General features: G+C 41.9%; 2 protein-coding genes and 1 long non-coding RNA gene across 3 annotated transcripts; 2 read left to right on the forward strand and 1 right to left on the reverse strand.

Moving 5' to 3' along the window:
• Positions 1–44,558: 44,558 nt before the first annotated feature.
• Positions 44,559–89,465, forward strand: TTC14 (tetratricopeptide repeat domain 14). The gene is made up of 12 exons (XM_089675557.1): positions 44,559–44,760; positions 54,568–54,692; positions 60,282–60,481; positions 60,575–60,659; positions 63,128–63,257; positions 64,683–64,835; positions 67,232–67,303; positions 67,390–67,509; positions 79,242–79,364; positions 83,996–84,113; positions 85,504–85,613; positions 88,632–89,465. Exons 1-12 carry the CDS (start codon positions 44,627–44,629, stop codon positions 89,443–89,445), a joined length of 2,184 nt encoding a protein of 727 aa, XP_089531683.1. The 5' UTR covers positions 44,559–44,626; the 3' UTR covers positions 89,446–89,465.
• Positions 89,466–110,428: 20,963 nt separating this feature from the next.
• On the reverse strand, positions 110,429–183,224 carry CCDC39 (coiled-coil domain 39 molecular ruler complex subunit). Its single transcript, XM_089675558.1, has 20 exons — positions 182,771–183,224; positions 173,652–173,771; positions 167,514–167,660; positions 166,977–167,135; positions 166,803–166,895; positions 166,303–166,431; positions 161,213–161,404; positions 159,475–159,578; positions 159,224–159,356; positions 155,649–155,843; positions 153,680–153,844; positions 151,028–151,165; positions 149,230–149,438; positions 145,770–145,893; positions 137,049–137,208; positions 134,231–134,337; positions 130,297–130,437; positions 119,481–119,660; positions 115,343–115,422; positions 110,429–110,772 (listed from the first exon to the last, which is right to left on the reverse strand). The coding sequence occupies exons 1-20, from the start codon at positions 182,858–182,860 to the stop codon at positions 110,517–110,519; spliced, it is 2,922 nt and encodes a 973-aa protein (XP_089531684.1). The 5' UTR covers positions 182,861–183,224; the 3' UTR covers positions 110,429–110,516.
• On the forward strand, positions 182,579–223,486 carry LOC149463346 (uncharacterized). The gene is made up of 3 exons (XR_016312466.1): positions 182,579–182,682; positions 209,702–209,832; positions 222,533–223,486. It is a non-coding gene; the product is annotated as an uncharacterized LOC149463346 (long non-coding RNA).
• Positions 223,487–288,358: the final 64,872 nt, after the last annotated feature.

The raw sequence follows: 288,358 nt of genomic DNA on the forward strand, positions 1-288,358 counted from the left end.
TTTATCTGGCATGTCGAAGACCAAGTTAAGCAAACAAAATGCCTAGCTCTGTCACAGTAATGCAAAATATTCCAGTTGGGATTGAGATGTCACATCTTTCATTACATCCCTGTGCGGTTAATTAATGTTATTCATATTTTTAGTTTTGCTTCTGCATGATATTGTGACAGGAAGAATCTGATGTTAGAGCTAATTTGCATTTAGACATTGGTCTGATATAGTAGAAAACCAAATTATTTGCAATGCAATGTGAAAATTAGGGAATGTTTTGTTGTGAAAATAAAGGCATAAATCTATAAAGAACTTTTGAGCTTGACTGCACCTAGAAATCACTAGATACGCACACTGCCTTGGAATGGAACAAAGACTTTTCTACAGATCTGAAAGCTTTCTTTGGGGTAGGACAAGTGGTTCAATAATCTAAGCCAGGGATTTACAGTAGAGCTATGGCTTATAAATAGGGAGGGACCAGCAGATGTGGTACAGTACCTGGAGGGGTCTCAATGGAGCAGAACATAAAAATGTAAGGAACTGCAATAAAACTATCTGTAAGTCTTAAAATGTGAAGTTTTTTGAAAACGAAACTGTGCCCCTAGAATGCCCTTCCTTTTTTTAAATTCAAAGCAAATCAAGTTATTATGATAAGGTTACCAAAATTGTTATGGTAAAGTTAGCAAATTTTGAAAATTAATGCTACATTCACACTTGTGCGACTTCATGAGTCATGAGTAAGTATTGCACAGAGAGCAGAGGTCAGGAGTATATAATACATGGAGATCAGGGTTCAGGAATATGTAACACAGAGAACGCAGAGATCAGCAGTATCAAAAAAAAGGATAATTGCAACTTGTGCTTCTGGTAATGCAGGGCTGCAGCGGAGTGGTATGTCACAAGCCAGTGGAAGAGACCTAAAAGCCCTCCATGGTAAGTACAGTGGTGTATCTAGGTTTTGTGCTGCCCTAGGCAGCACAAAAATCAGCCGCCCCAATCCCGCGAAGAGAGCCTGACACTGACCAACACGCCTAATCCCCCCCCCCCCCCCACACACACACACACACTGTGGAGAGAGCATAACAACGACCAACAACCCCCCAAAGGAAAGAGCTTGACAATGACCAACGCCCCCCGCCACCCCCAACCGCGGAAAAAGCATAACACCAACCAGCATCTCACCCCTCCAAATGAGAGAGCCTGACACCAACCAATACAACCCTCCCCTGGCTTTCCACTACCACTGCCTCCCCCATACACCTGCCGCCACCCCCTCCCATCCCTGGCAAGAGAGAGAAAGAAACTCACAGACACTCACTTTCACAGCTCCAGACATCCCTGGGAATGATGAAACCACCAAGCAGCCCGCAGACTCTCTTGGATCCCACCTGGTCCCCATGCAGTCCGTGTTCCTTCTTCCGGGGGGCAGCGCTGCCCCCCTGAAAAATGCTGCCTTAGGCAAATGCCTTGTTTGCCTTGTCGTGAATACGCCCCTGGGTAAGTAGCGAGGCTGTGCAGTAAAGGAAACCCATCCTGGATCCTTGAAAAAAAGGAGAGCCTTGCATGGCATGTCCCTGTTTTTCAGGAGCCTGGACTACTCCAAAATGGTGCTGCTAGACTAGCTAAAATCCAGAAAATAAAAAAGATCCTGTTGTGTGAATATTTTCATGTATGCAATTGTCTTCAGAAAAAAAATCGGGCAAAGCCATTTTAGAGTGGCCGAGTTGCTAGTGCAGTGTAACAGTGCAGTGCAGTGCACTGTTCTGCCTCAGGACTATAGACATGTGGGGGAGCAATTGTTTCCAAGGACAGACCCCTAGAAGAATGTTCCCTGGGAAACGGGCATTAATAGGATAACATTACATTATGTTATTTCTCATTGTCAGTTTAGAGAGGCGACTGCTGATATTAGTTGAAATATGAATTCCAGGCAGATATAATAAATTACCATTTAATCTAGTTATGTATCCATTAACCAATATATCTACAGTATATATTCAAATGTATTTTTTCATAGATCTAGCATAAGTACCTCAGTCTGTCTTAATGTCATGCAATCCCTTGTACATTAGCACTTAGACTGGGGGAGACTGGGAGCTCTACTTCTTTATACTGTCATTCATGTGACTCAGTTGCATAATTAGTCAGGTTAAAAAAGACACATGTTCATTAAGTTCAACAAAAAGACAAAAATACAATTCGAAGCCTTGCATCTTCAGAGCCCATTTACAGCTTTGCGGCACGTTGTATTATTTTTAAAAGAGGTTTAGTAATACATGAATGATTCTAGTACTGCATACATTTTGATACTTAATAAAAAATATTTTATATTTGCCTGCAGTTCCATATTATTGTGAAAAACCTAGAATACTTTATGTAAAAGAATCAGATACAATCTCAATTGCCTCTTTTCAAAGAAGAAAAAATTTGTTCTGGGAAATATTTTCTGATATCTCCATGCCATTTATTAATGTAGATGCCCTTCTATGCAATATCTCTAGTTCTTCATCATGCTTATTGTGAACTGGTGCCTAGACGTGAACTGTGTATTCAAGATGATGTCTTATTAATGCTTTGCATACAGGTGTGATTATGTCTATTTTTTGACTCTATGTGGTTGATTTACTAAAACTAGAGAGTGCAAAATCTGGTGCAGCTGTGCCTGATAGCCAATCAGCTTCCAGGTTTTTCTGTCAAATCTTAATTGAACAAGCTGAAGTTAGATGTACAGCGGTGTATTTTGCACTCTCTTTAGTAAATCAAAACCAATGCGTATTTTATCTTTTATAGTCTATGTCAGCGGGATTTTGTTCATATCTGGAATGCTTCTCCATACAAATTAATAGGAAAGCGAGAACAACCTAAACCAGACTGATGAAAGTCAAATGTATCTCAATAAACTCTGAGAGATCTCAGATGGGTCTCAAACCAACCCCAATTGCAAGTGAAATGTACCTAAAAGTACACTGCATTTGCCCAACAACACTACTGCTTTAAGACAAGAAGTATCTTACCTGCTCTAGAAGCTGTAGATTGGCCTTGCTTATTGTTAATAAGTTCTCTCTCACATGGTCGCTGAGACTCATATACTAAAAATGGGCCTCCAGCATCTCCTGCCTCCAGGTACTGTGTGCATACAGCCAATTGAACTCTATTAGGACATAGGTGTCCGTTTATGAACCAGCAGTAATAGATCGCTGCTCAGTTCTCCGGCATTCTCGGAGAACACAGTTCTCCTGTGAATGCCGTTTATGAAGCATATGTAGATCAGTTCTCCAAACGAAGGGAGATCGGTCTACAAACGCTGGAAAACGGCTGATTTTACTATAATCTCGTGAGATTAAAGTAAAAGATCAGTTTACTAAAGAGGTAAATTATCTCTGCTTAGTTTGCGGTCCCTCCAATTCTCCAGCTCTGGGCTGGAGAATCTGGAGGGAGAACACAGATCTCCAGTGAAGGGCTGAACATGTTCTCCTGAGTGTTATAAACTGTGAATGACCAGAGAATAGCTGCGATCCTCTGAATCGCAGCTATTCTCTGTGTCATAAAAGGAGACACCATAGTGGCTGTACAGACACAGTTATTAGTCCTAATGTAACAGGTAAGTGGCCCTGAACACAGACCGTGTGTATTTGAGGCCACTCACTGATATGCTTGTCAAATTAGAACAAGCTTAATAAACTTCAATAGACTGCCGGTGAACAACACCTGGAGGTTAGAGACACCAAAAAAATGGCCCATTCACAGCATACGACCCTCAGTGGCCATGTGAATGAGACATAAGTGTATGAAACACTAGAACATGCAGACCATTTTCCATCATCAATTATTATCAATTATAACCCCCCCCCAACCCTAGAACGTATAATACATGTATGTATGTAGCCCCAACTTAACATTTATCCAAATTAAACCTCATCTGCGCTCTAGTTATTTGAGCAGATGGAAGCTTGAGTTACTGAACTCCAATTTTTATTACGTCCCATAATAAAGAAAGCAAAAATTTGCAAAACCACAATACATTCCTTTATATTGGAGACAAAACAGCAAGGGGTCAGTTAGGTAGAACTAAAAACTGAAAATTGAAGAATGATACCATGAATATCATGAGTACCAGAAAAAAATGTAAATTTAGCCTTTTTTACATTATCATTTTGACCATAACTGATCAGCTGTCAGTCCTACAGCTTCCCATACAGTAGCTGTGTTTCAAAGTATTTTGACTTTATTTAGTAAGGATTCTTACCGAAGCTACCACTTGGTAATGTAACATTGTGGGTTCCATCCATTCCTGAAATGCATCCCATCTGACCAGCAAGTACTGTATATTTCTACTACAATTTGAGACTCCAAGGCAAAAATCTTAACCATATTAGGCCATACCTAAAATTAATAGAAAAAGCTTTATATGTGGGAGTATTATAATAAAATAAATTAAACATTTATGAGTTTAAAAAAAAACATTTTTCATGCCCTGATATTTGTAGTGTACATCTATTTTCAAGTGAACTAAACCAGTTGTCTGTAGCTATATTAAATCCTCAAAAAGTAATCAATTTCCTCAGCACAACTGTACCAAACAGACTGTTAACAGTACCCAGGAGTAAAATGAGGAAATTCCTCCCGCAAAATAGGTAATCGCTCTGACTGTGCTCTTTGGTAAGTGTTCTCTAGGGTCCAAAGAAGAAAGCATTTTCGGTACATTGAGGAAAGAAAAACTGAATAAAAATCAGAATTAAATCTTTATCTTGAACAGTTACAAGTTTAGCTACCATTAATTTTCATCATTGCAAATTGTTTTCAGTGGAAAACACTATTTCGGATATCCTGGTCATGAGGCTTTGGGTATTTTTCTGCCCAGTTAGGTAAAATTATTCAGAGCTCCACATTACTCCGACTGAATTGTATTCTGCAAATACAAGAAGAAATGTTTTTGTCTCCTTACAAAAAAAGGAATTACTTGTTCTACAGGAGGAATGGACCTAAAATTAGACCAAACACAAACATGTCAGTTTTATGTACATAACTACTTAGCTAAGTCTAATGATAATCTTAGTTATGTTTTTGCTGTGATGGGAAGGCTTCACTCTCTGGGACAGTTTGGCTCATTCAGCCAATCAGAAAAAATGTTCCTGTGGTATTAATTGACACTAGGCTTATGTTAGACATAGACATGCCCTGCAAACCTCATTTGATAAATCTTGTAGGATTGCCTTGACTTTTTTGTTCAAGTTTTATTTTTTATGTTTTATTGTTGGTGCAGATTTTTTAACACCCCATAAGGAGGTTAATCTTAGGTAGGATGATGCTGGCGGATTGAAGTACACACGTTTCAATAAATACCAGGAACCCACTAGCCATCAGCAAAATTAAGAGAATAAGGATAATGGAAACTCTTTGAAACATGTGAAAATTCACTGATTAAAGGGATGGCGAGTACCGTATTTATTTAAAATGTATGTCCAGCCAAAACTTTTTTCTTTGTATTTTTGTAAGGATTAAAACCTCTGCAAGGTTTTTACTGAAATCTGTTAAAGGATTTCTCCTTCACTTTCTGTCCCAGGTACACAAACAGCAATAAAATCAGAAGGAGATTTCTAGTTTTTCTCACTCTACTGAAAAAAAAAATTCTTTCAGTCTGTGTTGCTGTTAAAGATTTACTGTCAGGTGAAACAGTTGTCACCAAAACAGGAGGTTGGGGGGGAAGGGGTGCTTTCTATCTCAGATAGCACTAAGGCTCCTTGCACACTAGCAAATTTTTGGAAAAAAAAAAAACGCTGAAAAAAATGCTGGATAAAAAAAACACGGGTAATAGCATTTTTAGTAGTGTTCAGAAGCATTTAGGAACATTAGCATTTTATTAGCTAGTTTACAGTACAAGTAAAGCAAAAAAAGCTAGAAAAAAAGATGTGAGTAGCATTTTCGTAGCGTTTAGGAGTATTTAGCATTTTTTTCTGCTGGAAAAACACTCCAGAAAACTCTAAGCTCAAAAAATGCTAACAGCCTAAAGTAGTGTGCATTGACACATAGGAGAATACTATTTAGCTTCTAGGTGCAGAAGGAATTTATGCTGATTATAGCTTCTAAGAGCTTAAAAAATGCTAATGTGCAAGGAGCCTAAAAGTTTTGGCTGGACATATACTTTAAAGTGGTTCTAAAGGCTAGATATTTTATACTGTAAACGCACTTCCTGCACTATGCCTGTGTAAGGGAATTCCTGTACAGTGACTGGCGCATAGACATGCACATGAGCATAACATTGCACATAGAAATAAGCACTGGCGCATTGCGAATAAAAATGAGCATAGGCTCGCCCATACACACAAGAATGCAGGAGCATGCACGCGGGAGTGTCTGGCACCAGACGTTCTATTTAAGGAAGGCTCTTATTCTCTGTCAGTGCTGACTGCTCTTCATCTGTTTCCTTGTGTCCTTCTTCTGTCCTGTGTGTTATCTGTTGCTGACCCGGCTTGTCATTGACCTGCTCTTGAATCCTGTTTATGCTTCTGCTCATTGGTTTGTGATCCTGGGTTACCCCTGACCATGCTCCTGTCTGATGTTTTGGTACCTCATCGTCTGCCTGCTGCTGACCCTGGCTACCCCCCTGACTATGCTTCTTGTTAGAGGTTCTGACAAGTCATGCACCAAGATCTTGTAGTTCTGGTGGAGTGCTCCTTTAACCTCAGCTAGTTGTCCCTGCATCTCCTCTGTTCCTGACCGAATGCCCTGCCTGATTTACCAAGTTTACACCTCCAGCTGCAAGTTCTTCAATCAAAATCTACAGGCACTTGTTCTCCTCCTGTCCCTCAGCACCATCTGTTCTACCTTCAGTAGGGCCTGGGCTGGAGATACAAGAGAGGCCGACCTCGTCAGTTCAGACTTCTACCAGGTATGTGACAGCCTGTCTGCAGTGGCACTGGTCTCTCTCCTCTCTCCTCACAGGCTCAGAGACAGTAGTGGGAGCCATTGGTCCGCGCTGCCGTCAGTCAAATCCTGTGAGGAGGGAGCCGGGCCAAGCTGTGCTGTGTGTGTCAGTGGATGCATACAGCCTGGCTTGGGAGTGAACCCGCAACTGTGTCACCATAAGAATTGGCTTCATATGGTGACACACAGAGAAGAGGATGAGCCAACAGCATTGGCGGGGGACCCTAGAAAAGAATACAATACTTTTTGCACAGAACAGGTAAGTATACCATGATTATTAATTTAATAAAAATAAAAATCCTTTACAGCTGTTCAATTTTTCCACCTCAAAAACTTCCATATTTACATGTTGGTAAGGTTGAATAAATATACCAGTCCACCCAGTTCAATCTGTACGTGTGTTTGTGTGTGTTATGTCAATATCAATTTTGATATCCCTGTATATTAAGTTTGCTAAGATGCCCATCTAAGAGTTTTATTTTAAAGTATTGACACTTCCCGCTGACATCACAGATTGTAGAAAGGAGTTCCACATCCTTACTGCTCTGACAGTTTAGAACCCCCTACACCGTTTAACCACATTCTGGCTTGGCTATAGCTGAAAGACAGCTACAGTGTGGTCGCTTGATTTTGGGAGGGCGTCTATTGACGTCCTCCCAGAACCCTGCCCCCTGCACACCTCTGGGGTGCTCATTGGTAGTGCTCTGTGAGCACTGTGTCCTTCAGACACAGCTGATCACAGAGAGAGGTAAATGGCCAATCACAGCAGCCCTTTACCACATGATCAGCTGTGTCCAATAATTTTTTTCTCCAGTGAACCCAGCTGGGGTGGGGACACCGCTGGATAGTGGGATGGGTGTTTTTTAACAGTCAGCAGCTACAGTTTTTGTAGCTGCTGACTTTTATTTTTTTTACAGGAGACTGGAACTTCGCTTTAAGTACAGGGCACTTTTTGATTCATTAAAATATTACCTGATGATTTTACCATAGTAAGTCCATCTAGTTAAACCATTAAAAAAAAAAAATCAGAAAACCACCATATACACAATCCTATATCCACAGTTGATCCAGAGTATGTGGCATTTGGATATTCCTTGTAAGTATAAATATTAGTATCCAGTTATATTTTGTGAATTTCAGAATGCATCCAGCTCTTTTAGAAAAATCTACTGAGCTGGCCAGAACTACTTCTACACAGCTTTTACTGTGAAGAAGCCTTTCCATATGTGGACGTTACATCTTTTTTCCTACAGGTGTAAAGAGTGCCCTCTTGTCCTCTGTAATGACCTGAACATAAATAACTCTACACTGAGTTTGCTATAGGGACCACTTATGTATTTATATATGGTGATCATCTCCACCTTAATCTCCTCTTTTTCAAGAGAGAATACACTAAGTTCAGGTATTCTTTCCTCCTCCATGCCTCCTGAACTACATATTCCAGACAAAGAATTACTAATGATTTGTACAAGGGCAAAATTATATCTATCTCTCTATTGTTTATACCTCTTTTAATACAAGAAAGTAGTTTTCTAGCTTTAGAAACTGCAGCTTAGCATTGCATGCAATTATTAAGGCTAGGTTCACATTGCTGGCATACAACTTTGATCTGATATAACTTTAAGTGTGATTAAGTAGTGCTATTTGGATGCAACTTTGATAAGGTTTGTATATTTTATTTTTCTAAAATCACTCCATGCTGAGTCGCATTGACGTGACTGGACACCATTGAAAACAATGATTTCCCTTGTCATACTCTGAAATTGCAGTAGTGTTAACCAGGTCTAAGGCTGGCTACATATTAAGCAGTTTTCTTGTACAATTTTACTTTAGATTTACCAAAACCATATAATATTATTATTATTATACAGGACTTAGCAAGCGCCGACAGTTTGCTCAGCACTTTACATTATGGAGAGAGACAGTACAGTAACAATACAGTTCAATACAAGAGGGATTAGAGGGCCCTGCTACTTGGAGCTTACAATATAGGAGGTCAAACCTAAACACTTTCAATTTGTATGCAATCAGGCAGGCCCTTGCACTAAATAGTTGAAGGTATATCTAAAGGAAATTGAACAAGAAAATTGTATAATGTATGGCCAACGTAAGTGTGATCTAACTGAACACACAGATCCACCTCTACCATTAACTCCTCCAGCTGCTCTTCTAGAATGCATAATTTTACATTTATCAACATTAAGCCTCATTTGCCACATAATTGCCCAATTAAACAGTTACAAACAGAATTTTCTAGACCTGTATGTAGCTACTGTTCTTGTTTAAGTGCATTTTGTTACGGGGTGACAAGTCTCCATACCTGTCTCTCAGCCGCAGTGCTGCATTGTCAGCCTGTCACAGACATTTCAAGCAGAGACTATAACATGCAGGTATGATCCACAGTTGTCACCATCAAGAAACCCAACAGGAGAAAATGTCAGACAGCCATCATTAGAGTGAGTGCATGTAGACAGTAAATAGATGCAAACAGTATGAAGGAGATCAACAGTACCAAGATGATAAAGACCTGTGCTAACAAGCCTTGAGCTTGTGTCAATGGCATCAGTTTGATATGCTTTTGAGCAGGGTTTCCAACCTTCCGCAACTCCTGCAGGGTTCAGGGGTGCACTGTGTACAGAGTGCAGAATACATAGGTGCCCGCTTTCCCCCAAATTGCCCTCTCCCCCAGTACAATACTCTATTCCCACCCCCAAATCCCCATCCTTGACAGTACCTGATAAAGAACTGCGGCTGCAGAAGAGCAGGATAGGTTACTCAGGAGGAGAGGGTAGTGTAGCTGTGGGGCACATGGGGCCACGGGCAGAGCCTTCAGGAGCTGTTGCCACCAGACAACCCCTGGGTTCCAACTACCTATCCATGCAAAGAGGTGGCAGGCAAAGCACAATTGAGATCACTCTGAAGCTGGAACAAGAGGAACAAGATCAGCAAATGAGGTCAACTTCTACTTCTGCCATTGGCTCCAGCCTGCTTGTATTTAAATATAATCCCAACTGCCTCCAAACTCTGCCTGGATAAATGGCTGCAGATGCTGCATCAAGCTGTCAAAGGGGTTCTTTCCTAAACTTGCCGAGCCAACACTAACCTGCCTGAAAAAAAAGACAGATTTTTACTGACATAAGATTTGGGACATTTACAGATAGCTCTCAAAATCACTGACTATTAAATACTGTCAGTACATTTACTAACAGTTTGTAACCCTGCTTCTGAGATCATTCAGAATTTGTAGACGGGTGTATTTGATCTGAAGTTAAAGCGTACCTTGAGCTTTGATATTACTTTAAATAGATTGGGCTAAGCTGGCCAGCCACATGTATTAGTAAAGAAAATAGTTTATTTGGACCAGCTTTGTCCAACAAATTATTTGAAGTGATAGCAAAGCTGGAGTTAGGCAGTAACCTCATTCGGACCTGCATTTCACCTGTCTACACAGACAGTAAAATATAAATAACAGTTGTTCCTGTTACGCAGTGCTTTAGCAAACTACAGGTCATCCAATTTGTCAAATTTATTACAGATAATTCCTTATAAAAGAGAGTGCTCTCATATCACTATGATAGAACACCTTTTTATGCTCAGATTGCCTAAAAAAAGAAAAGAGAGAGAAATGTATATAGTCATATAAATATAATATAAATAATGGTGCTCTGTGGTAGAGTGAAAGTCAGTAAAGTTGTTGTCAACTGAAATGATTTAGTTGCTAACTAAATGTACCTCTCAGGTATTTTTATTTTATTGCTTGGTTAGGCACAATCATATCTGCAGATCCATTGTTCATGGTTACTTTTTCCTGCTTAGCAAACATTATTGTAGTTCCTGTTATATTATAGCAGCTCAACAACCTACTTACTGTTGGCCTATTTTACATTACTGCTCTGACTGCTAATGCCATTAAAAGTTATGTCTGATTTTACTGACTGTTCTGGCTTTAAGCATTGTCAAAGTGATGCAAATCATTATACTAAAATTTACATAATGGCTATATTTTCTTTTGCAAAGGTTCTGATTAAATCATGCAAGCCAAGTTTATGCAGTAGTTTATGTATAATGAAAGGGAATGGGCATCATGTTTTTTAAAAGTAAAGTTTTGTTTAGAATTAAATTGGTTTATAATTTTAAGTATGAATTCCAGGATAAGCAAACAGTGTTCAAATAATGTGCAGGAGCTTCCTGTAATAAGGACTAGTCACTGCTGCTCTCTCTCCTTATGTGGGGTGAATGGTCTTGTCTCTGGCCCTCTCCTGTAGTTTTATGCAGGCAGTCTGTAGTGGGTGTTGCTGCTGGGTCCCTCGCACAGCCATGCTGTCTGCACAGGCTATGTGTAGTCCAGTGACGATGTCACTTCAGGGTAATATTAGGGTGTGCAAAGGTATTTGTTATCCTTTGTTTCCTATCCTTTGTGGCTATTGAGCAATATATTTCAATGAAATCATTAGTGTCTGGAGTTCAGCTTTAAAGCAGTATTAAACCCAAAAGAAAGTATTTATTGTATTGCTGTTTACCAATTCTTAGATGTGATGGCTGCATACGTTTTCTCGTTTAGGCTTTCTTTCTTCTATTTTCATCTGGTGATCTGGCCAGTAAGTCTGTTGTCAAGCTCTTCAGAGGAGTGTAGCAGTTTACAGGGATGACAGACCATTTCAGACTTACAACGACCAGCTTTTATTTATTTATGTAAAACCTTTATCCCAAAAGGAAAAAAAATTTTGCTGTAATTGATTATAAAGTGTGAGCTGAAGTTTGGCTTCAATTTGTTAATCTATGTAATCCTGATACCTACAACACTTTCCTCCCCCCAAGACTTAGAATACTGCTGTCTGATGTGCCCCCCTGTGCTCATTCATCTAAAGTGAGGGCACTTTAATGCAGGAGGTGTATTACTGGCTGGATCACCAGGTGAAAACAGAGGGAAGAAAGCCTGAAAAGAAAAAATTAATGTAGACACCACATCGAAAGATTGGTAATCTGCAATATATTACATTTTTGTTTTGGGTTGAACTGCTTCAGCTCCATCCCATAGCAGAAAAGACTGCTACAGGATGGCAGCTGTGTGGCAGCTATATATAGACATGACTGCTAGCTGTGGCAGCTATATATAGACATGACTATATAGACATATAGTCATGTCTATATATACGTGATTTTGCATTTCCAGGTAGGGGGCCCTACCTGCGCCACCATTTGCGGTCGCAGCTGTCAATCACCAGGTCCCGGCCGGTGATTAGTCACCGGCACCTGGTGATTGCCGAGGATCTCTGATGGGGGGAGCTGTTAGTAAACAAACATTTCTCCTCCCTGCCAGCTGCTGCACACTGCAAAGCAGTGTGCTTACAGTGAAGCACCAACACAGCACACATTGTAAAATGGAACACAGCACACATTTAACCCTTTGATCGCACCAGATGTTAACCACTTCATGCCCAGTACAATTAGTACAGCGTCACTGTATTGGTGTCACTGGAGATGTCAGTGACACCAAGTCCCAGTGTCAGAATGCTCGCCTCAGTCCCGCTATAACTCACTGAAAATTAAAAAAAAAAAAGCCCAGTATATACTGCCATTCGTAAACACTATAACTTTCACGTAAATAAATTAATTTACATGTAGTGGGATTTTTTGTAGCAAAGACATGTAACAGAATACATTTTGGCCTAAATGTATGAGGAAATTTGATTTTTTTTATTTTTTTTTTACTGGACATGTTTAATAGCAAAAATTCAAAAATATTGTTTTTTTTCTCAAAATTAAAATAAAACAAATGAATGAGCATTGGGTCTGTCCTCATAAACAGCTTCTTGTGTGAAATTTTGGGGAATAGACACCATTCCCCGTGCTTGGCGAGGTTCTAATAGAGTGAGGGAGTTATCTAAAAAGGAAACTAAATGGATTTATCTTACTGACGCCTTAACACCTAATGGCTTAAATATAGAATTAGACATTGTTTTATTAATGATTATTGACATTTTTAATTTTTATTTATTTATGTTATGTTTTGAATTTATTGTAAATTGATTTATTTATTCAATCTCGATTATTAGGTGATGTATTATTTGTTTTTATTAACTAATAACGATGCAGTTGTATGATTTTAATTTATATATATAAACATATTGCATTGATGGTTAATATATAATATAATATTTTATTTGCTAGCTTATATACCTGGGAACATGTAACATTTACTAGACATTTGGTTGTGATTATAAATGTTAATGCCATTATGGTATGTATTTACATTTGGCACTAATGAGCTTCATTCGTTTACCTATGGGAGTGTGCATTACCTATTAGGCATTTGGTTGAGATTACCATTACAAATGCCATTATCGTATTTATCCACATGATGGCAGTAAATAGCTTAATGTATCCACCTATGACATTAGGATCGGCCTAAGACCATAAGACCACTGGCTTTCACGCATGGCCACACCCTCAGAGGAATTCGGAATGACGAAACGCATCAGGGCATGACCATTTGTGACGTCAGCGCACACTCCGGGATCACGTGGTGGGATCACATGACCCCTGCTGCTTGATTCCATAGTCACAAGCATGTAGTAAGACAGTCACCTGTTATTTGAGTGGCTATTTTGAAAGTTTTGAAGCTTGTACCCACACAATGTGCTTATTTGTCTGACTCAATGTGAGTTCATTTTAAAGGGGGTTTGGGTTAATTTATCAAACGGTATTATACTATGTGGTTGTCTTTCACTTTGCCCACATATGGAGTTGGAGTACTATTGGTCTAGTCTGATGTTGAGGAAGCCAGAGATAGATTAATTATTATCTATTAGATGAAAAAAGTTGCTTGGTCTATGCCACTCTCGGTTTAATTGCAATAATTGATCATCAAGAAGGCTATTTTCCACTGCTGGTTAATCAGCATCTGGTGAGTGCTTATTTTGATGGAGTGTTAATCACAGCAAAATCACTATGATGATGATGAAGCTTTCTGAAAGGAATATCTTAACATTTGAAATGAACTGAACTTTTTTCACACCTGTGCACTTTGGTGGAAGTTTTCACTATTTTCTGTTATAATATTTTGGCGATATTTGTTTATTCAGTTTTTCTACTATAACTGAGAGCTGTTTATGAGGACAGACCCAATACTCATTTGTTTTATTTATTTGAAACAGCTGCTCTGTTAGAATCCAAATGATCTGATTAACTGATTATTAATTGTGAGTTTGTTCATCCTTCCATTTAAAAGTGGAAATATAGGTTACTTATGCAGCTTATATATATTAATTTATTTTTCTCAAAATTGTTGAGGTTTTTTTATAGTGGAAAAAATAAAGGCTCAGGTGATCAAATACCACTAAACGAAAGTTCTATTCGTGGGAAAAAAAGGACGTAAATCTCATTTGGGTGCAGCGTTGCTTGACTGTGCAATTGTCAGTTAAAGTAACGCAGCGCCGTAACGCAAAAAATCCTCCTGAGGGCAAGTGGTTAATACCGCTTTAAAGTACATCTCTATATAAGCCAATTTTTTAGATACAGTAAGGAAGTGTTAAATAAAGCCCTCATGGATTTTTTGATATATGTGTCACCACTGTGGAAACTGTCTCCATTTCTTTTGGTGACCATTGTCCCCTGGCAGAAAGTGAGGAGGAATCCATATTTTCTCTGAAACAGTAATAGGAAATCTTCCTATGGGGACAACTGTTTCACTGTCAAATGTCTTTTAGAGGATTTTCACTTTTCACAGAAAGCAAAAAAAAAAAGAATAAAACGCTGAAAGGGGTTTAAAAGAACAACTAAAGGCTCCTGTATTACAGTTTAAACTAGCCCCGAGTCCAGTTACTATGTACTGCACAAGCCGCATGAATTGAGGAGCAGTGCATCATCAATGTCACACTATCACAGGAAGCTGCATTAGGTAGACTTCAGTTACAGGATCAACATGCATTTGTGAGACTTTGTAGGGGGACTAAGAGAAAATCGTAAATGCAGATTTGCTTAAAATTAGGTGTTGTGGCACTTATTTTTAATAGGAAGCCATAGTTCTACATAGTTTTCCCCCTTCATTACCTGGTCATTTTTGCTATTCAGCACTGTGCCACTTTAACTGTGGGCTGAACAAAAAGAGAAAACCGAACAAAAAGTATAAGTCGAGCAAACAAAAAAAAACCTAACAAAAAGTATAAGTCGAGCACAGGAGCAACAGCTACCTGACCACCCCACGCCCCTAATGCTGGGCATACACACTCTTTTTTTTTAACTTCTGATGGAGAAATTTCCCCATGCATGTATTCTCAGAGCAGCATTCTGCTGCTGTCAGGATACACAGATCAGTGCTGCAGATGACTGGTATTCCTGCAAAGCAAACAGCAACAACACTTAACAATAACACACAGTAACAACATAACATTAACTCAATGAAACAACTTTTTTTTTTTTTATACTTTTTTTTATCTTTTTTTGTAACCTAACTTTTCAGAACAATAACCTTTCCAGCCTTTGATTTTAGTGACTCTGAAAATCCAATAGACAGTTTTCTGACAACCTAACATCTTTACAGACCCTTCTTGTGCAGAATTGTGTGGAACCCTACTGCTTAGTCCGGACACTATTTCAGGAACATGTCTATGAGAAATCCACCTACCATTTGAAGGCCCCCCTTGCTCGACATGTGTAGTGATCTGTCCTACAGACAGACAGGTGTTGATATCTGTCCTGTTTGAAATGTTGGGTAGTTGAGGTGGTACCCTGGAATCTTAGGGGGGTGATTTTCATCAGGTTCTTTTGCAACATGAGTCCAGGTGGATTTGGGAGCTTGAAACGATCAAACCACCTGGCCTTAATGACAATTTAAGTTTTAGCACGTTTTCACATTCCTAAAATAATGTGGCATACCTTGAGGTTGCTCCCTCCCCTTTTTTCTTTTTCTTTTCTTTTTTTCTATTTTGTTCAGAGGGAATTTTTATATTTTGTTACAAAATGTGAAGTTGAGGTCTGAATAATGTTAGAATAGAGGAGTTTTGGAAGGTGATAAAATATTAGAAAGATGAAGAATAGGTAGAAACTATTGATCTTGTCCTCTTTGACAGATGTCATTAAATGTATTTTAAATGTATGATTTTTTTTCTTTTTTAAATATCTGCAATTATTTTGGGTAATAGCCCAGGTGATGGATCTCCATTGCCTAATCTGACTGCATGGTGAATATATTGTGTATACAGTTAAGAGTGGTCAGTTCCTTTAAGAGCAAATATATTTATATTGTTCAGCTCCTGTTAGAATATGTATATGCCCGATCAGTCCCTTCTGTCGATATGAGGATGGATTTTGCTGTGATCCCCTCGGAGCCCCTCCCTCCCCTTTTTTTTTTTTCTTCTGTTGTTGTTTGTGTTGTCCGTGTCTCTCTACTGTTTGTCTTTTCCTAACCTCCTGTTCAATCTGTCCTTAAACATATTTTACGGATTGTGCTTGCTGTTTTATGCGCTACATCCGCAATACTATCTATGCAATCTAGATTTCTTTATAAACTCTAGGTTATGAACATGTACTATTTTTTGGAGAGGCCTCTTCTCGTGCCTCTCCCATTTTCTATAATGTTGATGTAGCAAAACTTCCCTTTAGAATTTACATTATCATTGACCCACAATGGTTTGTTAATCGTTCCCTTCCAACCCCTTCCCCCATCCTTTCTTACAGGGCACCTATGTAAACTTTTCAGCTTATGCCTTTATCGATGCATGCCCTGAACCGGCTTCCCTTCACTTACTACAATTTATAATTGTTGGTCATTGAATCTATGCTCCGAATATTTGTTTATCTTTGCTTAATATTCAATAAAGCTTTTTGTAAAAGAATATGTATATGCCATTAAGGTGCCGATAAGATTATATAAATGCCATTTGGCATGGACCATTCTTAATATTCACATAGTGACACCATGCAGTAGTATGTGGACCCATCTCCGGGTTTTGAATCCCAAGATGGCCGCTGTGACGTCATGCACATCGTCATGTTATATGCATGCGTCGTGACGTACATGCATCATGACATCATTACGTACTTCTCATATGCGGTTGATTTGTTGCCAACCATCTTGACTATAAAAAGGCCCACCAAATTGTTTGACATGTGCTTGCCTCTGATGCACTCAGTTGGAGCCATGCAAACCGGTTAGGCTGCTCACAACCGCCCCTCCTTTCTTTGAAACTAGACTGACCTTCATTATGAGAGACTGATAAGTATACTGGAACTCTTACAATTGCTGCACTTATGGCTTTACCTGCTCAATCCTGCTTTAGTGGCACTATGAGAGACATTTATGGAACACAATTTTCTATTCTGCACTATGGATGAGACTATCTGTTTATGCTGGATGCCTGTGCAGGGAAGGTATGAGGTGATCATGAAGTAAGAAAGATGCAGCATTTTCATTTATCTATCAGCCCACTATTTCCTCCTCTGGACCAAAGTGATTATTCCTCATTGAATTGAATTCCCATGGCTACATCTGTATCCATGGTATACAATGATATCCTTCTACTGTGCTTCATGGGACATTTCCATCTTCCCAGATCATTTATATTGCTTAAAATATTGGGATGAATTCAAAGATAAGGATATCTATTAATAAACCGTGGAAGGACTTTCAGTTCACAGTGGAATATTCATCCAGTTACCAAACCCTTATTGGCCTTCAGGTCAACTTATCTTTGATTGTGTCCATTGATTGTTATGCAGTAAAGCCAATATATGTTATAATGATATTCTACGTATGTGTGCATTTGGGTGGGTGTTTATGTGCATATTTTAATTCATTAGGTACCATTTGTTATGTGTTTTCATGGTTTTATATTTAATTAATGTTAATAACGATTTACAGTATAAGGACATCTGTTGAGGATTAATCTCTGTTTTATTCACCTCCACCATTATTATTTTTAAATTAAAATTAATATTATTATAAAGTTTGGGATTGGTTAGAGCCATGAGTCCATTTTTATGGTATGTTTTTTGAGAGCATTGTGGATGGCTCCTGCCCTGAGGACATTTGATAGTATCATATATATATTTTTTTACCTAGTAGTGTACGTTTTATTTTTATTTTTGGCCTCTATACTGTGCCGTGTTGTACCCTATAATAATAATCCACTACTGTGTGGTAGCAATGGAAGCAGTCCTTGATTGGTTGGTCAGGAAAGGAGGGATACAAAAATGGGTGTCACGCTGTAGTCCACATTTACCATAGACAGGGCATCATTTTTGAGGTGACTTTTGTGTTGGGGTAGGTTGGAGGACATCTGGAAAATTCCTTTCATGCAGTCAGCTAACTGCATCTGGGTTTGGGCCACAGCACCTTCTGGATACAAATGGGCTGAGATGATCGCTTCTTGAAATTTTAGGAATGATCCAGTCCTTCCAGTAGCTTTGTAAATAACAAGCAAATTGTACAGAGCCAATTGAAATAAGTATATAGACATTTTTTGTACCAGTGTCTAGTTTTGCTAGAGGCTAAATATGGCTTCATCATTTGGTCATTGAGGTCTACACCTCCAATATTTAGATTATAGTCATGGATACAGAGAGACTTTTCAATACCAGATGCCGTGTGAATTTGGACTGTTGTGTCTGGATGAATAGAAGACAGGATGAATACATCACATTTGTTCTTCCATTTTATTGCTAGTAGTTCTTCATTTCACAAGCAGGCTTTTTCCCCTTTTCTAAGTAGGGTGTTAACAAGCCATCAGGGGAAGCCCCTGTGATTAGGTCCCATGGAGCTACAGCACCCAATTTTTTTTAAGGAAACGACATCTAAAATTTGCACTCTTGCGTAAAGGTTGTCCACCTAGAAATAGTACCCCATATGGAACAAGGGTGACAAGTCTTATCACTGCTCCCCATGTAGTCTGGACATCTGAAGGGGCTCCACTTGACTGTCTTTTCCTTATAAATTCTAAAGTGGTATGTGGGCCTGTGGCCGTCTCACAGAGCTTATACATTTTCTGGCATGCTTGCTGAGGAGATATTGCTTGATTGCGAGCCTGCCAATAAAATGTACAAGGAACTCATCTATGCAGAAGTTTTTTGGGGGCATATACACATCTGAAAGCTCCTGGGACAAGTAGTTTATGAGGGGTCGAATTTTGTGGAGCTGATCAAAGTCAGGGACACCCTGGGGACAACAGTCAAACTGCCACTTTTGAATTTATATATTAAAAGAACAAGTTTCAAGAAGTGGAAACTGCATTTTTTTTTATATACTTCCCTACTACATTTATACACTTATCCTAGCATTTAACTAATGCCTGGAAAGCTTCAACATAGAAAGATTTGTCCGTATGCCTGAACCATCCTAGGACAGCCTCCTTCACTTCGTCAATCATTGTGTTCACTATTTCCACAGAAAGATTAATCTCTGGAGCAATTTCACTACAGGTTATGTGTCAATTAATTAGGATCAGGCGTTCCACTCGCTGAATGTTCACAGAAATGACTGCTGTGGGCTGAGAACCACCATGGCTGGGATCATCACTGACAGACGTACGACCATCGTTGAAGTGTTTACACCATTTAAATGTCTTACTGCGGCTAAGCGTCTCATCACCATACTGTGCTTGAAGTCTTCTGTAGATATCCGCAAGGCTTACTCCTTTGTTCACAAGAAGCTTAATCTCCACATGCTGTTCCATGCCGCACTAACACTGTTGTCTACCATCTTGATTAATGGTCTCTGGACTGGCCGGCGTCATGTGCGCCGCCTATCAGTAACAGGACACACTTGCCATTTACTACTGCATGTAGTACCTCCACGCTAGCATCCCTTTTTATACTTGTAAAATTAAAAGTCCCGGTTTGACTTGAACGCCCCTCGTATTTTACTAACATTCTTGTGTGTATCTGTACCTTAGAAAACAGAACATCACAACATACATCTAGTTGTATATTGGAGTGATTAACACACATTATATGGGAGTGTGAATAGTGTGAACAACTCACGTATACAAAATATTTACGTATACCAGCTCACAAGGTTTATTGTATGTAACAGAACATCACAAAATGCTTATTTTCCCAAAGCTAACACATGAGTACCAAAATCTAGCAATCAATGTCTGCATTATCTCGCCTTTGGTACATTAAAACTATAGTTGTAGTTTTGAGATGTGTAGAGGGAGAAGAATTAGAGATATAGAAAGAAGGGGGCAAGACCAAAGAGCAGATAGTTAAATGTTGTAGAAGACCCAGGTTAGCTTGGCATTACAGGATGGAAATTAGAAGCAATATATAGAGTAGAATAAGATAAATGACTGAGGCAGATCAGAACCCTTAAATAGGAAAAACATGCAAATAGGTACATGAAAAACTAATATTTTTTTTTTGATTTTGGATAGAGTTGAAAAGGGTCTGTAAAGATTTGATTGCTGTCTGTGTCCCTATGCGTGAGATTCCCTTGCACTTCTTATCTCCAAAGGCACAACAGGAAGTGGAAAGTTTCCCAAAATGAGGAGAACATTTTTGACAGTTGTCATCAGAACAAATGTCTTCATGTGAACATATCTTTTCAACTCTTATTCTGAAAGAGAAGTTGAAGAGACATTGTTAGTTTACTTTTTATAGAAGTCAAGTGACAGTTCATAAAGTCCTTACATCTGAGCAAGGCAGGGAAGCTGAGTGGTAACAACCAGCATCAGTGCATCACTCTCATGGAGATACTGGACCCCCTGCCTAACCAACTTAATATAGACCCCAGGTCGAGGGACAGAGTCTAAGGACTGGCAAAGGCTACGTTTACTGAGAATGGCTCCCAGATTGCAGGCCTTGGTTACACTCGAAGTAGAAACCGCTGATAGCAGACAGAAAGGAAGGCTGATACAAAATCAGAAGGCAAGATCATGGTCAAACAAACAAAAGGTTAGGGTAGGTGAATAACAAGGATCTTTGAGAAACAGGCAGAAGTCATAAATAGGTATCAAGGGAAATAAAGATCATGTGTTCTGAAGTCTGGTAACAAACACTCAGAAATGTCTTTCTTCAGGCAAATCCTAAGTGGAAGGTTAGAAAAGTGTTTCCGGACAGGAACTCAGAGGAAGCACCTAGCTGCATAGGAGCTGTGTGAAAACTTCTAAACACATGGACTGAAAGTGACCTAGAGCCCTTGTGAAGAAGATATACTGTATCCCTTGAAACATATTAGCCTTTTTACATTATGTCTTGTGGTCTTCCACATTGGAAGACCCTTCTACAGAATTCATTATATGTCCATGTACATTCAGCTTTTGTGAGCATTTATATATACTTTTTTTTTATAAATAGTGCTTGAGATAGTGCACTAGGCTGGTGCAGCCTTTTTTGTTGTTCTTTTGATTTAAATTTATAGATTTCTGCTATATGAAGAAGGCTGCAAAGGCGGGAGTGGACTTTGAGCACTGCATAGATTCAATTGGCGAATGAGCCTCCTCCCCTTAATTCATATGTCCACCAGCGCTTGAGTGCTCCCAATATCAACCCCCAGAAGCTGAACATAACACCAATGCCCCATGGTGTATCAATGTCTAACTGTCAAAGGTGCATACTGTCCCACTCACTTCCCCAGACTCCTAACGGATTTTCTGACCCACATATGTCAAAAAGGGTCTACTAAAGCTATCCAACACTCCATATCATAAAAACTGCTATATTGTGCTCACATGTGTATGTGACAATCAAGCGTGAAAATCACCAGTGATATGCAAATTCTCACTTTTTTATGATAATTTTAAAATGGCTGCACTATATTTGTTTTTTATTTTTTGGGGGATGTACACATGATGAGAGGAAGATTTTTGTGGAAGATGTGGAAACACTGAAGTGAGAGCACTATTGGAAGGAACAGAGGACACAGAGATGGGAGTGCTGTGATGCTTTATTAGACCCATTTTGATATATGTGGGTCAAAAAATCCGGTAAGAGTTTGGGGAAGTGAGTGGAAGAAGAGACCTCACCGTTGACAGGTAATGTATCCCTGAGGTGCTGGAAAGTTGAACCCTGATCTCCACATTTATTTATACTTGAGTACTGATGTTGAATTTCTTTTTCCCATGTTTAATACTTCAAGAATCTGCTACACCGCAAATGTAATCACTATCAACTTTTCTTGAATAATACATGTACTTTTTTTAGAAAATGGGTAGGTTTATTGTTCCTGTTCTGGAGTTAGTACAAATGTGCACATGCAGTCATGTCTCTATTCCATCGTGCAGGCCATTACACTACAAAAACAATGCACAAGTCTTATGCACAAAACTCCATAAATCCATTTTTCATAGGAACTTTTTTAATAACCATTCAGAAGAAAATCTTCATATTATGTCCTACATTTACCCAGATGATTTATTATACCAATTATAAATTCGCAATGCATTTCTAGATGAATGGGCACAGGCTATCTCCATAGTTTCTATGAAACTATGTAATGGAAGAAAGGGTATCAACTCATGCATTGTTCATTTAAACAATGGAAAGCATAAAGTGACTACTTCTGATTATCACAGTGGTACATGAACTGCTCAAGAATCTTTTTCCAAATTCAGTGTTGCTGGCAAGATGGCCTGAACTGAGACTGCTGTGTATCTGCCACCCTCTGCTGGACAAAGTGTTACACTGATTAAGGATATATTTCTGCAGAGATATCTCAGCACTGCTCTACATTCACAAATCTAGACCCAGGTACAGAGCTACCAGGGGTGGACTGACAACTCATGGGGCCCCTGGGGAATAGGGGATCATGGGGCCCCTGTGTCCTTGCCCAAACTCAAAAAAGTCTATGAAAAAGGTACCAGGGGCATCTCATGGGGCCCCTACTGACCCCGTGCCCTCGGGCAGTGCCCAAGTTTCCAAATGGTCAGTCCGCCCCTGAGTGCTACTGAAACTCACTGCTGATTTCCCACAACTAACTGCTGGCTTTACAGCCAATGTACAGTATATAACAGTGATCTAGTTACAATTTACAAGTATCTTTCATGAATTGTGAACTGTGCTGCAATGTCAAAGTTATTTGCAATTACTGAAGGTCCCTGAAACCAAAGGGGGCAGCTATAGCAATAATAGATATTCAAAGCACCTGCTATCGGTCCATAAGCACAGTGCCAGAGGTTTTTACTATCTGCATAAAAATTACGTGTACAAAATTTGGAAAACTGTAGGCAGGTATCTACAAGGGGGGTTTTGTGTGTAATTGAGTTAGTTTGCCCAGGCTGGGAAGAGTTAAGTGTTGGGATGCTGGGTGTACGGGATTTTTGGCTCCTGCCTTCCTTCCTGGTTCACATATACATAGGGGGAAGGCTGTGCCAGAGGAAAGGATGGCTGCATGTGGGATGCTGAGGAGGGGTTGCTGTGTCATGTAGTCCCACAAGATACTAAGGAATCTGCCTGCTTTGGAGGACACCGTGTCCACTCTGGATAAAATGAGTGGACACTGATCGGGATGGAGTTCGCTGCATCTGGAAGGGGTCTAGAAAGTTATTTTTCCAAAGTAAATGTTTTCATATGACATATCATTGATTCTGAATATTTTTGTTTGATACAGCAGAAAGATAAAGCAATTGTTATGACATTTATGATGGCTTAGGGGACCAAACTGTGCTGCAGTGTTGTACAATGATTAGACCAGCAATGGGCAAACTACGGCCCCCGGGCCGTATACGGCCCGGCGGACCTTTTAATCCGGCCCGGCGGACCTTTTAATCCGGCCCGCGGAGCGTGATACTGTCAGGATGGCTGTCAGGATGTGTGTAGGCGGGGCAGCGTGACGAACGTGAGGGGAGCTAGGCTCCTCTCACAGTCCGCCCTGAAGACCGGAACGGCGCGGGAACACGGCGAGAGGAACGCGCAGAGCAGAGGTAAGTAAATTGAATTACTATAGGGGGGATGAATTACTATACTGGGGATGAATTACTATATGGGGGATGAATTACTATGGGGGATGAATTACTATATGGGGGATGAATTACTATGGGGGATGAATTACTATATGGGGGATGAATTACTATGGGGGATGAATTACTATAGGGGGGATGAATTACTATATGGGGGATTAATTACTATGGGGGATGAATTACTATTCGGGATGAATTACTATGGGGGATGAATTACTATATGGGGGATTAATTACTATGGGGGATGAATTACTATGGGGGATGAATTACTATGGGGGATGAATTACTTTATGGGGTATTAATTACTATGGGGGATGAATTACTATGGGGGATGAATTAATATATGGGGGATTAATTACTATGGGGGATGAATTACTATGGGGGATGAATTACTATATGGGGGATGAATTACTATGGGGGATGAATTACTATATGGGGGATGAATTACTATGCTTACTATGGGGGAATATTACTATACTTACTATGGATGACACATACACATTATTCATCTACTCTTGGTCCGGCCCCCGGGTCCAATATATGAACCCATTGCGGCCCTCAAGTCAAAAAGTTTGCCCACCCCTGGATTAGACACTCATGATATACAAAATAAAATTTATATATATTTATATATATTTTTGGAAATTAATATTCTTTATAAGAAGGACATCAATCTACAAGTAAATGTAGTAGACGTAAAAGATTCTGTATAAACAATAGTAACTGGCAGGGGCGGACTGACAACTCATGGGGCCACCGCGCAATAGGGGATCATGGGGCCCATGTGTCCTTGACCAAACTCAAAAAAGCCTATGAAAAAGGTACCAGGGGCATCTCATGGGGCCCCCTACTTACCCCGGGCCTCAGGCAGTGCCCGAGTTTCCAAATGGTCAGTCAGCCCCTGGTAACTGGACAATGTTAATTATCCAGAGGCCTTAATTAAAGACCCTGACACCATGCCCCATACTACAGGAACTTAAAAAATTAGATGAATTGAACAGGTCTGGATGGAATCAATTCTCTTTTCCAGCTACCATTACTGCACCATTACATCAGAAGTCTCTAATAGTGGCTGCTGAACACAGCCTTGAACTAAAGCCTTTTTAGAAAACAATGCTGGCAGGTAGGCTTTTATTGCAAAAGAGACATGTGTCTCTTTTGAAATAAATGCTCCTCTTCTGCCCACCAGCAATACATCTTATTAGTGTATATTCTCAGCGTGCTTTGGTGCAGGGATGAATTACCTCCATTGTACATTTGCAGACTTACATCATTTTGGGACAGCCAATCATGATGGCCAAAAATGGCAAACCTGGAAGAAGATCAGGTGATCATGACAGCAGTTGCGCAAAAGTGACAAGATCAGCACAGCACTGGAGGGGTCCCTTTGGCTGATACAGTGTCTCCCGTAATGCGCAAATGAGCTGTGTATATTACAGCACAATGCAGATTTAGTTGCTGCTATAAGTCATATGAATGTACATAATGGGAAGATCTTCCTTTTGAAGTTGAAGCATATTGTATAGACTTTTGCATACTCAAGTACTGAAATTCCTGTACTACATTTTCACAAGTGAGGGTTTGCTGGCTGGGTGTGGTACACTGAATCTGTGTCTGACACAGTATGACACATTATACAATAAAAACATTAGAAAAATGAACTACTGTATATTTGTTTGTATATCATATTCAAAATCACCAACCTGCACACATTACAGTATTGTAATATTGACCTTTTGATATGACTTTTGCATATTTACTTACTTGTACCTTATATTGATTTATTGTTGATTGCATATCCTAAAAAAAGATTTGTAACTGCACCCTATAGTAGTTATCTGTATATAAGAGAATGTAAGTAGCACCCTGCTTAAATGAATTCCAGCTTTCTGTCACTTTAAAATCTTCACTTGGCCCAGCTTGGTTAACCCAAATTCCTACCATGCCAGAATGGTATGGCTGTTGTCGCTGCTGTAATATCCAGTAGTAGCATTTGCTACTCAGCATTTGTTGATTGTGACTTCACTCAGCCGCCTCTCCACCTCATCCAGTCAGAGAACGCCTCATATTCATTGGAACAAATACAAGGCTGTTCCTGAATGGCCTAGGCATTGCGCAAGCAACTCATTTTGTTTCTGGCAGTAGAGGGGAAGCCACAGGTATCCCTCCAGAAAGACAACAGCACTTACTGTATGTAGCAAATGCTGCTACTGTATAATACAGAAGCCCCAGTGACCATACTGTTCTGGCATAATAAGAATTTGTTTTAATCAAGATGGCCAAAACTAATATTTAAAGTGAAGGGAAACCTGGAGTTCTTCAATGTATGTTAAAGTGGATCTAAATCCAAAAACAAAAAAGTAATGCCAGACAGCTTACCAGTCCTTGGTTATATCTGCATATCAGTGAGTGTGATTAGCACACTGCCTAAAGTATGCTAAGGTATATCTACCCCCAAAAAACAAAATTGTAGTGTTTAGCAGCTTGCCAATTCTTAGACATGGTGATGCATTAGTTTCAGTTTTTTTAGGCTTTTTTCCTACATTTCCACCTGATGATCCTGTATATAGCACACTTCCCTTTCCTTCATGTCTACACTAATTTCACCATTGTACCTGCTATATGAGGACAGCCATGGTTGTCACACAGGCTGGACTTCAAACATGCCTTCTTTTGTTATATCTATTATATGATGGATTGATGAGATTTGTAGTTTGCACAAAAAAAATAAGATTGTTTTTGCTTTTTTTCAGCTAGCAGGAAGTGATCCGGACACTGCATTTCTGATAAAATCAAGTATTTTCTGTGTTTGCTGAAATTGTTCTTAGTCTGAAAAATGAAAACTAATGTAGCCTCCGTATTTAAGGACTGACAAGCTGATATATAATACCTTTTACTTTTTAGGTGGCTAAATGGTTAACACTTCCGCCTGGCAGTACTATGGTCATTGGTTCAAATCCCAGCCACAGCACCACCTCCCTGGAGTTTGCATGTTCTCCCTGTGCCTGTGTGGGTTTCCTCTGGGTACTCTGGTTTCCTTCCACACTCCAAAGACATGCTGGTAGGTTTATTGGATCCTGTCTAAATTGGCCCTAGTGTGTGTATGTATGAATGTAAGTTAGGGACCTTAGATTGTACACCCCTTGAGGGTTAGGGACTGATGTGAATGTTCAATATATATGTAAAGCGCTGTGTAAATTGACAGCGCTATATAAGTACCTGAAATAAATAAATACCTACAATGAGTTCAATTAGCTTAGATCAGTGTGAGCCATCCATGCAATTACAGCATGGGTATATGCATTGACTGGCAGACATGCTGTACAGGGTTGTATATCTGTGCATGTGTTTATGGCAGCACTGGTGTATACCCACATGTACCCAAATCCTGTAATTGCCTTCTATAGGCAGCTGTACACAGCTGGGACTCCTGGGGAAGATTTCCCAAAGGTTTTGTATGCTCTTACAGGCGGTATAGCCCCCTTGTAGGTGTGTGCATGAATCTGTAGACACAAATCCAGCTGCCTCTCTTTGTGCAAAGACTATGCAACATTTTGTTTTGTGTATTTGAGACCCCTGCATCCTTGGTAGGTTAGCATCACATGTAATGCTAACATGTGATGCTGAGCCTCCATGAGTAAAAGAAATTCCAGTGAATGGAAGCGGGGGGCAAACAACTGTAAGGGGTGAGAAGGGCTATATGGTGTTGGAAGGGGAGAGAAGGGCTATATGGTGTTGGATGTCCTCCAGTCAGAAAATGAGGCAGGTGCTATCTGACCTGTTGCACAATACCATCAGAGTAAACTATTTCAGTACAGATGAGCCTGGCCAACTGTGCAAGACTGAAGTTAAGCATGGGGTTCAGCTTTAACATCATAAAAATCTACCTTGGGAACAATCGCAAACCGCAGTGTCGAGGCAAACTGGGTGAAGCATCAGTGGAGCAGATTTTATGAAATTCATTTATCTTCAGTATCTACCTCACAAGCATCTGGAAAAAGGTACCAAAATGTACAGAAGTAGGCTAAAAATAAATGGTCTACTATTTTAGTTCAGAGGAGACATGATGATTGAATAGAGCAGCTCTGGCCTGTAGACGGCCATGTCAGCAAAGTGTAAAGCTGAACTATGGCATATTAATGAAACAAAACAAGCTCTGCTTTACCTTGACACAGATCCCTCATCTGTACTGACTGAGCTAAACAAAACCTTACAGAGTTCTCAGATTTTATATTTCATTTTGTTCATTAGAAGTTCTAAATATAGCAATTTAATTACTGTGGATTTATCTAAAAATGTGTGAAAAAAAGAACTGTCACTGAAATTCCAGACAATAATGCTTAATTCAGCAATTACCTTTTATAATGAATAGATATGCTCTCTGCGTCTACTGAAAGTAACTGTACTATAGTTTTCCAACATACAGTTTTATTTTCAAGTCCTTTGTAGTAAAAAAAAACCCCCAAAACTTTGTTCTCTTACATAAGGGAGTTTTCTACTTTCCTCCTTTCCGAGGGCTCATTAGGACTGTATTTACACTTGTCTGTTTTTAACTACATGCTTTTCCAAAGAAACAAATGAAGACCAGGGTCAATTCACATTGCAATGCACAGCAATGTTCATAAAACCGCACACACACAGATACACAAACATGTAGTATTCCATTGATTTTAATCCCTCCGATTACTGCAACTCCCTCCTCATTGGCTTACCTTTATATAGGCTATCCCTCTTTCAGTCTGTCAAGAATGCTGCTGCCAGACTCATCCACCTTACCAACCGATCAGTCTGTTATCCCTCTCTGGTGATTTCTCCATTGACCTTCGCTCATCCAACAAATATAGTTTAAAATACTAACAACTTACAAGGTCATCCACAGCTCTGCCCCCAGCTACATCACTGACCTTGTCTTTAAATACCAACCAACCAACCAACCATTCTCTTCGGTTCTCACTAGACCTCCTGCTCTCTAGCTCCCTCCTCACTTCCTCTTATGCTTGTCTCCAGGACTTCATCAGAGTCTCTCCCATCTTCTGGAACTCCTTTTCCCAATCTGTCTGATAATATCCTACTTTATACACCTTTAGGCAATCCCTGAAAAACCATCTCTTTAGAGAAGCATATCCTGTTTGTAACTATTAAACTGTCTTGTTACTTTCTCATTCAGCTCATTCCCATTAGTTTCTGGCAACTAAGAAAGCATTTTCCAAGTGGAGACATCCGCTGGAAGGGGCCAAGCATCTGGTAACTGTTCCCACTGATCATAAATATTTAGAATTTATTTGTTCTGCCAAGAAACTATCTTTTAAACAAACACATTGGACATGATTTTTTCTAGGTTAAATTTTGCTGTTGTCTGGGCCTTTCCAGGAAAGTAACTCTGAATGTACACTATAACCCTGCCTCAAAAGAACTGCCTATAGGCCATGAGTTCCAAGACATTTTTGACTCTCCTCAAATAATCCCCCTAAAAACATAAACCTCGAGCACAAGAATGGCTTTTGGACTGCATGGAGTGCATTGTCTATATGTACATAAATTGGGTTGGGTAGAGGCCTTCAGGTTGATTCATGACTCTAACCTTGCTGGGCATTTTGGGGTTTCTAAGACAGAAGAACTTTTATCACATTCCTTTTGGAGGCTTGGCTATAAGAAAGATGTCAAGAGCTACGTGGCCTTGTGTCTGACTTGACCCCAACGCTCCCTGTTCCATCAAGACCATGAAGGTCAGCGCAGATTTTAGCAGTTCTGTGGCACATGAACATACACATGCAGGTGTATGAAGGCATATTAGGGTGCCTACTACTCACTACTGTAGGGTGGGCCAGGAGGCATGCAACTGATTGCTGGCTGCTGCTGAGTAAAAAACTGCTATTGGCTGTCAGTTCACCAGTATCTTCATGAGTGACGAGAAGATCTTCAGTAGTGGTGAGAAAACCTTGAACTGTTATCTTTGCTATTCTCTTTGCTGTCATCTGGATCCCCCTATAGTCCTGCGCAGCCAGGCAACACACATTTTCAAGTAGGCTTGCATCCAGGAGTCAGAGATCAGTCCTTGAGCTTTGTTTTTGTGATTTTATTAGGGGATTTAAACTGGGATAGGGTTAGGTGTATACAGGATGCCCAATGGAACCGATACACTGAAGACAATTTCCTGGAACTATTTACAAGCCTCCACTGCAACACAGTCTCTATTGGAGAGCTAACCAGTGTCTCCCAATGTACCACCCCAGACCCTAGATAGACTCCTCTTCCTCTACCCAACTGTCTGGAGGTATCCCTGAGCAGGGGATCTGGAGCCTGTCCCTTTAAAAGATTAGACAGTCCAGTAGGTGGCAAATCGGGTAGAGTGCTCCTTCCCCTACCTGGCCCAGGGGGTGCAGGTTTACTCACTTCCTTCTCCCATGCGGCTGGTGTGTTGGTAGCTGCTACCCGGTCTTCTAGCTGGGCCGCTCCTTCCCTGCCACACAGGTGGTCCTCTCTCAGGGGGTTGGAGAAGTCCCATGTTTTCCAGCTTCCCAGATCCACTGCCTGTAGGTGAGCCCCTTTCTCCATCTGGGCCCCCTCCTAGGCTCCTGACATCAGCCTCTCTGTCTTCCACGCACACTCCTGCTGCTGAGCAAGCTCACTTACTTTTAAGGGTTGTCCTGACCCCTTACCAAGCCTCCTGTTGGGGATTGGCCAGGATACCCTAAGAACACAAGCCAGCCACTCCTCAGATCCACCCACTGCTTCTAGACCTTTATCCAAAGATCTAGAGCAGGGGGAAATTCCAGAGGGCTGGTCTGCAGAGCCTCTCAGCTCCTAACCCAAATTTATTCTTCTGACTATTGCACCTAGGCTGTTACTCAGTCTTCCTAGCCAATAATCACTCTTAGCTCTCCTAGCTTCACTTATATCTGCCTAAAGCTTATATCTTAGGATTATAAGTACTCTCCTATCTGGAAAGTGAGCTCTCTTTCCGAAATTCTAACTGCCCCAATCTTGACTTTGTACTATGTCCCACTCGCCAGTGGTTAGGTAGGGCATCTCTGCAGTAGATAGACTGCACTGTTGTTTCCAAAGTCAGATTTTACTCTGGTTAACAAAGCCCATCGAACTGTGTAAAGCGTGTGAGTGTCTTGGGTTGTGGTAAGGGGAGGCCATCACAGATGCAGGGAAAAAGGAACCCAAAAACATCAACAGCTCCTGCAGAGGCAATCTCTATAAGCCGGGGCTCGTCCAGGGTTCCTTCAGACCATATCACAGTGTGGTGACTGCATGTAGAGTCAAGTCGATAGGATGGATCCAGTCAATTCCACCAGATTTTCAGAACTGGATCCAGCTAAAAAGTCACAAGGTTCAGTGAACCGCTACTGTTGTGGAAGCGTAGGCTGCTTCAAGAATGAGTACCCATGTCCAACAAAGGAGATTGAAAATTTGCCATAATCATGTAGAAATTCCAGAGAGATTGTTGGTTGCCACCCTACCTCAACTAGCTTCTATTTGGATCACCATGCAATAAAGAAGGGGAGGTCTGAGCCTTAAAGAAAAACCTCTGCTGATACATTTAAGAGATTCCTAAAGGCACTTGTCTCTGCATCGAATTACAATGCTCAAGAAAGAGATGTCCACCAACTTCTAGAAAGTCATTGGAAGCCTTTCTCTGATTGCCATAGGAGAAAGATATGAATCGATGTCAGCCACACTTACCATTTCAGCTTTTCCTACCAGAGTTCCTGTCAAGCTGATTGTTTCTCATTGAAGGTGCCTGTTCAGGTTGAAGCCATCTACACGAAAGCTCTACTCAATTCAAATTACTTTGTTCGCACGAGAGTGCTTTTTTAAACCCTTCATGACAGGGTTCAAAACAAACTTTAAAGTTGTTGTAAACCTCAGACATGAAATATGAGCAAAGCATATCCCGCTATAGTGTGTACTTGTCTCAATTAAGAGCACTAAGTGTCACATTTGTCTGCTGCTTTGTTCCTCTGCTATCAGCAAGAATAACTTCTGATACGTTTTGCTGACACCAAGAGAAAAATGGTGACAAGGAAGGGACCTCCACCAGATTAAGTTTCAGCTCTGTTCTTGTGTGCTGTGTGGAGAAGGGAGTGTCTCTTTCCTCCAATCAGCTCTCCTCACTGAGCTCTGCAGAGGGAAACATCAGTTCTCTGCCCCCTTTTTCCTGATAGCTCAGGCAAGCTTTATGACTCAGTATTTTGAACAGATGTAGACAAGAGAGGGCCACAGATTGACAGGTACACTTATGTAGGAGGATTTGTTTCATCTCTGTGTATCACCAGAAAAAATGAGGAAGGGTTGTAACAGCACAAACACTGCAAAGTCCTGGGAAATGATAGTATGGGGTGATCGTGGTATTAGTGGCTACTGTATGAAGAGCGTAGGATTCCGTGTGGCACTGAGGGCAAGGCTTCCAAATAAGTTGTAGCAACTTCTGTAGATGAGAAAAAGGAGAGAAGCGCCTCTAAGTGCAATAAGTCTTTTAATTCAAGTCTAAATGTAGAAACACTCACATGTGTGAAGTAATCATAAGCTTAAAAACCGTGGTTAACAATAGTTAACGGTGGGGTGGTAACCCGGGTGAAGAGCCGTCATCTTACTGCGATGTGGGGAGGTCAGCTCTCGGCTGGACCAGCGTGGTGGCTGGAGGGGAACAGCGGTAAGGCCGGCCGGCCGGCATGCAAGTCCTCCCTCAGAGCCGGATGAAACGCACGCTGGAACGTAGCGGTGGCGTGGCCGTGATGACGTCAGATCCCAGGGTGCACTGCGACACGTTTCGGAGCATGCACTGGCCGTGGAAGGCGGAAGTGCGCTCCTTTTTCAAGCAGAGGCCAGTCACTTCATTAGGTATATGTAAGAGTTTACAACCACTTTAATGCCCATGCCCAATTTTGCAACTTTGACATGTGTTAGTAAAACTGTACATATGATTGCAACTACTTTGTGTATCAAATTGATTTATACCTTGTTTTTTCAGGACAAATTGGGCTTTCATTACCAAAGGAAGACTGGCCCAAAATAATTTTTAAAATATAATTTTTTTAACTATAGCTGTATATTTCTTGCTATTACCATAATTTACCACCAAAGAACAACCCAAAATAAATTATCCTACTCCTGATGATTACAGAGATACCAAATACATTATTTGTTATATGTACCAGTAGTAGGGCCCAGAAACAATAGTGCACATTTGGCTTTTATTATCCAACATAAAACACACACTGACACTAACTGACACTGATACTAATTTTAAAAATGTTTTTTTTTTTTGTTAATTTAAATCCTACTTAAAATATACAGACTCTGACCTTTGACCCTTACCTTGACCCATACTAACCGCGACCTAGATCAAATTTTGATCTAGCCATTTTTGTCTTTATTTTTTAATTATTTTTATTAACACACTTTAGTTTGTTTAACTTTTTCTACCCTGGCAAGGAGAGAAAGATACAATATATCTTTCTCTCCAGGCAGAGGAGAAAAAAACCCCAGGGGCAGGCTACACAACGACTGATCACTGTGATAGCCAATCAGAGGCTATCACAGCTATCTGGTGAACAGGAACTGGGACTCCCAGTTCCCGTTCGTTAGTAGGAGACCCGGCATGCTCCCACCACCAACACAGAAATACAGCGGCACCCAAGTTTAAAGCTCACCTACTGGACACCGCATATATGTGTTACCGTATTGTAAAGCCAAAGTTAACAGCTACAGCTTTAGTCACATCACTTACCTGTAATGATGCATGTCCCATGTTGTGCAGGCAGCTGGATCCTGGGGAAATCTTCACTGCAGAGATGCCATGTCCTCTTATTGTCTCTTAACAAGTTAACAGCTTCAGGTATTCAGCAGTGCAGATGGTCCAACCGGGACATGCCCCCTCCTCCATTGAGGAAAGTTTTTTCATTGATTACACTGCTTGTAATATGGTCTGTGAATGGGACACAACATAGGACATAATTCATTACAGATAAGTGCTGTGACTTATACTGTAGGGAATTTGATTATTTTTAAGCTATACTTCAGCTTGAAAGGCAATGATCCCTGGATCATGGCATTTAGGCAAAAGTAATGCAGATCATTACACTTAGGCCTCATGCACACTGATGGTTTGGTCCATACGGCATAACATTCCGTTTCTGGATACCTAGAAGGCACAGGTTTGTAGCACGCTGCCAACAACCTGTCAAAATCAATGACATACGTGGCTCAACACTGTTACAAGCAGTTTAGAATCATATGTGTGCAGGGATGTATATATCCCAAATGCAGGAATTTTGCACTCGAGGCATACGTCCCTGAATGTACACAGCCCTAAAAGCAAGTACAACTCAGAGCAGTGTCAACTCACATGTAGCTTTCGTATAGTGTTTCAGCCCGGTAACGGGCTGTACATACCAGTGCACACTGGTGCCCAAAAATGGTGGGATTTCACGCTGTATGAGTCAAAACACCTGTGGGCATGAGCCCTTACTGTACTGTAGTCTTGTTTTTTTCCTTTTGAATATTAGTCATTAGACTTGTAAAAAAAAATGCATCCTCTAAATATCTGTGGGATTGCAGTATATAGAAGTGCTGGAATGCCCTCTAATGGAAATCAAGAAAAATGATGCAAAAGTATTCTAGTCACTGAAAATAAGATTCTTAACCTGTTTGTTATATATACACTGTATATACTGTGTCAATCAATTCATGAGTGTTCAAAGGTTTGGAAATACTATGCAATGCCTTTTTTAAATAAATAATTAAAAAATATATCCATGACATAACTAAGGCTGCAAATGGCTAATCCTACTTGAAATTACTGTTATATAATTGTATTTACATATGACCCCTTTTCTGAATTAATTTCCCTAGTGCTAATGGTAAACTCTTCTGGCATATGCTTAAAGGATAAGTTCACCTTTGGGAACTTTGCATGTTCCATCTGTTTTTAGGGTGGAACATGTAACATAACTCCTGCAACTGCAGCCCGATCCCCTTTCCCAGGGGTCGGGGATCTTCTCCCCAAACTCGCTATCACTATTTTAAAAAAATCATGGCCATGTGGGGCTCCGCCCACCTGGCCATGCCATTCATTCACATAGTTCTGTGAATGGGAAAACTACAAGTATTGACAGCCTTTACGACTGTTGCCTTTTAGTTCTCAATAATCTACCAGGGCGCTGTTGGTAGTCCATTGATTCTTCCAGTCATTGTATAACTGCCTGCTCGGATGAGGTATTTGTAGCACTACCCCTTAGGAATCTTAGATGAATCTTCTCCTCATCCGGCACTGGGCAGGGGGTCCAGTGCCTGCCACTGCAGTGTGAAAGAGATCCGGGTAAGAAAGCTAATCCAGTTTCCCCTTACTGTACAAAAAAATGGCCACTGCCCCAGTCTATAACTGGCCTTCACAGGAAAGAGCACATGGAAGGGCGACGCATGTCAAACAACAAAAAAGAAAAATTCCCAGCTCTAACTTTCCAGCCAGCCTGCAAACAAACCAAATTATCCTTTCTAACAGTATGCTCTAAAAACCGGTCCTTAGTTAGCACACATTTGCAAATATATGCATAAGCTACAGAGCCTCATCACGGCACCCTAGTATTCTATAGTTCCTAACGCTCCAATTTTAAGAGCCCACATAGTAAAGGCACATGTATTTAATGAATAGACCAAGGGCAGATGGACCTGAGGGAGCCCACTCTTCCTTAAAGGTACAGGAGAGCACTGGACACCCAACATGTAGCACAATGGCAGCTAAGGTGTTCAGTGCACCCCCTCGACCAACTATTCAACAATACAAAAAATAGCCACTGCCCCAGTCTATAACTGCCCTTCACAGTAAGGAGCACATGGAAGGGCGATGCATGTCAAATAACAAAAAAGAAAAATTCCCAGCTCTAACTTGCCAGCCAGCCTGTAAACAAACCTGTCTAACAGTAAGCATTAAAAACAGGGGTTTAGTTAGCACACATTTGCAAATACATGCGTAAGCTACAGTATTCTGTAGCTCCTAACTCTCCAATTTTAAGAGCCCCCATAGTAGAGGCACATGTATTTAATGAATAGACCAAGGGCAGATGGACCTGAGGGAGCCCACCCCTCCTTAAAGGTACAGGAGATATACTTCTTGCCTATGGAGTTTTCCGGCATTCTTAGTTAGCTGGTGGCTCCCCTAACTGGCAATCAATCTACATAGTTGGAAGAGTTTTTATATAAGGATTTAATTATTAGCATGGCATGCAATAAGTGAGACATACAATTATACAGTATATGTGAAGATAGACAATTGAAAAAAATCCTTTCAGGATAGTTCAATTGCCTATGGAGTCTTCCAGCATTTTCAGCAGGCTGGTGGCTCCTCCTTCTGGCAATTAATCTACATAGTTGGAAGAACTCTCATACAAGGATCTAATTACTAGCATGGCATGCTACAAGTGAGACACAGACATATACTGTATGTGAAGATACAGTATTCTTCTTTGGGAGCCTTCCACCGATATATTTGGGTTTACACTGCCCATGTATGGATTCATTTTTGCTACTTAATGTCCAATATGGACCTTGAATCGTCATCTAGCCATGAAAGGGATGTATTTTAGATACCAATATGGAGGAGAAGTTCCTTTTATTCAATATAGTCTTATAGTTCACATGCTTTATGTCCCCCATAGGGAAACATATACATATTGTCAGGGTCCTTTTAATGCGTGTGGTCCTTCAATGGGAGGTGATGCTTAGTAATTGTCCTGCAGCTGCAGGTTTTGGGATTTTAAATAATTGGCCCATTATGGGTTTATTTGTTAGACAGTAAGTTTTTGTATAGTTTAGGTTTTTCAATAAAAAGTTTTCACTTTGTATTTCATGTGTGTTAAGCGATTTGCTGGGTGTCTTACTTTTTTCAGGAATACATAATGGACTCGATATATTGAGTTTGAGCTCATGCTTGGTTTTTATGTTTTTCTTTCTTTCCTCATATGAGGTATAATCAGACAGCTTACACTGACATTCTGCAGGAGTCCTGCATTACATCCATGATCTGCTGATTGAGGGTTTAAGCAACACTTAAACTTTAACAAAACACTTTACTGAACTAAAGCTTATTGACAGTGGGATTCTGTAGAGTTGCAGCCAACTTTAGGCTAGGCTCCCACTACTGCACTACGATTTTGATCCGGTTTTCAGTGTAATTGTGTAGTAAAAATTGGATGCAACTTGGAAGTGGTCTGCATATTCTATGTGGCTAATACCATACTGCAATTGCATCAAAGTAGTGCAGGAACTTTTTCCAAAATCGTGACGTTCTGAGTTGCATTGATGTGAACAAACACCATTGAAAACAATGTAGCTTCCATTGTCATGCAATTCTGTGCCACTCAAGTCGCATCTGAATGGAGTCTTATTCAAGGATAGATGTGTTTAGAGACATATGAGCTACAATTTACCGAAACCTTGGTGTCAAACTTCATTTAACACAGTATACAAGAAAACCTGAATGAAATTAGAAAGTTCTTTTTCTGACCCCTCCTAAAAAAATACTAGTTGCCAGACTCTCCCACTGGCAGGTAGGTATTCAAAGGGCTTATGTACATGTGGCACCCTCCTAGGTAGCTAGATGATTATTTTTTAGTTAGAGGCTGAGTAGCAGCCTGAAGGAATAGTCAGGGGGTTCAAATTTCCATCAGGGCTGAGAGGCTCTGCAGACTAGCTCTCTGGAACTGTCCCATGAACTAGAGACTTGGAGAAGTCTCTAAAATACAGTGGGTGGGGGTGAGGAGTGGCTGGTCTGCACTCTCAAATAATCCTGGCCATTCCCCAAGCAGGAGGCTAGGCATGGGATCAGGACAGCCCTTAAGAATGATCGAGCCTGCTCAGCAGCTCGGAGAGTTCGGGTGGAAGATGGACTGAGCAGGATGGTGTGTGGAGCCTGGGAGGGGGTCCAGGAGAGAGGCCTACCTGCAGGCAGAGGAGCTAGAAGGGAGGATCTCTCAGCCTCACCATCATCTGAGAAAGGACAGCCTGGGAAGCAGGGAGGAGCCAGCCCAGTGTAAGGCCTAAAGGTAGCCACCAACCCAAAAGCTTGCAGGAGAGACTGAGTAAGTAACCCCACAACCCCTGGGCCGAATAAAGGGAAAAAGCATTCGGGTGGGAAACCTGACTAGCCCCCATCTGGGACTGCTTTGATTTCAGGTGGCAGCTTCTGGGACCTCTTGGCCAGAGATTCCCTCAGGCAGCTGGGTGAAGAGATTTAATCTGAGGTCTGAGGAGGTACTCAAGGAGAGGATTGCTAGTTCTCCAAGGAGAGAATCGCTAGTTCTCCAAGAAGAGAAGAGAGAACTTGTATTACTTGTACATAGTTCCAGGAACTTGTCCTCAGTTTTACAGTTCCTTGGGCATCGCATGTACCCTTCATCCCCATCCAAGTTATCATCCCCTAATAAAATCCAAAAAACCAAGTTCATGGACTGTTTAGTCTTTGGAGTGCAAGTCTGGAAGGAAATGCATGTTGCCCGGCTATGCAGGATTATAGGGGGACCCAAATCTCTAGCAACTCCTAGGTGGGTAGCGCTACATAAACACAATTTATTTTTTTCCCCCATACATGTAGATTCAACTGCAACAAGAAACTCAGAGAAATTCAGAAGCAAGACATTCTCCACTGAAAGCACACTCTTTTGACTTTCTTCTGAGTTTTATGCCCATATAACCTTGAAAGCAGTCTGAACGCAGTTAGGGGTTCTATGCAAAAAAGTGGGCATGGCTCAAGAAACAAGAATAGTATTCCTTACCAAACAAAGCCAATAACATGATTAACAAAATGTTCTTTGACCAAGATGTAACATTTTTTTCTACATAATTAAAAATAAAAAGAACTATTGAAAACATTACATAAGAAAAAATCAGGAAAATACTGTATGGTAGTATGGAGTTAATAAGAATCAGTTAAGTTAGGTTATAAATAGGGGCTTAGAGGTTAAAGGGTAAATTCACCTTTATAATAAAACTTAAAGTTCATCATATTTGGTGAAGTAGATGATAAATAATTGTGCCGTAGACCAAACATTTTCAACATTCAAAACCTGTAGGCCAGCTGCACCTCCTGCAATGCTCTGTCATAAAAGTTGTAGCCAATACACTTTACAGTATCCTAAAATAAAAGTAAGATGGACAGAACGTTGAGTGATTAAAGAAGTTCTATGGTCAAAGAAAACACTTTTATTTAATAACATCAGCATTGCAATAATAATACAAACAATATTTATTTTTTACCAATCTTGTATACAGTAAGCTTACGTAAAAAAAATCTTCTTTCATGTTGTGATTGCTGCCTGTGTGCTGCCCATCTCCTTCCACAACTTCCTGGATTCTTTTAACCACAGCTATGCTTTAAAAAAAGGCTGTCATCCAGTCACATATCCAGTCTGTCCAACGCTGTTGTTTGGCCACTGCAATGGATTGTGGGACATGGAGTATGATCACACTCAGAAATGGGGCACATCTTATAAACAGAGGCTTGAAGTGCAGTATAACTGAAAAGGGTAGGTAAGCAGGTTTTTTTTTTTAAGATAAATGCGTTTGCACATTGTGATTGGCATCTGTTGTAGGTGTAATCATTGCAGGGATTCATTTTAAAGTGATAAAGGTGAACTAAACCTTTAAAGCGGAGTTCCACCCAAAAGGGGAAGTTCCGCTTTAAAGATTGGTCCCCCGCTCCCCATTAAGGATTGGCACCTTTGGGGAGCAGGGTGGTGGGCAACGGGTACCCAAATTTGACAGGTACCCGCTCCCACTTCTGCTGCGATCGCCTAGGTGATCATAAACAGAAGTTGTCCTCCTACCCTCCCTCCCCGAAATCTTGTGGGACACGTGACAGGTCCCAGAAGACAACGGGGCCATTCAGGAAGCCCAACGCTACTCACGCATGCAAGTGGGCACCCGGCTGTGAAGCCGCAAGCTGTCACAACCGGGTGCCCACACTGAAGATTCCGCCACCTGGAATACAGGACGGCCGGTAAAACGGGCTGCGGCGGGGGCAACGCAGGATCGTGGGACAGGTGAGTGCATGTTTTTTAAAAATCAGCAGCTACAGTTTTTGTAGCTGCTGACTTTTATTTTTTTACAGAGTGAGTGGAACAAACTCTTTTGTAAATAGAACAAATTTTATATTGAAAAAGTGCCTTCCAACCAATAAGCTCTAAATACCGTAAACCATCTAACATAAGCATAAAAATAAATCATAAACATGGTACTCAATATGATAAGATAGTGATACCATATGATCTCACTGGGTACTATATTACAATATATACAACAAATCAAGGTCTACTAGATCCAAATATTCAAGGTAACGTGAATGTATCAATTCCTGCAGTCCTTTAATTACAGTAAAGTGCTTGAGGAAGTCACGTGGTCTGTAATGAAACACGTCGGGGTGGAGCTGGTGATGTCTTTGCACAAACATGGAAGTGGTTTCTTGCAGAGGTGTTACAATGCCATGTTCTTAACAGAGTTTTTTTTTTAGAAATTACACTTATATAGGTGGATGCAGCCAGTGGTGTATTTAGGTTTTGTGCTGCCCTAGGCAACACAAAAATTGTGCCTCCCCCCCTCAATGAGAGAGTGAGTAGGCTCAATGAGTAGGTGTGTGTATACAGTATATGATTCTCTCTCTCTTTCCTCTCTCTCTCTCCCCTACTAGAACATATTTCCCCCATTGCTCCTAGCAAATACCACCCCCCCTTCCCAAAATCCACATTACACTTCCTAGAAAAAGTGGAAAGAGTTGGGAGGAGGTGAGCTGTGTTGTGTTCTCTGGGCTCTCCCTCCTTTTGTCCATCCAGCACATGATACAGGATCACTGATAGATCCTATGGGAATGTATACACACACACAGTATGATTACCCCCCTCCTCCAAGGGCTTCTTATCCCCAGGCAGCAGGAAATGTGGGTAGGGGATGGTAATCATACTGTGTGTGTGCAGTCACATATGATCTATCAGTGATCGTGTATCATGTGCTGGATGGACGACAGGAGGGAGAGCCCAGAGAACACAACACAGCTCACCTCCTCCTGGCTCTTTCCTCTCCACCACTTCTCCTCTCCCTGCTCCAGGATTTAACCTGGTCCTGGCTCTGAGTGCAGGCGGGGGAAGAAGCTCAGCGGAGAGCGGTCACTCAGGGCACCCACTCCACCCGGCCAGGTCTGTCTCTCCCACCAGCAGCAGAAAGCTGACGGGAGGGAGAGAGGGAGAAACTGGATTTCAGCTGCTGGAGGGAGAGATACACAGTGCATCCTTCTGCAACTGCTCTCCCCCACCACACTGATCCTCCTGCTGTCCGGGCCACCTACAGAACTGGTGGAACCCCTCATATGGCAGCCCTGCATGGCTCTTTCCGCCGCTGCTCAACAGGTCCCTTCTTATGGGGGCGGGCGGTGTCACCCCCCTAAAAATTGCCACCCTAGGCAAACGCCTTGTTTGGCTCATGGTAGATACGCCCCTGGATGCAGCACAGGTGCAATGCTGCCTCTATCCCCCACCAGCTCTATAACTGAGAACTGCTTGATCAAAGACTGCTAATCACTCATTTCTCAGTGCTCCGTGAGCAGAGAGCTGGTGACTGTTAGTCGCACTGCTCTCTGCTCCCCCCACCCCCACTCCGCTCACTGCAGTGCTGGACTGTTGAGGGGGTGGGAACGGCTATATATATTATAGGTTAATTTCTCCAGGTGAACAGATTGTGTAGGAGATTTACTAAAACTGGTGCACTCAGAATCTTGCGCAGCTGTGCATGGTAGCCAATCAGCTTTCTGGTTTAAGCCCTGGTTCACACAAGTGTAACTTGTCATGTGACTTGACAGTTCAAACTTGCAAGATAAGTCGCACCCTATTAGTGGCAATGGAACCACTCAAGTCACAGCGGCTTTCAATAAGGTTCCTGCACTATTTCTGGGCAACTTGCATTGACATCTGTTAAATGAAGTTGCACAAATGTCAGCGAGCTGCACATGAAATCACACTGATAGTCAGCTTTAGGCCTGCAAACACGGCATTCTTTGCAGCTGCTTTCGGAGGCTTCAGGCGTTTTTTTTTTTTACTGCTTCCAAATGGCCTTCTGTTATCCATTGTGCCCATGCACACAGACTTTTAGTAGCAGTAGCGTTTACCAGCAGGAAAAAAAAAAAAAGGCCAGTGTGTCCAGAGCAGCGGCATTTTTGCAGAAAAAAAGCTTGATGTGGCTATACGCATCTAAATGCTAGGCGCGGGGGGTGTAGTGCAGATGCCGACACCCCCACTGGATGAGCTTCAGCTTCATACAGCAACAAAAGTATAAAAAGTGGAAAATGGTGGAGCATTTAAGCGGAGGAAAATGGGGCAGTGGAGGGAGGGCTGCAGGCAAAGGCCATGTGGATGGGGGATGCAGAGGTAAGCAGCTGTGGAAGATGTTTGAACTCTGCATTCTGTGTGTAGCGCGCTCCTGAACTCTGCACTCTGTATGCAGCACACCTCTAAACCCTGCACTATGTATGTAGCGCACACCTGAACGCTGTACTACGTACGAAGCGCACCCCTGAACTCTGCATACAGCACACCTCTGAACCCTGCACTCTGTATGTAGCACACCCTTGAACTCTGCACTCTGTATGCAATGCACCTCTGAACCCTGCACTATGTACATAGCACACCCCTGAAATCTGTGATCTGTATGCAGTGCACTCAACTCTGCACTCTGTATGCAGCACACCTCAGAATCCTGCACTATGTATGTACCGCACCCCTGAACTCTGCATTCTGTATGCAGCACACTCCTCAACTCTGCACTCTGTATGCAGCACACCTGTGAACCCTGCACTATGTACGTAGCGCACCCCTGAACTCTGTGATCTGTATGCAGTGCACTCAACTCTGCACTCTGTATGCAGCCCACTTCTGAACTCTGTATGCAGCACACCTCAGAATCCTGCACTATGTATGTAGTGCACCCCTGAACTCTGCATTCTGTATGCAGCACACCCCTGAACTCTGTATGCAGTGGGCCTCTGAACCGTGCACTATGTACATAGCGCACCCCTGAACCCTGCACTATGTACGTAGCTCACCCCTGAAATCTGTGATCTGTATACAGTGCACTCAACTCTGCACTCTGTATGCAGCACACCTCAGAATCCTGCACTATGTATGTACCGCACCCCTGAACACTGCATTCTGTATGCAGCACACTCCTCAACTCTGCACTCTGTATGCACCACACCTGTGAACCCTGCACTATGTACGTAGCGCACCCCTGAACTCTGCATTCTGTATGCAGCACACCCCTGAACTCTGTATGCAGTGGGCCTCTGAACCCTGCACTATGTACAAAGCGCACCCCTGAACTCTGCAATATGTATGCAGCACACCCCTGAACCCTGCACTATGTATATAGCCTACCCCTGAACTCTGCAATCTGTATGCAGCACACTCCTGAACTCTATATGCAGCACAACCCTGAACCCTGCACTATGTACATAACCCACCCCTGAACTCTGCACTATGTACATAGCCCACCCCTGAACTCTGCACTATGTACATAGCCCACCCCTGAACTCTGCACTATGTACATAACCCACCCCTGAACTCTGCACTATGTACATAGCCCACCCCTGAACTCTGCACTCTGTATGCAGTGCACCCCTGAACTCTGCACTCTGTATGCAGTGCACCCCTGAACTCTGCACTCTGTATGCAGTGCACCCCTGAACTCTGCACTCTGTATGCAGTGCACCCCTGAACTCTGCACTCTGTATGCAGTGCACCCCTGAACTCTGCATGCAGCACAGTCAACTCTACTCTCTGTATGCAGCATACCTCTGAACCTTGCAATATGTACATAGCGCACCCCTGAACTCCGTATGCAGTGCACCTCTGAACCCTGCACTATGTACACAGCGCACCCCTGAACTCTGCACTCTATATGCAGCCAACTCCTGCACTCTGTATGCAGCGCACCTCTGAACCCTGCAGTCTGTATGCAGCGCACCCCTGAACCCTGCAGTCTGTATGCAGCGCACCCCTGAACCCTGCAGTATGTATGCAGCGCACCCCTGAACTCTGTATGCAATGCACTCCTGGTAATGCCTCTTTAAGACCCTCCCACTGTGATTGTTAGTAAAATCTGGCCACGCCCACTATCAGAAGCGGTTTGGAGAGTGTGTGGGTTTGTGGTTGAGTTCCTGCCCTGGTTATAACAGTTGGACTATCCTGGCACGGTGACCCCAGCCCCATACATCAGAGTAGGCAAACTCCACACTCCAGCTGCTGCAGAACTACAAGCTCCATGAGGCATTGCAAGACTCCCAGAGGCATGATGGGATATGTAGTTTTACCACAACTGGAGTGCTGAGGTTCCCGGCCCCTTCAATTAGGGTTGCCACCTCATTCCTTTACACCCGAACACATAATACACCGGTCCTGGGGCTGGTTGGTGGTAATTAAACTCAGTGCCTTATCTGCTTCAAATTAGCCTCAAAACCTGTGTAATTGTTCTGTGTATCCACATTTCAGACATTCTACTCCCTTCCAAACACTCCAGCAGAGGCAATGCTTAGGTGAGGACACCCCAGGTCCTGTGTGGGGTCTGCAGTCAGCGCTCATTCTACCTCAGTACAGCGCCCACTACACACCAATCAAACCTGCCGCCTTGTCCTAGTCTGTCCGCTCGTCACATGACCCAGCCAGGTCTCCGCCTAGCGCAGGTCACGTGAGGGTGATGTCACATGACGTCCTGTTCTCGGATGGCGGCGGCCGTGTGCTGAGTGGTGTGGTGTGTGTCCAGTCCGGGCTGTGATGGATAAAGACCTGGTCCGGCAATGTCTGAACTACCACGGCCCTGCCCTCCTGTCCTTACTGAAGTGCGAGCAGCATGAGCACGCCGGCTTCAAGCAGCTGCTGGGGGACCTGTCCAAGTGGCCGCAGTACAGGTAATGGGGGGGCTCGGAGGAGCGAACCTCCACTAGTCATGTGACCACACTGCAAGGGCGGGGGGTGTCAGCCTGTTCCCCCTTATGTTCCCACAGCTGTTGCATTAAAGTACATTTGAAGGAAAAACTTTTCCAGATATTTTAGATAGGACTCATCCCCACAGGTGGTCCAAGCAGCTGGATGAGCTGTGGTTTTACTGCCCCGCCCCCTGACCTCACCTAGAAGAAAGGCCTGACGTGTCACAGCTGCTACCAAAACTAAACAGCACGTCCCATTTAATAGTATGGACTGCACACAACCATGCGTTAATGCACACGCTTGCAGCAATCCCAGGGTTAAAACAGGCAATCTCACCTCTCCACTGCCTGCCAAATGTCTCTGAAAAGTGATCCACTGCACATTGATTTTCAGGGGGCCAGCACATGAATCTTCCTTAAAATGGTTCTGAAGGTATTTTACCTTCATTTATTCTATGCATGAAGGTATAAAACTTTGTGTATAGCCCCCAGCCCATCCCAATCCTTACCTGAGCCACTTCCGATCCAGTGATTTTCACCACAGCCTCTGCTGTTGGTAGACTCTTCCTCCTCATTGGCTGAAAGAGCAACAGGAGCCCATTGTCTCCCACGTCTGTCAATCACAGCTAGTGAGCCAATGAGGAGGGAGTGCGAGGCAGGGCCCAGTCACAACTCTTTGTGTCTTATGGATGCAGAGAGCAGCAGCTTAGGGGCAAGCATGCATCGGTGCTCCCAGAGCGAGCAACTTTCCCTGGGGGCACTGCTTGAGGAGGAGGAGCCAGGAGTGCTGAAAGGGACCTGAAAAGAGGAGGATCGGGGCTGCTCTGTGCAAAATCATTGCACAGATCAGGTAAGTATAGACATGTTTGTTATTTTAGAAAAAAAAAAAAGCTTTAGGCCCCAGGCATGTGGAAATGTTTAAAAAAAAAAAAAAAATTGTCTAAAGACTAAATCGGGGTGCCGCCTTCAGTCAGGGCTCTGCGGGGTGCCGCCTTCAGTCAGGGCTCTGCGGGGTGCCGCCTTCAGTCAGGGCTCTGCGGGGTGCCGCCTTCAGTCAGGGCTCTGCGGGGTGCCGCCTTCAGTCAGGGCTCTGCTGCTAAATGAACATGAAATTGTTAAGTGTGAAGCTCTTGGAAGAACAAGGAGGGGGGAGGTAGATAAGGAGAGAAGAGTAAGAGGTGGGGAAAGCTCCATGATAGAGCAGAGATTGCTCATCCCCAGGCTGCTCGCTCAGACATTGGCAATCATACAGCCGGATGGATCTTCAAATTTCCCACCCACTGGGCAGTCTCGGAGGAGAGGAGCGGGAAGAGGTGGAGCGAAACGTAATCTCTCTCCTCTCCCGTCCATGCAGGGAAGGAGGGTGGAAGTGTGCTGTATGAACGAGTGTCACTGACACGGAGTGCACAGCTGCAGCCTGTCCGCCCTGGACTTTACCAGTCGTTTTCTTAAGCAAGCCCTGCTGCTTCCCCGCAGCAGGGCTAAATGTAAGGAAAAACAACCTGCCCAGCGCCTGGAACTACATGTCCCAGGCATCGGGCGATAGGATTTGCACATCCTTGGGCCCCTTGCACATGACCGTTTTGTATGTCCATTTTTCTTCTTGCCGTCTATGGATGAAAAACGGACACCCATGTATTTCTGTGGACTAGCGTGTGTAAATTGATGATCATCTGTTTACATCTGTTAATGTCTGCATCTGTTAACATCCGTTTTCTTTAACAGAGGAAAACTGTATTTTTCTTGTTATGAAAAAAATGGATGTAAACGGACAAAACGGGTGAAAAGCCGATGTAAACAGACAAAAAATGGACGAAAAACGGATGTGAACTGATGAAAAACTGATCTGTTTTTATTCCTGGAAAAAACATGACCTGATGAAAAAAACAGAACGCCCGTGTGAAAGGGGCCTTAGTATCACTTTAATGAGGACTATATTTCCTGTAGCTTTTCTTTTCGTCATCTGTGTCCCATTGGAGAGATTTCCCTTCCTGTCCCATAGCACCATCGGGCACAACGTGTGCAGCTGTCTGAATAACCGAACATTGACCATTCGTTTCATTTGGAATGCAGCAGCTGTACAGCCACTGCTCCCAATTCAACATCTGTATGTGTGCGCTGGTGTGTGACCCTGAACGTGCACTGGCTTTGTTCATGGACACACACCCATGAGGATGTCAAATTGGGAGCAGAGGCTGTGTCTGTGCAGCTACTATGACTCAACTGACAGGAATGGTCATTGCGGGACTGTGTGCATGAAATGCCTGTGTATCACACGCAGGCAAAACACCAGTACGCTTAAAACTGCACTGCATCTGAGCACCACAAACCAAAAATGCAATATTATTAATATTCAAAACAAACTCCATCCATCTATGCCTCTGTGCTTTTATTTTGCTGAGAAATCATTTTGAAAAAGACCTGACATTTCTGGCTGTGGCCATCTTGAGTAAGGGCTGATGATTCATGTAGCAGTTACTTCCTGGAATCTATCTCTCCTTAGCTCAGGCACTGGCTGAGCTGAGATCCCTCCCTCCCCTCCTGAAGACTCCTGGGATGTATGACTTCATTTGCCTAGACATGGAAACCAGGAAGTAAATAAAGGAATGCAAAAATTAATGGTTTAGGACAAGTAAATATGATATGCTTTCCTATCTATTTACTAATGCTAGCAATATAAGGATTAGAAATATTCCGTGATGATTGAGAGTGAAGTTCTGCTTTAAGTATATATGTGAACAAGGCTTAATGGGAACACAGACATCAATAAAAAGACTGACATGGGTTCTCTCCCCTCACCACTTTTAAAGTGGTTTTAAAGGCTGAAGGTTCTTTTTTGTTTTTTTTTTTACCTTCATGTATTCTATGCATGAAGGTTAAATCCTTGAGGCTACGTTCACACAATACATGCAGAAAAACTGCTGGAAACGGATGTGTATATTTAACTTGCACAAACACCAGTTTATATTAGTTTTCATGCGCTCTTCAGTGAGTTTTATACACATTGCGGATTCCTGTGCAGAAAAAAATCTGCACGAGATACCAGTGTTGTGGAGTGAATAGGCACATAGAGAACAATTGATTTTGATGTACCGTATTTTCCGGCGTATAAGACGACTGGGCATATAAGACGACCCCCTACTTTTCCTGTTAAAATATAGGGTTTGAGCTATACTCGCCGTATAAGACTACCCCTCTTCCAACGCACACCAAATAAAAATGAAAAAACATCAGATTTGATTTCAATATGGTATGCTATTTCAGTATGGTATTCCAATGATGGGGTGCTATTCCTCCCACTGACACCAATGATGAGGCACTACTCCTCCCACTGACACCAATGATGGGGCACTATTTCATCCACTGACACCAATGATGGGGCACTATTCCTCCCACTGATACCAATGATGGGATACTATTCCTCCCACTGACACCAATGATGGTGCCCCATCATTAGTGTCAGTGTGTGAGGAATAGTGCCCCATCATTAGTCAGTGGGAGGAATAGTGCCCCATCATTGGTGTCAGTGGGAAGAATCGTGCCCCATCATTGGTGTCAGTGGGAAGAATCGTGCCCCATCATTAGTGTCAGTGTGTGAGGAATAGTGCCCCATCATTAGTCAGTGGGAGGAATAGTGCCCCATCATTGGTGTCAGTGGGAAGAATCGTGCCCCATCATTGGTGTCAGTGGGAAGAATCGTGCCCCATCATTGGTGTCAGTGGGAGGAATAGTGTCCCATCATTGGTGTCAGTGGGAGGAATAGTGTCCCATCATTGGTGTCAGTGGGAGGAATAGTGGCCCATCATTGGTGTCAGTGGGAGGAATAGCGGCCCATCATTGGTATCAGTGGGAGGAATAGCACCCCATCATTGGTGTCAGTGGGAGGAATAGCACCCCATCATTGGTGTCAGTGGGAGGAATAGCACCCCATCATTGGTGTCAGTGGGAGGAATAGCGCCCCATCATTGGTGTCAGTGGGAGGAATAGCGCCCCATCATTGGTGTCAGTGGGAGGAATAGCGCCCCATCATTGGTGTCAGTGGGAGGAATAGCGCCCCATCATTGGTGTCAGTGGGAGGAATAGCGCCCCATCATTGGTGTCAGTGGGAGGAATAGCGCCCCATCATTGGTGTCAGTGGGAGGAATAGCGCCCCATCATTGGTATCAGTGGCAGGAATTGCGCCCCATCATTGGTGTTAGTGGGAGGAATAGCGCCCCATCATTGGTGTCAGTGGGAGGAATTGCGCCCCATCATTGGTGTCAGTGGGAGGAATTGCGCCCCATCATTGGTGTCAGTGGGAGGAATTGCGCCCCATCGTTGGTATCAGTGGGGAGAATAGTGCCCCATCGTTGGTGTCAGTGGGGAGGAGGAATAGTGCCCCATCGTTGGTGCCAGTGGGGAGGAGAAGTAGTGCCCCATCATTGGTATCAGTGGGGAGAATAGTGCCCCATCATTGGTGTCAGTGGGGAGGAGGAATAGTGCCCCATCGTTGGTGTCAGTGGGAAGAATAGTGCCCCATCATTGGTATCAGTGGGGAGAATAGTGCCCCATCATTGGTGTCAGTGGGAGGAATAGTACCCCTTCATTGGTATCAGTGGGATGAATAGTGCCCCATCATTGGTGTCAGTGGGAGGAGGAATAGTGCCCCATCATTGGTATCAGTGGGAGGAATAGTGCCCCATCATTGGTATCAGTGGGATGAATAGTGCCCCATCATTGGTATCAGTGGGATGAATAGTGCCCCATCATTGGTGTCAGTGGGATGAATAGTGTCCCATCATTGGTATCAGTGGGAGGAATAGTGTCCCATCATTGGTATCAGTGGGAGGAATAGTGCCCCATCATTGGTATCAGTGGGAGGAATAGTGCCCCATCATTGGTGTCAGTGGGGAGGACGAATAGTGCCCCATCATTGGTATCAGTGGGGAGAACAGTGCCTCATCGTTGGTGTCAGTGTGGAGGAGGAATAGTGCCCCATCATTGGTGTCAGTGGGGAGGAGGAATAGTGCCCCATCATTGGTATCAGTGGGGAGAACAGTGCCTCATCGTTGGTGTCCGTGGGGGAGGAACAGTGCCTCTTCGTTGGTGTCAGTGGGGGAGAGGAGCGGCTGCTCCTTCTTCCAGTTCAGCCGCTCGATTTTCGCGGGACCGCTCGGCTCCGCCTCCTCGCCGGTGATTGGTCGCCTGTGTGCCTTTCCAGTGCTGGCGCCCAATCACCGGTAAGGAGGCGGAGCCGAACGGCCGCGTGACCATTGAGCGGCCGAACTGAAAGAAGGAGCAGCCGCGCTTCCTGGACCAGATCGTCGTGGGACCGGAGCCAGGTAAGGTACAGCAGCCTCTCTGCTCACCCCTGTACTTAGTGTCCGTTGGAGGAGGAGGGGGGGGCGGTGCGGCGCCGCGCCGCCCCTCGAAAAAGTGCCGCCCTGACACCTGGCGCCGGCTCGCACCGGCGTATAAGACGACCCCCGACTTTTCAGAAGATTTTCAGGGGTTGAAAAGTCGTCTTATACGCCGGAAAATACGGTAATTGCACGCTTTGATGCCATTGCAGAACACGTACAGAAAAACTGACGTCTCTACACCCTCAGTGTGCAGTGCCCCCTGTAATGCTTACCTGAGCCCAGTCGATCTGGCTGCCTCCTCATTGGCTGCTGTCAATCAGCCAGTGAGGACCCTATAGCTCTCCTCTGCCCTTGTACTTGCGCCACTGGATTTTTGTACTTGTGTCACTGGAGTTTTGGTGGTTATATCAGGAAGTGATGAGCATTCCAAGATCGGTGTGATCAGATGCTTTCCCGTTTTTAAAAATGGAGATGTTTATATCTGGGAAAACTGGAAGTGAATGCTCATCGCTCCGGTTTTCTATATCGCAGAGGTGATCAGAGCTGATCCGGCCACTGATTACCTCTATGATAAGCCATTGGAGGCGCCCGCTCATGTTTATTGGTGGGATGGGAGAGCCCGACAGAGCCACAGGAGGGAGGGGGATGTCCCCTCTCACTACTTGTAAAAGCAATCCAGTGACTATTTAGCTGCTTGGACTGCTTTTATATTGGCTCTTAAACAAAAAAAAATACCAATATGATGCCTGCAGCCATCATCCTGGTGTAACCACCAAAAGTCCAGCGACGTACGTCCGCAAGTGGTTACATTGACTCATTAATGTCTGTTGCAATCATCTCCTCCTTGCTTGTGTTGTGTTATCATTCTCCCAAGTACCAAGTTACAATGTTACAATTTCAGCATATGAAGAACAATGCAATACATAGAATATTTACATCAAAGTCAGGATATATTGTAGTATGGCCTATTATCAGCAGTAGGTCCTTACATCCAAAGAAAACCTGTGTTGGCATATCAGGAACGGAACAAATATAAAGAATATCTAGAGAAACATTATGTTTGGTAAAGGCCGAAGTCTCATTCCTGTAATGGAGGGAAGAATGCATTATGGGGATAGGTATATGCTGGATAAAGCATGGGTCAGGGAAGGCGGCCCTGCAGCTGTTGTCAAACTACAAGTCCCATGTTGCATTGCAAGATTGACAGTTACGAGCATGACTCCCAAAGGCAGAGGCATGATGGGACTTGTAGTTTTGCAACAGCTGGAGGGACACCAGTTTGACACCCCTGGATTAGAGTGGAAGGAGGCAGGGCATACCTCCTCCTATCCAAATAGAAAGGGGGGGAAGAGTGTGTTTTACAATAGTCACTGTATTAGGGGTGCTCTATGTATAAAGGAGAGTCTTGCGTGCCTGAACTCATTTCCAGTAAGATCCATTCCATGTGGAGAGTCTAACCCTTAAAGTGTTTTAGAAAAGTTATTATTTTGGAAGCATGTGTGACTTTATCCTTCTAGTAACCTTGAAAACTGTTAATGTTTAAAACCGTTGTTTGGTCACAGCATATGCTTTCATTTCATAAGATCAACATTATAATTTTGTGTTGTCCTTTCATGTTGTGAGTTCTGCCATTCCATGGCCATCTCTTTCCACAGGTTCTTGGATTCCCTGAATGTTTTTTAGCTTCTCCGCTACTGTTTATTTTCCATTTCTAAGGACTACATATCCCATGGCACCTTGCTGCCTGGAAACAGTGATTCCTGTATTGACTCCACCTCCTGAAACTCCTCTCTCAGAGCCTCCCGTAGTTCAGAAGGCAGACTGTGAAAACGCTGTGTGAAAAAGAAAAAAATGGGAATGTGGCACTATCACAATTAATATATACTAGATCTCAAAATTATTGTGAAATATTATATAATAGCCAAAATTAAAAATCTCAAACAGTCTAAAGTTAAACTTTATAATTTCAGCACCATACATGTGAAAGCCCATCTTCACCTAATTTGTTAATCCTTTTTTTTTATTTTTTTAAGAACTATACAGTTGGGCAAAAAAGTATTTAGTCAGCCACCAATTGTGCAAGTTCTCCCACTTAAAAGATGAGAGAGGCCTGTAATTGGCATCATAGGTAGACCTCAACTATGAGAGACAAAATGAGAAAAAAATCCAGACAATCAGATTGGCTGATTTGGAAAGAATTTATTTGCAAATTATGGTGGAAAATAAGTATTTGGTCACCTACAAACAAGCAAGATTTCTGGCTCTCACAGACCTGTACCTTCTTCTTTAAGAGGCTCCTCTGTCCTGCACTCATTACCTGTATCAATGGCACCTGTTTGAACTTGTTATCAGTATAAAAGACACCTGGCCACAACCTCAAACAGTCACACTCCAAACTCCACTATGGTGAAGACTAAAGAGCTGTCGAAGGACACCAGAACCAAAATTGTAGACCTGCACCAGGCTGGGAAGACTGAAACTGCAATAGGCAAGCAGCTTGGTGTGAACAAATCAACTGTGGGAGCAATAATTAGAAAATGGAAGACATACAAGATCACTGTATATGGGAAAAATTAGATACTTTTGCTAGATTGGAGAGATTGCAGCACATTTTTTGACTTGTATGAGTTCCCCCACTCTGTCCCAAAAAAATTTTGGCTGGAGTTGGGCTGCTTATTAGGAAAGGTAATCTTTTGAGGAAATAGAAAACTTCTGGCCTAGAGTTGCAACTCACACACCATGCACCATTTGGAGAAGCAATCTTGTCACCCTGAAAATTAGGGTGACAATATTGTCAAAACAAATGAAACGAAATGCATTCAGTGGTATATTTAACATGCTAGAAAGTATATAAAGCTGTTTTATACACTTAAAAATAGAAAAAACTTGCAATGAAAAGTGTCATTAGTGCTAGGCTAAATGATATTCAGGTTGCGTTTTTGTGAATGGCCAAACAAAGGCAGGGGGGGAGACATGTCTCCAGTGCTGGTATTTATCATATATGTTGTGCTGAAAGTGGAACTTTACCTAAAAAAAATTAAAATTGGCAGGAATTTTAAAGCAGAAGAGATTTGCTTTGTCTTCTCTGAATTAGTTACTTACCTTCCTCAATGTACAAATTTGCCCATGCCGAATCTGACGGAACTCCCGCGCACGCATGAAAGTGACATATGTGGGTAGCAGAGGGACACTGCATCGCCTGGAACTGAGGTGAGTATGGGGGGGGGGGGGGGGGTGTTAGTGCAGTGGCAGCTTTGCTGTTCGGTGCAAAATGAAGGCAATTAAATATTTTTACCTGTTTGGAATTTGCCTGTTCTCACTGTGCTTGTGTGGGTTTCCTCTGGGTTCTCCAGTTTCCTCCTATAGTACACTCTGAAGAAATGCTTGTAGGGTAATTGGCTCTTGTCTAAATTGGCCCTAGTATTTGTATGTATGTGAGCTAGGGACCTTAGATTGTATGCTCCTTGAGGGCAGGGACCGATTTGTAGGTAGTATATAAATTTTACTGTATAAATTGTCGGAGCTATATAAATACCTGTGCTAAATACATGACATTTGTATAGAAGCATATTTATTATATGAATCAGATAAAAAAAGTGTAAAAGATGTGTAGCGTTCCACATCTGTTGTGTGGTTTTACTTCAAGACTCTTTCAGAAAGCCCAGTCTCACAAATTCGACCTACTATGCATTTATTTTGAAGGCAAGTTATCCACTGTGACTGTGGCAGCGTGTTGTCCTTTTTTTATGACTGATGTTTTCCATGTTGGCTTTGCTTGATCTAAAGCTGGCCACTCGAAATTTGCCCAGTTCAGCAGGGAGCAGCTGAATTTCGATCCATCAATGGCTGCCATGGTTGTACAGGAGTCAATATACCGTTTGACTTATATAGCCTGCAGCAGTGGTACACTGAAATGAAAATTCAGGATGCACCTGACCGAAAACCGAAACGGATAGTTTTTTTTTAAATTTTTTAAAAATGTAATTAATGTGGCTGTCAATTTTGCATTGAAGTCACTAGGGGGTGTTTTTTGCATGAACGTCTATGAGATGCAACTTCACATGTATCGGCACCATTATCTGCAAAATTCAGATAACAACATTTTTCAGCCAATATGTCGGTGCATCCCTAACCGTCAGCATTGAATGCTATATTATGATGTTGGGGAAGTCTCCCTATTTTCTGAATGCAATAGTTCAGCAGTAAGGATTTCCCCATCCACCTCCGATATATGGATCGGGGAAACTAGTCTGTTTTTTTTTTTTTTTTCAAACCGCTGGTTGATTAGGTAAAAAAAAATGGCTAATATATGGGGCTGCGTAACATGGAGATTCTTGATTAGAGACTTGATCTATTAAGTCGTGAAATGCATTAGCCAGAGAAGTCCCAATATTAATTTGCTATTTTTTGTCTCTTTTTTTTTTTTTTTTTTTTTTTTTTTTTTTAGGAAGGAGAGAAATCTTGAGAATATTGAAATTCAACAGTTTATTGCAAGGAAAGCTGATCTTCTGTTTTCCGAGTCCTGGAAGTCCACTTTACAAGAAAATACTGAGTCACATGAACCAGCAGAAGGTACTGTTGTGTTTTATATTTTTGAACAATTTAAACAGATTACAAGTGGTGTATGCAATGGTAAGAATGTTAAAAATTACACATTTAAAAAGTAGTTAAAATAAACCCAGGCAACCACTTCAGCTATCACCCATCTACAGCCTTTGTACATATTTTTTAATGGCAATACTTTATTTTCTTGATATTGTCTTGCAAAAACATTTTGTGCAATCCATAATTAAAAAATGCAAACTGGTATTTTAGATACAAATTATACAATTTATTTTAAAATATTATTTTTGTTTATAGTGGTTCTAAAGGCTGAAGGTTTTTTACCTTCATGCATACTATGCTTGAAGGTTAAAAAACCTTCAGTGTGCATCTCCCCCCCTCAGCCCCCCCTAATACTTAACTGAGCCCACTCGCGATCCAGCTCTGTGCACAAGAGCTTTGGGTCTCTCACTTCTCATTGGCTGAGACACAGCAGTGGGAGCCATTGGCTCCAGCTGCTGCCAATCGCAGCCAGTGAGCAGGACACGAGGCAGGAGGGAGGGTCAGGAGCGCTGGTGGGGGACCTGAGAAGAGGAGACTCAAAGACTTGCACAGAGCAGGCAAGTATGACATGTTTGTTGCTGTAACCAGTTCCCACCTGGCCAATAGCAAAATGACTGCTGAGCAGGACTCTTATCGATCCCGGGTGGTTGTCACTTGACGTCCTCCCGAATCGCACATGCACGGGGGGAAGGGGGGGCGGCGGCGAGATCTATCATTGGCTGTGTCCCTAGGACAAAGCCAATGGCAGATGTGTGTACTGGCCTGTTGCCAATACCTTGTGACCGCTGTGACCAATCACAGCAGGTCACATGAAGATTGTAAATAACGAATGGCTTTCTTTCCTGCCATCCATTGTGTACAAGTGTGTCACTAGCTGTGATTGGTCACAGTAATGGCATGGTACAGACTGGGCCAATCACAGCCCATCTGTGTCATGTGATTAGCTGTGGACAATCACAGCTAATCAAAACAAAAAAACCTGAATCGATTTCATTCAGTTAAATGCTTGCTTATAGCAATGAAATACTTTGCTAAAAGCAATCATAATGTGTAAAAAAAAAAAGAAAAAAAGTTAACATAGTATTTATATTATCATAAAAAAAGGAAATAAAATAAATACCTTTTTTTTTTTTTTTTTGTACTGTCACTGTCCCTGATCAACGCCATACCAGTTATATGATGATGCTTTAATGCACTGGGGGCAGTATGTATATATCAAAAATAATTAAAACTTTTTTTTTTTTCCAAAAGATGACGACAAAAAATTACAACTTCAAAAAACGTGCCATGCCTCCTACTAAATACCTCGGGCTGTTTGCAAAAAGGGGTCATTTGGGGGATATCTGTGCTGTCCCTAATATTTTTGGGCCTCAAGAAATTAGATTGTCAGTACTTCAGGATTGATTGACTTTCAGGCTTATACCATAGTTTGTGGACTTTAGAACATACATCTTGGCCTAAATTTATGAAGAAGAATTATTTATTTGCAAAATTTGATGACGAAGAAAAACGTTTTATGTTTTTTTTTTTTTAATTTTTTACTCTTTTCTTTTCATTAGCAAAAAATAGAAAACCAAGTGGTGATTATATACCACCAAAGAAAGCTCTAGTTGTGTGAACAAAATGATAAAAATTTAGTTTGGGTACTGAGCGTTGCATGACCATGTAATTGTCATTCAAAGTGCGAGAGCACTGAAAGCTGAAAATTGGCCTGGGCAGGAAGAAGGGGACGCAAGTGCTCAGTATTGAAGTGGTTAATTAAAAAAAAAAAAAAAAAAAGCAGCTTTACAACCACTTTAATTTATACATAAGCAATTATAAGTATCTGAAAAGAAAATATTCAAATAACAATTTGGCAGCTTACTCTGGTCACACAGGACACTATTGCTATAGTAATGCTAAAAGGAAAAGAAGACTACCAGATCACTCCTCCCTCATTCTACAGTTTGACCTGGTTAAAATGGTACTGAATTATGACAAAGCATTGCACAATGATCTATATTCTGTATATATAGTGTGTGTGTGTGTGTGTATATAGTGTGTGTGTGTGTGTGTGTGTGTGTATATCACACACTGCTCAAAAAAAATGAAAGGAACACTTTTTGAAAACACATCTGATCTCAATGGAGAACAATATGCTGGATATCTATACTGATATGGACTGGGTAATGTGTTAAGAACGTAATGATGCCCCGTTTGATGGAAATGAAAATTATCAACCTACAGAGGACTGAATTCAAAGACACTCCAAAAAGCAAAGTTAAAAAATGATGCAGCAGGCTAGTCCATTTTGATGAAATTTCATTGCAACAACTCAAAATGGTCCCCAGTAGTTTATGGCCCCGCGTGCTTGTATGCATACCTGACAATGTCGGGGCATGCTCTCATGTGTGAAAAGCACAGGGCGCCAGTGGTGGACCTGCCATTTCTGGTGTTCAGTGGCAAATGACAATTGAGCCCTATGGTGCTGGGCAGTGAAAACAGGGCCCACTAGAGGACGTCGGGCCCTCAAGCCACCCTCATGAAGTCTGTTTCTGATTGTTTGGTCAGAGACATTCACACCAGTGGCTTGCTGGAGGTCATTTTGTAGGGCTCTGGCAGTGCTCATCCTGTTCCTCCTTGCACAAAGGAACATTTACCGTCCTGCTGTTGGGTTAAGGACCTTTTACAGCCCTGTCCAGCTCTCCTAAAGTAACTGCCTGTCTCTTGGAATCTCCTCCATGCTCTAGAGACTGTGCTGGGAGACACAATGGTATGTATTGATGTGCCATCCTGGAGGAGTTGGACTGCCTGTGCAACCTCTGTAGGGTCCAGGTATCGCCTCATGCTACCAGTAGTGACATTGACCCTAGCCAAATGTAAAACTAGTGAAAAACAGTCAGAAAAGATGAGTAGGGAAAAAAATGTCAGTGGCCTGTAAAACCAATCTTGTTTTGGGGGTAGTCTCATTGTTGCCCATCTAGTGCACCTGTTGTTAATTTCATTAACACCAAAGCAGCTGAAACTGATTAACAACCTCTGCTACTTAACTGACCAGATCAATATCATAAGAGTTTAACCTCTTCACGCCGGCTGAACACAAATGTGTGGCCACCTGGCCGGGACGCCAAGCGGCTGCACATTTGTGTCCTATTAAAAAAGAACATATGTGCTGAGAGCACGCGCCCTGCACGCTCCCAGCACACATGTCTGGTACTCATGGAAAGGTCCCGATCGCCTCTTTCGATCAGGACCTTTCCCGATCATGTGACCGCCGTGACGGCGTGTCATGGCGGTCATATGACCCTAAACCCCACCACCAATCGGCCTCTGAAACCCTTAAAGGGCCGGGAGGTGCCGGTGCGAAGGGATTAATTGACTTAATGCTATACTCCTGATTAAATAGTGTGTTTTCATTTTTTTGAGATGTGTGTATGTGTGTGTGTGTGTATGTATGTGTATATATGTGTGTGTGTACACACACACACACACACACACACACACACAGGCCAGTATTCACTCTACCACTCTAAATCACATCACTATAACATTAATTGTGTAAACAGCCCTGATAGCAGACATATTGAATTGAGTCCATCAATTAGACCAGATATGTGCCCAATGTATATCTTATTCTTGCTTGTTCTCCTCCACACAATGCAAAGCACAAGCAAGAATAAGGTACATATCACGTTTAGGCACATATCTGGTCTAATTGATGGACTTAATTCAATATGTTTGCCTTTGGGCTGTTTACACGGTTAATGTTATGGAGATTGTGATTTAGAGTGGTATAGTGTATAGCTCCCGATTGGTATATTTATGATATAATTCTAGAAGTGTAACTTACACTTAAAGGGGCAGCTTAACTTTAAAAATTGACAAGGGGTTATTGCGGTCATGTGGAGTGTGTAGAGGAAAGCGCTTCCAACATTTTGTTTTTCATTTTAATTTTTTTTTTTTTTATAAAGGTGAACACTAGGCTTCTGTGTGTGCAAAGATATATTGACATAGGAACGACACACCTAGATTTGTAACATTTAATTTGGTTATAAAGCGTAAACATTTTTTACCTTAATGCATTTCTTGCATTAAGATAACAAATGTTAGGCATCAGAATCTCCCCCACATCCCCCCCCTTTTTACTTACCGGAGCTCTCATTCGATCCAGCACTGCACGTTTGCAGCTCTTCTCTCCCCTCATTTCCTGGTCACTGGCTTTGCTGAGGCAGCAGGAACCATTGGCTCCAACTGCTATCAATCAAAGCCACGGACAAGGGAGCAAGGGGTGAGGCTGAGTCCCAATGCCTGTGTCAATGGATACAGACAGCGAGGCTCGGGAGCAAGTCTGCACAAGTGCGTCTTCCTATGTGGGCACTTGGCAGAGGGGAGGAGCCAGGAGCTCCGTCAGTGGAACTCAAGAAGAGGTGATTCGGGGCTGCCCTATGCAATTCCATTGCAGAGAGCAAGGAAGTATAAAATTGTGATTTTACAAAAGAAACGAAGCATTTACAATCACTTTAATAGTGCAATATAATGGCCATACCAAAAAAAAAAAAAAAAAAAGAGGGGGGTTGGGGAATTGGGGGATATACACACACTAATTTTTTTTTTTTTTTAATAATTCAAGGGTGCCCATATTTTTGGCCATTACTGTACTTACCTGCTCTGTGCAATGGTTTTGCACATAGAGGTCCCAATAATCTTCTTCTTGTGTCCCCTCCCAGCGCTTCTGTCTTTTTGCTGCTTGCTATGGGGGCACTCTTGTGGGGGTATGCTCCTGAACCATCTCTGTGTGTCCATAGACACACAGTGTGTGACTCGGGCCCTGTCCCCCCAACTCACTCCTCACTGGCAGTGGAAGCCAATGCTGTCTCTAAACCTCTAAAGGAGGGAGAGAGCCGCTGCGCTCGTTCACAGCACTGGATTGAGCTCAAGTAAGTGTGGGGTGGGGGGGCTGGGGAGCTGCACTTAGAAGGTTTTTAACCTTAATGCAGTGAATGCATTAAGGTAAAAAAGAAAACCTTCAGCCTGTACAACCAGTTTAACTATTTGTTGCAAATGTTAATGAAGGTTAATTTGCACTTTTACTTTTTTTTTTGTCTTGGCCACATGTACACCTATTCTGGAACTTTAGCTCTTGACCACCATGCAAGACTGGGTACAGGAACTTTCTTTGATTAAAATGGAACACCTGGTGGCCTATCATATAATACCCAAGATCAGTTTAGTATTGGGGCTGGATTCACTACATGAGCATCATGGAGTTTTGTACAGCAATATGCTGAGCTCCTTACTAGCATAGGACTGCTGATACATCTCTTGGAAGCCCTGAAAGGAACCGGAGACTGCCATAGCCATATCCTAGACCTGGAGCTGTATGGAACTTGTATAAACAATGAGAATTAAGATGTATTATGGCACTGTCTCAAGTGTCACATGCAACAGTTTTGATATCTGGCATTGCAGTATGTGAAACAGAAGTCTAATCTTTCTTTAATTGGACTAGAAGTATAACTTGTTTAATTGATGTATGGTTAACATATTTTTCAAAATATTTTACTTCCTCTGTTACAGGTTGTTATGCTGTCATGCCACCTTTGGAACAGTTCATGGAGGTTCCCAGTGGGCAGAAGAGAGAACTGTTTTTTCGAGATCTTGAACGGGGAGATGTTGTAATTGGAAGGATAACTTCTATTCGTGACTTTGGATTTTTTGTAGTTCTTATCTCTATGGGCAGTGGCATTTTAAGAGATATAGAAACGCTAGAAATAAGTGTAAGCATAGAAGTAAAACATTGAATATACATTTGCATTTTATTTTAGGAGACTATTTTAAGTTGAACACTTTTTGCATTTTCTTTCTACTAGGCATTGTGTCCTGTAAGAGATGTGCCTTCTCAGAGTAGCCACGGAGATCCCTTGTCTTATTATCAAATGGGAGACCTAATCAAAGGTAATTTTAATTTTTGGAAATATTGTGACTAGGGATTATTAAATTTTGAATTAGCTGGTGGCTTATTCATGTACCCCATCTGGAAAAAAAACTAACATTATTAGCAAAATTCCACTATGGATTTTTACACTACCAAATCACAAATTAGTCCTAGTAAAACAGTTTTTTTTTTTTTCTACCCAAATGGTAAAATCAGTTTAAGATTTATTACTTTTAAAACAATGTTTGATACAGTAGTTTACTGACTTCCTATTGCCTCTCTGCCTAATAATCCATCAGTTACCCACTGATTTAATGGTTCAGTATAACTATATGTGATTTCTCAATGCCTTAACATGTTATCACACCACATGTGGAGACACAGTGGACGTGTTCTCTACGTGTTTTGTGGGCGCAGGATAGCCCGCTACCTCAGGAGGGCATCAGGGGTGAATCTATAAGCAATCAAATATAATTTTATAAATTTATAGTCCACATTCATTGTTTACACATTCTCCAACCCGTCAAAGCGAAACTTCACCTATCTGTTTATGGGAGCACAAGAGAAATAGAGGAAAATCGATTGAATATGCAGTTTTCAAACCCAAAACCACTGTAGGCTGTTAAATGAGATTACATAATATAATTAACCCCAAATTTTTACCTATTTCTCGTTGATATACTTACCATAGTCACTGTCATGCATAAAGAAAGCTACACTTGGTCCACTGTGTCGCCAGGCAGAGGTGGAAAAAGAAGTCAGTAGAGTATTATGTCAAAGGGCTCTTTCACACTGGCAGGCCAGTTGGCTCCGCCTGTCTGTCTTTCAAGCGGACCCAATGGTACCATCCATTGTTCTCTATGGGGAGTCAGATGTAAACCGATGTGTAGGTTTACACCCGCCTGTACCCAAATAGTTAAAAACAGATGGATTGTGGATACATTCCCCATCCATCTAGAGGATCGGATGACAGTTGGATGCAATTGGACTGGAGATCCGTTTACATCCGACCGCCCCATAGAGAACATCAGGCTGTGTCCATGTGCAGAGCAGATATGGACCTGTCATCCGCCTGCTCAACGGGGATCAGTAGACAGATCCCCCCACTGAGCAGGCGGATCCGCTTGACCGCCCTTGTGAAAGGGCTCAAACATTGTTCTATATGTAATTCTTTTGAATTGATTTTAACCATTTGGATGTCAAATAAAAACAATATTTTTACTATATAGATCTGTGCTGTGGTACAGTAAAAGTCTGTTGTACAATTATACAAAATGGTTAAGGAAGAAACAAATTCCACAAAGTGCACAAACCTCAGTGACACATCCATTGGGTTCCCCTTGAAATCCATTGAGAACTTTTGCAGTGAAATAGTATAGACCAAGTAAAAGTCCTCAGTAAAAAGAAAATGGCAGACCGCCTGGGGTTTGCCAAAAGGCACTTGAGGGACTCTCAAACCATGAGAAACAACTCTGGTCTGATGAAACAAAGATTAAACTCTTTGGCCTGAATGCCAAGCATCATGTCTGGAGGAAACCAGGTACCGCTCACCACCTGGCCAATCTCATCCCTACAGTGAAGCATGGTGGTGACAGCATCATGCTATGGGGATGTTTTTCAGCGGCAGAAACTTGGAGACTAGTCGGGATCAAAGGAAAGATGAATGCATCAATGTACAGAAACATTCTTGATGAAAACCTGTTCCAGAGTGCTCTGGACCTTATGCTGGGGCAACGGTTCATCTTTTAACAGGACAACGACCCTAAACACACAGCCCACATAACAAAGGAGTGGCTACAGGCCAACTCTGTGAATGTCCTGGAGTGGCCCAGCCAGAGCCCAGACTTGAACCCGATTGAACATCACTGGAGAGATCTGAAAATGGCTGTGTCCAACGCTCCCCATCCAGCCTGATGGAGCTTGAGAGGTACTGTAAAGAAGAATGGGAGAAATTGCCCAAAAATAGTTGTGCCAAGCTTGTAGCATCATACTCAAAATGACTTGAGGCTGTAATTGTGCTAAAGGTGCTTCAACAAAGTATTGAGCAAAGGCTGTTAATAATAATGTACATGTTGTGTTTTTTTTTTGTTTTTTTTTAATAAATTTGAAAGATTTCAAAACAACTTCTTTCATGCTGTCATTATAGGGTATTGTTTGTAGAATGTTGAGGAAAAAAATGAATTTAATCCATTTTGGTATAAGGCTGTAACATAACAAAATGTGGCAAAAGTTAAGCGCTGTGAATACTTTCTGGATGCACTGAATAATAAATGTCTGCATATTTTGTATTAAATCACGTAAGTGTAAACATCACTGAAATCACTTGGTTCAATGTTACACATTCATTAGTTTACAAAAAGTGTGTTATTGGCTGGAAAAAGTATGGTATTCTACATTCAGTAATATTTAACCAACATGTTAGCCTAAAAAAATCAACTATATTTTTATATGGCTATTGGTTTTACCATTGCTGTATTTTTCCTCCTAGCTGCTGTAAAAGACATTGACCGATACCATGAAAAAATCACGTTGTCTTTGCATAAGTCTTCACTGCCTACTCACCTGTCTAATGTCAAGATGGGAGTTATGAGTTCTGAAGATATGCCTGAATACTACAAGTAAGGACAACACAATTTTAATTATCATAGTAAAAATAAATATTTGGTAATGCAGTATAAACTAAGGTTTTGGTTCTTACAACTAAATTTTACTGCAATCTGCAGCCTGTGCAGCAACATCTTAATTAGAAAATCCTGAAAAAACCTAGGGGAACCTCACTAGCTAGGACTTGAACAGCAAATAAAAAATGGCAGTGCTTTAAGTTTTGTCTGTTTCCATTGAAAATAAATTGCTTCATTTATTTCCCCTGTAACCACAAGAACACAGGAAAAAATCTCCTTAATAGGGACTTAGGTAGCAGTAAAAATACAACAGAGGATTCAACCCTTCCCTACTCTATACAAAAAATAAATTAGTCTGGCATTGGTCTAACCAGGGTCCCTTTGCAATTCAAATCACAGAACAAAATCAGATTGGACACTTTATTTTTTCAAGAGAGAGACTGGGCAGTCTGTCAGAACATTTCAAGTTCAAACGTCTTGCCAGTTCAATGTTAAGTTCAGCTCGATTTGCAGTATATTCTGTTCACATGGGCGAATTAATCTGTACACCCATTCATAGGGCCTTGTATTCCTGCTTAAGGAGGCACAAGTGGTCCAAACATAGTATGTCCACGTTCACAGCCCTGCATCTGTGCCACATAGATGTACATGAAGATATGATCAGCTGTTGGCAGCATGTCATAAATTGTAACAGGCTGGCTGCACAGACCTCTTGAGAGGATAAACAAAGCCCTCTGCATGGGTGTACAGATCTGTGAGCCCTTGGAGCAGATGATTTGCACATATGAGATCACATCTACTGTAGGCCAAAAAACTGGAACAAAGTAGGAGCAATAGGGCCTTGTAGGAGAGGACTAAAGTAAAGTGATTAAAGCAATAAGTAGTAACTGGATAGATGGACATAAGCGATAGGTGTAATTGATACTGTTATAATTGAACTAAGCCTAACTGGCATCTCACCCCCTCCATTCCCATTCTTTGTATACCACTTTCGTAAGCCAGGCAGTACTTCAGTTCTATAGTGAGCCATTAGGCATTGTTGTACTGAGCAGTTTTTCTGTAGACCATAATGCAAAGCCTGTTTTCTTGCATGCTGTACTATGATCTGATTATTGAAACTAAAACTGTAGGAAACCTGTATAGCAGAAGAAAGTGTCTGATTTACAATAGGTTTTAGAAGTTAGACCATACCAGAGGTTTTTTCTTTTTTCCCCCAAATCTGCAAAATACATATCACTTCGGCATCATAAGTAATGACCGACTGATTTTTCCATTTCATAAATAAGTAGATCGATAGCAGTGTGAAAATGTCACTGGTTCATCAGGATACTAGAAGATGTAATCTGCATGCCAGAAATCAGACAAATAGAAGTTTGGAATGGGTTGGATGGTATGTTTGACTTTCGTTTGTTTCTTTTAAAGGCAAAGTGCTTCTCGGTTCCGCAACAATGACACATATGAAAAGGTGTTAAGGCAATCATTGGCATTCACAAATCCATCCACTGTTGAATTTCTTTTAAATTCTCTTGGAATTGTTGAGTCTAACCCACCGTCCTTAATACGAGGCCTTCAGAGGTAATATTGCTTATTAAAGTATGCCCGGTTTGCAGATGTGTAGAGTGTATTGGGTATAGTTACAAAAGTGTTTTACTTGTTGTCACACAGAAAATTGTTTAAAGCAGAGCTCCACCCAAAAGGGGAAGTTAAGTCCTTGTCCCCCACTCCCCGTTAAGGATTGGCACCTTTTTGGGGTGTGGGTACCTGAATTTGACAGGTATCCGCTCTCACTTCCGCTGCGATCTAAGGCAATCGGAAGCAGAAGTTGTCTTCCCCCTCCCTCCCCATAGTCTTTTGGACATGTGACAGGTCCCAGAAGACTACGGGATCATTCACAAAGCGCAGCTCTATTCACGCATGCGGCTGTGAAGCCGCAAGCTGTCACAGCCGGGTGCCCACACTGAATTTGCTGGCGCTGGGGAGAGAAGATGGCCGGTGAAACCAGCTGTGGTGAGGACACCGCTGGGCCGAGGGACAGGTAAGTGTCTGTATTTTAAAAGTCAGCAGCTACCACTTTTGTAGATGCTGACTTTTATTTATTTATTTTTTAAATCAACTGGAACTCCTCTTTAAGTAAAAAAAAAGATTGCAGTTATGTTTTTTTTTTTTTTTTTTGTAAGAGTTGCACTTGAAAACTATTCAGTAATAAACTCTCCTACGAGTTTTAAATGAGCTGCCAGGGCCTTTCTATTTTAGTGTTGAGCAGATCAAATTTTTGTAGGCAAAGTATGCTTTTGTTGTGCAACAAAACACAATAACGACATGATATAGTATAAACTGGAGTATGTTGGATGAAACTGTGCTTTGCCCTTTTAAGGACTTAAATTCACCTTGCACATATGCATTTTCTCTTCCCACCCCTGCCACTGATACAAAGAGACATACTCATTACATTGTAGCTTTGGGCAGCAGGTGACTCTCTGCCCTTCTTCCACAATGTTACAAGGCAAGGTAAAGAGTCTTTTTTTGCCTTGTAATTTCTGGCCAAGTGACTGAGCTTACAGTTTCTCTTCACTAAGCCAGGTAACCAGAGTAGAAGTAAAGGTGAATATACACAGAAATGGGTGGAGAGGAAGCATTTAGGCAAACATGTTTCTTTTGACCTTCATTGGCGAATCGCAGGCTCAGTTTATCTCAAATTACTGTGTGACTACAAACATTTGATTGTACAGAATGTAGTTTAGATCCTATAACAGCATCTTCAGTTCTCTAAGGGTGGTGTAGGCCAAAAACACACCAAATAAGGTCATTTCAACATGCTGTACTGCAGTGGGAAAGCTTTGCAGATAAATGTCATATAAGGTATTGCCACACTTCAGCAGAAAAGAGACCTGCAAAAATCTTTGTCACACACAGGATGACTATTCCCAAGTGCGTGTGTACTGTGCAGAAGTTGTAGGCAGATGTTGGTCTTTGCCTTCAAAACCACTTCAATTGTTTTTAGGTACACACAGTGCTTGTGCACACAGTTTTTGAAGGAACTTGGCAGGTAAGTTGTTCCAAACATCTTGGAGACCTAACCATAGATCTTCTGTGGATGTGGGCTGCCTCAAATCCTTCTGTCTCTTCATGTAATCCCAGACAGACCTTGCTCTTGAGATCAGGGCTTGTTCTTCTTTACACTGATAGTTTTTAATCATGTTGGCTGCATTTTTGGGGTCATTGTTCTGCTGCAGAATAAACTTGGAGCCAATCACATGCTTTCCTGATGGTATAGCATGATGTATAAGTATCTGCCTGTATTTCTCAGCATTGAAGACACCATTGTTTCTGACCAAATCTACAACTCCATTTTCAGAAATGCAGCCCCAAACTTGCAAGGAACTTCCACCATGCTTCACTGTTGTCTGCAGATTTTTGCAAATGGAGTCAGAGATTTGCTCAGGATCAATGCTGAGAAATATGGACAGATCTTTATGCATCATGCCATACCATCAGGTAGGCATGTGACTGGCCCCAACTTTATTTTACATCAAGACAACAACCCCAAACATGCAGCCAATGTCATTAGGAACTATATTCAGTGTAAAGAAGAGACAGAAAATTTTGAAGCAGCCTACATCCACCGAAGATCATGGTTAGTTCTCCAAGATGTTTGGAACAACCTACCTCTCGAGTTCATTCAAAAACCGTGTGCAAGTGTACCTAAAAAGAGTGAAGAATTGATGGCCAGAATTTGGCCACACCAAATGTTGATTTTGATTTGAATTTCTCTTCTGTTCTTTTACTTTCCATTTTGGTAATTGATAAAACTAAACTATTACCACTTCTATTTATAAAAGCATATATATTACAGTATTTTTCACACCTGCGTACAACTTTTGCTCAGTACTGTATATCAGCTTGGAGTTGAGTTTCTTTTGTAAAATTTCAGATTAATACATGTTTTGGTTTTTTTTTTTTCCTATGCACAGAGCAAATTTCTGTGATCAAGATTATGCTCCTTCCTTAAGAAAAAAGCAATCGTCCTCTTGGGCGTTAAAGTGGTAAGAATGTTTTTATATTTTATTTAAAAGTACAGCAAAAGACAGCAGGATGTTTTGTTTGATGTTTTGTTCTTTTGATTTTGTAGTGTGAAACAAGGTGTTGATTACTTTAAGTGGGGTCGGCATGTGGATGCTATGAACGAATATAACAAAGCATTGGAGATTGATGCTAAAAATGTTGAAGCTTTAGTAGCACGTGGTGCACTGTGAGTATTGGGTTTCTTTTATCCATTAACTTCATGTATTGATCATCTATTGACTAACCCCAGTATGGTGCCAGACGAATGTGGGAAAAGTAAATGGAAGAAAAATCATGGGAAAAAATACAACCTGCAGAATCAAAATGGAGAGCATTTACTCCGTGTCCTATAAGATAACCGTACAGCAAGTGAAGCAGACACGTTGAGTATCTCCATAATCAAAAAAGTAATCCTAGAAGTATTGCAATGCTTTGGCCTGTTGTGCAAGTCAATAAATTGTTTAGTTTTGTGCTATCTTCCAGTAGTATTTGTAAGAAAGTCAAGTGCCCGCTTTACAATGTACAAATTGCTGCATATGCAGAGGTGTTTTCTAGATCAGATGACCTGTTCAGGAATTTTTTGCAAAGTCATCTTCCAGAACAGCATTGCGAGAAGGCACCGCCCACCTACACATCATCCATTGTTCTAAAAAAGTTCAGTCTCACATGCCTCAGTTCTTTGTGTTTTGGAGCGCATCACTGATTTATTTTACCCGACGTGCTAGTTGCAGGGGCCTCCTGTGCCAGCTACCCAATTGCATCCCCGGACAGTGGACCGGAGGAGGAAAGCCTTAACTAACTTCATTTTTGCTCTAGAAGCATTTTCCTTTCATTGCAGAACCTTAATCCTCCTCCTCCTGGTGCTATTCCCTAATATTGGGGCTGCTCATGCAGGTAGAGGATCCATGTATGCCGCATTTTGCTCTCCTGTCCTGCCCCCATGTGACCGAATGCAGGAATGCTGGGGGGCAGGTTTAGATGGGGGCATCTCCATCCCTGTGTGGCACTATGGGCAGTCAGTATAATTTCTGGTGGCGCACATCCGCCGGTTGGTTACTTCTAGTGACATTCTTCTGGAATGTCACTTCCCTGAGCTGAAAGTGTCACTTCCGGTAGCAGTTGAAGCATGTGTGGTCCACGGATGCTGGCGGGACAGCTGTTGACTGCTACTAGGCATTCACAACAAGTAGTGGAGAAGGACACAAGGGGCTGCAAGAGCAGTATGGTATCTTTTTTGTCAGCATCAGCTTTCCATTCAACATACTGCAGGGGCACCTGGGGGGGGAGAGGTCAGAGCCAGGGTGGCTTACTTTCTATACAGATGCAGACCATGTCTGAAACCACACCACCTTCCTGCCCTGCAAATCCTGTTTCACAGGAAGGGTCTAAGTAAACCTAGAGGGTAATGGTTCCTTTTCTTATGCTTTACCCTGCATGCACTGCCTTTTTTCTTTTGGGAATTATCACTGTGATCCTTCTGCTGTCACTTCTTTATGGGGGTGCCTTTTCTCATTATCTATACTTTTACATTCCTAACTGGTCCCTTGTCTGTCTCTTTAGACCAAGGCTTCAAATGAAAGGAAACCTAAGAGCAGCAATTAATCCCACCCCCATCAAATTAAGTGCTTTGTGCGATGCAAAATTGTCTGCTAGCTGGTCTAATCCTTTTGTCATAAATGCATTAATAAGTTAGTGGCTAAGGAATCACAAGGATTGTTTAAAGGTCTGATTACTTCTGTGAAAGAGAAAATGTTGGATACATTTTGTTTCCTTTTTGTTCTCCAAGATATGCAGACGCAAATAACTCCTATAACTGTAGTCAACCCTACTTGTCAAGCAGTGGCTCCATCTTGCAGCTGGGAAGAGGTGGGCAGACTGGAGGAGACCAGAAATTCACAGGATTCACGTTAGATGAAGGCAAAAGTAGTTATTCAGCAGAGGAATGAGAAAAAACCCAATGTCTTTTACCTAACAAAGATGCGGTATAAAATCAATTTTGGAAACATTGGGAATCCGATAAAATCTGTCTATCCATGATAGAATGTACAAGGGGCTCCAAAGCAGAAAGTTTGTGTTTTTTCTAATGCACAAGTCACTTAAAGATATGATTAAAGCAAAACAGGCAATCCAAAGAAGAGGATATTCTTCTCAGCTACCTTGAAACGCAGATTCCCATTTGCAGATGAAAATATTGAACTCTGGGCAAAGGGCCCCAAGCTTGATGCTTCCCTTTCAAAGATCTCTAAAAAGACTGACTTATCTTTTGAGTACACAGGCACCCTGAAGGATTCTAAGGACAAGAAGGCAGAAGCATTATTGAAGAAAGCCTGGGAAGTAGGAGCAACAAACCTCAAGCCAGCACTGGTTACATTTCAAGCCTTTGGTTGAGCCAACTCCAATTACACCTGGAGACAGGTACCTCAAGAGATGCTGAAATCAATACCAACAATAAACAAGCTGGTGGATCTGCAGAGGCTGTAAAAATCACGACACATTCCACAGCCCTCATCAATTCCTCCAAAATAGCTCTATGGTTGAAGACTATGCGGTGTTCCATTTTTTTGGTATTCTACTGTTTGGTCCTCAGAATCCATTTTAGACAGATCAGTAGACCGGGATGAAAAAAATTGGATGAAATGGTGACCATGTTTGGAGGAAATGGTGCACATCCAGCTTCAAATCAAACAATCCCTGTTGTGGTGACTGAGCAAGAATACCTTCTTTGGTATCTTGGCATCTTTGGTCTTAGACACGTATAATTTGGATAACGATAGATGCAAGCTCATGGGGATTGGGAGTGCACCTGAACATAGGCTTGGCTTAAGGAGCATGGAACAAACTCTGGTCAAGGAAATCCTCAAACATGAAAGAGCTGAAAGCAGTGGAACAAGCTTTACATCACTTTTTCATTAAAGTCTAAGGATGCAATGAAAAAAGGTTGACCGCACTCCAGTGGCCAGGGAAATCCAAAGTGTTTTGCACATATTCCATGTTACAAAAACATCACAGTTCCAGGTAACAGGATAACAGGAAACCGCAACTGCAATAAACTTTGTGTTTCCCTGGCCATTGGAGAGTGGTCAACCTTTCTTCTTTGCATCCTTGAGTTTTAAAGATTATGTATCGGACCAGCACCTGATTGCACAGTGAAGGGGCTGACGTATAGTAAATCAACCTGGATCAGTGTTTGTCTTTCACTTATCGCCATAAGTCAGAGGAAGACCTGTGCAAAATCTTATCAGACAATACTACTGCCATTGCTTACATCAACAAAGAGAGAGCACAAGATCACACCTCTTAATGCCCCTGACAGATAACATATTACGTTGGGCAGAACTACTAAAACTGCTATCCCTCTCGGCTCTACACTTATTTGCTTGTGAATTTCCTAAACCGTAAACTCTTAGTGAGCCTTAACATGGTGAATGTCTCTCAGTCTAGCAGAAAAGTGGGCGGTCCTTGATGTGGACCTATTTGCCTCAAATGCCAATGCAAAATCAGAAACTATTATCTCTAGAAGAGAACGATGGCAGTGTGGGACTCAATGCCTTTCAACATCAGTGGACTTACCCATTACTAGCTCATGCTTTTACCCATATCAATCTAATAATGATTCAGAAGATTATCAAGGACGAAGCCAAAGTGATAATCGGTGCTCCCCATTAGCCTCAAAGACCATGGGTTGCTCACCTTCAAACAATCAGCATAGCACCTCACATAAGACTGCCCTTTAAAAAGAATCTAGATCATCTTTATCTAGAAACATTGAAGCTTTCAGCGTGGATACTAAAGGGGAAATATTAAAAGGAAAAGATGCTCAGACAAAGTAATTTCCACGAGTCTGGAAAGGCCTCTCTCATTCTAGTGATCTTCTATTTCTTACCCAGGGTCTTGACCGCATCCCAGTGAATCCAGGAGATTATAATACCTTCATTCTGTGCAAATACTACTAACGAAAAATAATTATTTCATAGTCTATATGTCTGAAGATTTCTGATAGCATACCTAGAAAAAGCTTAATATTGGAGGAAGTCCACCATCATATTTGTTCTCTTTTCTGGAGCCACAAAAGGTCAAAAAACGCATTGCCAGATTGGTTTGGGAAGGAATTGTCAATGCTTACCTCACAGGTTAAGACGCCTCCAAATCCATAATTCTGGGTGGAAAAAGCAGGCGCTTCGAAGGCCAGATCTATAGGGCTTTGACATGATCTAGCTTTCAAACATTTGTCCACCTTTACAGAATAGGGCTGGTATTCATTGAGGACGAAGCTTTTTGCAGGAAGGTCCCACAGACTGTAGTCTCCCCCCATCCCCCCTCAAGGAATTATTGCTTGCTTATCCTCTCAGTGCTCTACTGGATGATGACTTGAGAAACTTACAGACCCCATTAGCATTTCCCTGTCAGTTAAAAAAAAAAAAAAAAGCATAGTGGATCCCAACGCTAACTGCTGGAACAATACCAGAGAGGAAATGTATAAACCTAGTAAGACAATTTTATAATACAGTTTATAGAAGCCCCAACTAGAAATTCTGCTCTGCTGGACCTGGTAATCTCAAACCATGCAGAACCTATTACTAATAGGGTAGCAGTGACCTGACCATAACATTATTTCATTTAATACAAGCTATAAGGGCTTGTTCACACTTGCCTGCACACTAAACCGGAGCAGTTGGTGTTTGGGAGCAGCTATTTTGGCCTGCAGTTACATGTGGGAGAGGGCACATTCCATCACATTACACAGCTCCCTTTTTTCGTTTTTGTGTAAACTTTATGTAAAGTGCACAAAGTGACACTCCATGCATGTCCCCACACAGCAGAGGGCCATCCAGAGTTCTGCAATATTATGCAAACATATTGCATATAGCACATAACTCTGGAATACAGAAAAATGCCACCTTCTATTGTGAAAATGACACATAGAAAACGTGTTTTCTATTTGTCATTGCAGTTAGCTGCATTTTATCTATGATGAAAAACTCATGTATCTGGACATACTGTGAACAGGCCCTAAACAACAAGCTTACGTTGAAAAGATAAACCCCTAATTTTCAGAGAGAAAAATTTCCACGGCTGAAGGCTGCTCCTCAAGATTTAGACTAGGAGGGAATATTGTCATTAAAGAACACAACAGAAATGGGAATGCTTCAAATAGAGTTTATGCATACACACTGCAAAATATATATTACCATGGACAAGAATTTTACCAGGCTAATAATAAAATGTTTCTCACGTCTAAAGTTTAAAAAATAAAAAAGCTATAAATAAGAAAAAGAGCATTTAAAATTCTAAACATGAACAACAGGTTGCAAAAGAAAGTAGGACGAACCCCAAAAAATTCTTCAAATATATTATTAGAAAAAAAGGTCAGGTCAGTGCATGTTGGCCCTTACAAGAAAATATAGAGTGGGTGACTTGAAAAAGGCAAATTTATTAAGTACCTCCTTCAGCTCTGTGTATGCAAAGGAAAATGTCGATAGTGGGGATAGTATTGACATAGACCCAAATGAACTCCCATAGCTCAAAATTTATATGGTCCAAAAACATTTTGACAAAATAATGGTGAATGAAGCACATGGGCCAGATGACTTATACCCACGTGTCCTTGAAAAGTTGATCTCTGTTATTTTAACTATGGTTTCTAAGTTTTAGAAACTCTTTAATGACTGGTGTAGTACCACTGCATTGGCATAAGGCCAATGTGATTCCAATATTTTAAAAAGGGGTTAGTCTTTACCAAGTAACTACAAACCGGTTAGTTTAAAGGCGAAGTTCACTTTTTTTTTTTTTTTTCTTTTTCCTTCTAAATTCCAATTTCCCTATGTGCCAGTATACCATTAATGTACCTCTTTTACGGAAAAGAAAAAGCTTTCTATGCTACACCATCCCTTACCTCGGCATCCAGATTGGTGTATGATTAACTTTTCCATTACTTCTTGGACAGAACTTTGGGTGTGAAAACTGTTAAGGCACACGCAGACTGGTCATACACTATTCAATTTTCAGTTCAATATCTGCCCAATTTGCTTTAGATTTACCTTCAACTATGTAGTGCAAGGGCCTGCTTAATTGGATACAGTTGAAAGTGTATAATGTATGACCAGCCTAAGAGTTCACCAGCTGACCTCATTAGCACATACCCTGCACCTGCCCTCCCCCCTTCCAAGAGATGGCTCCCTCCCACCTCTGTGCACACATACAATCAATGTCAAGGAGCAACATTCTTACTGAATACACAGTCTTGGATCTACCATTAACTATGTAATGTAAGAGCCTGCCTGATTGGATAGATGGTGTGTTGTGCTAGTATAAAGTTTTGGTAAATCTAAAGGAGATTGTATGATCAGATTGTATAGTGTATGGCCACCTTAATACACCTAAATTGAACTAGTTGTTCTTTCATTGCCATGAATTGTTGATGGCACCTCAAACGCAGAGGTAAACAAACATTTTGCCACGTGAAAAAACAAGTGCAAAACGCACAGTATTAATGTGCAAACTGCAGCAAAAATGTCCCATGAGCTGCTTTGCCACATGTAGGGCAGCCCATTGAAGTCAATGAGCTGTGCTGTGCATGTCATGGAAAAAAAAGTAGCCTAAAACACACACTTCCATTACACTAGGTGTGAATGGGTCCTGAAAGTGAAATTGGTATGCTCACACGAGAACAGTGAGGCTCCATTCACATCTGCGTGTTTCCAAATGCATGGCAAGCTGCTCAGAAAATGCGTGTTTTGCCATGCATTTCAGAAAAGTACTGCAAATTATGCATTGTGCTCTCTTTGTCATTACATGTTAAAGGCACCCCAAGTGGGTGAAAATAACACGAGGTGGTATAGTAATGAGCGAGGTGGGGTCCAGACAGGTGAATACGCCCTTTTCTGTGATGCAGCAACGAAGTGCATGTTGGGATATGATCTACAGGAAGTGATGGACTAAAAAATATATTTTGAAACCTCAAAACCGATGAAGTTCTAAGCTTCTATAGATGAGGTACAGTAAGTGAGAGATAAGCGCATTGGGATGGCTGGGCAGAAATGACAATAGAAAATGCTTCTATTTATTATGAAAATGTATTTAAATTCTGCCTGAAAAGGTGCACTTGGTCTTTAACTTCTATAGTTTGTAAAAGATCGAAGAGGTTAAAAAAAAGACCACATAGAAATGCTTTTGCTTGGGCAAAACAATATTTTAAACAATAGACCGTAGATTTACAAAAGACCGAAGCTGTCAAACCTGATTTCCTTTTATTAGATAGTAGGCAAAAATGTAGTCACAGTTACTGTGGACATAGTATACATGGATTTGATTTTTGCATTAGCTGATCCAGGGAATATCTGCCTCCTGGGGGAGAAAGGAGGAAGTTTTCTTTCCTCCACTCGAGCAAATTGTATCATGCTTTGTTGAGGTAGGCTTTTACTTTTCTCCTTTTTTTTATTTTTTTCTTCTTCTTTTTCTGTGTTAACTATGGGTATAGGATCAGGTAAATGAAAGTGCTGTATATTTTTTCCTGTTGGTTGAATCAGATGGACTTGTGCCTTTTTTTTTTTTTCCCCACCCAAACTGTAACTTTACCACACGTATTGTTCCACTGATTGAGACTTTGTTGTCTCTGTGGGTCCTTACCTTGGTACTTTCTTTTACACCCATCTCGGATAATCCTTTAGTCCTTCATACTCTGTTATTTATTTATTTTTTTGTTTTGTTTGCCTTTGCTTTGGCTGTAGCTGCTTCAGAATTGGCTGTTCTTGTCTTTTAAGGAACAGTTACTGGTGCTCCACTGTGACAAGGTAGTTCTACTGGGGACAAAGAGAAGGCTAATTTATTTAATACCTCCTTCAGCTCTGTGTATACAAAGGAGTATAGGGGAGCTCTTGTCCATAATGGGCATAGTATTGACACCGCTCCAGATGATCCACATTGGCTCACAATTGATATGATCCAAAAATATTTAGACAGTATAAAGGTGAATAAAGCACCTGGACTGGATGGCATACACCCACGGGTCCTTAAAGAATTGAGCTCTGTCATTTCAAAGCCATTGTTTCTAATTTTTAGGGACTCTTTAATGACTGGCATAGTACCACTGGATTGGCGTAAGGCCAATGTGGTGCCAATATTTAAAAAGGGGTCAAAATCTTTACCAAGTAATTATAGAACTGTTTAACTTCTATAGTTGAGAAGATGCTGGAGAGTTTAATAAAAGATATACCACATAGATAAGTTCTTGCTGGAAAAAAATATTTTAAGCAACAGACAGCATGGATTCATGAAAGACAGAAGTTGTCAAACAAATCTGATTTCTTTTTATGAGGGGGTGAGCAAAACCTTGGACAGAGGGGTGGCGGTGGACGTGGTATACTTGGATTTTGCAAAAGCATTTGACACAGTTCCCCACACCCGGCTAATGTGTAAGGTAAAGTCTACAGGCTTGGAAAAATCTGTATGTAGATGGATAGAAAACTGGCTAAAAGATCGTATTCAAAGAGTAGTGGTTGATGATTCATACTCTAAATGGTCTGGGGTCATCAGTATTGTACACCAAGGTTCAGTGTTGGGACCCTTACTTTTTAATATATTTATAAACGATATAGGGTCTGAGATTATAAATCCCATTTCAGTCTTTGCAGATGACACCAAGCTGTGCAGTGGAATAACGTCCTTACAGGATGTCTTCAATTTACAAGCCGACCTCAATGCACTGTTTAATTGGGCAACTATGTGGCAAATGAGGTTTAATGTTGATAAATGTAAGGTTATGCACTTGCGGACTAAGAATATGCATGCATCATACATACTAGGGGGGGTACAACTGGGGGAATCAATGGCGGAGAAGGATCTGGGAGTTCTGGTAGATCACATTAAAAGGGGTATAGATTCCAGAGAGAGAGATATCATATTACCCCTGTACAAATCATTAGTAATACCTCATCTGGAATATGCAGTTCAGTTTTGGGCACCAATTCACAAAAAGAACATTGGAGAACTTGAGAAAGTACAGCGAAGGGCAACTAAACTGATGCGAGGCATGGAGGAGATCAGCTATGAGGAAAGATTAGAGGAACCAAATTTATTCTCTCTTGAGAAGAGGAGATTAAGGGGGGATATGATCAACATGTATAAATACATCAGTGGTTCACATAGTGAACTTGGTGTAGAGCTATTCACCCTGAGGTCATCACAGAGGACAAGGGGGCACTCTATGTCTGGAGGAAAAGAAATGTAATCTCCAAACACGGAAAGGTTTCTTCACAGAGAGAGCTGTGAAAATGTGGAATAGACTCCCTCAAGAGTTGGTTCTGACCAGCTCAGTGGATTGCTTCAAAAAAGTCCTGGATTCTTTCTTAGATACACAGAATATAACTGGATACTAAAATTTATAAGTAAAGTTGATCCTGGGAATATCCGATTGCCTCTTGGGGATCAGGGAGGAATTTTTTTTCCTGCAGGAGCAAATTGGATCATGCTTTCTTGGGGTTTTTTTTCCCTTCCTCTGGATCAACTGTGGGTATAGCATTATAACTTTTTTTTTTTTTTTTTTCTGTGGTTGAACTGGATGGACTTTTTGTCTTTTTTTTTTTTTTTTTTCAGCCAGACTAACTACAGTCAGGTCCATAAATATTGGGACATCGACACAATTCTAATATTTTTGGCTCTATACACCACCACAATGGATTTGAAATGAAACGAACAAGATGTGCTTTAACTGCAGACTGTCAGCTTTAATTTGAGGGTATTTACATCCAAATCAGGTGAACGGTGTAGGAATTACAACAGTTTGCATATGTGCCTCCCACTTATTAAGGGACCAAAAGTAATGGGACAATTGGCTTCTCAGCTGTTCCATGGCCTGGTGTGTGTTATTTCCTCATTATCCCAATTACAATGAGCAGATAAAAGGTCCAGAGTTCATTTCAAGTGTGCTATTTGCATTTGGAATCTGTTGCTGTCAACTCTCAAGATGAGATCCAAAGAGCTGTCACTATCAGTGAAGCAAGCCATCATTAGGCTGAAAAAACAAAACAAACCCATCAGAGAGATAGCAAAAACATTAGGCATGGCCAAAACAACTGTTTGGAACATTCTTAAAAAGAAGGAACGCACCGGTGAGCTCAGCAACACCAAAAGACCCGGAAAACCATGGAAAACAACTGTGGTGGATGAGCGAAGAATTCTTTCCCTGGTGAAGAAAACACCCTTCACAACAGTTGGCCAGATCAAGAACACTCTCCAGGAGGTAGGTGTGTGTGTTAGAGTCAATAATCAAGAGAAGACTTCACCAGAGTGAATACAGAAGGTTCACCACAAGATGTAAACCATTGGTGAGCCTCAAAAACAGGAAGGCCAGATTAGAGTTTGCCAAACGACATCTAAAAAAGCCTTCACAGTTCTGGAACAACATCCTATGGACAGATGAGACCAAGATCAACTTGTACCAGAGTGATGGGAAGAGAAGAGTATGGAGAAGGAAAGGAACTGCTCATGATCCTAAGCATACCACCTCATCAGTGAAGCATGGTGGTGGTAGTGTCATGGCGTGGGCATGTATGGCTACCAATGGAACTGGTTCTCTTGTATTTATTGATGATGTGACTGCTGACAAAAGCAGCAGGATGAATTCTGAAGTGTTTCGGGCAATATTATCTGCTCATATTCAGCCAAATGCTTCACAACTCATTGGACGCCGCTTCACAGTGCAGATGGACAATGACCCAAAGCAGACTGCAAAAGCAACCAAAGAGTTTTTAAGGGAAAGAAGTGGAATGTTATGCAATGGCCAAGTCAATCACCTGACCTGAATCCGATTGAGCATGCATTTCACTTGCTGAAGACAAAACTGAAGGGAAAATGCCCCAAGAACAAGCAGGAACTGAAGACAGTTGCAGTAGAGGCCTGGCAGAGCATCACCAGGGATGAAACCCAGCGTCTGGTGATGTCTATGCGTTCCAGACTTCAGGCTGTAATTGACTGCAAAGGATTTGCAACCAATTATTAAAAAGTGAAAGTTTGATTTATGATTATTATTCTGTCCCATTACTTTTGGTTCCTTAATAAGTGGGAGGCACATATGCAAACTGTTGTAATTCCTACACCGTTCACCTGATTTGGATGTAAATACCCTCAAATTAAAGCTGACACTCTGCAGTTAAAGCACATCTTGTTTGTTTCATTTCAAATCCATCGTGGTGGTGTATAGAGCCAAAAATGTTAGAATTGTGTCGATGTCCCAATATTTATGGACCTGACTGTGTGTAACCATGTACTGCCTCAGTCATCCTTTTACTTAAGGTGGTTTCTTTGTTCCATCTGGTCCAGGACATTGTGTGGCCAACTTTTCTGCCTTTAAACCTCAGACAGCCTCCTGCGGTAGTGGACATCAGGCTTTGGTAGCTCAAGTTTGTATAGCTGCTACCTGGTGTTCAGTCCACACTTTTACAAAGTTTTAACACATGAATGTTTGACCTCTGGTTCCTTTTGGCTGGTGCATGATTATCTGACCTGTTCTGGTTTAGTTGTTTAGGGCCTGTTAGCTTGTTGTCATGTTTTTCTACCCTCCTATTAAGTTCTTTGAGACATCCATATTGTAATGAAGGTGAAGATACCTTGTGTCCTGAGATGTACTATAAAGCAAGTGGGATTTTTTGGTTACATGTAAAATCCTTTTCTTGGAGAACATCACTGTACACCATGTTGGCTTGTTGCTGTGTCCAGTCACCTGAAAGTGGCAACATAACCCTATAGTAATGGATATGAAGATAAACTGTGTCCTGGGATGTACTCCAAGAATAGGGTTCTACAGGTAAACCAAAAATCACATTTATTTTTAAAGCATTGATAAATTAGCCTATTTCTTATCAAGTATATAATAGCATCTGATGCTGAAATAATGTTTCTAAAATTATGCTTTTATTTTCCTAGATATGCTACAAAAGGAAGTCTGAATAAAGCAATTGATGACTTTGAAGTTGCTCTAGAAAGTTGTCCTACGCATAAGAATGCAAGAAAGTACCTTTGCCAAACCCTTGTGGAAAGAGGGAGACAGTAAGCAGGCTTTTGTTTTTTGTTGTTTTTTTTTTTTTTTTGTTTTGTTTTTTTTCTAGTTCATCCCTTTCTGCTATTTTGAAATTGACCAAAACACAAAAAAGGAAACAATATGAAGGCTTCACCCCACCTAAATAGAAGATGGGGGCATTTATCCTAAAATTTCTGTATAAATAGTCATGGGCCTTACATACTAGAGCTGGAAAAAAAAAACAATTATTGGTATAAAGGAATGAAGGCAGACCATTCATTCTGATCAAGATGCCAAGTATTGCCTTTCTATAAGTTGAACTTGACCTGAACTAAAGATAGTGAAAGTGCTGAATTGCATACATATTATACATATTGTTGTGGTACATCGAAACACCTGTATTAGTCTTTACCTCAATTCCTATCAAGCCCCTTAAATCTTGGGCCAGTGCTCCAAATGGGGCCTCAACTTCTGTCCATGTCCAGATTAAATCCACCTATGGCATTAAACTCTTGAATGCTAGATCTTATACTGCCCACCTACATTATGGCACTGAACAGTGGAAGGACACCCCAACACTGGCAGGAAATAGGGTTGAATATCTACTTGGGCAAGAGCCTAGGCTATATATGTACAGCCTGGGCCTAAGATTCAAGGGGCCACACTGGAATATAGAGATCTGTTTAAGAACTTGCACATGTGCTTGTAAAGACAACAAGTTGCTTGACCTTTACCACCGCTGTCACTTTTTTAGGTTTTACAGGAGATTAGGTTAGTCTGTAGTATTATTGAGGTGCTATATTTTTGAGGGTTAAAGAAATGCTGAAGCAATTGTTAAACATTTAGTTTATTGTAACTGTGCAATGCACAGATGTGGTAGCTGCATTAGTTTTCTTTTTTTAGGCTTTTCCTTCTATTTCCATCTGATGATCCAGCCAGTAAGTCTGTTTTTCAAAAGAACAAGCTCTCCTGCAGATGTATCAATTATAGGGATGACACAAACCATTTCACATGAGCAAGGATGCTTACAAGATCAGCCTTTTGAAATAAGTTAAAGCAAATATGCAGCTCTCATTGTGTGAAATAATAATAAAAAATGGTAGTTAAAACACAAATTGATGGTAGAAACTTTCATAAAATACAAAAAAGCATATAAAATAGAATATCAAGAAAAATAGTGAATGGATGATAATTGTGATGGCAAACCAGCTAGGTAAAAATGACTCCTAGTCATCAACTTCATCAAAATAAACACAAGTGCAACTTATAATGTTAAAATCTATATCTAAATCTATACGTTGCACTTGTGTTTATTTTGATGAAATACTTTTTTTTTGTATTTTATGAAAGTTTCTACCATCAAATTGTGTTTTAACTACCATTTTTTTATTTCACACAATGAGCGCTGCATATTTGCTTTAACATATACTTTGAGGATTAAGAGGTTTTATCCTTTTTTATGCCAGCATCTACTCTCATTTAGTGCGCTCACTCTAACACTGTGTTGTTAGCCTTTTGAAATAAATTGAAACCCCTGCGCTGCCTATATAATAAGACAAAGTGTAATGAATGTGAAAATGATGGCGGCTGCTGCTAACATCAAATTGTGATCCCACAATAAAGAGAAATAAACAATTGATGTTGCGCTGCTATAAGGTAACTGTAAATACAATGAACGCAAAACTGAATAAAATGTTCATATATGTGAAATCCAATCAATTTTCATTCAGTTATAAAGTTCTTCAACAATTCATGTGTTTTTCTTCTTGTACTGATATCCCAAACACCATCAAGTGAAACCGTGTGCATTATACAAGTAGTGCCACCCCAGTGCTCACAGAACTCTCACTTCAGAGCACATGAAAATGCGCTTTATAATATCAGGTAGACAGAAGAATTCTTCACTTTTTCAATCCACAACCATGTGATAGTAATCAGACACCTTTGAACATTCAATAGAATGCCTAAGCAGAGCTAGGGATCAGTCCCTTTTAAAGGTAATGGAGGTTACACATTTCTATCCTTAAAAGGGAACAAAGGACACTCCCATCATGCAGTATGTACTAGCATAAGTACCGTATTTTTCGCTCCATAAGACGCACTTTTTTCCCCCCCAAAAAAGGGAAAATGTCAGTGCGTCTTATGGAGCGGGCGGTCCGGTATTGCCACCGTGTCAGAATACCGGGCCGGCCGCTCGGCTCTTCTCTGCAGCAAAACCTTATCTGTTCCTCGGCCCAGCGCTGTACAGTCTTCCAGCACCAGCATCTTTTAGTGTGTGCACCCGGCTGTGACATCCTGGTGCACACAAAGCGCATGCGCAAAAAGTGCACTTTGTGAATGGTCCAGCATCTTCTGGGACAAATGACAGGTCCCAGAAGACACCGGACTCTTCACAAAGCGCAGTGGGCACCCGTTTGTCACAGCAAGGTGCCCACACTAGAGGGAGGACAACTCCGCGGAAGTTGACAGGTACCCGCCTGCCTCCCTCCCCAAAGGTCCGCAGTCTCTTGGTCATCCCCTGTACTGTTTGCAGTCTCTTGGTCATCCCCTGTACTGTCTGCAGTCTCTTGGTCATCCCCTGTACTGTCTGCAGTCTCTTGGTCTTCCCCTGTACTGTCTGCAGTCTCTTGGTCTTCCCCTGTACTGTCTGCAGTCTTTTGGTCTTCCCCTGTACTGTCTGCAGTCTCTTGGTCTTCCCCTGTACTGTCTGCAGTCTCTTGGTCTTCCCCTGTACTGTCTGCAGTCTCTTGGTCATCCCCTGTACTGTCTGCAGTCTCTTGGTCTTCCCCTGTACTGTCTGCAGTCTCTTGGTCATCCCCTGTACTGTTTGCAGTCTCTTGGTCATCTCCTGTACTGTCTGCAGTCTCTTGGTCATCCCCTGTACTGTCTGCAGTCTCTTGGTCATCCCCTGTACTGTCTGCAGTCTCTTGGTCATCCCCTGTACTGTCTGCAGTCTCTTGGTCATCCCCTGTACTGTCTGCAGTCTCTTGGTCATCCCCTGTACTGTCTGCAGTCTCTTGGTCATCCCCTGTACTGTCTGCAGTCTCTTGGTCATCCCCTGTACTGTCTGCAGTCTCTTGGTCATCCCCTGTACTGTCTGCAGTCTCTTGGTCATCCCCTGTACTGTCTGCAGTCTCTTGGTCATCCCCTGTACTATGTCCCCAGTCTCTTGGTCATCTCCTGTACTGTGTCTGCAGTCCATTGGTTCAGAATATTTTTTTTTTTGTTTTCCTCCTCTAAAACCTAGGTGCGTCTTATGGTCAGGTGCGTCCGATGGAGCGAAAAATACGGTATTTATTAAGAAGCAGTAGTACACTCACATATAGCAAATTAATAAAACGCCATAAGCTTGTAAAACCGTCGGGTGCAGGCTGAGCTTCCTATCTCCTGAACTCACTATTCATGTCTGACCAGAGCCACGCCCCTTTCGTGTTACATCACGCCCACGTGACTTCATCTGATGAAAATAGAAATGTGCGACCTCCATTACCTTTAAAGGGACCGATCCCTAGCTCTGGTATTTGCATTCTATTGAATGTTTAAAGGTGTCTGATTACTATCACATGGTTGTGGATTGAAAAAGTGAAGAATCCTTCTGTCTACTTGTTATTATAAAGCACATTTTCATGTGCTTTATAATGTGAGGTGAGAGTTCTGTGAGCACTGAGGTGGCACTACTTGTATAATGCACATTTCACTTGATGGTGTTTGGGATTTCAGTACAAGAAGAAAAAAACATGAATTGTTGAAGTTTATCACTGAATGAAAATTGATTGATATCACATATATGGACTTATTTATGGATGTTTTATTCAGTTTTGTCCTCATTGTATATATAGTTACCTTATAGCAGCAATACATCACTTGTTTATTTTTAATGATCAGCCTTTTATTTATGTAAAATCTTTATCCAAAAAGGAAAAACTGTATATCTAACCCTCCCGTTTCCCAACTCCCTAACAATGCTGCTGTCCAAATGTGCCCCCTGTGCTCCTTAATCCAGAGTGGGAACACTAATACAGTAGGTTTGTTACTGGCTGGATCACCAGGTGAAAAGCGGGTGGAGGGAACCTAAAAATAAAAAAAAAACTAATGGAACCCACCACATCTATTGATTGATGAGCTTCAATATATTACATTTTTGGATTTTAATACCATTTCATGCAACCTAATCTGAGACCTGGTCTTCTGTACATACATTCTCTAAGCTTTGGTTGAAATGTGGCTGTTTAATGCCTTTGGTTTAATTTTTTTGTCTTGGTTTCTCTTGTTGGGCTCTTATTAAGAAAGTAGTGAATTAAAGTGTGGTTCACGAAGTAAAATGTCTCTCTTTATTCCAAAATCTCAGTTTGTATGTGGCACTCGAGGATGGAAGTAGAGTACCACTAATTGGCCTTACCACTATAGGTCCTCTGGAATTGGACAACCAGAAAAAGAAGCTTGAGTTGAAATTCTGTTCACTCCCCCTTCCCTCTGCCCTTGACCATTACTTGAAAGTGTGGGTATACCAGTTGAGTTATGGTAAATTTCTTACCTGACCCATTGTTCGGAGTCTATTCTCAAAATTATATTCATACCAAGTTTTAAATTAAGTATATTTGGCCATATCTGTTTCTCATTTAGTCAGTGTAAACATTAACGTTTGATATATTAACTGTAGGCTTGAAGAAGAAGATAAACCTATGAATGCCGAAAGTTACTATAGTAAAGCTTTGGCTATAGACGATACCTTTACGGAAGCTGAGGAGGCATTGAACAAAGTGCGCCAGTGTATACAGGTGATCCTTTATTTTCTGTTCTTTCACTTCAAACAAATGACAAATAGGAGCAACATATTTGCACTTACATGACATTTATTGTCCAGACTTTGAAAAACCAGAAGCTTTAAGAATTCTTATTTTATCCATGCTAATGAGGTGATAGTGTGCTTAGCTGCATTCGCTGTCTGTAATGCTGGGTGGTACACACAGGAAGTTTATTTTTGTTCAACCCAGCTGACCGAACAAAAAAAAAAAAAAACTTACAGATCGCCATACTAACACATCCGATGTTAGTGCAGCGATCTCCCCACTAAGCTATTGTGTTCTGACAGGGGGACCACTCCCCTGCCAGGACACACTGATCAGCATTCACAATCATTGGTTGCTAGAGCTGATTAAAAGCCGATTGGATGCTGGTTTTCCAGCTTGCCTAGTTGACAGAAGCTGGATGTGAGACAGCCTTCCATTGGATGAGAAGCTGTACACACGGGTTGAAAGGCTGGCTGTTCCTGATGAACAGATGGTTTTCACCCACTTTTTGACCCATGTGTAACCAGCCTAAATAGGGATAGCTTATCCTCCGTGACATCAGGCATGCAGCCTACACCCAAATAAGACACGTCCATATTGCCGTTTGCATTCTTAGCTGCATCCAATCCCATTTGAATGTTTATTTATGCAGTTAATTATTGGGACATGGGGTAAATGGCACACACAAGGATACTACACTGCCACATACATTAAATGGAGACAAAACTAGACTGGCAATAGACAGATTGATGTTTTAATGTAATTTTCAGTCTAGTAATTTTGCAATTGTATTCGTTATTTCTATTATGTGATTTCTGTTAATAGTGAAAGAAAGTTTTATCCTGTAATACTGATTATGTGTCTTTATGCATGTGTCTCCCCCTGCTCTGAACTGTTGGTGCTGTGGCTGTGAATATCCTTTATTGCTCTACCCTATTGAAACTGGATTGTGATTCCAAAACTACCAACTGTATTGGACCTGGGTCATGTAAACTGGTTTGTATGAAATATATTCTTACTACTTTCAATTGACAACATATAACACTTTGTACCTGTGATACTTATGGGTTTGCTGATATCACCCCGTCTGCACGCCAATCATTGGTATTTATACATGTTCATGGTTGTGTGCCAACGGGTGCAAAATGGGTTGCTTTCTTAAATACTAACTGGGAATTTTTGTATCGTTCTCTATCACACTCTACGTAATTTATTCTCTATATTTTTCTATAAATATACTGTATTTTTGTGTGTTTTTGTATATTTATAAAATGGCACTCTGCCTTTTTATCTTCTGAATTGTGGGAATTATTAAATATTGGCTGTTATATATTAATGTCAATAATGATATTTTTTTGATGATTGGATTTAAAAAAAGAAATCTTTGGATAAAAGAGAGAAATCTGATGAGAAGGAAGAGAAAGGCAAAGAAAAGAAAATAGAAACAAGTGCAGAAAAACTGCGTAAACTACTAAGAGAAGAGAAAAGGTACAGATATTTAAACTCGGCATGAAGGGTCCAAGCAAAGGTTTGTCTGTAGCACATTTTAATGGTGTATCTACCATTAGACATTCATTCTAATGTAGCAACCAGGTGGGTGTTGCTCTTGGTATCCACTTCCTGTATATTTGCTCTAAACTGACCTTTCGGAGTTTTCTGCATGATATACACTTTATTACAGGTTTGGTTTTATTTATTTTTTTTTTTATTTACACTTTATTGCAGTTTAATGAAATGAACTAAAAATGTACTAAAGGTGAACTTTTTCATAATAAAGTTGGAGCTAGGGTAACCCAGTCTATCCATCTGAAGGCCTCGTTCACATAGGCGCAGAGACCTGAACCGCATGCTGGCAGCTTATGTAAATGAATATAAATGCAGCAGCTGTACAGGCTCACTTGCACAGCCTTGTTTGACAGGCATGCAGGGACAGGTGCTTGGCCCTGAATGCAGACTTTCTGGGCTGTGCATACGTTGCGTACATGCAGTTCTGTACTTCAACAGATGCAAAAACAAATGCTTCACTAAAACTGTATGAGCCTCTGTGCCCTTGTGAATGTGGCCGTTGGATATCTATGTGCAGCATAAAAATAATCTGGGAATGCCAGCTGTGTTGCTTAAATTATTTTGGAGTGTCTGCCCTATTGTGCTTCTATGTGAGAAGCTCCCAATGCTGCTACATTTACATTTTCCATACAATAAAGATAGTATGTATGTTTGTCAGTCCTACTATAAAGATGTATGTATGGCACAACAACTGACTTGAGAAGTACAAAACCTCAGCCTAACCTACTTTTACACCTAATGTAAAATCTAAGAACTCTGCCTACCCTCCATTTTAATGGTAGTAAAGGCACCTCAGTTTTTCAGTGTACACAAGGAATTGTCTTAGATATCTTCCTACATGACAGAGTCCCATACCAGAACTCCAAAACCTGGGATGCCCTGCAAAGTAGTTTAGAGGCTAAAGTTTTTGTTACTGGTGTTGTCAAACCCTTTGGCTCCTGACATGCTTCAATACTTGCCCATTAGTGTGATAGACTATCCTACTAGCTCACTTGGAAGGACTGTGTAAAGCCAGAGCCAGAAAACTTAGGAAACAAAAGCAATGTTGAGGTGTCTGATATTTACAGGAATTGCTAGTTTAATATACAGTCAGGTCCATAAATATTGGGACATCAACACAATTCTAACATTTTTGGCTCTATACACCACTATAATGGATTTGAAATGAAACAAACAAGATGTGCTTTAACTGCAGACTGTCAGCTTTAATTTGAGGGTATGTACATCCAAATCAGGTGAACGGTGTAGGAATTACAACAGTTTGGATATGTGCCTCCCACTTGTTAATGGACCAAAAGTAATGGGACAATTGGCTTCTCAGCTGTTCTATGGCCAGGTGTGTGTTATTCCCTCATTATCCCAATTACAATGAGCAGATAAAAGGTCCAGAGTTCATTTCAAGAGTGCTATTTGCATTTGGTATCTGTTGCTGTCAACTCTAAAGATGAGATCCAAAGAGCTGTCACTATCAGTGAAGCAAGCCATCATTAGGCTGAAAAAACAAAACAAACCCATCAGAGAGATGGCAAAAGCATTAGGCGTGGCCAAAACAACTGTTTGGAACATTCTTAAAAAGAAGGAACGCACCGGTGAGCTCAGCAACACCAAAAGACCCGGAAGACCACGGAAAACAACTGTGGTGGATGACCGAAGAATTCTTTCCCTGGTGAAGAAAACACCCTTCACAACAGTTGGCCAGATCAAGAACACTCTCCAGGAGGTAGGTGTATGTGTGTCAAAGTCACCAATCAAGAGAAGACTTCACCAGAGTGAACACAGAGGGTTCACCACAAGATGTAAACCATTGGTGAGCCTCAAAAACAGGAAGGCCAGATTAGAGTTTGCCAAACGACATCTAAAAAAGCCTTCACAGTTCTGGAACAACATCCTATGGACAGATGAGACCAAGATCAACTTGTACCAGAGTGATGGGAAGAGAAGAGTATGGAGAAGGAAAGGAACTGCTCATGATCCTAAGCATACCACCTCATCAGTGAAGCATGGTGGTGGTAGTGTCATGGCGTGGGCATGTATGGCTGCCAATAGAACTGGTTCTCTTGTATTTATTGATGATGTGACTGCTGACAAAAGCAGCAGGATGAATTCTGAAGTGTTTCGGGCAATATTATCTGCTCATATTCAGCCAAATGCTTCAGAACTCTTTGGACGCCGCTTCACAGTGCAAATGGACAATGACCCAAAGCATACTGCAAAAGCAACCAAAGAGTTTTTTAAGGGAAAGAAGTGGAATGTTATGCAATGGCCAAGTCAATCACCTGACCTGAATCCGATTGAGCATGCATTTCACTTGCTGAAGACAAAACTGAAGGGAAAATGCCCCAAGAACAAGCAGGAACCAAAGACAGTTGCAGTAGAGGCCTGGCAGAGCATCACCAGGGATGAAACCCAGTGTCTGGTGATGTCTATGCGTTCCAGACTTCAGGCTGTAATTGACTGCAAAGGATTTGCAACCAAGTTTTAAAAAGTGAAAGTTTGATTTATGATTATTATTCTGTCCCATTACTTTTGGTCCCTTAATAAGTGGGAAGCACATATGCAAACTGTTGTAATTCCTACACCGTTCACCTGATTTGGATGTACATACCCTCAAATTAAAGCTGACAGTCTGCAGTTAAAGCACATCTTGTTCGTTTCATTTCAAATCCATTGTGGTGGTGTATAGAGCCAAAAAGGTTAGAATTGTGTCGATGTCCCAATATTTATGGACCTGACTGTATCTCCCCTTAAAGGTTAATGTTAGATCCACTTTTTTTTTTTTTTTTTTATGTCCCAACTCTCTGAGGTGTTTTGGAAGCCTTTTAGCCAAGGATCATTTAAGTTGGTGAGCATGATTTAAAGGACCGTGCAGGCAAATGGTTATTACAATACTAAACATATTGGCTACTAAGCTTTTTAATTTAATTGCTTTGATGGTAATAGAAAGAAGAAACGTAAAAGAAGATCTTCATCTTTGTCTTCAAGTAGTTCTTCCTCAGACTCTTCTTCTTCGGATACTTCTTCTGGCAGCCATAAAAAAGAAAAAAAGAGGAAGAGACATAGAAAGCATTCAAAATCATCCAGCCATTCAAAGAAGCCTTCTTCTAATGTGCCAGCCCATAACCAAGAGGAAGTATGTACCCCTCCTGCAGACACCTCTGCCTCCTTTCTCAAACTTGACAGTCGTAGAGGTTATGAAGAAAGGGATAGACAGGGTCAGCGTAGATCTCAAGAGGGTAAAACAAGGTATCGTTCCTTGTCATCTTCTTCCTTGGAATTTATAGATCCTGGGGGAGGTAGGTCTGAAGATTCAAGAGATTCTTACAGCAGTGTAAAGACTCAGGCCAGCAGTGGAATGTCCTACAGTACAGCTTCAGGTAGTAAGTACAAGTCTGAAAGGAGAGATTCCACAGATTCATGCCTCAAAAGACCTGAAGGTAAAGAGAAAATGTATTGCTCTAATCGACGTGAAGAAACACAAAAACCTTGCAGAAGCAAGACAGACTCTTTTCAGAGTAAATATCGGTCAGAGCAGGACATCGGAGAAAGAAGGCCTAGTTGGAGTAGCAATCGGTCTTCTCAAGAAATTGCCCAAGTCAGCAGAAGATCATCTCAACCAGAAGAAACAGAAGGGAATGACACAGCACAGAACAGTCATTCAGCTGCTAATAAGGCTTTGCCTGGGAATTTATTGAATATTCTCAATCAGATTGCTGAATTTGAGAAGGAAAAAGGTGTTAAACAAAAATGTAAATAAAAATGCTTGCTTTTTTAGAATGACTCCTTTATTTTGAAATGTAAAAATATATTTTGTTCAAGAAGAAATAAGCAAAACAACTTCTCTTTTGTAGCAATTTTTTTTTTTTTTAATTTTCTGTGTTATAGTAAAACCTGAACAAGTGTGCTTCATGTTGAGCATGTATGTAATTTTTATTTTTCTAGTATGCTGCAGCGAAGGGTGCCACTAACCTAACATGTAGTGGGCTAACTTACTATTCACCCGCATACAATGTAATACTCTCCCCACCCCACCGATAACACTGCTCTGTATTTACAGTTAAGTGTATGCATGTTTACATATTTAGATTTGCTTGGCAATGGGTATACAACCACACGTTTTAATCTGTGGATTATATCTCATTGTGATTTCCATTTCCTGCGGTGATGTAGGTGAATACTTTATTGTATAGTACAAGAATCAATTCATAGACTGGATTAAATGCCTCAACATTCAGTTCATTGGACAGTGGCAAAGCTTTCCTGGATCCGACCCTCAGTGTATGCATGTAACCTAATCCATTCTGTGAGGCTTCAGTTTTTTGCTAGTGTGATAGATGTCTTCTTCTCTTGGAGAAGTATTTCCTTCTAATTTTCACCAGATTTGTTACTTCCTTTGACTGCTTATTGTCTGTCTTTATGGCTCAATAGCAGTTTCCAGATTGATTACCTTCAAGTATAGCCTGGGGAACTATAACCGAATCTTGCAGTAGCAGGGCCAGCTTGTAATTTTTTTTTTTTTAAGCCTGTAATGTTTACTTCAGGCACTGGATCCAGATTTCGGTGCTCAACTTTGTCAAAAGGTACAATAAGTGTAGTTATCCTCAGAGTGCTGTGCAGGTCCAGGGTTGTGTTGCATTCCCTTGGCACCCAGACACTGAAAACCCCATGGACTTGATTAGCAACGTGGATAAAGTAGGACAGGACAGGTTCTCCTACCTTTTTATACATATCGGTTCCTGGCTATACATGTCTTGATGGATCTGTAGCATATGCCACATTCTTAACCTACTAGATATACTACAGTGCCATACACTGTGCCATTTACAAAGGCACAGGTTATGCAGACTTACACTCTTATTATTTTAATTTCAATACTCTTTATTGAATTTTACAAAATTAAGTACAAACATTGTCAGACTATAGCAAGGATAAAATCCACTGTACAAAGCAGAGATATATGTATATAGTGGATATAAAAAGTCTACACACTACTGTTAAAATGTCAGGTTTCTGTGTTGGGAAAAAAATGAGACCAAGATAAATCATTTTAGAACTTTTTCCACCTTTTAATGTGACCTATAAACTGTACGACGCAATTGAAAAACAAACTGAAATCTTTTAAGGGGGGGGGGGGTAAGCCTAAAAAAACGAAAATAATGTGGTTGGCATAAGTGTGCACACCCTCTTTTATAATTGAGGCTGTAGCTGTGTTCCGAATTAAGCAATCACATTCAAAATCAAGTTAAATAGGAGTCAGTACACACCTGCCATCATTTAAAGTGCCTCTGATTAACCCCAAATTAAGTTCAGCTGTTCAAGTAGATCTTTCCTGACATTTTCTTTGTCGCATCCTACAGCAAAAGCCATGGTCCGCAGAGAGCTTCCAAAGCATCCGAGGGATCTCATTGTTAAAAGGTATCAGTCAGGAGAAGGGTACAAAAGCATTTCAAAGGCATTAGATATACCATGGAACACAGAGAAGCCAGTCATCATCAAGTGTAGAAAATATAGCGTAACAGTGACATTACCAAGAACTGGACGTCCCTTCAAAATTGATGAACAGACGAGAAGAAAACTGGTCTGTGAGGCTGCTAAGAGGCCTACAGCAACATTCAAGGAGCTGCAGGAATATCTGGCAAGTACTGGCTGTGTGGTACATGTGACCACAATCTCCTGTATTCTTCAAATGTCTGGGCTATGGGGTAGAGTAGCAAGACGGAAGCCTTTTCTTACAAAGAAAAACATCCAAGCCTGGCTAAATTTAGCAGAATCACATCTGAACTGTCCCAAAAGCATGTGGGAAAATGTGTTATGGTCTGATGAAACCAAGGTTGAATTTTTTGGCCATAATTCCAAAAGATATGTTTGGCACAAAAACACTGCACATCACAAAAAACACCATACCCACAGTGAACCGTGGTGGCAGCATCATGCTTTGGGGCTGTTTTTCTTCAGCTGGAACTGGGGCCTTAGACAAGGTAGAGGGAATTATGAACAGTTCCAAATACCAATCAATATTGGCACAAAACCTTCAGGCTTCTGTTAGAAAGCTTAATATGAAGAGGAACTTCATCTTTCAGCATGACAACGACCCAAAGAGTACATTCAAATCAACAAAGGAATGACTTCACCAGAAGAAGATTAAAGTTTTTTTTGTAATGGCCCAGACCGGAATCCAATTGAAAATCTGTGGGGTGATCTGAAGAGAACTGTACACAGGAGATGCCCTCGCAATCTGACAGATTTGGAGTGCTCTTGCAAGAAAGAGTGAGCAGATGTCAAGATGTGCTATGCTGATAGATTCATACCCCAAAACACTGAGTGATGTAATGAAATCAAAAGGTGCTTCAACAAAGTATTCGTTTAAGGGTGTGCACACTTATGCAACCATATTTTAGTTTTCTGTTTACTTCCTTCCACCTAAAAGATTTTAGATTGTGGTTCAACTGAGTTGTACAGTTTATAGGTCACATTAAAGGTGGAAAAAGTTCTAAAATGATTTGTCTAATTACATCACAGGAAATTTACATTTTAACAGGGGTGTGTAGACTTATAACCACTGTAGTTGATTCATACGATGCAAGGCATTCTCAACATTGTCTACATTACCTTTGTAGAAGATATTCCTACACATTAATCACAATTGGCATATACACTCACTGGCTACTTTATTAGTTACACCTTGCTTGTACTGGGTTGGACCCTCTTTTTCCTTCAGAACTGCCTCAATTCTTTGTGGTGTTGATACAACAAGGTGTTGGAAACATTCCTCATATTCCCATGAGTTTCTGTTGCCTTTCTATTATCTCAAACCAGTCTTCCCATTCACCTCTGACATCAACAAAGCATTTTTGTCCACACAACTGCCGCTCACTGGATATTTTCTTATCGGACCATTCTTTGTAAACCCTAGAGATAGTTGTGCGTGAAAATCCCAGTAGATCAGCAGTTTTTAAAATACTCAAACCAGCCTGTTTGGCACCAACAACCATGTCATATTAAGAGTCAATTAAATCCCCTTTCTTCTCCATTCTGATGTACGGTTTGAACTTCAATAAATTGTCTTCACTTTGTCTAGATGACTAAATGCATTGAGTTGCTGCCATGTGATTGGCTGAATAGCAGTTTGTGTTACCAAGCAATTGAACAGGTGTACCTAATAAAGGGGCCGGTGAGTGTATGTACTTAACTGTTATGTCTGACAGAGGTACCACTAGGAAAGAAACTCCTAGAGTAACAGTAAACCAAATAGAGAAGATATATAAAATCTGCTGTGTTTCATCCTGATGCAACCACCTATGTACCATCAGGAAGATAAGCAATCACACAAAGGCAGTACATCTAATCTATGTTTAATTAGGTGCGCCCTGTAATCTGTTTCCAAGGAGTCCATTGTGCAGGAAGTTTGTGCCTTTGAAATTTACTGTATGCAATACATATTTCTTATTAAGTTTCTGCCAGGTGTTGTTTGACCTCTAGTATACCAGGTGGCTCATTAGATTTCCATTGTCTGGTAATGGCTAATTGGAACCGCACCGATATGACTGCCCTAATAGCGAACAATAGGGTGCGACTTGGCATACGATTTTCAAGTCGCATGGCATGCAAATCTCATTCCAAGTCGCACCCAATGTGACCGGGGTGTTGTCTCATTATTTAGCCTTATAGGTAACATTATAGCGTTTTACCTGTTTACATTTGGTGGTCTTTTTGGCACAAGTTCTTCTGGGGCTAGTGATGTAGTGTTTTTAATAACACTTGTAACTGTGCCCTTCTGGCCATTTTCTGCTGACAATGGAAGCTGATTGTTGTCCCACCTGTTGCCGAATACCATATATATTCAAAACCGCTGAAACTCGGTGTATGCGTTATTGAGATACCCTCATACTGGACATGCTCAATTTCCTCGCTCCACATACATTCTGTGAGTACCTTGCAGGTGATCCTCATTTGGCAGTGTTGAATTACAGGTGCTTGGTGAAGGGAGCACATGGAGCAGACAACAGCAAGACTTCTGCGGGCCCTGTGGAAACTCTAAGTTCCACTCAGATTGATAGTTTCCTTTTTGCAGAGTAAGGTATAACACCAACATTTTCTTCCTTACAGATGTGCACCATGTGGCCTGTCTGACTGAAGCAAAATTCACTGCTACTCTGGTATAACCAGGGTTTATGAGCCATAAACACTCTGCTCCCTCTCTTCTCCCTAACTATGTTCATGGGCCACAACCATATTTGCCTTGTGCACTTACAATGACAGAAAACAAGGGGGGGCTGACATTTTAGGAAACTCAACTGAAAATTTTCACTTCCACAATTATAAGAAGTTTTATGTCATATGCTGTCTACTGTGGGACTCATTGATTTGAGGCAGTTAGTACTAGCCTCGTAATAGATGCACCTGGTGCTATATAAAAACCCTCTTGTACCTAAAAGCAAACAAAGAAGATTTTTTTTTTGTAGAAAGCCTTTTGTTACCCTGGCAAGTTGGCCCTTATCCAATGATTGCCTCTTAACCCCTGACAACTTTGATGCCTTGTATCCTTTTGAACCCCACTCTGCCATTCTTGCACTGAATGATCAATCTACTATTTCTTTTGAGTGTATCCCCTCTTTTAAGGATTCAGTGGATAGGTGTTTGGAGATTCTTTTGAAGTCCTCCTTTTGCTTTTGGTATGCCCTGCCCTATAGCCAGTCATAGGCACCTTATCAGTTGCCCAAACAAACTGGACTGGCGCAAAAATTATAATAGTGAGCTTTCTCCTGATATAGATAGATCCAAACTTTCTTGAAGAGTGTACCTTTTGCGCTTAGCTTTCTATTCTGTGTTAGCAGCATGGAGAATGTTATCTGTCTGACCTCCAGAATGTCCTTACTTTTTGTGCATACATACAGACTCTAATAACTCTAAGTTTGGGAGATTTACTTGATTCAGGAGAAATGCCTTTTGCCAATGCTGTTTAGTGGCGAGCTTCTCTTTGGGAAATTGATGAATAGATTGAGGCAATATCTGAGTAAAGTGGGTTCCTCCCCCATTATCCCCAATTAGAAGATCTGTTTGCCACTTCAGGTGTCACGATTTAGTGCGGGTACTTCAACGTAGTTAAGGGCCATGCTCACCAACCTTGCTAAAAAGCCACCTTCTTTTTTTTCCCCCCATAAAAGTATATTTATTAATGCAAATATCAAGATACAGAAAAAGCGAAACAATACATTTTCCAGAAGATACATGGAGTACACAAAATGCATTCACAAACAAAGACAAGAAAAAGATAAAAACCAGGACCAAGCCCAAATCCCCAGCCAGTAGAACTCTAGGTTCCCATACGTAAACTGAGCACACTGAAGACACAGATACAGGATGGGAGGCCATAAAGTTGCTCACTGATCTAGGAGAATTCACAGCATTCCATACAAGAATTCAGAGCCCCCACAAGAGCTTGCATAGTACAAAAGGTAAGTTCAGTTTGATCCCATCCAGATAGCACGGTACTCTTCAGTAGCTTGAAAGTGGAGCCAGCCAGCCAGCCCGCCCAACGGTGGGAATATTTGTGAATGGCGTCTCGAGCAATATGAATCAACTCCTCCATTTCTGCCAGTCTATTTACGTGTAGGATCCATTCCTGCAGGGTAGGTATAGTTGTCTCATGCCAGTGAGTCGGGATACACATTCGTACTGCCGTGATCAGAAAATGGGCAAGGATCTGTCATAGGAAGCTCCCATGACTAAAGAGTGATGGAACAAGTATTGGGGTGGACTGAAGTCCAAGTCAAAAGTTGTGATGCGTACAATCAAATCATGCACCTTATTCCAAAAAGGCACAATCAGTGGGCATGACCACCAAACATGTAACATATCACCTAGATCTAGTCCACAGCACCAACAATGGTCAGAAGTGTTTGGGAACATTTTATGGAGGAGCATAGGGGTTCTATACCGTCTAGAAAGCACTTTAAAATTGTGCTCCTGAGTGGCATGTTGCTGGATCCTTTATGTACCACAGCAGGGGCTGTTTGCCACTTCTTCCGAGAGGGAAGGGTTAAGGTCTTTTTCCCACGATCTCACTGATCGGAGGGTCTTAGGGGACTTGTCATCAAAGAAAGTCACATAGATTGTGGACATCAGGTGTTGTTGGGGGGAGTTGAAGCAGCATAGTTTTTCCTATTGAGAAAACGGCCTACTGAATGCTTGTCGCCTTTGGGAAGAATTTAAATAGTGTCTCAGTTGAAAATAAAGCCACCATGGGAAATAGGAGGAGGTAGAAGAATCTATCAACTGAAGTCTATCCTTAAATACTCCTCAAAAAAACAGAGTGGCCTCTGAGCATTCCTCAGGAAATCCTGGGATCCTGAGTCCTCCCTCTATGCCAGGTAAAAAGTCGGTTAAAATTTAGGGGTGTTAATGGGCCTATAATTGAGGAAAATTCACAATCAGAAATACACGCCTCTCGGAAGCCGCTCAGGCTGTTATCAAGGGGTGGCCTGTAGTAACTCGTATATTTCTAATAACCAACCAAGGAAGTGAGGCCAGAGGGATAGGTACACATGCTTGGTCGATAGAAATCCAGTCTGAGTATTATGAAGATGCCAGTCCACGATTCTCACTAGGTGGCATGCTGTGTAATATAATTTAAAGTCTGGCAATCTATACCGCCTTTGTGGTGGGGTAAAACAAGGGTGGACGAAGTTAGTAGGGGAGGTTTAGAAATCCATATGAAAGAGCTAACAGCAGTTCTCAGCGATTTAAAAAATGCTAGAATTTTTATGGGGACCGTTTGAGAGATGTATAATAAATGCAGCAAAACAATAATTTTCACAATTGCTGCCCCTACCGAACAATGAAAAACATGGCTTGTCCCAGTCTTTCAGATCCCGCTCCATAGATCTAAGGAGAGGTAGAAAGTTTTGTGTGTTCAGTAACGGGGGGTTTGCCGTCTATTATATGCCCAAGTATGTAATTGCATCTGAATGCTAACTAAAGAGGAATTGGTGAACACATCCCTGTACCATCAAGGGATTCAAAGTAACATTAAGATTTGGAGAATTTGATCACCAGGTTAGATAAGTCACCGATCACCTATCAAGGATGGGAGGGAAGATAGAGGATCAGACAGAAAAAGAAGCATAGCATAGGCAAAAGTAATTTTATGTCTTATTCTTAATATGAATACCTTTTTAATAGACTCCGCTTGCCTCAGACAGTTCAAAAATGGTTCTAAAATCAGAATGAAAATAATTGGTGATAAAGGGCAACTCTGTCAGGTACCATTGTGGATTTGGAAGGCGTCTGACAGTTGGCCGTTTACCTTGACTCTGGGTGGAATACAGAACAGCAATACGTTTGCACATTAGAGTCATTAGACCAAGATGGGAAAAAGACAGACAGCATGTAATCCCAGGCCAGCCTGTCAAACACCTTTTCTACATCCATATATAAGAGGAAGCCTGGGACCTCATGATATTTAGGCCAATGTGTAATATCTATAGCCTTGATCGTGTTATCACGGGCCTCACAACCTGGGATAAAGCCCACTTGATCTAAGGAGATCCAGGAGGCAAGAAAAGGTAGCAGACAGTTCGCTAAGACCCTGGCGTAAAGTTTAATATCAACATTAAGCAAGGATATGGGTCTATAATTAAAGACGCTCGCTGAATCTTTTCTTTGTTTATAAATAACTGTTACACGGGCTTCTAACAACTGACAAGAAGCCAGTGCATCTTGAGACGACGTGTTAAAAGTGGATGGGAGATGGGGGAATAATACCTCACTAAAACATTTATAATATTGTACTGGTAGTCCATCTGGACCAAGACTATTTTTCATTGTTTCATCTGAGGGCCTGCTTAATCTCTTCCTCAGTGAGTGACTTCTCCTGGTTAGCCATCTCCTTGCGGGAGATTGTGCTAGGGCAGTACTTAGAGAAGTAGTCCTCAATCAGTCTGGTTCTAGAATGTTCATCCATATTCAAGGTTGATCGTAGGTTATAGAGTGCTTCATAATAGGTCCTAACTTGAGAATCTATTGCCTTTGTCCTATGATGGTGAGTACCAGACTGATCTCTGATTTTATGCACAGTCATGTCCGCTTTACGAGCCTGGGTCATTTTGGCCAAGAGTTTGCTGCTCTTGTTTGCATGTTCATAAAACCGCTTTTGACTTAAGATTAACGAACACCTAGTCCTCTTTCCCAATTCTTCTAGCAAACATTATCTTGCCTTGGTCAGGGAGGCAATGACTGATGATAATTGTGAACATGTTTAAGTTCCAGTCTCCTAATTTCGTCAGTCAGTGTCTTAAGTTTTGCTTGACTTTCCAATTTGATCCGTTTCGCAAGGGCTATAAAGGTACCCCTAATCAAACATTTATGTGCCTACCAGGTTGTCATTTTTGAGACATCCCCGGTAGCGTTTTCATGAAAATAGCCTCTTAAATGAGTGTTAATAGTAGCGATCTGTGCAGGATCACTCTAGAGCAGGGGTGGCTAACCTGTGGCTCTCCAGCTGTTGTGGAACTACATTTCCCATGAGGCATTGCAAAGATGGGAAGTTACTGACTTGCAGAGGCATGATGGAACTTGTAGTCCTGCAGCAGCTGGAGAGCCGCAGGTTGGCCACCCCTGCTGTAGAGTGAGGGGTTAAATTTTTCCAGTTTTTCGTTCTCTTAGTTCTTCTTGGGAAATTGTAGCATGAGTGAGATTGGGTTATGGTCTGAAAGATACTTGGATCAACGGAGGCAGCTGACAAATATGCCAGGTCTGGTTATGATAAAAAAAGAAACAATCTATCTGTGAATACTTACAATGCGGTGCAGAATAAAAAGAGCTGTGCTTGACCAATGGGTACAAGGTACATCAGGTATTGTGGAGCATAAGGCACGAGAGGCTATGTCTGATTTTTTTTTTTTTAAGCAATTTAAAAGGTAAGGATGAGTGCCCCAACGAAGAAGTCCAATGTACAGGTAAAAAAAAAAAACTGTTTTTCTCATTAGGACAATAGATGTTTGCAAGAGTAATTGGTTTGGGGCCTAACTTCCCCTTCACAAAGATATATTGACCTTCTGGGTCTATCAGCTGTCCCTTAATTTGAATAGGGAGATCCTTGGCTAAAAGAATAGCTACTCCTTTAGTCTTTAGAATCTAGATGTGTGATACACGGATGGGAATCTTATGATTTAGAAAGCTTCAGGACTATAGGACCTTTGAAATGGGTCTCCTGCAGAAATGCTCTTTGTGTACTCTTTCTGTGTAAGTCCTGTTAAAGCTGTGATCTCTTCTCTGGAATCTTAAGACCTTTAGCATTCAGTGAAATCAATTTGACCGTTAGCTGTGTCGCCACTTGTTGGTTTCCCGGTTGAGAGGCCTAAGTTCCACCGCGACTGGGTGCTAAGCTGGAGACTGGCCTTAGGATTGGGCAAAAAAGAGAAAGAAAAAAAAAAGGGTGGGGTTATATAGAAGATGAAAAGGGAGAAGGGGATCACCTGGAAAGGTTCTCCATCACAGAGACGTCTGCAGCACGACTGAACAGAAAACCTAAAGTAGGGTGGATCCAGGAAAAGTCTGGTGCGTGAATGCAATAAATTGCCCACTACTCACTCCGAAAAAAGGTCAGCAAGAACCTAATCCCGCTGGTGGGGGTTGGTTATGTAAGATAAAGAAAAGATAGGACACAGTTGTTATATAACCTCAAAGAAGGGAACTGCCGTTATCACTCGGGGAATCTAAGAATAAGCAATCAATCATATTCAGCACATTGTTGTAACAGAGTAACTGCTACAAGAAACAGATAGGGAGCAACCATAATTAGAAGTAATAAAAATAATAAAAGAAAAAAATAGGGAGGTGTACAGCTACCGCTCTCTTCTGAAAAGCACATGGATCCTAATACTTTGAAACATAAGTGTATGTAGAGCACGGACAGGTTCTGGCTGAAATGAAGACAAGGGATCCCTTGGAGTGCAGCACTTTCTATATTAACAGGAGTGCATAGGTATATCACTTGAAAGATCAGTAATCCTGCCATCAAACCAAAAATTTGGCAAAAGGTCAGGTTCTCCATGTTGTGCTAACAGCAGCGCTAGACTGCATCTTTATGAGGCTTCAGATGTCAACACAGCAGCAGAAGCCGAGGGAGTTGCTACACCATATATTAACTGCTTAAGGACCGCCCTATAGCAGATATACTGCTACAGGGCGGCACCTGTGCGCAGAATCGCGTATATATACGTGATTTTGGAGTTTGAGAGCGATAACACCAAATTTAACACCTGCTCCCCATTCACACCTGAGACCTTGTAACACTAACGAGTCACGACACCGGGGTGGGAAAATGGCTAATTGGGCCTAATTTGGACATTTTCACTTAGGGGTGTACTCACTTTTGTTGCCAGCGGTTTAGACATTAATGGCTGTGTTGAGTTATTTTGAGGAGACAGCAAATTTACACTGTTATACAAGCTGTACACTCACTACATTGCAGCAGTGTGTCATTTCTCCATTGTGACATGGAAAGATATAAAATATTTACAATAATGTGAGGGGTGTACTCACTTCTTTGAGATACTGTATATAGCGTCATCAATTTACGCAGTGCTTTACATATATATTGTGCATTCACATCAGTCCCTAACGCTCAAGGGGCGTACAATCTAAGGTCCCTAACTCACATTCATACATACATATACTAGGGCCAGTTTAGACAGGATCCAATTAACCTCCCAACATGTCTTTGGAGTGTGGAAGGAAACCGGAGTACCCGGAGGAAACCCACGCAGGCATAGGGAGAACATGCAAACTCCAGGGAGCTGGTGCTGTGGTTGGGATTTGAATCAACAACACTAGTACTGCCAGGTGGAAGCGCTAACCATTTAGCAATATCTATGAGCTGGTGGCCATAGTGAGTAGTATAAGATGATGAGTAGATGACCAAACAGACAACAATGCACCACATCCCTAAGGAAATAAAATCTAATAATGTAGAATTATGGGATTTTAAAGGTGCAGAAAGAACAAACAAACAGTATTGTTAAAAGAAAATTTGTTCCTCCATTTTATTACAAACCATTGTTAAAATTGTAAACAAGTAGAATAGTTATTGACAATCAAAACAAACTTGGCTGTTTCCTTTGGCTTTAATGAATGTAGCTTCCCTATATGTTTCGCCCTATATGTTTCCTCAGGGGAAGAAATGATATATCCGCAGTACAGTCTGCAATTACATCGAAAATATAAAATCAAACATAATACCAACTAATACTAATCATTATTATACATATTGCTTTTTTAACTTCAGAAAAATGTGTGCGAGTCCCCAGCTTACAAAAAAGGTCATGCTGCCAAAACTATTTAAGCACACAAGTGTAATTAACTAAGCATCATTCAGGCCCAAGCGTTCGTACAATTGCAGAGGATAGGAGGGTAAAGTATCCACCTAAACATGACCATAAGTCCATCAGCAACAGTACAGCAAAGTTTTGAAATTGAGAGAAAAAAAATCTTTTGTCATCTTTGTCATTGTAAGTAATTCGTACAGGTACTGGATTCTAGTGGCTCTTTTTTTTTCCTTCTTTCTTTCCTAATAATAATGATTAGCATTAGTTGGAATTATGTTTTGATTTTATATTTTCGATATAATTGCAGACTTGTCATTTCTTGCCCTGAGGAAGCCCAGGTTGGGCAAAACATGTAGGAAAGCTACATTAATTAAAGCTGCAGGAAACAATACTTTTTGTTTGTTCTTTCTGCACCTTTAAAATCCCATAATTCTGCATTATCATAGTGAGCAGTAGTTTGTTGGATTTCAGATAACGCCATGTCATGGCGAATGGTAGTTTGCTCCACCTCTGTTAGAGGGTCTGCCACCCCTTCCTTCCTTCAGATCGGACACCGCCAAAGAGTTGCATTTTTTTTACATCTGAGGCAACAGTATAAAAATCTGACATTTTAGGCTGAAATAGTTCTACCATTGTCTCCGTATCCAGCCTGGGTTTCTTCTTGCTGGGAGACGGCTGTGCATGGCATGCCATTATGGCGGGAGAGGATTCACCAGAGTGGCTGGCCTGGGATTCCATTGTCTGAGTATGGAAAATTTCCTGCAATTTCTGACCCAGCTGTGATTGTGGGGTTGTGGGAGGTTGAAAGCGACCAATCTTCCCGATGACAACCTCCAATTGTCTGCAGAAAGCTGAGTTTATAACCTGGGGTTGGCAGAGCTTGCCATTCAAGCGGCCATATAGCTCATGCATCAAACCACGCCCCCAAAAAACCTTCATATTGAAGATTTACTAAATCTCTGGAGGTGAAGAGGGTACTCTACTGGTGTTTACACCAACCTTGAAAAGGGATAGCTTGGTATTTTCTTTCATTCTGCCTTCTAGAGAGGTACACACTGAATCTTATTTCTGCCCTCTATTTCTTGCCCTTATCTATCTCTATTGCTTGCTTTTGAAAAGAAAGACTGTTCCTTTAATGCCAATATGGTCTTATTGTCGCAAGGGGTGTTCATTTTTATTCCTTCTTGGAAAGAATACAGGGACTTTCCAGTCCTAATACAGGACCCCCCAATTCTCAAGTTTATACTGGTTGTCTCCTTGAGACAGCAAGGTGTGTTTTTTTCTTTTTTACACTGGTCCCTGGATCCTTCTCCTCTCACTTAGAAAAGTTGGTTCCAAAAACAAGAGCCCCTGTTACTCCCTACTACCATAGCTGAAATTTCATTGCAGCAACTCAAAATGGTACTCAGGAGTTTGTATAGCCCCCACTTGCTTGTATGCATGCCTGACAACATCAGGACATGCTCCTAATGAGTGTCATGGGGTATTTCCTCCCAAATCTGGACCAGGGCATCACTGAGCTCCTGGGCAGTCTGAAGTGCAACCTGGCAATGTCGGATGAACTGAAACATGATATTCCAGAGGTGTTCTGTTGGATTTAGGTCAGACGAGCGTGGGGGCCATTCAATGGTATCAATTCCTTCATCCTCCAGGAAGTGCCTGCATAATCTTGCCATATGAGGCAGGACATTGTGCACCAGAAGGAACCCAGAACCCACTGCACCAGCGTAGGGTCTGACAATGAGTCCAAGGATTTCATCCCGATACCTAATGGCAGTCAAGGTGGCATTGTCTAGCTTGTAGAGGTCTGTGTGTCCCTCCATGGATATACTTCCCCAGACCATCAGTGACCCACCATCAAAACAGTGATGCTAAACGAGATTACTGTCAGCATAACGTTCTCCAGGGCTTCTTCAGACCCTTTCAAGACCAGCACATGTGCTCAGGGTGAACCTGCTCTCATCTGTGAACAGCACAGGGCGCCAGTGTTGGAAATGCCAATCGAGCTCTGTGGTGCCGGGCAGTGAGCACAGGGCCCACTAGAGGATGGGGGGCCCTCAGGCCACCCTCATGAATTCTGTTTCTGTTTGTTTGGTAAGAGATATTCACACCAGTGGCCTGCTGGAGGTAATTTTGTAGGGCTCTGGTGGTGCTTATCCTGCTACTCCTTGCACGAAAGAGCAGATACCGGTCCTGCTGATGGGTTAAGGACCTTTTACGGCCCAGTCCAGCTCTCCTAGAGTAACTGCCTATCTCCTGGAACCTCCTCCATGTTCTTAAGACTGTGCTGGGAGACACAGCAAACCTTCTGGTAATGGCACGTATTGATGTGCCATCCTGGAGGAGTTGGACTGCCTGTGCAACCTCTGTAGGATCCAGGTATCGCCTCATGCTACCAGTACTGACAATGACTCTAGCCAAATGCAAAACCAGTGAAAATAGTCAGAAAAGATGAGTAGGGAAAAAAATGTCAGTGGCCTGCACCTGTAAAACCATTTCTGTTTTGGGGATTGTCTCATTGTTGCCTGGCTAGTGCACCAAAGCAGCTGAAACTGATTAACAACCTCCTCTGCTACTTAACTGATCAGATCAATATGCCAGGAGTTTAATTGACTTGATGCTATACTCTGATTAATAAGCGTTCCTTTATTTTTTTTGAGCAGTGTATATACATCTATAATCATATATGCAGGTAAAAAAAAATTTTTTTATTTTACTAGGAGCCTTTTTTTTTTACTAATGCTGCCCCTGTGATCACCAGATTGCAGGATAGCTGCAGTGCTAACACGTTACATGTTTTACCCTGAATAAGTGAACTTATTCTTTAAATAGATACAGGGGTTGGACAAAAAAAATGGAAACACTACATGATTTGCAGGTGCAATAGTGCCAATGTGTTTCACGTTGAAATTGGAAGTTATGTAACTTTCTTTTGCTTCCGCTTTGTGAACAGACACCTAGCTAATAGGTTGGTGGGAAGCATAAGTGTATTCAGCATGGGCACCTGACCGAAAGAGACAAAAGGACATTTTGCAGGATTGTGACCTAGAATAAGAAAACTACTGCAAAAGTGACTGCAGAGGTCAATCTCATTTGTCACGAGACTGTGATTGAGCTCTGCTTATCACAGTATTAAGATACAAGTTTATTAAAAATAGCCATAAACGTGGGCTGTCAGTTGGGCCGGAGGCAACATCCTCTGGGAACGTGAGTATGAGTCAGGTGATGTGTTTCAAAAGCTTCCGCTTTTTCTTCCCCAGCTGTGGCGTGTTGGAGGCAGAGTTGGAAGACAATGTCTGATTGCCTGATAATGAGGTCCCTTCTGCTCTTGCGTGACTGACATCACTCCCACCTCTGATGTTCTGCCTTTGTGAACTTGGATTTTCTGTTGGAGGCTGTAACTGAACCGGTACCCGACCGCACTTGGGTATATTCAGTTATACCGCAGCTTCCCCTGTCCGAACACCATCCACGGACCACACCCTTGAAATCCCTCAGGAAATAGATAGCACCCAGGTCTTCTTAAAATAGAAAGCCAACTACCTTTAATTTTACACAAAAAACACAGGATATACACAGAGGGCGGGGAAACATAACCAGGGACAGGAAACACATCATCAGCCCGCCCCATCAGTGGGAAGGGCTACAGTATAGACAGGAAACACCTCATCACCCCTCCCCATCCAACCAAGACACAGAACAATGGGATAGTACATGGCAAGCAAACAATGGACAGCCATGTGGCCCAGAACAAAGGAATGGCCACATCGCAGTAGACAATGGGCAACCACATGGCAGGGACAAAGGAACACACACTATACACAATACTGGGACATTCACATTTACACCCTGTACCCCTTAGCAGGCACAGGGTGGGTTAAACATAATGAGGGGAACATGAGCTGACCAAGCGGTCCCCCCACCCCCAAAAGTCACTCCCATCACATATCTCCCCTTTTGGCAGGAGAGTAACGCAGGAGTAGATCCCAGACGGATGTACTCTGAAGTTACTCTGCACCTCCAGTCTCTCAATGCCAGCACCCGCACAGTACCCCATGCAAATTGTCCCACACCAAGCATTACTCACCCAGCCAACCTCTGCCTCTCCCATAGAACATACCCGCCGCTGGGGAGAAGTACAGACTGGTCCTTCTCCCTGAAGTCCTCTCGGCCGCTGGGGAGAAGACAGGGTGGCTGGGCCGACTCCATCCTTCTGTGGGGGATCTGGGCCGACTGCCCAGCATCCCTGAGGTATCCAGGTGGTGGCTGTAGTTGCTAGGCAGAGGCCAGCGGCACTCTGTCCTGTTGCCAGCTCTTCTGCTGGGGACCCCACATCTGCTCCGGCTAACCGTGGGGGAGGGAGGCTGCCTTCCTCCACTCCCAGACTGTGGATCTGCTGCTGGGATGGCATTCCTCCGTCACTGTCCCCCTGGTGCACAGATCCTGGCTTGGGAGGGAAAAGAGTTTCCTCCACTTTTGCTGACTGTGGGGGAGGGAGGACAACAATCTCCTCTCCCTTCTCACCCTGGGCCTCTGAAACTACCACAGGTGTGGGGCAGAGGTCCTGGATCCTCTGTCCGGTTGTCAGCGCTTCAGCTGGCAGCTCCCCGGGTGGTTCCTCATCAGTAAAAAAGTCAGTACAGTCCCCAGTCTCTGGAATGGCTAAATGTCCAGGGCACGGGCTGGTGGCCCTTGGATCCAGTGCTAGCACTTTGGCAGGTGACTCATCACCCACAATGTCCTCCATTGAAAAATCAATTAGATCCATGCATGCTGGGATCTGTAATTGGAGGGATGAGCCGACTTCTCCATCTTCCATACCCTCATCCAGTTGTTGGACAGACACGTCCCTCCATCCAAGCTCATCCCATGTAGAAACAGGATCATCTAGGTAAGCCAGCACTTGCTGCATCTGCCATAAGACCTCTGTTTCCATAGCTGCAGGTGGTATCTCTCCTCTCCTGCTATCTGAACCTTGGATCCTGGTGGTGGTTTAGATGTCCCAGACTGCAGGTGATTCATCACCCATAACATCCTCCAGCGAAAAATCCATTAGATCCATACATCCTGGGATCTGTAATTGGAGGGATGCGCCGACTGCTCCATCTTCCACACCCTCATCCAGCTGTTGGACAGACGTATTTCTCTATCCACGCTCTTCCCATGTAGAAACCTGGTCATCTAAATAAGCCAGCACTTGCTGCATCCGCCATAAGACCTCAGTTTTCATAGCTGCGGGTGGTATCTGTCTCTCCTCTCCTGCTCTTGGATCCCGGTGGTGGTTTGGATGTGTTTACAGGTTGGAAGCACAATCCCACCGCTGCCACCAATGTAACGGAACTGGTACCCGACCGCACTTGGGTATATTCCGTTATACCGCAGCTTCCCCTGTCCGAACACCATCCACGGACCACACCCTTGAAATCCCTCAGGAAATAGATAGCACCCAGCTCTTCTTAAAATAGGAAGCCAACTACCTTTATTTTACACAAAAAACACAGGATATACACAGAGGGCGGGGAAACATAACCAGGGACAGGAAACACATCATCAGCCCGCCCCATCAGTGGGAAGGGCTACAGTATAGACAGGAAACACCTCATCACCCCTCCCCATCCAACCAAGACACAGAACAATGGGATAGCACATGGCAAGCAAACAATGGACAGCCATGTGGCCCAGAACAAAGGAATGGCCACATGGCAGTAGACAATGGGCAACCACATGGCAGGGTCAAAGGAACACACACTATACACAATACTGGGACAATACTATAGACAGGAAACACCTTATCACCCCTCCCCATCCAACCAAGACACAGAACAATGGGATAGCACATGGCAAGCAAACAATGGACAGCCATGTGGCCCAGAACAAAGGAATGGCCACATGGCAGTAGACAATGGGCAACCACATGGCAGGGACAAAGGAACACACACTATACACAATACTGGGACATTCATTTACACCCTGTACCCCTTAACAGGCACAGGGTGGGTTAAACATAATGAGGGGAACATGAGCTGACCAAGCGGTCCCCCCACCCCCAAAAGTCACTCCCGTCACAGAGGCACCTAGCCTATGGATTCCACAGTAGCTATCTGAAGAAAAAGTGGAAGTTGAAATGCATCACCTCACTCATCCTCGCATTCCCATTGGATGTTGCCTTCGGCCCGGTCTTCAGTGCGTTCCATGTTGGTTACAGCGTTCCCGACTGATGGCCCACGTTTATACCAGATCTTCAGTGCCTGGGCTGCAGTGGATACACACTAGCCCCTGCATATGGCCTTTTGAGACTTGATAAATGTCCATTAACTTACCCAAGTTGTGAGTAGTTATTTGGCTATTTTTAATAAACTTGCATCTTAATACTGCACTTAGGCTGGCGCCCCCTTGTGTTTCTTTTCTTGACAAGCGGAGCCTACCCTTTCTGTTTGCTCTGCCATGGCTCACCCTTCTTTCTTTTGCTATATGTGGACTGGAAGCTGGTTTTCCTTGCTTCCTCTGTAGGTCACATATTGTTTCTATGACTATTTGCTGCATCATCCCGTGGGACATGATTCTAGTTCTCTTAACTATTTTCCAGAAGGTCCCTTCCTACTATTCCTCCCTCCTCTTACACCTAGTTTAATAGTCGCTTTGCCTTTTTTTTTTTTTTTTTTTTAAAGGACTTCTGCCTAGGCATGATCTCTTGTTCACATCTTCCAAACGTATTTATTTTCAGGGTGGCTGTTTGAGCCTTCATTTGCTGCTGTTAACTGGCTGCTCAGGTCAGGTAGGGTTATACAGATACACTGAGGGGCAGACCTTGTGAAAGAAATTGGCAGTGTCCAATCACCTGAATGTAGCGGTACCTAACCCATGATCTATCAAATCAATTCCAGTGTCCTGTACTCTACTCCAAGATATGGAATTTACAGGCTTGTCATAATTCCTAGTATTACCATGTAGTATAAATTTTAGAAAAGGATGATTCAGGAAGTTTGCAAATAAGCATTGAAGCTGAATTCATATAGAAAAAAGTATCCATCCATTAAAGCAATGTTAAACCCAAAAAGAAAATTGTTAAATTTCAGCCTCTTAGGTGTGGTAGCTGAATTAGTTTTTCTTTTTTTAGGCTTTTTCCCTCTATTTTTAACTGGTGCTCCTGTCAGTGAGTGTTATTTTTCAATGTCCTTTATCAGACCAAGCTGTCCAAAGTCGCAGTTGGAAAGTTGGGACAAATTATTGAACACTGGAGGTGTTTGCAATTTGTCCCAACTGTTTTGCAAAAAACAAAACTTCTGTAATTGCTTATAAAGTGTTACCTGGAGTTCAGCTTCAATTTGTTAGTCAAGTCTAAATCTAACACTACCCTCTCCCTTGGCTGACAATGCTGTTGTCCAAAGTTGTATGCTTTACCTAAGCATATTTAGACAGAATCCAATTAACCTACAAGCATGTCTTTGGAGTGTGGGAGGAAACCCACATAGGCTCAGGGAGAACATACAAACTCCAGGCAGGTGGTGCCATGGTTGGGATTCAAACCAACGACCTTAGTACTGTCAGGTGAAGGTGCTAACCATTTAGCCACCGTGCTGCCCTCACTGGCTTCATCCAGAATACAGACAACATAAAACAGGAAGTGTGTCACTGGCTGAATCACCAAGTAAAATAAAAGGGGAAAACAAAAATACTAATGCAGCCATCACATCTAATGATTGGTAAACTCTACTATGTAATGTTTTTGGTTTTGGGTTTATAACTGCTTTAAAGTTTGTAAAATATAGTGGTACTGTATGTATTCTTATTTTAAAATCCATGTTGGGGTGATTTGGTAAGCCATTTCAGACATATGACTGGTGCTGTGCGCCACTTTCATTAGAAATACCGACATAGGTGCCAAAATTAAGTGGGCCATAGTGGTGACAATTTTTATGTTTGTCATTATTGCTGGGACAGATTCATTAAGGATACTTTAGATAGACCCTTTCTATGTTGGTGTTAATAGTATGGACTTTCTCTTCTGAGGCTGAAAAGAAATTATTAATGTACTATATAAATAATATATAACTAAAATATATTGTTATAAATATATTATGGAATAACAAAGAAATTAAAATATAATACAGGAGTGCTTGTTGGTATATAATATAGTATTAATAAAATGACATACAATTTGTAGGTGTGCCACATTTGTGACAGATTAATCTACATTATTCTGACATGTACAACTGGTTCCACTGACAAAAGACCATCTACAGAACTTCTACCACACTCTTTATGAATTCCACTTGTGTGTTTATAGTGTGAATAACCTATAGCACTCCATGACATGTTAAAAAAAAGATAATTGCATGTGTTTGATCACCCTGTAGGAACTTGCTCCTATATTGTGCTAATAGTATGTCGTCTTCTCCTTTTCCTGTGTCTTCCGATTGCACAGACAGTGCTCACAACAGCCCAGAATGGTTGATTTAAATGTAAGCCCATTTTGATTCATAAAGCAAACTTGTTTAGGCATGGTAAGGTGACCTTACCTTTGGGTCGCATGCATCTTCAGGCGCAAATGTCGGTTTCATTTAATTTTCAGGGTTTTACTGCAGTCTGGATAATGAGAAGCTTTATAAAGGAAATTTAACCACCTCAATACCACTGTATGTATATATAAAGTGTCGTATTGAGGTTGTTATACTGAGATCATGGTATTTTTCATAGCCGGCAATTTTGATTCTAGTAAAAGTGATCTGAGCAGCTATAGAGCCACTGGATTGTGTTTATGGATGGTGGAAGGGAGTTGATCTTGGTTTGATCAGATGTTCTGGAGTGCAGAGGAGGGATATTGGGTCTAATAGACCCTAGATCTCTCCATAAAGAGGACCTGTCACAGCCCATGCTAGCACAAGGGCTGTCAAAAATTTATCTAAATTTTTTTTTTTTTTTATACTATATATATTTTTTTTAATAAAGTAAAAAAAAATAAAGTGCCCTCAACTCCCCCATGCACAAGCGAAAATGCAAATGAACTTGTAGGTTCTGCATGTATCTGTATCACCGCAAACCTCAGAGTGACCGCAATAATTTTATCACCAGAGCTCCTGAGTGACTTGACACTGGTGACCTGTAACTGCTTTCAAATAGTCGTATATAGATAATTTATTGTACCATAGTTTGGTGCCATTCCACAGATGTGTGCAATTTTATAGTGTCATGTTTCGTATCTATTTACTTGGCGTAAAAATGTTTATTTTATAAAAATTGGGTATTATATACTGTTTTTGTGTGCACTAAAATGTATTAAAGTGTGTTTTTCTAAAAATTTGCATTTGAAAAACTGCTGCACAAATATGGTGACATAAAAAATTGCAACCCCCCCATTTTATTCTGTAGGGCCTCTTCTATGTCATTTTTTTTAGCAAAAAAAAAAAAAGCAGATTTTTACATGTATAGATATTTATTGATCCCTGCTACCATTACAAAACATATCAACACAGTTGCAGCACATTTTTGTATTGTCCCAGTATTATTTTTGGCTTCTGTGAGTACTCCCCCTGCTGGATGACTTGGAGCTGCGAGCAGATGATGCACTTGAAGGAGGAGAGGCCATAGGTATCCCAATCTCAACCACTTTAACACGTGAGGAAAGCCTTGAGCTGAATGACTTGGAGCTGTGAGCAGATGATGCACTTGAAGGTGGAGAGGCCTTAGGTATCCCAAGCTCAACCACTTTAACACGTGAGGAGGGGCCTGAGCTGGTTGAAATTCTAGAAGAACTTGAACTACAAATAAAGAAATATGATTTAGAAGATGGCAGACTTAACATTGGAATAGCATCAATTTACTTGACCACAACCATTGATTACTTGGATAAGTGCACAATCTTAGTGAGCATTGGAAAACCTGCAGGCACTACGGCTATAAACTTTATATTCAGTTGCATATGTAAATTTTCAGCACATTGCTAAAACTGAATTCCAAATACTTAATCACTTCAATACTGTGCACTTTTACCCCCCTTCCTGCCCACGCCAATTTTCAGCACTTTCACAGTTTGAATGACTATTGCGCAGTCATGAAACACTGTACCCAAACTAAATTTTTATCATTTTGTTCACACAAGTACAGCTTTCTTTTGGTGGTATTCAATCACCACTGGGGTATTTATTATCTTGTTAAATAAATGAAAAAAAAAAAAAAAGGCCAAAAAGTTTCTGCTATGTAATTTTGCAAATAATTGTTCTTCAGAAATGTAGGCCAAAATATATACTGCTACATTTCTTTAGTGAAAATAACCCAAATTAGTGTATATTATTTACTCTGTAGGAAAGTTAGAGTCCACAAACTGTGGTATATACAGTATCTCACAGAAGTGAGTATACCTCTTACATTTTTGTAAATATCTTTATTATCTTTTCATGGGACAAAACTGAAGAAATGACACTTTGCTACAATGTAAAGTAGTGAGTGTACAGCTTGTATAACTGTAAATTTGCAACAAAAGTCAGTACACCCCTAAGTGAAAATGTCCAAATTGGGCCCAATTAGCCATTTTCCCTCCCCGGTGTCATGTGACTCGTTAGTGTTACAAACGTCTCAGGAGTGAATGGGGAGCAGGTGTATTAAATTTGGTGTTATCACTCTCACTCATACTGGTCACTGGAAGTTCAACATGGCACTTCATGGCAAAAAACTCTGAGGACCTGAAAAAAAGAATTGTTGCTCTAGATGACCTAGGCTATAAGAAGATTGCCAAAACCTTGAAACTGAGCTGGAGCAAGGTGGCCAAGGCCATACGGTGTTTTAACAGGACAGGTTCCACTCAGAACAGAAAATGTATATTATATAGGGCGCTCTTGTTGGAGCCCAACCTTTGTAGCTGTAAGATAAAGGTGCCAGATGGATATCAGGGATGGATGGATGGAAGCAGTAACACTGAGGCAGCTCTTCTTAGAGTGGAAGCAAGGCTCTAATGCAGTAACAAGAAAAAGAGAGGAAGGCGCCTCTAAGTGCAGTATTAACAATTTATTAGTAGACAATGGAAAATTTGCACTTACAAGATAAACGGTTAAAAAGACTCATCGTGTGGTAATTGGATCCAGGTGGGACATCCAGCAGCAAGCTATGCCTATAGGATCAGGAAGTAGAGTCCAGGATGTGCCTGTGCATCAAAAATGAAGCTTGGAGAGCAGAGTCAGATGTAGCAGGTGAAAGGGGCGGTAATGCATTTCGGAGCATGCTCAATAGGCTCCTTCTTCAGACCTCTGAAGAAGGAGCCTATTGAGCATGCTCCGAAATGCATTACCGCCCCTTTCACCTGCTACATCTGACTCTGCTCTCCAAGCTTCATTTTTGATGCACAGGCACATCCTGGACTCTACTTCCTGATCCTATAGGCATAGCTTGCTGCTGGACAGCTGGATGTCCCACCTGGATCCAATTACCACACGATGAGTCTTTTTAACCGTTTATCTTGTAAGTGCAAATTTTCCATTGTCTACTAATAAATTGTTAATACTGCACTTAGAGGCGCCTTCCTCTCTTTTTCTTCCACTCAGAACAGGCCTTGCCATGGTCGACCAAAGAAGTTGAGTGCACATGCTCAGCGTCATATCCAGAGGTTGTCTTTGGGAAATAGACGTATGAGTGCTGCCAGCATTGCTGCAGAGGTTAGAGGGGTGGGGGGACCAGCCTTTCAGTGCTCAGACCATACGCCGCACACTGCATCAAATTGGTTTGCATGGCTGTCATCCCAGAAGGAAGCCTCTTCTAAAGATGATGCACAAGAAAGCCCGCAAACAGTTTGCTGAAGACATGCAGACTAAGGACATGGATTACTGGAACCATGTCCTGTGGTCTAATGAGACCAAGATAAACTTATTTGGTTCAGATAGGGTCAAGCATGTGTGGCGGCAGCCAGGTGAGGAGTACAAAGACAAGTGTGTCTTGCCTACAGTCAACCATGTTGGTGGGAGTGTCATGGTCTGGGGCTGCATGAATGCTGCTGGCACTGGGAAGCTACAGTTCATTGAGGGAACCATGAATGCCAACATGTGCTGTGACATACTGAAGCAGAGCATGATCCCCTCCCTTCGGAGACTGGGCCGCAGGGCAGTATTCTAACATAACGACCACAACCACACCTCCAAGGCAACCACTGTCTTGCTAAAGAAGATGAGGGTAAAGGTGATGGACTGGTCAAGCATGTCTCCAGACTTAAACCCTATTGAGCATCTGTGGGGCATCCTCAAAACAGAAGGTGGAGAAGCATAAGGTGTCTAACATCCACTAGCTCTGTGATGTCATCATGGATTAGTGGAAGAGGACTACAGTGGCAACCTGTGAAGCTCTGGTGAACTCCATGCCTAAGGGGGTTAAGGCAGTTCTGGAAAATAATGGTGGCCACACAAAACATTGACACTTTGGGCCCAGTTTGGACATTTTTCGCTTAGGGGTGTACTCACTTTTGTTTCCAGCGGTTTAGACATTAATGGCTGTGTGTTGAGTTATTTTGAGGGGACAGCAAATTTACATTGTTATACAAGCTGTACACTCACTACTTTACATTGTAGCAAAGTGTCATTTCTTCAGTGTTGTCACATGAAAAGATAATAAAATATTTACGAAAATGTGAGGGGTGTACTCACTTCTTTGAGATATTGTACATGAAAATCGATGAATCCTGTTGTACTAATGGCCTATCTCATTTCTTGAGGCCCAAAAAATGTCAGGACAGCACAGATATTCCCCAAATTACCCCTTTGTGGAAAGGAATTTCACTGCTATAGGCAGGCATTTAACTGAATAAAACAGATTTAGTCAATGTTTTTTGTTGTGATCAGCTGTGATTGGCCACAGGTAATCACATGACACAGATGGGCTGTGATTGACCCAGTCTGTACCATGTGTTTACTGACTAATCACAGCTAACAACACAATTGTATACAATGGATGGCATGATAGGAAGCCATCCATTGTTTACAGTTGTCATGTGACCTTGTTTACAGTTGTCATGTGACCTGCTGCGATTGGTCACAGTGGTCACATGATACAGGCAACGGGCTGCTATACAGATCAGTTATCCGATGGACACAGCCGCTGGCAGATCTTGCCGCAGCGCGGTGCTGATCCAGAAGAACATCATACGATGCCCACACGGATTGACGAAAGTCCTGCTCGGCCGTCAATTTGCTATTGGCCGGTCTGGAACCAGTTAAAGTAGAGGTCTTGGCTAGAACTTACTATGCTTAAAATGGCTCCCAACCATCTTCTAACTACTACACTAACTACCCTATAAAAAGATGTATATATGCAACTATTCTCAGAGTTGTCCAGTCATGTGATCTCTCTAGCGGATGGCTGCAGGGGAGAAGAGAGAGACCGCTGACAATGGATGGAATGGCGAGGTGGTAATGTCACCCATAGGCTTCTATGGGGAATCTGTTTGCTGTCCCTCCTCTCCCCTGAATCTGGCCGCTGGGAGCCAATAACATGACTGGACTGGAGTGTAAACAAGGAGGTAGAGGCATCTTCCTTCTACAGGGGAGTTAGTAGAGTTGTCAGAAGGCAGGTGGGAGCAGCTTTAAACATAGTTAGTTCTAGTATGGACATTCCTTTTAATTCCCACATAGTGGGAAATGGTAAACATTGGCTCCCATGTACCCTTGAAAAGTCAGTGGTGGGCCAAGCAGAAGGTATCAGCAAGAAAGGTTCAGCCAAAAACCAGCTTAATATGTGCACATACAACCCATTATGGATTCAACTGAAAAAATTGTGTGAAGGTTGTATAAATCTTAGGTGAAAACATGTATAGATATTGATTGCAGTGAGTTTGTCATTCTATTTACTATATTACTCTTACATAAAAAAGTGAAATGTATATAAAATGTTTTTTGCCATTCCTGGTAGGAAGGGTTTGTGTATTATTTTGCAGTTATTTAACTGCAGTTCTTACACAGGCAGATAATGGTACCCCATGTTTTAGCACAAACCTGGTTTCAGGAATTACTACAATAAGAAGTATTATATGCATAAGGCCACATACTATTTTTTTGTTTAAGTAGCATCTAAACATACATGTTCATAACATTTTTGCACTGCGAATATGCTTTATGCTTCGGTGTGGCAGCTGTCCAGTTACTATTAGTACACTTCATGAAAAGACACTAAAATTATTACATCTCCAGAATGTTGAGCCCAAGGTACTTGCTACCCTTATAGACTACATTTGTTTTTAGCTCAAGGTTGTGCTGGACACCAGTAGTATAATACCTTAAAATAATTGAAGCTATATAGAATATTGTTTTTGATATTCAGACCTTAACACATCTTCATATAAAAAATAAAACGTACCGGACAGATACAATGGAACTTCGGGATGAACCAGAACGTGAGCTACCAGGAGTTGAGGAAGATGGAATTTCCAGGCCAAACTGAAACAAATATTTAGTGTTGATGTAATTAAGCTCAGTAAGGTACTAACAATATAAGAGTTACACATGCAGCCATATTGTTTTGGGGTCAGCATAACAGGTAGAAGGACATCAGCAATGGAATGGCAACTTCTGTATATTCCTCATGGCAAATTCATTTAGGGGCCCATTTAGACCTGTGTTTTACTGGAACACATGTACTGTGGTACTATTATTTTTCATTGGAACCCAATGCATAGAACCTTACTATGTATGCTGTGGTGCATTAAGTCAGAAAATATATTGGAAGTCCTAATTTAGGTCTGTTGTGCATTACCAGACTAAATGGGCCTGAAAAGGCCCTAAAAAGTACAGTTCAACAACTGACCAGTATGTATCACAGCTCACTACTGCTTGTTCTGAGGGCTTCAACCCTCAACTGTCAACTATGATACATCCTTTTTTTCCCCCATGGAGTTCCTATTGCTGTTTTGTGATATTAATAGCAATGTGTTTGTGCAATATCTATGCACTGGTTTATTGAATAAAGTGTTGTAGTCAATAGCCAATCAGACCTTCATCTGGATTGGTTTCCTCAAACTTAGTTTTAATACCTATATTTCGTTTGGTGGCTAATCTTTGTTATTAACAAAAGCACACAAATACTCTTTATCTAAAAGAATGCCATAGTCAGGCAGTTCATTTAAATTTGAGAAGTGGACACTAGCAAAAAAAAAAATAATTATGGGACAGTCTAGGATAACCTCTTCTACTTACAGAAAACCTCAGTTTTTTTCCTATTGTCCTAGTTTTACCTTAGACTTTTTTTCCAAGACTGCTACATCACTACTTAAGCTGATCTCTACATGGCAGCTATCCAGAGTGCCATACCAGGTTCTCACTGGACAGGACACTGCTAGGCTAGCCTAGAAGCGACCTTTGGCCCCTGGGTCTCATGTTAGATGCTTTCCAAACTCCGTTCCAGTAATGAGTTAGCAGTGGATTGCTTTACAGGTCCAGAGCGGTTTGCCTCAGCACTAGCCCCTTTTCTGAAACCTAACTCTGAGTAGGTTGATCAGGCTGAGCACTGGAAGCTGCCCTAATATTTGGATTGTTGGGTTGAGTTTCCCACTTCTGTTGGTTTATGGTGAAAAGGGTTAATGCCAAGGGACTGAACACTGACATCATCCCTTCAGTGAAATGTAACATGCTTGCTCTGCACTCTTTCCCAGCATTCAGCCTGGAGGAAGCATTGTCCTGCTGCTGCTCCTGCTTTGCAGAGTCAAGTTAAACTTTGAACTTTTGTCCATTTTTGCTGCTGACTTACAGTAACTTGATCACCAACAGTCTGACCCTATACCCTCTAGGAGAGGTTGCAACTACCTAAGGCCTTGCCTCTTACCCTGAGCTAACATTGCTTTACCACCATGTTATTGTAACATGTTTGATTCTAGACATAGTTCACTCTCCACTGACAACAACGGTGCTGTTTGCAGCTTGCCACTGATGTAACCAATATCTACAACCTGCAATACTTGTATCTACTGTTACTAGAATCTATGCCATCTTCAGGTTTTCACCATGTTCATCAGGCGTGGCTAACTCCTCTGCCCTGTCTAAGGAGGTTTACACCTTAGTCATGCAAGACTTTTTAGGCCACATAGCTCAAATGTGTACAGTCTCTGACCACAAGGCACTTGAGTACACTCGCATGCCCTCTCCTGCAGACTCTGTATCCAACCTGCCTGACGCTGTAGCAGCCTTTGAGCCTCTAGCCACTGAGACTATGTCTGATGCCAAGTTTCTCTCTATAGTCATTACTTGACAAACCTGCCTCTGCCTTCTTCAGTCTCAAACTGAAAGAGACCATTTCAGCTCCTATTTATGCAGTATACACCATCTTGAAGTTAGAAGATCAGACTGTTCTGCTTCTACGAGTGCTGTTCTCAGTCTATATCTTTTCGGTGCACTGTTGTTTTCAGTCTTGCTCTATGGAGACTGGAAACATTATGACGGGATGTTTGTACTTCCCAAGTGCTAATCAGCCTTGTATCTATTTGAGGAGGAATTTGTTAAAAAGCAGACTTGCCTCCTCTTTAGACCTGGCATTGTTCTCTCTTAAAGTGTTCAGCATGTGGTGCAGGGTTCACCTGTCTTTAGGACCCCACTGATAAACAACTGGAGGCTTTTTCTAGAGCTTTGTTCTCTCTGAGAAGTCCTGCTCTGCAACTTGTGTTAGCCATGACCTTAATTTGTCAAACTCTGACCGATTGATCTATGGCTATTAGAAGGGAGCTTATCGCTATGACTGTTGATCCCTTAAAGCATTAAGAACCAATGCCTGTTGCATTGAACAACAGTGGGAATGAGTTGTTGGAAGTTTTCCATCTCATTTCCACATGAGTCTCCTGTCAGTACATATGTGGAAGGCATTTTGGCTAATGTGTTAGGGTGTGGAACTCATCTCTAAAAATAATTTCCCCCACATGGCTTTTAAGGGGCAACACCTATTCAGGTCTGCCCTGAATGCCATCATTAAGGATGCCACAGCATGCAAGAATAATCATCATCTTCAGCTAAAGAAACTCAAGTCTAAGTCTTGGATTAAGAAAAGTCATTTTTGTTACTTCACAGCTTCAAACTCCAAAACCCAGACACAAGTTTGGCCCCCAGCCTACGCATGAGTCTTGGAACTTCAAGTTTTCCAAACCTTTAAACAAGTCTTTTCTTGCAAAAGTATGGGTCCCCTTTCTCCAAAGTGGAAGTCATCTGTTAGCCTTTGCAGACACCTTGACAGATTGCATCTTCATGCCTAGGTGCAGGAGGTGGTATTCAACATTTACAAGCTAAGTTTTCACTCCCATCCCCAGTTTATCACTTCTGGTCTGTTTGTAACTTTGCACCATCTTTGCAATCCTTGGCTTTAAAGTGTAGGCGGGTTTAGTTCTGCTTTCTACTCCAAAGGGGGAAACCACCTTATCTTGGATCTCAAGGCCCTAAATGTCTTCATTCATACCCAGAAATTCTGCATGGGATCCACCAGGCCTGGAGCTTGAATACACAATTAAACACCTGAAATACATTTGCTTATGTGTGCAAAAACAATCAAATAAAAATAACTGAAACCTCCCAAAAAAATTGACTTTGATGCGAATCCAAACTACTGACTTTCTTTCCTTTGGTCAGTTTGCATTTCGTTTTTGTAATATATGTTACACTGATGTGTTTGTAATATATGTTACACTGATGTGTCTGTTGCTGAGATTTATTTTCACTATTATTGGTTTCGACTGGCTTTTGTAACATATGTTTTTTTAATAGATGTGTTCTACATTTATTAGAGAGCAGCACTATATGAAATTTGATTTATATGCATTTAAAACATAATTTTTATTCAATTTTGATTGTGTACATATAATTGGAGGATCTTGCTATTGCTCCTTCTAGCACAAGCAGTGATGTGAGCTGTGTGGGCACACCTACTTCTTAGGCCCCTTTCACAGGAATGTTCCGATAGGGTCCGCCTGTCTACCCCCATTGAATACTATGGAGTGGTTGGTGCAAATGGACATGTGTCTGTTTCCACCCGCCTACATCCAATCCAATCTGCTAAAAAGCAGATCAGATGGCAGTCAAGTATAAATGGACAGGCAGAGAGCGGATTGTGCCTGTGTCTGCTCTGCATAAGTTGAGTGGACATGGACCTGTCATCCACCTGCTTAGAGGGGGATAAGCAGACAGATCACTTGCTGAGCAAGCGGATCACAGACACAGTCTGCTCCATGTGAAAGGGACCTTATTCAGGTAAGTAAACTTTTAGGAGCAGGTTATCCATCACACATGTTTAAGGGGATCAACAGCTGGATCACTCTATGACCGCAGAGTCCCACTTTAAAGAATGGTTCCTGCTGCTCTCTGCTTCATGTCTATGGGGAAATCCTGCATACACAGATTAGAACCTTATCTCCTAAAGCAGATCTGCAGACAGAGAAAAGAGACTTACAGACGTTAGATGCCAATTGCTTCGCGTGCTATAGGTGCAACCCTGCTAGGTCAGATGTTTTACAAAGCTTACAAACCTGTTGAAAGTACATCTGCAGCGGCACTGCCAGCTCAGGATTTTGCTCCATTGCTTGAGCCAGCATCTTGTTGACAGATCTGTTAAATTCTCGAAGATCCCGTACATTAAGGTCTTGTTCATAATGGGTTTCTCCTTTGCTTTTTTTGGTCACACGAATTTCTTTCACCAGTTTGGAGCACTGTGAGCAAATAATGCAAGTAAATAAATCTTAGATAAAAAGCTTAGTTAAGATTTTTCCTTACATTGCTTTAATATCTATATCTACTCTTTTGTCACTTCTTCTCATCTCAGTTTCATTCAGTGTACTCAAACTGAATAAAGGAATCGAGCAACTTCAGATAGCCCGCTGTCCTAATTGGGATTAGGAAGGCCTGGCTAACCTGTGACCAGTAAAAAAAGCTGAAGCTTTAATTTTTCTTTTTTATTCATTTAAAATTTTCTTTTGCACAATGTACTGCATTTTGACATTTCTTAGCTCCCGCAAGACTCTGCATTAACTTTTGGAGGTGTGTTTATATTCATACAAGATTCACACATTTTCTAAATTGGAGTCAACTGGAAAAATGTAAAAAATCCTGGGTTATGGGAATCTTGTATGAAAACCATTTATAAATAGAGTTTTAATTTGCTCTAATTTTGAGACTTATTTTCTTGTTATTCAAGCAACATGTTGATGTACCTGTTTATAGTGGTCAGCCCTAATTGCTTTTTCTTTTATTTTAACTTGTTGCTGACCATGTAACATGTATATACAGCAGCAAGATGTTGTGTGGCACTCCCACCACACTGACTGAGCTGTCACGGCTTCTGATATGGAGTCAGGGATGGGCTCCCGATCATGTGACTGCTGAGGGGGTAAATAACATTACACTTTGAATGAGGAAAGGTATCTGTAATATTATTGCCAATAGCTGCCATATGAACATAAATAAATTTCTGCGCTAAACCATCACTTAATTACAAATATGTACATATATATATATATATATATATATATACATATATATATATATATATATATATATATATATATATATATATGAAAAGTGTATGGAAATCACCATCAACATAAAGTCCAAAATCCAGTCCAAATAAGGAAAATAATAGGACAAAAGTCCTGGTATATGTGAAGTTAAACACCATGGGGTTTATTTACTAAAGCTGGAGAGTCCAAAATCAGACTCCCTTCTGCATAGAAACCAATCAGCTTCTAACCTCAGCTTGTTCAATGAAGCTTTGGCAATGAAACCTGGAAGCTGATTGGTTTCTATGCAGAAGGGAGTCTGATTTTGGACTCTCCAGCTTTAGTAAATAAACCCCCATGTGTCTTCAGGAGAATGAGTGCACCACCACCATATATTAGTAGGCCCCTTACCGCAACATATGGACCCTTAAACTAATAAGAGTCATAAATGCATGGATATAATTTCTTGGAGATGTGTATCCACCCATTGCTCACAAGCAGCGCTCTTAGTCCACCTTCTTCAAGGCCTGCAAACTCACACATTTCACAGAGACCACAGAAGTCAAGTGTCTGTGAAAAGGACTGATATTCCACTTGAACCTACTCCAGTCCATGAAAAGCCTGATTAGAACAAGAAAATTGAGGACCCAAATTGCTAATGACCTATACATAACAAACAACACCCACTCAGGAAATATATTGACCTCATAAAAATGCACAGAACATCATGATAAAGACTGTAGGGCTACTATTAAGTGCATGCCTGCCACAGTGATGATCATGGGCAAACACTTCATCTACAAGTAATCCTCCCAAGGCAAAGCATGGCAGGAAGAGCACAGACTAAACAGCATCTAATACTCCTGTTTTCTCTACATATACAGATGTCTGTGGAGAGGACTGAATGGAGAAGGACTAGAATGAAAGCCTTTCCTTCTGACGACAATGCTGTTAGTGCACAGGGATTCAAGCTACAAATGAATCTTTTGCTTATGCAACATAGCGTCAGACTGGTTTGTGATGTCAAACAAGACACGTTCACATTTCAAGTATCTACTTGTGACAAGCTCTCCACGAAATGAAGAGTTTCATGTGCTGTTATGCATCTATGATTTTCTGAGTTTCACAGCATCCTTTACCATTTAGGATAAAATACTTCTGAGACAGCTTACCTGTCATGCACTTACATTTCTACATCTCTAACAAATGCCACCAGAAGAGAGAGCCATGTTTTCTCTGATGCTTCCATTGAAGCAATAGCTGTGGCAGTCTACCTCAAAGCTATCCAAGAGACAAAGCAAGTGTGGGTTTTGTCCTCAGTAAGGCTAAGCTGACCCCATAACCAGCACATACCTGTAAGGGAAGTCCTATGAGATGGCTGGCTAATAGAAACGCACATGCGCACAGCAATCTCTGCAGAATAGTGACCAGACATGCGCATGCACACAGAAATGCGCAATCGCGCACTTTGAATACTTGGTTATACCGTTTGGCCTCTGTAATGCCCCAGCAACGTTCCAACATTTTGTCAATTATATATTCCAGGACGATCTTGATTTATTTATCATTGTCTACTTTGATGACATCCTAGTCTTCCCCAGCTCAGTACAGCGACACCGAGACCATGTGAAGAAAATACTAGATAGACTACGCCAACATCACCTCTATGCTAAAGCTGAAAAGTGTGAATTTGAGAAACAGACTATTCAGTTTCTCGGACTTGTCATTACTCCTGATGGCATTGCTATGGATCCACAAAAAGTAACTTCTGTATTAGAGTGGCCTGTCCCAGGAGACAAAAAAGCTGTACAACGCTTTGTTGGGTATGCTAACTTCCATAGGAAATTTATCAAGAATTTTTCCAGTATCACTGCAACAATCCCACAGTTGACCAGGCAACATGTTTCATTCAAATGTACCCCCGAGGCTCAAGCAGAATTTGAACAGCTAAAAACTTTTTTCACTTCTGCTTTCAATCTGAAGCACCCGGATCTTGCCTTAACCTATGTTCTTGAAGTGGATGCTTCTGAAAGTGCTGTTGCAGCCATACTATCTCAACGACAGGGACCCAAATCTCTACTTCACCCTGTTGCTTTCTTTTCTAGGAAGTTAAGCTCCACTGAAAGGAACTATGACATGGGGGACAGGGAGCTGTTAGCTATTAAGGCGGCTCTTGAGGAATGGCGTTATCTGCTGGAGGGAGCTTCACACCCCATCCTTATTTTTACAGATCACAAGAATCTGAAGTACTTAAGAACTGCAAAACATCTAAGGCCATGGCAGGCAAGATGGGCACTTTTCTTTTCTCGCTTTGCGTTTCACATAACATACCATCCAGGATCGAAGAACGGCAAACCCGATGCACTCTCACGCATATTACATGACCCAGTCTTACCTTCCGAACCTGACACTATTCTGTCAGCTAAGAACTTTTTGCACCTGCAAGCAGATCTTGTATCACAAATAAAGGAAGTGGTTGTCAATCATCCACCTTCATTGGAAATGCATCTTCAGCTAAGGGATGGTATTTCATATGAACAGATTTTCATCCCAGAACAATTTAGGATTCTCATCCTTAAAAGGTGTCATGATCATCCTTTGGTCACTTTGGTATCCACAAGACCTCAGATTTGTTCTCCTGGTGGCCAGATTTAACAAAGGATTGTAAAGACTATGTTAGATCTTTCTCTGTATGCCTCCAAAACAAGTCTGATAGGAGCCATAACCTGGGGCCTGTTGGAATCACGTGGAGTACCTGAAAAACCATGGAGTATGATTTCTTTGGATTTCATTGTGGAGCTTCCCCACCATCTTTGTTGTGGTTGATAGTCTGTTGAGGATGGCACACTTCATACCCCTGAGAGGGGCTCCTTTTGCCCCTGAGACTGCTTCTGCTTTCATTAAAAGAGATTGTAAGGTTACATGGCATTCCAAGCAATATCGTTTCTGATCAAGAATCCAGTCCACTTCCAAGTTCTGGAAGGCTCTGTGTGAGGCACTAAACATCGAACTTCATTTTTCTTCTGCATACCATCAACAAACGAATAGGCAAACTGAGAGGACAAATCAGACCCTTGAACAATATTTGTGATGTTTTACGTCTTATTCGCATGATGATGGAGTGTCTCTCTTTCCATTGGCGGAATTTGCACACAATAATTCCATCCACTCTGTTACCAAGCAATCTCCCTTCTATGCCAACTATGGATATCATCCTTCCTTCCATCGATGCCTGTGGAACCCACTGTCCCGGTAGTACAAGAAATGCTGGATTTTCTCAAGAGGAACAGCCAGCTTTTACGAGAAACTATTTTAAAAGCCCAGGTGAGTAATAAAAGATTTTTTTGACAGAAGAGGGAATTTGAATCTGAAACCAGGAGATAAGGTCTGGCCATCCACAGCAAACCTGAAACTGAGCTTTCCTTCAAAGAAGCTTAGTCCGAGGTACCTGGGACCATTTACAATTAAAAGAAAGATGAATTCCGTGGCATCTGAATTAACGTTACCAAAGAATATGAAGATTCATCCTGTATTCCAGGTCTCTATTAAAACCAACAGTACCAAATTTCTTTCCGGGTTGAGGTCCAGAATCTCCTGCTCCATTGCTGATCGAAGGTAATGAGGAATACGAGGTAGAGGCCATCCTGGACTGTAGAAAGAGAGGTGGTCAGACCCAGTTCCTCATCAAATGGAAGGGCTATGGTCCAGAAAATAATTCCTGGGAACCATCTGCTAATGTCCATGCGCCACGGTTAGTTCAAGCTTACCTTCAACTTCATCCTGAAAAGCAGGCTTTAGTGTGCATCCGAAGGCTGCCACTAAGGGGGGGGCATTGTAAGGGAATTCCTGTGAGACGGCTGGCTAATAGAAATGCACATGTGCACAGCAATCTCCGCAGAATACTGACCTGACGTGCACATAAATGCACGATCGCGCACAAGCACATGCACAGTGAATATTGGCACCAGACTATTTAAAGGATGCTTCTGCCTTTGCTTGGTACTGACTGGTCTCCAGCTGTTTCCGTATCCTGCTGTATTCTTGTATGATCCGCTTGTTGCTAACCCGGCTTGTTCCGGGCGTGACTTCGGTTTCCGCTCCTGCTTTGTTGCTAGATCCTGTTCCCGGCTCTGTTCCCGACTTCGGCTTGCTCATGATTTTGGTATCTCGCTGCCGGCCAGTTGATGACCTTGCTCCGGTCTCCGATCCCAGGTTCCTGACCTGCTGAGTGCCAGCCTGGCTGTCTACTATACCAGCTCTGCACACCATAAACTGTTCCTCCTTCAAGTCAGCTGGGAGATCTCACACGTCACTTATCCTGAACCTGTCGTGCAAGCGGAGTACCCTTTTAACCCAGATGGGATTCTGAAACATCGCTACCGTTCCTGAACCGGTGGTTCGCCAGTCTCTTCAGGACTCCAGCTGCAAGCTCTTCAGGGAAGACCTGCTGGCAGTCGTTCCCCGGGTCCCTCGGCACCCTCTGTTCCACTTCCAGAGGGGTCAGGGCTAGTGACACAAGTGAGGCCGACCTTGTAATTTCATTCTCCTATGAGGTAAGTGACAATACCATTCCAAGGCAGGGCACCAGTGTTAGCTGTTGAAATTGCTTTTCACTTTTACACAGGTAGCAAGATAGTGTTGGGATACATACACAACCAAGAAAACAGATCTACGTGTACGTCAGCAGAATGCATCAGAAGGTTCTCCAATCAATGGCACTATGTGTCTATAGACCTCAACCCAGATGATTGCGGAACCCATGCAGTACCAGCTGCTGCATTTCTAGACATCTCATGATCATCCTGACCTGTCTTCTTGAATGATGACCGATCACAATTCACACGGATTCTGCATTTCAACTGGTTGATCCTGAGTCTAACAAAAAAATCATAGCTAATACCATTACTCTCAACACATCTGTGCAGCCAAAGATGAGTCTCTCTATTGAATTCTCCCTGTTTTGAATGCTTTTAAAAATGGTCTTCTGTTGCATGAGCTATCACATGACTTATCCATATTGCTACCTTTCCCTCTGAAGAACTTGATTCAAAAGGTAGGCGAGAAGGACTTGTGCATGTTGCTGCTTTTGCCTCTGAAGATAGACTCAGACTCATGGACTGTCTTCTGTGCCTTCTTACAGACACCAGCAACATCTTTACAAGTTTTACAGTATGTTAATGTTTTCATTATTCTTTTTGTTCTCCCTCTCTTCTCTTTCAGGTGTTCCTGGAATAGAGTTTTCACTTGCAATGTTTGGACTTGAGTCTCAATTGTTTGATATTTGAAATAATAGATTTTAATGGGGAGCATCATGTTACACATGCATTGTTTGTTTGCCTTTAATAGTCTTGTCCCTACCTCACTCCGTAGCTAAGGAATGTTCTATTTAGTTTGTCTTGCCCTTCTTCTGCATTCATCACATGTGCTGTATAGTGCTGAAACCAGACACACTATGATTTTTTTGACCTTATATGACCGTTCATCTATCAAAATCTTCACAAGTTTTCGCCACAACTGAATCAGCTATAGAGATCACATTTGCGGTGCTTAGATTGGAGAGGCAGAACAGAAGCCACAGCTTGATACACACCAGTACTGCATATATGTGAACTAACATCAACAGCTTTTATAACAACAGGTATTATACAGTTGGTTATTATACTTGCTAATTTATAGAGTCATTATGTACAGTATACAGAATATATTGATAATATATAATTATTGAATTGCATAACCTTATTTCGACTTCTTGGAAGACACTCTCCATGCTCCCTGGTATGGGCATATTGGCAATTAAGAATATTTGAAATGAATAAGAATATGTTAAACAGCTAAAATTATAGAATGTATAATTATCCTAATAGATATTATAGTGATGTCAGAGAGTATACAATACTCATCTGGTTGGTATTTCATAATTTTTAGATCTCCAAAAGAATATCCCCTTTTTTCTGCCAACTCTGAATATCTCCTTTTATTTTCCATATTTTCTTCCTGTGGGTGGAGGCTGAACTTCGTGTTTGTGTCTATGTAATGAGTTGCTTAATTTCTACGTAACGGTCTTTATCACTAGCAACAATGTTGCTAATACCATGTAACCAGTACGATTAAACCTATCTACTGTATAATCTTTATGTTCTTAATATAACATTGTAAATAGGCTTATCACATCTTCTGATGCACATCAATCTAAGAAACACGTACAGCGATCCACTTACTCCATCAGTATGAGCATAATATACCAGATCTGGCACTGACACTTGTAAAATGCATACTTGTAGGGTATTGAGAGGAATTGTTGGTAAAGATACATGCTATAAATTACTGATTTGAAATGCATACATTAGCTTCTAGAGGAACACAATGGCTCTCTTAGGCCCTCTCCACCAGCAATCTGGATGTTAATGTTCTTCAGCATAATGCCAAGCATTGGGGATATGTTAATTATGCTGCCTCCTTGAGTGGCATCAGCCAACACTTTGCAGCTGGTGGCTCTCAATTCTGGCCTTCCCTAGAAGGTATAGTCCCTACTGACAATTAGGAACCAGTCAGGTTGGTTCATGTGATCAGCTATCCTAGAGGCTTTGATATAGGCCTTCAGCCTGCAGATGAACAATGCCACCTTTGGGATGCAATGTCATCTGTAGTGCCATACATGTAATACTGTAACTGTACATTTTGCACATTTGTCAGCCTATGATATAGACCAAGTGTACCACATAAAAACTTTATTTTTCCTTAGATTATTTAGGTTTGCATACTACTCATATACAGTAGTTATTGTCAGGTTAACCAACGCATGCTGATGCTGCTAAATTTGGCATGGGTATTTCCAGAGAAGGATTAATAAAGCACAATCATTGTGTAAGCCTGGAAGACAGAAGCACTTACTGCATGTATACTAATCAAATATTGCAGCCCCATGTATATATACCTGCCTTGAAAAAGTATTCATACCCCTTGAAAACCATTTATCATTTTCCTTCCACTTTACAATTATGTGCTAGTCTGTGTTGGTCTATCACATAAAATCCCAATAAAATATATTTATGTTTTTGGTTGTAACATGACAAAATGTGAAAAATTTAAATGGGTATGAGTACCGTCTCAAGGCACTGTGTGTATGTAATACACACACACGGTATAAAAAAGGCTACACACCCCTGTTAAAATGTTAGGTTTCTATGATGTAAAAAGAATGAGACAAAGATAAATAATTTCAGAATTTTTTCCACCTTTTAATGTGACCTATAAACTGTACAACAAACTGAAATATTTTAGGTGAAGTAAAAATAAAAAAACTAAAATAATATGGTTGCATAAGTATGCACACCCTTAAGCTAATACTTTGTTGAAGCACCTTTTGATTTTATTACAGCACTCAGTCTTTTTCGGTATGAGTCTATCAGCATGGCACATCCTGACTTGGCAATATTTGCCCACTGTTCCTTTCAAAAACACTCCAAATCTGTCAGATTGCGAGGGCATCTCCTTTGCACAGCCCTCTTCAGATCACCCCACATATTTTCAATCGGATTCAGGTCTGGGCTTTAGCTGGGCCATTCCAAAACTTGAATCTTCTTCTGGTAAAGCCATTCCTTTGTTGATTTGGATGTATGCTTTGGCTTGTTGTCATGCTGAAAGATGAAGTTCCTCTTCATGTTCAGCTTTCTAGCAGAAGCCTGAAGGTTTTGTGCCAATATTGACTGGTAATTGGAACTGTTCATAATTCCCTCTACCGTGACTAAGGCCCCAGTTCCAGCTGAAGAAAAACAGCCCCAAAGCATGGTGCTGCCACCACCATGCTTCACTGTGGGTATGGTGTTCTTTTGGTGATGTGCAGTGTTGTTTTTCGCCAAATATATCTTTTGGAATTATGGCCAAAAAAGTTCAACCTTGGTTTCATCAGACCAGAACACATTTTCCCACATGCTTTCTGGAGACTTCAGATGTGTTGTTGCAAAATTTATCCGGGCTTGGATGTTTTTCTTCGTAAGAAAAGGCTTCCGTTTTGCCACTCCACCCCATAGCCCAGACATATGAAGAATTCGGGAGATTGCTGTCACATGTACCACACATCCAGTACTTTCCAGATATTCTGGCAGATCCTTTAATGTTGCTGTAGGCCTCTTGGCAGCCTCCCAAACCAGTTTTTTTTTTTTATAAATTTTCGAGGAACGTCCAGTTCTTGGTAATATCATTGTTGCGCCATATTTTGTCCACTTGATGACTTTCTTCACTGTGTTCCATGGTATATCTAATGCCTTGGAAATTCTTTTGTACCCTTCTCCTGACTGATATCTTTTAACAATGAGATCCCTTTGATGTTGTGGAAGCTCTCTACGGACCATGGCTTTTGCTGTAGGATGTGACTAAGAAAATGTTAGGAAAGACCTAGAACAGCTGAACTTTATTTGGGGTTAATCAGAGGCACTTTAAATGATGGCAGGTATGTACTGACTCTTATTTAACATAATTTTGAATGTGATTGCTTAATTCTGAACACAGCTACATCCCCAGTTATAAGAGGGTGTGCACACTTAGGCAACCACATTATTTTAGTTTGTTATGTTTACTCCCCCCTCCCTAAAAGATTTCAGTTTGTTTTTCAATTGATTTGTACAGTTTATAGGTCACATTAAAAGGTGGAAAAAGTTCTGAAATGATTTATCGTTCTCTCATTTCTTCATCACAGAAACCTGACATTTTAACAGGGGTGTGTAGACTTTTTATGTCGTGTGTGTGTGTAAAATATTAATAGGACATTTATACATACCCATAAGATTTTGTACATCAAGCTGATCTCTTTTCCATGCTCTTTTTAAAAGACCGTAAAAATACATATTTACTTAAAGTGGTATTGACCTAGTGGTCTCTTCTGTCATAAATGCTGCCTGTAAGTGGTAATGTGATCTAAGCAGCACATGTGCAGTTCAGACCACATTTATTGCACTAGCTAAGTGCAGCGGTAATAGGAGCACAATGCACATACTTGGGAGCTATTCAAGTAGACAAAGAGATGGAACCCGAAAAAGGAAGACCAGGTGAAGATAGAAGTGCCCAAGACCTGGATTCCATTTGGCAGGAAAGTAGGTAAGTGCATACTAGCACATTATGGCATAACATTGCAGGGCCCACTTTTTAAAAACAAATGTTGGCAGAGTTTAATACCACTTTAAAATGATTTTACTTTACCTTAAACAGCACTATTTGTTAAAGGGATTTTGCTCTTTTGCAAATAGTTGCAGGTTTACTACTCTTGATTACTGTCACCCATTTTGTTCACTGTGGCTGAGACCAAGCATGACAACTAAATGGACAATTACACATGGTTATGCTTAACGGAGTTCTTCTTTTAACTGGTCATACCTACTGTAATCTGATTGGAAAATCTCAAATAGTGGGAAGGCCTACCTAAAAATGAATTCAGTTTAATCCAGTCTGGTAGGCCCATGAACTTCATCATTGTTGGTAAATTGAAAAGAGATTGTACAATCAGATTGTGCCCTATGTAGCCAGCTTAACACTAGTTGGTTCTCTGTCCTGAAAAAAAGTGAATCATCTACTTTGTGTTAAGAAATATAAATGGTATCAGATGTTACAATAACAGCCACTGATGACTTCATAGACTGATCCCGCTGCTCGATGATTTTGTACATTTTTCTTGGAAAGATAAAGGTATAAAACCCATACAGCCTCACTGCTGTGAACATAGAAGGTGAAGAAACACAGCTTTGTGCTTTTGTGAACATAAAATCACTTGAAACAATAAAGCTCCTTATAAGACATAACAGCGATACTTTGTACAGAGCATAAAACATGTTTCCAGTGCACAACTGCAGACATTAACCTGTTTCATGACTCTCTCCAACTTGATCTTTTGATCCTCGGTCTCTTTGTTAAGCTGTGTGATACTGGGAAGCATTTCATTCACCTTCTCCTGGTACGATGATTCCTCTTTCATCATGCTATCAAAAGTGTTTTTCATAATCTGGAATAAAGTAACGCTGCCTTTAGAGATCATATAGACAGTGTTTTCATAGTTTTCAAAGCATGGTTTGTCTTTTAGCATTGAGAAGACATTTCATCAGTGACATCTGTACAGTTGGATATAAACCTCTAATGAAAAATGCTTGAAGATCATAATATTGAAGTTTAATAAATTCAGTTTTCACTGGCTCTATAGGCTGATAACTACCTGAAAAACACGACTGCCCTACATTATCTGGGAAGTTTAAACTGCTCCAAAATCATAAAAGACTAAAGCATTAAGTGAACAATAAATGTTTAACTGACTAGTAGCATGAGATTAACCCCCTGGTGACAGCTATTTTATTTGCGCATCATATTAAAATCAATTAAAAAAAATTATTACACTCTAGACCAGTGGTCTCCAAACTGTGGCCCTTTGCTTACCTTTATCTATCCCTTGGGGCACTATTCCTCCTACTGATATGAGACACTATGCTGCCAAAATAGCATGGAGCACAGTTTCTCCCACTGACACCAACAGGGGGATATTATTCCTCCCAATGATAGCAATGGTGGGGCACTATTCCTCCTCCTAATACCAAATGTGGCGATGTTTACTCTCCCTGATGCCAAAAAAAATTCCAACCACACTGGCCAAAGTCCAGCTCCCCTAAATTCTAAAAGGACAATAAACTGGCCCATTGTTTAGAAAGTTTGTAGACCACTGCTCTAGACCAACGGCCAAGTATATGCACCATGGATGACTTCAGTTGAGCCTCCATGGCATAAGTAGACATGTGCAGAACAGAAAAATTTAGTTTCGATTCGTTCTTTAAATTATTTTGTTCAGTTAAATTCATTAAATTTGTTTAATTTTTTTTGGAATTTGTTTAGTTTTGCTTTGATTATTCGTTTTTTAATTTGAACTGTTTTTTTTAATTCAAATTCTACTGAATTGAAAAGTATCGAATCGGCATTTGAATTGGAATTTATTCAATTTGAAATTCAAATTTCAGAAGATGGTTATATTCTATTCTATTGTTTTTCTATTCTGTTTGTATTTTCTGTTTTTTTTATTTTTTATTCTGTTTTACTCTATTCTGTTCTATTCCCCTGTTTTCTATTCTATTCTTTTATTTTCTATTCAATTCTATTATAGTATTTTATTTTTTTTATTCTATTCTTTTCTAGGCTATTTTTTATTTTCTATTCTATTCTTTTATATTTGATTCCTTTATTTTCTACTCTATTTTACTCTATTCTGTTATGTTATATTCTATTCTATTTCACGTTATCCTTTTCTATTCTTTTCAAAATTTGAATTTCGGAAGACGGCTATATTCTAACACTAATAAACACCGTCTTTAAAAGAAATTAGCAATATGTTTATATTTTTAATGAGTTTTTGAATACAAATTTCATTTTCGAATCTGATTCAAAATCAAACTCCAGATTAAATTTTGTTTTGTTATTTTGGATTCGTTACTATTGTAATTTGAAAATTTGCATACATCCAAATTTACGAATAACAAAAAATTTGCCCGAATTTGGATTCAGAAGGAAACGAACCACACGTCTAGGCACAAGTAGTATGTCCTAGAATGCCCCCAACCCAAGTGTGGTTGGTCTCTCACACATGACCTCCCAGAACCAGCCAAAGTTTAGTTGTTAAACCAGAAACTGGTGACAGAATCTCCTGCTTAAGTGAGTGCTGTAACCGCCTGTTTAACCACTAGCCTACAGGGCACTTATACCCCCTTCCTGCCCAGGCCAATTTCCAGCTTTCAGTGCTGTCACACTTTGAATGACAATTGCGCGGTCATGCAACACTGTACCCATATGACATTTTTATCATTTTTAGAGAGATAGAACTTTTGTTTTGGTGGTATTTATTCATCTCTGGAATTTTATTTTTTTCTTAAAACAAACCAAAAACTACTGAACATTTTGAAAAAAAAAAAAAAACGTTTTTTTTTTTAGTTTTTGTTATACAATTTTGTAAATAAGTGATTTTTCTCCTTCACTGATGTGTGCTAATGAGGCTGCAGTGATGGGCACTGATAGGCTGCACTGATGGACCCTGATGAGGAGGCACTGGTAGGTTGCACTGATGGGCATTGACAGGCATCACTGATGGGCAATGAAAGGCAGCACTGAAACATGACACTGATATGCGGCACTGATAGGCAGCACTGACTGGCACTGATGCACACTGATAGGCGACACTGACTGGCACTGATAGGTGGCACTGATTGGCATTGATAGGTGGCACTGACTGGCACTGATGGGTGACATTGAAAGGCAGCTCAGATGGGCACTGATATGTGGCACTGGCACTGATGAGCACTGACTGCTGGCACTGATGGACACTGATAGGTGGCACTTCTGGGGCCACACTGATCATCAGGGCACACTGATCATCAGTGCCCTGATGATCAGTGCACATGTCCCCTCCACGGAAAGCTAATGCATCCACCACATGTAAAAATTGATAAGCTGCAATATAATAAATGTTTGCTTTTAAGTTTTTTACTGCTTTAAAATCTAAGCATCACTTTGACAATATAGGTTTGATATTACAGGTCTATAGCTTAGCAAAAATTGCTCTGGTCTGCAAGTGATTAGCAACTCTAGTTGCATAAACAGTAACAATAAACACAATGTGTGATTTAAATGGGCATTCTTTTAGATCATCTGTTCTTTGTAGAAAATATTCCCCATATTGATAATATTGGGTATGTAACATGAAGCTCATTTTAATGATGCAGTGGAGAAACCCATAATATGCATAGAATGCTAACCAATTGTAACTACATTTCAGGTTTCATCAGTTAAAGCTGCACTCCAGGAAAACAGCCAAATATATAGATGAAATGCATATATGGGAGCTGTTTTTGTATTACACAGCTCTGACGCATCACACAACCCTGACTGGCAGGGCAGAAGATCTGATTCTTTTTTCTGCAGTTAAAAGGTGAAGTTTAATCTGTTTATATTTTGCCTTGTCTGTCCCTTCCCCCCAATCAATATGCAAATTAATTTATAAAAAAAAAAAAAAACTTTTCATTACATACCTTTTATAGACCTAGGGTCATAATCACTGGCTCTCTGTGCTTCTCTATGAAATGCAGGCATATTATGTCTGGTGGTAGGGTCAGCCAGTTGCTGTACATAGTTTTCTGAGAACATCACAGTACCCATCTCAGTACTCCTGTCAAGAGCCCTCATACAATCAGTGGGTTGTCTTGTAAGTGGGAGTTATGCAAATATCAAAAAGTCTTGGCAGAGGTCTGAGGAGGAGTGGACATTCCTAAGCAGGCAGCAATTATATGCAGATCACCCTAGAATCAATGCTCACACGTGATTCTAAGCCTCTGATTGATAGAACTGAAATCCTAAGAATAAAAAGGCCAGACCAGTCACAGTACGGGTGGGTAGGAAGGGGGCTCGATGATGCTGGAGATCAGAAAAAGAAGAGGGCTCTCTCACTTTTTGCAGTTTCTAATACACTTACACTGCTTCCATTTAAAAAGGATGTATTGATGAATAGAGAGCTGCTTTCATTTGTGCCATTATATCTGCCTGGAGTTCACCTATAGAACAATGAGAACAATGAAAGAAAACTGCCATTGGATCCTGTACTGTGCGCACTGCCTTTCTACAAGAGCCCCATAATGTGTTCAAATATGTGAAATTAATGTTCTGTATCTGCCTACTTATTTTTCATACAAGATATTTTAACATTCTGAATGCTGGTGTAAATTTCTTCAAGGTCTTTCTAATACTTCATTCTTATGATTAGGACTTCTTACCTGCATATCTTCCTGCAGCTCCTTGATTTGCCTTCGCTTGTACCTATATTTTTCCTCTGATGCTTTCTTTTGTTCTTCTAGCTGAATTTTTTCTTCATACTCATCACCTTAGAGCAAGGAAACACACTGTAGAGTTATGATTCCACAGTAAACATTTTGTGGGGGGGGGGGGGCAGTATTTGTGCCTGTGTTGGCATGGCCTGCCCAATCAGACACCAACTACCTACAAGTGTATCCTCCCTTGTGCAGTGACAGGTAGGTGCACAGCTTTGATGGGGTTTTATGGAGACAAGCTTGACCATGTTTGGCCAAACCCGGACATCACCTGTCAGTGGCAGGCTAATGAACTGCGGGTAGGGGATTACCTGCCCTTCATCTGCATGTACACAAAGAGGTGGGGATACTCATGAGATCATTTACCTAACATGGTCATACAAGGTCAATGTCATTGACCAAATATGGCCATGTGGTCATATTAGGTCAATGATGTCAGGACCATCAACTCCCCCCCACCCCTTCCCTTTCTGCACATGCAGCGGCTGGGTGGGAAATGTCCCTTTCCACAGCTAATTGGCCCAGGAATGACAGCTGCCTGCCAGATTTGGCCAAACTCTAGATGTAACTAAGGCCCTGGACAAACACATGGCTCTAGGCTCCTGTGTAGTTTGCATTGGGGGTGATCCAGCTTTGCAATCAATACAGTATATCAGATTGCTATCCAGTCTCCAGTTGCTATGTTAATTGTGAGTTGTGTGTTTTCAACAGTTTTCTAAAGCACCTCTTCCAAATTTGTTATAAAATAGTCTGCTCTAATTATCCTGAAGTCTTGTTAATGGCAGGGGTACATTGACAAGATGGCCACACACAGATAATCCTTCAGAATTAAACCGTCAGATCAACAAACTTTACCAACAGTTATGAAGTGTGTCTAAAATTATATCCAGTTGGGTAGACCCTTACCCTACACTGCTGTCAGGGCTGCCATCAGGGGGGGGACAACCAATAAACATGTAGGGGACCCAGGCCCCAACCAGGGGCAGACTGGCCATTTGGCGGGGGGTTGGGGGGGCTGTGTGTACTTCAGGTTGAGGTGGGGGGGTTCAGAGAAAGGCAAGAGAGGAGAGGAGCAGTGTATATAGACAGGCTTCCTCACTTTGCTGACGCTAAATGTGATTGTCCGTTTTCTATGTAATCGACGGCTTTTTGTTTCCCTTCTCTTTATAGCTCTGAGAAGGAGCTGTCATTCGGGCCAGCCACTGAAGTAAACAAAGGGACAGGGTGACTCCTTGACAGCTCCTTCTTGAAGCTGTAAAGTAAAGAATAAAAAAAAAAAGCCGTCAATTACATTTGAAAACCGGAAATCACATTTAGCGCCGGCAAGTGAGGGAGCCTATCTTTATACACTGCTCGCTCACTGTATATACTGCTCCTCTCCTGCCCCCTTTTGCACACACTGCCCCCCCCCACAAAGAGGATCTGTAAGGTATATGCCATCACATAGGGGACAAAAAAAATGGCAGTTGTGCTACACATGTTACACATCACCGTGCACGCCAGTATGAGATCAATCATTTTAGCATCAGATCTCATGGGTAATGCTAAACTGATGACCTTTAGGGGCTTTTAAAGCATCATCTATGAGAAATATAAAAATATAGGGTATTGATTTTTTTTGCTGTTTCATGGGTGTACACAATTTTAATGCTTGACATGTTGGGTAGCTATTTACTCTGTGTAACTTTATCTTTTATATTTTACCAAAAAATTGGATAAATTATTGTGTTTCTCTGCCCTAAAATTAACTTTAGGGTATTGTTTTCTGAAATCTTGCATTTTAATAAGCATTGCACTAATATCAAGTGACATATAAAATTGGAACTACCACAAATGTATTCTCTAGGGTGTCTGCTTTCAGAAAATATATAATGTTTGGGGTATTATGTAATCTTCAGGCCTAAAATGTTTAATCAGGTAAACCAAGAATGTTAAAAAATTAAAAATAAAATGTCTCTGGGACTCAAGTGGTTAAGTGGATGTGAAAAACTGATGTAAACTGAAAACATTTGAAAAAACATGACTGAACTGACGAAACAAACGGAATGCCAGTGTGAAAGGACCCTGAGTGTGAGGAGATGGAGGCTCCCTCTGAAGGTACAATAAGGGGTGGAGGCTGCGCCTAAGGTGAGGGAGGCTGTCTATGAGGAAATAGAGGCTCCTTTGTGATGATATGGGGGATGGAGGCTCCTCTGAAGTGACAGAGCTTTTATAAGGTGGTTTGTCCTCATCACAATGATCTCCCTCAAAGGATCCTCCAACTGACAGCAATATTCTCTGGTGTCAGGGGGTCTCATAGAGGTAGGCAGGTGTTTGGAGGTCTTTATATAGAGGTAAGTGGGTGTCAGGGGGTCTAATATAGAGGTAGGTAGGTGTCAGGGGGTCTTATAAAGAGATTGGTAGGTGTCATGGGATATTATATAGAAGTTGGTAGGTATTTGGTGGTCTTATACAGAGATTTGTAGATATGGGGGGGTCTTACATAGAGGTTGGTAGGTGTTGGTGGGTCTTCTATAGAGGTCAGTAGGTGCACTGATGACTTGGAATACATTTCTCATTTTCATATATTAGGTTGTTAGAGTGTTAAAATAAAATTGGGAGGACCCTGAGGAATGTTGATGGTCAGGCCCGTGGGGGCCCAGGCCTAAAGCTGTGTAAGGGGCTGCAAAATTTCTGATGTCTGCCCTGACAGCTATTGGTTATTTTCTGGATTTGACTAATGCAATCTGTGGCTGCATTATCACATCTGTACAAGCTGACTTACTTGATTCAGTAACTTTATTCAATGATTTCCGGTAGGAGCTGTTACAGTCATTAATGACCTGCAGCGTGTTCTCCAGAGCATGAATTTCTTTTTCAGCCTTGTGGATTTTGGCATCCAGCTCATCACCAACATGCTGAAGTTCTTCCTTTTCTTGTGCAGCCTTGAAGAACCATTATGGAAACATTACTTATTAAACACGTAGGAAGACAAATTTGGTTACACGATGGTAACTTATGGTATTTGAGCTATAGTCAATACAGTTGACAAAATTCAATATAACATAAATATGAATTTTTCAAAAACCTACCGGAGTAAAGTGATTGGCATGTTTTCTAAACTATAGTTTTCCAGTAGCAACTAAAACAAATTAAGGAAGAGTCTGCACAAAGCTGAATAGCTGTGTGACCCAATGATTTGGGCCTAGTGAGAGAAGACTGTATGTAATTACTTTCCAAGCCATTACAGCCATTGCTGAGACAGCCAAATGGCCAAAGAAATACCACATTATCATAAGGCATCAGAGAGATACAAAGAACGAAGAAGAAGCCTGAAGAAATCCATGCTGATATCAAGAGGCAAGGTCTTTCCTCTACACCCAGGAAATTAACTTTTTGTTGAGCATTGGGATCTTACTCTATTCGCATATTTGGCTTGTTGTGGTGGTGACAACAACAATCTCTGAACACTAAATATCTTTTTGAAAATCTATACTGAAAGTGTATGTTCAACTTGAGACTTACACACTATTAAGTGCCACAATTGTTATGACTTAAATGCATAAAATACTTTTTCACTTGTATTTACTGCTGTAATACTGATATTGATAAAAAGGTTAGGTGGAAACTTTCCTTGTTTTTGGTAATTTTTATTTTCATGCTTTTTTAAAGTTTATAAACTGATATTTAATGTAATTTCATATTATTTCTATAAAATCTTTATAGCTTAATCGTACAGTACAGACAAAGGACTTGTATTCAAAGACCATGGGTGGCTTCAGGTGATTGGACACTGGCAAAAATTGTACCGGGCCCTTCCAAATGCACACTCATAATCCCACTCACTCCGTGAGACTTCAGTTTTTTTTGTTATACCTTGAGGAATGTATCCCCCTACATGTTATACCTTGGGGATCATACCCAGGTACCCAGGCTGGCTTGTAATGTTTGTTTTGGGTACTGGATCCTGCCTTGGGTGCTCACCTTGGCAGAACGTACTATGGGTGTAGTTAGCCACAGACCCATCCTCCCACAGGAGATATGCCCACCATGACAGTCCCAGTAACGTGGATTAGGTAAAACAAGATTTCCCTGTATTGTGGGACCGGTTTCTGCCTTTTAATAGACAACCTGCCGTGCTTAGCACATAATGCAGATACTGTACATAGGCAAAGGAATGGGGAGTTAGTCATTTTATTGCGCGATTCCCTGTTGTAATGCTAACAGTGCAAAAGGTAATATCTACTTGAGTTTACATTTTTCCTCCCATCTAGAATTAGTCTCAGCATGATGAAGTAGTTGCAACATGTCTAAGGATGATGCACTTTCCCCAGTCATATCCATGAAATGTGCACACAACATGTTTGCTGTATTTCCTGAAGCCTTCTACTACAGAGACATGAGAACATAGTGAGTGTCCGGGTTATTGCTGCAAAACCTCATCCCTTCTGCACACCATTCCATGAGTACCCCACCGGGGATCCCTTCGCTTTAGCAATAGTGGATCACAGGCACGAAGGAGCTGGGACAAAAGGGGAAACTAACTCTTTCTGCAAACAGCCTACAAGAAACTCAGAACGCCACTCAGGGCGATAGCTTTTTCCTTGTCCCGGATCAATGTCTTGTTATCACCTATGTCCCCTCCTCTAACTCTAGCTGTCTCTTAGGCGCACACCATGCAGTCTATCTGAAATAAGCAGATTTCTCTGCCACTATGTCTGAATTCTTTGGGAAACTTTCAGCACTCCTAAAATCCTTGGTTTCCAGAGGCCAGGAATTCTACACTTCTGTCTCCCAGAATCCTGTTTGAGGATGGAAGGGAGAAAACTGATGGGGAGACAGATATTATAGAGAAAGCTCCTCCCAAGCTTTTGACTGAAATTTGTCACATGGAAAAGAAATTAAAGAAAAAAAATGGACTGTTCTGGTAGTGGATCCTGCCACTTCAGCCCTGAATAAATAGCTTACAGATCCTATTGAGGTTGTTCCCCCTTTTAAGGAATTCTGTTAATAGACATTTTGAAGCCCTCTTAAAAGGCTTCCTTTGCCCTTGAAAATCTAGCCCTGCAGCCAGCAGTTGCTGCCATGTCTATCTGCCAGACTATTGCTAATTGGACTAGACAAGTGAATAGGAGACTATGACCTTCTTTTTTTTGCAGCTTATGCCCTCAGATTTATGGTTTTGTGTTCATACTCCATATAATGTTCTTAGCCAAGTATCTAAAATGTCTTTTATCTCAATACATTTGTGCAAGATTTTGTGGTTGCTGTACCTGTATGTAAGCATGCCTTTGTAAGGTCAACGCCTGTTTGTGGAGTCCTTTGATAAATTGAGCAAGGAAGACACAGGGGTAAAAGTGCTAATACCCCACATGAAAAAGCCTAAGTCTCTTTTTTCCTATCTACTATCTACAGTGCCTTGAAAAAGTATTCATACCCCTTGAAATTTTCCAAATTTTGTAATGTTGGGCAGCACACTGGCTAAATGGTTAGCACTTCCGCCTGGCAGTACTATTGTCATTGGTTCGAATCCCAGCCACGGCACCACCTGCCCGGAGTTTGCATGTTCTCCCTGTGCCTGCATAGGTTTCCTCCGGGTACTCCGGTTTCCTCCCACACTCCAAAGACATTCTGGGAGGTGAACTGGATCCTGTCTAAAATTGTCCCTAGTATGTGTATGTATGAATGTAAGTTAGGGACCTTAGATTGTACGCCCCTTGAGGGTTAGGGACTGGTGTGAATGTACCAAATATATATGTAAATCGCTGCATAAATTGACGGCGCTATACAAGTACCTGTAATAATAATAACGTTACATCCAAAAATGTAAAATGTATTTTATTTGGATTTTATGTGTTAGACCAACATAAAAACGCCACAATTGTGAAGTAGAAGGAAAATGATGGTTTTCAAACATTTTTTACAAACAAATATCTGAAAAGTGTGGCGTGCATTTGTATTCAGCCCCCTTTACTCTGATATCCCTAACTAAAATCTAGTGGAACCAATTGCCTTCTGAAGTCACCTAATTAGTGTCCACCTGTGTGTAATTCAATCTCAGTATAAACACAGCTGTTCTGTGAAGCCCTCAGAGGTTTGTTAGAGAACATTACTGAATAAACAGCATCATGAAGGCCAAGGAACACACCGGACAGGTCAGGGATAAAATTGTGAAGTTTAAAGCAGGGTTAGGTTATAAAAAAAATATCCCAAGCTTTGAACATCTCACAGAGCACTGTTCAATCCATCATCCGAAAATGAAAAGAGTATGGCACAACTGCTAACCTACCAAGACATAGCCACCCACATAAGATGACAGGCTGGGCAAGGAGAGCATTAATCAGAGAAGCAGCAGCAAAGATTCCCATGGTAACTCTGGAGGAGCTGCAGAGATCCATAGCTCAGGTGGGAGAATCTGTCCACATGACAACTATTTGTAGTGCACGCCACAAATCTGGCCTTATGGAAAAGTGGCAAGAAGAAAGCCATTGTTGAAAGAAAGCCATAAGAAGTCCTGTTTGCAGTTTGTGAGAAGCCATGTGAAGGACGCAGCAAACGTGGTGCTCTGGTCTGATGAGACCAAAAGTTAACTTTTTGGCCTAAAAGCAAAACGCTATGTGTTGCGGAAAACTAAACCATGAAACATGGTGGTGGTAGTCCAGGTTGTGGGGATGCTTTTTTTCAGCAGGCACAGAGAAGCTGGTAAGAGTTGATGGGAAGATGGATGTAGCCAAGTACAGGGCAATCTTCTAGCAGGACAACGACCCTAAACATACAGCCAGAGCTACAATGGAATGGATTAGATCAGGGGTCTCCAAACTATGGCCCTCCAAGTATTGAGGAACTGCAAGTCCCATGAGGCCTTGCAAGACTGACAGCCACAGGCAAGACTCCCAGAGGCAGAGGCATGATGGGACTTGTAGTACTTCAACAGCTGGAGGGCCATTGTTTGGAGAGCCCTGGTTTAGATCAAAGCATATTCATGTGTTAGAATGGCCCAGTCAAAGTCCAGACCTAAATCGGATTGAAAATCTGTGGCAAGACTTGAAAATTGCTGTTCACAGACGCTCTCCATCCAATCTGACAGAGCTTGAGCTATTTTGCAAAGCATAATGGACAAAAATTTCACTCTCTAGATGTTCTTAGTACTTTTTGTTGCAAGGATTGGACCCGAGTCCACAAAGACAGACCAGATCTCTGGCTCCAAACTGTCATTTAAAAGGGGTATAAAGTAGAATTTCTATTATTGCCCCCCCCTCACATCCTACCCTCCAATTTTCCAGTGTCAGCTCAAAACCAAGCAAATTTACTGCTGCCTTGCACCAACTTCAGTTACAAGAAGTGGTTGTACCAGGGTGTTTATTCAACACTACTCACAGTCCTCAAACCGAAAGGGGGCATCCGCCTCATATAGGACTTAGAATCTCTAAACAGATTTTTTTCTGTAGCAAAATTCCATATGGAATCAGAAAAGTCTGTTGTTGCTTCTCTCATACAAGGGGAATTTGCTGCATCAGTAGACATATAAAGTGCCTATCTAAATATCTCCATTTCCCCTCACATCAATGCTTTTTGCATTTTTGCTGTGGAAGACTAACAATTCAAATTTCTAGAACTACCATTGGGGCTCTTTAGACCCAAAGTGTTTGCAAAAGCACTTGCCCACATTTTCTTTTCTGAGGACCCAAGGCATTCAGATTATAGAGTACTTGGGCAACCTTCTGCTAAAGGGCTCCTCATCCACAACCTTGTTTGCCAAAGTCCAAAAGACAAATCAGATCCTTCAAACCTTTGGCTGATTAATCAACTTTCTAAAGTCTGCCTCCCCCAGCGCTCACACCATACCTGGGTCTGAACACAGAATAGAGAATTTTTGTTCTTCCATAACAAAATGCCTCTTCAAAAGGTCCCACAATGGACTTTCAGATCCAAAACGTACCCCTGAGTTTGCATCTCCATGAGAGTTTGCCTAATGGTCCTTCGAGGCAGGTCCCTTTGCCCAGTTTCACCCCAGGTCACTTCAATCCAACATCTTCATATTGTGGAACAAACAGATCCACTCTCTGGATCTTGGTCCATGCATTTTTCCAGCCAGACAAATCTCTCCCTGGCAGTGTGGATCTTCAAATCTGTCCTGGCGTTGGGAAAGGAATTACTTCACATTTTCTGAAAGCTGATGTCATTGGATGGCAGCCTTACAGGCTGGGGGCAATTACAACTGTCAAACTCAAACTTTCTGGAACTGGGATCCATCAAATGAATGCTAACAGATTTGACTCCCCTTCTCCAAAGTCATCCAGTCAGGGAGTAGTCAGACAATGTCACATTAATGGCCTACATAAACCATGAGGCAGGAATGTAAAAGTCAAGCTGACCTAAAAGAAACAGGTTTGACACTTTTCTGGGAAGTAATTCACATCCCAGCTATCATCAATGTCCCTGGTGTGAACTGGCAGGTGCACTTCCTAAGACTCCAACACCTAAAACCTGGGAGAGTTGTCTCTGCATCCCTAGATCTTCTAGAATCTATGTCAAAGGTGGGGTTTAACCATATGTGGACATCCTAGCCTGCGGGTTCTGGAACAAACTGAGTAGCCAAGACCAGGGATCCTCTGGCCTTTGCAGTAAATGCCCTGGTGATTCTTTTAAACTCCATTTAGGCTGATAATTGCCTTACCTCTGATAAAGATTCTCCCTGGTCTGCTGTGCAGGATAGAGTTAGAAAGGATTCCAGTGATCCTCATCTCACTGAATTGGCCTTGATGTAGTATACAGATTTACTCAGACTTCTGGTAGATGAGCCCATGGCCTATTCCAAAACAGACCAGTCTTACTGGCACAAGGCCCATTAATCCACCCTGTTTCTCAGTCACTGGCTTTAATGGTATGGCTGTTAAAACCCAGGTCATGAAAGATAAGGGTATTTCTGACTCTTATCTCTACCTTAACCAGAGCAAGACAGTCAACCTCCCACAAGATCAAACATTGCGCAAGGAAGACATTTTGCCTTGTGCAAGGACAGACAGCTGAGTCTCAAGGAATACTCTCTTGTTTGTATTTTGGCCTTTCTTTAATTTTGTCTTGACCAGTGTCTGTCCTGAGTATCCATAAGGGACAGCTTTCTGCCTTATCCATTCTCCTCCAGAAACCTCTTGCTTCGTAAGCAAGACAATGTTTTATTCAAGACATTTCTTCAGGGAGTTGCTCATATAAATTCCCAATTTGACTCCCTGTGTCACCCCGGGATCTCAACCTGGTGCTCTGGGTACTTCAGAGACACCCCTTTGAACAGTTATCTCCTTGCTAGACCTCACACGTAAGGTTGCTTTCCTAGTGGTTATATGGGTGTGCATTTCAACTTTTTGCTAGTGTCCAATCACCTCAAGGTAGCCTGCATATAACCCATTGTCTATGAATCAAAGTCCTGTGTCCTGTACTGTACTCCAAGATAACAAATTTACAGATAAATCAAATTTCTTATTTTTACTAACAAACATTATTTCATTTAAGGCAATCTGTTTGAAAAGCCTACTAGCCTTTGAAATAATAATACCAGCCAATGACTTTGTTTTTTTTAAATTCCAATGATCCTTCCACTCCTTGGTCTGAGCACGAAAAATGCCAACTTAAGGCACAGGGGTTAAACACCCAGTATGCATGAGGAACACCGTTGTCCGAGTCACTGACTTGGAACAGGTATAGAGATAAGGAATACTTTTCTGACAAACATTTAAAGCATGCTCCTCCAGGTCTGTGACTCAAAATACTAAGGTCACACAGCAGGACACTTAGCACTTTCAAGAAGAGGCGGCCAAGAATGGCAGCCCCATGCTTTTCTCATGGCAAAGTCATTGTAAAGAACACCTTTTCTGAGAGAAAAATAGAGGCTGCCATTGCTAACTTCCTTTTCTGCATCTGTTAGATGCCTGGCTACCATGATGACCCCCTTCGTCTTCAATACTGTAAATCACTAATCTAAATCATACATTCGGATAAAGAGTTTTGACTTTTTTTGTACTTTCTTGATCTATAAGAAAGAGTCATAAAAGCACATTGTTGTGTTGCACTGCAAAGCAAGAAGCAGAACCCACACAGAGAACAAATGGTTGCTTCCATTTGCAAATTAAATTAAACATAAAAATAATTAAAAAAATGACATACATAGATAACATTATTTACATCAATCTGATCTCTTAAACACATATATTTAAAAACCACTAAGAAAGCTCTCAAAGGAGAGGCAGCTCTACATTAGTTTTTTTATACTAAGATCGCAAAAGGTAACCTGCCAAATTAACAGGAAGAAAGCCCATTTACAACCCTTGTACTTGTACTGTGTTAGGATTGTTTTTTTTTCCATTTAAATCTCAATCATCATTGAGAACTTATGACCGTGAGTGAGCACAGAAAACAATATAAATACGATTAAATGTTTCTCTATAAATGTTTAAAAAAAAAAAAAAAACTTAAAAATTATGAAGAAAGTGTACTTGATGATCACATTTTTATCATAGTTTCATCTCCTTTCAGCTTGATTTCATCATGGTTTTTGCAATGTTGACTGTCATAACATTGTCATAACATTGTAAAAAATGTGTGAGGAGACAATGTTCTACTGCAGCAGGGCACATCTCACTGATGAATATCAAGGAGAATGCGGCTAGATCACAATGTTCATTCTATAATATAGTTGTAGGTTTTATCTCTCACTCGCTTCTAGCTGCCAGGAGGGAGTCGTGTTCTCACATATCGCAAGATATACCTCTGCAGTGTCCAATAACAAAAATCATGGCTAACAACAGAGTAGAAACGTGTTCCTTTATTAGTAAAACGCAAGCAGAAATGGCCAGCTTGGTGTTCTGCCATTCTTCTCTTTGTCATACTCCATATATGGAAAGAAAACATGTTCTGTCTAACATGACATGGATCATACTGTTAAGCTTTTATGTCCTAGTATGAGGGAAAAGGGTTTGTTTTTTTTAACTCTGAACCATTCTATAGGGTTTAAATTGGTCATACTCCGTTAGTTTTTTTCCCTTCAGCCAATGGTCAGCTAGAGATTCCTCCATCCACACAAACTAGGTTAATGGAGGATCGCTCCCACGGGGATATTGCATTTGGCTGTACCTGCTGATCAAGAAAATATTTCCAACATGTCAATATATCAATGTCTGTCGAGCAGGGTCTTTCACAAACTGGTCGAAATTCATCCGGTCCCTGCTGAACCAGCCAAATTCAATCAGTGTATGGTCATCTTTAGTATTCTTATTATTTTCAACTTTAAAAAGAACATTTGCGCCTTTGCCAATATGTATTTAAGTGTACTTATTGTGTTGCTTTCAGTTACTCCTCTTTTACTTGATATTTGGTGGATATGGTTTTGGAACTCACCGATATGTCAATCTTGCTTATACTGTATATCTGCATGAGGTTATGCTCTGCATCCTTTAAAATTTTTAATAAAATTATTGAAAGAGAAAAAGAGATGTGTTTTTCTAAATCTTACCTTAATTATGTAATAAGCCTGTGATTTATCTTCTTCTCCCTCTGGGGGCATCATTGCAAAAGTAATGATCTCAAATCTTTTCTTCATCTTATCAACTTTTGAAATTCTGTCATGGAGCTCAGAGCTAGACAAATCAAAGTATACAGTTAGAAAAATCTCTCCGGTTTTCAGGTATTAAAGGGCCCTTTGAGACAAGCGGTGTCCCTTCTGATCAGTAGGTTATTCATATACACATTCCTTGCTGAATCGAAGCAGAATGAAACGCAATGGATGTAATCAGAGGTGCATCCATTTACATCCCTTTACCTCTGATCGGTCTGATCGATTTAGATCCGCAAACCTTTTCCTTTTTTTTCTATTGGCAGATGTAAATGGCAGTATGTCCAATGGCACATCCGCCTGACCATAGACTAACTCAGAGCTTCCATGTAGATTAGCTTGTAAAAGTGACAGGCAGATCTGATTGGAGCATTTGTCTAAAAAGGACCCTTACTTTTCTGAAAGTAGTCAAAAAACCCCAGTTAGTAACTGCCAATAGAATAGCACAAAGAAGGAACCCAAAAACAGTAATCAGCTATATTATTCATTTCCACCATACAGTCATGTAATTCGTCAGAGGTAGTATGTTTGAGATAATAGGGACATAATTGCTTGAAGGGAGACATTTAATTGATTTTAAATTATTTAACAAAAATTGTTGTGTTATTTGTAAACTGAAGTGTAACACCACAGGTTGAAGGAAAAAAAAAAAAAAAAAAAAACCAAATCGCTCAATTCCCCCATAAACACAAATTCAGAGCAGTGGAATGGCTGGCTGATGCTCTGGAGAGGATGGCCAGGAGAAGAGCCTGTCACTTCTATATACAGAAGCCAGGCTTCTGTGTGTGCAGGTGACAGTAGTGAGCTGCGGGCAGGCAACACTGCAGTCTAGGGGTTCTAGCACACTTGGGATTCTGCACAATTAACACTGACAGGTGGGAGTGGCTAGGGGGTTTGAGTAATCAGTTGTTAAGGACGTGGTGGCCCTCTCCTTAACAAACGATAATTCTTTTCTTTACATTTCAATCCTGCTGACAGCTGAAATGACCGAGCCAGAAGGTAACGGTTTTTAGTACTGATGTTTTTGCACCAGTACCGATACTTGTGCAAATGCTTAGTATCGGTGCAACCCTAAAATAAACCTCTATGTGTCCATGCACATATACAGTGGGGAAAATAATTGATCCTCTGCAGATTTTGTAAGTTTTCCCACTTACAAAGAAATAAAGGGTCTATATTTTTTAATCATAGGTGTATTTTATAATGATAGAGACAGAATATGTCAACCAAAAGTCTAGAAAAAACACATGATACAAATGTTATAAATTGAGTTTCAGTTCAGTGAGTACAATAAGTATTTGATCCCCAAGCAAAACATGACTTAGTACATGGTGAAGAAAGCCTTGTTGGCAAGCACAGAGGTAAGACGTTTCTTGTAGTTGGTTACCAGGTTTGCACACATCTCAGGAGGGATTTTTGTCCACTCTTTCTTTACAAATCTTCTCTAAATCCTTAAGGTTTTTTGGTTGTTGCCTGGCAACTCGAAGTTTCAGCTCCAGGCTCCTTTGGACAAAAGTAATAAATACACAGTTTTTTACCTGCAAAAAAATGTGCATTTATTATTTTTTCCAAAAGGTGAACTTATTTTTAAATGTGCTTCTTCTTGTGCTTCTTCTTGAGCTACTCCTTTGTTGCCTTGGTGGTATGTTCATTTCAATGGCCACAATCAATTAAAATTCTGGCCAATGAAATAAACAACCAATTGCCAAAGGCGCCTAAACAGGTTTGAAGAACGCTGCTTAGTTGCAATTTTAACGCTGATTTTCTCCTGTCAGCATTTACAATATTCCAGTGTGCATGAGGCCTAATATGTACAATCTGGGCACAGGTTCACTTTAAAAGGTTCCTGTTCCGGTCATTTACAGGCAGGAGAAAAATGCCAGGTTTTTAGTGGTTGTACGTAAAAACATGGATGGTTGGCAAAACTGCCATAAACACAAACCACAGCAGTGGAAATCTTATCAATTTTTGATATTTGGCCCATTAAGTTTCAGAAGCATTGTGATAGCAAGCATGACTTTTATTGCATACTTTCTGATTTTATGATCATTTTCATGATTTTTTTTCTCTTTTCTTCTTTTCCTCTTTTCTTTGTATTATTTTTTTTTGCCTTTTTTATTCGAGACACAAAACAGTTTCTCTGAAGATATATAGAATTGCGATACAGTTGAGAAGGGAATATTGATGTAATACATTATGCAGTCTCCTGTGTATTCCATTAGAAACCGATATGTTATGCAGAGCACAACAAGAACATTTCTCCTAGAGGATCAACAATAGAAGCAATAGACTTGATTTACTCAAGGAAAGAGGCTACTAAGTCAGGAAGTGAATATTCACATTGAAAAGTTTATGTTCATGTTACAAAGTGAATGATGGTAAGGCAGGTGAACCCAAACATGTATGGGGAAAAAAATAACAGGATTTTTGACAAAATATGATTATCGTCATCAGTTCTCAATGCTCAATGAAAACTCACTTTGCTAAACGAACAATGTGCATAGTAATTTAACCCAGCTATCATTTCTATTTTGTAGTTCAACAAAGCACAGAGAAAATTACTGTGAACAGATCATGCTGGCAAGCGATTTTTATCTGATTTTATGCCGGATGGATTTTTTTTCAAGTTTTAGATTTTTTAAAACATTTTTTTATTGAATTTTTAAGATTTGTCTCTGGTCTTATTTTTTCTGCCTTTTCTTCTAACTCTCCTAGTCTAACTTTACTTTATTAACAGTAAGTTAAAAAGGGAAGCAATGTGAATTAATAATTCTAGTGTATCTTAATACTGTACATTTTAATCAAGTGGTGATATCATTAATAAAGAACAGTGTTAAGTGTATTCTCACGATAATTCAGATAATCTGCTCATTAGTAAATAGCTTTTGAGAGCCAATCATGACTGTTCATGCAAAAATATCTGATGGGACAAGCACAAAAATTTTTCTCATAACAGAACAAACAACTTTCATGTAATTAGTATAGTATTTGTACACAAAACAAATCGAGTGACCAAGACGATTCCTGCTGGGAAATGAAAGAACACATTACAATACATCACTTCAGATGTTGTATTCCACGTTACAAGAATTTGTGTAACTTTTGTTCGATATGAGACTATTGTGCAATAAAAAACAGACGATCCTTTGTCCGATATTCTCATCATGTGTACTAGACATAATAGTCACTTACAGGTCAACCTATTAAGATAGAACACTGCAGATCATCCAATGAGATCAAAAAGCAAAAATGTATAACTGCCCATTATTCAAGTAAGATATCTGATCATCTATGACTAGTTGAAGGTAAAAATTTTTCCACTAAATATCTGCCATACTTGTATATCTGACTGTATAAATACCTTATACTTTGTCGCTCCTGGTCTACGAGTCTGATCTGAGATTTCAGCATTTCTTTGTGCACAGCGATTTCTTGTGTCCGCTCCTTCATTGCAGTCTGTAACTGTAACTTGCGTTTCTCCAGTGAGAAAACATCATCTGCTTTACTATACAACATGTCCTTTAATCGCTTGATTTCCAATTTCAGAATATTGTCTTCAACCATTGAATCCTAAAAGAACACCAATTTCATATCAGAATGTACTTTACAACACACCAAGAAAGGCTTTATGATAATGACTGTTATGTATAACAGTAAGACCACATTCATTATACTACACCTGAACGTCTAATGAAAGATTAGAAAAGGCTGCCCACTTAGTGCAAATATAAACAATATAATTCCCAATTTGTTAGTAAAACATAAAAGATGTAACACAGAGTAACGAGACACCGCGGAATGGTGACAAACTACAGTACATGAATTTATCCATAGGCGACATTTTAAAAGCCTTTACAGGTGACCAGTTTAGAGTGATACCGGAGTTCTGGGGCTAGAACTATTACTCTCACTCTGATGTCCGTGACATGCATGCAGGACCTACATATGTGTATGCATTTTGCGCAAGAGCACAGGTGGACAAAGGTGGTTTAAAATTGTATTTAATGTATTAAATTTATTTTAACACTGTCCCTTAAGATTTTTTTTTTTAATCAACTTTACTGCTATCTTAAGGGACGAACAGAATCCCCTGTGATAGCATGTGCAGTGACAGGTGCTCTTTACTAAGAGATCTAGGGACTATTAGACTCTCATCCGCCTTCAAAAGCTTCTGTAGTTGTACCGATTATCCCAGTATAAAAGCTTCAACCTGAGGGCGTACGGTTAGGTCCCAAGGGAGTGAAGTGAATAAAGCTTACCACTTTCACATGTACTTTTTATAAGGACATAAAAAAAGACAATAGTTTGCTCCCCCATTTATCTCCAACCATGCATAAGGTTTAGATATAACTGCATGGCACATGATATGTGGGTGTAGTAACATAAAAAAGAGAGAAAGGCACCGCTAAATACAGTATTGACAATTTATTACTGAACAATGGATCAATTGCACTTACAAGATAAATAGTTAAAAATACTCATCGTGTGGTGTAATAAGATCCAGGTGAAGCATCCAGCCATCCAGCAGCAAACTCTGTCAATAGGATCAGGAAGTAAAGCCTAGGATGTGTCTGTGTATCAAAATGAGGCTTGGAAAGTAGAGTTGGATGTAGGAGGTGAAGAGGGCGGAAACATGTTTCGGAGCATGCTCAGTAGGCTCCTTCAGTTCTCTGAGGGCTGAAGGAGCCTACTGAGCATGCTCCAAAATGCGTTACCGCCCCCTTCACCTCCTACATCTGACTCTGCTCTCCAATCCTCTTTTTGATACACAGGCACATCCTGACTCTACTTCCTGATCCTATAGACAGAGGTTGCTGCTGGACGGCTGGATGTCCCACCTGGATCTTATTACACCACACGATGAGTCTTTTTAACTATCTTGTAAGTGCAATTCATCCATTGTTCAGTAATAAATTGTCAATACTGCACTTAGAGGTGCCTTTCTCTCTTTTATGTTTACTGCATTAGAGCCTTGCTTCCACTCTAAGAAGGGCTGCCTCAGTGTTACTGCTCCCATCCATCCATCCCCGATATCCATCTGGCACCTTTACCCTACAGCTACAGAGGTTGGGCTCTAACAAGTGCACCCTATATAATCTACATTTTCTGGGTGTAGTAACATAGCTTTTCTAAGCAACAATATTACAAATATTAATTACCTGTTTTGATGTTCGGAGCTTCTTCAGTGATTTATCAGACATGCTGTTGAACAGCTTAAGTTCCTCCATTTTACTAATTAGATCTCCCTTCTCTTGGCCAGTTTTTTCCAGCTCCCTTTTAATGTACCGTGCATCACCCTTTTAGGAACAGATAACAAAGTCAGGCAAAGAACAAACACAAATATTTCTCAGTCGTATTACATTACAAAAGCTGTCTGCAGACTGCAGAAGGTGGTCAATTGCCAAACATGATACACGTACCTACTGGCAGTGAATTCCTGAGCACTCTATGTTCCTGTTAGTAGTGATGAGTGAACTGTTTGGTTTTTGCATTTTGGTACCTTGTGATTACCCTATGACCCACGCAAATTCATGGCGCACCTCGGCGGTGTCTTTTTGACTTCCACTGTAGGACTACTGCACATGTGCAAGAGGGCAGATGCATGCGCAATTGAGTAGACAGGCCAAGTGACCTCCCACGCGGTTTGCGGTCGGCGTGTGTTTACACGGCATATTATGAGGAGACGTCCAGAGCAGTGTGCAGTTGTTGGCCTGGAATAATGTGGATACACAAGAAGACCTACTATGATGGTATGCACACTGAGTTCCTTTTACTTATAGTTTTGTTTGAGATAGAAGTTGCAGGGATATGATTTGGCCATATGACTGAGAGGTTGCCATTTTACTTTATCTATTGCAGGACTTGAGCAATGGTTAATGTTAAATTACATAGATGGTTAACAAGTGTCATTAAATCTTCCTTGTGAGAGCAAGCAGTCAGCATTGGTATACTTCACATCCTATACACTTAATCAGCCACTATTTTACTTGTGGCATTTTTTGCCATTTGAAGAGTGCCAACACCATCCATATGTGATATAGATTAATGAGGTATGGTAAGAGTAAGTGATCATTAATTTTCCTTCTTGATATTAAGGGAGTCCTTTGGATAATTCAGGATGACATTCAGTCTCCAGAAATCCTTTGATTATTTGTTATGGGCCGCTTGACATTAGTTTCTGGCCTTTGGATAATTTTTTAGGAGTGGCATGGATCTATGTAGACTGCATTAGCCATTGTGTAAGAAGATAATTTATGTTCGTATCACATATGGCGGCATTTCTCCCTGGGTATGTGACTCGCGTGTAGTATTGATTTATTATATTTGGCAGACTCCTTGATATATTATACCGGCCCCCATATCTGTCTGGGTATCCATCATTCCGCCGGTCCCGGTTGTCCTTGCCATCCATTCCTTATGATGTTTTTACTGATGTAAGTCACTGCAAGTGAATGTCTCAAGTAATGAATTACATTAGTTATGTACATGTGATTATTTATGCTCTCTGTTTTCATTTATTTAGAACACTAGTTTCAAGTTCCTGAAGAAGCGATCTTCATTATGAAACATGTAAAGCTCATTACTGTGACCTTCAGGGAAGAGACTGGGTGTTGGAAGTTTATGACCAAAGTCCTCCCCCCCTTCCATTGGGGGCTGTCTCTGCTCTCGCAAATGCATCACCCACTGGACATGATTGTTGGTTATTGCTTAAGCATTTTATAAAAATGTTTCTAATATTTAATTTTTTTCTGCACAATAATAAAAGATATTTAGTATTTTAATTGCTGTTTATGTTACCTAAAAAGTCCATGTGATCCTATTATGGGATAGGGGTAGTACTAGCAATCGAGGACACAGCACAGGTGTATCTATACCCACCCCATATGTTGGTGTGTTCATACACATTGGAGCAAAAAGTCAGCACTCGTTTCTTAGGGAGGAACAAAAGCTGTCAGGATGTATTTGTTAACCTGCCCCATGGCAGTTTGGTTGACAGCTGTCAGAAGCACTCTAGTACCTGTAATAGTTATCATTCAAATCATGCCTTGGATTTAAACTGTTAAAGTGGTTGTAAACCCTTACACACCCAGTGAAGTGACTGGCCTCAGGTGACACACAAAGATGAAAAAAAATTACTCACATAAGTTGTATCTGTTTATCTGCAGTCCTATGTTTTCTACAGCAATTCAAAGTGCAGAATTTACAGAGCTAGTCTGAACTTTGAGAATAGCAGAGGGGAGAGGAGCTGAAGTTACACTCTGTAGAGTTCAGCTAGAGCTGATTGGAGGGAAGGGACACACCGACTTTCATACAACTCACAGGAACAGAGCTGAGGCTGTCAATCACAGGCTGTGAGCTGGAGCTTTTTTTTTTTTTACTTGGTGTCAGAAGTGACTCATGCTGATAGCAGAGAAATAAGGCAACAGACAGAAATTAGACTCAGTGCTCTGGATTCAGACAAGTACACACTATATAGGGATATGCTTTGTTCATATTACATGCCTGACGTATACAATGCTTTAGGTATCTGTCATCTCATGTCTACAGGTACTCTAAAACCAATTATTGCAGTGTATATCTACTAGTGAAGAAACTGCCATAAAACCGAGGTGTGAAACTTTCACAGAATTAAAATAATTGTGAATAAATTACTGAAACTGGTTCATGGGGTACAACTGTCCACAATATAAAATAATGGGATGACAGTACTGCATCAGAGAAAAAATAGGATACCCCAATGAACATTTACATAGAAAAAGGTTTCATGTATGTGTTCATTTTAAAAATTACTAGTACTTTCTTTAACATACCTGAAGCTTTTTGTGTTGGGTGTTTAAAATATTAAGAGAGGCTTTGCGTTCATCTAATGTTTTTGTAAGTTCAGATACTTTTGTCTCCAAGGCGCGTTTCTCATCTGTGTTGACGTCACCTTTTAAACGTGATAGCCTGCGCTCCAGCTGCTGAATCTGGAAATCCTGTACACAATAATAAAAACACATGCTCACAAATGCTACATAGGCACAAGCAGTTCTATGACGAGTTAGATTGTGTGACTCACAATGAAGTGGCTCCTGCTCAGGCTAACAAGGTCTGATTAATTGAATGCCACGGACTAGTGAGGGTGCAGGCTGGAGAAAGGTTCATCTAGGGATAGCCTGGCCACCGCACACCTTGCCTGACCCAAATGGTTAGCAAGTAAAAGAAGCCTCAGCTCACTTTATCCAAGCCATGGCCCCAGCATGTTTTGTCCCGCCCCAGGGCTTAATCATGGGAAACTATGATTAAGCCCCGGGGGAGGGGCGAAACATGTTGGGGGCATGGCTTGGATGAATCAAGCTGAGAATGCTTTTACTTGCTAACCACTCGGGCCAGCCACGGTGTGCGGCGGCCAGGCTATCTCTTCGTAATTCCGATTACTGGTTACAGGCTAGTCTACTTTTTTCCATCTTTACATGCAGAAAATTGCAAATACACACCTAACAACTCTGTTTAAAGCAAAGGCTCCTGTATGAGAATATCGAAATGCTACAATTTTGGCTATATATATATATATATATATATATATATATATATATATATATATATATATATATATATATATATATATATATATATATATATACACACACACATATATACACACACACACACACACACACACACACACATATATACACACATATATACACACTGCATGTTGAAATGCATTTTTATTACAAAATATATGAAAAATATTTTTAAAAATACATTTCAAATATACTGTTATGTCGTTTAAAAAACAAATCAACATTTTTGGAATGCATTTACAAATATATGTAAAAATATATGTTAAAATGACTTATGTTGAAATGCGGTTTTTATATATTACAAAATATATGAAAAATATATTTTTTTAAATATACTCTTCAGACTTTTTTTAACATATATAAAGTCATTTTAACATATATATGCATTTCAACATGATATATATATATATATATATATATATATATATATAATAAAAATTTTGAAATATATTGAATATGGCCAAAATTGTAGCATTTTAAAAATATGTTAATATATTTGTGAAGAATATTTTTAAAGTGTATTTCAAATATATTTTTCTTCCATGTGGGATGTGATGGACAATCCCCGTAAAGTAAACCAAAATGTAGGATTTTTGTAGGCACTGTAAAATACTTTTCTCAGAGTCCATTCAAGGACACAGTTTAGCAATAAGGAACCCAGGGTTACACTGCCAATAAACACTAGGCATATAGAAAACTGGAGGTCCCTTGAAGCTTTAACCCCTCAAACCTGCTTAGCTGTAGCAAGCAGTCCAAAGACCAGAGCAAATGGGAGACTATAGGGTGTAAAAGCATTACAAAAATTATATTGGTTATTGCTAAACACATATGGACATATTCATGTCAACATCAACCAATATTTTACACCTTTAATACCAGTCAAAGAGCACTCGCTACCTCTGCATATATTTAAAATGTGATTTCAGGAAGTTCAAAAAATTGTCATGTAAAAGTATATATTTTTTTAAATAAGACGTTATAATCATGCATGCTTTATAATGCAATTATAAACTTAAATACTTTATGGTAAATGTTACATACCCACATTGTCTTTTCATATGCTTGTTTATTATTAGGCTTTTTTCCAAGCTACCTTTCTATATTTGAAAATATTTCAATTATGAAAAATGTCCTGCATGTGGTTAGCTTTCTCTAATCACACAGCAGTGGCATTTAAGGGATTTAATGGTTGAAAGCCAGCGTGGTTTTGTACCTGATTGTAAATGATCCCCTGTTGCTTTAAAGCATGTAGGTCAAGTTTTTGCAGTTGACTATTAAGGTTTCTCAGCGAGACCTGACTTCCACTAATTTCTGATATCATGTGCTTTTCTTTTGTCTTGTATTCATGCAGCTCCTGCGATTTCTTGAAATGCTGCTCTCTTATTTGTTTTAGCTGAGCTTCAAGATTCTGTGGGTACAAATGGCAAGATTAAAGTGGTCGTTTTGCACAGTATCTGAACAAAAGACATTTCCATTTCTTTGCAGTCTGCTTTAAGGGAATAGCATAATTCTATCACCGATTGTATTTTAGATTTATTGCTCAATTTATTTTTTTTTCTAGTACACATTCATGGTGTGAACTAATGGTAACAGAATACATTTAAGTAGACAATTTTGACCTCAGTCAACAATTTCAAGCTTATTTGAAATGGCAAATGTTCAAAATACACTATCCTATAGCAATCTATTAGCAATAATCCTTTCCTCTACTGAAGAAAAATGAAATTGGATTAGTTGCTGTGAGTTTCTCTGTGAATGGTCTTAATGAATTAAAAGATCATTACCTATGGCACTTTCTGCAAAGTATTTGGCAGTCTACCCACATATAGATTAGCCCCTAGATGCACAGTAAGAATGTGTCCACCAGAAAGAGAATACATACCAATAAAGTGTCAGTACTGATAAAGGCATACATCAATGGGTGCCATCACTTTAATTTCTTACTTACTGTAAAAACCTTAAGATTTAATCAAAAAGAAACAGATTCTCCTGAGCTCTCAGTTTGGAAAACCAATAGTGAATCATGTGTCATGGCTATAATAAAATGATTGTTGTGACAAAGATTTTATATAAATAAAAAATATAAAAAACATCAGTATAAAAACCATACAAACTATAAAAAAATAAATATAATTGACCCAAACCCATTGTAGATTCCCTTTAATCGTAGAGACAATCATGCTTCCCAGGGTGCTACAGCAATTGTCTGCCAGTCCAGGTCCAAAAGCAAGTCATAGATGATGTGCAGGAAAGAAAATCGTTCGATTCCTCTATCAACACTGATATGGAGCTTGATATGGAGTGCATGCTAGAAATTCGACATGCTGATTGTACACAAGTTGATCAATGGTTTGACTTGGGTACAATCAGCCTGCCTATACATGGATCAAATCTCGGCCAGTCCCTGCTGAACTAGCCAAAATTTGAACCATCTGTGGCTGACTTAAGCCCACTATGGACACAGTAAAAAAAAAAAAAAAAAAAATCAGTGTTAACTAGTTGCCGACCGCAGATAGCCAAATGACGGTTCTGCTGCCGGCCAGTTCTGGGTGATGTGGTAAAAGGCCAATCACAGCGGCCTTTTACCACGTGATCAGCGGTGTCCAATGACACGCTGATCACAGGGAAATGCAAGTGCCGGTTCTCGGCTGCACTTTCCTCACGCTGTCAGATCGTGAGGAAAGTACTGCCGAGAACCGGCAGTTGTCAGAGCAGGGATCGGCACCGATCATCAGGGCACTGCTGATCAGTGCCCTGATGATCGGTGCCCAGCAGTGCCACCCACAAGTTCCGCCCACCTGTGCCCAGCAGTGCGCCAACTAGCTCCGTCTACCTGTGCCCAGCAGTTCACCCACCTGTGCCCAGCAGTGCACCCACCTGTGCCACTCTGCAGTGTCACACACCTGTGCCCAGAAGTGCCACCTACCTGTGCCCAGCAGTGCCACCCACCTGTGCCCACCCACCAGTGCTGCCCACCAGTGCCACCCACCAGTGCAGCCCACCAGTGCTGCCAGTCAGTGCCCAGCGGTTGTGCCAGTCAGTGCTGCCAGTCAGTGCCCAGCAGTGATGCCAGTCAGTGCCGTCTATCAGTACCCATCATCAGTGTCACCTATCAGTGCCGCCTATCAGTGCTGCATATTAGTGCCGCCTATCCGTGACACCTCATTAGTGCTGCCTATCAGTGCCCATCAGTGCCGCCTATCAGTGCCCATCAGTGCTGCCTCATCAACGCACATCAGTGAAGGAGAAAAATTACCTGTTTGAAAAATTTTATAATAGAAACAAAGAAACTTTTTTTTTTCAAATTTTTTGCATTTTTTTATTTATAGCGCAAAAAGTAAAGCGCCCAGTGGCGATTAAATACCACCAAAAGAAAGCTCTATTTGTGAGAAAAAAATTATCAAAATTTCATATGGGTACAATGTTGCATGACCGCGCAATTGTCAAAGTGCGGCAGCGCTGAAAGCTGAAAATTGGCCTGGTAAATAAGGGGGTATAAGTGCCTGGTATACAAGTGGTTAAAGCATGCTTACAGGTCAGTATTACTTTGTGAATGGGCAGCTTCCTGCTGTACAGACTACTGCTACAAGCAAATCTTGTTTCGCAACAGCACAATCAGTGTAGCAGGTTACCGACTGTTGATAAGCAAAATACGCCTTATCGCAGGAGGTGTTTTCCAAGTCATGCTAACATTAACAAAGGCCTCTTCAAGGCTTTTTTATATAGCACTTCCCAGAAAATTAACGTGGTATTGAACCCAAAACCAAAAATGTAATATATTGCAGCTGACCAATCATTAGATGTGGAGACTGCATTAGTTTTCTCTCTTTTACCCTCTGTTTTCACCTGGTGATCTGGACAGTAACATCTCCTGTATTAGAGTGCCACCACTCTGGATAAATGAGCACCGTAGGAACCTAGATTGTAAGCTCCAAGGAGCAGGGCCCTCCTAACCCTCTCCCGTTATATTGTAAAGCGCTGAGCAAACTGTTGGCGCTATATAAATCCTGTATCATAATAATAACTTTTGCACAGCAGCATTGTCGGTCTCGGGGGAGGGGAGTGTTAAATGGACTAGCAAAATTAAATACACTAACAAACTGAAGGAAGCAAAACTCCAGCTAATACCATATAGGCAGCTACAGCAACAGTTTTTCCTTTAAGGATACAGGTTTTACATATAACTAAATAAAAGCTGCTAGTGTTAAATGGTTTGTCTCCATCCATATAAACTAATAAGCTCTCTGTTGGAGAGCTTGTTCTTTTGAAAAACAGAATTATTGGCTGGATCACCAAATTAAAATAGAAGAAAGAAAGCCTAAAAAGAAAAAAGTAATGCAACCATCACATCTAAGAATGGGTAAGCTGCAATATCATAAATATTTGTTTTTGGGTTTAATACCGCTTTAAGTCTTTTGATTTCAGTTTGCGATTAAGTACATGTTATGTTTGCCTTTCAGCATAGTAGCTTTATATCCTTATTGCCACTGTAGAACAAGGGATCTGGGTCTGATTTCATTAAGAGCACCATAAGCATGAAGACTTCTTGGGTTTTCTCTTTCTCAGCCTGGTAAGGTATATGGTTCTCTAATGCATTTGTGTCCCAGGTAAAAGCTGGAAAGTTGTATGTGAGCTGGAAACAGTTTTTTGGCAAACACACACATACACACACCGTAAGCTGTACCAATCTTTCATTGTTCCGACTCCTGTCAATGAGGTTGATTACAACAGGTTAGTGCACACCAGTAATCTTTGTACTGCATTAATAAATATTCCAAAGAGCCTTACCTTCACTGTTCTCTCTTGTTCTTTCAGCATTTCTTCCATACGCTGTGCCCTTTCCTCCACACTCAGTGCAGACTCAGTGACAACCTTCAACTTTTCGGTCAGGCCTTTATTATATTCTTTTGACAGATTTACCCTGAAAAGAACACATTCAGATGTGAAATCACATCACACTTTTAAATGATCATTTATATAGGAAAGTACAGATTTGCGATATTGCAAAAGCAGGCACATAATAAGAGTTCTGTACTGACCTTTCGTCTTTATTCCTGAGTTCTTTCTTAAGATTGTTGACTTGAACTCTCATTACTTCTAATTCAGTGGCTGTTCTATCAACAGTTCCTTTCAGAGTATCCAGCTGTTAATAAGAAAGAAAGTTAAAGTCGCTATATGTGGCACATCACAAACAAAAAAAAAAAAAAAAAAAGTTTGAATGATGCGAACAACTTTTTGAAATGGCAGCTCTACCTGTAAAAACAAATTCAATACTGGGTATATGAATACCAATACATATTAAATGTGTTCCAATACAGTGGGCTAGTAATGCTTTAGGCACCGGGAACAACTGTCCAGAAACCTAGAGCATTTCCACATCTGTGGCCACTTTCACTGCATTCTATAGTCATGCTCCTTCCCTAAATTCTGCTAAACAGACAGCTGTATTCTCCCTTAATCAAGGGAATGGACATGCAGCTAAAAATCTCAGTGGTGTACTACTGAAGGAATAATAAATCACTGGGTACATATGCATTCACACAAGTTTAAATTAATTGTACAGGCAAGTCAATTTTTACCTTAAAGTGGTTCTAAAGCCTTAAAACAGAACTTTATCCTACCCCCCTAAATCTGTCTTCCATACCTACCTGATGCCGAGTTCTGCACAGGAAGGATACTCACCCACCCAGTGGATCCAGCATTGTCACGCAGAGATTCCCCTTCTCTGAAGTCGGCACTTGGGTCCTGTGCCGCCATCTTCTTCCAGGCTGTTATCAGGAGGCACAGGCACTCCTCCCAATGATGCGTTCCCTTGGCCCGCCCCCTCCTGCTCTAGTGAATGGATGCTCCCGACACCTCTAAGGGTATCCATGTCACATATCCTGAAAGGCACCAGGGTGACAGGTGACATCATTCATCTAGGCAAATGACAGAAGAGGGGTTGGGAAGAAATAACTCTTGATAAAAAAAACAAACAAAAGGAGGAAGAAAAAAAAAAGGGCGGGGGGGCATGGGATGGAGAAGTGGAAATTAGTCAGGAAGGATGTAGTTCTGCTGTAAGATTTTTTTACCTTAATGCATTCTATGCTGTAAGGTAAAAAACACTCTGTGCCTGTACCCATCTAGTTCAATAAGAATCTGTGGTAGCACCCACCTTAGCAAAATGTTTGCTTCACCCCAGCTGATTTCCAACAAGGGCTGAGACTTCAGATAGCCCTTTGCATTCCTGCACAAGTTGCAGGCCAAATAGACAAGTTGTCAAGGGGCCCTAGTAGATACTAAAAAAATGGAGCAGCTTTGTGAAATGTTCATTGAAGTGGTTCTAAAGGCTGACATTTTTTCTACCATCATGCATTCTATGCATGAAGGTAAAAAAAAAAAAACAGTGTGCAGCTCCCCTCTCACCCCACTGTTAGCATAGATATAGGAATCTTTTGGATTTCTTTAGTTCAGCCTTCAGGGTGTACTAGGAAAATCTATGCATGTATGGCCAGCTTGATTCACTGAGCACCTTGCCTATAGCATCTGCAAATGTGTTGGTACATCTATGATCCTCAAAGTAATGGATTTCTGGCAGTCAGGTCACTGACATTAAAGTGTTTTCACAGCTAGCACTACTTCACTGAATTACTGGTACAAGATAAAAATAAAAAACAAGAAGATGCTGTATTTCTGTTACTATATAGAAACTCTCAACAATATCACACCATATCTGCTGTTTGTAAGCCAGTTCCATATGTTTCATCTGCACGGTTCTCTTTTTATTTCTGATGTTACCTCATCTTGTAGATTGTTCCGCACAGCCTCTTGCTCCTGATAGTCCTGTCTCAGTTTGACTGCTTTTCTCTCTACGATGTCAATCTTTTTCTCAAATTCCTTGTTATTGTCGATTTCACTGTTCAGGAACTGGATTTTCTCCTTGATTGTACTTTCTCTGTCTCTTAGCTCTTGCTTGACCTGAGCTAACAGCTAGGAAAAGAAAGATTAGTGTTAAGTAGCTGCATTCATTCAATCGCACACGTACACTCTATAATGTTTGCAGGGGACTGTGCAGTGCTTGCAATCAGAAAATATTTGACTTCATTTTTAAAGGGCCAATCAGCAAAAAAGGAGAGTGAGCTGGCAAGCATGGCAACAAATGTGTGGATTAGCAGCAGGTAGTGTCTGTCCCCTGGGTGAGTTTGCTTTAAAGGAGAAAAAGAGCCAAAGATTCTTTAGCCCTTTCTGTCCTGGGGATCACAGGAATGCACTTCGTTCTGCACTCCTGTGACCCATATTCAGATGGCAGTGGGCTTTAGAGTCACTCAGCTGGTTCAGATTCTGGAGAGATCCTCACTTCAGTCTTGAGATCCTCCGAGATGCCTGGACTGGCAGCTGGCAAAGCCTCTCCGGGAGCCACTGGGAGCCTGAGCCAGCTGCTCCTGCCCCCTCCACAGCCTGGGGCTCCAGTGAGTGCTGGAGGGGCAGAACAAAGAGCCGTTGGCTGACAGTCACTGCTCTTTGCTCAGAGAGGATCCAAGAACTGAGTGATCAGTGGTATTTGATCAGTTCTTGGTGTACACCAGGCGGGGGAAAGAGGCAACATCAGACAGATTCACTGAATTAAGGTAAAGAATGTCTTCTTATTTGTATGCCCCCTCACCTTCCCCCCATGCTTATCTGAGTCCTCACTCGATCCAGCGCTGTGCCCGTCTCTAGCAGCTCTCTCCTCTCTCTCTGTATTCAAAGGAGAGACAGGCAGCAGCGAGATCTATTGGCTTCTGCTGCTGTCAATCAAATCCTGCTTGGGAGCGAGCCCACATGTGCACTCCCGGAGAAAGTGGCTTCCTATGGTGGTGCACGTAGATGAGGAGGAGCCAAAAGCATCAACGGAAGACCCCAGAAGAGGAGGTTCAGGGCCGCTCTGTGCAATACCATATCACAGAGCAGGTAAATATAACATGTTTGTTGTTTGAAAAAAATATCTTAGCCTTTACAATCATATCAAAGGCTAGTCTACTGTGGGAGCATCATGGGATTTGGAACTCCCAACCTTCAGCGGACTCCAGGCCAAGGTAAAGTGTGTGTTTTTCCTTTTTTTTTGCTTAAACTTTATTTTTCACTGCCTTTATTTATTTATTGCAGGTATTTATATAGCACCACAAATTTACAAAGTGTCTTGTGATTCACATCAGTCCCTGCCCTCAGGCAGCTCATAATCTATGGTCCCTCTCCAACATGCATACATACTCACATACAACCAGCATGTGTGTGGAGTGGGGAAAGAAACCAGAGTACCCAGAAAAAACACATACAAGCATAGGGAGAACATGCAAGTTCAATGCAGAAATGTTCTTGACTGGGATTTAAACCAGGAACCCTAATGTGCAAGGCAGAATTGCTGACTATTAAGTCCCTTTTACTGCCCAACGGTTTTTTTTCCCCATACTACCCAGCCAGTTTTGTATTTAAGATACATCTGCCACACTACACAGAAAGGCACTGTTTCCGATCTAAACTTTATGGATGTAGTTTGTATTACCTGTGTTATCTGGCTGCTCACTGGACAATGATGCTGATTCATTGTGCATTTAGTAGCCAAGAGACTGAAACGCAAAAAAACAGGAGTGACACCTAAAGAAAAAATGTGTATACGAGCGCACCTAATTGCAGCAGCTATACATCAGGTTACCATACACCATGAAAATACCATAAGTCAAAAAATGTAGCGCTACAAAAACACAAATATACCAATGAAGACAGATAGGTGATTCACATGAGTAAATGTCTAAATAAATAAATATGACAGTTCATAAAAGGGGTGACTTTTAGTGATTTCTTCTCTGTCCTGCACTGCTGGTGCTCAGGCGTTGTGCAAAATAGTGCTGAGAGAATGCACACTCACCAGAACACCCAGGAAAATGAGCGTTTAGTAATTATATATTCCCCTTTAGAGACATCAGCCGGTCAGGATAGGATAGTGTACTAGCCTCCCTCACGAGCTCCTGGAGGATTCTGTGTGGTCCCTTGATAGGTAGCCTGTGGACTTCTCCCTGAGGACCGCATACGTTCCTTACCCAGTGATGGCTGCAAATGAATACTCCCCAAGGGAGTCAAAACAAGGACGCCTCCATAGTGTAGTAGGTGATAACAGAGGTTTTATTACATCTAGCATCGAAAGTACACAGCGGTGTATACAAAAACGGACTGACCGTCCAGTGGTAAAGATGGCCGCCGGAGCTCCACGATGCTCCGGCGGCGTGACGTCACGGCGTTCCTGGCTCCTCCAAAAGGAGCCAGGAACGCCGTGGAGCTCCGGCGGCCATCTTTACCACTGGACGGTCAGTCCGTTTTTGTATACACCGCTGTGTACTTTCGATGCTAGATGTAATAAAACCTCTGTTATCACCTACTACACTATGGAGGCGTCCTTGTTTTGACTCCCTTGGGGAGTATTCATTTGCAGCCATCACTGGGTAAGGAACGTATGCGGTCCTCAGGGAGAAGTCCACAGGCTACCTATCAAGGGACCACACAGAATCCTCCAGGAGCTCGTGAGGGAGGCTAGTACACTATCCTATCCTGACCGGCTGATGTCTCTAAAGGGGAATATATAATTACTAAACGCTCATTTTCCTGGGTGTTCTGGTGAGTGTGCATTCTCTCAGCACTATTTTGCACAACGCCTGAGCACCAGCAGTGCAGGACAGAGAAGAAATCACTAAAAGTCACCCCTTTTATGAACTGTCATATTTATTTATTTAGACATTTACTCATGTGAATCACCTATCTGTCTTCATTGGTATATTTGTGTTTTTGTAGGAGTGACACCTGCTTGGCTGGGCAATCTGGCAAACAAATGTGAATCACAAGACACAATTATATTGCCTTTTCCAAATAAGACAGTTGCCATATATGTATTTTAACTGTATTTAGTTGTTTCCCCTTAAGAGAAAGGATGAGATGATGTAGTCCGAACTATTTTCGTTGTCCCAGCAATGATTGATGTACATTATTCTAGCCAGCTTAACAGTGAAAACCTAAGAGAATCACAGCAGTTAATTATACGGAAATTGTAATATATATATTTAAATAACCAACATGCCTTTGCCACCCTAACACAATAACAGTACTTAGTGTCAATTCCTAAAGCGTTAAGAAATGCTATATACAGTAATCCAATGTACAAAAGTTCCATGGACGTCACCAAAATAATTGTAAATGTCGATGTATAATTATGTTGTCCTTAGCTATAAAATCATATATATATATATATATATTTTTTTTTTTTTTTTTTTTTTTTTTTTTAATCTCTATATCCATACGTACGCATTGGATTTTATAGCTATGGACAACATAATTATGCATTGACATTTAAAGTAGCTACACAATTTGCCTGTGTAACTGTAATGGTGCCAGTGGGGTAAACATACTCATTCATGTGACCACCTTGTGGCACAGAGATGTGAGTGGTCCATAACTGTGGGTGTAGGATTGTAACTTGCTGAGCATTTCACTCCAATTCACAATGCATTCCATCACATCCTCCCACTCTAGCTGCGCATGCGCACCCACGGGGGGAGCGAGGAAATCGGTGGTGCGTGGTGTCCCTGGGACACAGCGGATCACCGATCACAGTAAAGAGCCGATGACACAGGCTCTATCGTGATCAGTTGTGTCCAATCACAGCTGAACACATGTAAATAGGAAATTCCAGTTATCAGCAGTCCTCTCCTCACGCTGACAGCACGGGAGGACAGGAGAGCCAGTAAGCGGAATTCCTCAGAAGGGACATCTACACTGATCATCACGGCACTGATCAGCAGTGCCCTGATGATTAGTGTAGCCCCATCAGTGTCACCAGTCAGTGCCCATAATTGCCACCTGTCAGTACCCATCAATGCCACATACCAGTGCCCATCACTGCACATCAATGCCACATATCAGTGCCCATCTGAGCTGCCTTTCAGAGCCAACTATCAGTGCCAGTCAGTGCTGCCTATCAGTGCCCATCAGGTAGCCAATCAGTGCAAGTCATTGCCGCCCATCAGTGCCGCCTATCATTGCCCATTAGTGCCGCTTAACAGTTCCAATCAGTGCCGCCTATCAATGCCAGTCAGTGCTACCGATCAGTGCCTATTAGTGCCGCCTATCATTGCCATATATGAGTGCTGCCTTTCAGTGCCCATCAGTGATGCCTGTCCATGCCAATCAGTGCCGCCTATCAGTGCCCATCACTGCAGCCTCATTAGCACACATCAGTGAAGGAGAAAAATTACTTATTTACAAAATTTTATAAACAGACACTAAGAAAAATTTTTTTTTTTTCACAATTTTCAGTCTTTTTAGTTTGTTTAGCAAAAAATACAAACCCAGAAGTGATTAAATATCACCAAAAGAAAGCTCTATCTGTCTCAAAAAATTTTTGTTTAGGTACAGTGTTGCATGACCGCGCAATTGTCAAAGTGGGACAATGATGAAAACTGAAAATTGGCCTGGGCAGGAAGGGGGTAAAAGTGCCTGGCAGGCAAGTGGTTAAAGAGGGTTAGAAAATGGAACACTGGTTTTGTCTAGATTGACAATTAAAATTAATAATCAGCTGATATCAATTAGCAATATTACCAGCAATAAGGTCTGTACGTAGGCTGGTTCTCACCATACATTATCCAATTTTCTTGTACAATTTTCCTTTAGATTTACCCAAACCATGTAATATGAGGTCAAACCTAAACACTTTCAATTTGTATCAACTAGGCAGGCCCTTGCACTACATAGGTGGAGGTAAAGCTAAAGGAAATTGAATAAGAAAATTGTATAATGTATGGCCGGCTTTAGAAAGAGATGCCACCAATTTTGTTGTAAAAGAAATGAAATTGCAGATTTTGTACCAGTGCATATTGGTCAATTTCTTTGTCCCTTTTCTGCATCTGATCGATCGTGTTCTCCCACTGCTGGATCACCTGTTGTCTTTCTAAATGTGATTTGCGGAAATCTTCAGCTGTCTTGTCCAGCTCAATCTGTAACACAAGAGAATGCTTTCTGTACATCATGTTTGAAAATGTGACTACTGTACTATTTAATGGAATACGAAAAAATATTATTACAAAATGATAAATTACTGTTTGGTTATAAATTATGATGCATACAAAAAAAATCTCATCTCCAAAAAAATTCAGTTCAGTTGACTTACTACAAATGTTTTTACCACAACTCTAAACCAAGTTTTTGCTACTTGAAAAAAAAAACAGAAAAAAAAAAAAAACACGTGAGCAGAGGACTAAACAATTATAAAAAAAAAGTCTTTTGACAAAAAACAAAAACAAAAAACAAAACAAATTATAAAAAAGTGTTTTGTAATGGTGCAACATATGTATGATAAATAATATACCTGTGCAGTGATGGTCTCTGTCAGTTCATTGTCTAAACGCCTCCGTTTCTGGTTAGCTTCCACAGTCATACTTTCAATCTTCAGTGACAATTCCTACAGAGAAACATTCAATATTACTGCTATTATACATTCAGCTATATACAGGTCACCATAACAAAACATAAAGTTGCTTACCCTAATTTTCCCTTCATCTTTTTGAGCGTATTTCTGAATGGCAACAGAATCTTCGTCTTTACGAGCGGATTCTTTCAACCAGTTTTCCAGATCCTTCTGGTCCCATTTGAGTTGACATTTCAGTTTCTCCAGTTTCTGAGTGGCCTTGAATATGTTATTCTAAATAACATAATTAAGAGGTTAACGGATGAGAAGTATAACCTTGATGTTATAAACAATTAAGATGCGTTTAATTAATGTATTTGCTATGTATCTTTTTAGCAGAAGCAGACAGTTTATAGTATAAAGAAAACAATGTATACGGACTTTGAATTCGTTTCTTTGCATGCCGCCTCTTCCACTGCTGAAGAGTACAACATTTCATCGTATTAACATATCCATTATTTTCTTCTATTATAGCTTAATGATGTGCTCTACATTAAATTACATTGTGTAGACACAATGCTTACTTCTTTAGTAAGCTCCTTTGTTCAAATTGCTTTTACCTTGAGTTTATATTTACGCAGAACGGAACAGAAATCTACATATAAAGCTTACTTCTTGATTATTTTTCTTTTCCCTCAAGGATACCAGCTCCTTTTCCAGACGTTGAATTTCTTGCTTTAGACGCCCCGTTTCCCTTTCAGCGAGAGTTTTAAAGTGTTCTTCACTTTCAATTTCTTTCTCTCTGGCCCTACAAAGAGACTGGAATAACAGTTTTTATATTAACAGCCCCTGTCTGTGTTATTGGGTACATACAAAACTACAGGAATAACACAAAGCAAAGAGGTGTTTTGTGTAAATGTTTTTTACTTCAATGTTCTACTGCTTTCCCCAGCTCTCAAAAGAGGTTTACCTTCAGCGGTAGACTAGGAATGCAAATATTTCATCCATAGAATAAGCACAGGATTACAAAGAACCTTTGAGATGTTAGGTCCTTGGTAACTGTTGGAGGCCATTTACATTAGAGCAATGCAGCACAGAAAACAAATATATATTTTGGTTTCATTGTGAGATTTTTTTGTATAGCCAAACTTTTTTTTTTTTTAGTTTTGGACAGAGAATGGAAGGGTTTCAAGCAGAACTAAACCCTCCTATCCTTTACATTCAAGGAAGCTGCCATCTTAGCCTCTCATATTCAACTGCCATGGTGCTGCATGTGATCAGTTATGACACCAGGCATTTGATGGTTTGACAGTTTAGTTGAGAGCACAACCAAATGTGACAGTTATATTCCCGAAACGTGCCAAGAATATAACTGTATTTAGAAACTGTTAAATTGATAGGTTTAGATCAGGTTTAAATCCTTGAGTTTAGTTCTGCTTTAAAACCCGGCCAGTTTGTTCTTTTGCCGTTTGTGAACCACTGGGTGAATTTCCCCTCACCATCTGTTCCAGAGACACAATACAGGAAACCACCAAATATGAGGAGAATTGAGCTCTGATATAGTTGTCCCCAGGACAGCTGTCCCCATTAAAATATCCCCATTACCTGTTCTAGGAACAACTCTAAAATATGGGTTTTATCCTCATTTTCTGTCTCAGTGACAATGGTCATTAAGACAGACTAGTGGATCTCCCGGGTGACGACATCACCAATAGCAAAAAAAAAAAAAAAAATTACATAGGGTCTAACCCTATGATTTTGCCTACAGATACACTTCAAGACCCAACTCCATCCAAAACTTTTCTTTAGTTTGGAATAGAAAAGAAAAGAGTTAGCACTTCTGTCTGAATTCTGTTGCTGTCTATGACCTTGTTGGGGAAATCTCCCTTCATTCCTGTCCTGGTGACATCAAGACAGGAAGTAGGTGAATGGATGTCACTAAGACAGAAAGACAAAGGCAGCAATAAAAATCTGACGGGCTTATGTCCCATCCCCACTTACAATGAGCTCAGCACATTTCTGCAGTAAACAACCTTGCACAATACACTTTGGCTACAGACAAACATATCGCTAGTATCAGAAGGAGTTTAATATTTCATGATTTACAAATGATCATTTGGTCTTCACAGATTAAAGTGGAGCTTCACCCAAAAGGGGAGCAGGTATCTGGTTTTGACAGGTACATGCTCCCACTTCCAGCTCAGTTCGCCACGGCTAGTTTGGAATGTTCGGCTCTCTCCTTTTCCCCCCCACAGTCTTCTGGGACACTTCACAGGTCCAAGAAGACTACAGGACCATTCACAAGGCACAGTGTGACTCCCGTGTGCACAGTAGGAAACCAGCTGTGAAGCCGCAAGGTTTCCCGGTTTCCCTTACTTGCTATGCTGGCTCCAGGAACCCAGAGGATAGTGAAGAACTAGCCTGGCGAAGACAACGCTAGACCTCTGGATGGGTAAGTGTCCTTATATTAAAGGTCAGCAGCTATAGTATTTGTAGCTGTTGACTTAATTTTTGGGGGGGAGCCTGGAGCTCCTCTTTAAACTCATCTTCTCACACAGCTAAACATCTTAGAGATGACTACTATAAAAACAATCATGGGTCAACATAAATTACACTAAACAATTCGTAGTAGAAAAAAAAAAAAGATTGGTCAAAAAATTTAACATCACATAATGTTATCATGTGTTTTTGGTTGATCGTGTTCCTCAATTTACCCGGTCTAGAATTAAAGATGAAAAGAAAGGAAAAGAAAGATTATTCGTTGCAGCTCAGTACTAATTAGTACCATAGAGGTGTATAGGTGTTGTGAATACAAGGGTTAGTATTATGGCGTAATAAATAAATTAATTAAACATACATTATTATTATTATTATACAGTATTTATATAGCGCCAGAAAGGTTTGCTCAGCGCTGTACATTATAGTGGGGGACAGAACATGAGACAATACAGTAACAAAACAATACACGAGGGGTTTGAGGGCCCTGCTCTTTCGAGCTTACAATCTAGGAGGGAAGGGAAAGTGGTACAGGAGGAAGTGGCTGTGGGGGATGGAGTGGTAGGAGGAGTGGAGGAGATCAGCTGTTAGGTGAGGGTGGGGTAGGCTTCCCCAAAGAGATGGGTTTTCAGGGTGCGCCTAAAAGGTGAGGAGGGTAGGTGACAGTCTGATGGATTGGGGTAGTGAGTTCCAGAAGATGGGGGAAGTCCTGGAGAAGTCCTGCAGTCGGGCGTGGGAGGTGGAGACCAGGGAGCTAGAAAGTAGGTGGTCTTGTGAGGAGCGAAGATTATGGGTTGTGTGGTATTTGGGTATCAGGTCGGTGAGGTAGTTTGGGGCAGCATTGTGAATGGCTTTGTATGTCAGTGTTAGCAGTTTGAATTTAATGCGTTGGGCAATCGGGAGCCAGTGGAGGGAATGACAGAGGGGGGTGGCAGAAGAGGAGCGGTTGGTAAGGTGGATGAGTCTGGCCGCTGAGTTCAGGAAAGACTGAAGCGGGGATAGTCTGTGATGAGGTAGGCCGGTGAGAAGGGAGTTGCAGTAGTCCAAACGTGAAATAATGAGGGAATGAACGAGTTGTTTAGTAGTGCCTGGGGTTAGGAACGTACGTATTTTGGAGATGTTGCGGAGGTGGAGCCTGCATGAGTTTGCCAATGATTGGACATGGGGTTGGAATGACAGGTTTGAGTCTAGAGTGACACCTAGGACTTTGGCTTGTGGGGTGGGACTGATGGTGTCGTTGTTGGTCATGATGGAGAGGATGAGGGGGGGGCCCGGGCTGGGGGGAAGATTAGGAGCTCGGTTTTGGAAAGGTTCAGCTTGAGGAAATGGAGCGACATCCAGTCTGATATATGTCGTTCATATAGGTGATACGGGGGGGAAACTGAAGGGGTGAGTTGAGGGGTGGAGAGGTAAATTTGTGTGTCATCAGTGTAGAGGTGATAGTTGAAGCCGTGGGAGTGTATCAGTTTGCCGAGGGAGGAGGTGTAGACGGAGAAGAGGAGGGGCCCGAGGACAGAGCCTTGGGGGACCCCAACAGAGAGGGGGAGAGAGGGGGAGGTGGTAGCGTTATAGGTAACGCTGAAGGAGCGTTGGGATAGATAGGAGGAGAGCCAGGAGAGAGCAGAGTCTCTGATGCCGAGGGAGTGTAGTTTATTAAGGAGGAGGGGGTGGTCAACTGTGTTGAAGGCCACGGAGAGGTCAAGGAGTAAAAGGACTGAGTAGTGGCCATTAGCTTTGGCGGTTAGCAGGTCATTAGTGATTTTGCGTAGGGCAGTTTTGGTGGAGTGTAGGGGATGGAAGCCAGACTGTAGTGGATCGAGGAGGTTGCTGTCAGTGAGGTGGGCGCTTAGGCGATTGTAGACTAAGTGCTCAAGGAGCTTGGAAGTAAATGGCAGCAGGGAAATGGGTCTAAGGTTGTTCAAGTCGGTGGGGTCCAGGGAGGGTTTTTTTGAGTATGGGGGTGATGTGCGTGTGCTTTAGGGGGGAGGGGAATGCGCCAGTAGAGAGGGAGAGATTGAAGATGTGGGTGAGGGAGCGTAGGATGGAGGAGGAGGGTGCCCAGAGGAGTTGTGTGGGGACAGGGTCAAGGGGGCAAGTGGTGAGGCGGGCTTCTGAGAAGACCTTGGTGACCTCCTCAGTGGTGGCAAGGCTGAAGGAGCAGAGCGTTGGGCAGGTAATAGTGTGCGGGATGTTAGATGTGGTGGGGGGCAGGGCGGTTGCGAGGTCAGAGGAGGGGAGAATTGGTGAGGTTATGGTGGGAGGGAGGCTAGGTGGGGAGGTAGGTTGAGCATTGGTGATATCCTTACGGATTGCGTCGATCTTATTTGGAAGTGATTGGCAATCTTGTGAGAGGTGAGTGAGGTACTGTGTGGGGGTGGGGAGAGAGTAGGGAGTTGAAAGTGGAGAAGAGCCGGCGAGGACTGGAGGAGAGGGTGTTGATGAGGGTAACGAAGTAGGCTTGTTTGGCGGCGTGGAGGGAGGAGGTGTAGCTGAGGAAGGTGGATTTGTAGAGGGAGAAGTATATTACATTAAATGATGAATGCTGCATATTTAGTATGGTGTATGTGGCTCAGCGTTCCTGGCTGGTTGTGGGCGAGGGCAGGATATGGCCTGTCAGTCTGGGGAAAATGAAAGTCAGTGTGCAGAGTGAGTATCAGAAGGATGTGAACAGTCAGAACTGTCAATGTTATATGGAGTAACGTGCATGTAAGCTGGTATAACGCAGGCCGAATATTTGCTGTCATTTTGTATATTAAGTTACAGCATATCATTCTATTATTTTATATAGACATACATGTATAATCTGTCACACAGAAGACAAGACAGCACAGATCCCATGGGTGACTTGGATGTAGGGAAGAGAGCTATGTGTACTGTGGTGAAGATCTCATTGAGGACATGGATACTGGAGTGAGAGGGCTATTGTGTATTTGGGGCAGATTTCACTGTTGACATGGATACTGAAAGAGAAGGCTATGTGTACTGGGGCAAATCTCACTGGTAACATGGATACTGGAGAGACAGCTATGTGTACTAGTGAGCATATCTCACTGGTGACATGTATACTGGAGAAAGCTATGTGTACTGGGGGGCAGATCTCACTGGTGACATGGATATTGGAGAGAGAGCCATGGGTATTGGGGTGAACAGATCTCACTGGTGACATGGATACTGTAGAGAGATATGTGTGTACTGGTGAGCAGATCTCACTGGTGACATGGATATTGGAGAGAGAGCTGAGAGCTATGTGTACTGGGGAGGGGGGGGGGTCTCTCTGATGACATGGATATTGGAGAGAGAGATCTATGTGTACTGGTGAACAGATCTCACAGGTGACATGGATATTGGAGAGAGAGATCTATGTGTACTGGTGAACAGATCTCACAGGTGACATGGATATTGGAGAGAGAGCTGAGAGCTATGTGTACTGGGGAGGGGGGGGGGTCTCTCTGATGACATGGATATTGGAGAGAGAGAGCTATGTGTACTGGTGAACAGATCTCACAGGTGACATGGATATTGAAGAGAGAGATCTATGTGTACTGGTGAGCAGATCTCACTAGTGACATGGATATTGGATGAAAGCTATGTGTACATGGGGAGGGGAATCTCTCTGATAACATGGATATTGGAGAGAGAGAGCTATGTGTACTGGGAAGCAGATCTCTCTGGCAACACAGATATTGGAGAGAGAGCTGTGTGTACTGGGGGTGGGGAATGGGGTTCTCTCTGGTGACATGGATATTGGAAAGAAAGCTATGGGTACATGTGGGTGGATCTTTCTGGTGATATGGATATTGGAAAGACAGCTCTGTGTACTGGATGGGGCAGATCTCTCTGGTGACATGGATGTTGGAGAGATAAGTGTATTGGTGGGCAGATCTCACTGGTGGCATGGATACTAGGAATGAGATGTGTCCACCTGGGGGAAGATCTCACTGGTGACATGGATGTTAGAGAGTGAGCTTTGTTTATTGAGGGGGTCGATTTTCACTGGTGACCTGGATGCTGAAAACTAATGTGCTTGATTTCAAATAACACTGAGAAGTGAGAAAAGTGGGTATTATGGGCTGGATTCTATAAAGTGTGTGGCGGAGGTAGTGTCTCACTGGTGAAGCATGCTCTGTTCATCTAAATTCACCAAACGACAGAATCCTCCATCAGTGAAAAAGAGAACTGAGATTTCCCTATAGAACTATCATAAAGGACACTGTATCATAATGAATTTTGCAAACCCTCCACCTACCAAGTTGACAGAACAGAAAGGTACCCTCTATAATTTAGTGTTTCTAGAGCTTCTGATATAAAAATTACCTGAGTATAGTTCAGTTCTTGCCTGACATTTCTTAGGTGGTCAGTCATTGCTTGTATTCGGTCATCCATTTCTTTTAACTGATTTGACAACTGCAGCTTGTCCTTCTGTTTCCTTTGCAACTACAAATGGTACATTGAAATGGAGGCGGTTAATGATTTGTTCATCTTCATCGGTGTCACAGACAATACTTAGATTTGTAACATGATCAGTAGAAATATTAAGTTAAAAATAGGGTAAATACAGTACATGTAAAAACACATTAGCTTTCATTTCCTAGCCTGCACTAGGACAGCTTTGACCAGAGTGGCTGTACCTACTCTCTGTTACAGTTTGTAAACATACATTTGTATTATAAGTCAGTATGCCAGCACGTGATAGGTAAGTGAAGAAGTCTCCAAAGCCTTGGAACAGGGCACTGAAATGCTCAAGCAGTACTGTCTCTGCAGACACAACTATAGTCATGATGTCCTGCTGTGAAGCTTTTGGTTAATGTATCCATGTTTTCAATAATATGACAAACATTATACTTCACAGGTCTTTTACTGGGTTACATGTCAGACAGAAGCTTCATATCAAAAAGATAATGGTTACAGTTAGAACTGAGAGATAGATAGTTGAACAGCAGGAGGAAGTTCAGGTTACATTCTAGTAGTGTCTTAGGGTTCGATTACATTTGCAGTCAGGTGGGCGGTACAAATAGGCGGTCGTGCCCCGTTTTTACTGCCCTCCTGCTTGTTGTAAGCATGCCACAGCTGTGCTGCTTTGCTTCATGGCTGCCGAAAAGAAATATAACCCCTGTTGAATCTGGTAGGTACTGCTGCCAAAACGTGACCCATTTAAGTGAACAGGGCTTCACCATATACAAAGCATCCAGAAAGTATTCACAGCACTTAACTTTTGCCACATTTTGTTATGTTACAGCCTTATTCCAAAATGGAATAAATTAATTTTTTCCCTCAACATTCTACAAACAATACCTCATAAGGACAACATGAAAGAAGTTTGTTTTGAAATCTTTGCAATTTATTAAAAATAAAAAAACCCACATGTACATAAGTATTCACAGCCTTTGCTCAATACTTTGTTGAAGCACCTTTAGCACCAATTACAGCCTCAAGTCGTTTTGAGTATGATGTTACAAGCTTGGCACACCTGTTTTTGAGCAATTTCTCCCATTCTTCTTTGCAGTACCCCTCAGGCTCCATCAGGTTGGATGGGGAGCGTCGGTACACAGCCATTGTCAGATCTCTCCAGAGATGTTCAATCGTGTTCCAGTCTCTGGCTGGGCCACTCCAGGACATTCACAGAGTTGGCCCATAGCCACTCCTTTGTTATGTGGGCTGTGTGCTTAGAGTCGTTGTCTTGTTGAAAGATGAACCGTCGCCCCAGTCTAAGGTCTAGAGCGCTCTGGAACAGGTTTTCATCAAGGATGTCTGTTACATTGCTGCATTCATCTTTCCCTTAATCCTGACTACTCTCCCAGTTACTGCCGCTGAGAAAAACATTCCCACAGCATGATGCTGCCACCGCCAAGCTTCACTGTAGGAATGATATTGGTCAGGTGCCTGGTTTCCTCCAGACATGATGCTTGGCATTCAGGCCAAAGAGTTCAATCTTTGTTTCATCAGACAAGAGAGTTTGGTTTCTCATGGTCTGAGAGTCCCTCAGGTGCATTTTGGCAAACTCCATGCGGGCTGCCATTTGTCTTTTACTGAAGAGTGGCTTCCGTCTGGCCACTCTACCATACAGGCCAGATTGGAGTGCTGAAGATGGTTGTTCTTCTGGAAGGTTCTCCTCTCTCCAAAGAGAAATACTGGAGCTCTTTCAGAGTGACCATCGGGCGCTTGGTTACCTCCCTGGCTAAGGCCCTTCTCCCTTGATTGCTCATTTTGGCCGGGCGGCCCGCTCTAGGAAGATTCCTGGTGGTTCCAAAACTTGTTCCATTTACGGATGATGGAGGCCACTGTGCTCATTGGGACATTTAATGCTGCAGAAATTTTTCTGTATCCTTCCCCAGATCTGTGCCTTGATACAATCCTGTCTCAGAGGTCTACAGACAATTCCTTGGGCTTCATGGCTTGGCAGTAGGAACAGGATGCACCAGAGATCAATTTTGAGTGTTATGGCAAAGGCTGTGAATACCTATGTACGTGTATTTTTTTTGTTTTCTATTTTTAATAAATTGCAAAGCTTTCAAAACGAACTTCTTTCATGTTGTCATTATGGGGTGTTGTTTGTAGAATGTTGAGAAAAAAATGAACTTAATCCATTTTGGAATAAGGCTGTAACATAACAAAATGTGGTAAACGTTAAGTGCTGTGAAAACTTACTGTATGCCCTGCAACCATATCCAATGCATGCACTAACGGCATGTTGGTGCTAGCTTAACATTGTTAAAACAGGCATTTAACAATGCCCATCAATTGCCTCTAAAAAGTAATCCACCGGAGAAAACTCTTTTCAGAGGAGCGGCATGGTTTGTCACAAGTTTTAACCTAGCATTACACAGCCCCTGAACCTATATCACGGCAGAGCATGGCTACATTCACACAAGCCTCCTGTGCCTGTTGATATAAATGCAGAGACACTGATCCCATGTGCAATGCTTTTTTTTTATAATTTTTTGTTATTTTTTTAAAAGGAAAAATGAGCTTTTAAACTTCCCTTTCTCTTGTGTTTAAGGCTTTGGTTACACTTGTACAATGCAGGAACACGCTGAAAATTGCATGCGTTCTTGTGGCACACAAAAAAGTGCATCTTTTTTCTAATTATAATTATTAATAGCACTCCAACACATCTTACTAAAGTGCATGAGAAACTGCAGAACATATGGTAAAAAAGTATCATGTGCTTTGTTGTGGCACAGATGGAAGAAAAAAAAAAAAAAAGGGTCATGCACGTCTTTGATGCGATTTAGATGCGGTAAGCAGCCCTTTCAAAAACATGACTACGCAGGGATAACACAGATGTGAACACAGCAAACTCTGTACTCCTGCACTGGGGAGGGACTCAGCAAAGGCTATGGTAACAATTCAGATGTCCTGGAATATGCACTCCTTGCCGCCCTCAATGGACCGGGGTAGTCCAAAGCCATTGGATACAAAGAAAACAAACAGAGGGCGCACCGGCCCAGTGCATTACCGTAACAAATATCTATTAAAAGGATAAAAAGTATGTATCGTACTCATAATTGACATACAGGACAAAGGCACATCACACTAAACAGCGGTGTCCAATCCACACCGCATATAAGTCCATAAATGGAACCCTGGACTTCCAACTTCTAACGCGTTTCAAGGACTCAGCCTCTTCCTCATACACAGATGTGAACCTTGACTAAATGTATCTGCGCTTACATGTGTTTACACACATTTGGAGTATCTAATCTGCCCCTGTATGCACAGATTTGTGTAAATGCAAGTCACCCAAATGCACCTGGACAAGTGAACAGTGTAAAATCATAATAGAAAGGTCCTATTAAAGCATGTATGCCACTGCCAGTGTGAATGAGGCCTAAAACTTACATTAGAGGACAGTATAAGCATAATCCAACTCACTGAAGATGTTCAGGTTACCCAAACGTTCTTGTTTTGGCATTGGGGAGATTTCCCTTTAGTTCCTGTCTCATAGCTAAAACAGGAAGTGATATGAAACTTGGTTGCCTTGTACCATACCTAAGTGCAATTTCCCCCCCCCCCCTCCCCCCTCCCCATTGGTATGCACTGACTGTGTTGGGTCATCATCTCTGCCATCCTGACCATATTGCTCCTTGCTCTGTGATCTGAGATTTCTGTGCTAAGACAATGTTAGTAATCATACAAGTGTACCATGCTGGTGTACAACTGTACTGTGCACCAGACCACCTCTTCCAAGCACCCCAGGACATGGTAACGTTGAATTGTGTCTAAACATGGTACAGAGCAAACGAACTGGGCGCTGGAGGTGAAACATGCTTGGGCACAGTATACATACTCTAAGGACCCAGGGGAGGGTATACTCATGCTAGGCTGTGCTCAAATACAATTGTCCCCCCTCTACTGGACTGTGCTGTGTTATATGAAATTGTGCGCAAACGTGCTTATGTCCTCACCTCTACCAATTGGACCACAGTGATCCCTGCTTCTGTGCTCTGAGATTTCTCAGTGATCCATGACAGTTCTGTGCTTGGGCACACTTTAGTGACCACATGTATGTGTACCATGTTGGAGTACAACTGAATGGTGCCTGAGACCACCTCTTCCAAGCAGGCCAGAGCATGGTATGCTGATCTATGCCTGAGCTCTGTATGGAATGATCACCATCACTCAAACAAACTGGACTTTGGGGGTGAACCATACTTGGCACAGTTCAGCGATCACATGTAAGTATACCATGCCAAAGTGCAATTGAACCATGCCCGAGACCAAATCTTTCAGAGCATGGGATGCTGATCCATGCTGGAGTGCCATGTGGAGCAATCACAGTACACAATCCAACTGGACTTTGGAGGTGAACCATATCTGGCACAGTTCAGCAATCACATGGAAGTACACCATGCCAGACTACAACTGAACCGTGTCTGAAACCACCTCTTTCAGAGAATGGGGCACCGATTCATGCCTGAGCACCATGCGGGACGATCACACTACGCAATCCAACTGGACTTTGGGGGTGGACTGCACTTGAGCATGCTTTAACAATCTATGTAAGTATACCATGCCAGAGTACAACTAAACCATGACAGAGTGGCACGGAGCAATTACATTACACAATCCAACTGGACTTTGGGGGTGAACCATACTTGACATGGTTTAGGGATCAACATAAGTATACCATGCCAGAGTACCACTGAACCATGCCTAAGACCACCTCTTCCAAGCAGGCCAGAGCATGATATGTTGTTCTATACCTAAGTGCTGTGCTGAGCGATCACCTCACTGAATCAAACTGGACTTTGGGGGTGAACCGTACTTGGCACAGTTCAGGGTTCACATGTAAGTATACCAAATTGGAGTACAAATGAACCATTCCTGAGAGCACCTTTTGCAGACCATGGTGTGTTGATCCATGCCTTAGTGTCATACAGGGCAGTCACACTACACAATCCAACTGGACTTTTGGGGTGAACCTTACTTGGGCATGCTATGTAAGCAAACCGTGTTGTAGTACAACTGAACCGTGCCTGAGCACCGTACAGAGCGATCACACTACACAATCTAACTGGACTTTGGGGGTGTACCATACTTGGGCATGTTTTAGTAACCTATGTAAGTATACCATGCTGGAGTACAACTGAACATTGCCTGAGCACCGTACAGAGCGATCACACTACACAATCCAACTGGACAGGGGCGGACTGACCATTTGGAAACTCGGCACTGCCCGAGGGCCCGGGGTCAGTAGGGGGCCCCATGAGATGCCCCTGGTACCTTTTTCATATGCATTTTGAGTTTGGCCAAGGACACAGGGACCCCATGATCCCCTATTGCCCGGGGGCTGCACGAGTTGTCAGTCCACCCCTGCAACTGGACTTTGGGGGTCAACCGTACATGGGCATGCTTTAGCAACCTGTGTAAGTATACCATGATGGAGTACAACTGAACATTGTCTGAGAACCATATGGAGCGATCACAATACAACCGAAATTACAATCAACGTAAGTATACCATGCCGGTGAACAACTGAACCATGCCTGAGACCACCTCTTCCTAACAGACCAGGGGACAGCATACTGAACCATGCCTAATCATATTACAGAGAGGCAAGCAACCTGCACTTTGTGGGTGAAGCACAGTACATACACCCCAGTGTTGGTGGGCCCTGAGAATCCATGTAGTAGGTACCAGGTGAGCTGTATGAGCAGGTGAAGCACAACACATACACCCCAGTGTTGGTGGGCCCTGAGCAGGCGAAGCACAGCACATACAACCCAGTGTTGGTGGGCCCTGAGAATCCATGTAGTAGGTACCAGGTGAGCTGTATGAGCAGGTGAAGCACAACACATACACCCCAGTGTTGGTGGGCCCTGAGCAGGCGAAGCACAGCACATACACCCCAGTGTTGGTGGGCCCTGAGAATCTATGTAGTAGGTACCAGGTGAGCTGTATGAGCAGGTGAAGCACAGCACATACACCCCAGTGTTGGTGGGCCCTGAGCAGGCGAAGCACAGCACATACAAACCAGTGTTGGTGGGCCCTGAGAATCCATGTAGTAGGTACCAGGTGAGCTGTATGAGCAGGTGAAGCACAACACATACACCCCAGTGTTGGTGGGCCCTGAGCAGGCGAAGCACAGCACATACAACCCAGTGTTGGTGGGCCCTGAGAATCCATGTAGTAGGTACCAGGTGAGCTGTATGAGCAGGTGAAGCACAACACATACACCCCAGTGTTGGTGGGCCCTGAGCAGGCGAAGCACAGCACATACACCCCAGTGTTGGTGGGCCCTGAGCAGGCGAAGCACAGCACATACACCCCAGTGTTGGTGGGCCCTGAGAATCTATGTAGTAGGTACCAGGTGAGCTGTATGAGCAGGTGAAGCACAGCACATACACCCCAGTGTTGGTGGGCCCTGAGCAGGCGAAGCACAGCACATACACCCCAGTGTTGGTGGGCCCTGAGCAGGCGAAGCACAGCACATACACCCCAGTGTTGGTGGGCCCTGAGCAGGCGAAGCACAGCACATACACCCCAGTGTTGGTGGGCCCTGAGAATCCATGTGGTAGGTACCAGGTGAGCTGTATGAGCAGGCGAAGCACAGCACATACACCCCAGTGTTGGTGGGCCCTGAGCAGGCGAAGCACAGCACATACACCCCCGTGTTGGTGGGCCCCGAGAATCCGTGTAGTAGGTACCAGGTGAGCTGTATGGGCAGGCGAAGCACAGCACATACACCCCAGTGTTGGAGGGCCCCGAGAACCCGTGTAGTAGGTACCAGGTGAGCTGTATGGGCAGGTGAAGCACAGCACATACACCCCAGTGTTGGTGGGCCCCGAGAACCCGTGTAGTAGGTACCAGGTGAGCTGTATGAGCAGGTGAAGCACAACACATACACCCCAGTGTTGGTGGGCCCTGAGCAGGCGAAGCACAACACATACACCCCAGTGTTGGTGGGCCCTGAGCAGGCGAAGCACAGCACATACACCCCAGTGTTGGTGGGCCCTGAGCAGGCGAAGCACAGCACATACACCCCAGTGTTGGTGGGCCCTGAGCAGGCGAAGCACAGCACATACACCCCAGTGTTGGTGGGCCCTGAGCAGGCGAAGCACAGCACATACACCCCAGTGTTGGTGGGCCCTGAGCAGGCGAAGCACAGCACATACACCCCAGTGTTGGTGGGCCCTGAGAATCCATGTGGTAGGTACCAGGTGAGCTGTATGAGCAGGCGAAGCACAGCACATACACCCCAGTGTTGGTGGGCCCTGAGCAGGCGAAGCACAGCACATACACCCCCGTGTTGGTGGGCCCCGAGAATCCGTGTAGTAGGTACCAGGTGAGCTGTATGGGCAGGCGAAGCACAGCACATACACCCCAGTGTTGGTGGGCCCCGAGAACCCGTGTAGTAGGTACCAGGTGAGCTGTATGAGCAGGTGAAGCACAACACATACACCCCAGTGTTGGTGGGCCCTGAGCAGGCGAAGCACAGCACATACACCCCAGTGTTGGTGGGCCCTGAGCAGGCGAAGCACAGCACATACACCCCAGTGTTGGTGGGCCCTGAGCAGGCGAAGCACAGCACATACACCCCAGTGTTGGTGGGCCCTGAGCAGGCGAAGCACAGCACATACACCCCAGTGTTGGTGGGCCCTGAGCAGGCGAAGCACAGCACATACACCCCAGTGTTGGTGGGCCCTGAGCAGGCGAAGCACAGCACATACACCCCAGTGTTGGTGGGCCCTGAGCAGGCGAAGCACAGCACATACACCCCAGTGTTGGTGGGCCCTGAGCAGGCGAAGCACAGCACATACACCCCAGTGTTGGTGGGCCCTGAGCAGGCGAAGCACAGCACATTCACCCCAGTGTTGGTGGGCCCTGAGCAGGCAAAGCACAGCACATACACCCCAGTGTTGGTGGGCCCTGAGCAGTGTTGGTGGGCCCCGAGAACTCGTGTAGTAGGTACCAGGTGAGCTGTATGGGCAGGCGAAGCACAGCACATACACCCCAGTGTTGGTGGGCCCCGAGAACCCGTGTAGTAGGTACCAGGTGAGCTGTATGGGCAGGCGAAGCACAGCACATACACCCCAGTGTTGGTGGGCCCCGAGAACCCGTGTAATAGGTACCAGGTGAGCTGTATGAGCAGGTGAAGCACAGCACATACACCCCAGTGTTGGTGGGCCCCGAGAACCCGTGTAGTAGGTACCAGGTGAGCTGTATGGGCAGGCGAAGCACAGCACATACACCCCAGTGTTGGTGGGCCCCGAGAACCCGTGTAGTAGGTACCAGGTGAGCTGTATGGGCAGGCGAAGCACAGCACATACACCCCAGTGTTGGTGGGCCCCGAGAACCCGTGTAGTAGGTACCAGGTGAGCTGTATGGGCAGGCGAAGCACAGCACATACACCCCAGTGTTGGTGGGCCCCGAGAACCCGTGTAGTAGGTACCAGGTGAGCTGTATGAGCAGGTGAAGCACAACACATACACCCCAGTGTTGGTGGGCCCTGAGCAGGCGAAGCACAGCACATACACCCCAGTGTTGGTGGGCCCTGAGCAGTGTTGGTGGGCCCCGAGAACCCGTGTAGTAGGTACCAGGTGAGCTGTATGGGCAGGCGAAGCACAGCACATACACCCCAGTGTTGGTGGGCCCCGAGAACCCGTGTAGTAGGTACCAGGTGAGCTGTATGGGCAGGCGAAGCACAGCACATACACCCCAGTGTTGGTGGGCCCTGAGCAGGCAAAGCACAGCACATACACCCCAGTGTTGGTGGGCCCTGAGCAGTGTTGGTGGGCCCCGAGAACTCGTGTAGTAGGTACCAGGTGAGCTGTATGGGCAGGCGAAGCACAGCACATACACCCCAGTGTTGGTGGGCCCCGAGAACCCGTGTAGTAGGTACCAGGTGAGCTGTATGAGCAGGCGAAGCACAGGGAATAGGGTGAAGGCGATAATACACAGACAGTCCCCCATCCACACCGTCCTGTCCTCACCTCCTCCTCCAAAGCTCTGTTCTCAGCATTGGCCACAGGGATGGCGAGGCCATCGGCCCAGTGCAGCTCCGACAGAACCTCCCGGCTCATCCTCCCCGCTGTGTGCGATACAAGGAGCGAAGGGCGATCGCTGGGCTAGCCGGCCACACGTCCTCTCCGGCTCCTGTGTTTTGTGATCAGCGCCCTTGGCAACCAGCCTGTCACCAGGAAGCGGCCGAGCTGTGAGCCGCCCTCTTGTCATTGACATCGACACCCCCGGCCTGATCCACGGATCACAGTGCGATCACACGCAGATCTAGGGGCGGCCGTTTACCTTCCCGTACACGGCATGGATCTGCCCGGCCATACACCCTTCATTTGTCATCAGAAGTAGAACTGATAATCGGGGGATGGATAAGGCTCTGATACCTCATAAACATATATTCATCTATATAAATGAGACGCAATGTATGGAAACCTATCTATATGTATGAGAACCTATTTCCAGGGATTAGACACAAATATGGAAACACTGCATGATTTGCAGCTGTGAAAGTGACCACATGTTTTGTATTGAAAACAGAAGTGACGTAAGATACTTTAGCTTCGGCTGTGTGATGAGACACCTAGCTAACAGGTGGGAAGCCTCACTTTTGTCACTGCTAGTAATACGGAGTCATATCAGCGCTTACTGAGCTTCAAAGAGGACACATTGTTGGCGTCTGCTTAGCTGCTGCCTCTGTGACTGAAGTTGCCAATTTATTTGCCGTGTCACAAGGTACAATATCAAAGGTTATGACAGCATATACAGCTTCCAGGAAAATGGAAGAGTTACCACCTCATCCCTTTAAAACTGAAAATGTTGATTAAACAGGGTCAGCGGCTGATTAAGATCATTAACCACTTGCCTTCTAGAGGATTTACCCCCCTTCCTGACCAGGCCTTTTTTTGTGATACAGCACTGTAGTACTTTAACTGACAATTGCGCAGTCATGCAACGCTGCACCCAAATGAAATTTACGTCCTTTTTTTTTCTTCCACAAATAGAGCTTTCTTTCAGTGGTATTTGATCACCTCTGCGGTTTTTATTTTTTGTGCTATGAACAAAAACTCACAATTTTGAAAAAAAACAGGTTTTTTTACTTTTTGCTATAAAACATATCCAGTAAAAAAAATTAAAAAATAAAATGTCTTCATAAATGTAGGCCAAAATGCATTCTGCTACATGTGTTTGCTAAAAAAAATCCCTATACGTTAAACTTAATTGGTTTACGTGAAAGTTATAGTGTTTACAAATGGTGGTATAGATACTGGAATTTTTATTTTTTTACATTTTTTTTACTAGTAATGGCAGGGATCAGCGACTTACTGTTGGACTGTGGGACTGCGGCGGGCATTCTGACACCGGGCAGGAACTGACTTGGTGTCACTGACATCCTCAGTGACACTAATACAATGATCAGTGCAAAATAAAAACCACTCTCACTGTCACTGTACTAATGACTTTGGGCAGGAAGGGGTTACCGTGGGGCGATCAAAGGGTTAACTGTGTGCTGTGTTTATACTTATATATCACAACACTTAAACCTATAATATCCCAGAAAAGTGATCTACCTTCACCCTTGAAGGCCAGCTAAACCATATAAATATGACTTTTCTATGAGCAAATGCATCAAATCTTATATAAAAATTATAAAAATACAAATATTATGTCCAAAATCCCACCGTGTCCAAAAATAAAAATAAAACTAAAATAAAATAAAGTCAAAAGTCCCAAAAATAATCCTCACAAGTGTAATACAAACACTTAAACTTTTTCTTCTTCTTTCATCACCAAAACCTTCTTAATACCCGCAGATGTGCTGTGTTGTGTTTTACTATGTAGACAAGCTGCTTTGTAGTGCTCTGCTGTGATTGACATGCCGAAGAGCCAATAGCGGCACGGGTAGGGAGCACACATTGGCCCCCTACCAAGAAATGCAAAATAACGTAAACATAGGGTGGTCGGAAGCGGTTAAACTCACTTAGTGCCTTATCTGCATTAAGGGATAAGTTCACCTTTGGAACATGTTACATGTTCATCCCGTTTTTACAGGTGAACCTGTAACATGTTCCCATAGCCTCAACTATGTCCACCGCCCCCCCCCCCCCCATACTATCTGTCAGATTTTAAAACGCACACAGACGCATTATTCACTCACAGACTTCCGTGAATGAATGAACTGCAATTCCCAACAGCCTTAGCGGCTGCCGGCTTGTAGTTTTCAATGAACTACCACAGTGCTGTGGAGCGCCATGGTGGTGGATTGAAGCTTCCTGTCAGTCAGTATATCTGCTTGCTTGTACATCCCATCCAGCAAGCAAATATTCAAACAGGTCTGCGGGAGACCTGCATGGCATCAGCTATCTACTGATCACTGGTGCAATGCTTTCCAGGTTCCTGTAGAGAAAAATAATAAATGCACTTTTTTTACCTGCAAAAAAATGCGCTTTTATTATTTTTATCCAAAAGGTGAATTTATCCTTTAAATTAGCCTCAGAACCTGTGTAATTAATATGCGTTGGGTTTTAAAGGGATGAGGTGGCAACCCTAGGAAAACATCATCTGATAAGCATGAGTGAGGTTGACATGGTCAGCTGACCGAGAGAGACAAAAAAAAAATGGGATGTGACCCGGAATAAGAAAACAACTGCTGCAAAAATGACTGCAGAGCTCAATCTCAGTCACGTGAAGACGTAGATTGTAAGCTCCAAGGAGTAGGGCCCTCAAATCCCTCTTGTATTGAACTGTATTGTCTCCCACTATAATGTAAAGCACTGAGCAAACCATTGGCGCTTTATAAATCCTGTATAATAATAATAATAATTGCAGCAGAATCACACCACGCTTGGGGTGCCATTAAAAATAACAGCACCCAAATGTGCGTTGTGTGTCTTGCCACAATTTGGAATTGTGGACAGAATTGTGACAATTCTGCCTGCATTTCCAAATCCGCTAATGTGAATGGAGCCTAAAGTGATATTAAAGGCAATTTTGAAATACATGCTCTGTTTAATTCCCAATCCTCCTCTTCTCGGGTCCTCCCCCCGGTGCTCCTGGCCCCTCTTTTGCCCAGTCCCCCCAGAGCAAGCAGCTTGCTATGGGGACACCCAAGCAGGCTTACTCCTGAGCTGCTGCTCTGCATGTCCATTCACACACAGAGCCGCAGTTTGCCCCACCCCTCTCTCTCTTCATTGGCTCACTGGCTGTGATAGACAGCAGTGTGAGCCAATGATTCCTGCTGCTGTTTCAGCCAATGAGAAGGAGAGACTCCAGAGAGCCAAGGTTCACGTGCATATCGCTGGACCGCAATGGGGCTCAGGTAAGTATTGGGGGGCTGGGGGGGCTGTTGCATGCAAGATTTTTTACCTTCATGCGTAGAATGCATGAAGGTAAAAACCTTGAGCCTTTACAACCGCTTTAAACTTTTTTTTTCAATTCATGGTTATTGTATAGCTTGATTACTTTTATTATGACTTTATATTTGTTTGGTATTGTGGCTTTATGTTTTTTTATTGTGATTTGTTGTTTTTTTTTTGTTGTATTTGTTTTTATAAACTATAATTTAATAATATTCCTGTTGGGATTAAAAAAATATTCTGAATCTGAATCCAATTATGGGAACACACTGGAAAACAATAATTTCTGGATGGAAGTACTTTAATGACAGGATTGTATCTTTTCATCTCCCGAGTACTGACAGTTTGTATCTATTTGTATTCAGTGTTTGTTATTGCTCCCTGTGTGCTTGCTGGAGAGATTTGCCCTTTCCATTTGCTTTGTGGACTATGGCACACTGAACTGGAAGCGATGGATATCCAAATGTTCACAGTTTCACCAGAAAAGGGTTAGAGGGGAAATCTTCTAATGGGGACACCTGCTCCAGTGACAATTGTCTTAGGACCGGTTTACACTAGGTATCACACAGGAACACGCTCCACATTCCTGTGCAATTCACATGTAGTGCAGTGTGGTGACCCTGGTCGTTACTCACTACATGCTTTGGCTATGGAACAGGAAGTGAAGGGAAATCTCCCCTATGGGATACAGATGCCCTCAAAAAACCGACATGGGGTTATAAACTTCCCTTACTCTATTCAAAATTTTTTCAAAAGTTTTGCCTTTAGATACACTTTAATTCTAATGTAACAGGCAGTCTTCTATTGACCACCAATGTGTAGCATATTTTGTTTCACTGATAATGAATGTATGTGGAATTTTCCTCCCATTGACCACCAATATAAGGGGAATTTTTTTCTCACCCTGGCTCCCAGTAATATTGCCATTGCTTTATATACTCCTGACCTCTGCACTCTGTATTCTGTGGTGTACATTACACAGCCCTGACTGCTGCATTCTATACCCATTGCTCCGTGTTACATCTATGGACAGTTGCACTTTGCACTCTGTGTTGTACTATAGAGTCCTGACTGCTAAACTGTGTGTGCTCTACATGACATACTCCTTACACAGCCCTGACTGCTGCATTCTATACCCATTGCTCCGTGTTACATCTATGGACAGTTGCACTTTGCACTCTGTGTTGTACTATAGAGTCCTGACTGCTAAACTGTGTGTGCTCTACATGACATACTCCTTAACAATACACTCTATTTGCTGTGCTGTAAATTACATATTCCTAATTACAGTATTCTACATGCTATGTTGTACAATACATATTCCTGACCACTGAACTCTATATGTTATGTTGTAAATTCCATAATCCTAACGGGACTTTGTAAGATGCTGGTTGCTGAGCAGTCCCCAACTATTTTAATAAAGCTGCTCTTTAAGATAGGTGCGGATAGGACTAGATTCTGAAAGGCATATAAAAGTTTAATTTTTTTTTCATTTGAAGACCAAGCCTTTTTCAGACTTTCTTTATTTTTTATAAGAAAATTATTTTGAACATTATATATTTTTTAAAGTCCTAGAGAATAAATTAGTCGGTGTTGCAATTTTGTATGCCACACGGTATTTGCATGGCGCTTTTTCAAGCGCAATTTGTATGGAAAAAATAAACTTTAATGGCTGTTAATGCATGAAAACTCGGTAATTGTTTTGTAAAATGTAAAATATGATGTTACGCCGAGTAAATAGATACCAAACATGTCATGTTTTAACCACTTCCCGTCTAGCCCATGTACATAAATGGCCGGCCGGAAGCAGTGCAGGGGTGGGTGGCTGTTTATAAATGTCCTCCCGCTCTATTGCTTGTGTGCGCTCCATAGGAGCGCGCAGCACCGCGATCAGGACACAACAGAACACTGTTCACTGTATGGGACCTCTGCGTGTTGAGGTCCCGATTATGTGATCACTGATTGGCCAATCAGTGATCACATGAATAATAGTAAGCAAGATGTCACTTCTGACATCATTGCTTACTATGTGTGAAATCTATAAATGATCACAGAGGTCACATGGTACAAGGCTATTCACAACAGCTTTGTACCATGTGACAAGCTGTGACCAATCACAGCTCACACAGTATTTCCCAGTGGCACACAGTATTTCTTTGTCATTCAAAGTGTGATAGCACTGAAAGATGAAAATTGGCCTGGACAGGAAGGGGGTAAAAGTGTCCGGACTTGAAGTGGTTAAAATTGTGCACACTGTGCAATGATGACAAATGTAAATTTTATTATCCATAGGCAACACTTTAAAAACCTTTAGAGGTTTCCACTTTAGATTTACAAAGAAGATCTAGTACTAAAATTACTGCCCTTGATCTGGTGTTCGCAGTGACATCTCACATGTTTGTGATGATCGCTGTTTGTGCGCATGTGGAACTGATGCGTGTGTTCGCCTTTGTGCATGAGCACAGTGGGACGGGGTGCTTTCATTTATAAAAAAAAAAATTCTTTACGCCGTCGCTTAATTTTTTTTTTCACTTTTATTGTTATCACAGGGAATGTAAATACTGTATCACCAGTGATAGCAATAAGCAGTGACAGGTACTCTTTACTGAGAGATCTGGGGTCTAATAGACTCCCAGATCTCTCCCCTGCCCTTCACAGCATCTGATGACACCAAGATCAGTGTGATCAGATGCTTTCCCAATTTTTTGTTTAGTTCCGGTGAAACTGGATGTGATAAATGCTCTTCGCTTCCAGTTTCCTGTATCATAGAGATGATTGGAGCTGTTCTGGTCTCTGGTTACCTCTATAGTCAGCTGGCAGGTGCGCTGTCTGGTTGTTTGGGTCTCCCAGTGGACAGAAGAGCCCAAGAGAGCCATAGAAGGAGGCGGGAGGGGGGATATTTCCTCCGGCTGCTTGTAAAATCCTAAGTAGGAATGATTTTACAAGAAAGCCAACCAACCACCGGCTCTAAAAACGATACCAGATGATGTCTGCAGCTGCATGCATCATCCCAGTATAACCACTTGAAGTCCAGCGATGTACGGGTATGTCACCGGTGGTCAAGTGGTTAAGTGAATCTTTGCCCTGATTTTTATGTGTGTAAAAATCTAGCTTGTGGCACAGTAATTAAGACATACTTTGAGGGTATAAAGACAGTGGCATTATCTTTATAGGCTGGAGTTCAAATAATTTTTATCTAGAAAAAGAAACTCTTTACAGTTTGGGAGCATAATACCTGCAACAGAAGAGAAGCACTGACTCCTTGAGGTGGTGCTTTCCAGTGAAAAAAGGGTAGGATATCATAATCCCAACTGTGGTAAGTACTTTATGGAAAATAGAACTTCACTGCTTGCTCTCAGTTCTTTTGTCACAAGGATGGGGAAGTCTACATAGAGAAACCATTTGTTTCATTTACATTCCCTGTTGTATTGCAACATGGTCTTTTGCATTTGGTGCTGTAAACCCCTCTGTTATACTTATCATCTGTCTCTACTCATCTACAGCACTTGGTTTATTAATATGTATTCCCAATTGAGTAACGCTGTCTCTTGATGAACTACCTGCCTATTGGCAGGTGCAGTGCACTTTTTTGCGCTAGACAGCTCTTTTCCCAGTATAGTATAGCAAAGGGAAAGTTGTAAATAGGTGTTAGCTCCCCATTTTGAGAAACCCCTTCTTAGTAATGTCATGGGTGTAGTTGGTGCCCTTATAAATGCCAGATGTGGGAGAGGCCTGGAGCCTGGGTACCAATCACTCCAGAGCTACTAAGATTTATTCTCCTTTAGAGCTGATCTAAAGGGCCCTTTGCAGGGCTGAAACCCCAAGCAAGGTGGAACAGCATTTGTAAGTAATGATGAAAGCTTGGGAATATATGTCATCTGGGCATCTGGGTCAGCTGGCTAGCTGGTAAGTATGCTGAAAGATTTTTGTCTTTGGTGTACGTTGCCCTTCCATGTGCACCTTGCTGCAAATGTTAGTTATAGATTGGGGTGGTTGCCACTTGGTTGTATAGTTGGTTGAATTTGATGCCAGGACACACTGGATGCCTTCAGCTGCCATTGTACTTTTGCTAGGCCAATGTGTCCCTGTGCCTTTAAGGAGGGGTGGGCTCCTTCCAGGCAAACCTGCCCTTAATCTATCCACTGCTATATGTGCTCCAACTTGGAGACTATTAAAACTATAGAGTTAGGACCGCAATATACAGAAGAGCCTTGACTTAAGCACTACGGCTTACACATACACTATATTGCCAAAAGTATTGGGATGCCTGCCTTTACACACATGCAGGGGTGGACTGACCATTTGGAAACTCAGGCACATCCCAAGGGCCCGGGGTCAGTAGGGGGCCCCATGAGATGCCCCTGGTACCTTTTTCATAGGCTTTTTTGAGTTTGGGCAAGGACACAGGGGCCCCATGATCCCCTATTGCCTGGGGGCCCCATGAGTTGTCAGTCCGCCCCTACACACATGTGAACTTTAATGGCATCCCATTAGTCCGTAGGGTTCAATATTGAGTTGGCCCACCCTTTGCAGCTATAACAGCTTCAACTCTTATGGGAAGGCTGTCCACAAAGTTTAGGAGTGTGTTTAAGGGAATGTTTGACCATTCTTCCAGAAGAGCATTTGTGAGGTCAGGCACTGTTGTCGGACGAGAAGGCCTGGCTCACAGTCTCCACTCTAATTCATCCCAAAGGTGTTTTATTGGGTTGTGGTCAGGACTCTGTGCAGAGCAGTCAAGTTCCTTCACCCCAAACTCACTTATCCGTGTCTTTATGGACCTTGCTTTGTGCACTGGTGTGTTGGAACAGGTAGGGGCCATCCCAAAACTGTTACCACAAATTTGGGACCATGGAATTGTCCAAAATGTCTTTGTATGTTGACACCCTAAGAGTTCCCTTCACTGAAACTAAGGGGCCAAGCCCATCCCCTGAAAAACAACCCCACATCATAATCCCCCCTCCACCAAACATTACACTTCGCACAATGCAGTCAGGCAAAATACTGTTCTCCTGGCAATGGCTAAACCCAGACACGTCCATCAGATTTCCAGACAGAGAAGTGTGATTCGTCACTCCAGAGAACACAGGCTCTAGAGTCCAGTGGTGGCGTGCTGTACACCACTGCATCCGACACTTTGAATTGTACTTGGAGATGTAAGGCTTGGATGCAGCTGCTTGGCCATGGAAACCCATTCCATAAAGCTCTCTATGCACTATTGTTGTGCTGATCTGAAGGCCACACGAATTTTGGAGGTCTTTAGCAGACAGTTGGTGTCAGGGTTCCTGGAATGACCAGAGGTGTGTGGACCGACACAGGGAAACACAGACTTCAGGTATAGCGTGTAAAACAATATAATTTATTAAGGGCAACACAAACATAACGCAGTGCAACAAACCAAACCCAAAGCTAACACAAATACGTACAACAAGGTGCAACAAACCCAAACCTTAACTGATATATATATATCGGGTCGGTAGCTAACGGGCAGACAAGGTACAAGGAGTAGGCAGAAGATTGGTCAGGAGTAGCCAAGGTCGGTGCAGGCAGAGTTCAAGCAGAGTCAGGATCAGGCAGGAAGCAGACAGGATGCAGATACAGGGGCTCATGGGAACAATACACCAAGGCCCTGACTGCAGGCCTGGCCATTCCTTAAGTACACCTCCTCCAATCAGCCTCAGGTGATGGCTTGATTGCAGGACTGAGCTTCTGGGTGCTGAGAGCACCCGCTGGCCAGCCCTGGTACTGCAGCCCACAAGGCAGATGAGTCCCATCACCATTGGCGAGTCCATTCCTGACAGTACCCCCCCCTCAAGGAGCTGCCTCAGGACGCTCCAAACAGACCGTAATGGCACATCGGGCTGGGCAGCAGGCAGAGGCACATCAGGCTGGGAAGTGGCACATTGGGCTGGGCAGCGGGCAGGGGCACATCGGGCTGGGCAGCAGGCCAGGGCACATCAGGCTGGGCTGTGGGCCGAGGCACATCGGGCGGAGCAGCGGGCACCGGGCCAAAAGGCGAGGCAGCGGGCACTGGGCCATCAGGCGAGGTAGCGGGCATCGGGCCATCAGGCGAGGCAGCGGGCCATGAGGCGGAGCAGTGGGCACTAGGCCGTCAGGCTGGACCGCGGGCACCGGGGCGTCAGGCTGGACCGCGGGCACTGGGGCGTCAGGCTGGACCGGGTCATCAGGCTGGATCGGGTCATCAGGCTGGACCGGGTCATCAGGCTGGATCGGGTCATCAGGCTGGATCGGGTCATCAGGCTGGGTAGGTTCATCAGGCCGGGTAGGTTCATCAGGCTGGGCAGGATCATCAGGTCGGGTCGGGTCATCAGGCTGGGTAAGATCATCAGGCTGGGCAGGATCATCAGGCTGGGTAGCGTACACTGGGTCATCAGGCATCCGGGCATCAGGCTGAACAGCGGGCACCGGGGCACCAGGCTGGATAACAGAAGGCAGGTTCTCAGACCACAGGCTGATCGGTTTGGATACTGGCAGGATGGTACTGGTTGGAAAGAATTTTTGCTTCTTCTTGGTTTTAGTTACTGGAGCACTGTAAGTAAACACAGGTCTGTAAACGGAGGGAGCAGCTTCTACAGATGACTTCTTTACAGGGTTAAAGGCAGGATAGGTGCAGCGAATGGGAATAGGGGACTGACATGTGGTAGATAGCAGGGTATACTGGACTGTCACTGGGGGTGCTGTGGGAAATGGAGGAAGAGAGCTTTGAGCAGTGGAATGATTAGAAGCAGGGCTGGGTTGTTGCAAGCTGACTGAGGCTGGGTGTAACAAATCTGACCATGTCTGTAGTACTGGTTGAACAAAGCTCAGCTTACACATAGCCTGTCTGACCAAAGACTGCACTGCGTTTATACAATCCACTAGCACCTGTTGTGAACATGCTGAATAATGCTCCAAGGAGCAATCCGGATCATCCTCCAATAACCATACCAGTGACTCTACTTGGTCTGCACTAAATGGCGGCAAAAAGTCATCCCTGCTTTCAGGGGTACTAGATGAAGCCAACTCCGCACAAGCCTGAATCAATGGTTGTACCTCAGAGAACTCCGTGCCCTGATCTACCAGGAAATGAGCGATCCGTATGCATTCTAGCAGCTGATCCCTGGCATACTCCTTCAGAGTCTGATAGGCATAATCTTTGTCATCTAAGACTAGCAGATACAAGTACACAACCTCCTCAGGATGCATCCTTCCCAACAACAAGCCAAGATGGCTTCCCTCTGCAGCCACTTCTGATCAGGACTGACCTTGTTGCAATGTCAGGGCTCTGGGAATGACCAGAGGTGTGTGGACCAACACAGGGAAACACAGACTTCAGGTATAGCGTGTAAAACAATATAATTTATTAAGGGCAACACAAACATAAACACAGTGCAACAAACCAAACCCAAAACTAACACAAATACGTACAATAAGGTGCAACAAACCCAAACCTTAACTGATATATATATGTATATATATATATATATATATATATATATATATGGAGCACAACGTAGTCAGGCGGGCTGGGTCGGTAGCTAACGGGCAGACAAGGTACAAGGAGTAGGCAGAAGATTGGTCAGGAGTAGCCAAGGTCGGTGCAGGCAGAGTTCAAGCAGAGTCGGGATCAAGCAGGAAGCAGACAGGATGCAGGTACAGGGGCTCATGGGAACAATACAACAAGGCCCTGACTGCAGGCCTGGCCATTCCTTAAGTACACCTCCTGCAATCAGCCTCAGGTCATGGCTTGATTGCAGGATTGAGCTTCTGGCTGCCGAGAGCACCCGCTGGCCAGCCCTGGTACTGCAGCCCACAAGGCAGGTGAGTCCCACCACCATTGGCGAGTCCATTCCTGACAGTTGGTGACTGTATGTGCGCTTCAGCATACACTGACCCTGCTCTGACATTTTATGTGACCTACCACTTCATGGCTGAGTTGCTGTTGTTCCTAATTTCTTCCACCTTGTTATACTACTACCAACAATTGACCATGGAATATTTAGTAGCATGGAAATTTTATAGATGGACTTATAGCACAGGTGGCAACTTATCACGATACCACGCTTGAATTCACTGAGCTCCGGAGAGCGACCCATTCTTTCACAAATGTTTGTAGAAGCAGTCTGCATGCCTAGGTGCTACATTTTATACACCTGTGGCCATGGAGGTAATTGGAACACCTGAATCTAATGATTTGGAGAGGTGTCCCAAAACTTTTGGCAATATAGTGTATATTTGCAAATGTGTGCAACTAAACCCTCTGTTTTTAACGTGAATTGTTAGACAGGGACAATTTGTTTTTTTTTTTTGCAGGCTAGTTGGTAAGTGCGCTTGGAGATTTTTGTTTGTAATGTGCGTTGCCCTTCCATATACACCTTTCTGCAAAGGTTAGTTATAGATTGGGGTGGTTGCCACTTGTTTGTACAGCTTGGAAATATATCCCACCTAGGTGCATGCCCTGCTGGGCAGAGCCATAGAGGGATATTGGGAAGAGACTTGTATACTATAGAATTCACTTTGATCTTACTCGGTGATGGAAGCTAAATACTGTGGATTAGTATACATAGGGAAGTGGTCTCAAATCTGTGGTGCTTCAAAGGAGAGGAGGTGCAAAGGGAAATGGTTTACAAATGATATACTTGCATTCTGCTCAGAAATGATCACTACAGAATTTCTATTCCTTTGTATGGCATTCCACAACGAAGAATTCTGCTAGTATGTCAAATGTGATGTCAGATGTCATGGAAATCTTTGTGAAGTTACAGTAAAATGAGGAAAATGCATTTTATGTATGGACATTCCTTTATTTATAAATATTAAGGTTTACAGCGTAGGATGTTAAGAGTAGGCCTATGGCCAAGAGTATGACACAATGTGGCAGAGTGTTCCATCAACAACAGGAGGGTGGTTGACCTTTCCAAGAAGAAGCAGATGCTTCTGAATCACTGAGGAGTGTGGACGGCAAATTAGACACTATGCAGCCCTATCATTACGCTGTGGTGCAGGTGACTTGGCCTCATTTTACAGCAGCCACCATCAAGGATTTCACCTTGGACTCAGGCCTCTGATTGATGGCTAGGCATAGGTTGACAGTGTGTCAGTTGACCTTTCCAAGAAGAAGCAGATGCTTCTGAATCACTGAGGAGTGTGGACGGCAAATCTGACACTATGCAGCCCTATCATTACGCTGTGGCGCAGGTGACTCGCCCTTATTTTACAGCAGCCACCATCAAGGATTTCACCTTGGACGCAGGCATCTGATTGATGGCCAGGCATAGGTTGACAGTGTGTCGCACTGGGAAGACTGAAAGCTTTCTCCCTGTGTATTTGTAGTGCAATGTGCTGGCTGTCACTTTGGCTCCATAGGCCCATTGTGGGGAAGTGTGAACATTCCTTTATCCATAAATACTGAGGTCTATGGCCAAGGATGTCAAGAGCAAGCCAATATGATGGAGGGTCCCATCAACAACAGCAGGGTGCTTGTCCTTTTCAAGAAGTGGGGCAGAGACTTACACAATTTGGAACCAGCATTTGCCCAGTTGTAGGCCCCCTTACATGTCCCTTTTTTGGGTATGTGAGCAATTCACATTTTAGTGTTGTTGGAATGGTTGGCTATGCAAGTTCAGCATCCTGCTTGCACCAGTTTAGATGCATTTGCATAGGGAGAGGTTCTAGGTATCCCGTAGGGTCACCTTTAAAAGCCAAAAGTCATGGTTGTGTGGCATATATCATGAATGACAAGGTTGAGAATTCCTTGGATTCTCCACGCCTTCATTTAAAGTTGTTCAAAGTGAATCATTTTCTAACTTGTATGAGAGCCCATGCTTCTGAACATGAGATAAGACAAATTTACAACAGTAGCTGTCATAAGTGGAATGCCTCTGGGCAACTGTTATAGCTTGGCCAAGAAGCCTAAAAAATTGTATTGTAAAGATCATATGGTCCTCACCTGTTCTGTAAGTTAATTACACATTCCTCCCCATACACTATATAAAGAATTTCCCCCTGTGTCCTATGCCCAGTAGAAGTAAGATTTTCTCGCTTATCAGACCTGTATTTGTCCAGTATTTGAGCACAGTAAAGGAGCTCAGAGAGCCACCTAAATTTAAGATTCTGGGGGATCTAAAAACACCAAAAGGTATGCTCAATTATTATGAAAGAGGAAACAAGAAAACCTTTAATATTATGTACCTTGTTTGTTGTTTGGGAGCATAATACCTGCAACAGATGAGAAAACCTTTAATATTATGTACCTATTTGTTGTTCTCAGCACCTGAAATCTAGAAACATAGATACCTTTTCTTCGGTTTGTGATAGAGCAGGTACCTTTTAGTGCCCTTATACCGTAGCACCCATTTTACTGGATTGGTCTTCCTTAAGACAGATGGAAACTGCCACTGCTGTTGGCACATGATTCTGTCCAAGTCACGCCTCCATCGTCCTGTGCTCAGCACACGTGGCATAAGCCAGCTGTTGATAAGATTCAATGAAATCTTTATGGAAGCTCCCCCTGTGCACACCTGTGCTTTGTTGTTTTTTCCAAGCACAGCGCAAAAACATCTCTATAGGACATATTCTATTTAGATCCTATTTATTTTAGATTGACAAGTGCAGTGCAATGAAAGCTTAGAAACGTCTTAAAGGTACACTATCATGAAAAATAATGTATGTTGTTAATTGTTTGGTTAATATGTGTAATGATATGTATTTAGCATATGAATTCTGACTTTATTTCAAATGACTTTTACTTACAGTATATTCTTCTTCATATTTTCATGCGGGCTGAATTAACAAGCAGAAGGGACAATTATTAGAACTTTGTTGGGGAGTATGCAGATGTCACCTATCTTATTTAGACCCAAGAAATCTAGGGTCTGGTATTCTCTTCTCTATTGATGCAGGGGATTTAAAGAGATTGCGGAATGATTTGAAATCAATCATTGTACTGCAAGGAAAATAATGTACAATTTGTCCAGGACTGACCAGCCCAGCAAATTCAGTTTAAGAGCTGACTGATGCTAAAAGAAGTCACCAAGAAGCTCAAAATGTAATACTGGGTGTTCAGGTAACTCTTGGGGTCAAAGTGCATGCATCTACACTCAAAAAGAGATTGCACAAATTCAGCCTGCATGAGAGGTGTGTTAAACAGAGTAAAAAAAAAAAAAAAACACACCGCATTTTAATGATATAGTGTGCTAGTATGCACTGCATACTAGGATATTATGACAGACTTACCTAAAAAACGGAATTTGCATGTAGAAGTGGTCAGAAACTTCACTGAGCTTATATCTGAGAATAATAGGCAGTTATACAAAACACCTTCAAGAAGTCTTTTCTTTTAAAGATGGCAATACCAGCTTTTAATGCAAGGATGTACTTGCTTTTTCCACAGTACATAATTACATCTATTCATATTTATGTTGAATAAATTATTGAAAAGGCAAATATTTATTGCGTTCTTATTCAAGTATATCACCTTTAACTGTAGGCATTTTTCAGATATGTTGAGTAAGTCAACAGTTTCCATGGTGTGTACTTAAATTTTCACATGACTGTACATTGTAGTTGATCATTGTAATGAAAGCTTCTATCTGCTGAAAGTGATTATATGAAGAAAGCTGAGAGAGAAGCAGTAATTCTTGAACAGCCTAAACATCACCAGAGTATAAATATGAGCTTTGGAGGATGTAAATTAACATATCCAGCAGATGGTGCCAGAAGACTGTATATGTATCATTTATTTGCACTTCACCCTTGCCTACTTATTATATGAAATATGTAAAATGGTGTAACTAAAACCATTGGCTATTATTTATGCTATACGGGCATGCATTTGAAGTTACAGAGTATTAGGTAAAGATTAATAATAGTAATTATAACTACGCTGGAGAAACTTGGAGATATTCTAATTAAACTTTTTACATCTCCACATTTTCTCTTGCATGGCTTGCACTATTAAAAGGTAAAAAAGAGAGGGGGATTGAAAACACCATTTTAAATAAAGTAAACCTATCTCTAACCTGGACAATTCAAACTGAGAATATGATGACTACATGCATATACCAAGGTTTCTTTCAGTTCAGTTCCTTTAACAGCAAGTCAAAAGCACATCCAGAAATATAGGCACCGAATATTATATATACAAACAAAGCCAGCGCTCAGATCTTCATGCAGACTAGAAAAAACTTTAAATGCCAAACGTTGAGGTGCAGCCCTTCGAAGATCGGGAAATCTTGGTACTGGTAAACAGAAACAATGCGCACTCTCATTGTGCATTAATTGTTTTTATTTAAAAAACATATACAGTCAGGTCCATAAATATTGGGACATCAACACAATTCTAACATTTTTGGCTCTATACACCACCACAATGGATTTGAAATGAAACGAACAAGATGTGCTTTAACTGCAGACTGTCAGCTTTAATTTGAGGGTATTTACATCCAAATCAGGTGAACGGTGTAGGAAGTACAACAGTTTGCATATGTGCCTCCCACTTATTAAGGAACCAAAAGTAATGGGACAGAATAATAATCATAAATCAAACTTTCACTTTTTAATACTTGGTTGCAAATCCTTTGCAGTCAATTACAGCCTGAAGTCTGGAACGCATAGACATCACCAGACGCTGGGTTTCATCCCTGGTGATGCTCTGCCAGGCCTCTACTGCAACTGTCTTCAGTTCCTGCTTGTTCTTGGGGCATTTTCCCTTCAGTTTTGTCTTCAGCAAGTGAAATGCATGCTCAATCAGATTCAGGTCAGGTGATTGACTTGGCCATTGCATAATATTCCACTTCTTTCCCTTAAAAAACTCTTTGGTTGCTTTTGCAGTATGCTTTGGGTCATTGTCCATCTGCACTGTGAAGTGGCGTCCAATGAGTTGTGAAGCATTTGGCTGAATATGAGCAGATAATATTGCCCGAAACACTTCAGAATTCATCCTGCTGTTTTTGTCAGCAGTCACATCATCAATAAATACAAGAGAACCAGTTCCATTGGCAGCCATACATGCCCACGCCATGACACTACCACCACCATGCTTCACTGATGAGGTGGTATGCTTAGGATCATGAGCAGTTCCTTTCCTTCTCCATACTCTCTCTTCCCATCACTCTGGTACAAGTTGATCTTGGTCTCATCTGTCCATAGGATGTTGTTCCAGAACTTTGAAGGCTTTTTTAGATGTCGTTTGGCAAACTCTAATCTGGCCTTCCTGTTTTTGAGGCTCACCAATGGTTTACATCTTGTGGTGAACCTTCTGTATTCACTCTGGTGAAGTCTTCTCTTGATTATTGACTTTGACACACATACACCTACCTCCTGGAGAGTGTTCTTGATCTGGCCAACTGTTGTGAAGGCTGTTTTCTTCACCAGGGAAAGAATTCTTCGGTCATCCACCACAGTTGTTTTCCGTGGTCTTCCGGGTCTTTTGGTGTTGCTGAGCTCACCGATGCGTTCCTTCTTTTTAAGAATGTTCCAAACAGTTGTTTTGGCCACGCCTAATGTTTTTGCTATCTCTCTGATGGGTTTGTTTTGTTTTTTCAGCCTAATGATGGCTTGCTTCACTGATAGTGACAGCTCTTTGGATCTCATCTTGAGAGTTGACAGCAACAGATTCCAAATGCAAATAGCACACTTGAAATGAACTCTGGACCTTGTATCTGCTCATTGTAATTGGGATAATGAGGAAATAACACACACCTGGCCATGGAACGGCTGAGAAGCCAATTGTCCCATTACTTTTGGTCCCTTAATAAGTGTGAGGCACATATGCAAACTGTTGTAATTCCTACACCGTTCACCTGATTTGGATGTAAATACCCTCAAATTAAAGCTGACAGTCTGCAGTTAAAGCACATCTTGTTTGTTTCATTTCAAATCCATTGTGGTGGTGTATAGAGCCAAAAATGTTAGAATTGTGTCGATGTCCCAATATTTATGGACCTGACTGTAGCTGTATACTCACAAACCAAAGAGAATAAAAACAGAGCTTCAGCTCTGAAGAAGGGAGTGTGCGTCTCCCGAAATGCATTAGCTTACCCCAACAAGGGTCTATCATTCCATTGGACTGACATTACAGATTTATCTGCTCTGTTTTTATTCTCTTTGGTTTGTGAGTATACAGCTATATGTTTTTTAAATAAATGTGTGGTTTACCACGTTAATGCACGATGAGAGTGCGCCCTGTTTTTGCTTTTGTTTACTATTACCAAATATTATATGCAAAACTGGACTTTTCAAACTTGGTACTGCCTCCTTATACTCCTTATGAATATTTTTTATTTACTGATTCTCTCCACTGGCAGAGGTCTAGAGTTTGCTGATTGCAGATTTATTTCTTTAGTCAAGAGTAAGGAATGTATAATGTATTCCCCTTCTGTTGAGATCTATTCAAAACAATCACTCAACTAATTATATTAGACAAACTCTCTCCTTGTCTCCAGTTCATTTGGTTTCTTTGTGGTATTTCAATTAGAGAGAGAGAGTGCAAAAGTAAACAGATTCTACTGAACTGTCTTAGAAATTTCAGACTGCAGGGCAAACAAATTGCCATAGAAGTCCTTTTATTGCGTCTTTCATTCCAAAATCATTGGTTTATACAGGTATTGAAAACAATAATTCTAAAATATAATACAAAAATAAACGTTCAGTATAACACCTCTAAAAGCCCTGGTAGAAACAGAGCAACAATCTTACTAGCCTTGAGAACACAGCAACATACTGAATTCTGCTGAAGTGACCTCTAAGACATATACAGATAAAGAAAGCGATGTTTGTAACTTCACCTTACCTAAGCTCAAACACACTTGGCTACCCTCTGTGACTCTCCTCTCCATGGATTGCAGTGCCTCCTGCAGCCTACCTTTGTCTCTTAGGCTTAGTTTACACTTGCGGTTGGGGGAGGGATTAAAATAGATTTTTAAGTTGCATTTTTACCACCCTCTCCACCGCCAATTTATGCTGTAAAGGCAGCCGAATAGGAGGTGTACACATTCCACAACCTCAATGCTTTCGTTCATGGTGCGTAACAAATTATACCCCCTGTCGTGTTTGATGGGCAGTATCGCCACCGAAAGCAACATTTTCAAGTGAATGAGGCTGTAGCACACGTGTTAGGCACACAGTTGCCATACGGTAATTCCATTTGAAAAGCCCATTCAAGCTTCAGGAGGTGACAGCATTGGCTCCTGAATGCCTGTTAGCTATGTCTGTACAACTATCTGAAAAGAATATAAATGCCAGTGTCCAAACTGTGTCCAGGCAATGGACAATATAAAATTTAAGCTGGCAATAGATAGCTCACATCTTCAGCAGCTGAGATTTGATCCATCTATGGGTAGGTTGGTTGTACTGAAGTCGAACTGACTTCAGTACAGCCAGCCTGTCAGATTTTTGCAATCACTGCCAGTGGCTATAATGTCAATCATTGTGTTCTGCTGGCAGGGAAGGCTTCCCACCAGCAGAACACAATAGCGCTGCGGAATGGATTCCCCCATAAACACAGTGTTGATGGGGGAATTGAGCAATTCTCTTTCCTTCCACCCGTGGAGGAATGAAAGTAAATTGCACAATCTATGGACTGCTTTACTCTACTCTGTGTAACAGTTTCTTAGCAAATGTCACAAGAGAAGCATTAAAGTCTTTTTAAGTCAGGTCCCAGCACTATTATCTTTCAGAGCACTAAATCAGTTAGTGCTCATTGGAGATTAGAAGGCCGAAAGGCTGCCAAATCATTGCTGAGAACAGTAGCAGGATGAACTGAACTACTGAAATGGAAGTAAACTTTGACAATGAATTACTCCTGGTACCTGCAGCAACAAAAGTCAATGAGGGTTGTTTATCCACTTGCCCTCCAGAGGATTTACCCCCCTTCCTGACCAGGCCATTTTTTGCGTTACGGCGCTGTGTCACATTAAATGACAATTGTGCGTTCATGTAACGCTGCACCCAAATTAAATTTACATCCTATTTTGCCCACAAATTGAGCTTTCTTCTGGTGATATTTGATCACCTGTGCATTTTTTATTTTTTGCCCAGAAAAAAAAGAAACTGACAATTTTGAAAAAAAAAAACAATATTTTTGACTTTTTGCTATTAAACATGTCCAGTAAAAAAATTTTAAAAATCACATTTCATCATAAATTTATGCCAAAATGTATTCTGCTACATCTTTGCTAAAAAAATCCCAATACATGTAAATTAATTGGTTTAAGTGAAAGTTATAGCATTTACAAATGGCGGTATAGATACTGGAATTTTTTTTATTTGTTACTAGTAATGGCAGCAATCAGTGACTTTTAATGGGACTGCGGTGGACATTCTGACACTGGGGGAAACTGACTTGGTGTCACTGACATCCCCATTGACACCAATACAGTGATCAGTGCCCAAAAAAATGCACTGTCACTGTACTAATGGTACTGGGCAGGAAAGGGTTAACATGAGGGACGATCAAAGGGTTAACTGTGTGCTGGGAGTGTTTTACTAGGGGGCCGTGTCAGTGCACGTCACTGTAAGCACACTGCTTTGGATGGCTGTGCTGTGCACAGCCATCCAAAGCAGTGTGCTCGAGCTGACAGGGAGGAGGACTGTTAGTAAACAAAACAGTCCTCCTCCCCGTTGGAGATGCTCGGTAATCACCGGGCGCCAGCGGGTAATCACTGGCCAGGACCCGGTGATTGAGAGCCACAGCCACGAACGGCGGCGTGCAGCTTGCGCCCCCTACCCGGAAATGCAAACTCACATATATATATATACATGATTTTGCACACCCCTGCTGCCACTCATTTCCTACTTGTTTAGAATATGTAAACATCTAGAGGGCAGGGACTGATCATTTTCATGGGAGATGCAGAAATGCTAAGTTCTTGCCCAAGTCCAAAGAAACCTAATGTTGCAGCTCATATATCCCTCCCATTTCTCCTTCTCATGGACCATTGAGACAAACCCACCCAACAGATGCCACTCTTTTTTTTTGACTAGGTGTTTTTTTCAAGTATTTTGCACTTAGAACAAAGAAAAGTATAGCCATTGACATCACAACATGTCCAACAATGGCAGCAGGCTGCACAGAGCCCAGTCAGAAAAAAAGAACAATGTACATAAGATAACACACCATAATTCAAACAAAGACATAGCACCACATACAACCACCAACACAACTTACACATACATACGCTCATACACTCTGCAGTCCTCCCTCCCACAATACACTAGTTATACCAACAACGTTACTCAACATAGGGTACCAGAAAGGAAGACATAAGGTATTAAATAGATAATTGGGAATTAGAAATATCAGCCCATTGAGATGCAGAGATATCAAACCAGGGCTGTCACATTTTAGTAAACTTTTTCAGGCAAGCCCTACCCATGTAGATTATCTTGTATTTAGGCAAAGCTAAATTCACCAGATGACAGACTTGCTGTGCTGTAGGAGAAGCAGCATTTTTCTAATTCAACAGAATAGCTTTTCTGGTGTAGAAAAAAGCAAGCGAAACATAATACAACTATGAGTTTGTGGAACAAAGTCATTGAGGAAGCCCAGAAGGCACAGAAGAAGCTTGGAAGCAGGGGCGGACTGACAACTCATGGGGCCCCCGTGTCCTTGCCCAAACTCAAAAAAGACTATTAAAAAGGTACCAGGGGCATCTCATGGGGGCCCCTACTGACCCCGGGCCCTCAGGCAGTGCCTGAGTTTCCAAATGGTCAGTCCGCCCCTGTTTGGAAGCTCAGGTTGATGTCAAGTAGGGTTAAAAAGTCACCCCAGAAGGTAGAGAGATGAGAGCAAGTCCAAAACGTATGCATCAGTTCAGCAGGGGCCTTTCCACATCTACAGACACAGGCCAGTGCTCCAAAGCCCATAAGAGACAATTAGGCAGGAGTGTAATGGAGATTCTGGATAAACTTAAACTGACAGAAGCAACTCTGAAATGAGGTATCCCTGCCTTCTCTCCAAAAGGAGACTGAATCTTCACGTACTCTACATCTTCTAAGATGGTACATACCTCATGAGGCTTTGGATTAGAAGAGACCACAGCAACTTTCAATCCTATACATAGCCTAGTTTTCCTACCAAACTTTCCTACCTTTCAAACTTTCCCTCTTCTCCCTGCTCAGAAAGAATATGTAAGCCTTTGAATGTCTATAGCCTGGCCACAGTTCTACTTTAAGTTACATACTGTAGGTGTCTGCTGGAAGTTACCATACAAGCCTGCTCACTAATCCCAAGGAAATTACAATACTGGCAGTGATATTGATAAGGTTCTTCTCTGCCCTGGAATTAGCATGCAGCTTGTGAGTTAGGCAATGATGGCCTCCTTCAAAAAGTTTTTAGATAGATTCCCTTTAAAATGGAGCTCCAGGAAAATTGTATAATTCACATTTGAAATACCTTCACTTTTTACAAGCTCACTGTAACATATTTTTGCTATTGTATTGATAACAGAAATTTATAGATTCGCCAAAAGAGGGTGCTCTCAGAAATGTACAAGTACACTGTCTCTCTCTTAACTGCCCTTACTAAGCTCTGAGAATATTATTCACTTTGTGATCTTTTACAAATTTGGGAAATCAAGCCCAATGAGTCACCTGACTTATAGGGACTGCTTTACTATAGGTAAATAGGCTGATCACTTTGCATAGGAATTTTCACTTAGCTTGGTGAATTAGGTAAAGCTCTGATGACCATCATCCAATCGTGTGTAAGCAAATATACTGTTTTTTTCCTGGCACATGATTCTGAATACTTAGCAAAGTGAATTTTCACCATATTCGTTAAGCTAAGGGAAAATTCCCATGCAAATTGAACAATGGCCAATGGCTCCTGCAGCTGTATCTGAGCCAATGAGGAGGGAGAGAAAGGAGAGAGCCGTGAGAGCTTCTGCTCTTGTGCTAATTGTTGAATCGTGATTGGGCTCAGATGAGTATAAGGGACACTGGGAAGGGGGGAGGGGGAACAGCATGTAGAATAATTTTTACCTTCATGCATAAAATGCCTGAAGTTAAAAAACGTCCTGCCTTTACAACCACTTTAAGTGTAAAAGAAAAAACAACAAATTTTTTTTTATATATTTTTACAATCAGCAGTACAAGCAAAATAATAGATGACGAGTTTGCTCTTTGGAAGTGAAGCAGGCCAGGAGTGCATAGTTTGAACAGCAGTAGCTGGATACAGTAAGATAAACTTATTTCTAATTTCTTTAAAGTATTTCTAATTGCTTTTCTTTGTTTACTTTTTTAACTGTGGCATTGTGGCTGTGTTGCTAGTGGTGATTGTTCAGTAACTACTGGAGTAATTGTTACTGTGCTGCTGAAGTGTTAAGTACTGATTGTTATCAATTATGAGACAGATGAGCTGTTGTCCAAATTGGAGCCTAATTACTGTTGTATGTATAAGGGGTAGCAACTCTGTAGAGTTTACTCTTTGGAAGTACAGAAGGACAAAAGTGCATAGTTTGAACAGAAGTAGATAAATACAGTAAGTTTAAATAATTTTTAATTTCTTTAACCACTAGCCTACAGGGCACTTATACCCCCCTTCTGCCCAGACCAATTTCCAGCTTTCATTGCTGTCGCACTTTGAATGAAAATTGCGCAGTCATACAACACTGTACCCATATGAAATTTTTATCATTTTTTTGTGACAGATAGAGCTTTATTTTGGTGGTATTTAATCACCTCTGGGTTTTTAATTTTTTCTTAAACAAACCAAAAACCACTGAAAATTTTGAAAAAAAAAACTTTTCTTAGTTTTTGTTATAAACTTTTGTACATAAGTGATTTTTCCCTTTCACTGATGTGCACTGATGAGGCTGCAGTTATGGGCACTGATAGGCTGCACTGATGGACACTGATAGGTGGCACTGTTGGGCATTGACAGGCATCACTGATGGGCACTGAAAGGCAGCACTGATAGGCAGCACTGACTAGCACTGTTAGGTGGCACTGACTGGCACTGTTAGGTGGCACTATTAGGCGGCACTGATGCACACTGATAGGCGGCACTGACAGGTGGCACTGACTGGCACTGATAGGTGGCACTGATTGGCAGCACTGATAGGTGGCACTGACTGGCATTGATAGGTGGCACTGACTGGCACTGATGGGTGACACTGAAAGGCAGCTCAAATGGGCACTGATATGTGACATTGATGTGCACTGGTAGGCACTGATATGTGGTATTGATGTGGCACTGGCAAGTGGCATGGATGAGCACTGACAGCTGGCACTGATGGACACTGACAGGTGGCACTGCTGGGGCTACACTGATCATCAGGGCACACTGATCATCAGTGCCCTGATGATCAGTGTACATGTCCCCTCTAAGGGATGACGATTACCGGCTCTGCTCTCCTCTTGAGCTGCCAGCGTGACAGCTCGTGAGTAGAGAAATGCCGATAACCGGCATTTCCCTATTTACATGCAATCAGCTGTGATTGGACACAGCCGATCACATGACCGAGCCGACATCTTCGGCTCTTTCCATTGATCGGTGATCCGCTGTGTCCGAAGGACACAGCGCACCACTGATCGCACTGCTGCACGCTCCCGGAGCTGTGCATGTGCGGTTAGAATCGGACGATGTCATATGACATCCTCTCAGAATGAGAGAACCGCCTTGCGCCCGTCAATACACTATATGGCAGGCGAGAGGTGGTTAAAATATTTCTAATTGCTTTTGTTAAATTATTTACTTTTTGACCATATTACATAGATCTATACTCAGACCAGTAAAAGTTCACAAAAAAACCAAACAAACAAAAATGTTTCTATGGTGCAAGTTAGCCAGGAATAAATACAAAGGTAGAGAAGGCAACAAAGCATTTAACTAAAAGACAAAAAAATGGCTAGCTAAAAGCTATATCTTTGGCAACAACTTTTGCCTTCTCTACCCCAATACAATTGGTGCTGCAAAATTCCATCAAAGCATAGCAACATTTCAAGACAGAGACAGGGCAGGATACAGAAAACTAATGCTAGGACAGGATATAGGAATCCAACAGTATAAACAAATGGCAACTGCCACAGTCTATAACTGGCCTTTGCAGCAAGGAGCACACGGAAGGGCAACGCATGTCAAACAACAAAAAAGAAAGATTCCCAACTCAACTTGCCAACCAGACTGCAAACAACCGAATTGTCCTGTCTAACAGTTTGTGTTAAAAACTGGCTTAGTTTGCACACATTTACAAATACATGCATAAGCTGCTCTTCATGGCACCTCAGTATTTTCTGCAGTCCTAACTCTATATTTTGAGAGCCTCTATAGTAGAAGCAGATGTATAATAATGGATAGACTGAAGCCAGGTAAGCCTGACGGGAGCCCACCCCTCCCTAAAGGCACAGGGGCACACTGGACAACCAGCATATAGCACAATAGCACAGATGGTGTCCAGTGCACCCCTCACCAGTATATCAACAGTACAAACAAATGTCAATTGCCCCAATCTATAAGTAGCCTTTGCAGCAAGGAGCACATGGAAGGGCAACGCATGTCAAACAACAAACAAGAAAGATTCCCAGCTCAACTTACCAACCAGCATACAACCAATCGAATTGTCATAACAGTTTGCATTAAAAACAGGGGTTTAGTTTGCACACATTTGCAAATACATGTGTAAGCTGCAGAGAATCCAAGCCTAGCAAGGACAAGGTCAATGAGGAACGTACTAAAAGCAGCTCATGATACAGGAGCAGAATGTTTATGAACAAAGAACCGGTACTTATCTAGCAAAAGGAACTGCATACTACAAGTAGAAAATGAATATGGAATGAGCTATCTTAGGAGCCTGAGTCAGACAAGGTGAACATAGCCTCACCCTCCTGCATGGCACCCCTGAAAGTAACCAGTAAAGGAGTCTGTAGTGTGCAAAGAACTAAGGGAAAACAGCAAGAAAACTAGCAATAGGTGAACAGGAGTACTTAGAGGTCAGAAGCATTGCAAGACTGAGCCATAGACAAGCAAGCAGGGAGACCAGGAATCAGCAAACAGGAGGCTGGGAGATGAAGAACCAGAAAGCAGATGTCTGTTCAATGACTGCCCAGCCAACATACAACCATTAAGTGACAGAAGACCATCCAACAAATCAGTGACTAATAGGCAACTGACTATTGAATGACTATCCCAGTGGAAATGCCGGTAAAAAGTGTAGAGCAGACACAAACAATCCAATCAGTAACAATGATTTTTGTTACTGATGCAATTTTAAATTTGATGTTTTGTTTTACTTTAAAATAGGTAACTCACACTAAAGGTATTTTATGTGGACAGACTTTTATAAAGGGGTACATGCTTCAAAGCAGTATTAAACCCAAAACCAAATATTTAATATATTGCAGCTTACCAATCATTAGATGTGGTGGCTAGATCAGTTTTCCTTTTTCAGGTTTTTTCCTCTCTGTTTTCCCCTGGTGGTCTGGGCAGTAACACACCTCCTGTATTAGAGTGCCCCCACTCTGGATGAAAAAGCATAAGGGCACCTTTGGACAGCAGAATTGTTAATCTGGTGTGTATGTGTGTGTGTGTGTGGGGGGGGGGGTTTAGATGTACTAGCAGATTTATATACGCTAACAAATTGAAGCCAAACTCCAGCTCACATTTTATAAGCAATTATAGCAAACATGTTTTGTCTCTTTTGAGATAAAGGTTTTATGTAAATAAATAAAAGCTGATCATTGTAAGCACCCCATCAGTAGTAAGCACCCCATCAGCACTCTAACAGCTACATTTGCAGAAGAGGTTATTCTATTGAAAAACATCAGCCTTAAAAGAAAGAAAGCCTAAAAAAGCCATTGCATCTAAAAATTGGTAAGCTGCAATAAATGTAACCAATAACCAGCGATCTAATACACATTTGTTAGTATACCTCAGTGGCTCACAAGTTAATTAGTATTTTTATTTGCAATAAATGTTTGCTTTTGGGTATAATACAGCTTTAACTAAACACTGAGAATCATTCTGGATAATTTACTAAAGGCATATAGACTGGTTCATTTTGTAAGGGACATTTTATTTAGCAGGGAAATATTCCATAGAGCTTAGTGAATGAGATAAAGCTGTGCCAATGTTTGTCATCCAATCATGTTCAACCAAAAAGGCTGTTTTATTCCCTTGGGCATGATTGGGTGGTTTTTACAAAGTAAGAATTCACCACATTCACTAAGCCCTGGGGAAAATTCCCCTGCAAAGTGCAACTTCTTTTAACCTCCCCAGCGGTCTGACTATATCCATATTTCTGTGCTCAAAGCGGTACATTTTTTTGCATGGAAATATGTATTTTTTTTATTGTAGGCCAGTAATTTTTAGGAATAACTTACTGAAATCTGTCCGAACAAGAGTCTAGTAAACATCCCGGGTAGGATAAAACCGCTTTTGACCTAAAGGGACACTTTTTGGACACCATGGATGTTTCCCAGTTTCCAGGCAGAAAGAACAGTAAAAATGCAGGCAGGGCACAGGACAAAGCACTAGGGATAAAATGTATGTGAAATGGTTTGATACAGTAATGTTTTACTATGTGATTTTAGTGAATGTCACTTTTTGTCATTTTTTAGTTTCCCGCCGTTCCGTCCCCTGTACGTCCTGACGCTCGCAGGAGACGGAACTCAGATGACAGACACCGGCATCCGCCTGATTACATTGCCGGGGACACTGCAGGAGGGACATCACGGGAGCACAAGACAAGGTAAGTGATCGAGGGATCGCGGAGCAGCGCCGCATGGTAGGCCCGAGTGTAGCTCGGGGTTACCGCTTGTGGTGCTGAAACTTTACCCCGAGCTACATTCGGGAATACCAACAGGGGGGTTAAAGTAAATAGCCCATTTGCCTTTAAATCAGCCCCATTGGGATATAGCGGTTAGTACATCTCCGTTGCTTTTTACACTGCTTTATTAAGTAAGCCTGCATGGTTTTTTCCCATAATAACTACTTTCTAAATGGTTCTCCTCCCTTCTTTAGCAAACCTTAATTTCACAATGCCTGCTCATTACCCTCCAGACTTCCAACTATGCCATGTAAATGTACAGTATGATTTAATCAGAATGAAAAATTCACTGCATCGTAATGTTCAGTATAAATATGACCCTGTATTGCAACATACATTTGCAGGTCTCGCTTGAAGAAGAAATCACTGAATCTCTGCAAAACATGTATTTTTAATGGAATTCGTTAGCAATTAAAGAGGAATTCCAGCATATAACATGTTGTTTATGTACAACAAAAAAGTGCCAAAGCAACCACTTTGCAATGTGCATGTTGTTGAGCAAACAAAGCTGTAAGAATATAGATAAATGATAAATGGCACACCAGGAATCCCTTTTATTTTTTAATTATTTACTAATTTAGGTGTTCATTTATTTTATAAATTCCTTTTTTTTAAATCAAGAAGGAAAAAAAAAACATTGTGAGAGGTTTCATGAAGGAGAACATGAACAAAGTTGTTATCATAGAATAATAAAGGGTGATCGTGTATCACAGGAAAACCTATGTAAAGTCAACTTAAAGCCAAAACTTTTAGTTCAGTTTTGGATAGAGTGGAGAGAGGTTAGATCCCCTGTTTTTTATTGATGTCTGTGTCTTTGTTGGAGAGATCCATTCTTTCAGTTTGCCCTGGTGACCACTGTTATCGCCAGAACAGGAATAAAGGGAGCATATACCAATAGGGGCACTTGTTCTGGTGACAGCTGTCTAAGAGGGCATTTCCCCTCACTTCTGGGAGATTTTCTCTTTCTATCTGTTGTGTCTAGAACAGGAAGATAAGGGAAATCTCCCCAATAGGTTACAGATGAAAAAGAAAAACAGTTGAGTTTTCACCATTTTCACCATTCTAAAATGAAATGTTTTGGCTCTTGTTATACCTTAAAGAATATGTAAACCCAACATTTTATATTCCTGATATGTGCCTTTTGTACCATGTACTTGTACTAAAAAGTATCCTGCTCTCTTGGTATTGCTTCCTGTATTCCTATATAATAGTTTCTTACTCTGTGTGAAATCCCTGGTGTTCCTGCCAGTCCCTCTGCTTTCCTATTAAAAACTGACCACACTAGGCATAAGAGCACACCATGGTCAGTTCTCTAGCTGTACTAAGATCTCATTGCGTTCTCCTCCAATGATCACTAGAAATTCTGAAGGACCCCCTGCACACTGGTATATACCCTTTCAAGCAGACTTTGCAATAAATAGGGATATTTGGTTCACACATATTGCAATACATGTTTAAGCTGGCCAACTGCACCAAAGTGATCCCTCTATGGCCAGTCCGACTCTGTTCTGCCTACGCAAATGCTACTGTGGACACAATGCCAATATAGGGGAAAAGACAAAGTGGGGGAGAGTGAATTGTCCTGTCACCCCCCCCCCCCTCCGCACAACCTTTCAATGGGAAGTTCAGTGTGCTGAAGTTTCTCCTCCCCTAGCTCTTATGCAGCTGAGAACAGAGGGAATGTGATCACTTATAACAAAGGGAAAAAAGGGCTCATAATCTTTTTTATATCTATACAAAAATGTTTTGCCTTTCATTTCTATTTTAAAGTGAATGGGTTGTTTTACAAGATGAGGGTTTACATACACTGTAATCTATCAGTCTTTTAGTTCTGATTAGGTGTTTCTTAGGAATATTTTAGGAGATATGACTGTAAAGTTTCTTATTCTCAATTTAAAAAAGAAGGCCTACCACTCTGTGTACAAGAAGTTATCTCCATTGCTTGCTAGGCATTCTTAACTAAGTTACCTTTTCCATTTTATTGTTAACTGCAGTAAAAAGAGTTCCATACCAACCAACGTGGAGGAAAAATACAACAGTGGCAAAGAGGCTGGGCCAAAGTGAATGATAGCACAAAAACTCCATCCTGCAGGATATTGTGTCAGGGTTTAACCTGCATTTTCCTACCTATGAAATTCTTGCTTCCTTGCTACAGTGCTTTTCCTAGACCTGTGATTTTATTCACATGTGCTGCTCACTGGTGTTTACCTATGAATGTTGCCTGCTCTACTGTGGATATATATCCCTTTCCCCTCTATCACGTCTTGTTGCCCCCCCCCCCCCCCATAAATATAAGACATGCTCAGAGCAGCCCACATTGCCTGAACAACTTCCCAGTTTCTTTGTGCTCCTGGTTTGCCTTGCATTACTTGTATTATGTTTCTGACTTTCTGTGTACCAACCCTGGCTTTATCTACCATTTTTTCTTGCCTGCCTCCTGTCTTGACCTCAGCCTTGTTTTCGAGATCCTATTTTGTCACCTGCCTTCTATACTCATACGTGAGTGGTCCCCATATCATCATGCGGGCCATAGCCTGGTTCCAGCTTGCTGCAAGGTCATCTCCATCAGGGATCCTGGTGAAGAACCAGGCTGGAGCTTAGACTCCATGCTCTGGGGAACCCAAAGTTCTACAAAGGCTAATCACTGCAGAAACCTGACATGTTGTACCTTTCAAGAAATGTCAAGAATTGTGAAGGGGTGGGGGTGATTAACTATACAAGTAAAGTAGAAAGGCCCTTTAAATTGTGCAAAAATGTTCCAGTGACATGATTACTATGAAGAACACATTGTCATATGTAGACATGTAAATAGTCTTAGCACAATTTATTACTCTAATCCATGTAAGTGTGAGCTATGACAAACATACATAACAGTTTGTGTACTCAACTGCATCATGTCGTTATTTGAAATTCTCTGCAAGCTATAATATTGCTAGCATTTCTGTTATTTGAATTGGAGAACATTCAGTAAAAACCCAGCAAGTGTGACCTCTTTCACTTGTGTACATTATAGGAAGGGAATATCTCTGTGTTTCACTTGGACAGGCTGTTCCCAGCTCTTAAGCTCAGTTGAGCATCAGTGCCTCTCTAGATTTGATGCATTCAAAACACAATGAGGGGAGGAGATCAGCTGAAGAGTGGAGAAGCAAATGATGCAGACATAAAACAGGGATCAATCCTTGAGAGACAGACACTGATCAAAAACTCCTCCACATCACATTGTACAGTGGCAAAATGAACTCTTCATGTGGAAAGTAATGACCAATATCCTGTGTTATCCAGAGATTTAATGGCTTAAGACCTTATTCATGAGAAGACACTTGGCCTTCATCCACAGGCTAGCCGTGGAAGGTGAAGCTCTTAGAGTCCTTTGCTGTCATATCATTTATTGTGTGCCATAGTTTTTTGGATGTGTAAAAAATGCTGAAAGTTCTTGAGATGCTCAGTCTGAAAAGGAAAAAAAAGAATCTGTTAATGACCAAGACTTTTTATTCGAGTACTGTTTAATACATTTCAGGGAGATTACAAGTAATGTCATTTGATTTGATTTTGTCGGGGTAAACATGAAGTGCTAATTTCTGCACAAGGAACGAGCAGAAGAGCAGAGACTTGTACAGCGGCAGCCACGGCTTTTGATTCATAAAAAGGCAAGAAGGGAAAAAAAATCCCTTTTCTTTGATTTTTGATCTTTGCATGTGTTCTCCTAAATTCAGACATAACACAAAATGGGCCATTAATGTTTTTAAACACTGGCCTGAGATAGAAAACATTTTGCTTGATTAGTATTATTTGCACAAAAGCAAATTACTTTAAATTTGCTGTTATTTTTTTTTCTTTTGTTGCAGACACATAAAAGCATATATTTTTTTTCTTTGCTAACATACGCCTGTCTGGGCAGAGTGAAGTACATGACAATTGAGTAAAATCCATTATCAAATAGATATAACAGCCTTTTCAACATGTCTTTACTTGGAAAAATGTTTCCCTGTTTGAACAATGAAGCTAAAAGTCATTTAGCAGACTATTAAACAAACAAAACAAAAATGCACATAGCTCGTCAGTAATGTACATACTTGTGCACAAGGAACATAGGATCATTACTGGGCATTAAGATTTATGCACTGTTCTAACACCACAAAAATATAAGGTGCTCGATACAACCCAAATACGGTTGTCTAATTGTTTATGAGTTATAATTAGAAATAAGAATGCATTTGAATCATTTAATGCTGCTGGGTTAGTGGCAAGCACACAAAGGGAGGGAGTGATTTAATAATAGGGCAAAAGTTTTACAATACCTTTACACTAATTAAAGTAAAATTTATTGAATGTTTACAACGGGAGCACAAGTTCAGACCTTTACATTAGTTCCAAGGACTAATGCCACTAGAATAAAACTAGAAAGAAATGTGTAATTTTAATCATAACACCATAAATATAATAAAGAAAATTATATTCTATAAAAACATAGATGTAATAATAGTAAAACATCACACCTTTGAAAATATGAAAACAATGAACATATAAGCTAATTAAAACCTAAATAATAAAAAAGATATAAGTAATTTTGCCTGCAAGCTGTGGAAACACATAAGTCATGCATTGTTAACACAACAGTTCACTGCAATGTATGTACTACATTTACCAACAATATGTAGTGTACTGAATGGGCTCTTCATGCTTCATGGCTCTTCTGTAAGCCTGAAAGCTATTTTATATTTGAGTATACAAGAACTGCAGATAGTATAAATGTGTCGCAGAGCTGAAGAGTGTCCTAAAAGCACCAGAAATTTATGAATACAGCATACTTCAGCAAACTAGCTTGAAAGCACAAATGCCTATGACTGAAAAAACGGCAGACCTCACGTTAACCGGCCAAGTTAAAAAAAAAAAAATCTATGTTCTATACTTTTTTAAGAAAAAAATCTAGTTCAAGAAGTGAGTTAAGATTCTTCTTATCATTTTATGGATATGGGTCAGGCTAAAATGAAACAATTTCTAAAAATGTCCTGACCTTACTTTACCCACTGCTTCCTGTAACTACTGCTAAATTCCAATTCAAAGTGCAAGCAAAACTAGCAATCAAATTAGCTTTAAAAAGAAGGTGACCTATATAGTAATTCCAAAACTTAAAAAGCAAACAAAGTCTCCCCGACCTTATGGAATGTAATAAATGATACAGCTATTATAATTGTACTAATACTGACATATAATATTCCATAGACTATAAAGGAGGGGGGAGGGAGACAACAATTTCAAGTCCTAGGATGCTATTATCCCAAATAAAAAAAAAAGAAGAAAACTACAACTTAAAAAAGGGACTTTATAGGAGGGCACACAGGGATACAAATTAAATATGTGTGTAAAAAAATAATTTCCAGATTAATTAATTACAACATACAAATATTAAAAGAAGCACATGTGATGCTAAATGCCATACACAATTTTTTCTGAGAGACAGAAAAGACCACTTATAAATATTCATGATGTGAGTGTCCCACTTCACAGATAGCAATATGCAATCAACGCGTTTCATGGACCCACAAAGCACATAAGATGTATCATCATCAGGAACACAGAAGAGGAACGCAGAACTCCAGCAGTATCCACATAAATCAATCACATTGGGGGTTTATGCAGATAGAAAACACAGGAGAACTTGTCAGCTGCTTCGAAAACCACCGAATGGTAAACACTAACAAGAACTCCCTCTCATGAAGCCAGGCAAGGGTACACCGTTATGTACCCTTGCCTGGCTTCACAAGAAGGAGTTCTTGCTAGTGTTTCGAAAACTAGAAGAAGAAATGTCTGTCTTTCTCTGTGTTGTTGTCCACTTCCTAACCAAGGAAAACAAGAGAAAAAGAGATTGAATCAGATACAATATGTACATGGTGTATGTGATGAAGACATTTCATTTCATACGGTATCCTTTAGGGTCAAGCTTTGACTTGGATGCAAAAGTCTGGCATCCAATCCTGTGTGAAGATATGTTTTGGAATAATTCTACACAGTTTTTTTTCTGTTATTCTAGATTTTTTTTTGTTTTATTACCTCTATCTACTTTCTATCAGGTCACCTCTGTTTACCTGCATACCTCCTGTCAGGTAATTTCTCTGAAATACCATGGATAGTGGTCTCCAGCAATGCATGGAGCTTTTTTAAAAAGATGTATTATGGTTTCCATTGTTGCTGCAGTTAAAGCTAAACTCCATGCATTCAGCCACTTTCTAAAATCTATTGTATTACTATTAGTGGTGCACCAAAATGAAAATTCTGGTGCCGAAACCGAAATATCAAAATGCACTTGGCTGAAAACCGAAACCGAAATGCACAGTTTTTAAAAATGAATATGTATTTTTTGGAAGTAAATAGATACCCAACATATCACGCTTTAAAATTGCACACACTCGTGGAATGGTGTGAAACTGTGGTACTTAAAAATATCCATGGGTGATGTTTTAAAAATGTCTACAAGTTAGCAGTGTAAAGTTACAGAGGAGGTCTAGTACTAAAAATATTGCCCTTGCTCTGACGTTCGTGGCGATACCTTACGTGTGTGGTTTGAATACCGTTTACATATGTGGGCATGGCCTATGTGTGTGTTCACCACTATGTGCAAGCACGGGGGGCACTTTAAACTCTTTTTTTTATTATTTATTTAATGTAAGGGTTTTTTGGGGGTTTTTTTGCACTGTCACTTTAAAACATTTTTTAATCACTTTTATTCTTATCACAAGAGATACATGCATCTCTTGTGATAGAAATAATTAGTGACAGGTCCTCTTTATGGAGGGATATGGGGTCAATAAGACCCCACATCTCTCTTCTACAATGTAAAGCATTAGATTAAAAAAAAAAGCATTGATCTAGTGCTTAAAAAAAAAAAAATGGCCGGAATGGGAAGTGACATTGCTTCGGTCCTCCAAGGGCATAGAGATGAGTGGCGGCCATCTTAACTTCACTCATCTGTATGCCCAGCGCTGGGATTGATGGTTTCTCAGGTAAGGCTGAGAACTACCAAGTGGCAGCTGGTGGCAGTAGCAGTGGGCGGGCTGCAGCGAGGGACGACGGCAACGGCGGGCAGCAGTGAGAGGCGGGGTTTTTTCGACGCCTGTATTGGAGCTTTGTTTCATTTTGGTGGATGGGTGAAAGGGGTATTTTTGGCCACCGAAATTTCGGTGCATCCCTAATTACTATGGATTAAGTCTAATAAGGTGTATGACACCTCATAGTCTTATCTCTAATTTGCAATTTACTTTTTTACTGAGCACTGGAAGTACAACTATTGTTATATATCATGCACTTCAATGCTGGACCATTCGGTATCAGTTTTTGCACCTGCAGAGTTGTATGTAGCCACGTTGCCCACACTTCTCCTCCTCCTGCCCATTGACAGAGTACTTTGTATTATGTAAACCCATTCACAAAATACAAAGCCTGTCAATAGACAGTGCAGGGGTGGGGTGGTCGGAGCTGCTGTTGTATGAGAAAGTAGCATCTCTCCCATCAGAGCACCGGAAGTATAGCAATAGTTATACTCCTGGTACACAGTAAAACTGTCAGTGGTAAAAAAAAAAGAGACAAGTGGCATGCACCTTCTTGGAGTTAACCCATAATGCATCACTACATTTTAGGAAGCGACTGAAATCCTGAAGTTCAGCTTTAAAGCTTTGTTACTCTAGTCTTATGAGGTAAATAGGTTAAGCCCATATTTATGTGGTCCTGTCTCCTCATCTTTTTTATTCTTGTTGGTATTTTTTTTTAATTATTACACCAAGTGCAGGCTGAAGAAGAGAGAAAATTCACATAACTATTGTATATACAGCCAAGACTAGAGGAGGACTAAGAACATGTGGCCTTGGGGGCAAACACAATCAAACAGCATTTCTATGATAGAAACAATTATCTGTATGCTAAAGAATTGGTGGACATGGTGAGAAATGGGTGTTACCAGGGGCGGACTGACAACTCATGGGGCCCCCCGGGCAATAGGGGACTATGGGGCCACTGTGTCCTCACCCACACCCAAAAAAGCCTATGAAAAAGCCAATGAAATGTACCAGGGGCATCTCATGGGGCCACCTACTGACCCCGGGCCCTCGGGCAAAGCCCGAGTGTTCGAATGATCAGTCCACTCCTGGGTGTTACACAAACTATTATTACATTTTCAAGAGTTACCAAGAGTATACAAAGAAATAAAGAACCACAGAGCATTTGTGAATATTAGCAACAGTCAGGATGTCAAGTAATGAAAAAAAACATCCATGTTATAAAATGACCATTAATCGTCCCCTAGTATACATGGTTGATCAACAGACCAAAACGAAATTGCAGTGTAAGAAAATGAGAGGCTAAGGCATGACGGAGGAAATCTTTGTAAAAAGTGTATTGGACACTGTAACTTCTGTGGTATGGAATTGCATATGAATTAACGGAAAAAAAAACAGGGGACAGCCTCATGAATGTGTTGATCAAACGTAAACTTGAAGCAGAACTTCATCTCAAAGGGGAAGTTCCGCTTTTCCACCCCCCAACACCTTTGGACACAATTTTTTGAAGGGTGAGAGGGTACCTAATTTTGACAGCCTTCCATCTTTTCCTGCAGCTTTCTGGGACACCTCACAGGTCCCAGAAAACTGTGGGACCATTCTCAAAGTGAAACGTGGCTTACGCATTCACAGTAGGAAGTCATCTGCGAAGCCACTAGAACTCACAGCCAACTTCCCATAGTAAAGATGCCGACACCAGGGACTACAATGGGGGGGCTCGTTAACATTATATTCAGAGGAAAAGAAGTATAGAAAAAGAAAGATGAGTGTTTCCAAAAGACATACTTTGCTGTGACCAGGGGCAGAATGACCATTTGGAAACTCGGGCACTGCCCGAAGGCCCGGGGTCAGTAGGGGGCCCCATGAGATGCCCCTGGTACCTTTTTCATAGGATTTTTTTGAGTTTGGGCAAGGACATAGGGGCCCCATGATCCCCTATTGCCCAGGGGCCCCATGAGTTGTCAGTCCACCCCTGGCTGTAACATACCTTTTCAAAAAAGGAGAGAGAGGATCACACACCCCATGTCCATAATGTACACAATAAAATCAATGGTTGCACTCACAAACAACTGTGGGGTATAGAGGCGTGTCAGGTGGCTTGGAGGATAAGTCAGTGTATGAATTATCCCAGATCCCTGCCTTGGCCACTGGCTGGGGAAAGCATGGGCTGAAGTTGAAATGACACTGGCAGCAGAGATGGATGGAACTGCTGCAAGGTCTGGAATCCAAGAGCCAAAAGTCTCCTGCTGTCACCAGAGGCTTTCCTCCCATACCTTTTCAAATCTTCCAACATCAACTTCCTTTGTGGTTCTTGGCAATTGATCAGATGGCATCACAGAATTGCTAAGGTTGTCAGCATGATATTCAAGATATACAGAAAACTCCAATGCACTGCCAACTCATAGGGGTAATTATTAGGGGCTGCTGCAAACACCAATAGTGTTCCCACATGCACCAAAACAAAGGACATAAAAAAGTGTTGCGCTGCCAAACCAATCACAGCATAATGGAATAGTGACTTGAATCAATATTTTCAACAGAAAACTTTGGCGCATTTATCAAACACTTTTCTTCCTATAAATGCTGCTGACACTTACATTTGTTCCTACATACATATACAGTAATATCATATATTAGTGTTGCGCACCTAAGCAATCTACTGTGCAATGTACCTAAGCAATCTAATATGCAATATACAATATCCACAAAAGTGCATCAATGATGGTTTCCTCATCAATAGTCCTTTATATGTGATAATTTCAGTGCATATAACCTAATTCTTGTGCAAACAAGTGCTCCTTTCTTCCATGTGTTCAAAACCACACTTATTTGTGCTCCTCCACCAATGTCATACATATGCACTCGCACCTCTTTGTTTGACTCATGCACAGGTCAGACAGCACTTTTCCCTTTTAACCCGGGTAGGTATACGGCTTTTCAGAATCCTCCTCACTTTGCTCCCAATGGCTTCACATGCTCCTTATCCACCACATCCTCCACATATGCAAACAAAACGCTCAACATAGTGTATCATATAAATACTTAAATGTTTATTTAAAAAACTCACATTATAAAGTGTCCTACTGGGACGCTGCAATGAAAACACCTGTAATATAATAATATCGGTATACTCAGAGAGATCCCAAGATGGCAGCTCGTAAACTACTGGTATTGCGGCTTGACGTCATCGGCCCACCCTACACGTTACGTCGCACCACGTGACTTCCTCGGGAGAAGTCAGGAAAATGACATAAAGTGCAAAAAGTGCAGAAAAATAGTAAGTGTGCATAAGAGTCCAACATAACAGTCCAATCATAAGTATCATCTGTGTTCCACACCTCCCAGGACAGCGTTCACCAGTGGATCCAACAAAAGCTTGTGCACCTCCACCACATTAAGTGCACTGTCACCTTAATAGTTGATCCATATAACACAGGTCAAAATGCACTCTCAGCTCAGAAATCCAGCTTATCACGACTCCCTGCCAGATGGAATCATGCACCATACAACCTGGAAAGTATGCATGGAAAACGGTGCCAGTCCCCTTTAAGGCTTCAGTGGTCCTGGGTTGAGATTAGAATTCAAGACAGGAAAAAACTCTTCTCATACTGTAATATTTTTATTCAGATACCTAATGTGCAAATGCACTTACCATTAAAACAAGTTAAGACAGCATGAATAGTCTGGCAAAGAATCTCACATATGGACCTCCATCTGAACCGGAAATGACATCACCTGCCTCTGCTCCTATGCCTTCTGTTACAGCTACATGACTTCCTACTTATTTACCTATTTATTTGTTTAATATTGATCGTCGATGCATGTCACTATTCCATTTTGTTGTAATTGGTTTGGCAGTGCAACACTTGTTTATTTATTTTATAATGAACCCATGAAGCATAGAAAAAGCTCAAATAACAGAATCAGTTTTGTAAAACTGCAAGACCTTAACTGAGCATAATTCATACAAGTTAAAAAGTCGATCTTTGTTTTTTATACTCATAAACACACTTTTTTTCTGAGACATAAATAACACGTTATGCTGGAATGCCAGGTAAAAAACATATGAAATGGTTAGAAAGTGGTATTTTTCCCTTAGTCACCAATCCTGTTTCTATTTATATTCTCTGGGGAAGCTAAACAAGGAATCTGATTGGTTACTAATGCCAACTCTGCTTTTGTCTGCATTTTCTTTTTTCCATTTTTCCTATAAAATGCCATCAAAGTGTTTTTTCCTCTCATTGATGAAAAACTACGTTTTCATTTGTTGTTCACATTTTTTCTCCTATTTTTTTGGCTTAACGTGACCAAATATTTAAACTGTGGGAAAAAAAATCACAATTTCTCCATTGAGTTCACAGCATTTATTATTACTGACATTATTATTAATTGTTTTTTTTCCAGTCTTTAATAGCTTCATAATTAACATTAATAGCTTCATCTTATAATACAGTATGTACTTTGCATTAAATATTGTGCAAGTCTTTTTTGTACCACTGGCATTGCCATCTGTTGATGATTTATGTTCACTTTTCATATTGTTTGATCTAAAGCTTTGTGAAGCAGAATGTTTGTTCAGCTTTAAAAAGCCTGTCTTCAGGATCTAGTTGAAAATGCATCATGTGAATGAGTAATAAAGTAGTCTTAGACATGTGCCTTGGGTCATTTTCTGTCCCTTGATATTTTTGTGAGATATCTATCTAACATTACAGTTTGTGAAACCAAGGAGGGCCAGTTGTTAATACTCATCAGAGCTTCCATTTCCAAATTTTTTGTGGCAAACTGAATCATTATCATATGTCTGCAGTGATGGGGTTATGGTTTGGGTGTGTCTTTTTTCATGCTGGTATTTTTGTCAGTTTCTTACTAGGAAGAGGACTATCCAGACATAACCATAAAAATATACATCAGTTTTAATTCCATCTACAAAAAGCAGCAAAACATGATGATTACCAAACATGGTTTTTTTCCTGTTAAAATGTTAATTCCAGGATACGCATATACAAATATGCGAATAAAGTAAATCTGTTGCAATAATGGATGTTATAAACTTACATATACATGGAAAACTTGACAGTCTTTATTTTATGAGAGTCATTACTGATTTTACATGTAGGATCAAAAATAATAATGTCCAACCTGTGGTCATTTAGCATTTATTGTGTGGCCATCAGTAACTCTGCAGTCACCTATGTTTTTCTTACCTAGATACTTAGGGCAGTGAAGGAAACATTCTTTGAACTGGTTCGGTTTATTTTTTTACGCTATACTACTTGATCTGTGCTTTCTATCCCTTTTTTTTAATAATGCCCTTTTTCGAGAGAAATATTAAATGTGGGACAAATAATACCAGTGATCTATAGCAGTTTCCTGCAGTGTCTTCAGTCTCTGGTTATCTCATGTCCCTAGTTTTTGACCATATCCTTGTGTTGCTATGGATAATTTTGGGTGATTTTATAGCATAGATATACTGTAGGTGAATTGCTAGATTTTAAGACTATTTGCTGTTTTTTGAAGCTAAGCCTCTCCTATTGATATGCAAATTAACCCATCACATTGGTTTATGCCCTCAGCCCAGGAAGTGAAGCTCCTTTGCAGGAAATAGGGGAGCGGAAAGGTTTTGGACAACCATGTGCTAAGGAACAAGAGGAGAATTGTTCTGGGAGACAAAGGAGGAGCACAGCTGAGGAAGCAATTGGACTCTGAGCAAGAACCATGAAGAAGATTCCATCAATGGGAAGCCAAAGTCGAGTAGCTGTTTAGTATACTTATTGCATACATATTGTACATGCCTATTTGCTAGGAAAATAGTCAACTTGTGCATGTTGTGGGCATATTTTGGTATACTTTCATGTTATGAATTGTGTATCCTGCAGTTATATGTGCAGCTTTTCTGTTTAGTAAAGCATTAATACACTTTAGAGTTTAAAGCTTCCTTGGCTTATACTGCAAAAGAACCTTTAATATACACCAAAGCAAAACAATCCTGTAACATGACTGTAGTATCTGACTGTCCTTTGTAGCATGCCTCTTTCTCTCATGGTTTCTAAACATCTTCTGTTGCATCTCCATGCTGCCTTTGACAGATTTGTGTACCATTAAATGCAATGAATATTATGTGCAAACCTTTTTTGATGTCAGGGGCTGATATTGATATATATATATAATTTATTTATTTATTACAGGTACTTATATAGCGCCGTCAATTTACACAGCACTTTACATATATATTGTACATTCACATCTGTTCCTAATCCTCAAGGGGTGTACAATCTAAAGTCCCTAACTTACATTCATACATACATATACTAGGGTCAATTTTAGACAGAATCCAATTAACCTACCAGCATGTTTTTGGAGTGTGGAAGGAAACCGAAGAACCCCACGCAGGCACAGGGAGAACATGCAAACTCCAGGCAGGTGGTGCCATGGTTGGGAACCGAACTAACGACCCAAGTACTACCAGGTGGAAGTGCTAACCATTTAGCCACTGTGCTGATATATATATATATATATATATATATATATATATATATATATATATATAAAAGACATTAAAAACCTTCCTGCTTGCACCTTTGTGTTTTTCACCTGCATAAGATATGTATTGCTTACGTAGTTTCATGATGTCATTTGTTGGCCTGTATTGTACACACAGCCTATAGTAGAGTAAATCCTCACATTCCTGTGTCAGCAGTTTCAGTTTGTGTTCAAACATAAGGCATGACGCATTGCACTGCACAGGCTAATGCATGGCTTCAGTCTTTAGTCTGAGAACTAATATTTTCTGTGGAGAAACTATATATCCCACAATCCCTGGTTTCTCAGTCTAATGGTCTGCAGGTGAATGATATATTGTAATTAGGCAGGCAGAGTGATTATGGAAGAGATGTATTTTTCTCACAATAGCACTCGCACATTTGTGATGCAACACAGAGGAAATAGCATGGATTGGATGCTGCATGACCTGGAACAAGAAGCTGCCTGCCCCTATAAAGAATAGGGATAAGCTAGGTGAATGATTACATGGGCATAAGCCAGATAATGTGATGTTGCACCTCCCTGAAACTGTGCTCCCAAACCAATATACTAGTGTTAATTATATAAACCTTGTGATGTGTAGTGTTATATCCGGGGCATTACCACAATTAATTTTCCAATAAAAGTATGACCAAACCTAACCAGTTCCAATCATAAGCTCTGAACAGATCACTTCATCTCTCATAACAGCAAGATAGAGATCAAGGAGCTGGTGTCAAGGAGACAAGACCAGAAGTGACACAGGAGCAGCAGCCCTGCTGTCTGAAATACATGCTTGTGTAATCTTACTAAATGTGAGTGTGAGTTTGACTTAATAAATCTTTCATTTTAACTTACTACACTATGGGAATCGCCTTTTCTGTATGAGTATAACGCAGAAACGGGAACCCCACTTTTAAAGGGCCAGGCTATCTACTTTGGGTGAACTGCCTTGTGGACATAGGAACGATAGGACCCCAGTAAAAAGAGGCCAAATATATAAGAGGAACTGATTTAAGGATCCCATATAAAGGAAACAATCGACCTACGATTGCACAGGTCCATAAGAGGTGGTAAGAGCAGGATTGAACAGTGGTGGTAAACACGTTGCATGATTTGGAGTGAGCACAGGAGGTGGAACACCATATACTGTATATTGAAAAAACTTTATATGCACCTTGAGGATTGTGGACGATCTCAGATTTAATTTGTTTATAGTCATTTCATTCATATCTTTTGCACGATGTATGTGGTATGGTATATGGAGCTTATGATTTTAACTGGTAAGATTTGGTAATACTTTTATTGGAAAATTAATTGTGATAATACCTAGGATATAACCATACACATCACAGGGTTTACATAATCAACATTTGTATATTGGTTTGAGGGCACAGTTTCAGGGAGGTGCAGCATGATGTTATCTGGCTTATTTACATTGTATAGTGGGAACACTTTGTTGTTTGCAAGTTTATTGTACTTCTTATTATTTATTAGACACAATTTATCATTTTGGTATTGATTAGAAACATTTTTAGGTGGCGTGGGATAACCAGGTTAAATTTACATGGACATAGTGGAATTGATCTGCTATGACACTACAAATTGCAGCTAGAACATGTGAGTCCATCATTACAAGGTAAGGCAAGTAAATGACACAGGGAATAACACTACATTAATACCTAGTTAAAATAACGTCTAAAACTGTACAATATCTTTAAGACATTTGACCACCACTGGTCTAACAGAACAGTGTTGTCATAGATCTGCTGCCAGCTAATCTGTAATCTGTGATTCCATGAGCATGTGCTTCATTTGTATTTCTTGGCTGCTGTAGTTGCACTGTTACCTGAGGTATTTAAAGTTTTGGCTCTGTTCTCATTTCCTTGCTGCACACAGCTAGTAGTAATGGGAATCACCTGCCTCACCTGCTGATTAATATAGGACACATAAAGAAACATCGTATGGCTGCACTCTGCAAAAATTCCACTTTATTAAGATCCACATAAAAACACATGTACAGGCAAAGAGGAGCACCAAGGGATGCATAGGGAAGTCAACACATTGAGTAGCACCTGCCACACCTGCTGAATAATATAGGATACATAAAGAAACATTGGACGGTTGCACTCCGCAAAAATTCCACTTTGTTAAGATCCATGTAAAAGCACATGTACAGGCAAAGAAGAGCACCAGGGGTGCAAAAAGAAGTCATTTGTAAAAAAGTTTTTATACTTCACAAACAACCTGTCTCTTTACTGGACTTTTATAAGTTGTATCCCCCCCCCTTTCTTTTCTCTCTTCTTTCCTTCCCTTTCCCTTCCATATCTGTCCATGCTTCTTTCCTCTCATCGGTCAACTCAACATGGCTACTGCCCCATTATGCTCACATTACTTTTGAGAGGGGCTCCCCTCCTCTCTACAATTGTTTTTGAAACAATGTTGGGCTACCGCATATTAGATAACACTTTGTAGTTTCTTGAATATATGCTCTTGAATATCCTTCTCCTTCTCATGAGTCAAATGTGCTATTTGGAATTATTAGATATGTGCTGTACTACTGTACTTTTACGTTTTCATGCCTGTTCTGTTGCATTGTATACTTAGTTGTATTGTATACAAATACTGTCTTTGACCTGTGTGTTCTGAAACCCTATTAAAAAGAATAAACCTAAGTTGTAAAAAATCTCCCACTCTTTACAAGTACTTCATCACTTTTCAGCAGCACCTACTGTATATTTGTGAGCAGCTATTTTTAAGGAAGAAGCACACGAAGGGCAAAATTAGAACCAAAATATCTGATGCACACATTGATAATTGCTATTTCATCCATCAAACTAGATATTAATGTGTTCGTTTATCAAAAACAATGTCAAATATCACACTAGTTTTATATTGCTCTCTTTTACTTTTATAATTGAAAAAATACATCTAAAAATTAACAAGAGTAATAAATTATTATCAACGATTATATAGTAATAAAGTATTAATATAAAATAATATTTTAAAAAATGAAGGTTTAATACTCAGATAGCTACATTATCTATATCAGTGATCATTACATGTGATCAGCCTGACTTTTTCTGCTGTCAGCTGTCCTTATTGTTGCTGTATTTTATGTGGGGCCCAAGACAATTCCTTTCTTCCAATGTGGCCCAGGAAAGTTAAAAGGTTGGACAACCCTGTTTTAAGTCATGCTCAGATCAGCTCCCATTGCCTGAGCAACATTCTCGTTTGTCTCTTATTACTTTTCATACTGTTTGCCTGCCCACATCAAACATGCCAGTACTTCTGCATTACTTTCATACCAGTTTTCATAGGTTAGTCTTTGTATTTTGAGCAGAGTAAACTTTGGGGTCATAATCTGGCACCAGCATGCAGCACAATGCATCTCCATCATCAGGTTGGTGTTTAGACCCCATGCCCTGGGGGATCCCAACCCACCTGTGCACACTTGAGCTCACTTTCTGCAGATCCATGACAACTGCTTCCTGGAGCCCTCCAAAAGCGGCAGTGGAAATATGGAAAAATTTCTGTTGGTCATTATTTGCCTAGCCAAAAGAACCCCCCCATGTGTTAAGGTTGAGTTTAATATTTGGCCACTACGTTGTTGGACATAGCACTGTGGGATGGGGGCAGATAGCATGACTATTCTCTGTAGCCGGGGAGTTAGCTCCAAGCAACATCACTCAGATTTTACAAATGAGCTTATGCAGTCATCTTGGTCATGTATAAGTCATATTGGAACTTTTCTTATTACCATACATTTTATCTGCTTAAAGACATCACCTGATCCAACTAGTTATGATTAAATATAATGCGGGCACTATATGATTTCTGGGAAAACCTATTTGCCATGTTGGATTTTCAGTCCATCACTGCTGTTTTTTGCTTAACTTTATTTTATTGTTCATTTTCAAACAGCAGAACAAGTATGTGAACATAACATACAACAGACCAACATAGTGAACATGAGGTTAGGATCATCTTCATCTTCTGGTTTTCACAAAATGTACTACTTGCACTTAATTTGTTTCAAAATACATATTAAACTCAGTCAATGAGATACAACATAATGTGTTTTTTCCCAACAGGGTATGCCCATCAGGTCCTTCCCCTCCTTCATAGCTATATACATGTACATTCTGCCAATCTGAGAATGCACTTTTAAAAGATCTTTTATAAGAAAGACTTTTTGACTCTTAGACCATGCCTACTATACACATCTAAATACTCTCTGATGTCTTTATGAAGTTTATTGCTGAGTGGCAGTCCAACTAGCTCACTACAGCTCTTTTGTTCTCACCAGCCCTAAAATAACCTGTAAGTCTCTTTATGTGAAGACTGGATATAGTTTTTAAAGAATGTGTGGTTCTATGCTTTCAACCTTCACCATCTGGTGCTTTCAGATTCTTGAAGTTGTCTTTTTTGATAATGATAAATGTAAAACAGTTTATTAAGGACTATTACTTGGAAATTCACAAAACTGGAAACAAAAGTTGTTAAAGAAAAAAAAAAAAGATTTGAAAATTAGGACAATTACATTTTTAAGTGGCCTATAACTCTAACTTTGTAAATATATAAACTATACATGTGTTAATTGCTTTTCATTTAGTACAAGTGCTTATTACTTTTTTCTGGACATTGTATGTGGCATTATTGATTATCTGCTGCAGAAAACCTTAGGATATTAATGTTATATGAAAAGTCAATACGACATGTTGGAAATTCTCTAAATTCTTACCTGATTCCATATTGTAAATGCAGACATAAACCAGGTGACAAATTCTAGTACTCATTATGATGTCACTGAAAACAATGGAAGACATTACAAAAATATTCTGCCTGTTTTCTGCTAATAGACCACTTTCAATGTTGTCTCTAACCACCAATAGTGCAACATACACTGCCCAATTGGTCATCAAATATCTTTAGTAAGAATATTTTTTAATTGGCTTGTAAAATTGTTAAGGGCATTCAGTGTTTCAGAATTAAATCATTTCTATGAAATTTGTCTGACCTCTAAAAATAACATGTAGTTGAACCATTGAACATTACAGTACTTCCTTCTATTCCCTCTTCCGCTTGTCAAAAAATACATGTTGCTAACCACCGCTATTCATACCTTCATCAATATCACATGCAAATGTGAAATCATCTCAAATTCTTCATTTATGTCTCCTATAATAGGTCACCCTCATTTTCTACCTAACCACAGTGACCTCATCTCGTGGATCAGCTGTAATCACTTCCCAGCATCTTGTTGCCTATTGTCCACTGGTTGGTGCATACTCAACTTACAACAACTAGATTCAGTGGCATTGAAATTTGACATTGGGAGACATAACCAGCTATCCAGTTTTCTGGGCTCACTGCCAGACTACAAGGTATTCATATTCCCACACTAAATCAGGCCTGCTGAGGGGAACACTCTCCACCTTTTACTAACTGTTATTAGGGAACCACATTCTAATCCACCCCTCCCTTCTTGATTAATTTTTACAAAAATGGGAAAATGATCTAAAAGCCTCCTTATTCCCGGGGTAGCTGAATAACATAATCCATTTTCCCATCTTGCTTCCATTTGTAACAAGTACCAACAATTAGAAAATTATGTCAAGATAGTACTGTATGCCCTCAGTTCTTTCTTGTATTTTTCCTGGCACAGAGGACAAATGTTGAAGAAGTGGAAAGGACAAATGCACTTGTTGTACATATCTTTTAGGGCTACGCAAAGATTAAACAGTTCTGGCTAACAAATAATTTTTAAACTCAAAGATATTGATCTCAGTTACAACTCAGCAGCCTGTCTACTCCACCTTTTGCCAGTTCCAAAATCTAAATACACTGCTCAAAAAAAAAATAAAGGAACACTTTTTAATCAGAGTAAAGCATCAAGTCAATTGAACTCCTGGGATATTGATCTGGTCAGTTAAGTAGCAGAGCGAGTTGCTTATCAGTTTCAGATGCTTTGGTGTTATTGAAATTAACAACAGGTGCACTAGATGGGCAACAATGAGATGACCCCAAAAAAAGGAATGGTTTTAGAGATGGAAGTCACTGACATCTTTTCCCCTACTCATCTTTTCTGACTGTTTTTCACTAATTTTGCCTTTGGCTGGGGTCAATGTCACTACTGGTAGCATGAGGCAATACCTGAACCCTAGAAAGGTTGCACAGGCAGTCCAACTCTTCCAGGATGGCACATCTGTATGTGCTATTGCCAGAAGGTTTGCTGTGTCTCCCAGCACAGTCTCAAGAGCATGGAGGAGATTCCAGGAGATAGGCAGTGACTCTAGGAGAGCTGGACAGGGCCTTAGAAGGTCCTTAACCCATCAACAGGAGAGGTATCTGCTCCTTTCTTCAAGGCTGAACAGGATGAGCACTGCCAGAGCCCTACAAAGTGACCTCCAGTAGGCCATTGGTGTGAATGTCTCTGACCAAACAATCAGAAATAGGGTGGGCCTGAGGGCCCGACATCCTCTAGTGGGCCCTGTGCTCACTGCCCTGTACCATAGAGCTTGATTGGCATTTGACATTGAACACCAGAATTGGAAGGTCCATCACTGGCACCTTGTGCTTTTCACAGATGAGAGCAGGTTCACCCTGAGCACATGTGACAGACATGAAAGGGTCTGGAGAAGCCATGGAGAACGTCATACTGCCTGTTTTTTTCAGTACTGTACTGTGATTTTCAGTGCTTTGCAGATTAATATGACTCTTTGCAGCTGTGACAGGCCAACTGTGCTAGCTCTTTCTGCTCTATCCTTAAATGTCGTAGTGTCAGCTTCCACAATGTAAAGTGCTCTATGAATAGAGGAGGTGGACCAATCATTCATTGGCCATACTCAGATGCAGATGGAGACCCCTTTAAGTCCTTTTCACACAGATACCTGGGTTCCTGGACACACCCAGGGAAGAAAAGTTTCTGTGCTTTCCTCCTTCAGCAGCTCAGACAGCACCTAATGAGACAAATGTAGCTGAGCAAGAGATCTGCAGGTAGGTGAGAGGCCTTCTGCTGTCAGTACCAGCATGCAGGCAGCTGGGCTAGAGCCCAATAGTATGCAGCTTATCCAAAACACCCAACTACTTTGGGGAACCCTCTCTATTTACTACCGGTGTACTGCATTTCCAGTGCAATGGCGTTCTGTCTTGACTTGGATCCCTTCAGCTGTTCACCTCAGAAATAGACCTACCCTGGACTTCACTGGAAGGGAAGCTGCTTATGCTCTACTGAAACACTGATTCTCAGCTTGATGCTCTGTTGTTATAGAGTTTTTTAGAGACTATGCTATGCAGCCACTTGTTACTCTGATTGAGTCACAGGGTTTATCTACTAAAGGCAATGAGAGTTAAGCCGGCTGCAGATGGATCAAAATTTTCCCGGTTCAGTAGGGACCAGCCAAATTTTGATCCATCTGTGGGTAGGCTAGTTGTACAGAAGTTGATCTCTTGATTGACCTCTGTGCAACCATCCTGTTGGAACATTTTTGGTTGGTCAGCGTCACTGGAGCTGATGAGTGTATTCTGACGATGGGGAAGCCTCCCCGCTATTAGAATACAGTAGCTCCGCAGGAGGGATTTCTTTATCCATCTTAAATGTGTGGATGGGGGAACTGATTAATTTTCTTTTGTTCAACCCACTGGTTGAAAGAAAGAAATTGAATCATGTAAACCCTGCCTAACACTGTGCAAGGGGACTTTCCCCAGAGTAGTACAATTTTGCTTTGCAAAGAATACCCAACCACATAAAAGTGCAACGAAAAAATTGGATAGAAGTCAGTAGAGCTTCACCTCATTCACTCAGTTCTGGGGATAATTCTGTTTGCAAAGTGCAACTTGCATTGTAAATTAAACAGTCTATTTACAGTAGATTTAGTAAATCAATCCCAGTGACATTATTGTGAAGAGTCCATGTTTGTGCAACTTTCATATATTCAGATATTCTGCAGTGTATGCATGTTTCCCACCATTCTGAATCTGTTTTGCTTTATTGCTTTTACACCAAGTTGCACCTGTTTAGTGTTACTCTCTTCCTGATTATTTGGCAGATTATACATTCTTTTACAAGCCTTAAATCTGATATTTCCAAAATGCTGTGATACCTTTATCACTGGAACAACCAAATATCATCTATAACTGCACAACCTTCCCTCTTTGGTCTTTTAAATATAGCATTGAAAGCATTTTGTTACACCTGTTGCAAAAAAAATCTGTTATTCTTGCCAGAAATTTTGTGAGCCGATAACTTCCTGTGCTCTCAACCTGCAGATAGCATTATTCCCAACTATCTCAATAAATGTATACACTACCACCTCATTTTATTCAGAAAAAAAGGGTAAGTGTTCTAAATGTTTACATGCTTTCTGTCCTAGGGTGACAATGCTGATCCTCCTAGTATAGGAAGTTTGTTACTGGCAGGATCACCTGGTCAAAATACAAGAAATAAAGCCAGCAAAAAATGATGCCACCACATCTACGTCTGGTCATCTATCATATATTACATTTTTGTTTTGGGGTTTAGATACTCTTTAAGCCAACTTAGATTTATCTTTTTTTTTTGTGTGATATTTATTGTTATTATTGTGATTATTGGGTAATATAAGATTAGTGTCCAGGTCATTTTCCATATAACCAGTCATCTGCTTAGCCAGTGACTCCTTTTCAAAATGACTATTACCATAGTGCTGTAAAATACAACAAAACATCACAGCAATTGATGTTTAGCTTGGTGAGTGTTGGTTATTTCCATAAACTGTATGTGTTCAATATAGAGATTATTTACTGATATCCTTATTACAGGTAATTGCCCTTAGCTACAGTAGTTTGTTTGCATATCAGTAACAGTTAATATAAAATGCAGTCAAGAAAATGTGTCCTGAGTGCACCCAAGTTCAGCCCTCTAATATGATTATGAGTGCATGCCCGCTTCATTAAATGAATGTACTTTATTGTATATCAATAACATGAACAAAGACATTTTTAGAATTGATCTTTAATGATTCAAATAATAGGATTTTCTTTGTCGACCAATACATCAAAAGAAACTTAATCTTAAACTGACCACACTTCCATTTACAATAGACTACATTTATAGGCTCTACGGACTTGAGACCTCAGGAATAATATAATCCCCACATGTAAAACCAAAAGGTCAGGTAGTTACGCAGAGTGCTGTAACGACCCCTAAAATAGAGTGTCAAATCCAATTAAATATTTCCTGCTGCCAGTAATGCTTAAACAGTGCTGAGCATTTGCTGCTTCACAGGGTACTAAAATATGCAAACACAGAGTCACGTCAGAAGAAAAATATGTTTTTTTCTTTTTTTTACTAATCTCATAATTGTGCGATGCTAGCACTTTAACTCTGAAAAGCAGAATTGGAAACATGGTGCAAAATATTAGAATTCAAATGAACCAATAAATATATATTAATATATATCAGCAGGACTCTCTAGTATTCCATTAAACTCGGAAACTAGAAAGGATTTAGATTAATTTGGTAAGAAGGCAGGTCAGAGCGTTTACAACAGTGGTATAGAAATGTATAGAGATGCAAAATTTTTTCGAGAGAGCTGAATTTGTACAAAATGCTGACTCCGACTGTCACAGACGTGCTTTGGCTAAATCCAGTGGAGAGATAGGAGGTTTTTCTAATTTGCTTTCCCTCTATTTTAATAATAGCTGTGCATAAGTAATTTATGAAAGGCCGACCAGGCAGTGGCCAACAGAAAATTAAACTCATTTTTATCTGAAAGCAGGTGGATTTCTATATATCATTAACATGCATAGAATTTCCACAATGTTATTTCTCATACTGATGGAATGTAACCAAATAATATGAGTTTTTTGCTTATGCACGAGTGAAATTTTTAGATAAAAGTGCCAGCCCCAATGGCAATTTTCTGCAAAACGAAAACTAATTCTCTGAATCTTCTTATTACTGGAAAGACTCATTTGGCTTGCATTGGAGGCTGACATAAGTGACTTTAGGATTTTACTAACAGATTAGATGAGATGGGAAGCCTCCTGTAATATCATTAGAGAATGGAACAGCCCAACTAGAATCTGAGCTGTTTATTAAGGCATCCAGACCATGCAAACCGTTTTCATCTTAAATCCCCCATTCCACCCCTTCCCTTTCCTCTCTCCCTCACTTTACAAAACTACATTAAAATCTATATTTTTGGATTAAACGCACAAACTACTGCAAAAGTTTTCAGAAAAGCCAACCATTCACAAAAAGAAAAGATACCATTTCTTGAATGCATTTTTATTTAAATGTATATTGAGCAGAATGGAGCTTTCTAATTATGATATTCAGGAGAAGTAGTTCTAGTTTACATTACATTAGGCAGGGAAAAAAATGAATTAATTGTTTTAACTGCTTAGATTCAAACAGAGGTTTTAATTATATACATTTGCAAATACATATGTATTTGCAAATGTATGCAACTAAAACATCTGTTTTTAGCCTAACTAATCAAATTTGATTGGTTTGTGTTTTTGCTGGCTAGCTTGAAAGTGTACGTGGGTCCCCTTTGTATTTTTTTTTTTTTATTTTATATTACCCTGGCTATGTGTACTTTTCTGTTTTTTGCTAGTTTCAAACAAATGTGAGCAGCTGCCATTGTTGCTTTTCTGGATTTGGTGCAAACACACGCTGGAACATTGTGTGGAAACCAAGAATAGATCAGTGGAATCTGTGAGTGGATCCCCTGCTGAATCAGAGCTGAATGGGATGTGCTCATTCAGTTTGTGTGTAGTTGACCCATGATAGCTCTATGGGTAGACAGACTTGTGTCCATGTACATCAGACTACCTCCAATATGTCAAAGTAGGGTTTTTTTCTGGACCTGGATGTTCTGGAGTTAGGCAGGTGTAAATGCACACATCCAGCCGCCCATAGAACTGCATGGAGCTTCTGATCAGGTCTACCAGAAAAACTGACAGAGGGACCTGATCAGAAAGACCATTTTAAAGGACCCTTAGACTACCATGCCCTACAGGATGACAGGACTGCTATGCATTTTTACTTCAGAACTAACAGTGTTGTCATCCTTTGACAGAAAGTGGGAAATTAATAGATCTACTGGCGGAATCAACAGTAAAACTATGTTATGGGGACTCAGAAAACCAACAACTGCTGTATTAATGGTAGTGACAAGCTGCATTACTTATTTAAATCAGTTTTAGGATAAAACACTAAAGTACCTGACCAAAAGAAAGGGAGGGTTTTGTGCTACTTATATATAAACAATTAGAAATCCCACCATACTTCCAAGTTCATATAGTACTTACACATATGGCAGGTTGCCTACTGTTAGCTAGATAGCTGGCTGCCTAGTGAGAAGGGAAGGGTTAGTGCACATTCCCACACTTTTCTAATCTATGCCTCTCTCTGTTTGCTGTAAATAAAAGGGAGGAGGGCTATGCCCAGACAGAGTCTGCTGCATAGGATTAGGACACAGACAGACCTCCAAGATGTAATCTCCAGCTGCTTACAGACAGCTGTTTCTGCCAGGGGGCTGTCTCTTTGGAAAACCTGCTGAACACTGTAGCCATCACCATGTAGGGGGATTGCTGGGACCTACAGTCCACCCTGAAGACACTAGCATCATGGACTTTGCTATGTATAGACTCTTCCTGTGCAGGTATACTAGGGCAGCTGTAGTAGTTAGGTTTGCTACGGGAAAGACTGTTAACCTTCTGTGAACTGTATGCTGAAGTCTCCTCGTAAAGTTTTGAAACTTTGCCATAGCTGGTCTGAAGTTATTTAAAGGAGTGTATGAAAGTAGGGGGCACGGTACACTTAGGGTGTTATTTACAAAGCATGGCTAATGCAAAATCTGGTGCAGCAATTTATAGAAACCAATCAGCTTCTAGATTTTATTGCCAAAACTTAACGGAACAAGCTGAAGTTAGAAACTGATTGGTTACCAAATTCTAAGTGCACCAGTTTTAGTAAATCTCCCCCATAGTCTAAAGCTTGGGTTAGAAAAGCACATTGGGGTATGAAGGTTCAACATGCTATAGAGTAGAGGCAAGAATGTGGTTACTAGGGGTAACGGAAGTCTAGTGACCAGAACAAGCAGCCTATTGTGAAGCGTGTACCTGTGCCATGGTGGTATGTCCTCTAGCAGTGAGGGAGTTTTTGCCAACGCTCTCTAGCGGTCTGTCTCCCATAGCAACAGGCGCAGATCAGCACTGCAGAGGCTCTTGGTCTAGCCACTAGATACAGGAAGAGGAAGAATTAATAAAGTACATGCATGGAGTCTGCGCTATGTGCGTGACGGTACCCCATTCTGTTGATGGAAGTGAGGCAACAGAGAGTTAACTGGAGTCCAGTTTATTTGTTCAAGTGTACACGGTGTAGGACCATCTTTAAGTTGGAAATCTGCCTTAAAGTTGAGTTATCCCTGAAAGTGGCCTCCACCTTGTCCTGGGGCTTAGAAGAATCCACCCTGGGGTAGGCCTCTTATGTTTCCCACACACATGCAGACAAAACAGTGTGTGAGAATAGATCAGATCATTGCATGTTAAAGTGGAGTTCTAGACATTTTTGTGTTTATTAAGTCAGCAGCTACAGAAACTGTAGCTGCTGACTTTTAATAAACACACTTACCTGTCCCAGAGTCCAGCAATGTTCTCGCCCTCACTGTCCCTTCTCCCCTTCTCTCCTCCAGCATCTCAACTGTGGGCACCAGACTGTGACAGCTTGTGGCTTCACAGCCTGGTACCCACTGCGCATTCGCAAGTCGCCCTGAGCCTCTTAATTGGTCCGGCAGTCTCCTGGGACCTGTGAAAGTTCCCAGAAGACTGCGGGAGGGAGGAGGGGGCAGAACGTCTGGCTCACTTTGCCGCAGCGAACTGAGCCGGAAATGGGAGTGGGTACCTGTCAAAACCAGGTACCCGCTCCCCCCCAAAAGGTGCCAAATATGGCAGTGGAGGGGGGGGAGGCAAATAAGTGGAACTTCCACTTTTGAGTGGAACTCCGCTTTAAGACAAATTGCTAGCTATAAAAGATTTGTTTCTACATCATCCGACTAGGACAATGTATGGAGATGACAACATGCTATAGCATACAGCATTTGAAAGTTAGTGAAAAGTCAGGATGGCGGTTGCAATTTTTGTTGTGTAGCTCTGCTGCCCTACTTCCTCCATATTCTCCCCAGACTCTGTTATATATTTGTAACCCCAAAAGTGTGTCCTTAGGCTTGAAACAGGAGCGGTTACAGTCAAAACCTGTAGCCACACTTCCCACATTGCAGCCCTCCCAGGTGTGACGACATTTCCAGTCTTGTGCAGTCTATACGCTCCAGGTGGCTCCAGAATTTCTGGTTTCATTGCTGGTTTCCTACAAAGCTCATAACAGCGGCATCTGCTTCCTGGCTTCTGAAGACACACTGAGGCTCAACAGCCAACCGCACTAGGTGAATGACATGCTCTTATGCTCATGCACTTTGTGAATTGCCACTTATAATTTTTAATAAAGTCTTGTCTTATATACTGCACTTTGTTAGTGACCTGGCTCGGCTGGTGCTTGGCAAGAAGATTATATAAAAGAGATACAGATACATAAACAATTTTTATTTAAAATATATTACATATTTACCTTTGCTAATGAACAGCTAATAAGATTAAATGGAGAAATTATGATTGATTTGGTACAGTTATTATACACTTTATTTGAAACACCTTAGAATGTGCCTTGAAACATTTGTTGGTGTCTGAATGAAGCTAATTGAGTTACCCATGTGGATATACATGCTGGATTATGTGTACACTGCCAAATATATTTAACATTATAAAATACGTCCAGTTGAATGTGACTATTACTATCTTAAAGCAATCTTGCTCCACAAATGCAAGGTCTACTTTTCCTTTTTCACTCCCTCCCCCCCACCTTGCCAAAAAACTCTGCAAAATTGGGGGAAAATGTGAGAAAAAGTTAGTTATTATACCACCATCCTTTCTGGTGAGAGCCTGAACAATTTTACATTATACCTGAAATCTTGCAAGCAGGGGTGGACTGACAACTCATGGGGCCCCCGGGCAATAGGGGATCATGGGGACCCTGTGTCCTTGCCCAAACTCAAAAAAGCCTATGAAAAAGGTTCCAGGGGTATCTCATGGGGCCCCCTACCGACCCCCTGGGCAATAGGGGATCATGGGGCCCCTGTGTCCTTGCCCAAACTCAAAAAACCCTATGAAAAAGGTACCAGGGGCATCTTATGGGGCCCCCTACTGACCCTGGGCCCTCGGGCAGTGCCCGAGTTTCCAAATGGTCAGCTTGCTTGCAAGCATATGCTATTGCACTATATGGAAGCACCTTCTCCTTCTGCTCACATTCTTCCTAGGATCCCTCTGCAAAAGATTGTGATGTCACCATTTGTATATGGAAGCTACTGTATTTTTCATCTTTCATGGTAATTTGTACAGTGATTGGCAACGCAAAATAAAAAAAAACAGACCTTGCATGGTAGTACAAGGTCTACTGTAGGAATCAAAGAATCAAAACATATATCTATTTTTGAAGTCCTAAACATATATGTCCAAACATATATGATATAGAACAGGCAACACTAAATGATGGACCGAGGTCCAGATCCAGACTGAGCCATTGTCCCATCTGGACCCATGCTCGGGCCATTTAGGGGCCTTCCTTCCCCCTGGCCTTGTCATTCTCAAAGCAGCAGGAAGAGCGGGAGGCAGGGGATAGCAGTGAATGGAGAGCGGGAAGCACAGCGTGACTGGATGGAGGGTGGGAGCGAGAGGTGCATGAGTTACCTTTTTGGAATAACTAGCAAGTGATTGGCTGCTAGGACATCAGATGGTCCTATCAACCAATCACCAGCTTGGTAATATGAAAATTTAACCCCAGCATCTTCAGCTTCCACTGACTATCCAGTGCTGCTCTGCCTGCTGCTCTCCTTCCTGTGTAAGGTAGGAGAGCATGGACAAGAGGACATTGATGTGAAGGTGGAGGGGAACAGGGGGTGATGTAAAGTTAAGAGCATATATTCACCAAGAGATATTTTATGTAGTGGGCAGGGAGTGCATAAGCTCCAACTTCTTAAGGAGACGTATCTAGTCAACCATGGCCTAGGCTTGAATAGAACACATTTACAGCAATAATAAACCCAAAACCAAAAATGTCATAGATTGCAGCTTACCAATCATAGATGTGCTGGCTACATTGGCTTTCTTTATTCAGGATTTTTTCCCTTTGTTTCCCCTGGTGATTTGGCCAGTAACACCTCCTGTATTAGAGTGCCTCCACTCTGGATGAAGGAGCACAGGGGGCATGTTTGGACAGCAGCATTGTTAGTCTGGTAGGAAGGGACTGTTAGGTGTACTAGCAGATTTAAATGCACTAACAAATTGAAGCTGAACTCCAGATAACAACTTATAAGCAGTTACAGAAAGCAGCTTTTTCCTTTTGGATAAAGGTTTACATAAATAACATCTGCAGGGGAGCTTTTTCTTTTGACAAACAAGGACTTACTGGTTGGAACACCAGGTGAAAAGAAAAGAAAGAAAGCCTAAAAAAGAAAACCAATGCAGCCATCACATCTGAGAATTGGTAGAATTATAATATAATAAATGTTTGCTTTTGGGTTTAATACTGCTTTAAGACACCTGGAGCACGGAAGATCTCCCACCTCTAACCTCTTTTTCTCTTCTTTCCTACATGAGCTACTCTTCCTCTTTTCAAGAATACCATATACTCAACTTTTTGTACAAAATAAAGTATCAACACTGTCAGGTAAACCTAGTTTCTTTATAAAGCATAGCCTGGCCATACAGGGGTAGGTGACCAATGGAGAAAGCCAGCCAGGGACACATCTGTCCCCACCCCAATTTTTATGTAACTTACTTAAAATGAAAAAGTAGCGTATATTGTCACATCTTCATTCCCTCTCTTCAAAGAAATAAGGAGCAGCCAACGTGATCAGAATAATCTAAACAAGCACTACATAGTGCAGTGTGACAACACAAGAGGTTTAGAGGGGTCCCGTAGTGTTGTCCATGTAGGTGAGACCCAGAAGGCCATATTGGCAATTTACAAGCTTTGGAGTTTAGAGTATTGGCAAGCAACTCTAGATGCACAGCAGCACATTGTAGGTCATTCTATACTTTTGAAACAGTTGGGTCCTGGAAAGTGATGGTCTACAGACATTGGCTGCAGTACTAAAGAAATTTTTCAAGGGTTGATTGAGTGATGTGAATCTCCACCACCTATTGAAGGGGCAAGCAGACTAGAGAAGGGTATACTGGAGTTGAGGATAATATGTTTTTGTGTAGGTGCTATGACAATTTGCTACTGACTTGGCTTTCCATTGAGATATACGGTAGGTGTAAAGAACCTCAAATAATGTGGTACTGACTTCATGGCGGAGTACCTAGTTAGGACTGACAGCTGACAACCATTGAGAACCTCCATATTTCCAAGGCCTACATAGATTAGGCAACTCAATCCTGCCACCTCCTTTACAAACTAGGAACTGGCACATAAGGAATATTAAAAAAAACTGTGTTAAAAAAAGAAAACCTTGAAATATTATTTTACAGGATTTACTGTATATAGTGCTACCAGTTTGGGCAATGCTTTACAGAGTAAAGGGAGACAGTAGAATTACAATACAATTCAAGAAAAGAGGGTTAGGGGGACCCTGTTCATTAGAGCTTACAATCTAATGGGAAGTGATGTAAAAGTTAATATATTTATGAGGACGAGTTGTTTGAGAAAGTAAAATTCAGTTGGTAGCTGGAGGTGGGTTAGTTTTCAGAGATTGCCTAAAGGTAGACAGAGTAGGAAATAGCCATACAGGTTGAGATAGGAAGTTTCAGTGGAGTTCCAATGAATAGGACTGGCTTTGGAGAAGTCCTGGATGTGAACATGGGAGGAGATGGCAAGAGCAAGAGGTATTGGGAGGAGCAAGGGTTGGTGATATAGCATGTGGCAGAGCTGTGAATGGCTTTGTAAGTTTTTGTTAATATTTAGAATTTTATTTGTTGAGATGATTGGAGGCCAGTGAAAGGATTGGCAGAGAAGGACGGCAAACACTGAGTGGTTGGTAAAGTGGATGAGTCTGGCAGCGGCATTAATTATAGACTAAAGGGGGCCTGTGTAGAGGTAGGCCAACAAGGATGAAGTTGCAGTAGTTGAGAAGAGATATAACAATAAAGTTTGGTATAGTTTTCCATTGATATTGCTTTCCATTTGATACATTATTCAGAGCAGTTATCTTTTAATTTTAACCCACAAACCCTAGACCCTGACATCAACTTAAAGTGACACTAAACAATATCCTTATTCCCAAGAAATAACACATCAACTACTTAATGGTCCTGTAATCTATTTTTCATGAAATAGATCCTACTGTGTTTTTCTGCCCCCTTGTAATATCCTCTGTGAGATCCTGAACCTCTCAGTTTCCTTCTCACATTCATTTGTTTGAAATGTGCAGTGCGCATCATTTGCAGTCATGTGCACTGTTCTATGCAGGGTCACGGATAGGTGGGTATTTCCAGCCCTCCTGTACAGCGCCTGGGCTCCAGCAGTTTAACAAGGGGGCCCAGGCAGCTGAAAAGCAGAGGAATCAGATGCTAGACAGGGAGGGTAATTTTTGCTGGGGGGGGGCATTTACTGGTTCTTCTGCAGCAGCGGAAAGCAAGGCTTTTCCTCCTCTCCCTCCTGCCAGCTTTCAACTGCTACAGGGAGAGCCACACTGGAGGATCAGTTTCAGTAATTGCCCCCTCACTGCACCAATCACCCCCTCCTTTCCAGGAACCCCTTGCCCCTGGTGCCCGGGCCTCCCTGTGTGCTCCTTGCCCCTGCAGCCCTGGTGGTTTCCCCTACTCTCCCTCCTTCTGGCTGCTGAGGGCACACAGGGTGATTGTTTCAGGATGGAGAGCAGGGGGGCAGTAAATATGTTATATTTACCAACCCTTTGCTATTCTGAATGAGCACAATGAGTGAGCAGTACCACTCACTCACTGTGTTAATTCCTAACTAAATCATAGTGAACTGTGTTTACTATGCTTCAAGTTGTGAATGAACAGGAAGCCTCTATACAAAGCCCTTCCTGTTCATTCACTCTCCATTGTAGCTGAAGCTACAGATAGAGGAATTGAGGAATGTATGTCCTCATTCTATATCTATTTAAAAAAATTAAGGGCTCATTCGCACAGGTTCTCTAGCATATACAGTGTAAATGAGTGGTTTGTTTGTGTGGCTGGAGCCACCTGCGCTATCAGAATGCAATGTAGTTTGTTAATAATGATTTTAGTGAAAAAATAGTTTTGATATTTTCTGGGGGTGGGGGGCCTGTCAGGTAGGCTGTACGGGGCCCAGTGATTTCTAACAGAAGCCCTGGCTCTATGCAAACCATATAGCCCTTTCATAGTCCTTAGTCCATCTTGGGAGTGAGTAAGAGAGGGTGGCCTATGTTCTAAAGTGGAACCATGGAGTAGAAACACAGTCACCCTCTAACAGGAAGTCAGGTCATAGCAACAAAAAAAAATTAGTTGGAAATTTGGACGAGGCTGGGTATCTTGTAAAAAAAAATATGTATTGCTGATATTTGAGATGCATGGAAGGAGCTACTTTCTGAGTAATCCAGCCTGGTGTAACTTTGCTCTGTAACCTGAAGTTCCAACACAAACCTCTGACTTCCCTATTCCCCACAATTTATTTAGCCAGGGATGTAGATAAGGGTAGGGGGGGTGGGGGATTACCCCCACCCCCCCACCCAGAGCACCTTTACCCAATGCCCAGTTATTCGCTGCTGCTGCTGCATGCTCAGCCTCAGTAATCAGATCAATGGAGAATATAGGCTGAATGGCAGAGGCATCCAACGTCAGCACTAGTAGGACTTCCCACTCCTCCGCTCTTGCTCTCCTTCAGTGACTGTCAGGGCATGGGGGCAGGGCAAGCATGTGATTGGTTGCTAGGACATTCCCGGTCCTAGCAACCAATCACATGCTTGCTCTGCCCCTACACCCCGACATCCAGAGAAGGTGGATGGCAAGAACGGAACTTCTTCCAGACCTACCCGGACACCACTGTAGGAAGGAAACTGGCTCTACACAGACTTTCTAGGTAGACTAGCGGCACTGAGGGACTCTCATATTCTGCTGTCTGTAAAAGTGTTTTCTCACCTCATCCCTCACTATCACTTCACCTACCACCCATACTGCCTCACCTACCCCCCCATACCACCTTACCTCCCCCTCATACCGCCTCACCTACCTTATTCTCCCCCATACCACCTCATCCCCCCCCATACTGCCTCACCTACCCCCCATACTGCCTCACCTACCCCCATACTGCCTCATCTATCCCCATACCACCTCACATACCCCCATACTGCATCACCTACCCCCCATACCACCTTACCCCCTCTCATACTGCTTCATCTACCCCTCCACCATCACCTCAACTCTCCCCCATATGGCCTCACCTACCCCCATACTGCTTTACCTCCCCCTCATACTTCCTCACCTACCCCCCATACTGCATCACCTCTGCCCCCATACCACCTCATCTCCCTCCATTCTATCTCACCTACTTCCCACCACCTTCACCTCACCTACCCCCATACTGCCTCACATACCCCCATACCACTTCACCTCCCCCATACTTCCTCACTTATCTCCCATATTGCCCCTCTACTGCCTTACCAACCCCCCATACTGCCTCACCTAACCCCCACCACCACCACCTCACCTCCCTCCATACTGCCTCACCTCCCCCCCATACTGCCTCACTTCCCTCCCATACCATCTGACATACCCCCCATACTGCCTCACCTCCTCCCACACTGCCTCACCTACCCCCCCATACCACCTCACCTCCCCCATACTGCCTCCCGTACGCCATCACCACGCATCCCCCCATACCACCTAACCTCCTCCCCATACTGCCTCACCTACCCCCCACCACCACACCTCCCCCACATACTGTCTCACCTACCCCTCCATACTGCCTCACCTCCCCCATACTGCCTCAGTTACCCCCCACCACCTGCACTTCACCGAACCCCCATACAGCCTCACCTATCCCCCATACCGCTTCACCTACGCCCCCCAGTCCGCCTTACCTACCCCCATACCACCTTAACTACTCCCCCAATGTATTAGTCTGCTGATCCATTTAGAAGCAATGCACTGCCTATGTGGTTGGTATCTTCTTTAATTTGTTCTTAAAGTGGTATTCCTGCCTAACTATAACTATTCTCAATAATGCCCCCGATGCTTTCACAAAACACTCCCATAGCCAACCTTACTGAGCAGTGCGAGAGGCACCATCTTGTGTTGCTCTTGCAGTTTGAGAGCTGACCCCCCCCCTGCCCTGAATTTAGCCATAGACTTGAGTGAAGAGTTAGACATGAAGGCACACTCTTACTATTTCTTAATATCCTTTGAACCACATTCTTCCAAAAGAAGATCACTCTGTTTGCACAAGTCTATATTTTTATGGCAATGGAAGATGGAGAGGAGAGCCATATGCAGGCTGTCCTTCAGCTGGTGTATCTAGGGGAAAACAATAGTGTCAGACAAGGTTTACTAACATACCTGATCTCTTAGTTCCCTGAGAATGGTCATCCAGATTTCTGACTGACTCAGACATTAGATTGCTGTCTATGTAATGGCTATAGGAATTTAAAACGTTTCATAGAAACATAGAAGACTGACAACAGAAAATACCAATTGGTCCATCATGTCTGCTCCTTTTTAAACTGTTTTTTTTTGTATGGTTATAGATCTATGTTTGTTCCAAGTATGTTTAACCACTTGCCCTCCAGTGGATTTACTCCCCTTCCTGACCAGACCATTTTTTACGATATGGCACTGCGTTACTTTAACTGACAATTGCGTGGTCATGCAACACTGCACCCAAATGAAATGTACGTCCTTTTTTTCCACAAATTGAGATTTCTTTTGGTGGTATTTTATTGCCTGTGCAATTTTTATTTTTTGCGTTATAAACAAAAAAAAGACTGACAATTTTGAGAAACAAACTATATTTTTTACTTTTTGCTATTAAACATATACAGTGAAAAAATGTAAAAATTCAAATTGCATTATAAATTTAGGCAGAAATATATTCTCTTTGCTAAAAAAAATCCCAATACATGTAAATTAATTGGTTTATGTGAACGTTATATCGTTTACAAATGGCGGTAGATACTGGAATTTTTTTTACATTTTTTTTACTAGTAATGGCAGCGTTCAGCGACTTATAGTGGGACTGCGGGACTGCGGGACTGCGGTGGCCATTCTGACACTATAGGGAACTGACTTGGTGTCACTGACATCCCCAGTGACACCAATACAGTGATCAGTGCTAATAAAAAGCACTGACACTGTACTAATGACACTGGGCAGGAAGGGGTTAACATCTGGGGTGATCAAAGGGTTAACTGTGTGCTGTGTACTGTTTTACTATAGGGGCTGTGTGTGCTTCACTGTAAGCACACTGCTTTGTATGGCTCTGCTATGCAGAGCCATGAAAAGCAGTGTGCAGGGGAGAGATCTGTGTTGTTTACACACAGGTCTCCCCCCCTGCCGAGTAACCACCAACCGGGAACTGGTGATTGGCAGGCGGGACTGCGAATGGCGGCGCAGGCAGGTTAATGATTCACTACCTCTGCTGGAAGTTTGGGCAGCACAGTGGCTAAATGGTTAGCACTTCCGCCTGGCAGTACTAGGGTCGTTGGTTCAAATCCCAGCCACGGCACCACCTGCCTGGAGTTTGCATGTTCTCCCTGTGCCTGCGTGGGTTTCCTCCGGGTACTTCGGTTTCCTCCCACACTCCAAAGACATGCTGGTAGGTGAATTGGATCCTGTCTAAATTGTCCCTAGTATGTATATGTATGATTTTGAGTTAGGGACCTTAGATTGTACGCCCCTTGAGGGTTAGGGACTGATGTGAATGTACAATATATATATGTAAAGCGCTGCGCAAATTGACGGCGCTATATAAGTACCTGAAATAAACAAATAAGTCTCTTCCATGCATCAATTTCAGTAAAAAAATTACTTCCTAAGATTCGTTTTGAAATTTCCTTATGCTAGTTTCAGGTCCTGTTCTCGGTCATGTTTCTTGGTCATGTTTTTGCTTAGCTTCATATAGAAAATACTGCCTTCCTGAACCTTATTGACACCCTTAATGTATTTATTAGTACAATCATGGCCCCCCATCCTTTCCCTTCTTTCCACAAGATTGTATTTATTAAGTCCTGGCAGTCTCCTGATATGTTTTATTTCTCAAACTTCCACCATGTTTGTTGCACATCTCTGGACTTATCATATTATCTGGACTCGTATCAATATCTTTTTATAAATGAGGTCTTCATAAACTGGACACAGTATTCTAAAAGAGGTCTAACTAAAGATCTATCTAGGGGAAACATAACCTTCATTCTCCTTCTGTTAATCTCTCTAGTGACGCACCCCAGAATTCTATTCACTTTTCCCACTGCCAGCTCATGCTGTTTGCTCAGTATGAAATCATGAGTTAGGCAACCCTAAATCTTTTTTCTCTGTAGTTTTGGCCAACATTGTATCCCCAATATTGTTGACTATCGGAATATTCTTTTATATCAGAGTGCTTTCTGAGTGTTCGCTGTGCTCCATTCTCTAGTATTGGATCTGTTATAAAAGTTCACAAACCTCTCTAGTGTGACAGGGTGCTGGGATGACCAAACTGGCTGTATATTTAGCCCTGCATATTAACCTTTTATGCACATCTAACAAACCTTTAGAAGCATTAAGCTCCCAATGCATTAAAGCACATACTGTAAGTGTGAATATGTTCTTTGAAAAAAGGCAGCATTGGCACAAATATTGTGGCATTTCAGCAGATATCTGTGGCTGCTTAAATTGGCCCAGGTTGGGTGGCACCATTTATTATTTGATTTGCTTATTCCTAGATTTAGCACTGCGTAATGGATATGTTATGCCCCTAACAATGGCTTGAAAATACAGTCAGAAAACACTAACATTTTCTATTCTGTCATTCAGAGAAAAAATTATTTATATTTTTAAGTGTTTATAATAAACGTTGATAAATCTGCGAGAAGTAATGTATACTTCGACTTATTTCTAGATTCTGTACAGCATTTATAGGTTAAAAGCAGCTGCAATAATTTTGATAAAAGAAATTTTTAAAAATAAACTGAAATCAGTTTGTCAGTTTGGAGATAGTTGTCTCAGAAAAACCACAAACAGCATGGAATTTATTATAATAGGTTTGGCACAAATATAAAATATACTCTAAGCTGAGCTTTAAGTAGATTATAAACATTTAATATAGAGTGTTATCATAATATTCAGAGCATCCAAATTGCAGACTTCTGTCAGCCACTTTCAGGCATGTTTCTGAAGATCATCGTTAATTCTGCTGATTTATGGTAATGCTGCTGCACTATCACGTGGACCATCAGACGCCACTAACAAGCTTAGCATAAGCTAGCACTGAAATGGGTTGAGGTTTAAATTTCTGCAACAATTATAAACGAGAGGAAAAAGAAATCCCACTTCAGCAAAATAAAAAGTGCCTTTCCAAACAAGTCCACATTAAACTGAGCAGCTGTGTTCTTAACTGCTTCTTGACCAAAGACACCATGGGAGCAGTTCAGTTTAAATAAGCAGTTGATTTATAACGCCTGCATTTGATTCTGTTATTAACATACCTTCTTACATATGTAAAAATAATAAAACCACTTATCTGTAAATTACGGTATGGGGACACTCTTCCCTCAAAAAGCAGAATTATTAGTGACATGATACATTTTAGCAAACAATAGTACCAAGTTAAGTTTCAGGAAATTGCAAGTTCGGATAACAATAGTTTAAATAGTTTTAGAAAACCTTTTAATTTGACAGTATTTGCAAAAACAGTATTTACAAAAAAAAATGTCAATTGTGAATGCTATATAGACAATGCACTGGTGCATAGTCAGTGGCCAAAAAGTCTGTTCCATGAGACCCATTTATTGCCCCATTGGACCTCAGCACCTTGGACAGCATAAAAAAAGGTAGAGCCACCTGGCTCGCAGCCCACATGTCAAAGCAAACTCTGCCATTGCTGTGACACTCATTTATCACTACCCTCTGCATACAAAAGGGAGTGGTTAGAGATGAAATTGAGAAAAAGTCTCCATTTGCAAATCATCTTAGTGACATTTCTGCTTAAAGCGGTTGTAAATGTACAATTTGTTTTACCTTAATACATGTATTAAAGTAAAAAAACCTTTCAAGAGAAGTTTCCACCGCAGATCCCCCCCAACATACTCACCCGAGCTAGATCTCAGTCCAGCACTGTGCAAGTCTGCAGTAGCTGTTCTCTTCTCTACTGGCTCTCACAGCTTGCCTGAGAACAGTGGGAACCATTGGCTCCTGCTGCTGTCAGTCAAAATCTGTTAGCAGAGAGTGGGGGGTAGAGCCAAACCAGGCTATGTATCTGAATGGATGCAAACAGCCCAGATCAGGATCGAGCTTGCATGAGTGCTCCATTAGGAAGCAACTTCCTATAGTGGGCACTCAGTGGGGGGAGGAGCCAGGAGTGCCTGTGGGGGACCTGAGAAGAGAAGGTTCAAGGCTGCTCTGTGCAAAATAATTGATCACAGGGGAGGAAAGTATGCCATGTTTGTTAATTTAATGAAAAAAAAAAGAATCTTTAGAATTACTTTATACTACATGTTTTGGGGAAGAAGGAGTGCATTTGAAACATCAGGTTGGATTTTGAAGATCTTTGAATGGTTGGAGAATGAAACAATTCATCTTAAAGTGGAGTTCTAGCCGTGTTTGTGTTTAGTAAAAGTCAGCAGCTACAAAAACTGTAGCTGCTGACTTTTAATAAACACACACTTACCTGTTCCGGGGTCCAGCGATGTACTCACCCACGCCATCCCTTTTCTCCTTCTGTCCTCCACAGTGCCAGCATCTCTACTGTGGGCAACAGGCTGTGACAGCTTGCGGCTTCACAGCCTGGTGCCCACTGCGCATGCTCAAGTCGCGACGCGCCTCCTAATTGGTCCGGCAGTCTCCCAGGACCTGTGAAAGTTCCCAGGAGACTGCGGGAGCAAGGAGGAGGCTGAACTTCTGGGTCACTTCACCATGGCAAACTGAGCTGGAAGTGAGAGTGTGTACCTGTCAAAACCATGTACCTGCTCCCCCCCAAAAGGTGCCAAATATGGCAGTGGAGGGGGGAGGAGGCAAATAAGCGGAGCTTCTGCTTTTGACTGGAACTCCGCTTTAAACTTCAATTTCCAGGGCTCACCCTTTACCGTTCGGGTTGTCATACAGTGCAAGCAGTAAAGGACAATGGGTCGGACTCTTCCTCGTCCATTCATAAAACCTTTTTTCACAGCATAGCTTAGCTAAGCATAGCTTAAAAAAAATTGTGGCTTACCTTTTTTTTAGATATTTTTTTCTGGAACTTCCAGCAAGGAAAAAATCTACTTAGTTCTCTTTGTTATGATTGGGGTTGGGAAGCTGTGTTTACCATAATTAACCCTGTCTATGCTGTGCAGAGCAGATATCATCTCATCAATTGTAATAAATCTGAACCCTGCCTTTTTTAGCAAAAGATTAAAGGTTTAGGAGCTGGGCTTCTTCATTGTATAATAATGAGTAGTGGACTCCCAGTCCCCAGCACAGCTATTGGGACAGTTGACGCTGAGCTACTTGAGAAATTCTTGCTGTCATCCATGATACCTTCTCCTCAGAAAGGTATGAAATATTAAAAAAAAATGTTTTTAGGTATGCTGCATGAATAGGAACACATAATGAACACATTGGGGTTGATTCACTAAGGACAAATAGACTGTGCACTTTGCAATTGCAGTTGTACTATACAAGTGCACTTGCTCCAGAGCTTAGTAAATGAAGGGAAGCTCTGATGACTTCCATCATCCAATCATGGGTAAGCAAAAATGCATCTTTTTTATTATCCTTGCATGTGATTGGGTATTCTTTGTAAAGTGAAGCTCATTTACTAAACTCTGGAGCATCTGCACTTGCAAAATGCAGTCTATTTGACTTTAGTAAATAATCCTCAGAGTAGGGTTTTCTCAGATTTGACTAAAAAAGTAGAAATAAACTTTAAAAAGCTGCAGTCTAAACTTTATGTTGGTTTAGGATAGAGCAGGGAGGTTAGAATTTCTGTAAATATGTTATTGCTGTCTGTGTCCCCACAGGGGATTTCTCGCCTCACTCCCTCTTTAGTGATAACTGTCAAATTTTGGATTTACATCAGCCTGTATTTCAATGGCTGGTAATATATGGGACAAGATGTGAGGATGCTCTCCCCAGTAGGAACACAGACAGCATTAACCCTCCCACCCTATGAAAACTGTAAAAAGTAACATTCAGATGTTGTATATGCTAATATATTTAATTCCACACAACATCACAGTTAATTAGTCGAGAGGCAAAATCCATTTGTACTCTCTCTGATTACATCCTTGTACTTGGCTTCCTTGTAAAATGTTGGCGGTCTCTGCAAATGCGAACCTGGTAATAATCTCAAGTAAGGGTGAGCACTACATGTGTTGAAGCCCTTGCTCCAGCATAACACAGCTTCCTCTCCAATATGTCATTCTCACACCTCCAAACTCAGCACCAAACAAACATGAAAATCTGCTACTGTTCTCCCCATGCACTCCATTTTCTTCCAATCTGAGAGCCATTTGTGAGTATAATTGAAAATTAGCAGTGCAGCTGTTTGAAGAGAGTAATTTATCACGGCACATTGTTCACTCGTGACACTTTAGCCCTGGCTCTAACAAGGCAGTGGTTGCTGGGGGTTGAGCTAGAGAAAGTGATTCGGCTGCAATGCTGCGTTTCCCCTGCTTTGTTGCTAATTGTAGCCTCTTTTTCTCCATTGAATTGGGAGTTGAGTAAAAGAGCTTGTTTGCTCTGTACAGCCAGGCTGCCAGGACTGCTCCAGCTATTATCACAAGATACTCTTGATCTTTTGAAAAGCAGGAAATAGAATTTTTCTCCAACAGGGAAAGTAATTTGTGATGCGTCCATTAGTTCTTCATTAAAGCAAGATTAAATTGCATGGCAAATCACATCTGTGTTTGGATGATTAAAGGGTGGCATTTTAGAGGCCAAAACTAATTACTAGTCAAAATGAATAGGAGTGAAAAAACAGTCATGTTTTTACATTAGATAGTGTGGTTTGTAATTAGATTCAAGCTAATTCCACTATTTCTTCTCTTTTAATGAGATGAGCCTGTCCTCATCTTTTTCTAGGCCATGCTAACAGCCCAAAATGTATAATTTTGATAATACTAAGAGTTTACTTTATTGAAATTTCTATGCTACCTACCACAACCGGTCTATCTAGTGCTACTTCTTGTTTGAGGAGCCACCAGTGTGCTGTGCCAATGGCAAGCTCCAAAGGGAGTACCTATTACACACTGTAATTGGGTCATTGTAACTGATTAGGAACAATATTATTTTAATGTATTAATAGGTACACAAAATCCTTTTGCTGAGTTGAAATTAACAACCCATCTACCATACCATGAATAAGAAAAGAAACGGATTCCTAAGGTAAAAAATATACTAAAGGCAGAAATGATAATATTTATTATAAGGTTTTTGCTTAGCTAGTAGTTTTAGCTTTGAAAAGGGAAAACATTCCTTTTTGGGCCCTAGCAGCTAAGAATTCCAAAAGCAGCATATACCTTGAGTGGTAGTGACTGAACAATAAATACAAAGCAAGTTCACAATTTTTTCTTCTTTATTACAAAAGTAGCTCCATGTGTACTAAAATACACACGTTTCCACTGTCATTGAAAAGACTACCCCTACAAGTATTTAATAAGCATTTACTCCTAATTTACCCCTCCTAGAAACCCTATACAATCAAATATATTTTCAGGCTTTATAAAAAGATTAGTCAAAGCATTAGCCAAAACGGATACATGAATACATAAATACATAAAGAAGACCACATATCCTAAGCTTTTTTCCAGTGGAAATAGTTGTTAAACATGCTAATAATAGAAGAAAGGGCCAAAAGGTGACTGGATCTGATGGAAGTTTTCCTTTTATGTTAAACAGTTCTTGTAAGGAAGTATGTCTTTTTAACTGGCATCATTTTTGTATAATGCCTGCTTTTGTAGATGTGTAAACAGTTTCGGTTTTGAGTTTTCTCTCGTTTCCTGAGGCTAGTTTCTATTTCTCTGTAAACGGATTCACCTTATATGGTACTCATCAGCCATCTGTAGTTTCTATCTACCTTGATAAGAGTATAATATTTCATTGGTCATTCTGACCTAGCAACGCCTGTAGAACTTTTGTATAACACTGCTTGTCCGCATTAAACTTTCAGATGTTTAGCTTTTACACTTCGGTTTCTGGAAATAATCGAGGACAAGTTTGGGCTACAGACAGAAAGTGATCCTATCAGTTCTCACAGTACATTCAACAGAGTAGATTGGTGATACTTGAAGGTTACCCTAAAACACTTTGGATTTTCTCATTGAAACTAAATGTTTGTATATACCTATGATCTATTATATGTAGCATGGACTTATGCTCTCAAACATTTCCTATTAAAAATGGTATGTGAATTAGGGGTCCCCTCTTTGTTCTGTGATTTGCTCTCTTATTAGTGACACTGATTACGCTGGTCAGAGACTGCTAATATTTGGGGCATAACGGTGTACAACAGCAAGTTAACCTTGCTGCTATCTTTCCAAATCATACTACTTTTTTAAGAAGAATAAACATACTAAAATGTAAACCCTCCCTCACATGTTTTCCTATTGTAAGCTTTTCCTTTCAAGATAGTAAAAAAAAGGGGATTGCAGTCCCTTGCCGGTTAGCTTTTTATTATAAGGAGGCCAGAGTAGCAAAGATGTTTAAATGGAACACTATCAACATAGTGACTAATCTGCTACCATGGCTACTAACACATGCCATTACCTAGTCATCAGGGCAAAATGTCCCTATATGGACCATACTCTTACATTTTGATGTAACAAAAAGTAAGATCCCTCTACCCTGGAGCATATTTTACTTAATGAGAGGCTCCCAATATGTTTCTACTCCTCAGTATAAGTAGCATGGACCAACAGAGGTAAAATCATTCTACTACAAGTAACAAGTCCTTTCTCCTGAACTTCAGCTTTCATGAAGCTAACTGTACAGGTATGTCCAACTGAGGTACTACAGTTGTGCTCAAAAGTTTGCATACCCTTGGAGAATTTTTAAAGAAAACATGAGTGAGCAGGCAAAACATAGTTTTTTTATTTGTTATGGGATTTATATTCAACTGTTGGTCATAACAGAATGGCACAATCAAAAGGTGACTGCCTGATGATGCCAGCCATTGCTGACGAAATGCATTGGCTGGAGCTTCTGCGATACGTCACCTCCGGTTGGTGGAATGCAGGTTCCTTTTGGTGATTTATATTCCTCATTGATCTTAACTGATGTAAGCACTATTTTTTTAGTGTTTTTTTAATAAATAACCTTTACTACACTACGAGGAGGTCCTGTATGTCTTTCCCTCTATGAGGGAGATTTTTTTATCCAGAGTCTCTTGCTGCATAATACTTTGGGGAACATATGGCGTGGTCCGTATATGCAAGTCAGCTAAAACAAGATCTATTTGTGGTACTTTAAGTGTTTATGACCATCTTTGAGAGAAGAGGTCATATATCTCTGGTGGGTGGGGTGTGTTACCTTTCTTGGGAAGAATGGAAAAGTACTTATTTCTTGGGTGTCTTTATATTTGCACACTGGGAACATGGAAGTCGGATATGAAGCTTCATGAAAAAATGGACTTTTGTTTATAATTATATGGAAGCATGCACATTATTTGTTTTGCACATGATTTATAGAGGCAATAATTTGCACTTATTTTGATTCACAGTATTCAAGGAGCAAGGTATATATTGTTTATACGTTTTGAGGCCTTTTTGTGCTTACTAACGAGCAGCTCCATATTTACATTAATATTAATATTATTATTTGTCAAGGTTTGAGTGATCTTGGGGATTCACTGCTCAAGTAGTATACAGTAGCTGCCCATTCATCTTGGCAAAGTGCCTCCAGGTTATGCAAAGCCTTTGCTCGTCTTACATGAACCACAAGTTAGAGATCCCCCCAGAGTGGCTCAATGACATTATGGTCAGGAGACTGTGATGTCCAGAGCCTTCATCTTTTTCTGCTGTAGCCACTGGAGGGTCAACTTGACCTTGTGCTTAGGGTCACTGTCATGCTGGAAAGTCCAAGAGTATCCCATGCGCCGTTTTTGTGCATAAGAATGTACGTAAATTGTCTGCAAGTATTTTCTGATAACAGGCTGCATTCATCTTGCCATCAAGTTTCACAAGATTCTCCATGCCTTTAGAGCTCACACCCCCCCAAAACATCAGTGAACCACTACCACGCTTCACAGTGGGAATGGTATTCTTGTTGCTGTAGGCTTTGTTGACCCCTCTTAAAACATAATGCTTGCGGTTGTGACCATAAAGCTCTATTTTAGTCTCATCGCTCCACTGTGCCAGAAGCTGTGAGGTGTGTCAAGGGTTTTTTGGGCATATTGTAACCAGGCTTTTTTTGTGGTATTGGCGCAGTAAAGGCTTCTTTCTGGAAACGAGACCCTGCATCTCATTTTTGTTCAAGAATAGAAGTATTGTGCACCTTGAAATAATCACACTGTCTTTTTCCACAGCAGCCTGTATTTCTTCTGAGGTTACCTGTGGTTCTTCTTTGTATCCCAAACAATTCTTCTGGCAGCTGTGGCTGAAATCTTTCTTGATCTACCTGACCTTGGCTTGGTATCAAGAGATCCCCAAATTCACCACTTCTTAATAAGTTATTGAAAAGTACTTACTGGCATATTCAGTGCTTTGGATATCTTTTTATATCCTTATCCATCATTATAAAGTTCCATTACCTTGTTGCGCAGGTCTTTTGACAGTTCTTTTCTGCCCCTATAGATCATTATCTAGCCTGCTCAGTGTATCCATGTGAGAGCTAACAAACTCACTATTTATAGACAGACACTAATTGCAATTAAAAAAGTCACACATGTGGGAAATTAACCTTTAACCTCCTTGGCGGTATTCCCGAGTGTAGCTCGGGGTAACATTTCAGTACCACAAACAGTAACCCCGAGCTACACTCGGGAATACCATGCAGCACTGCTCCGGCATGTGTTCTTCACTTACCTTACCCTGCGCTCCCACGATGTGTCCCCTGCAGCATCCCCGGCCATCTCCTCCGGCCGATGCCGGCATCCGGCTTCTGTGTCCTGCCCCTGTGACGTCGGGACGTACGGGCGCCGCCGCCGCCGGCGGGAAATTTAAAAATTTTAAAAAATGTCATTTTTTTTTTTTTTACATTTTACATAGTAAAACATTGCTGTCTCAACCAATTTCACCTACATTTTGTCCCTAGTGCTGTGTTCTGCGCCCTGCCTGCATTTTCTCTGTTCTTTCTGCCTGGAAACTGAGAAACGTCCATGGAGTCCAAAAAGTGTACCTTTAGGTCATAATCGGTTTTAGACTAGCTAGAGAACAGCGATAGTAAATCAGAACCACTTGCAGAATTGAGTGATAATGATTTGTGGGGAAATTCATCATCAGACACTGAAAACGATTTTGCGACTTTGCTCAGCAATGTGCAAACTTATTGTGGCGCTATATTTCAAATTTCAGTGTTTTTTGTTTGATTATATTATTGAATTAAATGTATTATTATTATATTATTATTTTTTGTGATTATTTATTAAATTATAATTTATGATTTCGTGTTTCAAATTTTATCCTACCCGGGATGTTTACTAGACTTTTGTTCGGACAGATTTCAGTGAGTTATTCCTAAAAATTACAGCCTACAATAAAAAAAACTACATATTTCCATGCAAAAAAATGGTACCGCTTTCAGCACCAAAAATCGGAAAGAATCATACCGCCAGGGAGGTTAATTGTCATTTTAATATGTGTGTGTCACCTTGTGTGTCTGTACCAAGGCCAAACATTCCAGGGTATGTAAACTTTTAGTCAGGGCCATTTGGGTGATTTCTGTTATCATTATTATTTCAAAAGAAGCCAAATGACTATGTGATAATAATTGGCTTCACTATCCTTAAATAAAAGAGTGTTTTGGCATGATCAGTCATATTTTCAATATCAATACCAAGATTTCTACCAGGGTATGCAAACTTTTGAGCACAACTGTATGTACCAACCTGCAGACTAAAGTCCACCGCTCTTGGTCCTATTGTACAACATGCTGGCCTGAGTGCATTGTTATCTATTCTAAAACACTGCGCAGAGTTTTACCTCTTGATCATCCATTGGCACTTTTGTTAATAAACCTCTACCCATACTGGGCAGATATATCTAGGTGTCTATTGGCTAAATCTTGAAAACCTATTTTGGCAGTTCTTGTAAATAAAATATGGTGGATTAAGAGTATAGAAAATAAAACTGCAACATCTCTAAGCTAAATGATCAATGTTCAACAGTATGTGGACACTATAGCTGGCAGACTACTTTCCCTTCAGTTGCAACCTACTAGGGATCATTTTAAGTTTTAGAATTAGAAAGTATGTTTCCCATCTTTGCCCTTTATTCTCCCTCATATCCATCTCTGTTCTATTACTGGCTATATTTCTATTGATTGCACATTTTTCACAAGCATTGACCTGGACCAATCCTCTGGTGATGTCTGAAGTCAATCTCTCTTGCTAAAGATCTAAAGGCCCCTTTCACACGGGTGTTCCATTTGTTCGTTTTTCATCTATTGGTTGATGGATGAAAAATGGACATCAATGCATCACTATGGAAAAAGGGATGTAAATGGTTGATCATCTATTCACATCTGCCTACTTGTTTTCTTCTAAAAAAAGTAACGGAGGATAAACTGATGTAAACAGATGAACAATCAGTTTTTGTATCCGTTCTTGCATTAGTTGTGTTCTAGAAATGTTATCAATAGGCAACTCCTATCCTCACATTGATTAGTGGTTCCAAATTAATAATATCTACTGCAGTAGGGAACAGACACAAAAAAGATATACTCAGCATCTTTCCAAATAAGTGTTCTGTTTATTTGGCGAAATTGAAAGTCTTTTATGCACATGATTATGTAGGTATCACATTAATGTTGCAATTGAAACCATTATTAGTGTAGTGTGCAATACATAGGCAAAGCATACAAAATAGAATACAGTTTTTTACTGAATTTAGAAGTTTCTTTTACAGTTGTAAGGAGCTGGCACCCTTACAACTTATCTCTGCTGTAAGCAGAAAGTAATACACTGCTCTCTCACTGTATATACTGCTCTTCTCCTCTCCTGCCCCCTCCTTGTACACACTGCTCCCCCACCCCCTCTTCCCCACAAAGAAGACTTGTCACTTATATGCTATCACAAAGGGGACTACTGGTCCCCTATGTAATAGCAATAAAATAATAAGTTAAAAAAACCTGAAAAGTAAAAAAAAACAAAACAATAAAATTTGAGCCTCCCGACCCCACATATGCAGGCATACAAAGAATATGCAATCGTTGGGGCACCTACAACAACAGCAACATGTTGGGTATCTATTTACTCAGACCAACTTCATCTTTTATATTTTACCAAAAAATTGGGTCAATTATTTTGTTTGTGTGCCCTAAAATTAACTTTAGTGTATTGTTTACTGAAATTGTGCATTTTATAAACCACTGCGCTAATATCACGTGATTGTATTCTCTAGGTTGTCTTCTTTCAGAAAATATATAATGTTTGGGGGTTTTAAGTAATCTTCAGGTCTAAAATTATTTTTTATTCATGTAAACCAAAAATGTAAAAAAAAAAAAAAAATGGCTCTAGCACTAAAGTGGTTAAGTGGATGTATAAAACTGATAAAAAAACTGATGTAAAAACTGATGTAAAACTGATGAAAAACTGATATAAACTGTCTGTTTTTTCGTTGGAAAAACATGATTGAACTGATGAAAAAAACTGAACACCCGTGTGAAAGGGCCCTAACAAATAAGTGCACTCAAATGTGTTTTGTTTTAGACCCCTTCAGACAGGGTGGACCCGTCAGCAGATCAGCTTGCTCAGTAGGGGATCTCTACGTTGGTCCTCGTTGAGTGGGTGACAGGTCTGTGTCCGCTCCTGAGTCTGCTGTTCTCTATGGGGTAGGCGGATATCCATTTCCACCTGACCGTCCAGGATCGGCTCAACGCTGGCAGGTGTCAGCGGACACATGTCAAAGGCTCCTAGAGCCTTTGAGAAAGCCCATTGGGCGCAATGTGTCAGGCGGTAGTGACCTCATCATGCTAGGCAAAGCTTAGATGCCATTTTGAAAGTCAAATATGCTAATAGCCTGTGACATATGAGCTTTTTAATATGTGAGTGGAATTTAAAATTTTTTATGAAAAAAACTAGCAGTCACTATTGGATGTTTCTTTGCTTCCTTTTAATATATCTGGGAGATAGGTATTGACCAGGTGATACTGAAGAAGATCGTTGCAGTGGGGTCAATGATATAAGGTGAGGAATATCTATGAAGTGTGGTGAAGGAGGACACGGTGGTGCTTGTTCATGCTGAAGAAAGTCCTATTGTCATTCTGACAAGAATTGGTTGGTGTATGGGACTCTCACATTGGACTATATGTTTTTTTGTTTTTTTTTTTTAATGCTTCCAGAGCTATACTGTGTGTATATCTATCTATCTATCTATCTATCTATCTATCTATCTATCTATCTATATATCTATCTATCTATCTATCTATACACTGCTCAAAAACATTAAAGGAACACTTTGATAACACATTAGATCTCAATGGGGAAAAATATCATGGTGGATATCTATACTGATATGGACTGGGTAATGTGTTAGGAATGTAAGGATGCCCCATCATTTGATGGAAATGAAAATTATCAACCAACAGAGGACTGAATTCAAAAACAGCCCAATAATCAAAGTGAAAAGATTATGCAGGATGCTAGTCCATTTTGTTAAAATTTCATTGCAGCAACTCAAAATGATACTCAGTAGTTTGTATGGCCCCCAGGTGCTTGTATGCATGCCTGACAATGTCAGGGCATGCTCCTAATGAGACAACAGATGGTGTCTGGGGGTATTTCCTCCCAGATCTGGACCATGGCATCATTGAGCACCTGGACAGTCTGAGGTGCAACCTGGCATCATCAGATGGACTGAAACATGATATCCCAGAGGTGTTCTATTGGAGGCGAGCGTGGGGGCCATTCAATGGTATCAATTCCTTCATCCTACAAGAACTGCCTGCATACTCTTGCCACATGAGGCTGGGCATTGTCGTTCATCAGGAGGAACCCAAGACCCACTGCATGAGCACAGGGTCTGACAATGGGTCCAGGGATTTCATCCAGATACCTAATGGCAGTCAGAGTGCTATTGTCTAGCCTGTAGAGGTCTGTGCGTCCCTTCATGGATATACTTCCCCAGACCATCACTGACCCAGCACTAAAACAGTCATGCTGAACAATGTAACAGGCAGCATAATGTTCTACACAGCTTCTCCAGACCCTTTCACATCTGTCTCATGTGCTCAGGGTGAATCTGCTCTCATCTGTGAAAAGCACAGGGTGCCAGTGGCGGACCTGCTAATTCTGGTGTTCAATGGCAAATGCCAATTGGGGTCTATGGTGCTGGGCAGTGAGCACAGGGCCCACTAGAGGACGTCGGGCCCTCAGGTCACCCTCATGAAGTCTGTTTCTGATTGTTTGGTCAGAGACATTCACACCAGTGGCCTACTGGAGGTAATTTTGTAGGGCTCTGGCAGTGCTTATCCTGTTGCTCCTTGCACAAAAGAGCAGATACCAGTCCTGCTGATGGGTTAAGGACCTTCTACGGCCCTGTTCAGCATTCCTAGATTAACTCCTCCATGCTCCTGAGACTGTGTTGGGAGACACAGCAAACCTTCTGGCAATGGCACGTATTGATGTGTCATCCTGGAGCAGTTGGACTGCCTGTGCAACCTCTTTAGGGTCCAGGCATTGCTTCATGCTACCAGTAGTGACACTAACCCTAGCCAAATGCAAAACTGGTGAAAAACAGAAAACATGTGTAGGGAAGAAAATGTCAGTTGCCTCCACCTGTAAAACTATTCCTGTTTTGGGGGTAGTCTCATTGTTGCCCATCTAGTGCACCTGTTGTTAATTTTATTAACATCAAAGCAGCTGAAACTGATTAACAACCCCCTCTGCTACGTAACTGACCAGATAATTATCCCAGGAGTTTAATTGACTTGATGCTATACTCTGCTTAAAACGTGTTCCTTTAAATTTTTTGAGCAGTGATACCTTTATATATATATATATATATATATATATATTTTATTTTATTTTTTTTATTTTGCACAGAATTTTTCTTCTGGTCCAGCCAAGGTTGCACATGTGATTTCTCTGCTTTCTGGAGAGGCTTTGGCATGCGCCTCTCCACTGTGGGAAAAGGTTGATCCTGTAACCAATGATATCACAACATCTTTTGCTCTCTTTAAATAGATTTTTGATAAGCCAGGCTTCCAACACCCCTTAGTACCTCCCAACGACTCCTCTTCCTCCTCTCCAGAGGAGCCTATGCAACTGCGCCGTCCATTGAGGAAATGAACTGTCGTCGGACTCAGGGACTGTACATCTACTGTGGACAAATGGGACATTTCTTGAAACAGTTCCCACAGCAGCTGCCAAACTTCCAAGGCTAGTATACCTAGAGGGGGGTATACTAGAATGTAATTCTTGCACCTGAAGTCTACATCCAACTATAACTGTTCAGTTGCACTTTCCCACTTCCCACTGTCTCAATGGAAGCATTTGTTGACCCCTTCCTCAGATCCTTCGAGTTTCAGCCATTGATGCTATCATTCTGATCTCAGGGCCTCTTTGTTCTTGCACCACTCCCATCAAAATCTTGGTGGGAGTGCTTCTCCTTTTTGATGTTACCGCTGGCCACCTCTAAGTTAGACCTGGGTCTTCCTTGGCTTCAACAACATTCCCCAGTAATCGACTAGTCTGGCCCATATTACCTGTCACATCAGATGTCTAGGCAAGGTGGTTACAGTCAAATAGTATGCAAACTTTTCTAATTATTCTCAATACCTCACCCCAATAAAATAAATAAATAAGATGCATTAAATATATAAATACATAAATGTCCCACAACTTAATAAATGTCCCAAAATACTTTCATAATCCAAAAAATATCTGTATAAATATTCCAATTTGATTTGTAGATAATCCAGTGCAGACTTTTCAGACTCTTCGCGAACCTCAAAACAAAAACTTAAAATAGTCTATTACCTTTTGACTTAAAAATATTAAAGTGATAACAAGTGTATCATGCAAAATCCATAGCGTGAACACTACACACATGGAAGAGAAAAAAGAAAACAAAAATAAATATATATATATATATATATATATAAATTAAATAAATCAATGAATATAATTAATATACACAAATACTTCCATTAGTGAAAGTATCAAATCCCCAACAAACAGCAATACTGCACGTGATAACCTCCACATACTGAAGGCTGATAGTGAACACTTCAAACAAAATACTGAAGGCTAATAGTGAACACTTCAAACACTTCAACTAAAGTGACCAATCAAGTGTTATCCTCCACTGGTGAAAGGTGGATAATTACCCTTATGAACAATAGACTGTAAACATAGGATAGTGACAATCTCCAATGCTTCTATTTCTCCTCTTGTTATTACTCTTCCATATTATTAAAAATGGTGACATTCAGTTTCCAATCCTCAGAACAGTGAAGGTGCAGTCCCTGGTATAAAAACCAGCATGTTCCACTTTCAAAATAGCCACGGATGCACTTCTGGTTTGCGTGAGTGCGTCAGACGTCATGTGTCCCGACGCGTTTCGTCACTTCCTGGACTTTTTCTCAAGGGAACAGTCAACAGTGGTTACAGTCAACAAGCTTCTAACCACATCCACTGATGTTTCTTCCCTGGTGTCAACGCACTACTCGAAGTTTCTGGATGTGTTTTCCGAACACAAGGTAGACCAACTTCCTCCACCTAGTCCCTGGTCCCAGGCCTAGCCCCAGGTTCCAGCATCCCTAGGGGCTGGGTATATTCCCTCAGTCTCCCTGAGACCAAATACCATGTCCAAGTACCATGCAGAAAATCTCCAAAAAAGATTTATCCAGAAATCCTCTTCTCCCACCAGAGTGAAGTTCTTCTTTGTCAAGAAAAAAGACAGTTCCTTTCATCCTTGTATTGACTATCAGGAAGTAAATGCCATTACAGTTAAAAACTGTTACCGCTGCCACGTATTTCTGAGTTGTTTGAATGACTTCATGGGGTGCAAGTTTTCACAAAACTCGATTTAAGAGATTCATATAATCTAATTCATATCAAAGAAGGAGATGAGTGGAACACCTCTTTTAACACCAGGGATGGCCACTATGAATATCTAATGATGTAAATTGGCCTCTGTAATGCCCCGGCAGTTTTTCAGCACTTCATCAATGAGATCTTCCAAGACCTTCTCTACATCTGTTTAGTAGTCTATCTGGATGACGTTCTTATTTTTTCCCCACATCTCCCTACGCACAGACTTCATGTCCATAGAGTTCTCCAATGCCTTTGTGGGAATATGCTTTATGCTAAGACAGAGAAATGCCTCTTTGAACAATCTCAAGTACCTTTTCTGTACTGCATTGTCTTCAGAGATGGTCTCTCCATGGACCTTGAAAAAGTTGCCACTATCTCTAATTGCCCCTGGCCTGGCCTTGCCTACTACCGGGAATTCGCAACTATTCTGTTCTGGTTGCACCTATCACAGCCCTTACCCGGAAGGATGCTGATCCTAGGAACTGGCCACTAGATGCAGTGAAGCTCTTCCATGCCTTAAAGTAGGCTGTCCTCTCTGGCTCTGCTCTCTTGAGGCCTAATGTTTCCAAGTCCTTCTCCATCGATATGGATGCCTCCTCTGTAGGTGTTGGGGCCATTCCTTTTCAACCACATAGTGGGGCTAAATATCTGCGTGCCTTTTTCTCAAAGAAGTTCGCCCCAGCAGAGAGAAATTACTCCATAGGACATCACAAACCTCTCACTGTGAAATTAGCCCTGTAACAATGGCAGTACCTTCTGGAGGGTTCGCCATTGGATTGCATAATTTTCTTTGGTTTCTGTCCATGGATCCGCTCAGTTACTGTTGGTATGTGGGTCCTTTTCAGCATTGTTTCCTGTTGTTGTTTGCCCTGCAGGCTTTTCAGCATTCCAGCATCTCTGCACCATTCTGGCATCCTTTCCTAGCTTGCTGCAGTAGGTTACCTTGGTTCCTTGAATACCCTGTGTCCTTCCAGCTTGCTATTTGGTTGCACTGCGCACTAATCTCCACTTTCCAATTATACCTGCAAAGAGATTCTTAATAATACAGGACTAGACACTTAAAAAAATTTACAACAGGTACTTAAATAGCATCATCAATTTACGCAGCTATCCCTCAAGGAGCATACAATTTAGACAGGAGTCAATTAACCTACCAGAATGTTTTAGGAATGTGGGAGGAAACCCATGCAGGCACAGGGAGAACATGCAAACTTCAGATAAGTAGTGCCATGGTTGGGATTCAAACCAATGACACTAGTGCTGCTAGGTGGGAGTGCTAACCACTTAGCCACTGACAGTTTACATGCTGACAATGTCTCCTTAATGGTTTTGTTATGGACCAATAGGTATCATTCCCTAGCATTCCTCTATTATGCTTTAGACTGTGTTTATTTTTGTTCCCCATCCTGAAGGCATCTATCAGCTTCAAAGTGTATTGTGCTGGTGTATTACTGTGTGTTGTCTGCATTCTAACCATTGGATTTGTCCCTTCTACTTTTTTACATTTACCTTCTTCCCTAGTCTTGTTCCTAATTTAAATATCATGTTTGAGCTTCAGTCTGTGCTATTGTACTACTGTTTTGGTCCTACCTTGTGCACATTATATGTTCTGCTCATACCCTATTGTCTCTACGCATTGTACTGTGTGTCCATACTTGTGTTTCAATCTAATGCTTCCACTTCCATGTTCTTAAGAAGGAAGGGAGGAAAATACAGTAATATGTTTGATTTCCCTTTACTTTGTTTTAGAGACAATGGTCATCAACACAAATATAAGTGTGAAACTTCCCAGTGGGGACAGTAAAAACCTGGTAGAAGGTCAACCCCTTCTCCTGTCTATCCAAAATTAAGAATAAAAGATTTGAGATGAAATACTGTATCTTCCCCCTTAAAGCAGAGATGTACTTACCTCAACTCCAGCGATGTGGTGTCCAAGAGCTCCTTTGATGATCTTTGACATCTTCAGAGGGTTCTCTTCTGGGTTTGGATCTTAAGTCATCTTGATCGGATGGGTTGGAAAGACTATCTTGGTACTTGGAAAAATTGTACACTGAGCTGTGTGTGTGCAGCTCAGTGTACAGTGCAAACAAACAGGTGAGAATACTTTAATGCAGAAGCAACATAGTAAATTTCTTCTTTGCATTAAAAAGCCTACCTGTTTTCAAATGTTTATTTTGTTAGAGAAGTGACTATTTAAATCTGTCAAATATGGACATTCATATGAATGAAACAAAGCACAAAGACAAAGGATGTGTTGTGAAAGCCAACTTGGCGCAGACTTTTTGGCAAACTCACCATAAACTCAGATATTTTCTGTTATGCAAACAATCACAATATGTAGTGAATCGATTCTTTTCTATATATGAAGTGGCCATAAGGTGCTCCTACATGTCCTACTTGTTGGCAAATTAGGTTATTTTAGATATTAGATGGACAATAGAGAGTGTGTGTGTTGTCCCTGTCCTTACTATACAATATATAAAGTTGTTGAATTACAGTGTCAGTAATGGGTTTTACACATGTATTCCAAATGTCAGGACATATAAAATGGTGATTCTTTCATACAATGTTTGTTCCTTGTGTATCGGCAGAGGTCTATTGAATCAATGTCCTCTGAATTTTGTATGGGTGTATGTAATGTGTGTAATCCTATGCATATCAATAAATACATGCAACCTTGAAGAATTTGGCCTGGTCATGAACTAGCAAATAATTTCTGGATCGCTGCTGAAGTTGTTGTATACCAATTAAATTAAAATTAAAGGATAGACAGACTGTTATATTATCTCTATAAGTATTTTTAGAAACAGTTTAAGAAATGTTTTAAGGTGTAAAAACTGTGAAAGTTTTCCATAGATGTGTTAAATTGTGATGCTCCATCTACTGGACACAATAAATATCACACAGAAAATACAATACGATTCTCATACATCTGAAAGTTGCAAACAGACATCTGCTTGTACGTGTTTGTACCAGGGGTGGACTGACAACTCATGGGGCCCCCGGGCAATAGGGGATCATGGAGCCCCTGTGTCTGTGCCTAAACTCAAAAAAGCCTATGAAAAAGGTACCAGGGGCATCTCATGGGGCCCCCTACTGACCCCGGGCTCTCGGGCAGTGCCAGGGTTTCCAAATGGTCAGTCCGCCCCTGGTTTGTACCAAAATATAACAGTTTTGTAGTTGTTATTTTTTGTGGTTGTTATAATTTACTGCACACTTACAATTAAAATCAACAGGTTTTGGGAGAAAAAAATATTTGCTGTCCCTAACGACTTGCTAGTTATAAATGCAGATTAGAAAATCTAAGGAATGTTTTAGTAGTTGATGCATAACACTGACACTTTTTCAGACACCTTTTAAACTGCCTTTCTCCCTGTACCCGATAGTGTTAAACAAATCACTAAATAAATCTGTATAATAATAGAAATAATATTTCACTTTAGCACTTTAAATTTGTGCTGTTTTTAAGGTACATAGTAGAAGGTACAAACAATCAAAAAATATTTGTTTTTTGAGTCAATAATAGGGTGGACAACTTCCTGTGATCTTTCTTAGCTTGAAAATCTAAAGAGATTCTGTGTAGCTTTCTGTGATATAAAATTATGTTGAAAATGAGATAATTTGGTAATATAGCACAATTCGTACTCTATAGTAACATATGATGTACATTGCTCAAGCTTGTTGCTTCTTTTTTTTCTTTGTTATTTTCCCTTATGTCTCATTTTGCTCTGAGTATTCATGGCAGGCAAACTAGATCACCCAAGGCATTGCTTAGATCTAAAGGCATCCTTGGGTACAAAGGGAGAAAATTAGTGATACAGCTGATACACAGTGGCTGTAGCCATTTAATGCCAAACAGTGGGCATTGCTAAAAAAAGGGCATGACTAAATGGAACCTAAGCCCATTCAACATACACAGTGTACATATCCCACAGTCCATATACCCACAAAGTACTGTATGCTTTATTTCTTGTGCCACAAACAGGAGTTCAATAGACATGCTTAAATCTCAGAACAAGGGCTCGTTTAAATCAAGGTAACTCTTCCATAGCATATCTCTCTTTGCATACACAATTTACAGTGCCTTGAAAAAGTATTCATACCCCTTGAAATTTTCTACATTTTGTCATGTTACAACAAAAAATGTAAATGTATTTCATTGGGAGTTTATGTGATAGACCAACACAAAGTGGCATATAATTGTGAAGCTGAAGGAAAATGATCAACAGTTTTCAAATTTTTTTACAAACAAATATCTGAAAAGTGTGGCTTGCATTTGTATTCAGCCTCCTTTACTCTGATACCCTTACCTAAAGTCTAGTGGAACCAATTGCCTTCAGAAGTCACCTATATGTAATTTAATCTCAGTATAAATACAGCTGTTCTGTGAAGCCCTCAGAGGTTTGTTAGAGAACATTAGTGAATAAACCGCATCATGAAGGCCAAGGAACACACCAAATAGGTCAGGGATGAAGTTGTGGAGAAGTTTAAATCAGGGTAAGGTTATAAAAGATATCCCAAGCGTTGAACATCTCACGGAGCACTGTTCAATCCATCATCCAAAAATGGAAAGAGTATGGGACAACTACAAACCTACCAAATCATGGCTGTCCACCTAAACTGACAGGCCAGGCAAGGAGAGCATTAATCAGAGAAGCAGCCAAGAGACCCATAGTAACTCTGGAGGAGCTGCAGAGATCCACAGCTCAGGTGGGAGAATCTGTCCACAGGACAATTCTTAGTAGTGCACTCCACAAAATCTGGCCTTTATGGAAATGTGGAAAGAAAGCCATAAGAAGTCCGGTTTGTGAGAAGCCATGTGGGTAACACAGCAAACATGTGGAAGAAGGTGCTCTGGTCACATGAGACCAACATTTTACTTTTTGGACTAAAAGCAAAACGCTATGTGTGGCGGAAAATTAACACTGCACATCACCCTGAACACACCTTCCCCACCGTGTAACATGGTAGTGGCAGCATTATGCTGTGGGGATGCTTTACTTCAGCAGGGACAGGGAAGCTGGTCAGAGTTGATGGGAAGATGGATGAGGCCAAATACAGGGCAATCTTAGAAGAAAACATGTTAGTCTGCAAAATACTTGATACTGGAGCAGAGGTTCACCTTCCAGCAGGACAATGACCCTAAGCTTACAGCCGAACTACAATGGAATGGTTAGATCAAAGCATATTCATGTGTTAGAATGGACAGTCAAAGTCCAGACCTAAATCCAATTGATAATCTGTGTCAAGAATTGAAAATTGCTGTTCACAGACGCTGTCCATCTAATCTGACAGAGCATGAGCTATTTTGTAAAGAAAAATGGGCACAGATTTAACTCTCTAGACCACTTTGTGTTGGTCTATCACATAAAATCCCAATTAAATACATTTCAGTTTTTGGTTGTAACATGACAAAATGTGAAAAATTTCAAGGGGTGTGAATACTTTTTCAAGGCATCTTCAGACTACTGGTAAAATCAGTGAGCCAATCACACAAATAGGAAAAATACAGCTCTGCAGATTGAAAAGGAAAGGTCATTTTAATAATGTTTAATTACAGTATGACTTGTATAGCAATTATATATGTTATAATATTTGTTTTTATTTGCCATTTTTTTCCCATGAAAGTGGAGTTACCCTTTTAATTTATGGGTTAGGCAGAAACAGAACCTTAAAAGCATACAGTATATTATTTTATTTTGGTGGGGGGTGAGCAAAGAAAAGGGGTTTTCTCAGTACTGAATCTAACTTTAAATTGATTATAAACCCTTACATATACCCAGAGAAGTGACTAACATTAGGTGATACTGAAAGTTGAAACACATCCTCCTACATAAGTTGTACCTGTTTACTGTATTTGCAGCAATTTCTCCTCCACAGCCTTCTACAATACAGATTTTTCCCAGCATTTCTCAGCTTTGAAAAGCAGGAGCGGGGATATGAAGTCATAGACTTGAATCAATGTCCTCTGAATTTTGTATGGGTGTATGTAATGTGGGGAGCACTGAGATCTGATTGTAGGGAAGGGATACACCCCTATCCTCACAGTACACAGGGAGAACATACAGAACTGTGGTTGTCAATCCCTGCCCCCTCACCTTTTTATCTTTGGAGTCTGCACAGCTTGTCAGAGGTGACTCATGATGATAACAAAGGAACAAGGCAGCAGAGTGAAATCACACTCGGTGCTTTGGATAGAGACAAGTACATAGTATATGTATGTATATAGATGTGCTTTGTTCATATTGCATGTCATATTCATGAGGTTTACAACCACTTTAAGTCTAAGGGTTTAGAGACTGTGTTTAGGTAAAGGGTCAGTAAAGGACTATTTTTAAAGTTGATTTTACCATACACATGATCTAAAGGTTGGGCAAAAGTACCAAATAGCTGGATTGTGCAGATCTGGATGTATATGTGGCCCAGTCTTTGCATACATGTAGGGTTTGTGTACACAGGGCTTACACATGCATTTTAGATGCCTGGTGTAATTTCCCAGCACTTTTCACATGTGTCATATAGTCCTGCAATGCAACTAAACAGTTGTATGTGGTCATGCACTTATAAATGCCTATCCTTTGGCTTTTACCTGCGCATGTGCGTCTGGTATAATTCATGAATAAGAAAATGTAAACCACCCTGAAAAGCTATTTACCAAGCATTGCTTTTCACAGCAGCAGTAAGGGCTACCACCCATATGAATAAACTCTAAGTCTATTTCAGAAAATGTCAGCACCTTCCAGGCTTAGAAGACATATGTACTTAGGGACATATTAAGCCTGCCATTGTTGACCCCTGCTTCTGAAAATGCTTATTGCCTTGCTGTCATCCGACATTAAAGAATCTCATTATCCTGGAACATACAACAATGTGGATACATACCCATGGGTCTTTACAGGCAATTACACATAGGATATGAGTAAAAGGCTATATATGCCAATCTATATTACAATATAAATACATACAAAAACAGTGTAATTGGTGTTGCTGTATCAACACAACATAGTACACTATATGCTGTGGAATACCATGTTGACCATTATACACCAATATAATTTGCCTTAGTGTGGCTTTATCGGTCTGGATGGAACATCAGGACAAAATCTGACACGGTTCAGTGAACACTCCTTCTTCAGGAAAGAGGAAGGGTATACTATATCTATAACGCAATTTCAATTTATAAGTATATATTCACAGTATAAAAAATGACAAAAAACATTGTATTTTGCATAGTCAATGCCATACTCACATTGTGTATTTATGAGAAGCAGAAGCAACAGTTATATATTAGAAATACATAATTCAGGCTGCCAAAAGTTGTTCACCCAATGTAGACCTAGGCGAGAGATACCCCATGAGTCAACACATGTCCACTGGGGCCATCTAACATACAATAAAGATAGCCAACAGAGTGTCCCCTCACTCAAAAAGATACATATCAAGTTTATGTAGATTATCAAGTATAGTGTGGCTTGCTACTTCCACCATACCTCATCCACGTAGTTCTCTATATGCTGCAGGAAATAAAATTACAAATTGGATATACTCAATCCTTTGCATTCTCAAAGGCACCATGTGCTCAATAGGGATTTAGAGTCTCATTGGATGGTGATGATAATATTGCCTCTTAATCAGGTGTTCCTTTAAAAATAAATTAACTAAGCTGTGTTGGAAAAAATACTACTCCAACCTCTTAATGTAGTGGGGAGTAAGTAGAGAAAAAGCTTATTAGGGGCTCAAGATAGTGGCTAGTAACCTATGCATCTAGTATTAAGTAAAAAAAAATTCCAAAAATATATCCTTTCCTTCTGCTTACTTCTGGTATATATTTTTTTACATTTTTTGTATACTTATTACTGGAAGAAAATGTTAATAGCCACTACCTTGAGCCCTTAATAAACACTCTTACTTACCAGCTACATGGGGTAATACTTTTTATAACATCCCTTAGTTCATTTATTTTGAAAGGGACAACATCTGGTTACTGGTCAATGGTACCATCACCATCCATCCATACCGACCACCAACCATCCATATTCAATATATGGTGCCTTTGAGTATGCAATAATCAAAAAGATGGGATTGTATCTACATTATTGTATATTTCAGTAAGGATTGCCATGTATTATACAATTTTCTTGTACAAATTTCATTTGGATTTACTAAAACCATATAATATGAGGTCAAACCTAAACATTTTCAATTTGTATGCAATCAGGCAAGCCCTTGCACTACATAGTTGAAGGTAAATCTAAAAGGAATTGAACAAGAAAATTGTATAATATATGGCCAGCTTAAGGGATGCTGGCAATCAGCTAGGAAGTACCACCCACTGTACATGTATATTTATTATCCTGGAACAAGAATGCTTATCAGGAATCTTGACTTCAGTTACAGTTGCCACCAGAAAAGGAGGTAAGGAGATATGTATATTCTAATGGGAGCACCTGAAGAGATTTCCTACTTCCTCTAGGAAAGTAAATGAGAAAATATAGACCAAGCGTGGGCAGAGATAGAAACAAAACCCTCTCCAAACCAAAGTTTTGGTTGGATTTGCACTTTAACAGTGAAACAGTGAAACAGCTAACAGCTAGGCCATCACTAAAGATCCCCAGAAATTGCACAATTTTCAGAAGAGTCCCCACTTTTTTTTTTTAAACACGTTGTGTATGCAGCTTTAACTGCGTCATTCTTCTCAATCATTAGTGTAGGCATAAAAGCTTTGTGATCTTTCCATTATCCCATTGACTGTATTAGTATTAGCAGCACTATCTTATACTGATCAATTTCAAACCATTATAGTATTTTAAATTCTTATTTTAAAAGGCACCAACCAAAAATGTAACCATAAAATTGGCAGTAAGTGTTCTATTTTGCCATATCGCCACTATTGCAATGACTTCAAGAGAGAAGAGCAATTTAAAATTTGATATCTAAAGTTTTCTGCAACTACTAGTGTTTTTCATCCACATTCAACAATTTATGAACACAAAATCATATTTAATAAAGTACGTATCAGGTAAAACCAGGTTACTTACTAGTTATGAAGTGATTAGCAACTTTTTAAGCTTTGGATTAAAGTGTAACTAAATGTAAAACTTGTTTTGATCTTGGAAAGAGCAAAGGGAGGTTATACAGCAACCTTGTCATTTGCTTTGCCACCTGTGTCCCATAGGAGAGATTTCCCTTCACATCCTGTGCCATAACCAAATAAGTGAGGGAATCCCAAAGTGGCACTAGGGCGACCAGAACCAATGTCCCATTGGAAAATTTCCCCTCTATTACAGTTTTGGGAACAACCCAAAATTTGGGATTTTCTTTTACTTTCTTTTGATGATAACAGTAATAGGACAAATAGAGAAGTTGCATTTCCCTTTCAGGGGCACAGACAGTAATAAACACTGACAGGTGTTCTAACCTCTTTCCACTCTATCCAAAACTATAAAAAAAAGCTTTGCCTTTAGTTACATTTTAATACTTCCTTCTGATACAAGGCATATAAACAAGAGTTGTTAGTCCTCCCAATGACAAATCCTTTGCCCTAGTGGCAGGAACATTAAGTTTTATATAGTATTGCAGCTTCTAGAGTTGGTAACTGAAGCATAGGGGTTGGTTTACTAAAGGGAAATAGACTGTGCACTTTTGAAGTGCAGTTGCACTCTGCAAGTGCAGTTGCTCTAAGCTTAATAAATGAGGTAAAGCTTCACTTTACAAAGAAAAAAAAGGAATTTTTGCTTGCAGATGATTAAATGATGGAAGTCAGCAGAGCTTCTGTACATTTACTAAACTCTGGAGCAACTGCACTTTGCAAAGTGCACAGTCTATTTGCCTTTAGTAAATCAACCCCATAGTGTCAAACTACATACAATGATATAATTGTTTAATGGGTATGGTACCATCATGCTTGCTAGAACTACTATTTGACTATATATTACTCATCCTACCAACTATGATAGTTACAAAGCCTATGCACTTTCACTGTACAATTTATATGTAAAATTTTTGTCAGTTTAACTTTTTAGGAGTTGTTTTTAACTTTCAAATGTATATTCTCTTTCCTCTTCCTGTTTGGTTCCTGTGTGATGTTATCTGTTAATTTTATATATAAGAATTGTGTTCACCTGATGTTTGTTGCCAGATTAACAATATGACGGTTATTTACTAAACCTGGAGAGTGCAAAATCGGGTGCAGCTCTGCATAGAAACCAATCAGTTTCCAGTTTTTTTTTTGTCAAAACTTAACTGAACAAGCTGAAGTCAGAAGCTGATTGGCTACCATGCATAGCTACACCAGATTCTGAGAGCTCTAGTTTTAGTAAATCAACCTCTATATGTCTGGCTGCTTTACTGTAAAAATATCAAAGAAACCCAGCAAAACATGCAAGAATCCAAATCCCCACTTTTCAATTGCATTACATTAGTGCAGCTATACTTCTCAGAGATAACTATGTGTGCAGTTATTCACTTGTATTCTTTTCCTGTTATAGCATAAGTATCAGCCCATTGTCTTGCTATAAGGCCCTCAGGGAGGCTGGCCTCTGTCATGCCTGAGTAAAGGACTGTTAACCAACACCTTATCATGATTCTGGAGGAGGGTAAAAATGTCAATTAAATGTTGTCAGTAAAAAAGTGTTCACTTTTCTTTCCAGTAATCCTGAAAAACAGCTTTGTAACATTGCAGTTAGAGATGAGCGAATCGAAGTATCCGAAGTGGAATTCGAGTCGAATATCGGAAAAATTTCGATTCGTGCCGAATCCGAAAAACAGCCTAATTCGGACGCGCGAATCGAAATTTTTCCGAAAATGGCGGCTGACATGTGCGGCGACGGAGCGGGGATGTCGGGGAAGGCGCGCAGACAAGGCGCGCTGCCCCATAATGCATTCCTCAACGACATGTGATCGCATCAGCCAATCAGCAGCCAGCCAGCCAGCACTGTGTAATGGTCGAGGTATATATAGCGGCCATTTTGGAAATCTTCATTTGCCTGCAGTCATTGAACAGAGGCAGACCGCTCTGTACTAGGGACAGGGACAGAGTTAGGGCCACAGAAACGAGAATTGGGGACAGAGAGAAGTTACTTAGGGACAGAGAACCATTACTCAGGGACACAGACTTGTTAATGAGGGCCACAGAATCGTTATTTAGGGACAAAGAAACGCTAGTTAGGGCCACAGAATTCATACTCAGGGACAGACAGAATTGTTACTCAGTGCCAGAGAATTGTTACTTAGGGCCACAGAAACGTTATTAGGGCCACAGAATTTTTACTCAGGGACAGACAGAATTGTTACTGAGTGCCAGAGAATTGTTACTCAGGGACAGACAGAATTGTTACTGAGTGCCAGAGAATTCTTAGGGCCACAGAATTCATTCTCAGGGACAGACAGAATTGTTACTCAGGGACAGACAGAATTGTTACTGAGTGCCAGAGAATTGTTACTCAGGGACAGACAGAATTGTTACTGAGTGCCAGAGAATTGTTACTCAGGGACAGACAGAATTGTTACTGAGTACCAGAGAATTGTTACTCAGGGACAGACAGAATTGTTACTGAGTGCCAGAGAATTGTTACTCAGGGACAGACAGAATTGTTACTGAGTGCCAGAGAATTGTTACTCAGGGACAGACAGAATTGTTACTGAGTGCCAGAGAATTGTTACTCAGGGACAGACAGAATTGTTACTGAGTGCCAGAGAATTGTTACTCAGGGACAGACAGAATTGTTACTGAGTGCCAGAGAATTGTTACTCGCACAGACACAAAATTGTTACTTGCACAGACACAGAATTGTTACTCGCACAGACACAGAATTGTTACTCAGGGCCACAGAATTCATACTCAGGGACAGACAGAATTGTTACTGAGTGCCAGAGAATTGTTACTCAGGGACAGACAGAATTGTTACTGAGTGCCAGAGAATTGTTACTCAGGGACAGACAGAATTGTTACTGAGTGCCAGAGAATTGTTACTCGCACAGACACAAAATTGTTACTTGCACAGACACAGAATTGTTACTCGCACAGACACAGAATTGTTACTCAGGGCCACAGAATTCATACTCAGGGACAGACAGAATTGTTACTGAGTGCCAGAGAATTGTTACTCAGGGACAGACAGAATTGTTACTGAGTGCCAGAGAATTGTTACTCAGGGACAGACAGAATTGTTACTGAGTGCCAGAGAATTGTTACTCGCACAGACACAAAATTGTTACTTGCACAGACACAGAATTGTTACTCGCACAGACACAGAATTGTTACTCAGGGCCACAGAATTCATACTCAGGGATAGACAGAATTGTTACTGAGTGCCAGAGAATTGTTACTCAGGGACAGACAGAATTGTTACTGAGTGCCAGAGAATTGTTACTCAGGGACAGACAGAATTGTTACTGAGTGCCAGAGAATTGTTACTCGCACAGACACAAAATTGTTACTTGCACAGACACAGAATTGTTACTCGCACAGACACAGAATTGTTACTCAGGGCCACAGAATTCATACTCAGGGACAGACAGAATTGTTACTGAGTGCCAGAGAATTGTTACTCAGGGACAGACAGAATTGTTACTGAGTGCCAGAGAATTGTTACTCAGGGACAGACAGAATTGTTACTGAGTGCCAGAGATTTGTTACTCGCACAGACACAAAATTGTTACTTGCACAGACACAGAATTGTTACTCGCACAGACACAGAATTGTTACTCAGGGCCACAGAATTCATACTCAGGGACAGACAGAATTGTTACTGAGTGCCAGAGAATTGTTACTCAGGGACAGACAGAATTGTTACTGAGTGCCAGAGAATTGTTACTCAGGGACAGACAGAATTGTTACTGAGTGCCAGAGAATTGTTACTCAGGGACAGACAGAATTGTTACTGAGTGCCAGAGAATTGTTACTCAGGGACAGACAGAATTGTTACTGAGTGCCAGAGAATTGTTACTCGCACAGACACAAAATTGTTACTTGCACAGACACAGAATTGTTACTCGCACAGACACAGAATTGTTACTCAGGGCCACAGAATTCATACTCAGGGATAGACAGAATTGTTACTGAGTGCCAGAGAATTGTTACTCAGGGACAGACAGAATTGTTACTGAGTGCCAGAGAATTGTTACTCAGGGACAGACAGAATTGTTACTGAGTGCCAGAGAATTGTTACTCGCACAGACACAAAATTGTTACTTGCACAGACACAGAATTGTTACTCGCACAGACACAGAATTGTTACTCAGGGCCACAGAATTCATACTCAGGGATAGACAGAATTGTTACTGAGTGCCAGAGAATTGTTACTCAGGGACAGACAGAATTGTTACTGAGTGCCAGAGAATTGTTACTCAGGGACAGACAGAATTGTTACTGAGTGCCAGAGAATTGTTACTCGCACAGACACAAAATTGTTACTTGCACAGACACAGAATTGTTACTCGCACAGACACAGAATTGTTACTCAGGGCCACAGAATTCATACTCAGGGACAGACAGAATTGTTACTGAGTGCCAGAGAATTGTTACTCAGGGACAGACAGAATTGTTACTGAGTGCCAGAGAATTGTTACTCAGGGACAGACAGAATTGTTACTGAGTGCCAGAGAATTGTTACTCGCACAGACACAAAATTGTTACTTGCACAGACACAGAATTGTTACTCGCACAGACACAGAATTGTTACTCAGGGCCACAGAATTCATACTCAGGGACAGACAGAATTGTTACTGAGTGCCAGAGAATTGTTACTCAGGGACAGACAGAATTGTTACTGAGTGCCAGAGAATTGTTACTCGCACAGACACAAAATTGTTACTTGCACAGACACAGAATTGTTACTCGCACAGACACAGAATTGTTACTCAGGGCCACAGAATTCATACTCAGGGACAGACAGAATTGTTACTGAGTGCCAGAGAATTGTTACTCAGGGACAGACAGAATTGTTACTGAGTGCCAGAGAATTGTTACTCGCACAGACACAAAATTGTTACTTGCACAGACACAGAATTGTTACTCGCACAGACACAGAATTGTTACTCGCACAGACACATAATTGTTACTCAGGGCCACAGAATTCATACTCAGGGACAGACAGAATTGTTACTGAGTGCCAGAGAATTGTTACTCAGGGACACCTAATCGTTGAATTAAATAGTATGTCAGACAACATGCAGAGGAGTGGCAGAGGAGGCAATGTTTTAGGAGCGAGCAGACGTGGCAGCAGAGGAAGGGGTCGAGGCAGCAGTATTCGCAGCCAGAGGCCAGTGCTCCCGGTGTCATCCAGCGGTCGTGTCTCCACCGACAACCCTGCCGTCATTGATTGGTTGGCTCGGTCGTCTTCCTCTTCCCAGGTCACCTCTGACACCTACAGCCAACGGTCGGTGGGTACGTCAGACACAACCGTTAGTTGGCATGGCCCGGGACCAAGCCCACTGAAATCACGTGTCCTCTACCTGCCCCTGTCCTTTGCTGTTCCCTCACCAAGCGAAGTATCGCATGCTGTGGGCTCAGCCCCACTGTACAGTGAGGAAGAGCTAACAGAGGGCGGTCAGGAACGGGGGGAGACATCGGCCTTTTCAGCAGCCAAGCGAACAAGTACTGGCGAGGAGAGTGGCTCGGTAGCCGGTCTAGAGACAGGTCTGTCTCCTGACCCAGACGCAGCCGAGGGGGCTAGTAGTGAGGCGGAGACCCTACTTGATGATGAGGAGGTTGATCGCACTTGGCAGCCTCGTCGTCATCAGGCAATTTCTTCCGCATCATCAGGAGAAGAGGGTGGCAGCTTGGCAGCGAGCAAAACAGTCGGTGGGTTGCCCAGGAGACAGCAGCAGGGTCGCATCAGTGTCAGTGGAGCCAAACGTCCACGGAGTAGAGCACCAGCTCCACTGCAGCCTACCACCACGGCCAGTAGTGGTGCCGTTGCGCACGGAGGAAGTAGCAGTCAGCCAGTGAAGAGTAGCGGGGGCAAAGTTTCCTACTCGGTGGTGTGGCAATTTTTCCTCAAGCCGCCCGAGGAAGTAAACGTAGCCGTATGTCGACTATGTGGCCAGAAATGCAAGCGTGGCCAGGGGGCCCATGTTGGGACTACAGCGTTGCGTCAGCATATGCAGCGTCACCATTCGGTGGCCTGGGAAAACCGTGATAAACATACGGCGGTTCTGCCTGCCCCAGCCCCCGCTCCATCACCCGCTCCGTTACTTGCTCCGTCACCCGACGTCGTCAATCGCCCTCTATCAGCCAGTCAAGGCTCCAACACCTCTGCTGAGGGGAGTTGTCGCTCATTGGCATCTTCCGCTCGTTCAGATGCTCCTTCTCCTGCTACTCCTCTTCTCGGATTCCGTCAACAGTCTTTCTTGGAATCCGTATCCAAGAGACAACAGTTTGCGAGCACGCACCCGACGGTGCAAAAGCTGAACGTCCTCCTGTCCAAGTTGCTGGTGCTGCAGTCCCTCCCTTTCCAACTGGTGGACTCAGCACCTTTCCGAGAAATGATGGCTTGTGCCGCGCCGCGGTGGAGAGTGCCAAGCCGTCATTTCTTTGCCCAAAAGGCAGTGCCAGCCCTGCATTCACATGTAGAAGAGATGGTGGGCCAGTCTTTGAGCATGTCGGTCTCTGCCAAAGTGCACGGCAGCGCCGACGTGTGGAGCTGTAACTACGGTCAGGGACAGTACATGTCATTTACGGCCCACTGGGTGAACGTGGTGCCGGCACAGCCGCACCAGCAACTTGGACAGGTCACGACGCTTTTGCCTCCACGTTTGCACGTCCTTGGTCCAGCAAGCATGTCCGCCTCTACCACCTCTTTTTCCGCCGTGTCCTCAGCCGCCACCCCCGTGCCAAGTCCCATTACCCGACCGGCATATCACATGTGCAGGGCGCAACGGTGTCACGCTGTGCTGCACCTGGTATGCCTTGGCGAACGTAGTCACACAGGGGAGGAACTGCTGAGTGTAATGAACAGAGAAATCGACAGATGGCTGTCTCCGCGCAAACTAAAAATCGGAACCATGTTGACTGACAACGGAAAGAACATGGTGTCTGCTCTGCGTCAAGGAAGGTTGTGCCATGCGCCATGCATGGCTCACGTGTTCAATCTGGTTGTCAAGCGGTTCCTAAAATCCACCATCCCACTGCAAGACATCCTTAAAATGTCACGTAAACTGTGCATGCATTTCAGCCATTCCTACACCGCAAAGAACACCCTCATTGAGCTGCAGCGGCAGAACGGAATTCCACAGCATCGCCTGATCTGCGACGTTGCAACAAGGTGGAATTCAACCCTACACATGTTAGACCGCCTTTACGAGCAGCGAAAGGCCATCACCGATTTCCTGATGTTACAAGCGGATAAAGGTACTCCCCTGTGTAACTTAGATGTCAGCCATTGGCAGCTCATGCGTGACACCTGCCGCTTGCTCAGGCCCTTTGAGGAGGCCACGCTATTCGTGAGTCGGCAGGACTATGGGATGAACGACGTCATTCCTCTGTTGCACGTCCTGGAACAAATGCTGTTAACAATGGCTGGTCAGGGTGCGGTAGACGTGGCGCACAGATCTCAACGCCACATGACCCCTGTGGGGGCAGGACAGGAAGAAGAGGAGGAGGTAGAGGAGGACATTTGTGCTCAGGAATTATTGAGTGAAATGGGTGGTTTTTCCACTCAGCGGACAGGAGTGGAGGAGCAGGAGCATCTGGTAGAGGAGGAGGAGGAGGAGACAGAGGACCCAGACGCACCGTGGCAGTATGCTGTGGAGATGGAGGCAGGGAGTCCCTCGCATTCCTTGGCACAAATGGCCCATAGCATGCTCGGTTGCTTGCGTAGCGACAGCCGAATAATAACCATCAGACAGAGGGATGACTTTTGGCTGTCCACCTTGTTGGACCCTCGCTACCGGTCCAAAATGGTGGCCTTTTTCACACCTGCTGAGAGGGAGGCCAAAATTACGTACTATAAAAACCACCTATGTAGTCAGTTGGTCTCTGCCTTTGTGCGCCAACGTCCATCCTCAGACACTGTGGGCCCTGTGCGCTCGCGTTCCGCTGGCATGGCAGCAGGGGAGGGGTGGGGTGGTAGGAGCAGTGGCAGCTCCACCAGCAGTGGCTGCCTCAGTCTGCAGTCGATGATGAGTAGCTTTCTTCACCAGCGCAGTGAGGAAACTACTAACCAGCCGCAGCAGCAGCAGCAGCATCAGGTGGACCTGGAGCAGGAGCTCAAACAACAGGCTTGGGCCTACTTGGACAGCACCCTGCCAACCGAGGTAGACAATCCCCTTGACTACTGGGCAACGAAACTTGACCTTTGGCCCCAACTAGCTGAATTTGCCCTTGAAAGGCTGTCATGCCCGGCCAGTAGCGTGGCATCGGAGCGCGTGTTTAGTGCGGCAGGAGGTATTGTAACTCCGCGGAGGACACGACTGTCCACCCAAAGTGTGGAGAGACTGACGTTTGTGAAAATGAATCAGGCGTGGATTAGTCTGGATTTCAAACCACCAGTTCCTGACACAACTGACTAAATCCGCCATGAATCATGCCTCAAACATGTGCCACTTTCAGGTCTCCTCACACTGCTGGTGTGTTTAATTTTTTGACATAGGGTGCTGGCAGATTACGGGCCTCCTATAGCTGCTGCCAGGCCCCTAATCTGCCATGGGCCCCTATATACCGCCTCCTCATGCTGCTGCCAAGTCCAGAGTCTGTCATGGGTCCCTGTATGGCCTCCCATTGCTGCTGTCTCCATCGCCACACTCTGCTGCCATGTGCCACTTTCAGGTCTCTTCACACTGCTGGTGTGTTAAATTTTTTGACATAGGGTGCAGGCAGATTACGGGCCTCACATAGCTGCTGCCAGGCCCCTAATCTGCCATGGGCCCCTATATACCGCCTCCTCATGCTGCTGCCAAGTCTAGAGTCTGTCATGGGTCCCTGTACGGCCTCCCATTGCTGCTGTCTCCATCGCCACACTCTGCTGCCATGTGCCACTTTCAGGTCTCCTCACACTGCTGGTGTGTAGAATTTTTTGACATAGGGTGCTGGCAGATTATGGGCCTCCTATAGCTGCTGCCAGGCCCCTAATCTGCCATGGGCCCCTATATACCGCCTCCTCATGCTGCTGCCAGGTCCAGAGTCTCTCATGGGTCCCTGTACGGCCTCCCATTGCTGCTGTCTCCATCGCCACACTCTGCCATGTGCCACTTTCAGGTCTCCTCACACACTGCTGGTGTGTAGAATTTTTTGACATAGGGTGCTGGCAGATTATGGGCCTCCTATAGCTGCTGCCAGGCCCCTAATCTGCCATAGGCCCCTATATACCGCTTCCTCATGCTGCTGCCAGGTCCAGAGTCTCTCATGGGTCCCTGTACGGCCTCCCATTGCTGCTGTCTCCATCGCCACACTCTGCTGCCATGTGCCACTTTCAGGTCTCTTCACACTGCTGGTGTGTTAAATTTTTTGACATAGGGTGCAGGCAGATTACGGGCCTCACATAGCTGCTGCCAGGCCCCTAATCTGCCATGGGCCCCTATATACCGCCTCCTCATGCTGCTGCCAAGTCCAGAGTCTGTCATGGGTCCCTGTATGGCCTCCCATTGCTGCTGTCTCCATCGCCACACTCTGCTGCCATGTGCCACTTTCAGGTCTCTTCACACTGCTGGTGTGTTAAATTTTTTGACATAGGGTGCAGGCAGATTACGGGCCTCACATAGCTGCTGCCAGGCCCCTAATCTGCCATGGGCCCCTATATACCGCCTCCTCATGCTGCTGCCAAGTCTAGAGTCTGTCATGGGTCCCTGTACGGCCTCCCATTGCTGCTGTCTCCATCGCCACACTCTGCTGCCATGTGCCACTTTCAGGTCTCCTCACACTGCTGGTGTGTAGAATTTTTTGACATAGGGTGCTGGCAGATTATGGGCCTCCTATAGCTGCTGCCAGGCCCCTAATCTGCCATGGGCCCCTATATACCGCCTCCTCATGCTGCTGCCAAGTCTAGAGTCTCTCATGGGTCCCTGTACGGCCTCCCATTGCTGCTGTCTCCATCGCCACACTCTGCTGCCATGTGCCACTTTCAGGTCTCTTCACACTGCTGGTGTGTTAAATTTTTTGACATAGGGTGCAGGCAGATTACGGGCCTCACATAGCTGCTGCCAGGCCCCTAATCTGCCATGGGCCCCTATATACCGCCTCCTCATGCTGCTGCCAAGTCTAGAGTCTCTCATGGGTCCCTGTACGGCCTCCCATTGCTGCTGTCTCCATCGCCACACTCTGCTGCCATGTGCCACTTTCAGGTCTCTTCACACTGCTGGTGTGTTAAATTTTTTGACATAGGGTGCAGGCAGATTACGGGCCTCACATAGCTGCTGCCAGGCCCCTAATCTGCCATGGGCCCCTATATACCGCCTCCTCATGCTGCTGCCAAGTCCAGAGTCTGTCATGGGTCCCTGTATGGCCTCCCATTGCTGCTGTCTCCATCGCCACACTCTGCTGCCATGTGCCACTTTCAGGTCTCTTCACACTGCTGGTGTGTTAAATTTTTTGACATAGGGTGCAGGCAGATTACGGGCCTCACATAGCTGCTGCCAGGCCCCTAATCTGCCATGGGCCCCTATATACCGCCTCCTCATGCTGCTGCCAAGTCCAGAGTCTGTCATGGGTCCCTGTATGGCCTCCCATTGCTGCTGTCTCCATCGCCACACTCTGCTGCCATGTGCCACTTTCAGGTCTCTTCACACTGCTGGTGTGTTAAATTTTTTGACATAGGGTGCAGGCAGATTACGGGCCTCACATAGCTGCTGCCAGGCCCCTAATCTGCCATGGGCCCCTATATACCGCCTCCTCATGCTGCTGCCAAGTCTAGAGTCTGTCATGGGTCCCTGTACGGCCTCCCATTGCTGCTGTCTCCATCGCCACACTCTGCTGCCATGTGCCACTTTCAGGTCTCCTCACACTGCTGGTGTGTAGAATTTTTTGACATAGGGTGCTGGCAGATTATGGGCCTCCTATAGCTGCTGCCAGGCCCCTAATCTGCCATGGTCCCCTATATACCGCCTCCTCATGCTGCTGCCAAGTCTAGAGTCTCTCATGGGTCCCTGTACGGCCTCCCATTGCTGCTGTCTCCATCGCCACACTCTGCTGCCATGTGCCACTTTCAGGTCTCTTCACACTGCTGGTGTGTTAAATTTTTTGACATAGGGTGCAGGCAGATTACGGGCCTCACATAGCTGCTGCCAGGCCCCTAATCTGCCATGGGCCCCTATATACCGCCTCCTCATGCTGCTGCCAAGTCTAGAGTCTGTCATGGGTCCCTGTACGGCCTCCCATTGCTGCTGTCTCCATCGCCACACTCTGCTGCCATGTGCCACTTTCAGGTCTCTTCACACTGCTGGTGTGTTAAATTTTTTGACATAGGGTGCAGGCAGATTACGGGCCTCACATAGCTGCTGCCAGGCCCCTAATCTGCCATGGGCCCCTATATACCGCCTCCTCATGCTGCTGCCAAGTCCAGAGTCTGTCATGGGTCCCTGTATGGCCTCCCATTGCTGCTGTCTCCATCGCCACACTCTGCTGCCATGTGCCACTTTCAGGTCTCTTCACACTGCTGGTGTGTTAAATTTTTTGACATAGGGTGCAGGCAGATTACGGGCCTCACATAGCTGCTGCCAGGCCCCTAATCTGCCATGGGCCCCTATATACCGCCTCCTCATGCTGCTGCCAAGTCTAGAGTCTGTCATGGGTCCCTGTACGGCCTCCCATTGCTGCTGTCTCCATCGCCACACTCTGCTGCCATGTGCCACTTTCAGGTCTCCTCACACTGCTGGTGTGTAGAATTTTTTGACATAGGGTGCTGGCAGATTATGGGCCTCCTATAGCTGCTGCCAGGCCCCTAATCTGCCATAGGCCCCTATATACCGCCTCCTCATGCTGCTGCCAGGTCCAGAGTCTCTCATGGGTCCCTGTACGGCCTCCCATTGCTGCTGTCTCCATCGCCACACTCTGCCATGTGCCACTTTCAGGTCTCCTCACACACTGCTGGTGTGTAGAATTTTTTGACATAGGGTGCTGGCAGATTATGGGCCTCCTATAGCTGCTGCCAGGCCCCTAATCTGCCATAGGCCCCTATATACCGCTTCCTCATGCTGCTGCCAGGTCCAGAGTCTCTCATGGGTCCCTGTACGGCCTCCCATTGCTGCTGTCTCCATCGCCACACTCTGCTGCCATGTGCCACTTTCAGGTCTCTTCACACTGCTGGTGTGTTAAATTTTTTGACATAGGGTGCAGGCAGATTACGGGCCTCACATAGCTGCTGCCAGGCCCCTAATCTGCCATGGGCCCCTATATACCGCCTCCTCATGCTGCTGCCAAGTCCAGAGTCTGTCATGGGTCCCTGTATGGCCTCCCATTGCTGCTGTCTCCATCGCCACACTCTGCTGCCATGTGCCACTTTCAGGTCTCTTCACACTGCTGGTGTGTTAAATTTTTTGACATAGGGTGCAGGCAGATTACGGGCCTCACATAGCTGCTGCCAGGCCCCTAATCTGCCATGGGCCCCTATATACCGCCTCCTCATGCTGCTGCCAAGTCTAGAGTCTGTCATGGGTCCCTGTACGGCCTCCCATTGCTGCTGTCTCCATCGCCACACTCTGCTGCCATGTGCCACTTTCAGGTCTCCTCACACTGCTGGTGTGTAGAATTTTTTGACATAGGGTGCTGGCAGATTATGGGCCTCCTATAGCTGCTGCCAGGCCCCTAATCTGCCATGGGCCCCTATATACTGCCTCCTCATGCTGCTGCCAAGTCTAGAGTCTCTCATGGGTCCCTGTACGGCCTCCCATTGCTGCTGTCTCCATCGCCACACTCTGCTGCCATGTGCCACTTTCAGGTCTCTTCACACTGCTGGTGTGTTAAATTTTTTGACATAGGGTGCAGGCAGATTACGGGCCTCACATAGCTGCTGCCAGGCCCCTAATCTGCCATGGGCCCCTATATACCGCCTCCTCATGCTGCTGCCAAGTCTAGAGTCTCTCATGGGTCCCTGTACGGCCTCCCATTGCTGCTGTCTCCATCGCCACACTCTGCTGCCATGTGCCACTTTCAGGTCTCTTCACACTGCTGGTGTGTTAAATTTTTTGACATAGGGTGCAGGCAGATTACGGGCCTCACATAGCTGCTGCCAGGCCCCTAATCTGCCATGGGCCCCTATATACCGCCTCCTCATGCTGCTGCCAAGTCCAGAGTCTGTCATGGGTCCCTGTATGGCCTCCCATTGCTGCTGTCTCCATCGCCACACTCTGCTGCCATGTGCCACTTTCAGGTCTCTTCACACTGCTGGTGTGTTAAATTTTTTGACATAGGGTGCAGGCAGATTACGGGCCTCACATAGCTGCTGCCAGGCCCCTAATCTGCCATGGGCCCCTATATACCGCCTCCTCATGCTGCTGCCAAGTCTAGAGTCTCTCATGGGTCCCTGTACGGCCTCCCATTGCTGCTGTCTCCATCGCCACACTCTGCTGCCATGTGCCACTTTCAGGTCTCTTCACACTGCTGGTGTGTTAAATTTTTTGACATAGGGTGCAGGCAGATTACGGGCCTCACATAGCTGCTGCCAGGCCCCTAATCTGCCATGGGCCCCTATATACCGCCTCCTCATGCTGCTGCCAAGTCCAGAGTCTGTCATGGGTCCCTGTATGGCCTCCCATTGCTGCTGTCTCCATCGCCACACTCTGCTGCCATGTGCCACTTTCAGGTCTCTTCACACTGCTGGTGTGTTAAATTTTTTGACATAGGGTGCAGGCAGATTACGGGCCTCACATAGCTGCTGCCAGGCCCCTAATCTGCCATGGGCCCCTATATACCGCCTCCTCATGCTGCTGCCAAGTCTAGAGTGTGTCATGGGTCCCTGTACGGCCTCCCATTGCTGCTGTCTCCATCGCCACACTCTGCTGCCATGTGCCACTTTCAGGTCTCCTCACACTGCTGGTGTGTAGAATTTTTTGACATAGGGTGCTGGCAGATTATGGGCCTCCTATAGCTGCTGCCAGGCCCCTAATCTGCCATAGGCCCCTATATACCGCCTCCTCATGCTGCTGCCAGGTCCAGAGTCTCTCATGGGTCCCTGTACGGCCTCCCATTGCTGCTGTCTCCATCGCCACACTCTGCCATGTGCCACTTTCAGGTCTCCTCACACACTGCTGGTGTGTAGAATTTTTTGACATAGGGTGCTGGCAGATTATGGGCCTCCTATAGCTGCTGCCAGGCCCCTAATCTGCCATAGGCCCCTATATACCGCTTCCTCATGCTGCTGCCAGGTCCAGAGTCTCTCATGGGTCCCTGTACGGCCTCCCATTGCTGCTGTCTCCATCGCCACACTCTGCCATGTGCCACTTTCAGGTCTCCTCACACACTGCTGGTGTGTTAAATTTTTTGACATAGGGTGCAGGCAGATTACGGGCCTCACATAGCTGCTGCCAGGCCCCTAATCTGCCATGGGCCCCTATATACCGCCTCCTCATGCTGCTGCCAAGTCTAGAGTCTCTCATGGGTCCCTGTACGGCCTCCCATTGCTGCTGTCTCCATCGCCACACTCTGCTGCCATGTGCCACTTTCAGGTCTCTTCACACTGCTGGTGTGTTAAATTTTTTGACATAGGGTGCAGGCAGATTACGGGCCTCACATAGCTGCTGCCAGGCCCCTAATCTGCCATGGGCCCCTATATACCGCCTCCTCATGCTGCTGCCAAGTCCAGAGTCTGTCATGGGTCCCTGTATGGCCTCCCATTGCTGCTGTCTCCATCGCCACACTCTGCTGCCATGTGCCACTTTCAGGTCTCTTCACACTGCTGGTGTGTTAAATTTTTTGACATAGGGTGCAGGCAGATTACGGGCCTCACATAGCTGCTGCCAGGCCCCTAATCTGCCATGGGCCCCTATATACCGCCTCCTCATGCTGCTGCCAAGTCTAGAGTCTCTCATGGGTCCCTGTACGGCCTCCCATTGCTGCTGTCTCCATCGCCACACTCTGCTGCCATGTGCCACTTTCAGGTCTCTTCACACTGCTGGTGTGTTAAATTTTTTGACATAGGGTGCAGGCAGATTACGGGCCTCACATAGCTGCTGCCAGACATGTAATCTGCCATGGGCCCCCGTACCGACTCCTCATGCTGTGACGTTGCAACAAGGTGGAATTCAACCCTACATATGTTAGACCGCCTTTACGAACAGCTAAAGGCCATCACAGATTTCCTGATGTTAAAAGCGGATAAAGGTACTCCCTGTGTAACTTAGATGTCAGCCATTGGCAGCTCATGTGTGACACCTGCGCTTGCTCAGGCCCTTTGAGGAGGCCACGCTATTCGTGAGTCGGCAGGACTATGGGATGAATGAGGTCAAATCGGCCATGGGCCCCCGTACCGCCTGTTCACGCTGATGCTGGTCCCACAGTGTGACCTGGGTCCCTGTACGGCCTTCCATTGCTTCCACTCTGCCATGTGCCACTTTGAAATCTCCTCACACTCCTGCGGTTGTCCATTTTGTCATAGGTTGCTGGCAGATTACAGGCCTTCCATAGGTGCCACCAAGCCCCATATCGGCCATGGGCCCCCGTACCGCCTGGTCACGCTGCTGCTGGGCCCATAGTGTGACCTGGGTCCCTGTACCGCCTCCCATTGCTCCCACTCTGCCATGTGCCACTTTCAGGTCTCCTCACGCTCCTGCTGGTTTCCATTTTGTCATAGGTTGCTGTATGGCCTCCCATTGCTGCTGCCTCCACCGCCACACTGTGGCTCCAAACACTGGTTTTGGCCCCGTGACTGGCCAAAGGAGTGAAGTGTGCAGTGATTCTAAGATCGACGGCACTCATCTGCATGTCATACTGACAGACAGTATTATTTCTCTTCCCCAGCAGACTCCAAGGGCATTTAAATTAAAGGTACAGTGTTCTGCACTAATATTAAGTCTCTCTGAAGCCTAGAAACACCCTTTTTTAAGTTAAATTCACAGCGAATTTATTCGACTCGAATCGAATATTGTCCACGAATTCGCCGAATCAGTCGAATCGAATTTTTCATTTCTTCGCTCATCTCTAATTGCAGTGATTTAAATGTATGATATCAGCACTGAGCTCTGACAGCACATAGTATGGTCTTACAGCCTTACTATTTGCTTGGTACATCTACTTTGACAGGGAGAGAATACAAGTAATTTTCTATGATCAAGTTCACTTCATATACATTTAGAGTGTCAGTGCATAATGTAAAAGTTTTAAGATACACTATATATATTTCCAAAAGTATTAGAACACCCCTCCAAATAATTGGATTCAGGTGTTCTAATCACCTCCATGACCACAGGTGTATAAAATCAAGTACCTAGGCATGCAGACTGCTTCTACAAACATTTGTGAATTGGTCGCTGTCAGGAGCTCAGTGAATTCAAGTGTGGTACCATGATAGGTTGCCACCTGTGCAATAAGTCCTTCCGTGAAATTTCCTTGCTACTAAATATTCCACAGTCAACTGTTAGTGGTATTATAACAAAGTGGAAGCAACTGGGAACAACAACAACTCAGCCATGAAGTGGTAGGTCACATAAAATGACAGCGTGGGGTCAGCGCATGCTGAAACGCACAGTGAACAGAAGTCACCAACTGTCTGCAGCGTTAATAGCTAAAGATCTCCAAACTTCATGTGGCCTTCAGATTAGCACAACACTACGTAGATGGAATGGGTTTCCATGGCCGAGCAGCTGCATCCAAGCCTTACATCACCAAGTGCAATGCAAAGCGTTGGATGCAGTGGTGTAAAGCATGCTGCCACTGGACTTTAAAGCAGTGAAGATGTGTTCTCTGGAGTGATGAATCACACTTCTCTGTCTGGCAATCCAATGAGCGTGTCTGGGTTTTGCAGTTGCCAGGAGAATGGTACTTACCTGACAGCATTGTGCCAAGTGTAAAGATTGGTGGAGGGGGGATTATGGTGTGGGGCTGTTTTTCAGGGGTTGGGCTTGGCCCCTTTGTTCCAGTGAAGGGAACTCTAAAGAAGGTAAGTAAGTAATACTAAGACATTTTGAACAATTTCATATTCCCAGCATTGTGGGAACAGTTTGGGGATGGTGGAGGAACTTGATTGGCCTGCACAGAGTCCTGACCTCAACCCGATAGAACACCTTTGGGATGAATAAGAGTGGAGACTGCGAGCAAGGCCTTCTAGTCAGACATCAGTGCCTGACCTCACAAATGTGCTTCTGGAAGAATGGTGAAACATTCCCATAGACACTCCTAAACCTTGTGGACAGCCTTCCCAGAAGAGTTAAAGCTGTTATAGCTGCAAAGGGTGGACCAACTCAATATTGAACCCTATGGCCTGAGACTGGGATACCATTAAAGTTAATGTGCATGTAAAGGCAGGCATCCCAGTACTTTTGGAAATATAATGTATATATTTTATGTGGGAACTAGCGTCACGGGTAGAGCTTTTGAAGCACACATACACTTGCTTTTCTTCTTTTTAAG

This window comes from Staurois parvus, unplaced genomic scaffold (genome assembly GCF_062004578.1).
Source record: "Staurois parvus isolate SC_StPar_1 unplaced genomic scaffold, SC_StPar_1.0 ptg000155l, whole genome shotgun sequence".
Taxonomy (NCBI): Eukaryota; Metazoa; Chordata; class Amphibia; order Anura; family Ranidae; genus Staurois; species Staurois parvus.

Excerpts from the sequence above, each read along its gene's own strand:
- TTC14 (XM_089675557.1), top strand. The coding sequence starts at position 44,627 with ATGGATAAAGACCTGGTCCGGCAATGTCTGAACTACCACGGCCCTGCC. Across the intron at positions 44,761-54,567 it reads TCCAAGTGGCCGCAGTACAG|GAAGGAGAGAAATCTTGAGA; the intron begins GTAATGGGGGGG and ends TTTTTTTTTTAG. Across the intron at positions 67,304-67,389 it reads TCCTCTTGGGCGTTAAAGTG|TGTGAAACAAGGTGTTGATT; the intron begins GTAAGAATGTTT and ends TTGATTTTGTAG.
- CCDC39 (XM_089675558.1), bottom strand. The coding sequence starts at position 182,860 with ATGAGCCGGGAGGTTCTGTCGGAGCTGCACTGGGCCGATGGCCTCGCC. Across the intron at positions 130,438-134,230 it reads AGCTGCAGGAAGATATGCAG|ATTATGAAAAACACTTTTGA; the intron begins GTAAGAAGTCCT and ends ACTTTATTCCAG. Across the intron at positions 119,661-130,296 it reads TGGAGAGAGTCATGAAACAG|TGCTCCAAACTGGTGAAAGA; the intron begins GTTAATGTCTGC and ends ATTTGCTCACAG.